The sequence below is a fragment of the Coloeus monedula genome (assembly GCF_965178545.1).
Source record: "Coloeus monedula genome assembly, chromosome: 3".
Taxonomy (NCBI): Eukaryota; Metazoa; Chordata; class Aves; order Passeriformes; family Corvidae; genus Coloeus; species Coloeus monedula.
Window position 1 is genome coordinate 57,751,659 of NC_138783.1, and position 277,990 is coordinate 58,029,648.

Genomic DNA, 277,990 nt, shown 5'->3' on the forward strand with positions numbered 1-277,990 from the left:
GTTTCTAAGGCACTCCTGCATCCCTAGTCCTTCCTGCTGACTAGGTGGAAGTAGCTTCCCAAGAGTGTGTTTGATCCTTGATGCCAAGAGAAGGCCTGTAACTCCATAATAGAGAACATCCAGAGTGATCACCTCAGAGTTTGGGCCCCTCTCCTAAGGACCAAAAGCTTACAAACATCTGTATCCCTTTCCACTTCTGTTTTTTAATACCTCCCCAACATGGAGTTCTCCTTTTTTTCCAAGGCTCAATCCCCAGATAAGGTGAAATCAGGGGCTTCTGCTGGTGAACCATGGATGTGAAGGAGGGACCTAAAGAGGAGATGGATGGTTCCCCCTTGGTGAAATAGATAAGAAAGGATGAGGTTCTTCTGTCTCATTGTGGTATGATTTTGTGGCCTGTTTCCCAAAAGTATCAAGCAGAAGCCAAAGAAAGTAATTTGTCATGCCTCTTCCTGCCTGCATACAGAAGGGCAAGCTGTGTGTGCATCATGGGGCAGACCCGCTACGAGGAAACTTAGGGAGGATGTGATGTACCAAAGAGAGCCTGGGGAGTTTTTGGTGGTTAAAATACACACCTCTGTCATCAGTTCTTAGCAGAAAATGTCAGTCAAAAGACCAAAGTGTCTATGAGGTAATTTAGAGAAACTAAAAGGTCCTCAAAATAACAGAGGTTTTGTCTCTGTAATCATACCACACTGAGGAAATCCATTATCTTATTTATAAGGTTTGTTTTTCAGGGTCAGAGCGGACATGGTACTGTATATTGAGAAATACAGGTTGTAATGCTGTAACAGGTTGGGCCACCTCTGTGGGTTTGTCATACAGTCCTGTACAGTTTGTTTTAACTAGGGTGTACTCATCGAGTACACAAAATCAGTTAGAACTTTACTGAAAGCCAGGCCAGTGTTTTTGTTCTGTAAGATGGTCCAAAGGAGGCTTTGCAAACCTGTTCCAAGGAACAAGAACTCAAATTTAAGAGAACAGCAGCTAAAAATGTCAGGACACATAGTGTGTTTCATTTGGCCAGGTGAAGAGCCAACCAATTTAACTGAAAACATCTGCAAGGGATGGGTAGTATCTGCAGGGCTGTTGAAACAAGATTCACAAATTCCATCAACAGCTATCAGCCAGATATTGCCACTCAGAAGCAACGTGGTTTTATGCAAGCACACCACGTCTGCACAACAGAAATGAACCCAAGAAAAAATTCAGTGTTTATAACTCCTCACAAAGTATCTTGTGCTTTCTCACCTGCTTTCAGTAATGGAAATAGACACTGGCTGTGCCTTGCATCTCGCCTAGCTTTACATCAGTTCCATGTAGTAGTCCACTTTTGAGTTAGGCTCCTATTACTGTTATCCACCCTCTTCTTTTGACCTATTTTAAGTGTCATGGAGATTAATATCGCCATAGAAGTGCTTCTTCATTGATCGCAAAGTGAGTCAGGGGTGATGAAGATGACTGAGATCAGCTAACACAAAATCTAAACAGAGAGATGAAGATTCATCTGTTCAAAAGTGTGATGGCATTGGTTATCCAAGTTTTTGGTTATCCAACTTGGGGATGGTGGAATCAGAGAAAGTTCAGATATGCCTATCCCCAGACTTTCCTAATGGCTTTTCTTGGCAGTTTCTGAGGAGTTATTTGGACAGTGTTCTGTTGCAGAGGGCTTCAATGTCACTTTCTGACAACTTGGAAACAAAAATCCAAACTCCTAAATTACTCTTGAAGTGTGGCCAGTATTTGTGGTTTAATGGTTGGGACTGAGCATGTTTGGTTGTTTTCTTAAAGCCCTAGACTCTAGAATCAGGTTATTTATTACCTGAGAATTCCACCTACTTTCATCTGGAAGCCCTTGTAATCACAGGGAGATCACAGGAGGAAAACCACAAGGGAACAAAGGGGAAAGCATGTGAGTATAAAGGACAAAAACTAAAGTAGTTCAGTAGTAATGATATTGGGAGCCTGATGACTCTTGAGCAAGTGTCTTGATTTGCTGGAGTATGACCCACGTTTTGAGCAAATTGGGCTATTGCTTATCACCATTAATTTGACTAGTTCTTCAAGTTCTGAGGATTTTTGTAATCTTCAGCCTTCTCTCAGGCTTCCAAAGATGAAGCTGTGCACCTGAGAAACATGTTCTTCCATATTAGCCAACTTTTCTTCAAAATTAATATCCACGGAGAGTCTAAATGATTAATTTCATTGAGACCAGTTTGGAAGTTGTTTGCCCAGAATGATTCTTGTGCTGACCCAAGGTCTCTTTTTGCATGTCAGCATGAATTGCCATCAACAAATCTCATGCAGTGAAGGAAGTGGCACATCAAGGACAGAAAGTTTCCAGGTTTCCTGCCATGAGGGATCACACATCGCTATTGCCTTGGGGTGGTGGGCACATGCCATTTTCCGAATTTCCGCCCCCTGCCCTCCACTGCTTTCTTTCAATCTGAGTAAATCTGACCGATACTGTGACTAGGCAGGTTTCAAGCAAAGGCAGAGTGGGATGGGGTGGGTGGATAGGGTAGCAATTAAGATACCTAGAAACTGAGCATGAGATGGTTAGTGTTCATTCATATCAGAAAACCTTGTCCATCCCAGCTTCCAGATACAGCATTGTGATCTCCTGAACTGCTAGAGCCTGGATATAGCTGTTTTGGCATGGAAATTTCCTGGCATGGGCAGGATGTGTCATAACATAAGAAGAGTGTGTCTTCTATCCATCTGGTTTTGTGATAGCTGCCTCCAAGTGCATTGAAAAGTGCTGACTGAAGATACAGAACAATAAATCCACAGTTTGCCATTCAAAGCCTCAAGAAAAATAATAACCTTGAACCCTGTCCTGAAATTTTATCACTTTGTGCTCCAAAAGGACCTCAATGTCTCAAATGGGCTATCTATCTTGAGAGTCATGTTTTATTGGCAGCTCACTCTGACAACAAAAGGGCTAAGAGTGCATGCCTGGCCTTAAAAACACCCATTTGAAAGTTTTCTGAAAAAAAGTTTAAAAGTCTGCCTGGTGGCTTGGTTTCTTGCTCCACTACCAGTAACTTTGCATTTGCTGTGTCACTGGAAGCCTATATTGATGGGCCAAAAGTTTCTCTTTGGAAACTTAATTTGCTCCCCAGCAACTGATAGCCTTCCACCTTCCTGGTAGCAACCCCCAGCCCAGCTCTGTGAGGGCACCAGGCCAGCATGAAAGTGTGCTCTGCCACAGCAAATCGGGTTCTTTTAAACTATGTTTGCTAAAGTAATTTTCAAGCAGCAGAAGGGAGCAGCCACAGGGCTGCAAGACCCAACACCAGCATAACAGAGGGTGCAGAGAGGCCAAGGTGGGCCTGGCAGGGGGCAGGGCTGTAGTGTGTCAGGAGCAAACACTGATGTGAAACCCCAAATTTACATCTTCCCTAGGTCCACTCAGCACATCCCACCCGAATGCACCCACTGTGCAAGCCCTTGAAGGCTCTGTGTCATCTCTTCTCATGCACGCTACCAGAGCCAACAGTACTGGCTTTGCCAAGGCTTGTGAACATATTTTCTATTTACAGAATACCAAGACAGGACAAAACAAAGGCCTCCCCATCCACTTGCCTCTCTCAGGGGTCCCATACCTCATTGCAATCCCTTCTGATGTCCTCCACAGCTTTCTGGGGTGCAAGAGATTCTGACCAATTACGTCATTGTCTTTCCTCTGAGGGACGCAATTATCTTCACGTCTGCATTTGCTGGCTTTGATGCCAGCTGCCCCCATAAGTCACATGCCATTAATCTTTTTTGAAGGTGAGAACATCTTTCTCTCTTTTTCTCTCTCTCCTCTGCTCCAGCCAGTTTTTCACACCAGTTTCTGCCTGAGAACCACTCTCAAGTGCTCTCAGCTGCTCTCAATCCCCTATTCCACTTCTTGTCCTGGCAGCTCAGCCTTGTTCTGTGACCCACATTCCTTCAGTTCAGCCATCAGGCCATGCCCAGTGTGCTGATGGTGTCTATAGGTAAGTAAATGGCCTTTTCTCCATCTCATCCAAGTGCTTTTTAATTCTCTCTTGCGGGACTAAACTCTGTGAAAGACTGCAGTTTAAAAAAAATCATTCCTATGCATGATTCATTTTGCTTGTGTCAAGAGTTTACTTCTGTCATCTTTGCAGATGAGTAAATGTGTTTGCTCTTCAATCCGGCACTTTAGGTTCATCTTTTTTCACAATATTTATCAGCAAGCAAACAGAATAGCTGCCCACCATCAGGAACCAGCAATGCTGGTGGCAGGGAAGAGTGAGTAGGAGGATTTTCAAGAATGAACCAAGTAAACTGTTGTTACTGAAACACAATAGTAAAAACAAGGCATACAAGTATGTAATTCTCCCAAAAGCACTTAGGCAATCTGCAGGTCATCTCCTCTAAACACCATCCTTAGAATAGGCTGTCTAAAATATTCCTGAATATTGAATATTTCTTTTGTTACAGGCAATACCATCTGGTTAAAGAAGTCTCTAAAATGTTCTGATGAAGGTCAAGCTGAAAGGCTTGTTCTTTCAAAATCTGAATGTTGTGTAAGGGCTGTGATAGGAAGCATTTTCTGCCCAGGATACTAAATATTTCTCTAAATTACTGTATGCCCAGGTACATCTCTACTAGTTCTGTCAGTCCAAAGACAAGAAGCACGGCACAGTTAATCTCTGCACATATGAACTCTTCCACCCCACAATGGCACTGCTTCTTCTATACCCTCCATTTGGAAGGGTCCCTCAGCCACACCACCCACCAGTGCCTGCACTGTATGTGCTAACTACTGGTACCAGTGTTGCTAGCTGGTAGAGCCCAGGTGGCATTTTTTAACCTTTCTCTTTTGATTTCCAAACTGCCAATAGCTAGTGATGAAAACAGGGCTCAAGGATTACTACAGAGCTCCACTCAAAAGAGATGCATCTTTCCCTATGGGCTTAATTCAAGTACCTAACTGTGTGTGGGAATCATGGGCAATATACTATGTAATACCATTACTCTTCTGTTCAGTAAAGGTATGAGACTCAAAGACAAAACCATTTGGTTCCCAAGTATGCACTGAGAAAGGAGAGCAAATGCTCAGCTAAGTGCACGAACTCAGCCACAGCCTGTGAAATCGAAGCTTGAGGCTGAAGCGAGGACTTCTGCTCCTGTTGAGGGAGGCAGGAGCCCAGTTTTTTTGATAACATAAAGTGTACTCAGCTGCATAAAGGCTCCAGCTATCCATGCCAGGTCAACAAGAGATGAGACAGAGCAATATACACTCTGACATCTGCTCATAGAAGGGAAAGTCTGGGACCCAAATGCTAGGGATCAGACAGCAGGCCTATCGTCATATCAATTTAGTGATACAACACACATTTGTGAACCTTCCCTTGGATTCCCTGAGTGAAAAAAAAAATATATATATATATTTAAAGGCTTTAATTTGATTTTCAGCTGCTGCTGTATGGGCTATATACACATGCCAGTGTGAGGCCCAAAGCTGAATGGCAGATTATAGTCAGAACGTTGGTGTTTGGCTACTGTAATTATTTACAGTATTATTTTAAATCTATGGAGTAGTTTGTGGACACCCGTAATACACTGAGTAACTTTCTATAAAATGAATCTTGAAAGAAACTGAATATAATCAAAACCTAGGGAATTAATAGAAAAACTTTTGTTTAAATTCCTCTTACCTGGTTGACATCAATGTACCCACGTCTTCCTGTATATACAAAGTCTAAAATGCTTCCTACCAATGGAAGTATGGGAATGCATATGCACCAAGGCTTCCATAGCCAGCACCTTCCACCTAATAAGCTGAGCAACCTCTTCATTATCTCCTTGTTTAGAGTCTAAAAATCATGTTACATTTAGCCCTGGAATTAACAGGTGCCTGGTTGCATCAGAGGTTAAATTTGTTGGAGTAAAAATACACTAATAAGTAACAGACACTCATTCTTCATGCCTCAAGGAAACAGGGTTTGTTCTTGTTTACAGAGCACCCTTATATAGCTGAAATAACTCACCCGAGCAGAGAGGAGATGACCTGCTGGCGACTGCCTGTCCCCCTGACAGAGAGCCAGGACTGACTGTGCAGCACAGGGCGGAAAACGTAACAGGAGACACAGGGAGGATGTCCTGTACCGCAGACAGGGCACAGGGCTTTTAGTGGTTAAGATGACAACAAATGCGCACCTCTGTCATCAATCCCTAGTAGAAAGCCATATCCATGGAGAAATTTAGAGAAACCAAAAAGGTCCTCAAAAACAAGTGAGGTTTTGTTTTTGAATAATGATAATGTACTGAGGAAAGCCATTATCCTATTTATGGTTTGTTGTTCAGACTCCCAGCCAACAGCGCACCATACTCCGTGAATATATACATTCTAATGATATGATGGGGCAGGACACAGATGTTACGGGTTTGTCACACAGTCCTGCCTGGTTTGGCTTAACCAGCATGTAATTGCCAAGCATAAGAAGCACTTGCAATTTATAATGATTGCCAGGCCAGTGTCTACTAACTGCTGTAACATGATTGCACATGACAACAAGAGAGAAGGGGGAATAAGAAGGAAGTTCAGGGGACCAGTCCAAAGAACAACAAAACTGATTTCAAAACAATTCATGTTGAAACTGTGTAGCAATTTTATTATGGTGAAGCAGAACTCCAACTAATTTAATTGACTAAAAAATGAAAGGAGAGTCTGATCTCAAATACTGTCAAAGACCACTTGCTGCTCTTCTTTAGGGATGGCCAGGCAATAGAAAACCCAACAGATTAGGATTATGTATCACTTTGTCTCTTCTCAACAGAACCACTGGGGTGGAACTGTGTTTCCGAATCACCATTCTCATCCTCCTTTGCTTGAGTGTTTTTGTAGCCGAAGTCTTCCAAGATTTTAAAAATCTGGGCATTTTAAATATAGGTGCCTTCCCACTCATGCCCATCTAACATGTTACTTCCCAAGCAAAGCTTTTAAAGGTAAGAACTATTTGCAATTCCCTTTGACTTTGATTGCAGATTCATTTAAATTCTTGGTCTCTAGTCAATCCTTCAAGTATCTGAGGCACTGAAAATGAGAGGCCATTGTTGTCAGATGAGTTTTTCATTAATAGTCTAGATCTACCCATCATGTCAAATTAGACAAATGTTCAGAAAAATTTGATTAGAAGGAAGCTGAATTGTTGATCCAGCACAAATAGGGCTTTACTCGTATGTGGGGCTGGTTTTTCAAAGAGCATTGATTTTTGCAACATTTCAGTGTTAGATTTCTGTATCTTCTGTACAATTTGGTGTCTTAAGAGATAAATGAAGGAAGGCAAATGCCTGAACTGGGATCTGAGGTCCAGATGGGTCTTTGTCCTCACCACACAAATCTAACCCCCTCTTTATAGCAGGTTTGCCCCGGAGACAACCTCTGAGGGATGTCTGAAACCATGAGAGAGCAAGCCAGCTCTTCAGCACTGTGGATAACTGGGGCTCACTTCCCAACTCTTTTTTGTTTGGCAATGTAGACATACCCTTAGAATCCTTCCACTGTCTCTGCAACTGGACAAGTACATACAGAAGCCAATTCAAACTTGGGAGAGCTGCCTTATCTTCTTTTGGATATGCCTCTATCCCTCCGTTGGGTATAGTGAGAGCCAAGGCAATTTGGTGACTAAATCTTCTTGTAAATCTAGCCATTTACAAAAGAGATAAACAGAGATTCTTGAGGGATTTTTTTTTTTTTCTAAAATATTTGAAGATTATTGAGGAATACATTCAATCCAGGTAGCTGTGTGAAGATCCAGTGGGAGCTGCAGGTTGAGCTCTGGGTGGTAGGAGCTGGGGCAAGAGGCCATGGACTGCTGATTCCTTGCATAACAAAGGACACAGGGACCTGTGGCACCAGTCAGGTGACCAATCACTCAGACACGTGGCAGGAGCCAAGGACTCAGCTGGAAGAACCCAGAATTTTGGGCACATCGACTCTATGTGTACAAAAACACAGGGTTTCCTTTGTTCAAGGTCCCTCCTCAAAGGCATCTGCTTGAGTTGTTGCTGCACCATGATAAAATTTCTAAAAAGAACCAGAGGCTTGAGACTCTGCCGTGGGAAATATGGGTTAGAACTGTTGAGGAAACCTGGTCTGACTGTGTGAGTGGGGTGTATGGGGAGCCAAGGGGGTCATGTCAGTCACTGGAGCCACCCACTGTGAAGGGGCTTCGGTCCCAGCAGTGGCAGCCTCTTGTCTTGGAATGTGACTGCCAGTGCCTTCCAGATGCTCAGTGGGAAGTTTCCTTAACAAAAAGCCATCACATGTTTATGAAGATGTTAAAAAGTCAAGTACATTTCAAGCACTTTGGAACACATTAGCTTATCTGAAATTTCATCCAGAAATACATTATTTGCTTTAATTATTATCTGTTTGTAATCAGAAAAAAAAAAAAAAAAGAAGAAGCATTTTGTATAACAAAACTATATTGTGAGGAGGCAAAATGAACCTCTTCTCAACAATCTATATGCAGAAATGCTTTTATGCAAACAACTTCAATAATACCTATGAACATAGCTAATTAAAAAGAGGAATTTCTGTCTAATGAGAAAACTGAGTATGTCCAAATCTCATCACACTTCCTAATATGGGAAGAAACATGAATTCTGTATTTTAGGGAGGTTATAGCTCAGGCAACTATCTAGGCTATCAGGTCAGATCATACCTCCATGCTGTACGACAGCCACAGATATCTGTGATGCATCTCATACAGAAGACAAATAGCATGTCAAAAGCCTGAAATGGCAACTGGAAAGCTCTACTCTTTGAAAAAAAACAAGGCCCTAGAACCCAAAAAAGAATCCATTACCACTTCAGAGGACATGGGTTAATATTAATACTAAATTAATCCATTTTTTTTTTCATTTTGATTTTATCAAGCAACTCACCAAGCACCCTGGATCCTCCCAACTTGAAGCAACAAATGTTACATGTTGATGGAAACTTGTCAGAAAAAAAATGTTAAACCATCTTCCTGTGGTAAATTTTGATTTTTATGAGAACCACATTTTCCATTTTTAAGATAGAATTTCCAAGCAACTCTTAAGTATGGCTAAAAAACATATCCACAGCCATCAGGAATCGTTGGTTAGCAAATGGAAAGAAAGCTCAGGTTCAAAATAAACAATGTGGGTCTGCAACCTTTTGTGGTTTCATTGTAGGTATCACGATAACCAGCCCTTTTACCCCTAACACCCAACAGCAAGAATTTGTTCACTGTCCCACATCTCACAAAGAAAACAAAAATGTAAGCCCTGAATGCTCAACCACCAGCAAGAAAATAAAAACAACACAAAACACATTCTTTGTACATCTCTCAGTTTTGACTGGTTAGGGTCCTGACTCATGAGTGTTGAAAGTTTGGGGTTGCCAAAACTGCTTTTGTTTGTCACTAATAATCACTCATCCCAAGGAACATGTGGTTTACTGTCTCATGCCAGGCCTCCAATGCTAGGGGTTGGGGTTCCTTGGTGAGACAGCCTCTCCCAGGTCCAAGACATGTTCTTCCGCATTATCGGAATATTTTATATTTTTAAGCATCAACTGTAAAACAAATAGGTCTTTCCCTTGATAGACATTATGATTTTTATTTTTTTTAAGATTAACTTTGTTAGCCACAGAACTTCTGCAATGTTTCAAGACCACTGATAACTGAGCAGGACGGAAAAGAACACAAGTACATGCAGCCTGCTGTTTGTTTTGTTTTAATTATTTTCTCTGCTATGGCTAGAGACTTCTGGAATTATCCTCTTGGTGGAAATAAAGTCAGGCAGTTGGGCTTTTCTATCAAAATACTTAGCTGAGTCATAAGGGTTGGGGAAAAAGTAACACAGGATGAGTTTAGAGTTGTATTGAGTTGTCTGGTAAACAAAGGTACATTCTTCACAAGTGCCCAGGTAAATTGCATTTTCTAATGTGTTTTAATTCTCTACGGTCTTCCTGATAGAACAGTCTCAAGATTAGTAACTTGGTTTTCTGTATTGCCTCGTACAGGCAGATTCAGGCAGTGCACAAATACCACCTGACCCAGAGAAGGCAATGCAGAGTCCTTCTATGGCAGCCATTGTAGGAAGAAGTTCCCATAAGAAAATACTCCAGCCCACTTTCTGCTTGGCAGCATCTCTGCACGAACAAACAAGTCCACTTCAAGCACTGACTACAACTGGTGTCCATTCCCTCCTCCCAGCTTCTTCCAGGAATATGGTAATCTCAGAACTACTAAAAAAATAGTCCTACAAGCAGGTAATATAGACAGAAATTTAGTACAAATATCTTATGGGACTGAGCAGTTAAGCCAAAGGGCCAGATGCCCAGAGTGGGACTCAACTCTACTAAGAGCAAACAGCTACTATATAATCATCCCAATACAAGAAAGAAAAATTTTACAGTGAGTGTAGTCACTCACTGGAACAACCTCCACAGGGGCATGGAGGTGTTCCCATCACTGGAGATTTTCCAGTTATGACTGGACAGAGTGTTAGATAACCTCATTAAGGCTCCCTTTCCCCCAAAATATTGAACCAGATGATCTTTCAAGTTCCCTTTCAACCTGGACTATTCTGTGATTCTGATACATATCAACACATTAACTAGTAATCCAGATTCCTTTACGGTTTTAAGCTGGTGAAAGGACTAGAAAACAAGTTTTATGAGGAGTGACTGAGGGAGTTGGGGCTGTTTAGCCTGAAGAAAAGGAGGCTCAAGGGAGACCTTATCACTCTCTACAACCAGGTAACAAGCAACAGGACAAGAGTAAATGGCCCCAAGTTGTGCCTGGAAAGGCTTAGACAGGGTATGAGGATAAGTTTCTTCACTGGAAGGATGGTCAAGCACTGCCCAGGGAAGTGGTGGAATCTCCATCCCCAGAAGCATTCGAAAATGTGTGGATCTGGCACTTAGGGACATGGTTTAGTGATGGACTTGACAGTAGTGGGTTAATGTTTGGACTCTGTGATCTTAGAGGTCTTTTTCAACCTTAACAATTCTATGATTTTCTGCTTCTGTGATTGTTAAAAGAAATAGAGACATTTACTCTGTTTTCAAATGTCTACATGAAATGAGACAAATCATGCTACAGAAGGAGGTTTTGTTTCCTCTGAGTCCTACAGGGAACTTAGAGCAGCTGATTCCCACGTAAGTGCAGTCCTCCAGCAAGGTGAATCACCTTATGTGCATACATTCCTCATAAACGACATTTCAGCTCTGATATGAAGCAGGAGTCTTCTATTACATTGCGGTTTTATGGTTGCGGTCTCAGCTATACCCCAAATCTCTGCTGCAATTCCAGACTGGAGAGGGAAGGGAGCTAGTATCATTCTGCTCAAGCAATGTCTGAAGGATATGCACTCACAGGAAATCCCTAGACAACTGACACACCTCTTGTTGTTCACATACTTGCTCAGTAGGAACATTGCTCCCAGAAAGGATACACCTGCTACTGTGCCTGTCTCTTCTGAGGGGGGTTTAAACCACCAAGCACTTGCACTCCAAGAGCTGCTCATCACTGCTACACTCGACAGCAAAATTTTACTTTACAGTTCTAACCAAGCCTTGCTGCAAAATACCCTGTGAATGTCAGAGAGAACAATAGAAATAAGAGGAGCATTCTGACTGTAATGCTATAAATTGGCTTCTTCCCTAAATAGAGGAGATGTCTTGTCCTCTCTTCTAGGCCTACTTATGCATTTTACACATCTCATTTAAGCTGCTTTGGAGAAAAGGCATAAAGAGTTGTATTAGAGCTGCCAAAAGGGGGTCTCAGGCCCATTCCTGCTATTAGGCCTTAAATGCTTTGAAAATGTCTTTCCATGTCCTCCTTAGCATACAAATCTTGGCCTGACTATTCATTGGCTGGAGCTTTATGCTGTCGGCCATGCCAAAAGGAATGGAGATGTCATTAGAAAATAAAGCTATCTAGCAGCAGATCAGGTATTTCATCCTCTCAGCCCTTCAGAAGTTCGCTGCTGAAGTTTGCAGTGGGCACACATCTGAACAGGCCTCATGGTATGTCCTCAGCCTGTCCATCAATGGTGTCAAGCTGACTCCATACCTGAGGACAGACAAACCAACAGAGGTAGTCAGCAGTGGGCTTTGGGCTGAGAGACATCAGTATTCCTCTAATGGGCTGATAAGATCATTTTCAGCACAAAGCAGTATGTGCTACTATATTGTCAAATACTGATTTTTATACACAGGCCAAGGACATTGTCCTGCATGTTTCTGGGAAGTAAATGTTAAGTGCTGTAAAATTAGCCCCTAACAGAAGAAATAGATTTTGTCTACATAAATACACTGCTTTTAAATTCCAATAGTAATTTTTTGGTCTCATAAAATAAATCTAATGACACCACTGTGTATTTATTTCTGACTCTGAAACCTCAAAAAAGCCAATAACCCAGTAAGGAGTCCTATCTATTTATTCTCCTCTTGATTCTTAGGCATTAGGGTATCAAAGTGGCAATTTTCCAAACAGGCATTCATTTTGACAAATGCATTTTACTGACCCCTTTTATAGAGGCCAGACCCTGGAGGATATGTAGAAGTTTCTGAAGAAAATTACCTCACTGTTAAGAGTAAGGATGCTGGATGTCTCCATCTCAACCATCCATAAGTCATCTTGATTAGTCAGATGCACTGGCTTTTTTAAAAGCTCAAGATAAGAATAGCCATAGGAATAACAAGCCTCATCAGCTTCATTCTATGTTTCTAGCAACAGTCAATAGCAAAGGTGTCATCTTCCCATATGACTCTTTTACTTCCAAAAATCTTCCTGTATTTACATAATGCCATCAGTCTTAAAAGATTTTCCAATAACTATGAATCACAGTTTAAATAATTGCCTAACTGGAAATTAGGACCAGGATTTTCAGCATTAAAATCCTTAGACTGCAGCCATCTGTGATGCCTACACAAATTAATCTCTCCAAGTAACTCAAAAGCTTTGTGAAACTGCAAACTTGAGAACAGTTTATCATCCTTCTCTCTCCATCTAAAAAATCCTGCCAAAAGCTGGGATTGGTGACACTGCACACATTCTGTGAAGAGCTAAAAACTGCGGACTGCTGAACTTCCAACAGCAGAGACCATATCCTAGAGGTAGATATGCAGAACTGTTTATACCATGTACACAACTTCAGCTGGGCTTAAACCGGGGTATTCCACATTCATAGCAGTTCAGGTGTTCAGCTAAATGTGAGCCTCTGCTTATAGCCAGTTTGAGGAACAAGCAGACAGGCATAATGTAGACAATGCCAAATTTGATGACTACAAGTAAGCACACCCATCTTTGAAAATCTGTAACTACTATTGGACTTCACTCAGCCTGTAGTTTTACCTCTGTCTGGACTTTTATTTCTAGTTCTGCAAAGTGTGATGTTTTCTTCTTTGGTTGCACGCTGGCTGGAGGTGCACATACACAAGATAAGAGATCCATGCCTTTCTCCATAGATTTATTATCGAGTACTCACCTTAGAGCAAAGTTGTCTGGTTTAATTTTTTGCATTAAAACTCCAACACATTATGTTGCCTATTTTTGCTGCTACTTAGAATTCCCCAGCTCCAACACCTCTTTGTTTTTCCAGTAATCTCTGCCTTTTCGCTGACCCATATACCCACAGTTCAGTAACTGAGCCATATTGGGTGCACCACTGGTGCCTGTGGGTAACCTCATTCACCTCTTGGCCAACTGCTCTTCTCACTCTCTTGCAACACTTATCAAATGGGAAAATCCCCTTTGCAGAAACCCACCCCTGTCATCTTCACAGCTGGGTAAATCTGCATTTTCTTTGACTCCAGCATTGAAATCACAAAACCGTAACAAATTTCCTATAATCTGGAATTGCCACTCCTACTATGGTGAGGAGAAAGGTGACAGGGTTTTAAAGCAAAGCAAAGATTTTTTAAAGTTAATTCAGTTAAATTTATGAGCCAGGTTTTACCGTAATTTCCAGAGCAAAGTTATTAAAAGGAGATGAAGAAAAATGTAAAGAACTAAAAATGGGCCAACATCCTCTAAATGGTCCCAGAACATTAATTATGGGATATTGCTGATGCTGAGTCTCTCTGACAGTGTTTTTGGTCAAATGAGGGTGGGAGGCAGGTGGAAGATGTGGAAGATCACTTAAGGCTACTGAAAATAAAGATGCATCTATCTCACAGATACAGTTCACATGTAAGGACCTGATAGGACAGATTTATTTCATAAGATGCCAAAACACACAACAGTACCTTAAGCTTCCAGGGCTTGTATGCTCATCCTTAATGTAAGAGAATGAACATTTTAAACTTTTTCTTTTTACCTACTAAGAGAATATATCTCAAAAAAAAAAAAAAAAACAAGATCTGAGTATAGACAATTTTCTATAGCATTTAAAAGTCTTATTATTGTGTCATTCTTTTCCTTAAAAGGCTGTTGAAACTGTCAGTGATTAGTACAAAGATTAAAGCTGAGCAGAAGAACTGGTATAAAACTATGTGTAAGGTAGAGAGGTACAGAAGAAGGGAGTAATATAAAACAGCAATAAAAACTGGACCGGATGCACTCACTCATCACTAGACATGTTACATGATTAATCACTTGTCCTCATTGTAACAACGAAGCCAGGAAATCCACAAAACCTCAGTATGTATGTAATAGTGCATTTCTAGCTAACAAATTACAGCTATCAAGCTACAGAGAGAAGCATGCACTACATTTACTATAATTTAACATACTGGCCTTGCCTGGAAACCTGGCAAGGTTTGCTACCATGCAAGCCCATAGCATCAAAGCCCTGTATTTCTGTGAGGGTGAAAATTCAAGTATTTAGCATTTACATGAGATTCAGCCAGAAAGACCACAACTGGGGCAATTTGTGTAAAGTAGTGCATTGTGAAGGTGCTTCTGACAGTCCAGCCTGGCCAAAACATCCATCGCTAACCATAAACAGAGCAAACATTCTAAACAGGTTGTGGTGGCGTTACCTGGAGTCAGAGCACAAGCCTGGCTGCATTTTATGTTAAACCACTGCTGCCACTTGGAAGGTATGGCTGACATCTGACTGCGGGCCGCCCATGAGGTTCACCAAACCACCAGCAGGAGAGTGGTTATGCTGCTTTCTTCAAAACATTTTTGTGGCTCTCTTGAGAGCGCGGTGTTTGTCAGGTGAGTAGCATAACCAGGATGGTTTTATTGCCTTGTTGCCATTACATGTGCTTCAGTACCCTCCCAGAGACCTCTCTTCTGCTCAGCTGTAACTAGAGTGTATGAAGAACTATTCTCTGGAGGGGCTGCAGGCATCAGAACACATTTTAAGGCTAACAAGGAATATTTTCAGTCTGAACTCCCATACACCAAGAGGAAATACCCAGTTACTTATGTGACTCTAAAGTACTTTTTATTTCTTTCAAACATAATTCAAAGAACATTTTTACCTTTTAAGCTGCAATTTTCAATCATGTCAGTCCATGACTAATACTTTCTCAATGAGAGAAGACTGCAATTCTGAAATGGTGACTTTAGATCTTCTCAAGGGGGAGTTAATTAGCTGTTGAATTAGCTCTCTGCACCTAAATTAATACATGACCACCTAACATGCCTGTTAACATCCATCTGCCACACATAATCCTCTGCTACTGACCTCTTTCCCTGGAACCTCATCAATCAAATTCAGCTTGGCAGGAGACTTCTTGTTCATGTAGAGGAGAAAGGGAGACAATTCCCACCATCTCCCTGTGCAAAGGGCAGGAAGCATCAGTCAGCTTCAGAAAATGAGAAACAAAGAAGAGTCAGACAGGAGACCTACCCAAAAGAACCTCCAGAATCCCCATGTCAGAGCTGAGCAGAGAATTTCCTTATTCCAGGCAATCACAGTGTTACAAACATCATGCATCTTAATGCAGTCTTTGCTGTTGTGGCTTTTATTACAAAGTCATGCCCTTGGAAAAACAAAACAAAGAGGGATAATATCATGTGGAACATTAGATCCTTGCATTTCTAGTGTTATCTTTGGGAATTCCTAGACTTTCACATAGCCATGGGTTTGCTACTGCCTTGAAGGTGCGTCATCATCTAGAACAGGGAGAGACGTTTCATCCTTTTGACTCCCCATGGAAAGGTCAAAAAAACAGTCAGGTACTTAGAATGATAAGATGGTTTGGGTTTCAAGGGACCTTAAAACTCATGCAGTTTCAACCCTTCTGCTGTGGGTAGAAACACTTTCCACTAGACCAGGTTGCTCAGCTTGGCCTTGAACAATTCCAGGGATGGGGCATCCGCAAATTCTCTGGGCAACCTGTTCCACTGTCACAGTGAAAAATTTCTTCTGAATATCTGATTCAATCTCTCCTCTTTTCAGTTTAAAGCCATTCCACTTTTTCCTATCACTACGTGTCCTTGTAAAAAGCCCCCCTCCCAGCTCTCTTATTTAGGAAGGTGCTGTAAGGCCTGCAACCTTTAGGAAGGTGCTGTAAGGCCTCCCCAGAGCCTCCTCTTCTCCAGGCTGAACAGCTACAGCTCTCTCAGTCCATCTTCACAGGAGAGGTGCTCCAGCCATCTGATCATGTTAGTGGCCCCCTCTGCACCTACTCCAGCAGGTCCATGGTCTTATGTTGGGGGCCCCAGAGCTGAACTTACAAAGTGATTAACTTCCAAATTATGAGGATTTTTCTACATGCAACCAGTTTGGGACAGTCCCTGCGTGATTTCCAGATTTGCCTGAAAAGGCCCACAGTTTTCAAGCTTTATTACATGAACGTATCTGAAATTGTAAAATATTTGTTTGATCATATTTGGGAGAGTAATAAAAATGGCAACTACTGTGGGATTTGGCAAATACAAGGAGTCATTGTTAATGTCCAAAACTCTTCAGAAGAGCCCAGGATCATTGTTCTGTTTTACAGACTGACTCCTTCGAACAGACTTCACCTTCTTTGAGGGTATCAAACCTTCTTCAGGATCAATGACGTGTCTGCAGCACAGGACTTGAGGTTGGTAGACCTTTTAGGAGCAGAGAGTAGTATTGAAATCAAGTGAGGGAAGCAAAATTCCATGGACTAGGTGCCAAGGATGCTATGTGGGGTCAATACAATCCACAGCCCCTGCTAAAAGTTACTGGACTGCGAAGGTGGACTAGTTAAAACATCCCACCCAGTAAGGACACTACAACCAAAAAGAAAGAAAACCTTTGGAACCATTGCTCTTCTCAACATCCCAAGACTGTAGAAACTCCACATTTAAAAACAGATATTGAATTTAGGACACAAATGTGTTTGAACATTTGAGTTGCAAAGAAAAGATGGTAGGAAATTAATTTCAGTTCAAATTAAGTGAGCTCCAGGGTCAAGACTATGTTATGACCACAGTTCATTCTCTTTCATTTTCTCCTTTTTAATTAGATACAATTTCATGAGCTTTAGCTTTACTGCACTTCCAATCTAATTACTGAAAAATGTTTACTTTTTAAGAAAGAAAATTGAAAATGAACAACGGAAACAACTAACCTTCTCATTGCTGCCATGCATTCAGATTAATGGTTATTTCCCTAATTAATCTAAATCACTCATCCAGTGTAATTTGGATGGCAGCAGGAAGGATGATTTTTTCGTGTACTTAAATTTTTTCTTAACAGTGGTGGCAAGATAATACATGAGAAAAAGTCTGTCAAATTTTAAACACGCAGACTACAAGCTGGGCATATTCCATCAGCCATGCCATTGCAACACTTGCAGAGGATGAAAAAAATCTCACAATATAATTTTGAACAAAAATTACCAAATTCACTGAAACCATCTCTAGGAACCTTTGAAAAGCACTTCGATCATACTGATGAGGACTCCTTGGGGAATTTCCAACACCCACCTCTTTATTTTCTCAGGCAGTCAAAGGAAAAGAGGTTTTGTTTAAGATGCCAGCATATACTAGGCTTGTCAAGATGTTTCAGGCTTAACCTTTTGAAGACTCTGATTACCCTGAAGATACAATATTCACATCATGGTTTACAGCAATAAATTAAGACGCAAGTCAAATTCTGAACCTCCTAAGCTAAAAGAATGAAAAACGTGTATGATCTGTTGCCACAGAAATATTAAGCATCTCACAGTCCTGCAGCAGCTAGCTTGGATGCTCTCCTATTCCCAGTGCCTTTTAACTCCAATGGATTTAGCTGTGAACTCTAACTCTCTGCATAACATAGTGTAAAGAGTTCAACAGACACCTCAGTATTGTCGTTTCTCTTAACATAATTTCTCTGCTTTTACAACTTGGTTTCCACTGAGCCATATTTTTATTTCCTACAGAAACATCATGCATCTCCTCTGAACTACAACTTCCAGCAGAAGCAGATGGTTCTTTGCTGTATTTCTGTCCATATTGTTAGCATTTTTGTAGCATCATGTCTGATTTTGTGTGGTTAATCAATCCAGTTGCAGCATCTGTTCACAGCAGCATATTACGGGGCAATAATACGAAAACACACCTTCCTAGGTCTTGACTATTTGCTGTTAAAGGTTACTATCTATCTAAATTGAGACCTGATGCAAGTGGGTGAGACAACTGGGGTTTTGCCAGCTTTCAAATGGACTGAGTTCTTCCCTGTGTCTGAAGCCAACCAGCAGCATGCTGCACATACAGCAGCATGAATTATGGAGTATGTCAGAGTTACATTATACTTCAGTATCAGCTTAAAAGTTACTTTTAGATCAGCATAAAATTCAAGGGTTTTGCAAGCAGTAAATTGGGTTCCAAACCAAAGCAACCACAGATTACTTTCCTACAGGAGTGAAAAACTCAGCCAAAAGCAAGTTTAGCTCTTCTTCACTGCTTGATGATTTCTGGTAGGCAAGCCTTATTCCACAGCCTCACAGCTAAGACTCCCCTTGCTGGTTTTTAACCACTTCCACCAGACAAGAATGAGAAAGCCAGAAGTCACATCAGGACAACAGAGCAGAGTCAAAAGAGAAGCTGAAGATGACAGCTGCACTACAAGGCTTGACAAAGGACAGGAAAAAGGTAGAAACCAGCAACAGCCACAAGGAAAGTGTAGGAAGAGCCTCTGATTCAACTTAGAAGTCAAATGAGGTGGCGGCTGTACAAAATAAGAGATTGGCATTAAGTGGGCTACAGGGCAAATAGCAGAAGAGTACCACATTATCACACCCTTTCTTTTCTCAATATTCATCTTATTCCTGGTTGAAGCACTGGAATTTCAAAAAACTAAGTCAAATGAGTTCCACAAGTGTTCTCTTTTGCCTTTTCTTAATTAAAAACACACAAACCACCCCAAGTAAATGTATGCAAAGCTCCCTCACAGTCCCACAAGCAGACGCAATTTTCCGAGGGATAAAGGCAATGCAGACTCTATGTTCTGACTACATAAAGGTCCTAATCTCAATTTTTGTAATTTCTGTGGAAAGGTGTTGTGTGGTCATGGACTAGACAGCCAGTACCCTGACCACGGACATGCCCTCATGCTTGTCACTGTTGGTTCCCTTGCCCCAAGCAGTCACACGCTTCATGGTTTGCCTCAACAGCAGTGGAAGGAAACAGCATTTGATTAATATGGTGCTCAATAACCAGTAAGGTCAGTGATCTGGGTACATTTCTGCAGCCTTGGCATGACTCACTTTCCGTAGCCACCTTCCAATTGGAGGCTCGAAGCAATAGCCAGCATGGAATTCAGTCACACCAGAAGCTCAGGCTAGGGACTGAGAGAAAGGTCTGACCAACAGCAGCAAGAGATGGAGTAGCACACATGTTGGGCGAAGACTATGGACTAGCTGGAGACTTAACTCTCAATTTAATACCCCAAGGTTAAACAAAGTGCATGGATAGTGTTTTGTGGTTGAATAAAGCCAGCCAGAACCAGACTGCTGAATGAAAGAAAAATAAAGTCCGAGGCAGGAAGAAAAAAACTCAGATTTATCTTCCACATGAATGTCTTCTTTCCCTTCATGAAAACCTTTTCTTTGTTTCCAACTCACTACTTGTCTTTTTTTTGGACATACAATATTTGAAGAGTAAGTTATTTACTTGCTTCAGTTAACATATATTTTCCACGTAATTGACCATGAGGCATTACCCAAACAAAAAATCTTTGAAACAGATACGGTAATGAAACAAAGGAATGCTCCTTTTGGAAGCAATCTCAAAATACTAAAGAAACCTCCTTTAAACAACCATTGCAAAAATAATCAAGGAGAGTTACTCACGCTCACTGGTTTTAAAGTAACTTTAGCAAAAATTTCCTAATCCTTGAAATGAAACCCAGCTGCAATTAGTAGATTCACAGCTTATACAGCAAAAGACATTAGGACAGCTATGTGCAACAGCAGTACCTCTAAATCTTAGAAATGGTACATCGTTTCTGCTCAGCATTACTATTTTGCGGTACTTGACAATAAGCTGGTTGGTGAATTTCACAGGACACCAAAACACTTGAGGATTTTGAAGAAGCCTGTGAAATGTCCTGTTTCATACATTTTCATGAGCATTCTTGCATTTGTCCAGAAGACTAAAGCTGAGTTCTAAGCTAGTTTCCCAAATACTGGACAAAGTGCCAAAGTCCAACCTCAGTCCACACGGAAATATCAAGGCATATTACTATGCCAGCTTCCAGGCAAGATGAAGCTGGCTGGTTCTTGCATCCCACCTGTGCTGTGAGTAGAGTCCATGTGAAACTTTACTGCATGTCAGTGGAACTGCAGGTTTACCTTTCAACCCAAAGACAGTAAAGCAGCATCCTCACACCTTGCAGGACTCCAATTTAACTCTGTAGGAAGTATGCCATCTACTGATGCACTGTTTACTATACCCTTCCTCAAGTGCCTTCACACAGCCACTGACAAGAACCAGTCTTAGCTGTGTTTGCTGAAAAGAAAAATATTCCATGAATTTACAAGAAATAACAGCACTCTCGAAGCCAGTGAAATGTGTTTTATTTTAAGCCACTGCTAAAACAAGGACAAATTTAGTGCAACCTGGAGTTCGTAATCTGAAAACTGAATATAGTTAAATTACTAAAATGGCAAAACTTGTCACCATGATACAGTACAATACCTTCATATTCACTGAGTACAGTTACATAAACATTTAGTTATTCAAACTGCTTTTGGTATACAATTGCATCACTAACTGGGCTGTGAATTACTGTAACACTGCACAAATAAGCAGCAGTTCCAGCAAATTATAATAAATTTTAGTATTAAATACTATTCAGACATTAGAACAAAGGCCCTCTAGAACTACAACACCAGCTATACAACAGGAATGTACAAAGATGGTACAAAATAAAGTGACTACAGTGGCTGGGCTCTGTACCTGCCTCTTCAGAGCTCAAGTACAGTAAACGCTTGACAGTGGTGGCTCTTGATGAAAAGCCAGAATTCTTACAATAAAAATCATTCCTGAATCTTGTATTTCTCTTTGCAAATCAACTGTCTAGAACTACAGGGGTTTGCGCTGGTGTTTACTACTCACTGTGCTCCCATCTCCATCAATACGTTGCTCTTCATAGAAAAGGTCCCAGACAAAGTTACATTAGAAAATGTAACATTTAAAATATGACACCATTTTCGAGAGACCTAATTTGTCTCGGAATGTGGGTTGCTGGGTTTTGGGGTTTTGGTTGGCTTTTTTCTAAAAAGCTTATGCAATCTTTGAAAACTCAAGAACAAATATACTGCAGAAATTGCATTCATGTCTATCGCCTGAGCCACCTTTTCAAATCCTTGTTTTGAGACAGAAAATCGCCCTTGATTTTAGAGTATGGGTTTGAGTTTTGTTTGGTTTTTATTTTAAGGCTTTATGCATACTTTATATTATTTATGCACCCATTCTGAATGTTTAAACTGGTTTTAAATATGGCCAGTTCTAACTCTTGCTTTATAGAGGGTCTATTTCTCAAAAATGCTTTTTCTACAGAATCTTACAAAACATCACAACACTTCAATTTTTTAGAACACCAAATGTATTTATGAAGTGTTTGGATGATTTCTGAAACAATAACATCCTAGGATATATTTTTCTCAACATAAAAATTAAATTCTTTTCAGGGTTTCCCATCCAGAAAAAATGTAAGGTGAAACAAACTCCACCTTATTATGTTTGTTTATAAAGCAGAGTTGTCTGCTTTAAAGGGACCAGAATGTGGCCCTTCGTGTTTTTACAGTTTTCACTTACATTTCTGTATTTGTGGTCAGGAGTTTTAAACAAACTCAGTAAAAGTGTAATTTAAGACTTGCATTAGCAAAGAACAGCTTTTTCACTAATATGGCAGACAGTACCAGTTAGATATAGTCAGAGTAAGGTTTTCAAAGATTATTCCAACTATTAAATTGTAACAATTTTGCCAGGCTAGTTTAATGCTTTCCTAATTCCATACAGAAAGAGAAAAGTCAAGTCATTCAGAACAAATTTAAAACAATTTGTGTAGAAAACTGGTTTGATTTTGTTGCTTGTTTTCAGTAAAAATGAAGTATTTTATAACACTTTTCTCACAAAAATTTTGAAACTATGCTACTTTCCTCAAAGGCTAATAAAACAATCTCTTCCTTAATATAACACCAATCAATAGCTACACAACATATTTGATCCAGTCTGAAAACAAGATTCCGTTTATAAAAATAATTTTCAGTGCAACTCATATTTACCTAAATTTCTGAATAATTGTAAGCTTTGTGAAAGGCAGAAGATTGCACCATTCTCCACAAAAGTAAATGAAAAGAAAAAGCACTTCACCAACTTTATAAAATCCAACATTCTGAATAAATCAGTTAAAAAATGGCTGTTCCTGCGGTGGTTTTTGCTAGTTATGTTGTAGGTTTTTTTAAATGTAGTTTTGTACATTTACAATACCTTCAATATCTTTCTCAACAGAAACACTTTACTATACTCTATCCTCATGCCGTGACATCCCTCTTGGTGAGCAAAATTTAGTCATGAGGCTCTGCTTTTACCATTTTATTTCCTTGACATTTCAATTTTATAGGTAAATTTGTCCAAGTATATTATTGCTGTGTTAAGGGGAAGGTGCTACACCCAGAGAACTGTTTCAAATGTTTGTCTAAAACAATGTTGAAAATCAACCTTAAAAAAAAAAAAAAAAAAAAGAAGAAGGAATATGGGGACTGGGAGAGGAAAAAAAAAAAATCCAGACAGCTTTAATACAATTCTTTAAAAATATTTGCTACTAGGCCCATCTTCCAAATACAAGTATTAAGATAACTTCCCCTGACATGCTTTGGGCTCTGGAGAAAAATCATTCCTGATGCCTGGACTATATTACCTATAACAATACAAAAAACCTTGAAATGGCTTTTGGTCTTTTTGTCACATACATAGATTTTTCAATCAGTGAAATGATACATGAAGTGAGGAAATAAACGGAGCATAACAGAATTTTAATTTAGTGGTAGAAGTCTGCACTAGGAGTTCACATCACTGAGATCTCATACACAGATAGATAAACATACATATCTCTGTGTGTATTCACATGTGTGAACACATGTACGTGCACATACAAAAACATGAAAAATCTTTGGCTCTGTGAGAGAGGTGAACTTTGTGAGATCCAAGGCAGAAATCCAGATGACAAAAGAGGACTAAAACCAACAAGGTCTCTGCAAAAAGGCCAGTGGAATGCTTTCCCGAAACACAAAGACACTGCAAGAACAGCGCTCTTGAGTTTACCACTGTGACACTTCATAGTAATTCCTGGGATAGGGGAAATCAGAACTGCACATATGCTATTAAAACTCAGGAATAGATTTGGAGACCATATATCTCCTTGTTTGGGATCACAAACTTGTACACCATATCAACAGTATATTTTTCTCTGAAAAAGCTATTAAGATTTTTTTGTTCATCCAAAATCAGTAATGCTCTATGATTATTTGCCAAGTTTTAGGTGTCAACCTGGTAATGACCAGCACGTGCCTTTTTCTCTCAAAGGATATATAAATAACAAATCCCAAAAACCACTTTGAAACCACAGGGTCAGTAAAGGTCCAGATTTCCCTTCAGACAGAAAGGCAAATCAGCAGCATTGGTGAGAAACCTGACAAGACTGTTAAAAATATTCAATTAAAAGTGCCTTTAAAAAAAATTCAGTGAAGGTAGTTAACAAAAATGAAAAATCAATTTGCAAGAAATTTCCCCTTTACATTTTTATTAGCTTTCTTTGCTAAACACATGCTTGCTGAGGAACAAAGTCGTCTATATTACTGAAAAGAAAATTCATGTGTGGCTGCTTTGAAATAAAGAATTAAAACTAGTCAAAAAGATGGCCAAACTTCTCTCTTCCACTTTTAATGCATCTGTGTGAGAGACTGATGTACAAATTCTTTGACATGGAACTAGTGTCATAGAAGTATCTGCATACAAAAAGCCTCAGTAAAAAACGTAGCCATTTAAATTTGATTGGCAAGCTTCGGGAAACCTTACTGAAGAATTACATACGAAATTATGCTCAACTTCCCACTCTGCCCTTCTACCAGAAGTTACCAGGTCTACAGGAGTCAACAAAGGGGAACATGCATTTGCACCTCAGCAATTTCAGAGCAGACTCTCCCATCTTCACATAAAGTTAAAACTGATAAAGGTGGTTATGAAGACTGTATTAAGCGGGTAGGTCACAATTTTCTTCCTGGCAATGCTGTTCTTGGGCACATAATACCTGGCCAAGATGGATAATTTTTTCCATTATCTGCAGCAAGGTACTCCAGAGCAGATTCTTGCTGAAATCAGTGCTCTTAGTCCTGCTGTGAACGTAGCACACATAGGAGTGGGAGAAAAAGCTATCCTGGCACAATGGGAATCCTGAATATCATGTCTGAGACTGTCTCCTGCGGACTACTATCATAGACAAGGGCTGCTCATAAATATCTCAGTGGTATGAACACAGCAGTAAATACAAGTTATGCGTGGGTGGACAACACCGATTATGGACTGAATAAACATACCATGTGCACAGTATCACAAAGCACAGCACAGCTATTTTGACTTTCACCTCAAAGTCTTTTAATGCTGACTATTACTTAGACATTCACTAGTTGAATTTTACTTTACACATCTGTGTTCTTTCTGTCTCCTTTCAGAAGAGGAATGAAGTGAAGAGTGTTGCATCTTTGGATTTTTCAGACATTTTCCAGAAGCCAATTGACCAAAGATTTACTTAGAGCTTGATCTCCATCAGATGCTTTCTCTATCATTTCACAATATTTCAGCACTGCTTGCAAGAGATCTCCAACTTTCCAATCTCTTTCTCTCAGTCTTCTGGAAAGCTAAGGGGGAGACAGGAGAACACAAAACAAAATATTTTGATTGGGACATCCTGATTAAGTACAGAAGTTATTCTCAAAACATTAGGTCATAAGAGATCAGTTGTAATGAGTTAATCATTATTCCCACATCTATAAAAACAAAAACTTCCTCAAGAATCAAGCACTTTTCTTTAGGGCAGTCTTTACAAAACTTTCTTCTGGAGGGAGCACCATTTTCAAATTATGTGGTGCCACAGGTATGAGGGCTGTGGTTCATCAAGATTGCAGAAAACAGGAAATTCTGAACACAAGATTAAGACATTTGCCACCCCTCCCATGCCAATAATGCATGTATAAAAAGACAAAACTCTGTCTTAATAAAAGGATGTGGATTTTCCTTTCACAACATATAGTGTGGTTGGGGTGGCACAGACACTACCCTCAATGAAAACAGTGTCTTCAGAGTTGGGAAATTATAACATCTTGGGGAAGAGGAAAAGGTGATGATTAAGTTAAACTACCACTCAGGAGCAGAGATCAGTGTAGCTGAAAACATTTCTTTTCCACCAGGATCCAAATAAAAAAATCTTCCACTGCTGATGTGTCAAGCTCAGCTATATGTGTAAGAAAGCCTACCCTAAGGGAAGAATGAATTTGACAGCTTGCCCAGGAGTAAAAAACCTAACAACTTTGAGTTTAAATAAATAAATAAATAAATAAGTATATAAAACACCCACACAAACAAACCTTATTCTCTGTAGTTTTCTGGACACCTGTCAATGCTGCATTTAGTAAACACAGTTTAGACACCCTCCTTATTCTTTGGAGCTGTAGATTTTTATTCCTTTATAGTCCCTACCAAGACATTCCATATATTAAAAAAGTCATGCACAGTGTTCAGGGAAATATTTTTCACAGCTACAAAATTAAAAATTCATATAGTTTCTACTATGAGATCTGTCAGATTGCAATACAAAGTTCTATAAAAAATAAAAAGGAAGACAATCTTTCCCTGCTTCTTTACCTAGATGATGTTCCAACTGCAGCATGGCGGGTGATAGAACCGACAGAAAGAACATGGGCAAAAAAACATGTATCAAACAATTAACTTCTTGAGAAAACCATTAATTTGAACAAGCAAAAAAAATCCTCTCTAATCCTGAGTACAATTTATTCTGAACACTGGAAACTTTTCTCAGTGGAAAAAAAAAACCAACCATCTTTTCTATATAAGAGGGGACCAAAATCTGTAGCTATTTCTGTGAATTTTAAAGCAGAGCACAGGAAGTAGGAGTTTTATAGTCTACAACATGCAATTTTGTAAAGGATGTTTGTTGGTTTATAAAAGAATGGTCATTTTTCTTTCCTCTGCCAGAGGAAAGTGTGGCTAATGTCCAAATACCTACTTCAGCAAATACAGTATAAAACTGTCCAAAGAAGTTTTCCACCACAGTAAAACTACAGAGCTGGCACCTAAATTTTAATTTTAGGTTTAATCTCACTATTTCTTTAGATGACCAATCCCTTTCTTACTGCCAGACAAGTGAAAAACTAGCGTTTATTCAAAATAGGAATCTTAAAACAGCTAGGTAAGGTCTGATTAAAAACCGAATACATAAGATCTTTTAATCCAGGCACTTGCATATCCACATGGTCAGGCATCTCAAAGAAGTCAAGAATGATCTATTCTAATTTACTGGTTTCTTGTTATCCCTCCTAACAAATGTATTTTGTTTCAAACACAGGTATTTAACTTCTTTCTGCCTTGCTGAGGATAACATGTACCCTTAAGTAAGAGTTCATACCCAGCTGCAGCAAGTAATAAATACCCTGCCCTGTAGCAGTACTTTTGCCTTTTATGCAGCCACATCCCATGGGTGGCTCATTACCCGGCTGCGATCAGCTAACACAAGCCTTTCCTCCCTTCCAGAACTCACCACCTGCTCATATAGGAACCATCTGTTTGCGATGTGCCCTGAGCCCGGGCCGGTTCCCCAGGAAGCTGAGCTAACTCCCGAGGGTACCCAAGAGATGCCCCAAAGCCGCGGCTGCCGAGGGACCAGGACACCGCCCATGTTTCCTGCTGGGCTGCAGCGCCCTCTGGAGGGGCTCGCGCAGCTCTACAAGAGACAGACCCGGGCACCGCCAGTTCCAATTTAATTCGGTCTGGGTCAGAGATCATTCCAATTGGAAGTGCAACGGAATAAAAAGCAGGTAATCATTCTCTGCCTCCGGGGAGGGAAACAAAATTTCAATTTATTTTAACATAACTGCATCTGCAGAACTAAAAATAATCTATAAAACTAAGTGAAACAATTAACTACTGTAGCATTTTCAGGACTGCCTGACTACTGCCTGCCTAAAGGTCTTACCTTCAGGTGTCAACTCACTATCAATTTATGACTGAAGCGTCAAGTAGAAAAATATTATCATTTTTAAGGAGGGCACTGCTATTTTCCAGAGTGCTCTTTGCGGTATGTCCTCTTATTAAGGTAGCTGGAGTCATGCTCAGATACACAGCCAGCTAATAACATCTTTCCTGTGTGTCCTGCAGCATTGGCTCAAACCTCAGCATCACAATTTTGCAGTCTCTTAACTCAGAGTTGGCTGAAAGAACGAGACACTAAAGCAAAAATTAAAAAAAGAGGCACCTGCCATTGTTTTCTCTTACATATGATATTGCAATGGAAGATACCACTGTCTCACATACACAAAAAATAAATTATTATCAACACTTGTGGGTCCTACCACTATCCTACCTGAATATTTGCAATAAGCACGAAACAGATGAACAGATCTTTAAAAGAAAGCAAAAAAACTCATGAGGTCAGAATTACTGAATTACCTAATTACCTAACCCCAACTCATTCACATGAAAAAACCTTCAGAGAATGCTCAGCCAAGCATGAGAGAACAGAAAAAGTGATTTATTTTCTTCTTTGTGTTAAGGCACTTATAATCTGTAACCAAGAAAAAACATATGAATATAAGGATTAAAACCAACAATTTCAAATAGCACAGAAGTATTCTCAAACTGCCTTCCAGCTTACAAAAGCACAAAGTCCACTCTGTCAGAACTAATGTACAACAAAACATATTCCTGAAATAATTCTAAATCAAACATACCAAGCTCCAGAAAAAGAGAAGAGGACAGATATTTCTATATGCCCAAAACACATTTCCAAACTTTCTGGGAGCTTTCAAATAAGAATGCAAAACTTCCTACTCTCGAAATCAAATACACATTCCACAGTTACAAAGGCAGAAAAACACCCCAAAGTTATCATTCTCTTTGAGCGGTAGGAAGGGAGGAGCCTCTCTCAGGAAAATTCACAGCAGGTACAATCTGGACTGGCCTCCAGGTACCTTTCAGATTCTTACCACAAGTCTCCAGTAACTAAGCACCATAGGTGCACACATCCATCCAACTCTGGGAGTCTGCTTTGTCATACTGACCTTTACCTCCCAGTAACTCCCCTTTTCTCCCGAAATTATGATGCAAGCTTTGGAAAGCCCCAAGCTGAAGAGTCAATATTAAATTTCAGAACTGAGAGCAAGCTTTTTCTTCCTAAATATACTGGTAAGTACGTTAAGTCGTTTTTGCCAAGATCTTAATTGTTAAAATCATAATAATGGCATCACATTAATGCTTTTTCACATTACCAGGTCACAAAATATAAATATTTGATAATTATCATTCCTATGAGCCTCATCATTAGACACAATGCCTATATATCTATTAAGGTAGCCTTTCAATAACCAGGTAATGATAAAGTAATTTCTTGGTTGATTAAAAAAATACAGGTTTAATGTAAGAAGTTCCAGATTATCATGTGTAGTTTGGTGTGCAGCCATGAAATAGTTTTTATGATTTTATAGGAATAAAAAGTTTCTCTTACATGTTTCTGATGGAAATACTCAGGATAGCATGCACACCAAAATACTGAGCCTTTCCAAAGAGATACAAATTGCTAAAGCCCAGTGCTTTGTAAGTTTGATCTATAAAACCAAAATAAAGGCACCTAAGAATAAAATGATCTTATTGAGACTGCTTTTTAATAGCTTTGGTTTCACTTGCTGACGGAATAAAGACATAATATTTACTTATAAACTAAACTTCTTTCTAACAAGAAAAGGTGAAAAAAAAAAAAAAACCCTAGACAGAACATGTTAAGTTAGAAAAAAATTGCATGACCAAGTTCTCAGAAAGATTCAATTTATAGAGAATTAAATACTAAGTAAAAAATGCTTGAAAAAATATAATTTTCACCAAAAAAAAAATGTTGTAATTGCGTCCTTTTTGGAGTAAAAGAAATGAAACAAACAGCTTTGATGAATACTGGTTTATGTATAGTATTAAACAGGCTGTTCCACTTTGACCTCTCAGGATTTAGATGATGATTTTCCTCAGCAGTGAACAGCAAATAAAGTAATAGCAGCTGGTACATCACAGCAAATGGAAGTCAAAGAAATCCTTCCCCTTTCCCACCATCCATCAAACCCAAGTACTTACAAAGACAAATTCCCTTGCAGCAGTGTCACGAAAGTGAAGATCAGACACCTCTGTTTCAGAAGCTGCCAACCACTGGAGTGCTGCTCTGAGCTGGGGGTCCACTAGATTTGGTTCCAGATCAATATTCATTATTGATAAAGTCTTTCGGATTTGCTCCAAACCTAACATTAAATATAAAATCGTCAAATCTATAGCTTCAAACTGTTCCAAAATAATCTCTGTAGCTCCCTGTTCATAGACTATGTTATCTTAGAAAAACTCAATTTAGTATACACAGATAATATGAAAGGAAAAAATTACACTGGTCTCAAGTGTTTCAGCACTTTCCTATTAGGAAGGACCGTTTATCCCATTTACAACAGTGTGCAAACATAGCTGAGTATTAAAAGATACCTAAACTACATTGTATATTCCAAATGACAAGGAATTTAGCACAGACTTTCATAAACTGAACAGCAATGGCTCTCACATGGTCCATCAGTTACTTCTGTTTCCAGCTGCTATTTTTTGCTATGCCTTCACCTAGTGATTTTAAAACGTGTATATTTCTGAATTCTTTCCTGCCTCTTGAACTTCTCCAAAATATATTGCTGGTTTTACCAAGGCATATCCAGTTTTTCAACACTACTTTTAAGAGAAGTTCCAAAAATTAGTATTGGAAGAGCAGCTGTGTTAATAACACTTAGGAACTACAGTATTGTCACCTTCTGTTCCCAAGCTGAGTTTCTGTATCCAGCTACCACGGTGATCCTTTGTCACACTCCCAGAAACAACTAGGAACATACACAGTGCTCTCCAAGTTGAAGTCACTACTTCCAGACTACTGAACTTGACTCTAGAAACATGGAATGTATTTGCAACAAAAACATATATCCATGTTGAGTTTACCTCAATCTCACTACTCCTCCAACTAAGATTACGAAAACCGAGGTACGTAAGGTATTCATTCCTAACTGGCAAAGTCAAGCAAGTTGAAACAGATTCCCCCAGGAAGTAAAAGAAAGAGAAAATTAACTAGTAAAACTGTCCAACAAAACTGTGCTTTTAATGGATAACTGAGTATTTGTCTAGGAGCCCCAAAATTTAACTTACTAATAGGGGAAAGAACAATTTTTAAAAAATCATGACAGTGGGTGGAAAGTATTGTGGTAACATTGCTGGGAAATTTTGGTACATATTTTTAGTCTTATAAAATAGATGTACATTTGACAATAAGGCTTTGATTCAAATTCTTTGGTGAACAAGGCACAGTCAGCTTAGAAAAAGCCAGACACTTTCAGGTATGACATGAACAGAACTTCCAAATGTGCAAGACCAGGTACAAAGGTTTTCTACCTAGCAACAGTCCTACAATGACAAACAGAAAGAGCCTTTTCAAAACAATAGTGAGAAGGTGAGGAACTTATACAGGAAAAATTTCACTAGAAAATCCTTAATACAGTATAAAGCAGCCTGTTGCACTACAGACAGCAGGCGACATCTAAACCATGTAAAGAAAAAATCCAATCACTATTCTAATTGAGCAATTTGAATATTTTAGATGCCAGAACTTTTTTAAGTTGAGACCAAAAGAAAGCAATAACATACTGATAAAGTAGATGAAACCTACAGAGCAGAAAATATTTTAATTGTAATTATTCTGAGGAAAAAATACTCAATAATTTAGTTTTGTTTTCTTATATTCTTACAGTCACATCTGATTTAATAAAATTAAGAGATGTTGGTCATTTACATACATTTTCCAGGAGTTTAAAAGGAGAGGAAAAAAACCCAAACAAACCAAAAAACCCTAAACCCACACATTTTTCTGCTTACATCAAAACTACTTGAAGATGTGCAACAAGGCTGAATAACCTCTGTAAGGAAGTAGCAGAGGTTTCTGGAAACGCTTACTTATCTTCAAAATATACCCAACACAAAGAAGAGCTCTGTTACAACTTGTTCTAACGTTAGCTCATCTTAAAACCATCTTCACACACTGTGTATTCAGGCTGTTTTCAGTTAACAACCTCTGGCACATCAATCAGACTGGAACCAAAGCACAGAAAACTTCTACAAACCACAAAGTCGTACCAAGGTTCTGGACAGACCACATGTCACACTTCACTAAGAAGAAAGAGAATAGCAAATGCATCGAATCCAAGATTTTTATTGTTTTTCATTACTCTCTCCCAAGATCAATGTGTCCAGTTTGAGTAACTTCTTCAGCATGTTGAATGCAGCCTCGCGGATGCATTGCCATGGCTCCTTATCAAATATTGTTAAAAAAAGTTAAGCTGTGCATATAAATTCCCACTTTCAACAAGCTGGTCAAAGTTCCCTACCTTATATTCTTATATATATAATACCTTATATTATATTAATGCATATGAGCATCAGTAACTAGCACTTCCCAAAGGCTGTAAATTTCAGTGCATTAAGAGGATTATGTAGGGCATTAATCTAAGTATCCATTCTGACACTTGACTAACACTCATTATGATGAATAGGGATAATAGAGTTGTCATCTTGTTTTGCAGACTACAAAGGCAAAGAATTAACAAAATAACTAATGGAGTGTGCAGAGGACAAGAACAGAAGTATATGCTGGAACTGACATTACCTTCTACAGGATCCTTGGAATCTTCATCTTTATCTTCTGTTCCATCACTGTATTTTAATTAAGAAAACAAAAATATGAATCCAATATATGTACTAAAGGTAGTAAATCCTAAGACTGTAATGAAGGATAAACAACAGGAAGATCATAAAAGAATTAAGGAGTGATCATGAAAAGCAGCTTTGCTTCTCACACCATTTCATGTTGTAAACAGACTTATCATCAACTTCACAAGATTTGCTCTTAGGAAAAGAAGGGAGAAGAGAGAAACAAGAGAAAGGTGTTAAAGGTGTTACTTATTGATTTTAATAGTTTTGCTTCATATGTGAAAAGGTTGAGCCATCTTATGTCCCAGATATGAACAGCTATAGGTAAGCCATAAGTGGTCTATAAAAACTAATTATTAAGCAATTTTGAAAGTTTACACAAGCTAAGGGAAAAAACCAAGAAATCCTGTAGGAAGCAAGCTCTAGTTTGCATGAAAAAAGTAAATCTAAAGACTTGTAAAACTGCAGGCAAAAACATGCAAAAAAGGGACCTTTTTGCAAGCAAAACACATTCATCAGTTCTAGCACAGCAAAATTTAATCATTCAGCGTGGATTAATTAATGAAAAAATCATATTGTGATTAAGTGAGAAGAGTGTGAATAATGTATCAGCATAAAAAATGCACTGTATTTTTATTTTCAAAAATGATGATTTCATGCATTAATTATGAGGAACCCATCTGGTTTATATTTCTCAACTCAACCAACCTGTCTGATGTTGGAAAGGATAAATTCTCCTCATACATATCCCCTTCTAAACCAAGACTGCTCCAGCTACTGCTGTTACCATTACTGCCAGGAGAAGAAGAAAAGACAGCTGAACTAGAAAAGAACAATAGCTCAAACTAGAACCTTCATTTTCCTTACAACTTTTTTGTCAAGACATTTAATGCAAGAGCACTGAAACTTTCTAGATAGGTTTGCTGGAACAAACATGACTCCCAGTGCTATCCAGAGCAGCAATGTGCACAATAATACAAAACTAGCAGGTTTCAGCACACAGGTTAAACTATTAATTTGTACTCATTAATTTTCCAGATCAATGCTAGCAGGAATTCTGTCCTCAGGTCTAAGCACATTGCTCATTATTTACAAAAGCTCAACAATTTCAAAAGGATTACTCATAGGAATATGGATTACATCTGTATTATTTACTTAAGGAACAGCTAAGAGTTAATAAAATTATGTATTGTGAAGACAACTTCACATACCAAATCCTTTCATCTCATGCCAAAAAATCCAGTAACAATCTCCAACAGCCTGATGAGAAGGAATTCCTACAGTAAATATATATTTTTTTTAAATTTTGAATATTGTTCTGCAAGTTGATCTTTTTAAAAAAAAGGAGGTTGAAAGCAATACTGAAAAGATTATTTCACTCCCCATTACAAAAATACTGCATTTATTCTATGACTACATTCAACCCAATGCAAAGAACTGGAAAAACTGAGCATGATCCTACACTCGTTAATTTTAGTCATTATAAATAACAGTTTGTTAAGCCTGTCAATATGTACAAGATTGAGCAACTCATGTGATCAAATCTCTGTTCTTCAACTTCATACCTCCCCCAGAGCATGTCTGGAAGCCTTCCAAGAACAGGACTTCCAAATATCCAGCATTCTCCAAGAAAGTACACTGTCTGCTAGAGATGGCACGAGAAGCCATGGAATAACTGCAGAGAACAACTGCTGCAAGAAAATGTTTTCTTCACCTAAGTTTTATGTGACTGTTAAAGCTCTTTTCCGCTCATACCACACAAGGCAAATAGCAAAATGGTGGAAGAAAATATTTCAAGAGGCAGACACTAATCTCTTCCAAGTGTTTGCCAGTAACATTATCAACTATCAGTGTCCCTTGCTCTCCAGAATGCCTGCTTGGATCCTAATTTCAAAACAGCGAAGTAACAGCAGGTTAGCAATCCAGCAATATAAACACACCCAAACAACATGAAAAAAAGTCTAAGAAGATGCAAGTGCTTCACTCAGTACATTGTTGCTTATTTAGACTACATGTCCAAAGAAAATTCAGAGTTCTCTTGTTACACAAACAAGAAAAAAGAAAATCAAAGAGCAGAAGCTTTGAAGAAACCAACTCGCAGAAAATGAAAACCTGGTCTAAACAACATTTCTCAAGCTACTGTGTGAGACTTTCACACTCAATATGAAGTATTGAATTTGGCTTAAAATGGTTAAATTACAGGTATAAAAAAATTTAATATAGCCTACTGATATCAATACTTTGCACTCACACAGCCACTTTCACTGAAAGTTACAGATGCAGAACACAAATAGAAGTAAAAGCTGCCCTGGTTCTCAGACTAAAAGATAAAGAATTTGCAATCTAACAGAGTAACCTCTGCACACTACTGTTCTGATTAGGTAAGAGACTTAATACACTTTACAGAGATCAGTCTTGGTCTGAAATAATCATATATATTGAACCATATGATTACAATGAGGTATGAGAAAGGGATGAGACCTTTTTGTAATTAACAGTCTTTAAAATAAACTCCTGTAACCACAAAACAAGCAATGAGCATACAAAGGCATTATAATGCCTCTGTAATGGTTCATGCAGCTCTTCAATGAGCCAGCAGAAGAATAACAAGAAAAGCAAGAGGCTTCTGCTCTGACTTATAACCCAAACTGGATGGTGGATGAAAAGCCTATGTCCACACCTATGCTTACACCTACACAGGAGAGAAGGCTTAAGACCTTTTTAATTCTAAATTTAAGTCGCTAGATTTAGGCATGAAAAGCAGAAGACACAAGCACTTTCCTACATAATTAACTACCAAGTTCTCTAAATAACTTTCATCTTGATGGAGCTGCCCACAGGAAGCAGTGAATTAATTTCTTGTTTTGCTTTGCTTGTGCATGGCTTTTGCTTTACCTGTTAAACTGTCTTTATCTCAACCAATTCTCTCCCCCATCACACCTTGGGAGGAGTGACTGACTGGCTGGGTGGGGCTTAGCTGTCAACTGGGATTAAACCAAAACAGCGCGTTATTACCGAATATCTTCTTGTTACAGATCTCCCCCTGGGTATCATTTTTTACTCAGAGCAAATCCTGAGATCCTTCCTTCCACCTGATAAACCTCAGCAACACAAATGAACACAGGTGGTGTTACCAATTTTACCACAATCAGTTCTTTAAAACCACCTGATCAATGAGCACATGCCTGTTTCCTCCACCAATACCCTGCTATCCAAATTATGGCCTCCCTTCTATGAGTAACATGTTAATTCCGGTCACTCCTCCTCTAATGAGCCACAGATTTTCTTCCACGTTATATAAATTACCTTCTTTCATTTACATGTTTTGGGAATGATAAACAAATAACAAATAAACACAACATAGGCACTACTGGTCCAGAAATTTTTTTATACTTTTTCCCATTATCAACTAACCTATATTTTATTGTGTATTTGTGACTGCCAATATAGAGAATATTCTTCCTTATACTTGGATTTTCATCATCATTTTCACTTGTTCAAGAGATAATGTTTTACTAAAATAACTCTAAGTTAATGTATTCTTTTACAAAATTATTAAGCTGTATGAGTGATAAATTATAGTAGTGGTTAGATTAGATTATTTAGTTCAGCAAAACATGACAAATATTGCAGACATTTATTTGAGTAGTTTCACATTGGAACCAAATAACCTATTTATACATTACTTAAGCAAGCATGTCTCCCATACTTTCTTTAATCTCAGCAATGCTGGAAGTACAAAGTAAAGAAAAAATCTCTCTCCCATTTCTGCTATTCTTCAACAGAAATGCTGAACTTTGTTATATCAATCATAAAAAACTAAGTTTACTCGTTCCTCATACATTCCTTATATAGAAGCTCGGGCCACAGCTCTGAATATAATTCTCCCTGGAAACAGGCAGAGACATTGCAGATTTTAGAATTTCCATTCTAATCTTCATTAGTTATCAATCGGCCAGAGACAGTGCAGTGAGAAGCTCTGCAGAAAACACTACTACCCTGACCAGGTTAAGTTCCAATATTACACACCTGCAAGACCATGGTTAGCAGTATATAAATACTCCACCAATGTCAGTGAGAGCAGCTTATAAATTCCAGTCTCCAAAAAGATAAAAATAGCTGTAAAAGCTCATCATGCAAATCAAGCTACTATTACTTCTTTTCAAAAATAATCTATATAAAACACTTTCTCAAGGATTAAGTTTTAATATTTTAGAGCACAACTTATAAACTGTACTCTCAAGCTGTATTTTACACCAGGTGGTTGTTTTTAAAATGCTTACACCTTTTGCTAATACTTAAAGTTTATATGCACAATTTTACTTGATGTGACTCCCTGGCATCAATGACAATGCACACTCCACATATTTTACAGAGTAGGAACATTCATGGCCAACAGCATTCTGTAAGATAACAAAATCATAATATCAGAGCCATTTTTAACAAAAAAAGTCATTGTGTGTTGAAGAAAAAAATAATCTCTTCTCCCCCAAACCCTAGGAGAAATACACTTGATGGTAAGTTATTTGATGCCAAAGTAACTGTTTAACTATACTAACATCTTTATAATTACCTGTCACTTAGGTGAAGAAAACTGCTGCTCTCATCAGGATGTTCATCTTCAAAACTTAGATTGGACCAACTCCCAGTGCTATCATCACCAATACTAAGACTCATCTGCTGGCTAACAACTGATTCAACAGAGTGAAATCCTTCTCTTCCAACAGAGCTAAACAAAAATTTAAGACAAAAACATCACTGCATTTCATGCTGATCAGTGTTAGCTCATTCACAGCAATTTAACACCATTCCAATGACAATAAATTCCATTGAAAAAGAAAAGGTGGGGAATCCCTTAATCTGTGCCCTATTCTTAACACAAGAGATAGTGCAACCAAATGAAACTGCAACAACAACAGGCTTAGGTCAGGGATTGCTATTTGGAATTCTTTCACCAGAAGTCGAAGGGAGTGGTACAAAGAATTTTCTCATTTGGAATATTTTTTGCTATACAGCACAGAAGGCATCGTAGCCTTGCAGACTGTGTATTGAGGTACACTTTTCAAGCAGAAGACTTACCATTTCTGAACTTGCTCACCATAGGACAGTTTGGCTATTTTCCCCGGCCTGCCTTCAGTGCAAGCAGCTAAGTGGTCTGCTACTGCAGGCAAAGTGCTTAAGTATAAACTGGTGTCTAAAATATTAGGATTCCATTTTGTAAAAAAAGCTTTCTGCATAAAAAGATCTGGTTTTCTCCTTCAAGAAAGTGTAGCAACACATGACTTGTACAGAATTTTTCCCCTCAGGAAGTAAGTTTGATTTTTTATCCAAAAACCAATCGAGCAACCATACCCCATAATAGTGAATCTTTAGAAGATACTCAAAAAAATTCATTTAAAGAAGTGTGAACTCCTTATTAAAAAAAAAAAGCAAAACCAAAAACAACCTACAAGATGGGAACATGCAGTTATGAACTAACTTTCATGTGCACACTGTGATTATCTATATATACATGAAGCGGTAGGAAGTTCAAGAAAAACTATCATCCTACTCACACATAGCAAGCAGCCACAGTAACATTCACTATTTAAAAAGACAACCTTAACTACATCATTCCTAACACTTTGCTCCAGTGAGCATGAATTTGTACAAATATGTAGCTGAACTGGAACCCATCAGGGTAATAAAAAAGGTCATTTTCCTCATTTTTATTTAGTTATACCAGCACCAGTTCTCTACTTTACATAAGGCAGTTTCTCAAGAAACACGCGCATTACATATCACACACTAGATGACAATATAAGAAACATTTATAAATTCCGTCACAGCAAAATTCTAATATCATCTTCTTGCCACAAACTTAATAACAAACAGTATCTCTTTGAACCCTGCACTTTGTCACTGGCATATTCTAACTAGAATTTTTAAACAAAGTGTCATCTTTGATACCATAGGTATAGAAAAACATCACCACATGACTACTTTCTTTTTTTTGTCACACATTGAGTAAGGACTCAACCCTGCTGTGCAAAGACCAACAATATATTACCCAATAGCACTTTTATGCTGTTAGTATGTATGTGTTTCATACCAAACCTTGAAAAATTTAGTTCAATCCCACTGTGGCCTTTAGCCACTCAACATATAAAGATCAATATTATTGTTCATCATGGTGCCCCTCTAAACATCAGAGAAAGAAGCCAGTGTGAGGAATTCCCCTCAAAAAAAAAAAAAAAAAAAAACACCCAAAACAACCAACCAAAAAAAAATTAAGGAATATAAGTATTACTTCAAAATTAAAAAAACAAAATGGTAAGGATTGCTCTTGAACCTGAAGAGATTTCACTCTGATTAAAGCACACTCTGTTTTAGAGAACAATAGTTTGCTACAAATTTATTGTAGCAAATATTTCCTATTTATAGGTCTACTAAAGTATGTCACCCTTTGCTAAATACACAAGAATTTCAAAGTCAATTATTCCTTCGTTATTGTACTACTATTCTATAAACTAAAGTGTGGTTTAGTTAGGTTTTTTTTTCTTAAAGCAACAGGTTATTTTTTTTCTTTTTTTTTTCAGTAGTAAAGACAATATCACAACACAGCCATAATAAAAAATGAAGTTTTCATGCTACAAAGCAATGGCTCATGTGGCCAGCATCAGATGTTGAAGAGGAAGTACCAATAGGGAACAAATCTGGATTTTGTCACCACTCATAGATCAACAAAACCTGTAAGGACTAGTATTCACTACTGTAGGTACTATTTTCAAGTTGAAAGAGTAAGTTCCACTTATTCACCTTCTGGAACATGTGTGCTGATATACATAGTATCCTCAGTTTCAAGCTCACACAGGTGGAAAAAAGCTTTTTCCCCCCTAGTTCTGAGTAATTTAAATAAAACCAGAAGAATAAAAAGAAAATATTCAGAACATAGAGTGTATCTTTCTAAGAAAATATAATAAAATTCCTTCTGAGCATATATTTGTATTACCAATCCTTTTTCTGGTACAAAATGCAACAAAGAAGAGAAAATTAATATTACCTTGTGGTAACTGCCTGACCAATATTAGTCATAGCTGATGTCATTATTTCAGTAGTAAGGCTTCCAGCAAAACTGACTCCATCTTGTCCAGTACCACTGTCAGCTGTCAGACTTGTGTAACTCTGCTCTCTTTCTGCTTTCTCTACAGCTGCAATAGCCCCCTTGTCAGAAAACACTGTCCTCTGTTCTACGTCAACATGAATTTTGGGAATATCGAGCTGAAACACTCTTGAATTTTGACAGGCATCACCCAATCCAGTATGAAGAAGATGCCGCACTGGAATGCAGGATTCTTGTGCAGGTAGATGATGGGATGTACTTTCTGTACAGTACCGATGTTCCTTCACACTGCAGCATCTACAGACAGTTCCAGAAAAAGGAGACAGTTTCTCAGTATATGAGAGCTTATCCCCATTTTTTCTGTTATCAGCCACATGGAGAACAGCTGACTCTAAACTCATTTCTAGAGTATCATCTGCTACTTTCCTAGCATATTGTTCTATAGCTTGAATTATGCCTTCACTGTAGCCATTTTCATTTATATTACCTGTACTATGATAGAGTTTATGATCTGGGGAGAAAGGAAGAAATGTCCTAGAAAACCTTCTTTTAATGAGATCCCCTGTGACTTCATCAAATTCATTCTTTTTATATAGACAGGAATCTGTTAGAGACTTTGGCAAACACGCTCCTGACATTTTCAGTTTCTTCCTGACATCACAAGTGATACTGTGAGCAAGGGATTCGGAAAAATACAACAACTCTGAACATTCCATTCTCTGTGCGCTCCTCTCGAACATTTGGCCTTCACAGAGATGAATGCTGCTTTTCACTTGCTGTACTGCATCTTTATTCTCTGCTTTGATCAGCTCCAGCTTACCATTTACCTGTGCATTTTGCCCAGGAAATGTCTTTCTGCTGTATCTGAATTTGGTTTTTCTAGCAGCTTGCTGCAAGCCCGATTTGATAGACCTGTAAGCAAGTCTGCTGGCGTACTGATCCACCAACAGCTCACCGTTACCTCCTTCTCTTTTCAGAACCCGGATAACATGATCTGCGTATTCGTCAGTCACACTTTCACAGCTCGGGTACTTGGAAGTCAAACCTGTCGTGCCTGAACCTTGTGGTAAAGAAAGCACAGATGAATCTCTCTCCCCAGGCCACTGGTCCCACATTGGGCCACACCATTCTTTTGAACTGCCATCTTTATCACCTTTTCTCAAATAAAAGCAATCCACGTGGCAGTTAACGCGCTTCAACCTCAACAGCTTACAATGCCTTGATTTCACTACTTTCTTGGCCTCATTGATGACTTTTCCTGCCATATCACCTGCATAATTCCACAAGGAATTGCATGTCTCTTCTGGGATATTTACAAATGCAGTACACCCGCATATTTTCTTTTGCATACCTAACTGAGCCTGCCTACCAGCTTCTCTTTCGTTTGTTTTACCACCTAAATGGGAAGCAGCCATTTCAGTCGCTACTGAAATTATGTGGCTAGCTAGACAATCTGCATAATGAATTGTTTTTGCTGAATGCTCCTCTTTCTCAACAGGCATTTCAGAATGATCTTCATCTTCACTACTTTCCACTTCTTCAGAAAGCGACCGCATGAGTTTCAGCATAAATTCCTCATTTTCCAAAGAGTCGTGTTCAGTTCCAGACAAATCAGTAATGAACGGATTGTAGGGTGTAGAAGGTGGTGTTGCAGGTGCAAATTCCTTTGCTAATTCTCCCTTGAGTTTCTTGGACAGCTTTCTTAGGTTTGTTTCAGAACTACCTAGACATGGTACTAAAGGAGTCGGTGGGGGTGTATCAGGCATTAGACAAGTATTTCCAAGTTTCAGGCTTGATTTTTCTTCCATCTGCAAAGCACCTTCACTGCCAAACATCTCAGAAGAAAAGCTATTTGCACGCAGAAAACAATCAGTCTGCCTGTAATTCAAAGCTCCTGCTGATAGTTTCTGGGTATCACTTTTTCTGGAAGGCTTGTTTAAGCATGTTATTGAACAGCTTCCTGTGTCAGTACAGTCCTCTAGAACATGCTTAGCAAAAGTCACAGTGGAACAAGGCGGTGGTGATTTTGAAGAAAACTTGTTTCTTTTTTGTTCCTGCCAACAATCTTTAGATTCTAAAAAACTCTGAACAGAATGAGTTGGAGTAAGAAATTTACATGGATTATTTGAAGGCAACTGTTGTTGTTCCACAATTATAGAAACATTACTTTGTTTCTCAGCCTCTTGCTTCTTTATCACACATTGTTCTTTTTGATTGGTATCTCTGTAAGTCTGTGAGCTCACATTACATGTTAAATTCTCACTGGTGTTGCATAACAGAGTTTTACTTTCTTCCACAGATTGTTTTATGACATACTTTGCCAAATGGTCTGCAAACATGCTCTTGGGGGAGTCTTCACCAATACCTTGCACATACGTTTTTTTATCTATAACTTTTCTTGTTAAAAAATCTGAATACTCTTCTACTGCTTTTGTTACTCTAGATGAGGTTATGGCTTCATAAGCTTCATTTACAATCATATCTACCATAGTTCCAGAGAAAGTATTAATGCCTTTTGACCCACTTGTTAATTCTGAATTATTGTTCATTCCAGATCTGTTATTTGTTAGTTTGGTATCATTCTCGTTACAAAAGAGTGATGGAGTACTTTCAGTACTTTGACTGTGATCTGAAGTTAGATAAATATTTCTGAAAGAAGCTACTTCCTCCTCTCTCTTTCTGCTTGTGAAAAATGGATGAGTGGAGTCTTTCGATGCTTTCATACTGTCATCAGCATTTGGAACAGTGGATGCTTTTGCTTTGTAAGCATCAGAGGAAACCTGTTGCTGACAAAGAGCTCTTCCAGCTAAAGGCACAGGTATTGAACTCACAACACCGGAGGTACAAAATAGAGCTTGCTGTACTGTATATTCCTCCTTGGAGTCTTGGATTGGCTTTAGTGCTACTCTATCATTAAAATTAGGAGAAACTGTGGAAGTCTGTGTTGACTCTAACATACTTTCTGCACTTACATATTTGATATTGTCCATGGAAACACTAATGGCTGCTTGTGTTGTGAAGGTCACATCAACCTGAGATAGTTCAATAAATGCCTCCTGAATGACAGATTCAGACAAATCTCGGGCATAGGATCTTACCACTTTGTTTTCATAATCAAATGATGAGGGCTGTGCAGTAGGTGTTGATGGATATGAAAACTGGCATACTTCCATGATTCCTTCAAACACAAGTTCTTCAGCAAGGTCAGCTGCAAACCGTGCAACGGTATTGGTAAATATTTGTTTCTTTACCTGACGTAATTCTTTCAAAGCACCAGTTATAGCTTCGCTCACCAAAAAGTTTGCTATGCCATTAATGGCACGCTCCTTCAGCGAGATTGCTCTACGTCTTCCAATCTCATAAAAAGCCATTTGAAAGACTGAAGAAGTCAACCTAGCAGCCAAATGGCAAAGTGCATTTGTGCATGAAGAAACACCTTTCTGGAGGTCTTTAAATGCACTGCCAAAACTTTTTTCAACCAATTCAGTTGCAAATTTTTGAATGCTATCTCTGATCATTAGTGACTTATGTTTAGATTTTGCTTGCTTCTCTGGTTCCTTACCAGTTTTCATTTTGAGATCTGCAGCCTGCCTCTTCTTCTCTTTCAAAGTAACCCTTTTGTGCTTCGAATCAGTCTCTACACACACTTGCTCTGGTGAGGACTCAGAAAAAAAAACAGAACCCAGTATTTCAAATGAAACGCTGTCAGCGTATGCTGAGTAACTGCTATAAGCTGCATCACGGTGACTTGGACCTGTCCCATCTCCACCAAGATTAATTCGACACAAACATTCAGAAGAACTGCAGCTCCCTAGTGGGCTGAAGGCCGATGTTCTAATAGGGCTGAAGAAGCTTCCATTCTCTTCCCCTGATGTTTTAACCGGGCGAGGGGAATCTGGGACCTCAAAGATGCTGCTGTACGGTGATTCTGGCTTACGAGGAGTTGGTTTCTTTACATTGGCTGGGAGAGTGGGACGATCAAACTTGAATTTCTGAGGATTCATTGTAATGCTTGCAGAAGACAATTTTTCATGTGCAGTCCTCCTTTTCTGGGCAGGATTCCCTAGGATGGGATTCCTAGTAATTTTACAAGAGTTTTCCAAGGTTTGTTCCAGCTCATCAAACTGATCAAAACTATCAAAAAATTCACTTACTTCTGAGTCTGAATCCTCTATACCATCTTTTACTACTGGAATTTTTGGCAGCTGAAGTTTTGCCTTCAAACTTTTTTGATATCCTTCTTCATCTAAGAAGATGATGGGGCTTGGGCTGGAGCAATCTGACTCAGAGGATTCAGCTGGAGAGGAAGAAAACAATGTTTTACGTAAAAAATTAACACCTTGTTCAGAAGGATTATATGGCTTATAGAAACTCCTTTGTATCCAAGGATCAGAAATTGAGGTTGTAACTGAATTCTTCACTGAGGACAGCTCCTTAAGTCCAAAAATATCAATCAAAGTAGAAGATCTGGCAGATGACTTTTGATGTGCAGAACCCACAAGAATCTTTGAGTCAACAGGTTCTACACTTTGAGCAGGGATGGTCTGTGAAGCAGCATCTCGATGGTTTTGAGAAGTAAAGCTGCATGTACCTGAAGGAAAAAAAAAAGGTAAAAAGAGATTGCTTCAAAAACCAAGAATTTCCACAGAACTACAGCAAACTGGACAGATTTTAATGGCAACTACTGGGTTTACTATTGTTGCAAAATGCTAGCTTATCTTTCATGATTCAAGCAATCTTCCATTTTCTTTAAATCCTATTACACAAATTTAATCACTGACAAATTAATGTATTTTTTAGCACACAAAGCAGAACAAGATTTTATTTGATATCCATTTGACACTGAGATAAGAATCTTTGGTTTATGAGTTGGTAAACTGTAGTGAAAAGAGCAAAAAATTAATTTTTCAATCGTATAATATCCCTTTACAAAGCATGATAAATGTAAAAAAATTACAATTTATTTACATTTACTTTCTTATTAAATCCCAACAGCCTAAATTTCAAATACCAATTTCTAAAAGCGTGCAAGAACTTACCAGCACTTTGTATCTTTGAAGATTCATCTTCATCTAAGTGTTCAAAAGCAGTGACAAAATCATCCTCAATTGAAGAAACTGACTGATTGGTGTCATCATCTTCTCCATGGGTTGTCTCTGTTTGATGTTTTTGTGAAGAGTTTATTTCCACAGCATACCTTATGCCTGTGGTATACTTGCTTAGCAAGGTAAATATATAGTCAACTTTGATCCTTGGGAATGAAGGAGACAGTCTCATCACACAAAACACTTCAGGGAGCTGATTCTTGAAAAAGAGAACAACAAGAAAACAAACACAGCAATCTTCAAGGGATCCCTTCAATGCATTTTTATGAAAAGTAAATAATTTAAAAATATATTCAATACATGAAAATAAATTCAACAGTTTGTGTAAAGTGATAGCCAGAATGACTTACTCATTTTTGTAACTTCTGCATTTTGTATAAATCATTACAATAATGTAACACAACCATGATAACATGTAGCCAAGAATCTATTAAAGAATGCATGTTAAAAATATGTGGAGGAACACAGTATTTCAGAGCAGGTTTATGCTGTATAATACTTCAGTTTATAGGGTATCTGTTTCTTCGAGGTACCTTTTATCTTATATGCAATGTGTGTAACTGGAACAATATAAAAATAAAAATAATGGAAATTACATCATTAACAGCATTTATAATTTCTTTTTTAAGAAAAGCGATCACTGAGTTTTACGAACACCAGACACACCCTTAATTTCTGGCACCCCTGTTTCAACAAAAATAGTCTGCTGAAGATGAAAGCTATCTGAGCAGAGATAGTTACAGTGAAAAATTTCATATTCTTTCCAAATTGCCCGTGAAAGGGACTGTAGCCTAGCAGAAGCATGGGATCAGCATCATAATTAAATATTTATTAATTATTTTCTGTAAACAATACAGCACAGTTTATTTTCATGAAACAACAGAAATTGGCTAAGATGGCCCCAAAACCAAAAGCAAGCCAGGGTGTAATAAGACTAAGCTCTTTAGGAGGCAAAATGTAATGCTTCTGACACGCAAGGAGACACACGAATTTTACCTGATGTTTCATGATATAAGGTTTTGCCAAGGTTTTCTTTATGTCTTTTAGAAATACAGCATCATTTTCTTTTAGTTTGCGCAACTGGAACGATTTCAGAACATCTGGAAGCTCGACAGAAACAGCTGACAACTCCTGATTTAAATTTAAATAAAAAAACATTGAGAATATAAAGCCAAAGAAATAGCATGCAAATGACAATGGTTTTGATCTCATACCTCCCCTAAATCCTAACAGCTGCTAATTCTGGTGAAGTTTTTCTTTTCTTTCCTCTATTTCTTGCTCTATCCCCCACGTACTCTCTCAAACTGTGATGTAAAGCTTGAGTAAACAAGATTTAATTCAGTCCATACTTGGAAGAATGCTTAAAAGTCATAAAGCAGAATCTTGTATGTGCTGAAAAGCAGCTGCACATCCTACAAAATACCCAACTACACTGACCTCAGCTAATGATGGTTCTCAATGGACCTCCACATGCTCCTTGTGTGCTTTATTGGAACAGTGCTCTATCTCCCTATTACAAAAGCATGGTCTTTAACATGACCTTGGACAACCTTTAGATCTATCTAATACAGAAGAGGCCTATGAAAGATTTACGCTTTTTTTTTCCCAACCCTCCAAACACTACTGATCCTTATGGGTCAAAGCAAAACTCCTTAAACCTGTTCTGTCCAACTTTCTCTAAATTCCATCTAATTCTAAACAATCAAACAGTTCTTACCCATACTTGAAAAAATGTCTAGTATTACAATTTGATGAATTAGCAACATTGATCTAATATGGAACACAAATGGATTCAGAGTTTCTGTTTTACATTTTAAAACATCAGCAAACTATTACAAGCAATCTCTATCTACTAAGATCTGGGCAGAGTAGAAACATGGAATTTTACTGTGAACATGTAAGTTATAAATTATACTGATATGTAAATTGCACAGGAAGACTAAACCCTTAACTTATTAAAATGGCACATCATAACCCTCCTAGCTTGCTATGCTCCACCTTTTAAAATAATATTTCCTTATCTAAATCTCCAGAATAACATCTTAAGGCATAACCATAATACTGACTCCTAAACCCTCACAGTTAGTGGTCAGTTCAGTAAAGTTTTAGTTTCACATATGAAACTGCACCATATTAATAAGCACAACTCAACTAACACACCAAAATTCTGATACACTCAAGTGTTTAACAACAACACCCAAACAAAAAAAAAGCACCCACAAAAACCACAATCAACCAAGCCTCTTCCCAACCAAACACCACCCCCCCCCAACCAATCATCCCCCTCCACTGCATTTGTTCCAGACCATCCTAACACAAAGACTGACCCAGGTAATACTGTAAATACATATAAAACACTGATTATCATACTAAAATAATTATTTTCAAACTTTCAATGACATTTGAAACTTAGGCTTTTAAATACTCAAGATACATCTATTTCATTTCTTGAACACCAAATTTCCTCCATTTAAAAAACTAGGTGTTAGAAGAAATTTTCCAATATAAATAGATATATATTGTACCTGCAAGCAAGCAGTACCCATCTCTTCTGCAAAACATATAAATGTAATCTGTAAAATAAATACATTAATATAGTCAAGTACAGTAAAGATTTGTTTCCTGCAGATACTTAAGAGTTAAAAATTCAGCAGACTTTAACTTAAAGCTTTATTCTACTGTCTATTCTAACACAAAAACCATACCTTAGGGTAGCACAGCTAGCTCAAACAGTAGCACACGGTCATACATAAAGAATGGTAATGCTATACTATTTGACTTGAGAAAGGTCAGATCAGACCGAAGAGCATATACAACATTTAAAAACCACTACACAGGAATTATTCTAGTGGCTGGTATACACAGAGCAACACATACATGCCTCATTACATCTGTTAAAATAAAGATGATTTTGCAAAGATCAGTGCTCATCTGTCCTTGCTTCAGGCTGGGCACATATAAAACAGTTCCAGTCTGAAATCTGTCCGTGCTGATAAACTGTTATACATTTGGATATACTGAATAAAGCATAGTGCCAACACATTATGCAATTTGCCATGTAAATTGATTAGCCTAAGGCCAAAACACAACGGATTACTTAAGCCACATGTTTGCATACCAGCGCCAAGTAAACAAACCCTAACATAAAAGAATTAAAATATCCAACCTAGCAAAAAAAAACGTCTTGCCAGGCTCAGGAACCTTGAGCATGCCAGAAATATCAGTTTTACCTCAGGTTCTTGTGCCTGTGGACAAGGGAGATATTTTATCATACACTGTCCCTCTGTTCTGTCTACAGGTGTTTCGTACCATTCAACATGAACAGCCCAAGAAAGTCAGTCACTACTCAAACTTTGTTTCAAACATCAGACTTCCTTAGTTCTCATTTATTATTTCCCTAACAACAAATCAACAGGCCATCTGCATACTGAAAAATAAAAAAAATCCCAAGGCATTTATTTTCAAAACATTCAAAACAAGGGTGTCAGAAAATAAACTTTGCTTCCTTTTTGTAGATATGGAATAAAGCACACAGACTAAATACTGCTACCAATGTTTGAAATTCAGTTTTACATGGCTTGGGTTCCATTTTTTCAGAGCACTATGCAACATACTGATTTCTAAGGCATAACTCATAAATTTGTAGCAACTACTCCAGTTACTCCAAAGAACATCACTATGTTTATATTGATATATTATTAACTGCTTCAGCTACTTGCTTGTACATACACAGATTCTCTGTAACTAAAGAGCTAGAAAAAAGAAATGGCCGGAATTCTATTTTGAACTGTACTTGTGCTTTGAATATGTTCTTTCGAAGTGTGACCAAAAAAGAAACCCCAAGCTTTATTTTCAACTGAAATCATACTATGAAAAATTCTGACTTGTTTATTTCAGGGGGTCTCAGAAAAAGATCTCATGCTTCCAGTAAATACTTTCCTGCTTACATCCACTTATCCTTATGTCATGTATGATAGGATCATAAATGAAACAATGCTCCTCAGTAGCATTCCAAAGAGCTCCAGACAAATTACACCTCTCCAGTACCATATTCACTGTGTTAACTGTGACACAATCCTGTTTGAGCAATGTTACTCTTCAACTCTTAAACCTTCTCTTCAACTCCTACACAATTCATCTGCACAATATCTGCAGGACACTACATTTTATCATCTGTACAATACCTACAATATGAACTGAATTCCTCCACAGAAGGGGCAAAATACCAAACAATTTAAACTACCTGGGAAAAAAACTAGCTCTCTTAAAGAACATTTTGAGAGGCTCTAGAATTTGTTGCTGTTTGGGGTTTTTTGGCAGTTTTGCTCTGGTTTTTTAATGGGTGGGGTTTTTTTGTCTTCTTACATTCCCCTTCCTCTTCCTCAAAATAATGATTCCAACCCTTATCTTCTCCCATGGGATAACTCATTGTGCAAGACAGGGCAGTGAGCAGGAGTCATAGCTTCACACAAATGAAGGGCAATATTACACTGTGAGGTAAGCAGACAGCTGTCAAAAAGACCACACCACTACTGAGTCTGTATATTTTTGCCTCGATGACAAGGCTAATCTGGATCTCTTTATTGTGGTCAAACTCCAGTTTTCACAGAAAAAAAATCACCTTTTAATACCTTGAACATGTTTGAAGTTAGCATATCAGTTCAAAAGTTGCTGGGGAGTAGGCCAAGGAAATAAAAAGGTCATCAGTAACACAAGCCCTTTCTTTCAACTAAAAATAAGCGCATGAGACACTGTATTCGAAGGCTATCTTAAGCCATGGATACAAAGGAAATGGTACAGGCAAACCTAAATTCTGGTTTTCTCAAGTCTGAGTTTTTTTAACATCATTCTCCATATAAGTATCTTTTCCTGTGTTTTCATAAGAAAAAAATACCTGTTCTGTGACAGGATATTGACCGTCTTACATTTCAACCAGAAGCTCTTAATTGCTTGCTCTAATAAGGTAACTAAATATAGTCAGTTCTCTTTCTCCACAGAGACCATCACTGCAGGCATATAAAACATGTTCCCAGCTATTTGTCAGGTATTTGCTACAAGACAAAAACACCTTATAGTTTCTAAAGCGTGGTCTGCCTAATCAAATAAAGACAAGGCTTTGCTCAAACCTCCACTGCATAGCTCTTCCTTCTTACGTTAATCTGTCACAGCTTTCATCTTTCACAAATTCAGCTTCTTGCCTGCTCCCCAAATGTTTTAGAGTCACAACCTCTGACTGTACCCATTCAGTTACAAAACCTCTGGTGCTATCCAGGCAATCCTAACTCATCTCTGCTGGTCACACAATCTGCCTCTTGCTACTGCTTATGGAATTATCAGTCTCCCCTAACCACTTCCTCAATTGTCATTGCTTCAATTCTCCCTATCTCAGCTCCTCTGCATGGCCTTTTCAGGTCATCCTCTCCTTGTCTAAGCTCCTCATCATGCCTGTCAACTACTCATTAGAAGTCTTGTAAAACCCATAATACAAGTTACCTGGTACACATTGCTTTTATTTTTTTTCTTTTCCCTTTGGAGATGTTGCTGTTAGCCTTGTAACTCAAACAGTTCTAGTAATTCCTCCTTATAGCTTGACATTTACCTGGATAGTCCCACATTCTGTCAGGTCTACTTCCCTTCTCTCCAGACTCTGTCCAGCTTTCAGCCCATCCATAATCACATAAAACAAGTCTAGATCTGCAATTCTGAGGCTTCAGCTTTTATCTTCAGATCTGAATCAAAGTGTTCTGCTATTTTGTGAGGATACCATCCCTACAACCTTGATCACAGCAGTGCTCACAAATGCAGTACACCCAAGTCATCTATTTTACACATCTTGGTTTTCTAGTTTCACAAATCCTCCAAAGCAGAGAAATGTCACCTTGAAATGTCACAGCTCTTTTTAAGGCTTCAGTGACTAAATTCAAGAATGACAATAGGGGGCACAGACTTTAAGTCCAGTAACTTGCAGCATTGTTCCTATTTACTATCCTGCAGCTTTCCATACTGTGTCACGAGAAATTGTTTTCTATCATAGCCACAAAATATATGTAAGTGGGAACATTACAGCAAACCTCAATAAAATTATCTTGTTCTTCCTGATTTAAGCATTCTTCTGCTGATACATTGCATAACTCTTTCCTGCTGTGTAGCAGTGACTTCATAGAGTGCAGGATACTTTCACCAAAACTCTGAAAAAGAATTTAAGAAAAAAAAGCATTTTTAGTTTCAGAGACATAGTCCATCCATCTATTCTCTGCTCCCCACAAGTTTTGCTACTCTGATTATTACTTCAAATTACTTTTTACACAAATCACCAGGCTTGAAGTTTAAATTTACTTCAGGACATGAAGCTGAAGCAGGTACATTTTTTTCAAGCAATACTTTTATTCAAAAATAGTTTGACATTCTGTATTTAAAACAAAAAGAAAAGATGAGAACACACAGACTTGGAAAAAAAGAACAGATGAATCCAAGAAGAAATCCAAACCCCATCTACTCCTTGCATTGTAGCCTGTATAAGGAAAAGCCTTCAGCTTTTCTTTAAATAGGATGAAAAGCAATTTTAGCCAAGAAAAGTAATGGAGGTGGCTTCAAAAGTCAGAGGGGAAGAAAACAAACAAACAAGCAAAAATCCCCAAGAAAATCCACATACACTCTTTCCCATTCTATGAAGTATATAAAACAACTGAAACTTAATCCCATGTAAATATTTCTTGTAATTATACTTATGGTGACATGCAAGCACCCAGGGATGGCTAAAAAAGGCTGAAGAATCCCAAGACTTTCTCCCAGTGTAACAAAGCGTAGCAGAACAAAAGAATCACCATTATGAAGGCAAATAAGACTACAGAACAACAAAAACTGGCTCACCCAGCTTGTAAAAAAGACAATATCCTCTCAATTGTTTTAGGAAGTTGGCAATCTTTTCTTTTTTTAATTTAAAATTTTTATCTTCTCTAGCAAATTGTAAGGTTAAGAACACAAATAAGAACATCATACAGTTAAAAATTATTAATCCAGTTAATTATTCTCTATAAGACTGCCCTGTTAAAAATGACATGAGGAATCAGCATGTCCAACTTATGACAAAGTATTTCAAATTTGCATAGTTTCTCAAACAATAGCAGAAGTGCTAGATAGCCAAATTTAGACAGAGAATGTTTTGCATTTCTGGTACTCCCACAACAAAAACAACCCCTTTATAGTAAAAGGTGATCTTACATACTACAGTTAAACCTCAAGAAAGATTTTATTTTTTCTCTGTATAAAAAGCAGTATCAAATACTACTATGTTGAAAGCCATATTATTAGAGCAGGGCCAGTGTCACCGTGGTTGTGCTCATGGCAACACAAAGCTAGGAAAGCACTTCTAGAATCAACAGACAAAAGCAAAACAGAACTTCAGGAGCTTCGAAATTGCCAAAATACATTTCAGAATGCTAGCCAACAAGGCTCAGACTGCCATACTGACAGCCAAGGTCAAGTGACACTAAAGAAGTCAAAACAGTAACTTTTATAGAAAACTAACAGCTTAACTATTTTTAAAAGTATGTTAGGCAGCTGTTGGGTCATTTGAAATGAATTAATGAAGCATTCACCCAATTTCCACTTTTATCTATTCCCTCACCCCCCCTTGTTCAGTTGCAATTTGCTTCCACAGTTTAGTATGACATCTTTGTACTTTCCAAAATATGCTGTCAGTGCCTTTCTCTGATTCTCTGGATTTTCCAAATTTACAAGTGGATGCAATACCAATTATTGCTCAAAGACTGTTCCCCAGTAATTCCTTCATTCATCTTGTACAAAAGTTAATTTGTGAAGCCAAGCAAACATGTTGAAATGTCTCATTTTCAGCTTCTACAATAATTTAATCAGTCACAACATTCAAAATAGTAATTAGGGAAAGAAAAGAAGTCATATGACATGACCTGCTAATTTTCTGCAAGCCAACAGCGCTCCAGTTTGAGAAGGGATCATTGTTATTCTCTAGTTGGCTTTCCTAAAGCTACAAACTATTACACACACGTTATTTATGAACAAGTACCTTTCCCTAGCTTAACACCTGAAAGGCAGAATTGGTAAGTAAGAACCAGAGCATGGTATGAGGAACTACTGAGGTAAATGACAATTCAACATTTTGGAGAATTTTAAGTTGAAGTGGGAGAAGAAGAAAGATGAAAACAACTGGAAACATCTCCCTAAGGTCTGGAAGGACCAGCATACAAAACTATATGCAAGTCTGGTAGCCCATGGTGGCACTATGCAACTGAAGAGATAAAATATCCATAATTAAAATGAGGAGGAATGAAATGACATTTGTTTTTCAGATCATATTAATGAATATAAAAAAGCTCTGAATGTGAAAATAATGATATGGAAATTAACAGGCACACTACATACACAGAAGAAAAAATCCCATCTATCTGGACTTCTGTGGATCACTTAAATATATGAAGAGCTAACAAAAACAGATAAAGACAATTAACTAAAAGAGCTGGTTTTGGAAATGAAGACTTTGCCTGGATGGAGATAGTAAGGGGGGGGGGTTGAGAATAGTTGATATAGGTCAGTAAGCAACTTCTTCAAAATTTATCTTGAGACTGATACCAAGCATCATCATCATTAATAAATTTAATGAGGAAAGAAATATGAGATGAAGACTATTGACAATTTGAAGTAAGCAGGTGTCATCAGCTAATACAAAGAATAGCAAATCATACAGGAAGAACTTGCTAAGCACGAGTGTTTTAAAAAACAACCACAAGGAACACAAATTTATGTCCTTAAAAACCAAAAGCAAGCTTTAAAATTGAATTGCAAATTCACAAGCTGGGAAATAAAAGACCTGAGCTGACTTCTTGATCATGGCATAGCAACGAATGAATAGTCAATATGATACTACACTGAAAATAGCAAACATGCATCTTTTAGTGAAAGAACTGACATCAGAGTCACTCAGAAGGACATCCTGTGTAATTGCACATACAGTATTACCCACATATAAAAAGAAGATTAACTCACAACAAGCACAGAAAGTAGGACTATGAAGGATAATCACTGGAATGAAGAGGCTTTCATACAAAAGCAGACTAAAACCTCAGTTTAGATCTCAGGACAGATCACCAATTGTCAAAAAATAAGAAGGGTGAACATCAGCAAAAGAAATCATTTAAGTAGAAGAATAAGGATATTGAGGAACAAACAGGTACAAATTTGCTGTGAGTAGCTTCTGCCTGAAATTCTTATGTCTTAGTTATTAGTGCAGTGTGGCTTAAAAAGATAAAACCAGCAGTAGGTTTGGGGGAGGTGTTTTAAACCCCTCATTAACTGAGAGGCTATATTTAGTAACTTCTTCATATTCTTAGCAAAACTGTGCTTGTGACAGCAGAGGACTGGACTCAATTTCAGAGAAATCCTCCTATCCAACAGACAATGATGCGAGTTCTCTCACAATCCCAACTAGGAGATGCAACTACATTAAAAACTAAAATCTAACAAGTTCCCAAGACTATCAGCTCAGTTTAGGTAAGGACAAGGGGTCATCTTCAACAAAAGGTTGTAACTTGTTTTTATAAATAGTACAACTACTTCCAATGTACATCAACATATGGGCAAAAGACACCCAAGCAATCTATAAAGCGCTACTTGGTAGGCCTGTAGGACTTGGTACTCCTTCCTCACAGAAATTCAAAAGTCGTGTCTTGCAAGAAACCCTATTTCACTCACAAGCACAGACTTCAAATTTACTAAGTTGTGCCAGGGGAAAACCACAAATATTGTCAGGCTGCTCAGACATGAACAGTGGAAATCCTTGTCACACCTCTAGTTCAACTGAGCAATTCAAAGATCTGCATTATCTCTTCATTCCAGCAAACCAGGAAGTCATTATCTAAGGATCCATCACAGTACATTGGAGGACGTATTTGGTCTCATGAAATGTTTTAAAAAACAACGGTTTTCTAATATTTCAAACAACCTGCAAGATGCCACAGTATCTAGAGAAACAAAGTGCAGTGCTGGACAGTCACGCTTACTCTGCTCTTAAGTAACAAAGCAGCTCTTCTTGATTTCACCAACTGCAAGATTAAAATGGATTGAATATTTTAAGGTAATTTTGTAAAAATAGAAACTCAGGCTTTAAATATGCATGCTGTAACTGTGCACTGACTTTTAAGAGCTACTACTGCAACAATTCCTGTTAGCTGTGACAAAGTATTATGAAAAGGACAGGAATCAGACTGCAATCTCCTGTAAATCAACAGAAAGTGAAACACAATGCAATTCTGACCACCCTACTGCCTGGTTCTATGAGAATGAAAGTTCCACCTCATAACCTAAGTAGACTCCTCACAGGTAAACATTCAGAGGAGGCAGCCACAGATCAAAACAATGAAGTCTGGCTGTAGAAAAATGCAGAATTCTGCAAGAAGGGTTAAATTCATGTTTCTAGAACCACAGAGTTCAGAATGCTTAATAGCAATTAATGGAGCAGTTCACAGAGGTAATATTTTAAGCAACTATTAGAATCAATGAGGAATCACTGGTCACTGTCATTATTAGAAAGTTGTTTCTGTAAGGTCTAAAAACCTGGTGGGGCGGGGGAGAGTGTTTGTTTTGTTTAGTAAATTGAAACAGAAAAACAAATAAAGGGCAGATTTTAGAAGTCCTTTAAAAGTAAGTTTATGTTCATGTTAAGGATGCAAAATTACTTGACTGTAGTGGAAGATCTCTATCCGAGCTGGAAAGTTCTCACAAACCAATAAAATACAAGGTTTTATACCATGTGTCTTAAAGTGAAGAATTATCATCCATAATTACAAACTGCTTAATATATGGCAGGTAACACTCCATGTTAGGACCTGGAACAACTGACTACCTGCCTGGCTGTCTCATAACACTTCCCTCTGCCTTCAAACAGGACATATACCATAGACACTGTTTCCTTAAAACAACAAAATCTGCTTATGAAACAAAATAATGCAATTTTCACATGATAAGATGCTTCCTTGATCAGTTTCTCCTCTTACTGTTGCAGCAACTTGCAAATAAGGAAGTTATTAATAATCAAGAAAGACCTAGAAAATTACTCATCTGTGTTCAACTACCTAGAGAAACATGGTTAGATAAATAAATTTGTTCCTTCAGGATAAACTGCAACTTTCATTTCATTAAGTGCTTATAGAAGTTGCAAGAAAATTTTAGGAACAGTATTTATGTTCTCCAAGTTAAATTCACAAAATTTAAAAGGATACATAAACTTAATTTAATATTAGAAATCCCTACTAATATCCTTCATAAGTGCTAGACATATTTTCTTTTTCACAAAGGCACTTCCTAAATGTTAATGTAAAAAAAACGGCAAACCAGACAAGACACCAAGATCTAAAAATAAAGATATTACAAGTAAGCCCTTACACAGGCTTCACAGAATTCAATGAAGGCTATATCATCATATATTCATTTATTACATAAAACAAACTCAAAAAATCTGCTCTAAAATAAAAGATATACTCCAATAAACATGGCAAATTCTAGGAAATTCATACATCACAATTTTATCACATCACCCTGAAAGACAAAAGCGTGCACCCTTTCCTTAAATTATGCTGTCTCCCAGTTCAATTACACTAATGCCAAAGTGTAAAGCAAAAGCAATTTCTTTGCCTCCTTGAAATGGCAGACAGCCAAAATTAAAACATAGCAAAAAAATCCCCACACTCAAAAAACCTAAATAAACCAGTTTACGTGGTTCATTACTAGACCGAAAAGCTCTGAAATACTTTTTTATTTATTTAAATGCAGATAATTACCTTTTCAACAGATATTCTGGACTTCATGCGATTGCCCTGAGCCCTGGCATACATATCCATGATCTTACCAATCTTGGTATTCGATGAAAGACTTCAGATCAAAAATACCTACAAAAAACATTTACATTTGATTATTTTGTGTTTATCCATTTAGTTTGCATCCACCCTGAAAATGCAAGTAGACAAAAGAAGAACCAATAAAAACAACTAAAAAGCAGTTTAAAACCGGGAAATATTAAACAGCATACCATCCATACTGACAGCTGCCTTTAAAAAAGTACTGCCTTAATGACCTTCAGAACCAGGCATGAAATGCAGAACACAGACACCTTGCAGTAAGTTTCCTCATTTTAGTTTAACTAGAATTTCAAGGCTGCACTGGGGGTGGGGAGGAACATTACATTAAATATTGTTTCACTATCACTTACACTCTGGAAAGTTTTTCAGCAGGCTCCTGTACTATAAAATGCACTGCAACCACCCTTTAACTATCTTGGAAGGCAAATGTACAACTCACCCACACAACCAACTGGCCTGGTCATGCCTGTCACCCTGAGGTACTACAGGCTAACATGGATCCTCACTCTTGTCCTCTGGTTCTGCTCTGGGCAGCCCAGTCTCTGCTGGCAAAACACAGCAAGACCACATGCATTTACCAGCACTTGCAACCAAGTAGGTCACAAGAGTTTCTGCTCGAGTCAGCTGCTCTTATTTATCCTAAGCCTAATTCTAACGACAACAAGATAAAAAAACAGCTATAAGGGTACTTTTTCAAGATTCCCTCTTTAACCAGCAGCAATAGATCCAGTTTGTTTCATTCTTGTCTGCATCCTCCCAAACAGGCAATAAATATAGAGTGCTAATAAAGACAGAAAGTATGTGGTGGGCTTTTAAGTTCTATAGAAGTTTTAATACTTCATCTTTTCCCATGGTCACACCATTTAATCAGGAAAAAGAGCTCCTAGACTATACGAAATAAACCAGGCAAGGAGCAAGTGCATGTAAAAATTACTGCAAAGATAAAGAAAATAAACACCACGACATCAGAGTACGGGTCTTTTCCACAAAACTGACCAGACTGGTCTTGTCAATCTCATCTCAAGCACATATTTAACCTTTATATGGGAAACAAATATTTTTATGGGTTTGGTATTCAGTATAAGTAATTTAAATAAGAAGATTAGTAGTGTCATCAAGTAACTGTATTTTTCATCTTCCTCCACCCGAGCACCTCTAAAAGTAAAACCTTTTCAAGAATACAATAGCAAGAGATTATTATTAGGTACATCTATTCACATTTCAGTTTGACTTCTGCTTTCCTTCACAAAGATGAACTTGCTAGAATCTTAGAGAAGTTGTTACACTTGGGCAAATAAACTGCAACATTTTCATCTCTAGAGCACAGCTTCTCTCAACTGGATGTCTGAAGTTTGGAAAATTAAGACAATGACATGAAGTAGCCAGGCGCATGTTCCACAGGTTATATATATTATATATAAATACAATAAATACAAATAAAAATTCATTTCACAGTAAACTATGGCTAGAAGACTAAACACAACAACGCTTCTGCACTGCATTTAAAAGAAAAAAAAAATCCACAAAACAGCATCAGGCAATAAAATGAAATCCACTTCACTTGTCCCTGCTGCTCTATCTTGTCCCTGCTGCTCTATCTTAAATGGCTAATCCACTAAAAATACAAGCCATACTGGGGAAATACTCTTAGACACTCCTTGTCCTAAGAAAAGCCATCTGTAGGAAAAGTTGGGTTTTCACACATGATCAGGTACTTCAGCTCTACATTTTTGGGCGGATCCCTCCTTGCAGCAATTTTAACAAAGCCCAACACACCACACTATGGAGATGACCTTTTAACCCTGTTGGGCGCTGCAGTGTTTACTCAGGTACAGTTACTAGGTCACAGTTTTACCATAAACTGCCTTCAGGTTAAGTATTTTCCTATGTCATCTGCTACTAAACGCTGGAGACCTGCACATCAACCTGCAGGATCCCCTACCTATTAAACCAACAGACTTGTAAATCACAGTATGAAGACTCTGAAAGACACTGCACAGAAACCATGAAGGTTTATCAACATAATACCATAACCATTTTGTTTTGTCTGCATCCTGTCCTTCAGCACTTGAATTATAGAGGTCCTAATATATACCTACGTTATACTACCTACAGCATCTCTGCTCTCCATCATGCATTTCAGAGAAATCTGAAGGGTCCCACTTGTCCAACAATGCAGCAAAACCTGAAGGTTTTCTTTTTAATATATAAAATTATTATCCGTTTTCAATACAACAATGGTCCAATCATCTGAGAAGTACACAAACATTAAAACTAACTGAAAAGGAAGTGAAAGCACTGACAACAAAACAGCCTGGAAGTACCTCATTTGTATAAATAAAACCTACTGTTTAAAATTGCTTTTACTTCTGGATATTGAATTTGACTACTAAATCTAATTTCCTCCTATTGTTAACTCAAAAAAGGGAATAAATGGCAGAAGTATCAGATATAAGAGGAACAGGACTTTCCTGTCTTGAACAACTATCGTCAGACACCCAAAAAAAGGAAAAAATTGATCACGCAACTAATTAATGAACACCCACACCATCTTTACCTTTTTAGCAAGTTGGATCACCTTAAATGCACACAGCATGGACAACACACAGGAGTTGGAAGCCTCTGTGCTGCTAGAAAGCTACAACTTAGTTGCCATTACTAAAACTTGCAGGGAAAAATCCCACAGTTGGAGTGTGACAGTGGACGGCTACAGGCTGTTAAGAAACGACAGACTGGGAAGGAGTGGCAGAATGTTGCCCTCTACAACAAGAAATGGACAGATTGCGAAGAGCTGTCTCTGAAGAACAGCCATCAACAGGCTGAAAGCACCGTGGCAAAAAGAACAAAACAAGGTATCAAGAGAACCTTGTGGTTGATCCAGGGAAGCCTACTGAGGAAGCTTTCTTACTCCAGCTACAGGAAGCATCACACTCACAGGCTCTTGTCCTGCTGGGGGACTTCAACCAACCCAAAATGTATTCAAAAAGTAGCACAGCAAGCTATTTCAGAAGAAGAGTCCTGGAATGCATAGAGGATAGCTTAAGACATAGACAATCCTGACCAGAGGGGATGCAACACTGGATCTGCTGATCACCAACCTAAGTGAGCTAATCACTGATGACAGGACTGGTAGAAAGCCTGGGCCATAGGAGTCATGCATTCATGGTGTTTGCAGCCCTTAGGGACACGGAACAGGCAAAAAATAAGTTCTGGATCCTCAACTTTGGAATAGCATACTTCTGGCTGTTTAAGGAGCTAAATCCATAGGACTCCTTGGGAAACTGCCCTCAGAGACATGGGAGCAGGACAGAGCTAGCAGATCTTTAAGGATACTTTCCATAAAGCACAAGAGCTACCAATCCCTGGGTGTAAGAAATCAGGAAAGGAAGGCACAGGACAGGCATTGCTGAGTTGAGACCAAGCTAAGACCAGCTGAGGTCAAACTGAAGGGCAAGTAGGAGATGAACAGGCAGCAGAAGCAGGGACAGATATTCTGGGAGGACACTGCCCAGTTTTGCAGGGATGAGGTCAGAAGGCCAAGGTGAAGATGAAGCTGAACTTGGCAAGGGATGCAAAGAATAAGATGGGCTTTTACAGGTATGTCAGAGAGAAATGGAAGGTCAAAGAAAATGCACTCCCACTGACAAACACAATTGGCAAACCGGTAACAAAAGATGAGATGGCTGAGATACTCAACAAATTTTTTGCCTCAGTCTTCACTGGCAACCTTTCTTCCCACACCTCTCCAGTGGATGGACTGGGGGAGCAAAGAGATCAGGTCTGCAACCACCTGAGGAATCTGAATGTACATAAGTCTAAAGGACCTGTTGAGACACATCCCAGAGTCCTCAAATAACTGGCTGATGTAGTTATCAAGTCACTCCATCATATCTGAAAAGTCATGGCAATCAGGTGACTGGAAAACGGGAAACGTTTTATCCACCTTAACAAAGGGTAGAAAGGCTGAACTACTGACCAGTCGGTCTAACCTCTGTGCCTGAGAAGATCATGGCACAGACGCTCCTAGAAGCTGTGCTAAGACACATAGAAACAGGGAGGTCATTCAGGCCAGCCAGCACAGCGTCACCAAGGGCAAGTCCTGCCTAACCAGCCCAGTGGCCTTCTGTGATGGGGTGACTACATCAGTGGACAAGGAAAGAGCTACAGATGTCATCTATCTGAACATCTGCAAGGCTTTCGACACAACCCCCTAAAACATCCTTCTCTCCAAATTGGAGAGATATGGATTTGATGGGTGGAATGTTCAGTGGATAAGCAGCTGGTTGGATGGACCCATCCAGAAGAGAGCAGCCAACAGCTCAATGTCCAGATGAACACTGGTGACAAGTGGTATCCCTCAGCAGTTCGCAGTGGGACCAGTGTTACCTAGTATCTTCATTAATGACATAGACCAAGTTAAACGAGTGCACCCTCAGCAAACTTGCAGACAACACCAAGGTGAGTGATGTTGATGCCTTGAGAGGCCACCTAAAAACATAGACTAGACAGGAGTAAGGGAATAAAGGTAGGTATTTATTCGAAGGGCCTTCAAAGGTACACCCTTGGGAGCCAGAGGCTACTGCCAAGATGGACCCCAAGATGGACGACAGGTCACGAGTTCTTCACACTTTTATAGGTTCTGTTCATTTGCATATCAGGGTTAATTCTCCAGTTAAAGCTTCAGTTAATGATGTAGCTTCCCCAAGCTTGCCCCTCCCTTTAGAGGCTTTTGGTTTATGCTTTTTGGGCCTAGGACGGTCCGAGTGTCCTTGGAGAGCAGGCCTGGAGAGGCTTTGTTATGTCTACCTAGCATTAGAGAGCAGAAGTTAACAGGCTACAAGAAACCCTAGAGTTACACACTAGGCAGTACAGGATTTGAAAAATATGAAAGTTATAACCTAAGGCATCAGTGTGGTTGATGTGCCTAAGGGATGGGATACTTTCCAGAAGGACCTGGATAAGCTCAAGCAGTGGACTCATATGAAGCTCATGAGGTTCAACAAGACCATATGCAAGGTCCTGCATCTGGGTTGGGGTAAATTCCCACTATCAATACAAGCTGTAGGATGAACTGATTAAGAGCAGCCCTGAGAAGACTGACTTGGGGGTAGTGGTGGACAAGAAAGTGGACGTGACCCAGCAACGTGCGACTGCAACCCAAAAAGCCAACCACGTCCTAGGCTGCATCAAAAGCAGCATAGCCAGCAGGGTGATTCTCTGCTCTGGTGAGAGTCCACCTGCAGTGCAGCATCCAGCTCTGGAGTCCTCCACACAGGAAAGACATGGACCTGCTGGAGAGCGTCCAAAGGAGGGTCACAAAAACAATCAGAGGGATGGGGCATCTCTGCTATGAAGACAGCCTGGGAGAGTGGGAGTTGTTCAGCCTGGAGAAGGCTCTGGGAAGACCCTACAGAAGCCTTTCAATATTTAAATGGGGCTTATAAGAATGACAGGGACAAACTTTTTAGCAGCACCTGTTGTATTAGAATAAGGGGGAATGGCTTCAAACTAGAAGAGGGTAGGTTTAGATTAGATATAAAAAATCTTCTACAATGAGGGTGGTGAGGCACTGACACAGGCTGTCCAGAGGTTGTAGGTGCCCCATCCCTGGAAACATTCAAGGTCAGGCTGGACAGAGCTCTGAGCAACCTGATCTAGTTGTAGATGCAGGGTAGTTGGACTAGATGGCCTTTAAAGGTCCCTTCTAGCCCACCCAAAGCATTCTATGAATTTATAAACCCATTTTTCCAGCGATTTGCTGAGGAACACTCTTCTCATCAGAGCATGTAACAAGCATTTAGCTAGCTTTTCCATATACATGTATCCTTGTTTGAATATATGTAAGGAGCAAAATTAAATAATCAACTTAAGGGAATCTAATAGGAAATTTGCCATGGATTTAATCTCTTTGTGTAAATCTATCCCATGCCTAAATTCACTCTAAGTCAGTCTATATTGACAAACCTTAGCTGGCAGAAAAGAAGAATTTTTTTTTTTCTGTAAATGTGGTGAGTAAATCTCTTCAATTGTTATAGGGGCGTATGTGGACATCTGCATACCTATGTTAAACACATATAGGTTATGAGAAATTTAAACTATACAGGCACTAAATTTAAAATACATGTAGTATGTTCTTATTAAAATTATACTTCAAATAAAAGATTCTAGGCCACGACAATAGTATATCTATATTACGTTTTAAAAAGGAAGTCTTTTAGTAGTACTAGAGCAAAAATAGACATCTTTCTTTTAAAGAAAAAGTACGGGGTTTTTTTTGTCTTCAACACACTGACCTGAAGCAGCCCAGAGAACTGTGATGATGATTTGCAAAAGCCAGGCTTAATCAAACACTGAGCTTTGAATGATTCATTCCAAATATGAAATTTAAAACCAACACTTTTTAGAATCATAAAATCATCAAGGTTGGAAGAGGCCTACAAGATTATCTAGTTCAACCATCCATTTCCTCTGGTCCACTCACTGCAGGCATGGCAGAAGAGACTGGCCCTCACTCACTGCACCTTCCTTTCAGGTGGTTATAGAGAGCAATGAGGTCTCCCCTGCGTCTCCTCTTCTCCAGGCTAAACACCCTCAGCTACTCTTCATAAGATGTATTCTACACCTTCCATGAGCCTTGTTGCCCTTCTTTAGACATGCTCCAGTGTCTCAATGTTCTTTTGGAAGTGACAACTCTAACACAATCATGTAACTGTGTAGGTTTCATGTACAGAAGTGAGGGGCTCAGAACTGGACACAGGATTTGAGGTGTGGCCTCACCAGTGCCGAGTACAGGGAACAGTCACTGCCCTGCTCCTGCTGGCCACACTACTGCTGATACAGGCCAGGCTGCCACTGGCCTTCTTGGCCACCTGGGCACAGCTGGCTCATGTTCAGCCACTGTCAACCAGAACCCTCAAGAACCTTTCTATTGAACAGCTTTACAGCCAGTCTTCCCCCAGCCTGTAGCGCTGCAGCAGTTGTTGTGACTCAAGTGCAAGACCTGGCACTTGGCTTTGTTGAGCCTCATACCACTGGTCTCAGCCCACTGATCCAGCCTGTCCAGGTCTCCACGTGCCCTCCTACTCTCAATCAGATCAATACTCCCATCCAGTTTGGTGCTGTCTGCAAATTTACTGAGGGTGCACTCAATCCCCATGTCCAGATCATCAATAAAGATGTTAAACAGGACTTGTCCCAGAACTGACCCCTGGGGACACCACTAGTGACTGGCCTCCAGCATGGTTTACCTCCATTCACCACCACTCTCTGGGCCCAGCCATCAAGCTTGTTTTTTATCCACTGAAGAGTACTCCCATTCAAGCCGTGAGCAGCCAGTTTTTCTAGGAGGATGCTGTGGGAGACGGTGTCAAACGCTTTACTGAAGTCAAGACAGACATCATCCACAGGCTTTCCCTCATCTACTAAGCGGGTCACTTTGTCATAGAAGGAGATCAGGTTGGTCAAGCAGAACCTTCCTTTCATAAATCCGTATTGGTTGGGCCTAATTCCCTGGTTGTCCTGCATGTGTATTTATAACCTTACCAAAAAATTGCTATTGAAAACCAAATTAAGCAAGTCTGTGCTGACAATCAGGCAGAATAGTCTAACAGATCCTTCTCTACTTCTCATTTCTAATGATTTATCAGTTTCAGTGATCAGGTCGCCAGTCTTCAAAAAGTCCAGTTATGAAATACAAGTTGTCTTAACTATAGCCAGACCCACACTAAGAAGAGAGCAAAATACATCTTTTATGGTGAGCATTAATGACAGGCTGGGTCCTCTTTTAATTGTTTGGTTTTAATTCTCTTACATAGTATTTTTGTCACATAGAAGCAGCAATTTCAAAAGCATCCTTCTTTTTCTTTTCCTAGGTCATCACTAGAAAGTCATCACTCACAGCTTCCCCCCAGTCCTGGGTCTGGATTCTCAAACACTTCCCGGGAAAAAAATGTTATGTACTAGCGATATCCATTAGCCTAGATTTTGTGGCTTATGCAATAAACTTTAAGTTTCTGTACTTCATTCTGTTGTGTACATATCAGTACTACACCAAGTAAGGTGGGAATATTATTTTCTAATAAAAGTAAGTGACTAGGCTGCAGCATTTTCTCAAGCAAACTTATTCCCACCTAGAGAAAATTTCACCAGAGAATACCTCGTTTAGTTCTCAAGGATTAATTAAATATTGGTGGTATCTATCACCAAAGGCTAACTGTACGAATCTGAAATAATCTTACAAACACAAAGCAATGTAAGACTCTTCCCAAGCGTAAAATGGATAAATTCCGAGCATTGTTACCATTTATTTCAGTATCACTGATCTTTTCCAGATACAATGTAAATGGGATTTTTTCCTCCCTATCTCACTCCAGCAGTACATCACAGTACTAAATACAGTTCGGATCTACAGCTCACCCTTTCTTTTTCCTTTTGCATATTGGATTTTTTTTTTTGAAAACCAGAGAAAAGTACTTCAGTTGTTATAAGAAAGACAAAGAAAGCCCCTCAAAAGAGCCAAGAAAGCAAAGGAGGAACGCTCCTTGTTCCTCCTCCCTTGAGGGGGAAAAGGAACTGGGAGGAGGACGTGCGGCGGGAGGGAGGGAGAGCGAGGAGACACTTTTACAGCGAAATGCTGAGAATAGGCTGAACTTACCTAACCCGTCCGCATCGACCACAACCCAAACAACGTAGGAAGGAACGCGAACTCACGGAGACTCCGTGCACCGACCACGACAGCACCAGCACGGGTCAGTCAGTCCCCAACCGAGACTGCAGACGGACAGCCCTGGCCCACGGGGGCACCGGGGGGACCTGCGATCGCGAACCCCGCACGCCCCGCGGCTCCCGGGCCCGAAGCGCTGCGGTCCCCCCTCCCCAACTCGTGTCACCCCCGCGCTGAGCTGCAGCGCGGCCCCGGCCTCGCCCCCGGCCCCCCCCCAGGTGACCGGTGGGGCCCGCGGGAGCTGCGCTGCCCCACGGGAACCTTCCCTGGGAAGAGCGGCGGAGGATGCGCTGCCCCGCGCCCTCCCGGGAGCCCCCGGGCCACCTGTGGCAGCGAGCCCCAACTGACAGGCCGGCGGCGGCGCCCCGCCCTGCGCCCGAGCTCCCCGGCAGGGCGGCCCGTGGGGGAGCGGGCGGAGGGGGTAGGAAGAAGAGCGAGCTATCCGTACCTGTGGCTGCGACCGCCGCCGGCGCCGCCGCCGCCTCCTCAGCGCCCGCCGCCCGCGGCCATGGCCCCGCAGCGGCGCGGCCCCGGAGCGCCCGACCGGACCCGCCGCCCCCGCCCCAGCGGGCCCCGCCCCCTCCGGCCCCGCCCCGCCCCGCCCCCGGCGCGCGCCCCCGCTCTCGCGACGCTTCCCGCCCTGCCCCGCCCCCGCGGCGGCCGCAGCCGCGCGCTCCCATTGGCGGGAAAGCGGCGGCCGCCCCGGAAGCAGCCACGGCAGCAGGGCGCGCGCAGGGCGGTGCGGGCTTCGCGCGCTTCACTCGCCCTCGCCCCGGCCCCGGCCCCGGCCCCGGCCCCGGCCCCGGCCCCGGCCCCTCCCCGCCGGGAGTGCCCGGGCACGGCCTTTGGGATGTCCCCGGGAGCCGTGTGCCCGACAAGGGGGCTGGGCTGCTCGTGCCTGCTCCGTCGGGCTTGGGGGCTGCCGCTCGCTTGCTCGGGGTCGCCTCTCGTGGCCGACCGGCGGCCTCAGCACGGGACGTGGGTTGGAGGCTGCAGCCTGGTTTTAGTCAGACGAGGCGCAGACAAGACTGTAAGACCCTGCCTGAGAATCCCGTGCCCTCCCGCCCTTCACACTTCCCGCTTAAATTCAGTGCTGCCGGGTTCCTCAGGACATCAGGTGTGCTTTTAGCCCAGCAGATACGCAACTGATTTTCACCTCCTCATGAGCTGTTCTGATGTGGGTGCAAGTGTAGGTGCTGTTGGGGCCTGGGATTTCTTTTCGTTCGGATCGAAGAGGCAATGTAGCTTCCCAGCATTACTCCGCTCCAGCAGCAGCTCGTCCAGGCACTAACCTGGCAGCAGGGACACAGCGAGGAGGTGTGTTGAGCAATACCCAATGGATCGTCTGAGCAGTGTGGGCTGACAACTCTGTCCCCCCACAAAGGAAAGACTCCGGGAATCGGCACAGGTGTTCCTGAGACCCGGCATGTGAGGGGGAAGCTCGGGGAGGACCGACAGAACCGGAGTTCCACAGGCGGAGATGGGGCAGCATGTGCCTGCAGCAGCTTCTGCAACACAGAAAAGAAAGAGGCCCCAAAGCTACATTCAGACAAAATCCCCAACTTCGTATACTAGGGAAGGGGTTAGGGAAGAAAAAAAATAAGAAAAATTCTACCCTTGCAGCTTTTTCAGTCCTGGGTGGTTTCAAACGCTAGCCTGCCCCATTTTACTGAGAGAAAGAGGGAAACTACCCTGACCGCCTCATAAATTGCACTTTTCTTCCCGGTACCACCTACAACCTATAAAAAGTATATGAGATTTTTTTTGCTGCTGGATCTCCTTTACTTTTCTAGATAATTCCTGCTTCTTCCTGCATTCTCTTTTTACTTAAACAATGGTTTTTATTTCTGTTTAGTCTTTAATGAAGGGCTCTTTCTGGGTTCTACAATCGTTTTAGATGCTTCAGAAGTCAGGGGGTGCATGTTCATTTTTGTGAATAGGTGGGTGAACTACATTTTCGTTCACCGTAAAAACTACTAAGCTGTGCAACAAAGCCATGCAAAGACTGCACAGATAAAAGAAACAGAAGATTGGTTCTAAACTGTGTCACAGTGTGTGGCATAAGTGGGACAAACAGAATGTTTCTCTGCCTCCCATAGGGACTGCAGGTCTCTGTGGGAGGGAGAGAAAGTAAATGAATAATAGCATCAAATTTAACTCAAGCTGGTCGTCATTTCAGTGCCCATTGAGACCAGCCTGATTTGGAAATACACTGTCGTTTGAGTAAAGACATTTTAACAGTTTGCTCATCTCCAGTCTAAACAAAATACCTCCTTTTGACCAACTGCATCATTAAATACACTTCTCAGTTTTCATGAAAGCTAAAAATTAAGAGGGTTTTGTTGTTTTTAATGTATCATTGGTTTTTATGTATTAACAGTAAGTAAAAAATTTCCAAAACAAAATAGCTATGGAAGCAATGTAAGCATGAGAAAACATGCTTTAAAAATAAATTCAAGCCTTTTATTCCCTTTGTTTTTGAATTCCCCTTAGACTGTTCAGAATAATGAGTTCCTATGGCTCCCTGCCAAAACCTTGAGAAAAATCAAGGTTTACCCTCATCAGGAAACTATGAAACACAACCCATGGCATGCCATTGTTTGTCACAAAAAAATGTTCTTTTTTATATAATAATAAAAATGGGGATAGCTTTGAAATAGTGATTTTTAATTTTTTTTTTTTAAACAATTGATTTAAATACTGCCTATGTAAAAGCACAGGAAACTTGTCTGGTCAGCCAACACTTCTTAACATTTATATTAATTATGAAGAAATACAGTGTTAGTTTCTGAGCTCTGGTATTTTCTGTCCCATTAATTTTTACCTTTTTCAGTGCACAGTCTGGCCAGTCAGAGCCCATCCTACTGACCCCAGCCAGGGAGGAGGCCAAACTCAGGACAGCCCCAGCCCTGGGGCATCAGCACCAGTGGGGACAGGGAGGGGTCTAGGCCAGGCTGGAACATCAGTCCATGTGTGGGGGCCTGGATCAGGCCCCATGAAGGGAACCAGCATCAGGCAGAGTGCACCATGCACCTCTGATGTCTTCTGCCTGCTCATTTGGTATGAAAAATAGGTATCTTTAGAATCTTTTTGTCTAAACTACTGTCATATCCCTGGTACTATCCTGACTCACTGTCTGCACCTGTCTATTAAGCTTGGTATTTCAGGATCACTGGCTTGGAACAACTTGTTCAAAGACTTCTCAGACTGAGTTATATGTCATCTCTCTCAGGTACTGAATGCCAGTTCTATGAAAGGTGTTGAAGATCTATGAAGGGTGTTGAATAAATGGTCTGTGGTTTTATGTGACTTTTATTTTGCCCATTTTCTTACTAGTCACTTACTTGCATTTTTCCCCCTCTGTACGTGAAGCCTACACAGTTGCATGACTGGGTCAGTGTTGTTCTGTTGGGGTTTTTTTGAGGATACTACCTCTGGAAAATGTCTCTCTATAACTAAAGCTTTATTAAGTTCAGGCAAGACCTGGAATTACATCCTGTGAGCTACACTTATAATAATAAGGATAGCCTTCTCAAGGGCAGATGGGTAGTTTACAGTCCATGTATTCCTACCTTTAACAGGAGGCATAGCATATTCTTCCTGTCTTAAAACCTGTGTAAGCCTTTTCCATTGATCCCTTGTAGCAAGCTGAGAAGGATCTGCCATGCTTGAAATATATTTCACCCTCCTTCTCCCCTCTCCCTCCCCTCTCCCCCCACCCCCCCAAAAAAAATCTAAAGCTTATAGCTCATAATGTAATAATTTCATGAATGACTTCTAGTGGCTTATCTGTTTATAACACACCCTTCAGCTCTCCAGCCCAGCTCCCTGCTCCTGCGACTGCGCTGCTTCTGGCCCGTGCCAGCGTGAACATTTGTGAAATCAAGCGGTAAATGAGATTGAACTGAGAGGACCAGAGTACAACCTGCTTTCCTTCCATTTTGCTGATCCAGTTCACCAACATAATAAATGTGTCAGCGTGGCACTGCGGACAGCACAGACACAACTGAGAACAGACACAGCTTAAATAGTCTTGTTCCACTGCAAGTGCACACCCAGGTGTTGACTTGCTTTGCTATTTAGTGCCTATTCAGTGTCTCCTTAAAAACACTCCTGACACCCCTACCACCTCCAAAACTGGAACTCTCCATCTCAGTGGGTAATTCTATGAGTCATCTTGTCATGAACCTGGGCTGGACCATGGTGTTTGTCTCCAACAAGGGTTGTGTTTATGGCATTATGGTATAATGTGATGACATTTTTTGGTTTCTATTCACCAAATGCTTCACAAATCCATTGTTTCCAGTGACATGTTTGAGGAGTCATTTTTATTTGCATATTTATGGGTATTTTAACTTCTTTTTTTAGCAATGGAAGCCTAATAATCTTCATATATGTAACTATGCTGCAGTTATTACGGTTCTTCTTTCCCTAGAGTTGGATCTGTTACCTATGTAAGTTTCCAAAACAATATGCATAAAGGATTCTATACTGAACAGATTCTATACTGAACTGGCCAGTTATGTCCTGCTGACAAACAAGTTCTCAGAGCCAGCCTAGGAGGCCTTTTAATGCAGAATGGAAAGCATCACACGCTAACATTATCGAAAGATGCATTGTACTCCATAGAGACAGTTGCAGATGCTATGAGATTATTATCCAAAGCCTTGGAAAGCTCTCTGAATTCACATCCTTTCTGTGCATTGTGTTTATTAGAGGATGCGATAAATGCCGTCACTGTGTTACACAAGACCATACAATAATAATTGGAGCTGGCTGGGAAGTGAAATTCTTACTCTACAGGAAATTCCAGCTTGTCAATATTTTGTTTCATTGAGTGCTGGAACAAAACATGTTGGCTCTGCAGCCCTTTTGGCAAAAATGGAACAATCTATTTCTTTGCCAGCTGACAAGCTTGGGAAGCCAAGAAACCAATTGAGCAGTCAGCCTGATGCATGAGAGCTGGATAGCCAGTCAACTGAGCTGTGGTAAGAAGCCAGCCTGGCCAGCAGCCACAGCCAGATCATGGCTAGAGCTTCTGTAGAAAGTTTTGATGGAACCAGGACAATCCAGAATTTCCAGTGCCAATCTGTTCAATTAGAGGATAGCCAAACACCCTCTCAATAATTGACTCCTGTCAGAAAAGGATGTAACTGTATTGCACTTTCTCTTCCTTATGTGTTTCCTCCTTCAGCTTTTGCCTTGTGACTTAGGCACTTATCTATTGCTTGTATGAGCAGATTCAATCAAAGAATTTTCCTTAAGAATTAATGATGACACCCAAGCCCCTGAGGGAGTTTTCAGAGTGTCCCTCATTGCTAGTTTTGTGATTGTCATTCAAATAACCTTGTGTGCCAGCAATACCTCATGGTATCTGCCTGTGTATGCTGTGCTAACCAGAGTTACACAGTTACTGCAGGCAGTACACTATGAGATTGGAACAAACTCTTGTCTGCTATCAGATAACACACAGGCTCCTTGTCTTCAGCCCATATTTGCAGATGAATTTAAGATGAACTTGCCAAAATGCAATAATGAGGCAAAAACATCTTCTGAACTTGGGAAGTGATACTGATCTGTACTGGGAAGTTGGTAACGTGAAGGTCAACACTGATATGGGGAGCACCCTTCTCTGTCAGAACTGTGCTCAAGTACTCAGCTGTTTGCTCTCTGTAACCCTAAACCTAAACATTACTGCAGAGTTCTTGTAATGCCCCAGTTATTTTTCCCTTTTGGTGTATGTCTAGAAAGGTATCAGACCAGTTTGTAAAAAAAATTACATCTTCATCTTCCTGCAGTTTATGGCTATCATCATGAAGGGTATCATCTGCTTTTTTCAAATGTTTAGATAATTTCTATTATAGGAAAAATCTTATAATTCCTTAAATCTGCAGACAATGTGCATGCTATACACATCTCTTGTTTGTTTACAACCAGTTGCTGCCTATACTTCCTCTTTAATGCCCAGAGATGTCGTATAGCATCCTTACTACAACTGTGGGAACTCCAGGGAACAATTAATTTCCTTGTAAGTGTTCAGTGGTAATTAAATTTTCTTCAACTTCATCTATTTAAGCAGTCTCTAATATTCCTGCTGTGAAATTAGAGGAAAACCAGATGCTTTACTGAGACGCATTTCAAATCTTGTGCCTTCCACGTGTAAACAAATGTGACTTATTTTCTCTCTCGAATTCAACTACTGTGGAGATGCTACAGCATCTAGATTCCAGATGAATTCAATATCAGTTTTCATTGACCTGTATATTTTCTAAGCATGGCCCAGTTTATTGCTGGTTTTACAGAGTTTATTCTTGAACTGGAAATCATTTTCATAGTGATTATTTTCCCACAATGAAAATGTTCATGATGCTCTTTCTCCTTCATTTCTGCTGGAGTTGTTACACAGTTTGCTGTGTGCTGCTGCAACTTCTCTTGAAATGTGCTCTTCATCTCAGATGAAATAACTTGAGCATATGTTTAAGGTTTAGGTCAGTCTCAATATGACCATTTGGCTTGCCTTGTTTATATTCCACACATGAATAACTGCTGCTGTGTGTCATTCAAGTCCTTTTGATTCTCAATTTCCTCAGTGTTGCCACATACTCAGAGATTATTTAATTTCCCCTCTGATTTAGTCTATAGTAGAAATGCTCTTTAAACATGAACACACTTTAATTATAATGTTATTGTCTTTTTCCATCAAAATATTGACTGGAAAGTACCAAGTCCTTACATGTCTTGGTGATACCTTTTCAGCAAAACAGGAGTACTGATAGCTTCTCCCAAACTTTGTTTTCAGTTTGCTCTCTCAAAAAAAAAAAAAAAAAAGGAAACTAGGAGTGACAAGGAAACCATCACCTAAGACAAAGTAGAAGTCCCTCATTCCTCCATCCACATGGTTGTATAAAAAAATTCTGTAATACAAAGGGTCCCAAAAAACATCATGTCAGAGAGAGGGAATTTTTACCATGTGGGGTTGCCATTGCGAAAAAGTCACTGTACACTCCTTTTCAAGGACTTATTTGCAAATCACTGTTTGCAGACGCAAAATCTTGGCCAAAATGAAACACAGAACACAAATACCTGAAAAAATGCTGAGTTCTTCCCTGCTACTGTAAGATTTCTGAGTAGCTGTTTCTTAGCTACCTTCATTCAAGGCAATTTCATTTTCCCAGTCAAGTTTTTCTAGATACACTTCTCAGCTCAGACATGTCACATTTACATGGCCTATTGAGAACCAAGTAAATTTAATAATTAAAACATTTTTAAACTGAAGCTCACTCAATTGTGACAGTAAATTGAGTTTGTCAAGAGTCAAAATGTAGCCTAAAATTATACATCTTGGTAACGTTGTATTTTACCAGGTACTTTAGACCATGTATCATTGAAGTATTAGTTATTCTTGTAATTAAGAAATTTAATTTTTAACTTAATTGAAAGGAAAGTATCTTCTTTGTGGTCACTTATGCTTTGAAGCTGTGGAGATAAATATAAATATATATACATATAAATATATATTTTAATATATAAAGTCAAAATCTTTTTCATCAGTCAAAAGGGGACTAATCCGTTGCCTGTTTGCTCAGGTGCAAGAAACTTCAATAGGAATATTTGAAAATATAATAAAAGTGTTTTAAAATCAAATTGTTTGAGCTTCAACAATGTATCATCATTTACAACTGATAAGACACTGTTCTGCCTGTAAGTGAATGGAAAACGAGAATTAGTATTTGCTTTTAGATAACTGCCCAGGTCATATGTTGCATAATAAAACAGATGTGCTATAGATAAGTCAGAATCTGATCCTGAAAGCTCTGTTGTAAAAGTATTAGTTTGGTTTTTCCCTTATCTGCCAAAAAGTTTCCAGAATTACCAGTAGCTTTTAATTTCATCAGCTTTGAATACATGGAAATGTTAAGGCTTGCCCATGCAAATTGATTATCTTGAGAGATTGCAGTGAAAAGCTTTATTGAATATTTTCCTGCTGCTAAGGTAAGGATTGACCAACTGTGATTTTCTGTTCTCTAGGGGCAATGAAGATGGGGAACAGGAAAGAAATTATTGACTGAAGCATCAGTAATACTTATATCTCATACCTTTATGCTAAAAGGTGTATTATAGTTGTAATACTTAATTAGTATTCATTAAGAATTCTTAATGAGTATAATAAAGCCACTAAAGGATAAGTTACAATAACATACTGATAATGGATTCTTTAGTAATATACCCTTTAAAACACATCATACCAAAGGAGAAAAATGGAAATGGATTTCCATTCCCCTACAAGCCCAACTTTACCATTTTTATACCAGAAAACAAAGTTACATTGATCTGATTTAGTATATTCATTGGCAAAATGTGTTGATTTTTCAGGGCATCAAAAGGATTTTTTTGTGGTTGAGAGCTGATGGATATGAATGATTTGTGTGGGGAAGAACTGCAGGGTTTCAGAAGAATCACAGAGGACTTTGAATGTGGCTCCTGTTAGGAAACAATCCAATGTTTTGTTTTCCCATCTTGGTTCCCTCAGGCTCTGGCAAGACAGGTTTGCTTGAAGGCACCCTTTCTCCTGCTGTCTCCTTCATTATCCAGGGAGGAGGAGCATGTTGCAGCTTTGCAGCTTTGGGGCTCATTTTTCCCCATCACAAAAATAGAAGTTTGGCGTCTTTTATGAGGGACAGTTTTAGAACACACAAGGCCACTCCTGGTAGCTGGTATGTGAAATGAGAAATGTGCCAGGATCCAGAGTACAAATTATAGCTTTCTCTCTTTTAGCTTGCTTTTAATTCAAGGCTGTTTTTCTTTTTTGTCCCCTTCTGTCTGAGGTGTGCCAGGGGAGGATAATTTTCTATGTAAATTCACTTGATGAGATTGCATGGTATATATTGGTGATTATTGATATATTGGTATATATTGATGATTGATTATAGGGCTGGATTTCCAAGTTTTACAGGTGGTGAGTTTTAAGATATTATTTGAAAATTTGAAATTAGTATTTATAATTAATATAAATAATAAGTTGAAACTTAGCATAGCTATATGGTATATTTGAGGGTAGTATATATGTGTATGTGAGTGAAAAATACACACTGTGCTAGAGAAAATACATTATATTCATTAAAATAAAGTGTTCTGATGAGGCCTTTTAGTGTGGGTGTTCTCCAGTTCTTCTCAGGAAAGATAATGTTGCACACTGCAGGTGAAGGAGACTTGTCAGGATGATACAGAGCTAATGTGAAATGATCCTAAGTCAAAAGTAAAGTTCTGCCAACAAGACAAAGCACTGAGGAGCAAGATTACAGCTTTTTTCTGTTTTGAAAGAAGCTTGTTTAGAAGTCTTTCTCTATTAAATTTCCTACCACTATAGAAATGTCAGCATTTCCATCCCAGATCCAACAGTCCAGCCTGTATTCTTGACAGTAGTTAACAAAAGCTATAAGAAGGGGCCCATTATCCAATGCAGAACAAATATAGAAAACACTTATTTATCACTTCTGTCATTTAGTAATTTTCTCAAAATTTACAGTCTAAGACATAGCTTTTCCAGGAATTTTCTTATTAGTGATACAGATTGATCCTCTAGTGTTAATTTAGCTAGTTTAGCTAGTGTTCAATTTCCTTTTTTTTTTTTTTTAATAAAAATAAGAGCTCTGCACTTTTTTAAAAAGTAGATTAGAATGAAAAGTTACTGATTTTTCACTTTAACTAAAAGGCTAAACCCATACAATAAAAGGAGAATATTGCCAAATACATTGGCAGCCATGCAGGACTGAATTTAGCTGTGCTATACAATATACAGGGCTGCATAGCTCAGTATTTACACTTCTTACATATGCAAAAAACACCCCAAGCTCACCTCTCACCGGGAGATTTAACCAATTTATCCAAAACAGAATTCAGACAGGATTTACCTTCACCAGAATTTAGACATTCTATGAGAAGTGCCACAGGACCAATAGTAACAGCAGGTGTCTGGGTCTTCTTGTCTCACTAGGAGGAGGAAAGGAAGCTCCAGCAAAATGCTGGGATCAAGTATCTTCCTGGGACACTGGTTACATGTCTAGGCATACAGCTACAGAATTAGTAACATCATTCCAGGCTGTTCTTTTCTGCTGTCTTTAGAGATGTCACATTCCAGTATGGATACTACTGGCTCATCATTTTTTAATAGCCTGTGTAAAGGACTGGGACATATTTTTTTCCTCTTATAGTGCCCTGGTATCAGTCTGGAGGACAAGAACCTGTCAGTGTTTCTACCTTAATTCTCTTTTTCTCTGGTGAACCTGAGATGTGATTTCTGCCAGCTTGCTGGTGGTGGTGAAAGGGGAATATTGTCCTCTCTTTCCTTTTTGTCTTTCCTCTTTTCTCTCAGTACTGCCTCCTCATTGGGCCAGTCCTGGTGCTAGATCCTTCTGCCCTTGGCTTAGTTCATTAATCCAGCTGATCCCAACCACGCTGTCACGTTCCTTGATGCCTCTTGGCCATATTAGGTCGTTAATGTTGGTTGACAGAGGGGTCTGACAAAACCCAGTGCTGAAGCAAAGCAAGTAGCACAGAGCCAGACAGGGAACAGGCCTGTGAAATCAACAAGCTAAAGTTTCTGTTCATTTAAGTTGCATGGTGGCACAGTGTGTTTTGAAAAGTGGGTGAGCAGCTCCATGGTTTGAAGGGAGTTCATATGAGGGAGGGAGCAAACCAAGTGTTGGCAGTGGTCTTCTCTCTGTGCTGAAGCTCTGCAAGCACTAGGTGGCCTGCTTTTAAAGGAAATGGGCAATCCCATCTGTTTCTGTGTGAAAGAGAAGATGAAAAGTGCAATTTGCATAAGCTGTACATGTTTTTTATACATCATACTAGTCATGCTAAAACTTCATTGGCTCTGTAAAATGCTAATCTTCTGTCAAAAGGAAGAGACACCACCAGTGCTGGCATTGGGTGCCCTCAAAGAAACAGAGGCCAAAGGAGAATGGAAGGTAAGAGATGCAGCTGCCCTGCAAAGTGTGGTATTCAGACAGAGAAACTGCATTTCAGCTGTGGTATTGAATATCTTCTGGGAAAGTCCTCCTAACAGTTGTAATTTGTGTATCTCTGAAAGAGAATAGCTTCTATTCTGGACCGGTAAAAAGAGTCAATGCAAAAGAAAAACTTTGATTTACTATACAGGCTTTGAACCACTAAATAAACAAAAGAAAAAAATAGATCATATTGAATGCAAACAAAGCTTAGGTGAAATAGTAAGTGATTTAAGAACAAATTTCAACAGCATCATTACACACATCTTAGGATCGCTGATGCCTTACACACCAGAGTCACTCAGTGCCCAAAACTAAGGTGCAACAGAATTTTAACATGGCATGCACCCTAAAATTCTCATTTTTCTCTGTTTAGTTTGGGAGGTGGGAAACTGATGGCACCAACAAGTGAACCTGGAAGCCAGAATCGGAATATTAACGGGTTGGTAAAATGTCATGTAACATCTTTTCAGCACTGTGATTCCTTGAGGCAAAACCCCTCTACGAACCCAAAGGCAACCTGATGGTCAGATTCCCAAAATCACAAAGCAAGTAGGTCTACAGAGGATAGGAGTCCTCTCTAAATTAAGGAAAAGTATTATTTCTTTCCACTCTTCCCGGGATTAGTCTGGATATCAGAAGCATTTAAACTGGGTAGTAGCTAAACAGATGTAAAAGAACCACAAGGGTTTAGGTTCCAAATTTTTCTCCAATTAATCCAGCAAGGGAAAAACTCTTTAATAAAAACCCAGATTGCCCAGCCATCTAAGAAAACACAGGACATTGAATCTTGTTTTCAAAATAAATATGTTTTGAGAGGGGATTTATATTGAAAAGATAAGCCATGATGTATTGTTGATCCTGCTAGCAAATGATACAATAATTTAACTTCTATTTAAAAACTAATGCTTCCATCAAACCTTAATTGAGCTTAATCAGCCATTAACAATGGTTCTTGTTAACTGAGAAATAAATGATGATTGATTGTCCTGACATAACTAATTGTTACTGTAGTTTTCAACAGTTTAAGATCATTTGCCCTGACTACTCTTTCCACAATGTTTGAAAGATTTAATTAATACTCCTATCAATAATTTAAATAGGCTTAAGATTCTGGGAATGAGAGTGTAATTGTTTTTATGGCCCAGTGGTCACAGGGAGATAAAATTGTATTGAAAATTTTAATTCTGAGGACATTTGATTTGAAAAGCAATATATACCTCCCTAAGATAACTCTGTGAAGGTTTCACACTGCAACTGTAAAATTTATGCTGGTTATTTCTTGATGTTGTGATAGAGCAGAGCTTGCACAGGTGTTGTCTCCTCCATCTCTCCCTGTGTAGCCTTTCTTTGTAAATTCTCTAAGGAACATATTTGATTTTTATTCATATATAAACTCATTCAATTATTTTCTTCTGATAAGTAAGATAACAAAAGAAAGATGTGACTTCAACTGGCATCTGGAAAAATAATTTTGTACTTCAACTGGATTCTACAAGGCAGTCAATGCTGTTTGGTGCTTTCCCTCCTCTTATCTGGAGTGTCGCCCCTGTACCTACATTCCTTGGGTTTACAGCCTGTGGAGTATCTGAAAGAAGATGCTCAAAACATGCTGGTGTGGAAAGTGAAGGCCCAGAAGAGAGGAAGTGAGAGATAGAATGCCAGAGCAGAATCACATAAGGGTCGTCTTCACAGAAAGTCAGTGCTTAAAAAAGAAAAACTCACTTTGTAACTTTCTGTTTTATTCAAGTGTGTGGGTTTTAATTTCAGGAAGGGTTTGCCCACACACTCCAGGTATGGCACTCTCCTCTGAACTGTTGCTCTGCCTTGGATGAGGAATTGGCCCCAGAATCCACCTGCTCCTCCCAGAGTTTATAGAAGCTGGTGAAGGAGAAAGGATAGCCTGAAACCATTAATACTGAGCTTTCAGTGCAGGTACTCTGAAGTGACCTCTGAACCTACAATCCATACGAAAACAACTTCCCCTTACTCCAAAAAACCCATGTTTGGGAACAGCTCCATGGCATCTTCAACTTCCTGAGCTTTTTTCCTTTTTATTCACCTGAAAATAGCTCCCTAAAATTTCTGATTGACTGGATTAATGTTTTTATGCAAGTTAGTTGGAAAATAAGTCATCAAGCATAAATCACAAGTACATACTCTTACACCACTTGCAGGCTCCTGTGTGACTTGACCTTCAGAGTCCTGATGGCTTCAACAGCAGGTTGGAAACGCTGTGCCCAGGAAGTCTGAGCAAAGCACTGTTCCCTCGGAGGGAGGGAAAACACCCCGTCAGTTGAATCATTACACCATTAGCAAATTATTATTATTATTACCAGGGACATGCATTAGGGATTCAGAGGTATTACATATCTGATTCTAATTAATGAACTGCTCTACTCAGAGGATAGCCTGACTGCCAGGAGAACTCATATCTGCAGTTACATTAATGTCACTAGGCAGCAGATGGATTTTTTTTTTAATGAAATTGAAGAAAGGAAATTGCACTTGGCAGAGTGTAATTGGGAAATTATGGTAGGTACCTGAGAAGGGCTGAAGCGTTTGAGCCATGGGAGATGCAAATAACAGCAAAAGGGCAGAGGGGAGGAATGAGTTCAGAGGGGCAAGTGGAGGCACAGCTGTGCACTGCTGTCAGGGAAAGGAAATGCAAACTAAAGCTAGAGCAAAAAATCCTGGTGCTTCAGTGAGGCACCTGCCACATCCCAGGATGTCCCATTTCATCACCGTGACATGTATCATCTCTCCCTCTATAAAAAGAAAGATGCACTTCCGTGTAGATCCCCTCAGTTCCCATCTGAAGCAGGAGGGCATGGGCCAGCTGCTGCTTTCACTCATCTGTGTGCATTTGGCCAGGACAGAAGCTATTGCACCTGCCTTGTGTTTTGTCATGCTTTCAAGACAGATTCAATCCATGACATCTTCCTACCATTAGATGGCTGCGGACGATCAAGGCCATGGCTCCACTGACATATTTTATTTTCAAAAAGTATAGTTATAAATATGATCAGAACTGCATTTATGTAATTAGGAAGCAGTCTGCAATAACTCCGAAGGAAACGGGGCAAACAACTAATTAAATACACAGCCAATTCAGGCTAATGCCATACTTCTATATCTGCCTCCAGAACGGGCAGATTTTAATCTAAACACAAACTTTTAGTGGCCTGAATGGCATAATTTAAAAATAATTTTTGTTTATCACTTTTTACTATGCTCCCTGTTCCAATAGTTGCACCTGTTTCATTTTTGCCCTTGTAGTTGATCACGCCATCCCCACTAAACCTTTTGAAATAATTTGCTACTAGATTTTGTTTTAGACAAGACATTTAGATTTTGTATTAGACAAGGGCTGGTTTAGACAGCCCTTTTTGATAAAATAACTCTGGGCAATAACTCTGTTAGATTTGCTTCAGCATGTCCAATTTCAATGCTTGCCTGTCTACCACCTTCTTTTCTTCAGATTTTTATTAATTTAGTTATAGGAGTTAAAAGCACAGTTTCAGACCTCTTAATCAGCTATTTGGTGCCACTGACATGAACGGATTGATTATAGGCCACAAGTATTAACATGTGGTATGAACAGTTCACTCATTTACCAAACTTTTCTTAAAATTATTAAAAAGTTCCCTCAGTACATCTCCCAGGTTAAGGTTTATAATCCAACTACTTTTTTTCACATTCTTTGACTTCTTATTCCCAGAAATCTAATTTATGGTTAAGATGAACTGTGGGAAGCCTACCTTATTGTGCAGTCTAACTACTAGAAGAAATTCTGGACAGTTCCTGGTGTCCAAGCACCATCACACCCAGTCTCCTCATGTACTGCAGAGTGCCATTCCTAGTGGTGGCCCCTACTTTACCCCATGAGTTATTTCTCCTACAGCAGTCTCTCATTTATACCACTGCTTTGATTATTGAAACCAACCATTTTGGTTTAAAGACTCCCAAAACACACCTTAAATTAATGTACAGGCTTCAATCCTAAGAGAACTGTAAGCACCTGGAATTCATGGTGCATTAAACCCCCCAGCACTGACCTTTAAGCTTTCTGGGTTATCCATAAATTTGCCTCTCCAGCATATGATAATTCAAGACAATGGAATCCCAACCACGAGACAACCTCATCGATCACAAGATTACAGCCTTCATGAACTGACTTAGGTTCCTGTACACTATAATTTTCCTTCTGTATATGCCACTGATTGTGGTTACTTTCACATCACATCTTGTGCTAAGAACAGCTTAGTAGCTCACTGACCTACAACACGGCAGCTGATGCTTGCCTGCAGAACTGCCCTCTGGATCAACCCCCGTGAGTGTTTATCAGGGTTTGTGCTAGCAAGGCGCAGTCCATACTGCTGAGGAAAAATGTGCTTGCTTTACTGCCACTTACCTGTAGAAAAACAGGTGCTACTGAATGTTCTGTTTTAATGACTGCTGTTACCATGGATGCAAATGCAAATCTGTTTTCGCACTTAATACGCTGTGTGGCAGCAAGATCCAGCGGAAGATCCCTACAAATGTAAACACCTACATGCACAGTGACCTACTTACATCTGGGTTTGCACATAGCCATTTAGAGGATGTGAAAAAGCTGTGTTCAAAGCCTCTAATTTAAAACAATTTTCAGGCAGTCCCTGGCAGACTGAGTAGAAATAACGCTCGATAGTCATTCATCCAAATTTTATGTAGTTTTAACACACAGAGTTTTCTTTTAAATTCCAAAGTCTTGCACTGTGCCAAAGACTTGAGATTGTATTGATTTTGATGGGGAATTCTGGTTTAGATTTGATGACATTGGTAGCAGCCCACATTTTGAATGGGTAACATCTAAAATTCAGTGTCATGATGTTCAAGCATTTCCACTGATTTCTAGACACAAAATAAATTCAAGGACTTATATACATTGAATGCATTCTGTTTATTTGAGAAGGAAGATCTCATACGAGTGCCTGTTATGGAAGGCATCTCTTATCATGTACAATAAAATCAACCATTGCTTCCAGCAGAATACAAAAATACACATCTCAGTGACTTCCATACAATAATAAATATGTAATCATGCATCCAACAATAAAAAGGCACGGAAAACTGGTCACTTAGTAGTCATAAAAATTACTAACTATATTAACAAAGCCACCCAAATTATCTGTACAAGGAAATGTAACAATATATTCCAAAGGTGAAAACACATAAAACATCTTTAAAATAGTATATGCAATAAATACCTCAATTGTTTTTATATATTAAAAATAAAACTGTGCCATTGTAAACAGTATGTAAACAAACAAAATTCACTGTTCCTTACCATTATTACAAGTAAATAAAGCCAAAAGTTACACCCCTGCTCTGTTAGATATACTTCATTGGCAAGTTTTGTCAGGCAGTTTAAAGTTTTACTCTTTTCTGCAGCAACAGAGCCTGCTGTGTGTGTAATTCTAAGTATTAGAGCAATTGCTAAGCTTCAAAACTGACTACCCAGGATGTAGTCAGGATGTAGGTCATCAAAGGGAACTGGAACTAGGAAAAGCAATTCTTGCAGTGTTATGGACAGAAGTCATTTATTTCTATTACATATAATAGTGTGGGTAAAACTCAGCTGTTTATATAACACTGCTCTCCTACAGGACTCAAGGGGGCTGTACAGAGGGGGTGAGCATCCCTATTCTCATGGGTGGAGAAAGTGAGGCACTCAAAGGTTAACTAAACTGCCCCCAGTCTTACACCAGCTCCATTGGCAGGAAACCAAAGGCAGAATCCAGACCTTCAGCCACTTCCTCCTCATTTCCTCAGCTATCACAAGCTTTGCAGACAAATAAAGGTGTGTCCTGAACTCCAGTCCTGATCAGAATTGCAGAAAGACAATCAACATGCAAAGGAAAGGTGTCTGCTTGCTTGGGCACCCATCTGCTCCCACTAGCAACCATGGAGCCTTGCCACCAAGTGCAGCAGGAGCACCACAGGAGCTTTTCCCCCAGTAATCTGTGATCAGATCCACATTAGCAGTCTAACGAGCCCAGACAGAGCCCTGTGTAACCTTCACAAGCCTACTGACTGCCTCGAATTTTTATTCTTTTGAGGTCTGTTTCTACAGCCAGCAAACTCCTAGAAAGTTCAACCAAGGTGCATACTTCCTGTCTTATTAGGAAGGGGAAGAGTAGGAATCTGAATATGATCCTTTCTTAAACAAAATTCTAGGAAAAGAGTCCAGGAAGTGGTGGGCATTTGCACAGACATCTTCAGAAAGAGCCTAATGAAGGACTGTGTCTGCTTTGCTATTTCTTCAGCTTTTGATAACCCTAACATAACTACCTCATTTTACAAGTCCGACTATCCCTGGGACAGCTATCTATGACGAATATAAACTTACCTGTTCCCAACACATGTATTTCAAAGTGCACAACAGCTCTTGTTTGAAAATGATATTTTAGCCTTAGATGAAGAAATTAGGATGCATCTGTTTAGCTGTTTCACAGCCATATGGGTTTTTTTACAGGAAGAATACACTTCAAGCATACACAATTAAAAGATACCCTGGAAAGGGATTTAGGAAGCGCTGCGTTATGGTATTTTTCTTCCATTGTGCTATTAAAGAACTGATCCTTCTGCCTCTAGACAAGCGATTTCTCTAATGTCAAGCAGTTGTCCAGCTTGCCTTACCACTTAACATTTTCATCATTTTAATTCATCCATGGAATATTAAAAATTATTCAACACACTGGCTCTGAAGATACCTCCACGTCTTGATAAGAAGCTTAAAGCCACATACTTACTATGTAACTTTTTTTTTCCCAATAAGGTACTTTTGGATAAGGTACTTCAAGTGTCTCATACCAGATCTGCAGAGACAGGTGAGCTGCATGAGATCAGTAGGTATAGAAAAAAGACAGGACTACTTTTTATTTATCAATGAATACTTCTTCACATTCACCTGCCACATTGCATTCCCTCTTTGTGGAGAGAGGCATGAAAGGTGATCTCTTTTTAGATGATTCTGTATTAAATCTTACAAAAGTTATTTTAGAAGGTATTTTCTTAGACATATTCAAGGACCAGATCAATGAAAAATTCTATACATTCTCTGAGGCTTATATTCCCACCTGTGTTGTAGTTTGCAGGTTCCGTAGAAAAATCCAAATAGAAACTGCAGATTTCACATTGGGAAAAAATAAATACATTTCAATCATTTAAAAAAAATTATCACAGTAGGAAAATAGCCAGTAAACAATAGATTCAGAGGGGTTTAATCTTGGCCCCAGTGCGATCAATGGGAGTTTTGCCAAGGATTTCAAAAAAGCCAAAATTTCACCCAGAATCATATACAATTCTTTAGCTGACAACAATCATAAACATCCTGCCTCCCCATTGTATAAGTTAAATATTAATAAGCATCTGTAAACATCCTGCAATTCATCTGATATAAAAAATACTATAATAAAAACAATGCAGCATCTCAAGCACTGTATAGTTTTAAGTTTTTTTTGGCTCTACACACAAGTTGGCATCGTTATATTGGGCAAAACCAGGGTATGTATATACATCTCTATGTACAGGTGTGCTCTCACATACACACTACTAACTAGATATTACATATCTACACACATCCACACAAATACTGGCAAGAGAACAACGTTCATAAGTATGGCATTTAAAAGTCTACCCATGATCAATCTGAGGATCACTTTTATGTGAGGAGCAATTTCTCTTCACCCAAATCATCTGTAGGCTTACATGTATATGCTAAAACTGAAAAACAAGAACAATCTCCAAGGGGCCTAAAGTTCTGTTTAAAGCACAGCATATGCCGGAGTCCCAACAGATCTAAATGATTGCAAAGATGATGAACTTCCTTGTGGAATGAGCAGGAAGAAGGGGAGAAACTACTGAATACACACCAGTTTTTTCCTAGATCCGGACAAACCATGTTAGATGTTTTCATTTTCAATTGAATATAGGCTTGGATTGAGTGGAAATCATGTGTTTCAGCTCTTTGCTACAAACTGCTATTTAGACACAAATATGAGTTATGCAGAGAACTAGACAGTGTCACATCTCTGCAAGGCTTCCATGTGTACTTCATGCATCCACGCATGCAGGTAAGTGGATGTTACTACAGAATTACCTAACAGTTGTACTTGACTGGAATACCAGCGTAAGTTACAAGCCTGGCTAATGACAGAAAACACCCATGCTGGGCTGGCATCCTCTCTGAACCTTTGAAATATCTTTAGATGAAACTTACCTTTCTTAAATGCCAGAACATCACTAAAAATACATTAATGCAATTCCACAGTGCTCAACACTTGAAGATACCTGCTCTAGACAGACAGACGTGACAGTGAGAAGTTTCATTAGTAGTGACTGATAGGTTTGCTGTCACCATGAATTAAGACAAGAAGCTGCTAATATCAGATGACATTAAATTATTTGTGGGCAATGACAGCAACGAGGAAAGGCCAGAGGGGAGGTGCAGAGATCAGGCCCTCTTCACCTTTCAGGAGCACCTCAACAGCTTGTACACTTTATGCACAAATCCCATCTATTGCATGTCTCATCTGCCACTGTGCATACCACCTTGCCCTTTGATGATCCTGTCAACATACAAGCATATTAATTCCTAAGTTAACTGGCAGCTCTAGGAAGGTGCCATAGTTTCAGATCTTTTAGGATTCAAAGGCTGTGATGTAAAAAGCTGGCTAATGAAACAGATTATTTCAGGACAGGTTCACAAGCTGTGCTCCTTGAGTTGGAAAATTGGTAATTTTTGTCATATATGAACAACTGCATTTTTCAAGGTAAAGGATTTAAGGAGACATAAAACCAAGGCAGAAAGTACAGACACCACAAGTGACAGATGCCTGCAGAAAATCTTCTGGAATCTGGCTAAGCACACAGTCCAAATGCCTGATTCAATGTAAAGCCATGGCATCTTGTGAGAGGACAGTGCTATCAGGAACCTTCACAGTGAGTATCTGCATGCCTGTGTGCTCATTGTAAATCTTCCTAAACTGTCCAACTAGAAAATCTTGTATCCTTAAAATTCTCATTAAGAGCTTCAAGGCCCTACTTTTCAGCACACGTGCTCTACCCCTCCCTGAAAAGCAAGACCAAGCAGCTTCGAATGGCTTTCCTCAACCTCCCCATTCACAAAATAATTGACTGTGACTGCAAAGAGTATTAGTCCCAAACAGAGTTTACTTCAACTAACACCAGGAGAAAAACATAGTTATGTCTCTAACTCTTTCCCAGTTAATAGCACTTTCAGGTTATTAATGAAACTAAAATATCTTTTATCCAATTAATGCTTTAGTTTAATAAAATTAGGACTTAAAATGCTAATTCACTTTAAAAAGTCATAGAAGGGATTTGGGGCACTGGGGAGATTTTCTTTTTGGCTTTTCACACAGTTTCCATAACGAAAACAAACTATCCAATTTTACTTTTAGTTCATTTCTTCCTGTTTCCACCTTCCAGTTCACATGCTCTTGTATAGCTATACCTGGATCAAACACAGCTCCCTAAAATAGTTGTTTCCAATGAATTTGGAAAAAGATAGTAGCAAATGACTTTAAACTTTGCACCACATTGCTTTTGTATTCAGGAGCTTTTCAATCCTCACACTAGTCTTTGAATAATCCTACAAACTGTATTTTTCCAAAGTATTTGTTCCATAGAATAAAATATTCATTGGTCACTTGGATATTTGTCCTACTAATAGCTACCATGATGTTCAGTATCTTCAATGTCTTACACAGCTGGTAGAGTTTGCCAAAATACTTCTCTTTCCAAGGGCATTCCAGTAGCTAGTGTTAATTGTTAGATAGAGCTTCCAGCAGGGATTGCAAAACTATAACTTAAAGGATTTTAGTCCACCATGGCTATACTAGGCTTTGGAGCCTGAAGCCTTGGTCTATCTTGCTCTCCTGAAGTATCCTACAACTTTTTCCCGGCCTGCTTGTCCAGCTCTTCTGAGCGGAAACCATGGAGGGACATGCAAGGGTCTCATCTTGCCAGAAGCAGGGAAGTGATGTAAAAACATTAATAAAGTCATGACTGGTGTTAAACATAAATGAGGCACCAGCTTCTTCTGCCCCACTAATACAAGCAACTGGCTACAGGAAGAGTCTTCTCAAGGTCTCCAGATGGCTTCTAAATGGATTATAATTTCTGAGAAACAGACTGGACTTCTGTATGGCAGAAACAAACATTTCAAGTACATAACCTAACACTTAAAAGAGCTATGAAACCTAATGCTACAGTAGTAGAAAACAACTAGAAAACTTTTTTTCTTTTTGTAAAAAATATCCATTCCACACTATACTCTAGATATAAATACAGGAATTTATACAACCAGTAAAGATTTTATACTGATAATTACCAAATGATGCTTTATCAATCCCACTGATGCTACCATTCATCTCTGAAGAGTAAGCAGAGAAATTTAAATCCTGTCCAAACTCCTCAGCTTCCTCAAGTCATCAAAAACTTGTTCCTTTACTTAAGACAGTCAGGTACAGTTCTTGCAAACATTAAATCTTTGTAGTTAGAATAAGCAGCATCAACCCTTGATGATATGAAAATCATACCACAAAATGTACAATCCATGAAAATAGAATCAAAAATATGGGACAGCCTGTGTTATAAATGTATACAGGATGCTGCAGTTGAGAGGTACTTAAGTTACTGGGGTGAAAAAATAAATTTAGAATGACTTATTTAATCTTATTTTCTGTGTGTCTCTCTCACTTACTCATACGAGTGACAAGATGATTTCCTGGTTGTAAATAAATTGCTCCAGCTCAGTTATCCTCAACCATATAAATTCCTTGTGAATTTACCTTTCACAAAAACTTTTGACACTGCTAATTATTAATTACCAGAACAGTTGAACTCATAGGCAAGAACTTAATATTTAGGGGCACAGAGAGAGCACTGCAGAAACAGCTGTAAACACTACTAATGCAATCATAAATAGGAAGCATCAAGCAAAATGGAATCACCGTGGGGGGTTTTGTCTTACATGTCCATTATTATAACTGTTTTTAAAGTAGGACTATGGAACATCCTCTCGTATTTGTTTTATATATTAATTTTCCATGACATGTGAAAAAGGTCTCCTGCCAGTCTTCCCAAAATGAAGACCAGATGCATTGAAAAACACTGATAATTTTACCCTTGAAATAAGCCATGTTCATTATCAAGGCTTTATGACATTTTCATTAAATTAGCATGAGTGAGTTTGGTTAAAAAGTAAAATTGGCAGGTTATCTATTTCTCTACAAAAAGCATAGGAAGATATAAAATGGATGTTTAATAAGAAAAAATCAATACCTCTCCTTTGAATTACAGTTATGCAATATTGCAGTATTAATTTCTTTGGGCAGGGATATAGAGAGAAATATGATTTCTATTTATTATTTACAGGAACAAGCATGTTAATTCCAGTCCCAAAACAAGAAATACTGGAATGAAATAGTGTGGGAGGGTTTTTGATCATATGCTTTACACTTTACTGCTCTTCCAAGTTCAAAGTATTTTTCTTTGAAAGAAAGAGACATTCAGGAGGAAAGAATAGTGGTTAAGGGGAGATACATAAAAATGTATCAAAGAAAACTTGCACTTGCCATCATGTAAAAAAAAATTGATTTTTGAACCTTCTTTTCTTTGAAGTATTGCAAAACATCTCCAACACCTACCTACAACCTTGAGTTTGCTTGATTTCATTCCGTTTCTAAGAAGAAGGCATGAGGCTTTATAAAGGCAAAACTTGTATGACCTAAATCAGAGGTTGCTACAGCAATCAAATACAGGGAACTGAGAAAATCCTATTTGAAAATGACAAAACAGAAACATACATTTAGCAACCTGCTGCCATTTTAAAACATGCACTTCTCATGTTCCTTTCTCTGAGGTGTAGAGCTTTTCATCTGTATGAATAGGAGCCACTACAAAAAAACGCAGATTACTCTGCATTCCTTTCAGACTTTAATGTATACTGACCACAGAAATCACGTGTATTCAACTCGGGCAAAAAAAATTCTTCCAGTAAACTTGTATAGAGATTGTCTTGATAAATCTAGCATGCTGAATCAGGCTCCACAGGATCTTGTTTTCTGAAAAACTAACAGCTGTTAGGGATGTGTTTACACCGGTTTTGTTGAAATATTGGGATGTGTGCTTTGAAGCACTTTTTAACAGCAGGATTAAATTAAGGAGAATACAGTTCATTAAAAAATGTAGCTATTTATGTACTTAGTTCTAGGAGCTGGGACTTTTACATCAGTAAGGAAAAAAACTCAATACTTAGAATAATCATGAGAGAGTAACACTGTGTTCAAAAGCCTTCAGAAAAGCCAAATCTCTTAAACACAGTTACAACCCATGACCTCCACAGAGAACCTCTGTAAAATATTTTGAGCCTCCCTGGCAGATGCATTTGCTCTTCATAGCCACCACTTGTCTAAGGCATAGAGTTGCATAAAATTTACTTTCCTGGGCTTCTAATAAATACAGCATAAATGATGCTTACAGTTTTGCTTTTTTCTACTCACACATTTAAAAAAAATGCTTAGGACAATCAAAGTTGAATTCTTTGGTGGTCATTTAGAAAAATGATCATTGATCAGTTGTCCTATACTGAGGTAATTTGAGGAGTGCCATGAGAAAGTCGTGCTACAAACATTTGCCCATTTTCCCTGCCTAAAAGCAGCTCCCATTTTTTAATATACCCAGCGTAGACATCTACAGTGACTTGAAGAGATCCTATTCCATAGCCCATCTTAATGCATTGCATACAGCAAGGCTGAAAGTTGTAAAGAGATTGTATCCCACAATCAGGAAAGCAAAGAAAGTTGTATGTATTATATCCTTGAATAGACCAGAAGATTAAATGTGTTTTCTACTGTAATATCAATATGCTAGAATGCTGCCACATGTTAAAATACAGTGTAGCTTATGGAGAACCAAAGAGAAAAGGAAATAAAACTTACAGAGACTTGGCAGATGTCACCCGAATGTCATTAAAGGGGTGAATATCAAGTACATTAAAATAAAACCAAAACCAACAAACTTTCCATTGTTTGCCTAACTTTCCAATTTTGCATATGCTTTTTATACAACAGCATGAAAATCATATCATTTGGCAAAGGCATTTTTGTTTGTTTTTTATGAAAAACATAAGAGCAAATAGCCTTTTACTTGTTTTTTTTAACCAGAAAACCACAGAACTCCCAGAGTGGTGGCTGTTGAACCTACAGCAGCAAGAGCACAAAGAGCTACAATAAGATATAAATTAAACCTGTTTTGCTTCTTTTGATTTTTTTTTTTTCCTCCAATAAAACAATGAAGAGAATAGATTTTACTTTCCAAGGGATGAGTCCCATCTCCTTGCCATGGACCAGCTCCTGTCACACGCATGAGAAATGGAGGGCAAAACCAGGATGCTGTACTTGACATTGGCCCCTTTGTATGAGAAAATAAGTTTTGGTAAAAATCAAATGAAACCTTACTCTGCAGCCCATGAGGAAAACAGAAATAGATGTTAAGATCTCTTTAACGTGCAAGAAACATCAAAGCTACTTGATTAAGTAAAAGTCAAGTGTTCCTTGTGCTGCAATGATACATTGCTAGTAGCAGCAAGGAGACAGCAATTCTGTGCAAGTTTTCTGGTAGGTGGTGCAACATCATCTCATCTCAAACACTTAAGTAGGATTTTTTTTGTTGATATCTAAAAATTATTTTCCAACTAGATTAATACTTTTGTGAAAAGCTAACCAGGAAATTAAATTATGAACCTGTTTCATTTAAGTAAATTGTAAATAACCTTACAAACTCTGGTCTAGAGCAATTTCTAAATAAAGAGAGTTTTAATTATTTTAAACTGTTTACACTCATGGATTACTATCTTGCATGTGATTCATCTTAGCATGCCTAGTGTAAAACCGTAGAGTCTGGGGTTTTTTAATTTCTACGGTCTACTGATGTAGGAGTGCTGTCAAGAAACAAATTGATACCTTTTTAAAGAAATGCACACAGATGCATTTTTAAATTAATAGTTAATTAGCAACAAATAAAAGTTTACCCCACAAAAATCAAATCAGCTGCTACATTTTAAATATCTTCTTATGTATGATAAATAAAATTAAATCTTCCTTTACGAAAATTTCATTAATCTTTAAACCTGCTTTTGAACAATAGAATAAATAAAACCATTAGTGTCTAAAAGTTCAAATATGCTACAGATGTTTAAGATAACTGAATAACTACATTAAAATGCACCATGAGAAGATTCTTTATCATTTTCCATGCAGGAAGCCAATTGATATTTTTGTGAGGTACCAGTCTTTCAAAAATTCTTATAAGTTAGTTACCTGATAAACTTTCTGTACATGATATATTTAAAAATCTTACTGTACAGTGTTTCAATCATATATAATCTGCTGAATATGGCACAAATGCTAAGTTTCCACACCCACACACCCTTTGTCGTAGAACACATTTTAGGCATAACACAACACTGAAGAATAGAAAAGTGCCTGAAACTGAAAAGAAAAAAAAAAAAAAAAAAAAGACACTCAAGTAGCAATAAATTAAATCTCATTCAAACCAATAAAAAAGTTGTTCAAGTGTTTAGAGTATCAGATGTGTCATGCAACAGAACAACAGACAATTCAGGCAGGCACACCATGCATTATAGTTTGCATTCATGGTATCACAAGGTATCTCTCCCCTCTTTTAGCATGGCCAGTGAGTGCTGGATACCTGCGGCACTGCCAGGCTCACGTGTTGAACTTTCCAAACATCCTGGTCTCCTGCACAGGAGGTTTTACAGAGCTACGCCTCGGAAGGATAACCAGATGACCTCATGCTGTACAGTGGCATCTTGCTGCAGCATAAAGAGAGGCATACTGAGCTGCATGTAAGCAAAGCAATCATTTCTTGATTATATTTTCCAGTCAGTGCAGTTCACCATCAACCAATCAATTTACCAAACTGGGCTTATCCAAACTGGCCAATTCACACACCAAGAAAATGTCTTTGCAGAATGTATCACCTTTTCTTTTTTTTTTTTGGCACAAATCCTTTCGTACTCTTTCTGCAAGTTCTTCACCACACAAGAATTCAGAGATGCTAGCCTGTACAAACACCAGTGCTTATTCTTCCATAGAGTAAACTACAATGACAGCCAAGTGCCTGCAACAGCTTTGCTTCTCCAGCAAACTTCTCTTCTCTCTTTAAGGAAAGCACCAGCATAATTACACTTCAGACAAAGGGGTGTTCTTGCTGAGCTCTTTAATTCCCTGGAGAATTCGCTTCATATGACCCACTTTCGTTATCCCCAGGTCCTGCAGAAAATTTAAAAACAGAAAAAGAAAAAAAAGAGAAAAAGAATGAAGTTTATTTAAAAAAGGGGAAAAGAAAACCCATTGATTATGATCTATCCATGCAACAGATGTCTAGAAATGTGCTCACTGCAATCAACACTAACCAGGAAGTGTTAGCAAGAGTTGCTTTACAAAAAGACTGCTCAGAGCATACAATGAATCCCTCTCTGTCTGGCAGACAAAAAATTACTTACCTGCAACAGTGACAACCCAGGGCAATTCAATATATATCAAAAACATCTCTGGCTTAACTTCTAAATACAAACACCTTTCACAATTTCTGGCAAAATAAAGAGAACAATCTCCGCCTCCTCTCTAACACAGCAATCAAATGCTTGGTAGGACGTGATGGATTATAACTTCTGTCCAGCAATGTCACTTGATCTGAGGCCCTATGATGTCTGCTTTAATCAACAAACACACATATCCCCAGTTTCTCAAGGGAAAGTGGATGTAATGGCTACAGGCATGTAGGACAACTTCCCTTTAGAGAGCAATAGAAAGAGTAAGCATTTGTTTTTCATTCCAAAAGGGTTACATCTCCTAGCATGGATGTTCCTGATTAGAGAGCTGGAAGAAAAATTCTCAGAAACATGATCGTCATATCCCAAAGGAAAATATAAAAAGCACAAGAGTAAATCTCCTTGTAGCCACCACTAAATCATTCACATCAGCTGAAATGTTTCCATTATTGGTTTCCAGACCCATGTCTATATGCAACAACAGACAAGAATTTTTCGTAGCAAACTTCTTCCAGTATTAGTAATAGCTTTAGCAGCATCCTTTTTCAATTTTGACCGGTCCAATGATCAGAGAAGCACAATGGGATGCCCAGCTGTGCTAATGATCCCCCACCACACTAACGAATTTTCACTTCAGTTTGGTGGAAATCTGCTTCCCTTATCTGTAAAACCCAGCTATGAAAAAGTCTTTAAAATGCATGTGTTGAGCAATCAGCAGAGTCAAACACTACTCAGTTGTACAAAAATCCTTATATAAATAGATTGTGGCTAAATAACTAAAAAAAAAACTTAGAAAAGTTTCACTATTTTCCTGAAATAGAAATCATTTCATTTTAATAGGAAGATTTTTCCATTACAAAGACATCAAAAAGAAAGGAGTATAATTAGGCAGCTTGAAAAAAATTTTCTCATACAGAGTGGAAAATGAAACCATATATATTACTCTGTATGTACTCTACGCAGACTGTATCTACATTTCTACGGAGACCTCAGAAAATCTGTATTCCATATTATTATAAAATGTTAGCATGTATTTAATTTTGAAAGAAAGGGGTGGTAAAATGGGCATGAATTAATTATTTTGTTATAAAGGTAGCACAGCCAAGATTAAACAGATGGTTTAATTTTCAGAGAGTCAAGACTGAATTCTGGTTATGTTAGAGAGAAAAAATACTTGGTTGTTTCTTCAGTTGAAAACTATCAGCACTATAAATAGATCGTCATCCTTCACAGAACTTTGGCACAAAGGTGTCAGCATTAAGAAGTTCAAGATTTGTCCATAAGAGCTCCCAAATCAAGTGCTGTTCATAAACCTACCTGAAAAAAACTCCTGATTTTCCACATCACATCCAATTTATATTTTATTTTCTCTAATAGTCATCTCTCTTATAAACAAATGTAGTACTAAGTTTTAAGTTAAGAGTGTTAATGTAGGTAGTAGTCAAATTCATCCTAAAATGACAGTAATATTTATAATTTTACATTTCTGTAATACTGTTCTTTTTATGTTAAACTTAATTTTCAAGTAAATCGAAACCACACATGACTACTGAAACTAATGAAATAGCCTAGTTGCTATGTGGAAGAAATTCTACATAAGGGAAAACCCATAAGGACACTTTCCAAACCACAATAAACCAGACAATTTCAAGAACTTACAAATTTTTCAGAAAAAATATTTTTTCATGAGTAGAACTTCTGTTGGATAAGCAACATAGTGAGATGCTGCCAGACTTCAAAATCAGAGGAAATAAACATTTAATGAAATTCCCATAAAACTCAGCCACTTTTCCCACCAACCTTTGTAAAGCATTTCACAACACCTTTGATTCAGAGGCAAGAGATTTTGGGTTTATTTCTGTTCCAGGTGAAGTTGCTGTAACTCATATCAGAACAGCAAGTCTCAGAGCCTCATCAAAAAATTTGGGGGACCACTTTCTGCTACACTTCCAGGGGGAAAAATCCCCAACCAGAAATGCTGAATTTTTATGCTTTTATAATAGTTTTTGTCTGGTGGAAACCAATTTATACTATTCTGATAGTAGATGCTATCTAGGATTCTCAGTTTACTGCTCATGCACAGAAGTTTGCTGAAATTCTCTCATCTCAGACTAAAAGGATCTGCTACATCAGCAAATCATCCATCATTCAAAGAACAAGATCCTCAAATGTCTCTGCATTTTTGTGTATGCATGGGTTTCATCATCCTCTACATAATCTGTTCATATCTATTTGATATCTAATTTTAAAAAAACTCAATTTGACTAAAATACAGTTTTGAAGAAGAGACTCTATCCAGAGTCTGAAAAAAAAAATAGCCTTTCTTTTCTCCCAGCTATGGCCTTAGAAGTACAGCATCACCTCTCCTGCTCTGTGCCATTTCCTGGCCATTTTTTGGCCAAATGTACCACCACTAGCAAACAAGTTACATAAATACTCCTTAACAGTAACATCTTCTAAATGAGAAATCTACCTTACTTACATCCCCAGTGTAAAAAGCCATCTAGTATGTCTGAAGTCTAACAAGTCTTACAAAACCTTTTCCATGAAAGAAACTTTTCAAAACATGCTACTTCAAAACACAGGATGAAGTGTCACAGTCCTCAGCACAGATTTTAGCTTGACTGACACTGCTTATCAAGTTGATCTGTGGCATGGAAACCCTTTCTCCAAGGAAACCAACATTGCTATGGAGTTCTAAGGCAACATCATCCCCTCGTTCTACAAAATGTATTGCAGTTCTGACTAAGTTGCATTCATAGGAACATGGTTATCAATGCTAAGAATGCCAGTATTTATTTCAGAAAAATCAGTCTAGTTTTCAACAAGTTTGCTTGTTGAATAAAGTTAAAAAAAAAGTCACACCAAGCCTTCTTTCTACAGTTTCTACAGAATAATTCACAATTCACTGCCCAGCCATTCTTCAAGCAAAGGAAAATCATATGGGTGTAAATTTCTAAGATCCCCTTAAATGAAATCAGGCATAGGAGGCTGGAGAAAGGGCATTACTGCAAGGACTGAGTGGAAAGAGGCATTCTAGTTCTTCATTAGCCAGTTGCCACACAGAGCTCCCTGAGAATGGGATTCACAAGCTATGCAGAAATTTAATTAGAAGTGCCCAATTCTTCTGTCAGCATATCAATCTGTTCCAGCAATGTGTGCAAAGGAAAAGTGTTTCATCAAATCCTTTTCCATACTGCTTTTTATCTCTACTTTTGACCACAGAAAGAAAGATGGGCCCAGAGGATTCAATTAAAACTGGCAGCAATGTTTCCTTCTGCAAACATGAAAGGTAATAGCGGTAAATCTATTGCACATGAGTTAGGAGCTCATGAATCAATGGTGACCCCATTTAGCTTGTCAGGAAGCACAGGCCTGGCAGTGGAGGAAAGGCTGTAGACAGATTATAGCTTGTAAGAGCACTGAAGGCTCATCTGAACATCTTGATAGCCAAAGGGAGGAAAGATTCACAGGGCAGCTTGTGACGTGTTGCTCGTTTCCTGAGTACAACCTCTTGGCACCAATTCAGGTTGCTGGCAGCAAACTGCAGGCTGCCTGAGCCATCTTTGATGGGCTCCCTGCAGAGACCTGCACACAATCAGCAGGATGAGTGCTAAACTCTGCTATTTAACTTCAGTGCTCTTACACAGAGTGCAAGCCATGCCCGGCCAAAAGCCTGGCCTAGCTTACAAACAGCACTGATTAGGAAGCTCTCAGCATCTGCTAACAAGCACATGGGGTGATTCTGGAGCAAGATTTTGGTTAGCTCAGGACATGCCCTTGGCAACCTATGTAGAGCAACTCCTCGTCCTACGTGTCTCCAGGCAGCACTAGGTAGAGGAGACAGCAAGCTCTCTGTAGGCCCTCTAAGACAAGCCTTCAGATATTTCATGGTATAGACCTTTGTGATGGGGTTTTATTTACACTGAACCAGCATGAGCCTTAGCAACAGGGATAATGAGTTGATAATTATCCTGGTGCAGATATTTACCTGGTTTAAGTGCCAGTCCTCTGGGCATGCAGTCAAATTGGTACCTATAAGAAATAAGGCATGGCCAGAAGCCATGTCTAGTTCAACACTGATCTTACCCATCCATCATTTATTCCAACGAGTTGGACTTTTAAAATTTTCTTAACATCTTAGCAAATCTATGCATTGTGTGATGCTGAGTTTCTCAGTTGAATTTTAAGATTGTGCAGCACCCATTCAAAACAGGGACTTGCAACATGCATCACTGGAACACTGTGGTGGATTGCTTGGACATTTTTCTATTTCTAAATTTTTGCAGGGAGGGACTGTCCTGAAGCTGTCCCTCTCTGTCCAGAACTACTCTGAAAGAAAGGAATTTAACTTAGATGGAAAGAAGCTTAGGCAATCTAATACCAAAGAGTAAAATAATACACACCAGCCAAACAGATTATCTCAAACACAGCTGTTTTCAGAAACAGCTTTTTACTGCAACAGTCACACAATGCAAGCACTACCTTATAACACCAGGATTTCACACTGTATAAAAAAACTTAACATAAAATAACACATTTGTATGAAAATATTGTCTCTACCTGGAGACTACTGCACTGTGGCTAGAGCAGTGACTTGCACTCTAAATGTAAATGTTTGCAATTTATACAATATCCTATTTCCTCTCTTATGTGCTGAAAGCAGTTGCAAAACACATTACCAAGAACTCATTACTACCTAGTTCCTGGAAAAAGTAATGTAATGAATCCCCAAGGATATAGCTGCTATTACATATAATGGATGCACTTAAGTCATTCCTGAAAAGGACCAGCAAGCTTAAATAACAGCCTGAAACTGCTGGATAACATTTCTCCCTGCAAAACTTATCTATCTGACCTCAGCAGAGAAAAGTTTTACAATTTTGGAGTCAAAATAAAATACTCTTTTTAAAGCATTTATGCAGCCAAAATCAGAGGTCGGCCAGGGATGAGAAAACCTATTTTGACACACAAACACCAACACCATGTAAGCCCAATGCTGCAATTTATTAAGCTTCTTCTCTCTCTCATATACACCATATCCAATATATACACAATAAATCATGTGGAGTAGATCAGCCCTTGCAAGAGATAGATTCAAAATTATTATGACCACCATCAACTGATCCATACTGATCATGTTTAAAGGAAACAGTGAACTCTTGAAGAAAACATTATATTACACAGATGCCAGTAAGATATCAAATGTGCTTCTCCTATGCCTTCTGACATAAACTGCAACACTATCATTCTACATAAAGTGGGAAAAAAAAAAAAAAAAGAAGGAAATTTTGGATAACACAGATATTCTTGGTTATGAGTTCAAGTCAGCACTTCAGAAAGTCAGGCCCAAGGACAGCGCATATTAGTTTATTGCATATTTGCACAGTGTAAGCCAAGCTACAAGCAATGACAAGTGCAAGGAAAGAAGAAAAGTTTGTTGTTGTTGTTTCAAAGAAAATGGTCAATAGCAGAAAAGTAGCACAAAGGAAATACCTTAAGATCTCGCCTTTCCAGATGTAAAAGCTCAGAGCCTCGGATGTCATGGCTGATGAAGATTTCTTTGTACTCTCCCAAACTGAGCAGATCCAGCCAAGCAGCAACTTCATCTGTGCCCCATTTTTGAACTACCAAAGTTAAGAGCAAAACCCCCTTAATTTCTACATGCTCAAATGCATCACAAGCAAAGGTTAGGCCAAAGAGAGTGGAAAACAGAGTAGAATTGCCGTGCTAGCAAAGGGAAAGGTTAGAGGTGTCTTTTCCACAAAAACTGACAATTTCCTTTTTACATGCAGGTTACAGGTTAGCAGTTAACATGAGAAAGTATCTAAACAAAGTTGGGGTTCTTTGCTTTGCAGCCATGCTTTCAGCTTTACTCCTGTTTCTTCAGTAAAGCCTTTAAAACCTCATGTCCCAATAAATTCACATTAAACCAGCTTAGGATCAGTGACGCAAAGTCTAATGTTGTTCAGCTTTATGCCATTAATTTATTAGTAGTCATCCAAGGAGAGGAGAAGCCTTCAAAAACTAATTACCCTTGTAAAATTAAAATAGCAACCATACCTCAAATACAGCAATGGCAGCAAGCAAGTCCAGTTTTAATTAACAGATTCTAGTATTCTTAAGACAAAAAGTACTCTTTAAGCTACTGTGTTACACAGGCCATTAAGAAGCTCTCTGTAAAACATTGTTCTCTAAGGTTAGTTGCCCACATTAGTCCTATTAAGACCACACATATTAAAAAAATAGTTATGCTACTTATTGCTATAATTTTGCAACTTCATTCAATGCTGATCGCTTCACTTTAAAATGAAGAGAAATCTGACATCTTATCTGAAACTTACATCTGATCAACAACTGCAAGATTTTGCAGATTGTGATCAACCATTCATTTGAAAAATAAAGATGTAGAAACAGTTTTAAGACCATCTAATCACTGATTACCTCCTGGACATAATCTTAAGGAAGAAAGTTCACAAATAAAAATGGGAAGAGAGGAGAGTGGAGTTTGTTCAACTTCTAATTAAAAAATCAGTATTGACTATCATGATTTTTTGTTTGAGCTGTCTCATTTATTGAGCATATAACCCATCCAAAATTTAAGAATAACTGGTTAATTAAACCAGTGTGATAAAAACTATTTCACACCTAAAACTAACCTGAAAAACCTGAATTGGAGCTTCACAGGGAAACAATGTGTTTACCCATGGCTTGTATGCCTATGAGTAAATCGAATGTAACCACCAGCAAAGACACAGATCCTGTTGCATGATAAAACTTCTAAGTATTTTCACAGTAGTTCTTTGGTTCACTTGGAAGTATTGGGGTCCTATTGAATGCTTTCTAAATGCACTGAAAGAAATATTTATCCTAATGAAGATGCCAGTTAGCTCAGCTGCTTTTCACTTTGACTTTAGTCTTAGATAAGTCATGTCACCGCTTACCAAAAAATCCCATAAAATCACATTTTCTGCAAATACTACTACTTTTCTTGCAAATTCAAAACACATACCAGGCTGAGGGCTGGTCTTATGTTTCTGAACTTTTTCTTTTTTAAACTTTGGCACTATACGAAACACTGTACTTCTGTTGTTTCTTTTAGCATAATCCAGAGGGGGATCCTGCATGACAAAAGAGGCATAGTTACCTTTAATTAAGAGAAAACAACAGTTAAATAATATGCTTGTGATGTTAATTCATAGTTAATCTCAAAAAGCAAGACCTAAATTTACTTCTGTAAAGAATAATGTCAGGATTTAACTCTATACATGTTTGAATTATTAAATATAAATTAAATATACATGTTTCATTTATTCATTTATCAGTCAAAACCTTTACATTCACAAAAGGGAACAAAACACAAAAAAAAAGCTCTAAGCTTAGAAGTTTGTTCACAGCAGACAGAAATGATCCAGCATCACTACTGAAAGTTCCTCACCAGATCATGAAAGGCTGTAACTTACCTTTCCCTATCAAAAGAAAACTAAGTTCAGTAAAAATCAGGATGTATTAATCAAACTTACCTCATCATCATTTGGTTGAAAAACATAATAAAGCCAAGGAATCTCAGCAAGTTTTCTCAACTCTATTTCCACACTGTGCAAAGCATCAGACAACAGTTCTTCATGGGGAGCTTCTAACTGCTGTTCATAAACAGGCCAGAAAAATATGACTTTTAGTTTCATTGAGATTTAACATTTAAATCTAGATATCTTGTTACCACACACACAGATAACCACTTCATGGTGAGTGTCAACAAATGGTGAAGAACAAATAATCTTCCAAAATCAGACTTTCCTTCAGAGATGTGTAAGACCACGCTGACACTACATTTAGTATGGTCCCAGTCACAAAGGGATGACTAAGACAGCTGAGACTTTTGGTGCAGACCAGTTGGACATAGCTGTCAATCTCTGTCATCCTTCACTACTCTCCTGAGTCTTTACGGAGCAAGAGTTACTTGAAAACACCACCACGAGGACACACTAGAAATGGAAACTACCAACACAAGGGAGAGAAAACCTGCTGAGAAGAGCAAGCATCTGGAAAATCTTTGTATGAAAAGTGGTGTAAAAAAATTGAGTAGATGGTAGTAAGCCTTAGTTATTTTTTGCAAATGTGTTCAGATGGTAGATAACTCTCTCATGTTCAAGTAAGAGGAAATGGATCTTGTTGAAGATGCTCCTTTCCCAAAGGTCTTCCACTGGTGGTCTGATACCTGCACTTCTCATTCTAAATAGGTGAGACAGGGACCAATAGGCACTGCTGCTGGCTGAGGGTGGGAAGGACTCCCTGGCAGGAGACAAGAAGACAAGGACATCAGTAAAGACCAAAGAGGAAAAGAAAGGGGTGGCTGTTTAAAAACATTGGGACTTCATGACCTACATTAATTTGGCTCTATTAAGACTTTGAGAACCCTACAGAGATACCTATTTCCTTTAAAACTCCAGTCTGAAAACTGTTCTGCAGCTGTTGTGTGAGTGAACCTGAGTGGAAGAGGTAAGGCAGGCAGCCAATCCTCTGAAAATATGTTTTGAGCATTATGGGATTGCTGAAATACCATTTTGAGGAAAAGAGTTGAATCCTAGACCAAGTTGCTTGGAATCATTAATAAAGCAATCTGAACATCTATTTCTCCCTTTAAAGTAAAGTAGTCCCAAAGTAGTGAAGAATATCCTTCTGAAAGGATCTAGTTCTGTTACATCCTAGTGAATGCATTTTTTAAATGGAGTTTTAAGAAAATCTTGGATCTCTAGTGCCAGAAGAAGATTTTGACATTCTTGAGTTTGATGATAAATTACAGACCCCATTAATTTATCCTACCTAACAAAAACTTCTTTCCTTTGCTTCAGTAGTTTGCATCTGTTCCCATCTTTCAAAGAAGAGACCATCTTTGGTAAGATTTTACTGTCTAGTATAGGGATACTGGAAATATAACCTCCCTTGCTATCATGTTATTTTCTCTGCTAAAGCTCAGAGAATCAGGTGTCCATAAGCAGACTTCGATCTTTCTTTTGTCTTATCTTTTTTTTTTTTCCATGTGAACAGTTCAGTTAATTTGGAGCACAGGGAAAGAGCCACTTTTCTTGTGTTTTCAATTCTGAGAAATTACTCAAGTCATCTATTTTCTATAAATTAACAAAGAAAAGAATTCAGTCTCTCTCAACAAGCACGTATCTAATTGCTTGATTCTCAGAGGAGAATGTTTTGCCTGGGGGAAAAAAATTTATCATCTGATGGTGCTCCTGAAATAAAGCCAAAATAATAATTTTGGTACAGAAAGAATCAGCAATTCAGGGCAAATTCTCCTCCTACAACATCTTGGAAAATCTTATTTCCAAGATAAAAACTCACACTATGAAAGATGAAATAAAAATAAAAGATTTTTAATATCCTTTCCTATTTAAATTTTTGATATGAAAATATTTTATTTCAGTGAGTTCAGATAACTTTATTCAGTTGAAGTGAAACACTCCATCATATGTTTCCCTTAATACATTTGAAAACTGTGCCCTGTTTCAGACTGGAATGCTTTTTAAAATTAAAAAATGAAAACGGTGCATTTGGAAATTATCTAGACAAAAGACAGTATTTTTAATTTTTTCCAAACTGTATTCTAGCCATAAGCATCTGTGAGATTCCACAAGTCAGCTTCATTGTCCCATCTTGACAGTTGTAGAAGTTGTCCCTGTCCATGAAAGGGGAGTTGGAACTAGAAGATCCTTACGGTCCCATCCACCTCAAATCATTCTGCGATCTTATGATATTATCATTTCACTAAAAATTGTATTTTACCATTCGTTGTGATCTAATGCTCATACTGTTGTATGGACTTTGTTGATCACAGTTCTTACAGGAAGTGGCAGGAATCACAGGCTTGTTTTATATGTATTTAAAGTTTTTTTCTCTTCCTCAGGAGCTGTAACAGCAAAACTCAATAGCCAGTAAATGGCAACCAAAGCAGCAGCTTTCCAAGTGTACTAGCTTAGTTGCTGGTTGAGGTTAAACCAAGTAGTATAAGCAACAAAGACATGATTTTACTGCTCTCAAGAGCTTTGATCATAGGAAAGAGGGATGAGGGAGAAGTGAAGAGATATGAGAGAAAGAATGTCTGTCGTTGTCAGAGAAGAACGATCCTTAGGAGAACAGTTTATGATGGGAGCGGCCGATGCATCAAGCAACATCTTAAACTTCATCTGTCTCTATTTTAGCAGAATGAGGGACCAACATACAGGCAGCCTCAGCACCTATAAAATACGTGGCAATAAGGTTAACCAGGGTGCCTTGTACTGTGACTGTGAAATACTGTTCTAAGGGAGCTTGATGTCAAATGAGCATAATGGACACTGCTGGAATATTATCTTGGTACGTTCCAAACAGCCCTTTTATTAAAAAAAGGGCTTGACGTAGCCTCATGAAGATATTTGCACAACCATAATGAGAAACAGAAGTACAACATGTAAAAATTCAGAAATGGAAAAATGACTGAAATCAAGCTTGGGAGCCTGAGCAAGGGCCCAGTTCAACAACACAATGAGATCACAACCTGCTGCAGAAAAGGTAATGTTTCCATGGGAAGGGTTCCATAATAACATTATTTCCAGACTGTCTCAATAAATTTCACCAGTCTTAGTATGGCATCACCAACTTAAATGTTTTCTTCTAATTCCTTTTCCAAAATTATTTTAATTTTTGTAATTTAAAAATTTATTTTAATTCTATTTTAATTCCCCACTAAACCTGAAATATATGGAATTAGCAATAGCAATTTGAAAAAAAAAACAGCAGATTTTTTTCCCTTTACTTGGACAAAAACATCTAATGAACTAATTTTCCCTTTGAAAAACTGGAAAATAAAACGTGAACCTAATCTTTGACTATTTCTATAACTTAAATGATTATTAGCCTTTAGACTATATTTACTTTTGGTTACTCTAAAATAGACTCATACCATTTATCACTTGTTTAAAAAGGTATGTGAACCTGCAGTAAGTTTCATACCCTAGCTCAGCTAAAGGAAAATATTCCTATTAATATACATTTTTAATTACAACACTTAAATAAACAAGTTAGTAATAAATATGCTTTTGAATCTAAAGAAAATGTGACTGCTCCTACTGAGTATCTTCTTAATGTAAAACTGGACCTGCATAGAAAACCTGACATCTTTCTCTTCTTCACAATGTCATTACCGAAGTTTTCTAATTATACATCCAGATACAATTGTTGAGAAATCTTCATCATTTTAGGCACAGAAACACTTGCCAAAGAAGATGCAAAGTCTTCAAGTACTAATAGGGGTTTACTAAACACTTACCAGTTAAAGATTATAAAATACCTCCTGACAGGTATTAAAGAGTGATATTTACTTGCCCAGATTATATCTGTAGAAGCTGAGTGTATGAGTCTAAATAGCTCTCACCCCAGGCTCTCCTCAAACTCTGAAGATAATCACATAATAGTACAACAGAAGTTCTCTTAAATGCTACGTCTCTAGAAGATAAATCATCTTTTTCTAACATAGGCCTCCAAGACAGCTGAGTGTGGATCAGCCTCACAAGGATACTTATTTCTCTCCACTGACTATTAACAAGAAGAGTCAAGCAATGACTTAGCTGTCTGAAGCAAGGCAAGATGGATGCCAGCCTAGGACAAGATTTCAAAACTCATTCTCATCCAACCACAAAATCCTCCAGTGTAATCTCCTCCTATCAACCTTATAGATCTCTTTGCAGCGTGTCCTCACTTTGGCACCAATTTACAAAAATCAGCAATGAACAAATCACAGATAATCTGAATGAAGGAATAAAACCATGTGTTTTGTGACCTTACCAAAGAAACTCTTCCTACTAGCAGAGATTCTGTTTCATTGTGTAAGGCCTTCACATTGACAGCGATCTCCATGGCTGTGTTTCTGGTAAGGCTCTGGGGAATAAGAAGCATAAACATTCTTTGAAGTGATGCAAGTCAGACTGAGAGTAAGTACTCTCGGTTTACAGCACAGATCTTAAGTGCCTTCTCCTAGGAGAAATACATCAGTTTAGCTTTAAACTGAAAACCTGTTCAGCGCTGAGAATAGAAACCAAAAATGTGGTATCTATCTTCTGTCTTTTCCTCAACTTCATTTAGAATGACAGTAATACAATCCTGAAGATCATCAAGTGACCAGCCACCGTATCAATCCACATATGACAAAGGCCAGCAGAAAAGTTGTGAATCTCATTTAACAATGACTGTTGATTCCAAATTTTCACCCTATCCTTAGCAGAAGTAAGCTACTAACCATACTTAAAGAAGCAAATGTCAAATAATATATTTACCATGTGTCAATTTAGGTTAGAAATGGACAGCCTCTACCTAATTAATCTTTTCTGGGTCCAATCCCTAAAAACACCCAGATTATCTAGTGTGAAGAGAGGAACCAGGAAACTCATTTGCCCTCAGCCCCTTTGCCTTCCCTGTATAGCTCTTGGATAGCATTTAAGCATGAAATGTCTGTGAATGCATCCACAGACATGGATTATAATACAGCCCCCAAGGTACAAGCTTGTGCACCCTTGTTATATCTGATTTAGTTGTACATAAATCTCTGTTCTTCCTTACCTCAGGAAACCTTGGGTTGGCTTTATTTAATGCATGTGAACATGCATTAACAGCATGAGCAAGCTCCTGCTCCAAGAGGCCATGTACTTTTGCAGCTTCACAGATCCTACAAAAACATCGAAAAAGGAGAATAATATTTCTTAATTTCTTTAAAGAATAATACTTGAGTACACAACTTAATCAGATGAGAAAGTACACAAAGATGTGTTTCACAAAACACTCTTAGAAAAATATAGTCCTTTTTAACAAAAATTGAAAGTCAAGCATCTCTTCAAGCAATATAGCACCTCATATAAATTATATCCATCACACAGATTATTTATGATGGTACAAATATTGAGATACATTTATTTGTCTTAGAACACTAATGCTATACAAAAAAAAAAAAAAAAAGACCAAAACATGTTGCTCTATTAATTCAAATAAATTACAGAGGAAAACTCTAGCACATTACAGTAACTTACCTGAAATTATCCTAAAAACATTTACACCTCTTTCACAAGGCATATCCTTCAGATTTGGCATGAAAATTGTCTGCAACCATTTAAGATTGTGGGAGGTCCAGTTGTAACTACAACCTCCAGATCATCTCAAGAACAGTAAAGGTTTTAAGCTGTCTTGGCTAAACTTCACTTTGGGTAATTGGTAAACTAAATTATTCTTCTATGTCTGCAGTATAGAGTATGTAGCTTTTCCTTTCTTATATTTTTGGTGATTTTGATGCTAAAGATAATTTGTTGTTATGCTAAAATGAATAGCAGCTTTATAAAATGTTCTGATTTAAAAAAAAAAAGCTTTTCTTTATCTCAGCCCATATGAATGACTGAAGTGTCCATCCTGTTGACTTCTAGAGTTGACTTCCAGAGGGTTTTTTCCAATAATTGTATTTTTGTTTTTCCATAGAAAAAGAAGCTTCAATTTTTGCAAAGAAACTTTCCAGTTTTCCATTTCTGTTGCTACTTCAGAAAGTTGGTTTTCAGACACAAAAAAGAAAAAACCAACAGAAAAACACATAAATAAAATTTTAAAAAATACTTAGGAAAAGCACAAAAAAAGAAGCTGAGCCTTAAAAATAAAATCAAATTTTTAAATTGGAAAAAACCAGCTGATATAGTGGCAACAAAACAATCAAAAACCAGGGAAAATGTACACTTCTCAGTGTATGTACGAATTTGCATTAATAATTCAGTCTTGTTGTCTAGGTTGCCAATCCAATTTATTAATTTTACTGTACCTGGTAATAAGTTCTTCTGCAGCTTGTGAGCACAGCTGGATCTGTGCAACTTCTTCTTCTGTAGCCAACTCAACAGCTTGCTGAGGGTACAAGGGAGATCGAATGACAGGTTTGCAGGAATCATACTTCTGTTTGTCCTCCCAAGACTTCAGGGTGTTTTCAAAGGCCTAATCAAAATGAATTACACATTCAATTCACAGTACTTGGAGTATTCTTACTCATTAAAAATTTTAGTTTTACATTTTACATAAATTTAAATTACAATTATTTTAGTTTAATTTAACAAATAAACAACTGCATGATTTAATTTTATATAAATAGTACAACCTGATTAAATAATAACTTTACTTTCAAAATTTTTTAAATTTAGTATAGAGAATAAATCACTTCTGAAAGCTTTTTGCTCTATCTCTGCCCTTTTATCCTTAAAAAGTGTCTTCCAAACCAATAAGAACACAAAGACAGTGATAATGGTTGGACTCAATGATCTCAGAGGTCTTTTCCAACCCCAATAATTCCAGAATTTTGTGATTCCCTAATGCAAGCACATTTTGTGTGGATAGCAAGATTGAAATCCAAAACTGATACAGCATTCAAATATTAAAAACGGTGGGGAAAAAAACCAAATTTACTAAAATAGAGTTCAAATTCCATTAACTCCACCCTAAATCCAAGATCCAGTTAGTGGATGGAGAACTGAGGGGCAGTTGTACCTTTCACACAATAATCCTAGACAAGCGTGAACTCTCCAGTGGCTTTGCGACTAGGTTCTGCTTGTGTCTCTTCTGTCTGAGACTGGCTCATGGGGGAGAGGGGGATTAGTAGGACAGAGAGATACAGGAGAGAAATCTGCAGAAAGCTATTCTGAAAAATGGACAGTGTAGAATTTTGCTATTTATCCAACTGTGCTAAAACTTCCAGTATGTGACTGGTATAACTCACCTAGAGAAAAAGAAAGAAGCAGTAGAAGGGGAAGAAGGGAGGGAGGGAGGAGGGCAGGAAGGAAGGAATAGATAAAATGTTGACCATTCTTACTATATATTAATAAGAATATAGGAACAGCACTAATAAACCCAATAAAAATTAACAAAGCTTTGCCACTTACACAAAAGAATAATTCTCTATCCGGCTCATTATAGAAATTATACAACTGTAAGTAACTGTATGAATTATATGAATAGTTATAAAACATTTTTGCAAGCACTGTTTTGTTCACACTGTAACTGAAACAAATTATTACAGAAACCAATCTTATCAGTGGTAGCTCTTTCTGCAACATACTCTGTCTCGTGTTAGCATCTGAGCTCTGTTTTTGTGTATGATCTTAATAACTCCCGGGGGCTGGATCCATGCCTCTCCATCGACTTGCACTGGAACCCCTTCATCACCAAGTATGGTGATCTTTACTGACCGACACTGGAAAAGAACAAACACGTTATTTTACAGGGCAATATATACTGGTGAGACTGACAGTCCACCTGTAATCTGTTGATTACGAGGAGCTGTGGCTTCTCTCCAGAACTGTCAGGAATTAAGCCCTCCTATACTTCATTCATCATTGAAGACAATTCGTTACCCACTAAAAACCAAACAATGTCAGCACTTTATTAATGTATAGAGAGGCGGTCATCAAGAGTCCTGCTACTTGCCAGAATCCCAAACTGCTGCCAACTACCCTGCGTGCTTGCAAGTAAGCAACAAACCTGAGCTATCCTGTGGTGCTGCAGTTTGATGACTCTGGACACTGCCATCTGCATACTGCCAAATACAGCAACAACTTCTAAGATTTTATCATCAAACGATGGAGCTCCAAATATCTGTGAGGAAAAGAAAGTATTCCATTTTTGATGGCAAATCCATTGCTTAGATTGCAATGAAACACAGATTCATTTACAGATTTGTTTCCAACATTTAAATGCTCTATTATACAATAACTACACTGTCTCTCCAAAGTCACATGAGTAAGATACCACAGACAACAGGCAAATATTATTTGAAACAGCGATGCTGATAGCATTTAAAGTATCTGAATGACAAGGCATATCCTTATATAGGAAGGATGGCATGTTTCAGCATGCAGATTAAAAAATGTTTTTCAAGGCAAGATGAAAGGCCAATTCAAATCTCTGCTTGGTTAATGTACTTAATATCTAAGAGGTTTTTGAAGGTAAGAGAAGTAATGCTGTCTTTTTCTTCTCAGAAGTGCTTCTATGTTTGTATAGTGAATTCTCTGGAACCCAACATCCAAGTCCACGTTCTGCTTTGTTTAACACAGCTTTGATACTGAAGACAATCTTGTTTGTGCTGTGTATAATTATCCACTGTAAATAGGAAAACAACTTCTGTATGGAACACATGTCCTCCTATGCAGCCAAGGTGCTGAATTTCCACACGCTCACATAAAGCACAGGAAGTCTTGCCACCTGGTGTCCTCCCAGGGAATTCAGCCACAGGACAGATCTCAGGCTGGACTTCAGCTGGGTCTGGTGGGTGATACCACACTAAGGTCACTTGAAGCTTGGCCATTTCATCTTGATAGGCAATAGGGAGCAATGAGGGTGAAAAATCAGCAGGAGAAATCACTCCAGGAAGAGTTTAATGGGTAGGGAGATCGTGTCTCTGAGCAGTACTTGGACTCCCTCACTTGGCACCTTAGGCAGAGCAAGCTGCATCAGAAACACCTGAGACCAGATGAGAAAATCCCAGTTTCTCCAGCCAACTTTTTTTTTTGCAGCTTCCATGGAATTTTTTCCATTTTTTGCATGAGTATATGAACATCTTGAAAAGAACCAAGATGGTGATTATGCTATTCCATGAGAAAAAGTGTGGAGAGTTCTTGATCCAGTAACTGACATTCACAGGGGTTGTTCTGGCATGTGTTAAGAAAAAGTACTTCTAAAATTTCATTTACTCTGTGTTGCCATTTCAGCAAAAGGGCAGGAAAAACACAACCCAGTCTTCTTCTGTGTCTCTCCACCAGTAATATCTGTACTGAAAACCAATCTTTTTTTTCCTCCTTTTTGTCTTTTAAAGGCAAACCAGTCTCTATGGATCAACATTCAAATTTACTTCTTTCCTGTTGCAGGTCATGTTTCCAGACTGTCTTCTGGACACCAAAATAACATGCCTTAACAAGTCTTGCTCAAGCCAGTCAGGGTACAGATGCCCTGCCTGGCTCACTGCTAATGTTTCAGCAATAATCACAGCTGTCAAGGCAACATCTTTCATTTGTCCAGACAAGAAAAACCAGCAGCACTTCAGACCATCACCACCACCTTTCAATGAAGAGTCATTCAAGACTGCACTAAAGCAGTGAATTATGCTCCCAGCTCTGTCCAGAACAAAAATGTCATTCTGCTGCCACATCTGCTCACTAGAAGACTAATAGTAAAACTGTTCCATGACTTACACATTTGCTGTATAGCAGTACGAAAGCTAGGACAGATCTTCTCTCTCACTGAAGCAGTTCAGGGAGAAAAATAAACTCCTGAACAGGGGCTGAGCAGATGTTAGAGCAGTTTTCAAGGTATGACTATGAACATGGAGTATATATAAAAATTTTAGATATCCATTGCCAGATATAAACAAAATTTCCATCCTCTGACATGTACCAAAAATAAGGAAAGGATACTACAACATGTCTAAAATTCTTTTTTCACTTTTATATGTGTGCCTATATATATACACATGTATAAAACATACATATATGTATGCAATTATATATGTATTATAATATAAACAGGCAATTATATATAATAGATATTGTAATATATTAAATTATGTATGTTATATATAGGTATGTTTGTATGTGTGTATTAAAAAATGAAAGGATAACAACTCACAAGAGACCCAAAACTTTTTGGCAAAAAAATCATGGATTGTCTACACTAAAATCACAAGCCAGTTTGCAACTACAGTTTTAGGTGATTCAGACATCACACACTAAATCAGGACATGCAGATTAGGATAATCTGCTCGTAATTACAGTTGGTGCACTGTGAGTGAAGTGGATAGAGGCAGTAACACTGTTCCAGGTTGTAAGGCATTTAGGTATCCATGTGGTAAAATGTTTCTTAGGAGTTAGGAAGAAACTAAACTTTTCCTGGGAAAGAAAAAAGGGGAAAAAGGTATCTTAAAGTATTTTAAAGGTTCATTGAAAAAAATATTCAAAAACCACTTTACTACTCCCACTAAATTATCAGTCACTAAATGCATCAGTCTTCATTTTCTGAATCACCATTCCTCACAGCAAAGCAGTTTGAAGAACAAGAAGAAAATTAAGGTATAAACTTTGAGTGATTATCCTGTCTACCTTGCCTGTTGTTAGACTATGGCAAACAGAGGAATCTATGCTTTCAAAAACCTTATTTACAGGCGTCTGTAAAACAATATAGAGAGAAATTATTTGTGTCTCTGTTTATAAAATTAGTTTCTAAAAATATTCATAGAACCATTTAAAAACCAAAATAATTATGCTTTATTATGAACATTTGTGCTAGAATGGACATGACAGAAGAAAATGGACAGTAAAATATCATGGAATATATTTTCAGTAAAAAAAAAAAACAGCAAGACAATACATTTTGAACTGAAACAGCCTCCTCAAATAAAAGTTGTTATCCAATCTATATGCTAGTACTATTAAAATCAAGTGAGAAAAGCAGTTCACTATATTTATTGCTGGTTTTGCCCAGAAGGTTAAGTCTCTTAAATGCTACTTACATCATCTTCTTTGGTTCCACCCCAGAAATTAGTCCCACCAGCGTAGCTGGGAATGTTTAGCACAGCTATGCCCTGCAGGCTTGGAAGGGGGATGTACTGTCCATCACACTGTAATGGATAAAAAGCTCCTTCAGTACATAAATAATATGACAAAAGTAATCAGCCATTTGTAGCACACAAAGCTTCAACAGAGCTGGCAGGGGAGAGCAAAGTCATTAAGAGGTCTGACACAAGACTACTCCCTCCATGCAATGAAGCACCTGTAAAACAAACCACTTCTTTCCAATCTTAGCACTGATTTTTGCAGAGCTAAAAAATATGTAGATCTACATGCTGTAGTATCTACAGCACTGGTGTTCAATGAGTCTTGAAAGAAACATTTTCACATCCCTTGTTAGGAAATTTCTTATGCACTCAGACCATAGTCAGTCCATCAAGGATTAAAAATCTTTTTGCAGTGAAAAAAATCAATCTCCCTGAGTGCACACAGTAAGATTGCCAAGGACATAACAAAAAGATTCATTTATACATTCAGTAACTAGTCTTCCATCCTATGTCAGCATTCCCAAAATTGCAACAGACTTGTTATTTAGTGAAGTCCATTTAAGGCCAGGGGCGGTGGGGGTTGTGTCAGGAATATCCAAGAATATTTCTGGCATAGTTACAAACATGTGGTTAGCTGTCAGTGTTTGCATGTATTGCTGACTTCCTGTAAAAATAATTTCAGTCTCCTCCCAAAAGTGCAAAGACAAATCTAGGACTGACCCCACAGGTGTCACCCTGGCTGTGGATGGGAGCTGTTGATTTTGCAAATAAGAGGTCGGTCTTATGTCCGACCATTCAGTCCTTCTTTCTTACTTCTTTATCTCCCAAAACCCATAAACAACTCCATGTCCTATTCAACACAATCTTGGGATGACATAAGTCAATTTCACTTTTGGTCAAGAGTAAATTTACGGACATCAGTGAAATCACTCTTGACTTACAGCAGTACAACTGCCTGCAGAGGGGAGCCCAATGATCTCAAAGCATTCCACTGGGAGTCAAAAGTCAAATCCTCCAGCAGTGCCACAGGCTTGGAATTGAAGCAAATTAGAAACACAAGGTGGTAAATTCTGGACCCAGGTGTCACTTTATGGACCATGAAGTTGCAGGTCAAGCTGCCTTTAATGAAGATTGCTGGATTACTGCACATTACCAGTCCCACAGAAGGATATTAAAATTATACAAATGAAATAGAAAATCTAAAGAAATAAGGACAAAATCTGTAGCACCTTTATCAGGAGGAGAAAGAGATGCAAATTATTTCCCAAACGTGCTTAGTGTTCTCTTTTTGTGATTTAATCTTAGGAACAAGACAGACTGTAACATTTTAATCAAGATGTGACAGTATCCAAAGTATGGTGTGATATTAATAGATGCTGCACAGCCATTTGTGTTATAGTAAAGGTCTGCCTCTAATGCCTGAATATGTGGGCATAATATACGTAATATTGTGCAAAGCAAGAGTAAATATGAAATTTTTACTTCCAGAAATACTGAAAAATAATTTTGGAAAGGTCAGCAGTATTATTGAATCTTATTTGAATCCAATTCAAAAGATCCTTAAATTAGAATTCAATCTGCAGTATATATAACGTTCTTTCCCATCATTATATTTGCTAACTACTGCATAATTCCTTGATAATTACTCAATCCTTAGCTAACAGCAATCTGCTGCTACCAGACAAAATCCTCCTAAATCTCAAAGAGAGAAAGAGCTCCAGTAACCTAAAATTATTCTTTCAACTTAAAAAGTTACCCTCATACAAATATCATAAACTTCTAAATGAAATACTTAGCATGAAATAAAAAGAGAAATTATATAACTTCCCTGTCAAAATCCACCTTAGATATTCTTTGGGTGAAAATCACAGTAACCATCTTGTAGTCTTTTTCTGCATTTGGGAATCATTTATATCTCCTTTAAGTTCCTAGTACCAGGTGGAAGACTTATATTTTATGTTAGAACTTAAAAGCCAAAGAATAACTATGTTTAGACATGTAATTTGTTGTTGCTGTAATAACACTGTGCTTCTTTTGTGTGACTACTAGAGAAAGTCCCTACTGGTGCAGCTGGGCTTCTTGTGATGCATATTCAGAATCTCCTCTCTTTTGCCAGGAATTTTTTACTATTTATGTGCTCTCCCTATATGTGTAGCTTTCAGATACTTTAAATTCAACCTGAAGGATTAAGACTCCTTATCTCTTTTCTTCTCTTATTTTATGGTCATTTCTGTTGTTGCCCTTAAAACCTGGTCTCTCTTTTGATGCAGTGAACATTAAGAAATATATCCTACCTATACAATTTTTTTTTTTCAACCCAGTAATTACAAGAAACATAATTGTGGGTATTTTGTGATCTTAAAGTACTGACATTTTACTCAAAAACATGACTTGGAGAACCAACTTTCACATAGCACATCTTTACACAGTGCCTTTGAGGTCAGCTTGGGTTGACACAAGAACACTAACAGGTTTCAAAAGCAAGCACTAATTCTTCACTACACATTGTGCAAGCAACTCTCTTCATAAATAAAATTTACCTCAAGTTGAACTTTTTGTTCTAAGTTCTTGTAAGTTCTCTGCAGAAGCTCTTTTGTGCCAAGAACTCCATACCACATCATATTTTTCGTCCGACTTCTGAAAGGAGGCAAAACAAGATTCACATATTGACATATATACATTATTGTGTCTTGTATTTGTAGAAAAAGAAAAGAATTTAAGAGATTCATACAAAGAAGTAAGGAAAAGGAAAGAGTGGAAACATCTTGGCTCTGTTACTGACATTTAGATTACCTGCACTTTTCAGGGTGCTCTTCTCGCTTGTTATTAAATTCTAGTGAAATTTTTGCATCTAATCCAATACCGAAGTAGTTGTTCATGACACATTTTTCTGAATATCCCTCCCTGTTAGAGGAAAAGACAAAATTAGATGTACATTTGTACAGAACCTGGACACACAAACATCTTTGACCAAGACTGTCATTGGTCACAGAGCGGAATATGAACTAAGACACTTCAAAAGATCTTTCCTCTCAATCTTCCTGAGTAAACTGGTTTCGGCTGAAAAACCCAGCTCTGAAAGACTATTGTCCTCCTCCTCCAGGTGAGCAAGCAATAAGAGAAAAAATCTCTCCCCTTATTTTCAGCGGCTGCAAAAAATTTGCACTATTCATAACCTAACCAGCACAATCCAGCTTGTTTTCAGACACTGAGGTCTACTGCCAAATGACAGCAAAAAAGAACTTCATCATGCAAAATAACAAGAGACTACAAAAACATAAGAAGGATGCCCTTAAGGAAAGCAAAGTAAAGCAAAACAGTACATTTGGAAGAAAAAACATTTCTTACAAGGAATCTGGATCTGGGTCAATAAATGGCGTAGCACCAAATGGATCGATGTTTGCTAGCAACATTTTGCTAATAATTGAACTTCCTGCAATGGAAGCAGCTAGTCCAGCCCTTAAACCTGATTAAAAAAGAAAATAAACAAAACAGAACATATTAAAAAAACAATTTGCATTTGATAAATAGACAAACATGTAATATAAGCCACATACTGGGAAACAAAATTCATTAAATCTGTACAGGGAATGACTGTGATTCTATCTTAATTTTTACCTATATTGTTTATCTTTTCAGGTCTCTGGCTTCCTTAAGCAGAAAGGCAGCTATGCCACATTGTGGTAGCTCTCTTCAGATACCACCATTGAAAAAGAAAAGAAATGAAGAAAATTTAGGGTTTCAGTCCAACACTCAGTGGCTGGTATAGTAACCAAATTGGTGACCTAACATCCAAAAAGACTGTTAGAGGTTTTCATTCAGTTTAATCTTCATCTCCTAACTGTTCATGATTTTTCTTTTGTCCTATCCTTTGGAAGTATTCATAAGGAATATTCTTTATTCTGCCAGTTTTACAACTGGCAGAGCCGTAGCTTAACTTAATTTGTGGAAAGGTCACGGCCTCAGCATGCCTGCTTTGACTAATATCAATTTCACTCAACAAAATACTCTGTAATGCATGTAAACAAAGCAAAATACTAAAAGCTTTCACTTAAATTTGCCTAAAGAAAAAATGTAAGCTCGGTTCCACTGTGTTTTAGCTATACTAATAAAGTTAATTAAAACAGAGTTTTACTAGTGCTAGTATTTATTGCATTTGGAGCAGAACAGATTTTTTTTTTCCAACTGTTTTCCAGAGCAGCTTTGTGTGGTTTCAGTTATCCAGTTCCAGAGAGATGTTCACAGACAGCTCTTATTCAGAGGGTTGAACTTTACACAGCTTTGTCCCTCAGCCCCTTCATCCTAATCCATTGATTAGGATAAATGATAGAAGCATTTGGGTGTACCTCTGGATGAAAAATTGGATGTGACCTGGCAATGTGAGCTTGTGGCCCACAAACCCAAATGCATCCTGGGCTGCATCAAAAGCAGCATGGCCAGGAGGGAAAGGGAGGGGATTCTGCCCCTCTGCTCTGCTCTGGTGAGATCCCACCTGGAGTGCTGTGTCCATCTCTGGGGGCCCCAACATAAGAAGGACATAACGAGTCCACAGAGGACCATAAAGATGATCAGAGGGCTGGAGCACCTCTCCTGTGAAGACAGGCTGAGAGAGCTGGGGTTGTTCAGCCTGGAGTGGAGAAGGCTCCAGGGAGAATTTATTGTGCCCTTTCAAAATATAGAGCAGGTTTATAAGAAAGACTGAGAGACTTTTCACCAGGGCCTGCAGTGACAGGAGAAAGGGCAGTGGTTTTAAACAAAAAGACAGTACATTTAGATGGGACAAAAGAGGAAAATGTCTGTGATGAGGGTAGTGAGACACAGGAAGAAGTTGGCCAGGGAAGCTGTACAAGCCCCACCACTGGAAGTGTCCAAGTTCAGGCTGAATGCTTTTTTGAGCAACCTGATCTAGTGAAAGATGCCAATGCTCATGACAGAGGGCTGTACTAGATGATCTTTGGAGGTCCCTTCTGACCCAAACCACTGCGCAATTCTGTGATTCTGAATTCTACTTTTCGCCCTCCGGAATCAAATGCAACACTTATGCTACTTCTGGTGTTCTGCCAAATGATCAGAAATCTTCTACACTATTATGTATTTCTTCCTATATAATACAACACAAAGACGTGTATGTTGGTTCAAACAAATTCAGGGCATGAAGTAAAAGTCATTATTTGACAGCAAGCAGGAGACTGGAAGATCATATTAAAGTAAGGTAGGAACAGCAGATTTCAAAATCATAATTACCTGGGCAGATAATCCTCGTGTTAAGTACTGGGAGGTTTTCCTTGCTTGCTGCCAAAGCTGGAGCAGAGAAAGAACCTGTCTGAGAATGGATACCTCGGCTTGTGCGCCTATCAGGAGACCTTGGTGCAGTTTTAGCTGTGCAGAAAAAACAGAAGTAACAACACTAATCAGACCTATTATAACATTACCAACCACATAGGTTTTACAGCCCAGAAAATGCATCAAAAGCATTAATTTAATCTGTTACCGCTCGATGACAATAGTCCTTCCCCCTCCCACCACAGATTTTCTTCTAAATATGGGAAGAAAACTCAGAAACAGATCAAGTGACAAACTCAAATTAAAATGAGCAAGTGTGCATGGCACTCAACATGAGGAGTTCCCAACTCAGACTTCAAGCTACCAGCAAAAGTATTACATGTATTAAATGTAAATATATTCATAAAATGTATTACATCCACCTTGAAATGCAATAGTATTTAATGGTGCAGTAAGCTTCTGATAAACATATTACTGAAATAATAAAACAACTTAAATTTAATCTATGTTTACTTATAAATATAGATATATTACATAGTATATTACTATTTATAAAAATTTTAATACAGATAATTCCATGGCCTGTAGGTTAGAATACCCGTCTCATCAACGCCCACAAAATTTTCTTCAAGCAGCTAATATGACCCATGCCTGCATCAGATTTCTGAAAACATTAGAGAAAACTCTGACATCTTTATTTACAGCCAAACTGAAAACTGCAAGGGAAGGAAAAAAGATATGTTCACCTTTGTCTTCTACATTTAGAGAGATAGTGGGGGTCATCAGTTTTCCATCATCTTTTTTCACAGAAAAAACCCCAGAAAACAAACAAACCAGCAATTTCCCAAATAATTAACTTATTTATTAAAATTTTCTGGAAGATGGATCAGGGAAACCTTGACAGACAGCAATGTTTGGTAGCTGATGTAACTGTTACTGACAAAGGCTCAGGAAAAGGAAAGGGAAGAAAATCAAGAAGAAAGAGAAGATATTCACAAAGAGTAACCAGCAGCTCAGTGAGGCCAGTTATTCTTTGGCTGCCTCCAGAGGCGATGAAGAAGGATGGGCTTTGCAGAGGGCTGACCACAGGAGCTGTAATTTACTTTCTTGGCAGAACTTGTTTCATGCAGCCTGAGAGAGTATGCCAGTGCCTGCTTTAGCCTGGGGAAGTCAATCTCTGTGCAATTCAGCCCCCTCAGACAAAGCCAGAAACTGGTGTCCCAAAGAAAAAAGGTTGGGTATTACCAAATGCTTTGTTATAGCATTTCCATGTTCATGTAGAAAGCTCTCACACAACAGATGGTCACAGACAGACACTTCTTGGCTACCTCTGCTCCAAATTATGTCACATGTTAAAGCTACTTCAGCTTAGGACAACTTCAACCTTGACCATCTGAAGAAGCTCAGAACAAAAAAATGGAATTATTTCAAGATGATCTGATTTTTCCTCTCAAAACATGAAAACTAATCCAGCAAAAATAGAATTAGTAGGACTAGCACCAAGACAACAGTGGGGAAACAGCACCAGGAACGTGGTGGGAAGGATAGAATACATCATTTTCAATGGCAGGATTGGGACAAATCAGGTCATGTCTATCATAGCTTAGCCTGAGAGGAACGTGGGTGTACTGTATGAGGACACTAATGGAAAGAAAATGTTGAATGGCAAAATCTAGATACAAGAGGAATAACTAGAACAAGGGTTTAGACATTGTGTTCAAATCACTTCAGGCCAGGATTTGCACATTCACAGGGTTTTTTTTAAATTATGATATCTGGCAGAGAACAGTAAATGCAATAGCAAATTCTTCACTTTCTTATATCCCAGGAGTAAGATTACACACCTTTCTGGCTGACTTGCTGAAGTCAAGCAGAAATTATTATACACAGGACAAAGAAAAGTGGGTGAATTTTTCTGGATTGTTTTATATGAAAGGGCTGATCAAGTGGACTAACAGGTCCTTGGGACTTTAACACCTGCATGACAGCCATAGCAGTTATCACAAAACACTACAATATTGCATGATTGCAATACAACTCAATTATTTGTATCTGTGCATGACAAAACACTGTAATAATGTCAAAAAATTAAAAGGAATAAAAACAGCAAGCGATATCTAACAAGAGTCATTAAATATTTAGATGAAGATATTAACATATGGAAAAACATTATCTTCATCAAATGACCAGGAAGATCCTCTGAGGGTAAAATATAATACTCAGAACAAAATTAACATTCATTTTTCATAATACTACTGAAAAATTCACAACACTGTTCACACAGTCTGTTCTCTCTGTACTTGCAAACAAGGCAGTTGTATTAAATAGGAAAATCAGCAGAGCAGCTGCTCTTTATTTGACAGATGAGACTCATGGGAATAACTGCAATAAAGATAAACTTTTGCTGTGAATGCTCTGATAAAAACAACACAGCCCTAATGAGTAAAACTGATGTTTTAGTGCAGATAATTGAATTAATGTTTCATGGTCTGTCCCTAAACATCTATTGTCCAGTGACAGCATTAATATGCACTCTATTCCACACATATAAGACTAATACAGCTCCCCATTAGATGCAGAAATTATACCATCAAGAAACAAGGAGCTTAATACATTTCTAGATGTGTATATCTTTATTATACAGTTATGGCAGTAGGATTGGGTCATCTGTAGGGCCAGCATCCTCTATGAGCTACTATGGAAAAAGGACAACCAACAAAAATTAATTCCTATAACCAAGAGAAAATAAAAGGAACCAGCAGAGACAATCACTGGAGAAAGCCTGACGTTTTTCTGGAGAAAACATGAGATCCTGGGTCAACAGAAGCCCCAAAAGCCTAATGTCTTATTTCCAAGGTAGGAGCTACCAACATAGGCACCAGCTTCAGAGAAGAGCCTTGTGAGGACAGTGATGCACTGTAGATGAGGTCACAAGATGATCTGTGAGTCACAGAGAAACAGTGGTAGCTGGTGGGCAGCAAAGCCTATCCTCTAGATAGTTGATGAGAAACTTCTTGGAGCAAAATGAGAAAAGCATTTTGGGATTTGCATCTCCTTTTGTTACCCTAACCCACACTAAAATCCTCAAAAGCTGTACTTCAATAACATGGGAAAGACTGAAATATCCACCTACACTAAGAAGCAGCTTTCCTAAAAGTACTATGTAGCTTGAGAATCTCAGTCTACAACTGAGACATTATATTGCTACCATTACCCAGACTCTAGCTTTTGCTCAGGATCATGCAGAAAGGTGAGTGTAAACATTGCATTAAATTCAGGCACTTCTCTCCCCAACAAGCGCCTTCTCAGCTTTGTAAATACATTCCAAAAGACTGTTTATCTGTTATTTCCCTCATTTTCCCCTTAACTTTTATTTATCCAAATCTATTACAATATGTAAGTAGTTCCCACAAATTATTTTTATATTATAGTAATGCAAGTAATCTTAAGAATGGAGCCAATTATGCTCCAAATACAACTATAAGGAGATAGTATATTTCTATTTTATTCCTAATTGACTCACTTGATGGGGACTCAAGTTCCTTTGTATCTTCCTCTTTTTCCTCTTCTTTGGATTCATCCAATTCTTTGCTGTATTCTACTGGAGACTGGTTCACTTGTTCTTCACTATGAGCATTCTGCTCATCCACAACTGCTCATTAAGAGAAAAGACAAAGTTTCAAGGTTTCTGAAGAAAAACTGCATATATCAAAATTATCACTTTTTTGTAGCTTTTAGTTTAAAAATATTAACAAAAGAGTTCTATTGTCAATTCAGTGAAAGAGTCAGTCAATCCTTTGCCAGTTGATAAAGATTTGCTGCCAAAAATTTTCATTTTGTGGAGGCTAACAGTTAAAAGAAATGCACTTTTATATGTGCAAACATACATCCATAAGTACTCACACCTGCAGTCATCAATATTCAAACAAGCTGCATTTCTTTTCTTTGCAGCTTGTAATAAGCACAATAATTTTATCTATGTAAGAATGTAGAAATCAAATTTTATAATGAAAACTTATTCCAGTTTAACAAGCAAACAAACAAACAAACATCATTATCCTATCCTATTCTACCAGTCTGGATCAAAATGCCGATGTGCACCTTTTTCTGCTTGTTCAATGATCTGCCTCACAGCCTTCTTCAAGCTGTTTGCTCGGAGCATTAACTGTTCCCTTGGTTTGAAGAGTTTCTGGGAAGATTTTGAGACACACTCCGCTAATTGCTCTTTACTTTCAGACAAGGATTCTTCACTTGAAAACTCCTCTGGTTCTTCTTCCACAATGGGGGGAGCAATGCCTGGGAGAATGGGAGCAGCCTGGGCTTCTGTGTGAAGAGCCTGGAGCAATAGGTCCAGCTTCTCATTTAACTCTGAGCACTAAGACAAAGTGGAAAAGAATACACACACACACACAAAAAAAAAAAAAAAAAAGAAAAAATTCAATAGTGAGCACGTGAATATTTTCAGGAAATACGGTACCAGATTATATTTGAAACTCTAGGTGTCTTTAGTGTCTATGTAATTCCTTATGTAAAACCCAAACCAAGGTTCAACATTTCAGAATATCAGATTATGAGTAGGCCTGCATGGGCTTTCTGCAGACCCTGTGACACTCAACCAGATTAGAGCAAACCCCCTACACTCAGATCCAAGTAACACTCCATGATAAACTCAGCCTGCCCCATAACTAGGTTATGGATTACATCCTACCCCTCTCCCAATGACTTGCAGCACAGAAAACCACCAGAGATTTGCCCACACATGGGTGTTCAGTACGCCAATTTTGAGAGGTATCTATGGAGACATGCCCAGCTGTTAGACTGAGACACATGGGGTTGTTTTTGCAATACAGCTGTACATTTAAGCAAGTGAGCTGTCACAGAGCAAGCAGCTCAAATGCCTCTACCCAACACTAAGTAGTTGTTCTCCCTAGGTACAGTGGAAAAGAAGGGATTTTCTGTGCCTAAGAGAAAGAAAACACTCTCTGGCCGTGGACAGTTAAAAAGAAAAACTAATTTTCTAAAATGTGCACCGGATAGAAACATGAACCACAAATTGCCACTTAGAAAGTACTTTTTCCAACTCTGGGATTGTCAGGGATTGTTTCTTCTTTTCTTTTCAGCTCATGTAAATTTTGTGTCTCATACAAAATCCTTCTGTTGTTTTTCTTTCCCAGTGTTTTTGCAACATGATGTCTATATTTTGCTGCTTAAACTACTATTTTTAAAACTGTGGTCTGTATCCCCTTCTTTCTTGCAGCATACTCTTCATTATCCCATTGTTTCCCCGTAGCTAACTTAATCCCTAGAAGCAGAACTAATGCAAAAAAATTCCATTTATCTATATGTATGCTACCATGAACTTTATCCTTTATGAAGAAAGAAAGTATAAACAGATCTGAGTTTAAAGATGGTTTGGAAATAATTACTCTATGCAATAAGAAGAGAGAATTTTAAAGTCACTGGTTGAAATTAAAGCCAAACTGGGCATCCTAGGGCAATGTGAAAATGAAACATCCATGAGCTATAAACTTTAAGAACCCAACAACTTTAAACCTGAACATAGTCATAGTCTTACTTTAATGGCCATGGCATCAGCTTCCTCTGCATTTTCCACTGGTTTTTCATAAGTCTTCCCTATTTTGGCAACAAAGTCCTTTACAGTTTCACATAATACTCTTCACATAAAAAAAAGGAGAGGGAAGAAATCAAATGAAATAAAATAGATATGTTTTGAATATTAAATTCTTATGGCATTTTATTTATATGTACACTGCTATAAATTATTATTATTGTAAACTGAAGTCTGTGATCATACATCAGATGACACTCTTTTCCATAGCTTCCAAAACTGAGGTCATAAGCTTTGAAACAAAAACTTCACTTAAGCCTTGGCATACACTGTATCTCAGCCTCTTACCTGAAATAAGCATGACTGATTTTATCCAATCCCTTGCTTGTACACCTTCCCTGTGAGAGGACTTAGCAAACTTGCATTCATTTTGGTAACTTCAAACACAGTCATGCAAATTCCCATGCAAAGCTGGAGCTTAGAAACCATGGAGAAAATCTACTGACTTTAATGGAGCCCTTCTTAGATGAAAGCATATGGCCACACACATCCCATTGCACAGCTCGTGCTTTTGAACCGACCCTGAAGCATATCTGTGCAAACTACAGTGGCTGCAATGAATTTTCACTGTGTAAATCAGAAAAAGACTTGCAGGTTCTTGTTACCTGCACTGCAGATAGACAGCAAACTTACTAATGAGGTGACTATAATTGCTTAGTACTGTTCATTTGGTTGACATGTTTCTGACAGAAATTAAACAGATTTAACAAGGTACAGAACCAGTTTAGAATCAGCAGTTAATAATATCCTGCAGTGTCATTTTCTACATGTGCTATGTATAGTTTAAAAATGAAATTTGGTTAACTTGCTTTTAGGAGAAAAAGAAAGATGTAATGATATTCAGATGTATTTTTAAAGATTCTATGACAGGTCTTTTGCATATCGCAAAACATAGGGTTTTTTTATAGAGAAGGTATACACAGAACAGTTCTGATTTCAGATGATGGCCATGATTTGCCAAATTTCTCTCATTTCAAAATGTTTCAGTTTGGGGAGAAAATCCCACTACTGTCTTAGATCACTATTGATTGAACTGATACCAACAAGGCTACAACAAAACTACCTAAGCTGAAGTTCTGCTTCACACTGGTGGAGTTGTTTGTCATCTAAATATATGCATTACAAAAAAAGCCTGAAGAAATGCAGTGTGAAGTAGATCACATCTTTGCATTAGTAACCATAAGTTTTGTATTTGGAATGATTTAAAATCAATTTATATTAATACTGTGTGATTATTTTTTAAATTTAGTATTAAGCCATCCATTACAACTGTATCATCTAAAAATTTTGCAGAAAAGAACATCCACTCTGAAAGATATAAATCAAGATCTATTAAGCCAAGCCAGTTGGCCATCCATAAGAAAACCAGGCTTAGACAGAAGGCTATTATGGTGATGATGTTACACAGGGAATTTATCCCCCACATTGTACATAAAACTGATTGACTCACTTGGCAGATGATATGACAACTGAATGCTGATCAGAATTGAGAATTTTTGCAAGATGAGCAGCAACTGAATCCTCATAAGCAGATATCTGACAAAAAAAGAGACTTCAATTTCCACACATTCCAGCAGTTTAACACCAAGTAGTGAGTTTAAACACCTCAAAAACAGCAGGATTTCCATTTCAGATCTAATACAAGGCCAAGTGGCTGACAGTGCAGACTCTACCTGCATACTGTATTTTATGTACCAGATTTTTAATATTCAAAGTAAGACTGCATCTGAGAACTTGATCCACAGCTCTTTTCCTCCTCCAGAAAAAGAATAAGTTATTTCTAGGCTAAAATCAGTCTGTGAGGCAGAAAAAATTTTTCTCATATTTATAACAACCTACAGTATTATAGTCTAATATCTTTTACTTCTAAAATAAGTGAAGCTTTCCTCAAACAAATTGCTCAATAAGAATAAACCTAAAGTTTGCAGTTATAATCTGGAATTTTCACTTTACTGTTAAGTGGGCTCTTACTCCCCAAGAACCACAACTGACAAAGGCTGCCAAACTGGTATAATGTTATCAAAACCAACCCTCAAGGAGCAAACCATTTAGGGCTTAGTCTTTACAAGAACATTAAAAACTACAAATTATGAAATATTCAGGAAAATATTTGGAATGGATCAAAAATGCATCCTCACATACCATATCCTATCTCAAAGTAGCTGTGGATCCAGATCTCAATTTTAAAAGCAAATTCTAATCAAATTCCAAATCTAAAGCTAAAAATAAATGCAGTTCTGACAGCTTCCCTTAAGAATCACTTAAAATCTCTTAGCACGCTTTTGTCTTTGATTTTGAGCAGGCAGATATACCACTTCAGTTTTTTCTCCTAAAAACCCAGCCTTCACTTTAGGACTCTGACATTGAATCAGTTTTCATTTCAAAGGAGAAAACAAAACATAAACATCTGATTTTTAGGAATGAACTACAGTTTTTCAAACACCAGTACAAGATTTCTAGAAACCAAGTGGCATTAGTCTCTTGAAACTACTGGAGGAGAGAAGGGAAAAAAAATAATCAGATGTGTACTTCCATTTGCTTTTCAAACTGTGATATAATCCAATATCTACTGTAAGGTTAATTATTATTTTTTCTGAAATATCCTAACTTAGTAAGCAATGTAAAAAACACATTGAAATAGAGATTGAACATGGTACTCAAAAGCAAATGGTTTTGTCCAACCCAAGTAATGACAGGTAATATAGCCTACAGAATACATTTTCCAAAAAAGAAGTTTTCTATGAGCAAGCAGTTCCTTCCATTTTCAGAAGGGGCTAAAAAAAATTTCCAAGCCAAAAATAACTAGAACAAAATTATGATGAAGGCACACTTGAAAATTTTAACTGCCTTGAAAAATTAGAGATGATAAAGCTTTGATCTGCATTGCTGACACCAGAAGAGAGCAGTGTGCAAAGCAACCCCCTTAAAATCCCAGCCTTTTTCCATCTCTATATCCAGCAATCCATCAAAGGTTATAACCTCCTTGCCAATTAAAAGACCCTGAATTATTAAATTGTTCAAGAGACTGCTGATTAATTATGGCTTCTCAAGTACTTTGGAGCTACAGTTGATATGCCTTAACTTTCTTGGGAATATATTATTTTCTCATTTTCAGTCAGACTTTTCATGCCAATTAATTTGATTAAAGTATCTCCCGCTCTCCAAATTGAAACCTCATCAGCTACTACAAGCACAAATCTAGTCTGGAAGACAGACTAAGCTTTACTTTGATGATACTTAGGATTTTGAGCTCTCTAAAAGAACAAAGAGAAAGTTTGGTCATATGACCTGATCAAACTCAAGCTGCAAAAAGCTTCTCTCTTTCTTTAGTAATACAACCCATGTCTGCAGAATGCTGGGGACTTTGTTTCAATGCTTAATCCAAACTCAACATAGCAGACATTTGCTTTTATATATTAAAAAATGTATTTTAAATATTTATGTATATTATCATATTATATATAATATTATAAAGTAACATAGCACTAAATTATACTATTATACACAAAATTATATATAATATATACTCATATATAAGAATTATCTAAAATATATAGCATTACTATATTACATAATAACATGACACTAGATTACATTCTTGTCTAACATTATATAAATACCCTTTCTAATACATATTAAAATATACATATATATTCAGGAAGAAATTTTTCTGACAGCTTTGCTGGAGACTCCTTACCTTCATTACTTCTAGGTAAATAAATACAGAATGGAAAACCTTACTTACTTGAGATGCACAGTATGAACAGGCCCTAATTCACTTCAGTTAGCAGATCATAAAACATCTATTTTTCACACAAATGCTTCAGTTATAGCTATTTTCATCCCAGAAGCTCCAAGTTAAGTACATGAAACAACAAAACAAAACTTAAAGTGCACCTGGCACTCCTCTGACTCTTCTGCAGTCACTGGAAGAATAGAAGGCTTTGCTGGTAATTTCAGTTCATATGACATTATACTCCACCTGAAAGAAACACAAGTTTCCAGACTGTTAGTTTTACTTTCTCTCCAATATATTAGCAAAAAGAAAATTCATTGTCACACCACCGAATATTGATATATATAAAAAAAGCAGCTTAATTTGTAATTGTAAACTATATGGGTGAAATAATTAAAATTAAAGGTTAAATGGCTGAGATTATTTTTTAGTGATTTAATTAACAGTCTCATTTGTGAAAAAATCATGGGACATTCAATATAGGCAATAAGGATTTTCTGGAAAAAACATGCACACTATAAAAGAATTTGTGCAAACATACTGCAGAAGTCAAGGGAAACTAGACATCTTCCTAGAGAAAAAGCTTTAAGGCAGTATTAGCTTTCCATCTCAACTAGTGGAGTCAGGCATGAAAACAAAGCAAATGATGAAGTGTCTTCCCTGACATATATATTTTTTTTTTCTCTGGTACAGGACAGCATTTGACAGCATAGATGGTATGAAACCACTAATAGAAACAACATCCTTCAAAGCCCACTGAAAAGAACAAGTAATCACTGCAGATGGGCCTTGGTAGCGAGTCAGCTGAAATTAGACCAAAAAACGAAACAGAGCATGTTTTCACTACAGAAAAAGGGAAACATGAGCTAATCTACAAGTTTTTCAGAATCTGAGGATCAGTAACAAGCATTTCTCCACATACTTTGCTGTAAAGCAATCAAGTAGTCGGCAGAAAAGCATAAAATAAAAAAGGACTTTTTTTTCTCTATTTCACAAAAATAACTTAAAGTAAAATCTCTTATGATGACATTCAAGTGTTTGTAACTAGGGCAAGGAAAGTAACACTCCTGAGAGAAAGGAACAGTGTAAGAAATACTCCTCTCAAAAGCAGTGCTAGACTTCCATCGGAACAACACAACCATCATCATCTCTGACTTTTTTTTTTAAATGGGGATTTCTGCTTTCCTTTGTGGATGAAAACTACACAAAACAAGGAGTGGGAAGATTTCATTTTTTTGACTAAGTAAATGCCTCAAACAGAAATATTAATTATGGATCCAATTAGCCCAGCATCTTGTCAACAGCAGATGTGATGCCTTAGGTAAAAGTGAAAGCACACAAAGTGAGTTCTCCCCACATCCAAGGACAGAGAGCTCAGCTGTTTTCTAAATAAAGATGCTACCATTAATGGTGTTTAATAATTATGCATGGAGTCCGTAAAATTGCTCAAACCAGTTTTGAATCTACACAATTTCTTAACGCTCACAACTTCTTGTAACAGCTCCTTCAGTCATGCAATAAACTGTCAACTTTTGAACATGTTTGGACAGCACACTTCCCAGTTCCATCAACCACTTATCCCTCTGACTCTTTGGTTTAAAAAGCAGGCTAAAGAGCTGTCCCCATTACGATTGCAGCTTCCTTTATGATTATGACCTGCACTCAAAAAACAAACCTACTGAACACCAAGTCTACAAGATGGATTTTAGGCCATCAGAAACCCAAATAAATACACTATAAATCTCATGGTAAGTCATATATATGCACATTTAGGTTTACCTGTCTAACATTTTCGTGCTGGCTCGTTCTAGTTTTTCCAAAATCTGGGGAAGTTGTGTGTCATCATCACAGGATCCTCCCCAACCAAGGACACGAGCAAGGTCATTTCCAGTACCAAGGGGTAACACTCCTAGCTGACACTGAAACACAACACAGGAACAAATCTACTATTGAAAACTAGAAAGAAAATACAAATGGTTACAAATGCTTGTTATTTCAATCAACAAATGTTAATTTTATAGCTGATGTCTAAAGCCTGTAAGTCAAATTGTGCTGTTCCAATACAACTCATCCTGTTTATAACAGTGAAAACTTTCATTAAAGAGTAACTATTAAGTTTGGCCCATAGAAAGAGATACAACAAAGAACCAAGTCAAGGAAAAGGTAAGCACACAAAATTAGGCATAGTCAGTCTAGGCAAGGAAAATAAATATGCACACTTGCCTGCTTGTGCAAGCTGAGCTTATCAATTTCTGACAAGACCCAACCCACGCTTCCATCACCACCACACACAAGAATCCTGAAGTTGTCAAACTTCTGAAATAACCGCAAACTGCAGAGAAAATGCAGAGCTAGTTATGTCCATTAGCAAGAGAGCAGTGACCTTCATTAGCAATTGTTACAAGAAAATATTGTGCACAGCATCTTTATGATCCTTTTATTTTTCCAGGGTATGCGGATACAAACATCTACTTAATTAACCAATCTGCAGCCCATCTGTCGCTGTATATTCCACTTACACTGACATTTCTGATAAATAACATGCCAAGTTTTTCTTTAAAAAATTCCCTTGATATTGTTTTCAGGATTTTATAAGTCTGATTTTATAGATTTTATTAATATTTTAAAAGAAAATAAAAATTTAAGTGATAAAATTGCAACTGCTCTATGCTTCTCACTTCAGCCAGAAGCATAACGCACCATTGGGAATTTTAAAGGAGAAGAGGTTAAGACACAATGACAGGATGTGCTCCACAATACAGGTGGGCTTTTGTCAACGCAGGGCTAACTAAATATAAAGACCATTGAGGGCAATTCTTAAACATAAGGTGATCACAACAATATAAGACAAATAATACAAGTATTTCATATTATATCCTTAAAGCCATATGCTGCTCTCACTTCCTATGGCTCTTCTCGTTCTCTCAGACTTTTAACACCTCTAGGACACAATACTTGGACAGTACAGAAAAGGAGGACAAGAGAGACAGGAAAAGCAGAAAGGTGAGACACAGAGGAAATGGGAGTGAGATGTGCAGAAACAGCCAAGATGTAAAAACAACAGGGACTTAAACTAAAAAAAAAAAAAAGAAAAAGAAAAGAAAATAATTGGAAAGTATAAATTCTTAAAGTATTAACAACAAAGATATTTATTTTTAACGCATGTTATTTTCCAGAATATGTATAATTTCTGAACCATTTCTAAAAAGCAACATATCAAGATCACAAATTTTTGAAGCATTTATACTTTTTCTAAAGAAAATAATATCACTTCCATATGATGGGCACATACCTATTCAGAAAAATGAAGCAGATATTTAAGGGAAAAAAATGTTGATACCAGAACAATTTATCCTATCCTAAACCCCTAGAAATACACTTATAGAATGCACCTCTGCTTTTTAGATCAACTAGAAAAAAAGAAGACATCAGTGTGACCTGATGAAATAACTGCTAAGGACCTCTCCTTGGAAACTATTTGGGAAGAGTACTTAAAAGCAACCAACGTGAACTGCAATTACTGTACGAAATCAAAGTGAGCCTCTTCAGCCATGGTACAGCTATCTCAAGGAAGAGAACTTGCAAACATATTTTCCAGACTATCTCCTTTCAAAGACTTTCTCATCAATAAGACAAATATGCCATTATAATTACATGTACAAAATGCTAGCTAAAAGTGACTTAGATTGAGCTCATATTATCAGGGTTATAATGAAAGGAATATTACAGCTCAAAGAGTTAATATGACATGTCCATAACACAGTACTAATTATTATAATCCACAGCTGTATTCAATTATATTTGTATTGTTTGAACTGAATATTTGTGAATTTGTTTAATCTACATTTTTATCATTAAGTATAATTCTGCATCTTAAAGAGTACAAAAAATTAGTGTTTCTAGTTGCTATAACTGATACTATTAGGCCATTTAACCACATCACTATATCTGAGTGGAATTAATGGAAAACAGAAAAATGGGCATGAATTTAATCTTCATGAATGTGCAAAGATGCTTGGGTTGTGGCCACCACTACGCAAATTTCTTCCCTAACTCTCCAACAATCAACCCTTAGATTTTGGGGAGAAATGCCCGGTGGTTTTAACTGTGTTCTTGCTCCAAATTCTGTGGGATGGTAATTTTCTTGACCATCTACATATGTTGCCTAAACCATATTTTGGACGTACTTTGAAGATGAAAATTTTTTCATGTACTTGTCCATTACCCACTGCACATCCCCCTGCTGACAGTTGTGTTCAGAATTTAAAAAGATACAGAGCACATTTAGACAACAGTTTTATTCCATAGCTATACACAAAAAAGTCAGAGGAATATCTGAATTATGCATTTGAAATGGAAGAAAAGCACATGGGCAACAGTGCATAAAGGCAAAATCAAAGTTCCTGTGATTCAGGAAAACATCTATACATTTATAACCGTTTTGAGCCTTACCAGTTAACGGAAGTCAAAGCTAGCCAAGAGCTTTTGGTTTTGAATTTTCAAGCTTTTCTAGAAGGAAAATGTTATCCTACAATCCCTTCACCCACCAGAATTTATCTTGAGATTCTGTTGTCTCTTAGATTTTAATTAGGAAGTCAGAGTAGATATTGGTGATAGAATTATAGCAACAAGGGGATATAACACTATAAAACAAGGGGAACACAACACTACACTTTGCACTAAATTCCCTTGTAGAAGGGCTTGCTCAAGATTTCCAAGATCATTACCCTAAGTGAGGTCCTCCATTCATTAAATCGAAGACCTGAGCTGGATTTAACGACTGTTTGAATCGACGAAGAAACTTTACTCCCTGATTGTCTCCACTCTTTGAGTTAACAAAAACTAAAAGAGGACTGGCACAGGATGGCGGGCATGTGGCTTTCCAGAAACCTGTAAACATAGTTAGAAAGAATGAAATAAATAAGGTTTTCTAATATGAACAACACAAAAAGAAATCATGGGAAAGAGGAAGAAAGGGATGAAGGACAAAAGGACTACATTTTATCATGCATAATGTAAGTGCTAAACTGAGTATTAGTCCTGCAAGGAAAACATAATTGCACAAGAATTACCAGTTCTTTTTTTTGTTTGTTTCTGGTATTTTCAGTGCCTAGATTTAGTAAAATCCTGAAGACAATAGCTTTATTGGTTTTTAACAGTGAAAATTTATTAACATTTTAGAATACTTCTTAAATCTCATATTTACAGTTTATTATCACATAACTTAATATATATTTCAGTTACAAGTGTTTGGTTTTCAATCTTATTTTGCTTTAACTTTACTGGGTTGAGCTGGATCATCCACGTCTATATGAGCTTTCTAAGAGTACTCAGATTTTAAAAGTTACTTGTACTCAGTTCCTCCCAGGTGAGACTTTGCATAAGAGCCTTCTTTTCAGACTGAGGTTATACTATTAAGTATAACAGAATCACTGAACAACAGAAGACCTTCAGCTGTGATTCACAACTTATCAAAGTCAATGCAGGTCTTAACTAATTACAGTAGGATTTCTACAAGGTCCTTAGTCAGAAGCACTAAAGGGCACTGTTGTCAGTAACACAACCAGTCCATGGAGGTAATGGTTTCCCAACAACACTTCAAAATCAGACCTCACATGTATAGGTTTTGACATTTGTCTCTGGCAGTATTAAAATGATTCCGTTGTTTTCAGTTACTAAAAAAATATTAAAGCTACAAATAAAAAATTGGCATTAAAGGATGCTAATTTAATTCCACATTATCATAATGTCTAATTTCAAATAAGGTTTGATTAATTAATTTAAATGCCAAGAAAAATAATTTCACATATTGAAAAATCTTCCTAGCATGAATAATAAATGACAGCATGATGTCTAAGATACCACAAAGCAAGTAAATAGAGTGAATATATACAGCATAAACAATCACTTTTACAAACTTCATGTAACAAAATTCATTGAATTACATTAAAGTTGTTGGTCTATGTTTGCCATCCACACAAACTATAAAATTAAAGCAGTTAAGATTTCATGATTACTTCTTTTTAAAATCCACTCTCTGCCTTGAAGTACGGTCTCCCACTGCTGATGTGTCTTCATCCTGAACCACCAGAAAGCACCTCTGAGTTTTGAGCATTTGCTGGGTTTTTAGCTGTGTGTTGCAGGATTCTTACACTGCTCATATTTTAAAAAATATAAATTAGAGAAGCTACGGAAGCAATTCCTCTCTTAAGCCTGGTAAAGTAGTTGTAGACTCTGAGATGTTCAGCTACCTTATCTCTGCATAATGCAAAATTATCCAAAATCTGAGAACTCACAGGAGTGGTGTATGCCAGGCAGACATCAGCCCCCTTCATCTGAGGACTCTGATCATTCACTTGAAATGTTTCTAAGGGTCATAAGTAAAATGGAAGAAAATTTCTACTGGGGCAACTTTAAAAAACATTTTTAAAAACATGACAGTTAAATAATTCTAGAAAAACCTACACAGAAAATTATACTTCTCTCTAAATTTGCAGACTGCATTCCCCTGCTTGGCAGAAGGATTTTAGCTTTGTTTATTTGTATGGATCTCAATAGGCACTGGAAGCCCAGAGGTACTACTGAACCCACTAGAGTACTACGTACCATCGGAGTCTATACTGTTTAGTGCTGTTGGAGGGATGATCGATACCTTACATTGGCCAAGTGGACATTTACGAGGGTACAGATCTTTACAGGCCGTGTGAACCTACAAAAAAACAAAAAAAATATTTTCCTTCAGTGGAATTTTGAGGTGAAAACACAACTGATACTATGTTATCTATGTAACAATAATGGACTGATATATAACATTTAGGTGTAGAGGGAAAAGGAGTGAAACTACGAAAAAAACCCGAATGTTCAACCACAGAGGCTTGTTACTAATTCAACAAAACATTATTTTGGAGAACTTCATCTTCAGCTACCCCAAGAACAGATACGACTCACTCTTTCAAGGGAATCACTTGCCCCCATCCACAAGGAACGAAGAACCAAGTTCCCAGCAGCCAGCATCTGTGCTTGTTGCAGCAAGCAAAACACCAACTCTGTACCTGCCTGATCCACTGGGCTGTTCTGGAAGACGTATCTGCATTAAAGCTAGCACACCTACCAAGCCAGACCCGTCTGCCAAAGTTGGGTCCCATAAATTCCATGTTATAGAGGTCTCTTCCACAGATATTGGAAAGTGAGGCACATGCACAGGTGGCTTCAATTCACCTAAATTTCAAGTCACCTCTGGAGATGCCAATCATTTCCTACTGCTTACACACAGAGCCCTGGACACCTATATGCCAGAACCTTCGACAGTAAATAAACTGCTGACGTGCATAAAAAACCCATCTTATTAGACAAGTTGATAAAATTAAGAGAAAACTATATATTGGGGAAATGGCAGTAGTATGTTAAAGAATTTCAATCAGTAACCTACAGATTGCCCTGAAGAAGAGAAAGTCAAGCTTTTGCAGTAATAAACATGTTAATACATTAATAAATATTAATGTAACATATTACTAAAATATTAATAGAGCAATAGCTACAATAAAAAATGCAAGAAAGTAACATATGATTATTAGGTATAAGGAACAGGCATCTGAAAATTCAGTTATCAGCTAGGAGAAAGCAGAGAAAACACATTGGATGACAGCACCTAAAAAAGAAAAGAAAAACTGCATCTGTGGGTGTATTAAAATTTAACTGTGCAGGTAGGACAGTCATCAGAAATTCTAGAAATGCTAGAGAGACCTGAGTTTACAGAAGCTGCCTGCTCCTACTTAATCCAAAAGCAGGTTGTGAAACGACAAAACAAAAATAATGGTAAGCAATAAAGCTGTCAAAATACGAGCTGCTTGGATGTGGTTCATTGCACCTACCATAGCTTTACACCAAAGGCACTTCCAATCTTGCAGGCGTAGAACACTGCCACAAGTCTTGTCGCAGACTGCACACTTGGCACTGACTGGCAGGTTTCCCTCTAACCACTGGTGAGGCATAGCTATCTGTGGAGAAGGAGTCATTAAAGTTAAATACCCAGAAAGATAAATTAAAGGCTTTTGTCTCTCAAATATAGGTGGATTTAAACTATTTCTCAGAGGTGTACCCTTTCATCAAAGAAGCAGGTATGCTAGTCAGCCAGGATAAGGGGCACTGATGCCACAAGGCAACAGCAGTGAATGGACTACTTTGGTGTTCCACATGCTGGGCAGAAAACATGACCCCTGAAGAAGGGAGACATGTCTCATTCATGGTAGAAACTAACTATAACACAACGGGGCAGTTAAGTCCAGAGACTCCATCATACAAACAAGTTCCCACTCAGTTATGTTGACTACATGACACAAACCAATTAAAAATACCTAAAATTTATAAGAATAGGCAGGACAGCAGAACACTTCTGTTGCTTCACTTACCCACTCACCATGGCTGGTAAGTCACAGCTCTATAAAGCAGTCCCAAATGCAGTGCAAAGCTTTTCTCAGTGCACTCTTTGTCCCACTAATACCATGGGCAACTCAGGACACGCAGGTGTACAACTTAAAACAAGCCTTCTAGCAAGTAGCTTCACACCAGTGGTTCACACATAGTTGTGTTTGTAAAAATAGTCCATTTATCACAATCAACCTCACAAAAGCTTTTGTTGTTTCTCCTGCTAATTTTAAAATTCCGGCTTTCATCGCCAAAACCCCCTCCCATTTCAATGAATTCCAAACAGGCTTCCTGGGAAACAGCTCTATGTAATGACGGCAAAAAAAAAGATTACAAATACAGCATGGTAACAGTGTAAAATACTATCTTTGCTACAGAGCACTAGGAACTTCTGGGATCAATTCTCCAGCTGCAGAGTTTCTCCACATGTGTCCTTTAAAATCTTGTAACACATCTTCAATCTAGTGCCTGCAGTTGCTAGACTTGTCTTGTGGGATAGGAATACAACTTTAACCACGTTAATCTTTGAAAAGTGTTCAGGAAAATAGCCACCTACCATTGACTTAAATGGGTCACATGGCAATATTTCTATGGTTGGTCTTTTTTTTCTTTTTTCCATAAAAAAGAAACAGCTTTGGAAAAGGCTGTAAACATGAATAGTACTTACACCATCTTCATCTTCAATGATGTCTTTTCCGATCGAGGCTAATGTAGTCCATTTGCAGTTATTTGTTGCTCTGACAGCACACCTTTTATGTGCTTTAAACTTACACACTGCAAGACACAGATAAACATATATCTTGTGTTATTTGTTGTACTTCAGTGATACACACCTATTAAAAAATTAAACACAGATACCCCATAAAAGAGCCAAGTACGTGTCACTTAGTGTTGCACATGACACAAAACAACAAAGAAAATTCAGCCCATAATCACTTGCGCTTTAAGTCTCTAAACCAGGTTTAACTGCTAAGCTGTAGCCCACACTAAGTGTGCCCTGAAATCCACATTGGTCCCCATTTATTCATGTGCAAGGTACAATGTATCTTTAACTACGGGTTTGCCTTTTCTATTCCTCCAGTAACTTAACTCAGATACCTGGTCTAAATTTGCAAGAAGTGATGGGAGAGTGTTTTACAGAAGTATTTTGAATCAGGAACTCTGTTTCTTTGCTCAAAAGATGCCTTTGCGGCACCATGCTGGGCCTATTTTTTTCAGAAGGTGAGAAAGTGATATTTTTATGTGGTGATATTTTTATTCAGGATACCAGGGATTACAGACTTTTCCAAGAACTTAAATCAGGAAGAACCTTACTTTTTGTTCTTTTTTAGAAGTCCACTAACTGGAATACCCAGCACGAGCATGTAGTACAGGCAGACATTTTGACAACCTAATAACTATTTGAATTTTGTTCAACTCAATTAATATGCCTAGCTAATGATAACATATTAGACCAAACAGACTGATGCTCCCAACTGTGGGTATTTCTTCTACTGGAAGTGCATGATGTAATTCTATTTAGAGTACATTATATAAATTATTTTGGCAAAGACCATTAAAGGTTTATGAGAAGTAGCCAGCAGATCAGAAGTAGTAGCCTCTTTTCAAACAAATATCTGACAGGAAATTATCAAGGCTTTGGCCCATCGCTTATCTACCATTAAAAAACATTAAGCCATAGTACAGAATGTCTTGTGAATAATAGATTTCCCATTTTAATTCCACTGACCCATTGCCAGATAATTTAAAAAGTGAATTGAGACTATGTAAGCAACATCTGAGTTTGAGAGCAATCCTCAGTGTTCTGGGAGATGCATGAAACTAAGTGCTCAGCTCTCACTTTCTTACTTTCTAGAAAGAAAGAGAAGGAAACAACAAAAAGTTTCATTGCTTTTACAGTAACTCTACCAGTCATTTCAAAAAGCAGCATTCATAAAACCATAGAATTATTTGGGTTGAAATGGACATTTAAAGATCATTTAGCTCCAAGACCCTCTGCTGTGGACTGGGACATCTTTTACTAGACCAGGTTTCTCAGATTTCCATCCAGTCTGGCCTTGAACAATTCCAGGGATGGAGTCTTCATGACTTCTCTGGGCAACCAGTGTCTCACCATTGTCACAGCAAAGAATTTTTTCCTACTATCTAATTCAGCTACTCTCAGTTTGAAGCCATATTTCCCCTTGTCCTGTCCCTCCATGTCATTGTAAAAAGTCTCTCTCCATCTTTCTTGTAGGCTCCCGCCAGATACTGGAAGGCTGCAACTACATCACCCCAAAGCCTTCTTTTTTCCAGGCTGACCAATCCCCACTCTCTCAGCCTTTTCTCACTGGAGAGGTGGTTAAGCCCTCTGATCATCTCCATGGCACTCATATGGACTCACTCCAATACGTCAATGGCCCCCAACCTAAGAAGGGCATGGACCAGTTGGAGCAAGACCAACACAGATCCAAAGTGTGCAAATATCCCATAACTTTCAGCTAACAGGGTAGAATCACTTTTTCTAAACAGATCAACATCACATTGTGTGTTTGCCAACCTAAGCTGGTTCTGAGCATCTACAGAACCCAGCTCTCACAGAAGCACAGAAATAAAGGCTGCGTTTTCAAGTGATGGACCATGAGCAGTTTTCACCATTTGAATGTTTCAGAGAAGATATGCCACTGAATTCAGCTTCCTACTCATAAATCATATGCACTTGCTTTGCCACACAGATCAAAAAACAACAAAACAGATATGAGGGGGAATAAGAAATTGCAAATTACAAAGTGATAACAAAGTAATAGAACGTTCAAGTCCTACTGAGCTATGATTCAACTTGATCTTAGGAACCCTGCACTCAACTTCTCTTGCAACAAGGCAAGGACAAATTCAATCCCAGGCTCTGAAGAGCTGCAGCAAGCTACACTATAGATGGCAAGTGACAGATAATGTCTGATTTGTAAGTACTGTCAATAACCTACCTACCAAATCTCAGATCAGACTCTTTGGGTCACCCCCCTGCAACCTCAGTACCACAAAAACAAGATTTATGTTGGTCTGAGCATTAAACATTACCAACAACAATAACCTTAAGACACAGATATAACTTGCAAGAAAAGAAAGGAAAAATTTAAATCAAATCTCAGTATTAGTTACCACTATCCCCTGTTTTTTTTGTCTCAGATTACACTGAATCCCATTCATGAATCAGTCTGGTATCTGAAATCTTTTGGAAAACATGCAGACACACAGCTAGACATCAACTGCCATTGCTCCACCAACAAAAGCTAAAATACAAGAGAAGTTAAGTGACTCAGGAAACTTAACACTGCAATATAGTTTCTGAATGCAGCTGTGAAGTGTTTGGTTGTATGACCTTATGCTTTTAGAGAACAGGACCATCAGTCACTGCATGTAATGGATGGTTCCTGATTAGTATGGGGCTGTGCCATACTCTGCTTCGTAATAATTTTCAACAGGTATTTTCCTTATTGACCAGTAGCTAATGAAACAGTGCTTTTTAGACACCAATATGAATTTCTTCATGGCCTTTTAAAATTATTATTATTATTGTCATTATTATTGTCATTATTATTGTTGTTGCTGTTGCTGTTGTTGTTGATGTTATTACACCCAGTAATAATACTACTACCATGAAGACTTTTTTTCAATACTGTATATCTTCAAAATATCAAGGACTTCAGAACAGCTTCAAGTGATTTTTGCAGTTATAGAAAACAGCATTTCTGTGATACAGATTGCAGGTTATAAACAATGCACAACTACTGATTTGATAAAAAAATCTTATATAAATGTTTTCCCCAGCATCACAGAAGGGTACATGTGATATAAAGCCACAGAACAGTTTTCTATTACTTCTTCATTCTTTAACAACAAACATTCCTTGTCCTTCTGACTGCTTCATTCACTCTTCACTCTCCAGACCAAGCCGAAAATGTGGCAAAAGTATCAGAGAGAATGACTGTGCAAGTAGTACCCGTACAATCCAACAATTCCCTGGGCAATGGGTAAGAACAACTGGGTTTTGTGGGCAAAACCCCACAATCATAATGGAAGAAGACCAAGTGCACAAAGTGCATTTGCAGAGGTAATTTAAACCCAGTATTTTCGTACTGATTGATTTCATGATCCTAGAGGGCTCTTACAACATTGTTTGTTAGTGCGATTCATCACAGGGGAATGCAGTTTAAGAGTGAGGCTTTCTCCCACTTATTAGCTATACTTGATATTCAACAATCAAGATAAACAAATGCTACATGAAGAAATAAATTTTTGAGAATAATCATAAAGGCAGTGTTCCACTGGAAATGACTTAGATAGAAATGCAGTATTAATACAGAGTAACTGATATTAGAGAGCTCTGGAAGAGTTTCTGTAGATAATGATATACCATTCTTTAGGCTTCTTCCATGTTGAAGCTAAACTCTGAGGAGCATAAAAACCAAAACCCTTCCTTGATTCAGCTAGTTTGGAATAATTTCTAAAGCAAGGCAAAAAGGTCATAATTACTCCATCCTAGTAAAGACTGTGGATGAACATTGGCAGAGGTCAGTCCTTTAGTGCTAGCTAGAGCAACACAACACACAAACAACATTGGAAAAGTAGATTATCTTTTGAGAAGACACAAAAGAAAGAACCCATGGGAAGAATAGCATTGCATCTCAAAGGAGACTATGATCAATTTTTATTACAAGTCAGTTGTTTTTTGAGCAGTAACAAGAATGAAGCATGGTTTGTTATAACTTAAATCTTCAGATTGACATACATATCAATTCTTTGACTTCTAAAAAGATGGAAGTTCACAGTAGTTTTTTACCCAGAAAAGGCATTAACTTTTTTTCTACGCTGGTTTCCCAGACTTAGAATATCTTCATGGTGGCCTGCAATTAATTTGGCCAACCTTTAACAAAGGCTGCTGGGAACGAAGGTGCCCTGAAGAAAAATGTCACCCATCATCTCCAAAAGAAACGTGGCTTGATTTGTGGTCAGACTTAAAAAAAACAGTTGTGCAGGGCTCCTGACAAACAGCAGTTCTCAGAGAATAAAATGTTACAGGACAACTGAACTATCAAAAGCTGCACGACACCAGCAATGGGGTTTCTTTTTACCTATAGTTAACAGTCAAGAATCAGACCACAAAGACTCTAAGCTAGTTTCAAGACAACTTGGTGTGTCAGTAACCCAAACCACTAACAGGAGGAAGAGCTCAATTATCTTTTGAGAAGGAGCCTCTCATGCTTCTCAGTACAAGGCATTATAGAGTAGCCTGGGATCAATGACCACACAAATAATTGAATTTAGTATAGATATAAATGGATTCCGAGTGTAAAGCAGTGCTGAAGGTTTGAGATGCCAGGCATGAATATTTAAACAGGTTTTTTAAATTATGTAATGGGAAAAAGCAACACAGAACAAGTCTGGGGAATTTTAAAACTCCAAACTTCCTAGATTGTCCTCTCAAACCATACATACTGCTAACACAGATAAGCTAAAGAAAAAATATAAATTATTAAATGCATTAGAAGTGCACATGGCAGAAGCAAGTATCAAACCAAAATGCAGTTTTTAGATGAAGAAATTAAGGATGATTAATATGGGTTTTAACATGTATACATAATTGTGGACAAAGTATGAAGTATTCCAGTAAAAGAGTGAAATGTTGAGCGGTTTAAATTAGATATATAACTAAAGATCTTCTTTACTAAAAAAAAAAAAAGAAAATAGATCTAAAATAGTACCCAAGAAGTAAGAGGAGGTAAACTTATTAATAGACAAAAGAATGTCATAGTATCTACATATAAAACATTCCAGGTCATACACAATTATGAAACTGTGGAAAAGCGAAAGCAAATCTGAACAGCTTTCAGAAGCTATTTGTAAAAACTGCTGAAAGATTAACTGACATAGAAATGTGGATAAATGTTGTGTTAGTTTGTCATAAGTTATGCAGAAAGGTGACAAACTCCAAATCTGGAAATCATGGAAACTTCCCTAATGTAGAGTTAATGCCAACACTCTGTATATTAAAAACATACTTAGATGTAAAATTAGACACTGAAAAAACATAAAATGGTGAACTACTGACATTAACACTGATAATCATACACTAATAATTCTTACTAAACAGCCTTTTAAAATAGCTATAATATTAACTCATGAATGGATAAATTCTTTATGAAACTAGTTCCTTTCTTTTGCCCGAACGAAAGTAACTGTATTTGTACACAGAGGCAATACAACTGCATTTTAGTTAAGTACATGATAATTTCATCTGCCAATATCAGATATTGAGAATACCATAATTGCCTTAAAACTGTCCAAAGGACTTATACACAGTAGAAAACATACACCAGAGAAGCTGGAATTAACCATGCTACTTCTAATTTCTACAAAACGGGTTTCTCCTGTTCCTTGGAAACTGCACCATTAGCTACATTAAAAGCATGGACAATTCAGGACAGTGGGTTAATGTTTCCTTTGTAAGATTTCCTTAACACACATTATTATGCTCAGACCTCAAGTATTCTAACAGCATCAATAACAGAAATGCATTTGCAGTTGGGTTACATACATCCAAAGAAATCAAATTATGAATGGTGTAACTGTAACTCTTTTCTGGGCAGTCAGCTATTTTAGTAATTAAGTATCTCTATGTTTCATATCTCTTCTAAGATATGCTTTATTTTCTGCTGGATTCTAACACAAGCAGACTTGTTACCACTTTTCCACAGAACTTTCAGGAAAAAAGGAAACAAGCTGTTTCAGACATACCATAATTATTTGTTCATGAAGTATCATTTCTCCAGATAATCTAAATGCTAAACTCTTAGCCACACTTCCTTTTCCTTTGTGCTGGATTTCCCCTGTTCAACTATCAAAATGCAGGCATCTACATATCTACCCCCTCACAGCATGAGAGAATTTTTAAAGCAATAAATCAGTGTGTACTGCGGGATCAGACAGCAGCAATAGAGCAAAGAACTGGAGGGGAAGGGTCACAACACTTTTTTCAATGTTAAGAATGTTTTTAGATTTGGGGCAGAAAATACCATCATAATTTTTTTCTGAGAAATGCTGGTTCTGCAAACCAGTAAGACTATTTTCCCACATTTTTGATGTGCAAATCGAATAAATCCTATCTTTTCTTGCAAACTCTCCACCCTGTACACTCCAAACTGGTTGCTGCAACAGAAAAAAGTGTTCTATTGAAAAAGGCACCTGGAGCAACAGGAAGGTGAGGCAGACCATTAGCAGCCCCTCTGCCCAGAGGAGGGTCGCTCTCATGAAGAGATTTCTCCCTTCAGGCTCTTTTGTTACTCATTGTTTTCAGGATCATTACTCGTACTGAACTTGCAGCCATCTGTCTACACACACAGCATGATAACCAGGGGGAAGAAAGCATTATTTTACCTTCACAGGACAGGCCGTGAGAAGTGACTCCAGAGAGGCTCTCTCTGCACACATTGCAGAAGGTGGGTCGGGCGTGGGAGCAGGCGTACCAGTTATGCATCCCTGAGAAATGTTCCACATTAAACTGTGCGGTCTAGTAAAGGAGAAGTTAAGACAAATTTGCAAGTACAGAACACAGCTACAGTGACTGACATTACGTACGCTTCCATATTACAGGGGACGACAGTGCAATGCTCACCAAAAGGATTTTCCAAAGGGTATTTAGCTTGCTCTCCCTCCAAAATTCTAAACCAAAGTGTGATAATAAGATCTCATTTTGCTAGTGAAGTTCTTAATGTGAAGCTTCACTCTGACATTAGATGCACTTTTCACACTAAGGAGGGTGAATAGTCCAGTTCTGTGTCCTGTAGCTTGATCTGTTGGGCTAGAACAGGTTGCACCAAGAGGGATGAAAGCTTACCTCATAGTGTTCTCTGGACTGAACAGACTTCAGGGAGCTTATCCAGTCCTCCATTTCTTTTCTGTTCTCAGCACACAATATTAGCCTCCTAAATGGAGTGATTATCTGAAAAAGATAACTCGTCCTGATTAATCCAGATAGTAAAAATCATGATAGACTATGATATTTATGTACTCTTTCCTGTGAGATGATGCAAAAGGATGGCATGCCTTACAAGACAAGAGATTAAACACTTAAAAATATTTTCTTTAATGCACTACCAACAACAAAAGAGTTTGCTTTTCCTTTTACAGTTTCCAAAATTCAAATCCGGCTTTGGTGTAGGTCTCTGGAATCTACATTGATCATTACCCCTTCTCAGCTCTTTGTCTATGCACTGAGATTTAAATGCCAAAATGGCAGGCACTGAAACTGCTAAAATAACCATTCTGGAAATTACTAATTGACTAAAACTGCAATTCTATTTCATAACACCATCATAGCAACTGCAAGGTCCATTCCAATTGCTAGAGACTAAAACATATCAAAATCAAAAGCCTGGAAGTCTTAAACAACCACAAAAGCTGTCATCATATTTCTCTATCTTGTATATTGATATTATATTTACACAAATTTATACATACAAAAATTTAATAGAGCACTTTTTATATCCAACTATATCAACTCAGTATAAGAACGCACACAAATCTTTATAAAAAGGCACAGAGAACGAAAGCAAACAGTTTGAATCATATCCTACTAGGACAATTGAATGAATTCCTGGAACAAGTTGATGCTGGGAATTTTTCAGTGGTCTGGAGCTGGAGTCTAGAAATCTGAAAATATTGTACCAAGGAGGTTCAAGAATACAAGCTGCTCTCCCCTCTCCCTAAACAGTAGAAAAATAATCAAAATAACAGGAAGGCAGCAGAAACTATCAGCTAACTCCCACTGAAATTATTTTGAGCACTGCATCAAAATAGACAAAGCAGTTACTTACATAGCAAAGAATTTAAAACAAGTACAAGAAAATAAGGAAAGTTATTTTTTTTGTTGTAGAAAGTCTGAAAAATAAAATTAAATCCTGTATCAGTATTATGCACTAATCTATTGCATAGTATGTACCACCAACACTTGCAAATTACTTAAATAAAATAGAGAAAGGACCTACAGAAAATGATAATTCTGAGTATTCTTTTAAATGCTACAAGCTAGACATTACAGCATTTGCACAATATTAGTAAACAGCTGCAGTTACTTACCCAATCCCTGCCGTAAATTGTCTCTAGCCTTGATTTGTCCTATCCACTCCTTCATTAAACTGAGCTGCACTTTAGCATATCTCAGAGGCGACGTAACTGAAGTGCAGCAGGCTGCAAGTCACATGGAGGGGAGGCAAAAACCCTTTGGGCTTGCCTTTGCCTTTTTTTCTTTTTTTTTTTTTGATGTACTCACTTCACATGGAAGGGAACGGTTTCTTTGTTTTCTGTTTCCTTCAATCTCACTTAAGCTATTTAATAAGGTTTATTAGTAGCTCTCCATGGCTTTTCCTAAAGAACAGTTTATGCAAAGAGCAATGCTTCTCTCATTAGTTTGGAGCCAAACAGACGCTTTATTACTTCAAAACGTTTTTCTAGGTCAGGTCATCCAATGAAGCCAAGAAAAGTCATTAAATCATAATATAACGCTGGCTCCAACAACAATCAGCATTCTACTGAAATTTCCAGGTTTAAGTGGACGCAGAAATCTTATTTGGGCAAATACAAACCACAGATTATTTCCTGTTATATAGCATGAGATTATAATACAGATTAAATAGTGATAAATCCACCCAAGATTTGGCATGTTGCGTCAATCCTTCTGCCAGTTATTACTGATTCTAACCTGTAACCAGATATTGTGAAATGCCATTAAGCAACAACAGCTGCATTTATTGCTGAAAATTCGTGACTAATCTTGATCTTTTCAAGTAATATTTATATATATTACTCATGTCTTCAATACTGCTGGTCACAGAAATCCACTGTGCATCCCTTCACCCTCCCCCTCCAAAATTAAGGCCCTGGTTCAGTTGTTCACACCTAGTTACCTAGTGCCAATGAAGACTCCTTTCCAAAAGAGTACCCAAAGTTTTGGTGGGGGGGTAAGTATGACAGAGGACCAGAACAGTAGCTGTAAATAACCAAGGTGGGACACCAAACCTCTTCTCAAAAGGCACTGCACACCCATTTACTGGCAATCAAATCACATCACCAAACACTGCTAACCAGTGCACATAAACATACAAGAAATTCATACATTCCAGCTTCTTACTAAAATCAGAGTGCAACAAACTTAATGAAGTTCACTGCATTGTAACAGTCTAACAGCTAAATTGGATTCTGTCAATCACATGAATGTAGGATCAATTATTATTAGTGCTACAAAAATAAAGTGAGAAGTTGGAAGACATACATATTTGTAAATATAGCATCTGTGATATGATTAAGCTACATATTCTCTTTGATTTACATATTTGCAACAACAAACTTCAAGAAGGTACCTGATAAAAAACACCATGAAAAAAGACAAAATGCATTATATGCAAGAAGTATCAACAAGGCTTGGAATTTTTCAAATAACATAACATAACATAAGAACTAAGAAACCCATTCAGCTTCTCATCTATTTCAGTCTATATTACTGTATCCCACAGCTGTAGGGAGGAGAGAGATCCAGCAGGCAGGAATTGTGCAGCAATATTGATTTATTTAATTATTTTTCAAACTCCTCTACAGACCTCCCTCTTCACAGTCTAATTGGACAAAGGATCAGCCACCCCCTGGGGTGATTGGCCAGAATCCCAAAACATCCATTGTAAAATACTTCTCCACTGTACCAAAAACATAGCTCTACGAGGTCGCAGGTGTTCATAGCCCTCAGAACTCTGCAAACATCCTCATGAGAGAGAAAAGTATCCCACGGGCTTAGAAAGAAGCAGGAAAACTTCCCGCCAACAGCATTTCTGTATCCACAAGTCTAGAAAATCATGGAGAAAATGTACTCTCATTATTTTTTAGATATTTCATGTAACATAAGAACTTGGGGAACCAAGGAAACTGTTAGCAAACAAGAAGAAGTATTTTTCCCTAAATGCAAAGCATTATTTAGGCTTGAAACATATTCCCAAAGGATGCTGAGAAGATGAAAAGTAAAAATGTCCACAAAAGCATTTGAAAAATTCATCACAAATAATGCATCATGTACTATAAAAGACAACGTCTGAAATCTTCAACTTATTGGGTCCTCAAAAATCCAACAATGAGTCAATGCTGGGAAGTGACTCAAGGGTAAGAATCACTGTATATGCTCTGATGTTTTGACTTCTTTCTTTAGTATCTGCTACTATTATTCTCATTCTTTGATTCAACATGGTTTTATGAGCTTCATGCTAACTCAGTATAACTTCTCTTGCTTTTCTTAAACTGAGAATGACTTCCTAAACCTTCTTATTAGCATTTATACAGGCAGGAAAGAAGCTGTATAATACAATGCAAAGGAAGTTTTACAGGAACCGCTGGAAGACCACTGAGGTAACATAAGAATAAGAAAACTCCTAAGTTTTGAAGGAACTCAGGTGCCAATGGTTCACATGCTGACAAAGCAGGAGACAAATCAAGAAAGATGAAGACAGTCAAAAGGTCTTAAAAATAAATAAGATTAAGTTCCTTTGAGAATTTTCATCATTGTCAAGTAGCCAAGAAGTCACTGCTGATTTTGGAAAAGAGAGTTACCAAAAGCAGATACTGCAGTATATCAGAAAGTAATGAAATAGAGGTAGTTGGAATTAAAAACTCTTTTGATGCAGTAGGCATTGGGAAAGAATGAGCATATACAGTCTTAAAAGTTGAAGACAACCAACACAAACCCTAAAACATCCCAGGGAATAAAGAATTTCTGAATGGGAACTGCAATTACCCATTACTGCAATAATGTTCCTGTTCTGTTCAGAAAAGTAGGGGGCTTTTTTTGAGTGGGGAATGAGGGAGAGAACAAGAGACCACTGCTCACTCTGCCACCACATAGGTCTTGCCACCTTAAATTGGGATTTTCACACAAACACTACAATAATTTGGCTTCTAAAAATATACATATACCCACATATCTATATATATATGTAAACATCTTGAAATTACTTGGATGACATTTCTACAGTCAATTTTGGGGCCACTACTGCAACTTTTCTTTCGGACAACACTAATTAGGAACAAGCTTCACACCTTGAAACGCAATAGAATTGTCATCAAATTCAGAGTAAATTTGAAAGCCCTTTCTTCTTTCAGTGACAATAATTTAACCAGTAACATTCTATATGCCTTCAGCCCAGTGGGTTTAGACTTATGATCTGTAAAATAAAATCACAGAGAGTTCAATTAAAGCCTATTGTCTAATTTTTATCTACTTTTTTACTATCAGCAATATATAAGAAAATACAGTTCCCAAAGCTTGATGGCTCCAATTCTGGTTTCTTTTACCAATTCAAAATGCAGACACAGTGTTTGCTAATCAAGAGAACAGTGGTCTATACCTAAGTATCAACAAAGCAGCTATTGTAAAGCACTCTGCTTCCTGCAACATGATATTTGCATTAAAGCACCTTCTGCTGCTCTGAACTATTATCAGGCATTATACTAATAGCACTTTGTATGGCTGATCTTGAATTAAATTAGTAATGTAGGAGTATCACTTAGACTCTCAAAGGGGTGGGGAAATGTTTTTCCTGCTCTTTGGACATGTAGTTTTAAAATATCTTTCTGGAAATAATGAAGAGAGTATGATACAGAGAGAGCACCCCAACTCTCTTCTTGGGGACCATATTCAATGCCTGGGGCAGGAGCATAACATAAATGCTTTCTAACTTCTCTGGGCTTATAGATATTGCCAAGTCAGCCCTGGAAAATACTAGGATAACACACTATGCCTCCCTTGCTCTCTGTCTGCCCCTCCATTCCCCTGTCCTTGTGCAGGTGGGTCTGTATGAGTGTGGCAGGTGAATGCACCACTATCAGAGTAGACTGCTGGGGTCATTGATGGTCCCACAACTACCAGAACTTGTCTGTAAAAATCACAGTGCTAACAGTTGGACAGCTTTCTACAGTATTCATAATTTCTTGGTTTCTGGATACTAACGTATCCAGTAAATTATAAATTAAAACAGTACTGTCACTCTAAAAGATGTAGTTAGTTGGTGTTTTATAGTGAGTTGTCACTATTATTTTTCATGATGAGTTAAGTCAGGCAAAAGTATAAATTACAAAGAGAGTGGAGGATTTTAAAAGCAAGGTGGGTAATAAATGGTTATTATATTTGCCTGAGTACAACAGGGAATTTATAATCAGAACAATTAGCTCTGTCTTCTCCACTAAAATGTTACTTCCCTCTTTTCCCTGGCCTTCTCCTATTTCACTGTTCCCAAGCTCACAAATATTGATGTAATGTGTGGTTTTGGCTCCCACAGTAAAAACTCCTAGGAGTAAAAAGAAAAAGGTTAGTCCCACACAGCATCTCCTGTACCAGTACAACACCAGAACCAGTGAGCTTAGCTAAAAGACAGAACAAAAACCATTACATCACTGAAAAAGGTAAAAGGACTTCAGTCTGCAGTAGAATCCAGCCTAGGTAATTTAGGTGGCTTATCTTACACCACACTGAGCAAAAATGAAGGAGCATCTCCCAGAATACAATCAGGCACATGGACAAGAAAGCAGTTGGGAATAGTCAGCATGGATTCATTCACCAAGGGGAAGTCATGTTCGACCAACTTCTGATGAAATGACTGGCCTGATAGATGAAGCAACAAAGGTGGATATTGTTCACCTTGCCTATAGTAAGGCTTTCAGCACTATCCCTTAAGATCCTCCTAGAGAAGCTGATGAAGTATAGGCTGGAGGAGCAGACTGTGAGGTGCATTGAAAACTGGTTGCATGGCTGGGCCCAGAGGGTGGTGATTAGTGGCACAGAGCATGGCTGAAGGCCAGTAACTAGCAGTGTACCCCATGAGACAATACTGTATCCAGGTCTGTTTAATGATCTGGATGATGTGGCAGAGTGTATCCTCTGCAGGTTTACTGATGATAGAAAACTGGGAAGGACTGGCTGATACATCCTAGGGTCACACAGCCATCCAGAAGGACTTCAACAGGCTAGAGAAATAAGCTGACTGTAACTCATTAAGTTCAACAAGGAGAAATCCCAAGTCCTGCACCTGGGAAGGAAAAACCCAGGCATCAGTGCACCCTGGGGGCCACCCAGCCAGAAAGGAACTTGGCAGAAAAGGACCTGGGGCGCTGCTACACAATAGATGGAGCATAAGCCAGCTCCATGCCCTTGCAGCAAAGTAGGCCAGTGACATCCTGGGCTGCAGGTCCAGGGAGTGAACCTGCCCCACTACTCAGCCCTGGTGAGGCCTCTGGAGTGATGTGTCCGGTTCTGGGTTCCTCAGTACAAGAGAGACATGGACATACTGTAGACATTCCAGTGAAGGGACTGGAGTGTGTGATATGTGAGGAGAGCCTGAGGGACCTACAACTCTTTAGCCAGGAGAAGGTTCAGAGGGATCTTATATATGTAAATCCCTGAAGAGAAGGTGCAGAGATGACAGAGCCAGGTTCTCTCCAGTGGTGCCCAGTGAAAAGTTAGGAGGTAATGGGCACAAACTGAAACACAAGAGGCTCTCTGTGAGTATCGGGAAACAGTGTTTTACAGTGAGGGTCACTGAGCACTGGCACAGGTTGCTCACAGCAGTTGTGAAGTCTCTGTCCTTGGAGATACTGAAAAGCCACCTACACATGGTCCTGGGCAGCCTGGACTAGGTGGCCCTGCTTCAGCAAAGGTGGTGGACCAGATGACTTTCAGAGTTCCCTTCCAAACTCCAAATAACTCCATGATTCTGTGAAAACAGAATCTAGGTAAATTGTCATCCAGCTACGTGTCCAGCTTTCAACTGCAAAAGTATCCAGCAAAGGTTGCTTTGTCAGAAATCCAGTTTCCCAAATCGACCTCATGTATTCAACATCAACCAACTGCTAACAACATTATTCCTGCAGAAGTATAATTTTATATAAAGAGACAGTTACAAGAAGCAGGGTAGGAAAGTTCCATGAATTTGGACCGAAGAATTAGAAATTTATTTTAAATCAGCATTTAAATATAACAAAACCAATAAACCACTCTTGTAAATGTAAACTGGAAACTGCTATATATAGTTCAAGGCCTGCATGTTTCTTTAAAGTCCTTATATAAGAAGATTTGTTAAGCACGTTACTTCACACTGCTGTGCCCTTAGCTCTGGTCTCACCATTACATCTATCATATGGGATGGCTTCTGTGCTTTAAGGAAAACATGTAGTTATATATTTAATGGCATCAGGTGCAAAGTTACAGAAAATAAACCAGTAAAGGACTATTTATTTTTTTGTCTGTAATAACAGATTCTTGTTTAAACATCGTTCAGCTGCCTGAAGCCAGGGATCCTTGTTCACTAGAAACAGGAAATTTTTTGCAAAGTTTACACCAGTTACTTTATTTATGAAATTATTTGGTAAATGGGAACTGCAGTGAGGGATACTTTCTGAGGTTTATCTAGGTATTTTAACCACTTTTAAAGCACAAAGAGAAAGAAACATCAGAGAATAGGTTAAGTGTAAAGTGCAGGAAGAATAAAATCTGGCAATCCTCAGTGCTTATTCTCCACACATCCTAAATGGTTCACCAGTGAAAAAGAGAAATTTTCTGCAATCTGTTTTTGAAAAATTTCTGCTAACCATGAAATGTGTGGAAAACAAGCCCCAGGAAAATGTAACTAGAATCAAAATGTGCAATATAGTCCAGAATGGTCACATTTTTAAGTATCCCCTTTTTTTCCCTCTTCTGAAAAGTGTTCAACTTCTGTGTAACAGATCAATCTCAAGCAACTTATCTATGGATTTTTAGCATCACAGCTGAAATGCTTTATTGCTTTTTCATAATGACACTTAAAATTTCAACATCTCCAGACACTCTAGGGAAAAGCAGTCAGTGCATCAAGTCAGATACAGGGAGCTTAAAACTTGGAAGTCACACCCAAAGAGCTCTCAGCTTCATTACATTTTCTTGTCACTGTCAGAGGATGGGGGTGGGGGGAAATGAGCAAGTGCTAAATGGAGGAAAAAACCCTAAATGCATCACAAGTGCACACTAATTGCTTTTGTCTAATTTTTCTTTTCCTCAGCATATTAATTTGCTATTTCAGTTTTTGTCTTACTTCTAAGCTGCCTGAATATAGGAAAAAGAAAAAAAAAATCAACCAAAAAAACCACCAACCTTGAGTGGAAAATTGAACAAAATGGAATTCAAAGCACTTCCCCTCTCTTTCTGTGGTTTGGGTATTGTTCAGGCTGGGAGCATCAAAAAGCCTCCATCACTTAGAGGCTAATCACCATCTGTATGAAACAGCAGATAGTTCACGACCAAGGAAAAACTAAATCCATTCCAAGAGTTAGCTACTTGTGCAAAGCTGAGTCATGCTGGTGAAGCCAGCACAGGAACCTGAGCCATCTCCAGCCATGGTCTACCTCCCGGAGACAAGAGGCCCCAGGACCTTTGCAGATCACTGCAGGACCTGTCAGCCCTGCTCTGCACTGCCAGCAGGGCAAGGGGAATATCTGGATATGCCATTCCCTCATCCTGAAACAGTGCCATGCACTGACCCTTCTGATAACACCAAGGGCAAAATTTAAAATACAATGCCTCTGAGACTGGGATTCAGCTCACAGAGGAAAGTACTTAAAATAGACTTCTGCAAATGTGTTTGAACTCCTAGTATCTTCAGTATATACTATTAACAACATCAGCACGCAACTGGAATGCACAGGAAATTTCAAAACATACCCAAACCCAGGAGATTCTTGCAGATCTAAAGGATAAAAACCAGAAATGTTCCAAACACAAACCCATTCCTTTCATGTCCCTGTGGTTTATTAAAGGGAGAAGTCAAGCTAGAGTGCCTCCCTTCAAGGGAACATCAACACAGATTATATATAGACATTTACTCAAAATATATTTTTACAAAGGAAAAAAATTGCAGATAGCTGTGCTCCAGAGTATTCCTACAGAGCAAACCAGAAAGATTAATCTATCCAGGCTACAAACAAGGCAATGTTTGGCTTAGCAATAGCTGAAACCAGGGGAATTCACCTGAAGTTTGGATCTTTGAAGGTAGTTGCTGACCCCATGATCTTAGGAGACTACCAACACAGGAGTAGCAAGATGATTTTGCCAAACTGAAGTAAGAAAGACAGTGAAAGAAAAGCAGCAGAAAGAACAGAAAATGTTTGTGTAACTTTTAGGTGAGCAGCCCTTTGGAAAAAAACTAAACCAGACTGAGGCAGAAGAGCATCTGAAAGAGGCTTGAGGCTATCAGCTAAGAAACCGTCTCCTGATGTCCACTCAGATGGAACTGCAGTAAATTGGATTTTGTAAACATGCAAGACAGCAACAGAGAAATACCTCCACTAGCATTCATAAGCTTTCTGCATTTAAATAAAGCTCAAGTCCCTGAACTTTGGACAGATCAAGAGACAGTAATAAAATTGATGTTAGATTATTTAAATTAAAAACAAACAAACAAACAAACAAAAAAAAAAAACCCACCAAGTTTTAGGATAATTATTCCCAGCTTTAGGAATATCACTCTTTGTCTGTAATATTTGTAAAGACAGAATACTGGAGTGCCCAAACCTGAAGATGAAGGGTTTAAAACTCTTTTGGGAAAAGGCTCTTCTCATTTCTTCCTGATGTGGCTTGAGGGAGGTTAAGCAGTTCTCACATTCCCTGAAATTTTTGTAGTCCCTGAAGAAAAGACTCAACAACAACTCTGAAAAAAACAGAGTGGCAAGAAAGGAAGCAAAATATGTCCAAGTCCAGAGAAATTAAACTATCTCTGAAACACACTGCAAAACTCTGGCAATGCATTCTGTCTCCCAAGCCCAAAGTGAATATTAAAAGTTAGTTCCCTCAAATCAATTAGAAGCAGATAATCTCCATGATGAGGACAGAGCTGACTGATGTCAGAAGCAGCAGGACTGAAATAAACCGCTAGAAGCAATATGCCTTTCAGGACTGGTTGCAATATTCAACTTGAAATCCTGACACATTGTAAGAATTAGGCTTCCAGTACAACTGGGCCACCTCCCATTAAAAACAGCAGCTGTACAAGAGGATTCAAAGGTGAAAATAATTAGTTTATCCTTTGAGCTGGTTCCACATAAATTATATGCCAATAAACTTTACATCCTCAACCAAGACACAGGATATGCAACATTCAGAACTACGGATAGGAAATAAGGTAATCAGAGGTCTGTAAGAAAACAATATAAACTAGAAGAAAACAATATACTTTAACCACGTTTGAAGCACAGTTGCTCCAATAGAATATTTGGCTTCACTAACCTATAAAAAAATCTAACCATCTCAAAATAATATGTCCAAGGAAAATCAGCATGTATAAATATTTAGTTTTTTCAAAATCTATCCAAATTTACAGAATATCAATAAAACCACAGACATCTGCATAAAAATTTTTTGTTGTTGTTTAAAAATATATTAAGCTAATCCCCTGTTTTTCAGTCCAAGTGAACTTGTAAGTCTGACCAAAGAAGTGGAAATCAGAGAAAAAACAATTTAATTTTTTGTAACAAAAATACATTCAGGGACTAACTTTAACAAAATGCCATTCATGTTTTCGTTGGGTTTTTTTTAACATAACACTTTAAAAAAATTAACCCATAAAGGGATTAATTAATTAAAGGGATTCATGTGAACAAAATTAAGTACTTCTGTTCAGAAAAGCTAAAACATCAGGCTGATCCGAAATCATGTTTAATGCTGTCATTGAACTGAAAGACCAATTATTTTATTCACCATCATGCAATGAGATGAAAAACTAAGGGATATATAAAAGTAAGAAGGAATAAGAAGAATTTGTAATATGAAAAAAAGTTTAATAGATAATAAGAAGCTTATTATTCTCCAACAAAATTTTGTGGTGTGATTCCTAAACTGGAAGAGAAGTGTAAAGCAGCAATACAGAAATTTTTGCAGACAGCACAAAATTTTGATTACTTAGTTCCCGCCCTTGATCTCCAAGGCACTTCAAAGTGAGCCAAGCAATGTATTAAGTAGAAAGTACAGTAACTTGAAAAATTTCAGTACTAGTAAAAACAAAGAAATACATACCACAGAAGAATAGGTGAAATATTTATGAATTACAGACAGCTCCAAATTAATAGAAGAAGGATCTTATCAATGTAGGGGACACAAAAATGCACAATATGCCACTGCAGAAAACAGACAAAACATGGGATCCATAAGGAAAGTAAATGAGTGTTAATTTATAAAATAATCCCAAATGTCTGTGACTTGGGCTTCCCTGAGTGTCAAGCATGTCACTTCACTTACAAGATGATGCTGCAGAATAACAATCAGGACAACAGCAAGAATAGGTAAGAGTACAGAAGAATGTTGACAAAGATTATTTACCTTGGAAAAGAGTCAAATCAAATGGAGGTAATAAAAAATATAAAATAATAAAGCCAGATAGTTTATAAGTTTCTACTGCCTTTGCATCATAACACTAGGTGAGAAAACTTTATTAAAGCCCAGCACTTTAAAAGTTCTCCAAGGAAGTATTTTTTTCGCACAATAAATAATCAAGACTCTGTGGTCTATATGGTCTAAAGCATTGCTAAAACCAATAAATCAGCAAAAATCTATTATGTTAGACATTTCTGCAAGCATATCCAGAATCCTAGTAATCAGTGTTATTAGCTGGAACATAAAGTCTCCTTTCCAGCCAGTTTCTAATTACTGAAAATCGCAGTGGCTTTCCAGGATAGCAGATCTGCCTACTGCAGCTTCCTCCCTCTCAAGATGACAACTTTCAGAAGATGCATATTCAACAAAAAGCACTTGATTCAGCACCTGATTCAGAAAGCTGAAAGCAAGTGCCTACATTTTAGGTGCCCCATATGACAAAGCTCCTATTGTAGTTAAGGGAGAATTAGTTAATAATCAGTGGAGTCTAAACTGAACAGAGCAATTACAGAAATCTGCTTTAAAGACCTATTAATTTTCTTTTAGATACCTACGTTTAGGGGCCTATAAACCCATCACTAAGTCCCACACAGAAGTTAGGAGAAGCTGAATCCACACGCTGAATATCACAGAGTATGTTAACTCCCATATTCCTGGGGGACACCTTCCAGAATGACAGTGAAATTATTTCCTCTGTTACTCTTAAATGCAATTAGATAAAGCCAGCTATATAAAGTACTGCCTGAAAGCCAGTATTTACCCATAAAATTACTATTTTCCACCATATTTACCATCAAAAAAACCATAATTGAACTAAAAGTTTCAAACAAAAGTTTGGATGGATTAAAATACAGGTGCTATCACATGATGCCTGTGCATTTAACATGAGACTCCAGCATAGGTTTATAGTAACACAGGGAATTTTGTACAACCATGTGGCTCAACTACTGAGAGGCAGCATGCTTAACATCTACAGATTTTTTTTGCTCAGCAATTTGCATCAGTTCTTCATCATCAAAAGCAATGCAGAGGTAGAAACTTAGGCCCAAAGTTCACCTAAAATAATTTCCTTTGAAATCACAATCCATAATCACCTTTGTTGCCTTGAGGAACTTCGTTATCTGAATATGCCTGTTCAAGAATCCTTTTAGTATTTAAAAATCCCATTCCTTATACCTGTTAGAACAAAAGCACACCATCACTGCTCTAAAAGCCCACGCTTGCAAGCCAGAGAGCATTCTTCAGCCTCATTTAGTCTCAAGCCTTGTTTTGAGAACAAGAAAGAGGTTTTGCTAAATGCACTCTAGGTGCATCTTCCATCCCTGCAAACCAAAATGCACAAGGAATTACAGCTCTCAGCAGAATTGGTCACTGCCCCATCTGCTTCTGTGCAATAAGGGTGGGAGACTGATTCATCCTGGGAGCCTTCCCAAAGAGGTAACACGCTGAGCAACTACACTCCTCTGGCTGTGCTGAGACAACATAAAACACCCTCTGAGGCAGAAGCAAAATGCTGGGGAAAAACGTGTTCAGCAGACTACCCAATATCATTATAAGGAGCCAGGCCTCACCCACACCACTGAACTCGGCCCATGGGCTGTGCAAAACCCTCCATGAGTTCCTGATGTGGCTGATGGAGAGGGTGGTGCAAATCTCTCACAGGCTGAATTGGCTGCTTGAACCTCTTCTCTCTCTTCCCACAGACTTGGGAGACTGGTACCTAACAAGGCAACAGGAAGAATCTGGCCTTGAGAGTCTTATGTCAAGGCTCTGAAGTCGAGGGACACCTTTCCTTCTAGGTTACCTATTAACCTCTAGGTAAGGATGCTCAGAACTACAAAACACCTATAATGTCTTAAAAGGCAAGCTTGTGCACTAGAAACCAATTGCTAGAAGTGAGTTGATTGTTCATTGAAAGGTAATATCATCAGCAATAAGAAAAAAATGAAACAAATGAGCTGATTTAAGTTTATCAGCTTTGCATTTTAATTAGTAGATATTATGTACCTCAACTTTCCCTTTAACCTTAACTTGTTTGCAGAAAGATTGGAAGAGTAATTCCAGTGAACAAACAGTGGTATTTAGTTGCATAAAATATTCTGCAAGCTTGTGCATTACAAATAAACTCAACTTTAAATCTGTGTGTTATGACTAATTTTAGGACTTGAGTTTTATCCAAAAAAAGAGCATGGAAAAACTTGACACACACACCTCTGCCTTCAAACAGACAAACTAGAAAGGGCAAAAGACAGCAAAACAGTAACTTCTACAAGTTGGGGGTGGGAAATTGAGGGGAGAGGGTGGGATTTAAGTGAAATGACAAAACAATTTTTAAACAAAAAATTAAAATAATTTTTTTAATATAAATTTTTAAAGGTGTGTTTTCTGGAAAAATTGTCATTTGTTGTATATTTCATCTGCGTCAGTTTGTGTTAAAAACATTATCTACAGGGACAAAGAAACGAGGAGTACAATAACTTGAGAAGGCTAAAGTTAGAGATTATTTTTTGCTTTTTTTAACAAAGAGAATGCTTACAGATCACTTAAAACATAAATAAAAATGCTCACCATTTTAAGAGAGGCAGAATTATCTTTTTAAGATGGAAGAAAATAAAAAAGCAAAAAGAAATGTTTCCTTTTATTTATAAGGAGTATTGCTGGAGATCTAACCACCCACTCCACCCCCAGTCCCCGAGTCCAACCCAGTGCAGGCAAGGTCAGAGATGTCTCACTTCATGAAGCTGCGTTGCTGGGAGACTGGGTTAGGCAAACACAAAGAAAGAAGCCAAAAGATTAAGCAAGATGACGACTATTAACATATTTCACAGTCAAATCAGATGACTCTTCAATCCAGGAGAGCTTTACATCCAAATAATTTTTCAAAATTAATTTGAAGGCTCCTTAGAGAAAACACTGTTTGCCCTAAAGTACTCAGGACATGAAAATAAACAGTGACTCTGAAGCTGTTAAAGCTGTAGCCAGAGATTTCTTTTTTCACTACTGTCTTCCCCAGAAGTCTTGATACTAGAAGCAAAACATGCATTTGATGAAGAATGAGATGCTGAATGGGCCTAAAGGATTATAAAGGATACCAAAATACCAAATACTGAATGAGTCCAAAAAAACCCAAATAAAACCAAAAACCAGGGAAAAGCCCAAGTATCTTACTTTTCTGAATAATCAGAACTTCTAGGCAACAGAAAGGAACTTTCCAAAAGACAGACTGGTACCTTACACAGCCACCACTTCATCTGAGACCTTCCATCCAAGCAGTCTTTTTAATTGTGTTCTTAGTTCATAGAGCAGCTTAGATTGACACAACACACTGGACTGTCATGGCCAACACAAGCACATCTTTGAACTGCTCTGACTGCTTGTGCAGCTGCCTGGGAAGTACCACAGCAAGCAAGAACTATGAGACTCTCACGAGGCCTGCATTTGACTGCTTTGGAGAGGAAAAAACAAGACTGGTAAAATGGACTAATAATGTTCACCCGTGGAATTAAAAACATCAGGAAAATGAAAAAGCAACATTTTAACAGAGAAAAAAGGGACACGCAGGTTAAGAAAAATTATGCCATTACAGTCAGTGGGACATCTCCAGACCTTCAAAAGGATAACTTCACCCATGGTCTTCTTCATAACTAGTTCATGTTCAAAATTTTTTTCCAGATGTTAAGCATCAGCAGAGGAATTGTGTCAGACATTATCACTTGGTCATAACAGACAGCTGAACAATAAATGGAAGACCATTTGTGTATGTAAAACACACCTGTGAACTTGCAGGAATGGGGATTTATGAGCATGTTTTTTACAGCATTATCAGAGCCAAGGTGCAACTGTAGGGACAGCTTTTCCATGTGACTTGGAAACATATATAGGTATGATTGGCAGTGGAAAAAATAAAATGCATTTCAATATGAGAGGAAATAAAAAATGTTTTGATTAAGAAAATTAAAACAAAAACACAATTACATTTGATTTAATTCAGCATGTCACCTCAGAGAGAAACTACAGCACAAACCCAAGCTGTACTAATAAGTATTAAGAAAGTACTAATACTGAATTTTCTTGTATTTTTAAGGCCTTGTATCATCATCTTTTGAAGCAATTGTCATCTGACATTGCTTCTCACTGAAATAAAATATTCTATAGCTGATGTGGCATTGTTCTCATATGTTAAACCATTTCCAAAAAAAGACATTTTATTTCCAAACAGAGGAAAATAAGCAATTGAGAGGATTCTTGATTTTCTTAGTAACAGTCTATCCACAGCTTTCAAAAACAGTATTTAAATTTTTCCATACCGTGAAGCTGTTGTTGACATTTTTTGTGCTTGATTCAGCTACACTGGCATCTGACAGGTCAACTTCATCAAATATTAGAGACTGTGAAGGGAAAAGAACATAGAAGCATTAAATTAAGTATGAGTCCAGTTTCAGGTAGGCTTACAAAATGTGCTTTAATGTCATTGTGTCTATGAAAATAAAAATAAAAATAGAAAATAAAAGTAGTGGAAAAAATAGAACACACTGATGATGTGATAAAATTTCATAGCTGGCCCCTAAACACAGTTCTACTTGCTATCTAAGTGGTACATGATTATATCTAAAGGCCCCATAATTACATTGCTTTAAAATGTCTTTTAAAATAAGGGGTTTTTTTTACATAGATGAAGCTTTAGAGTGTCTACTGTGTAGTATAAATGTGGTGTCAGAGGAGAGAGATTCACACACAGCAAAATGTAAACTAATTATTTAGTTTTAGGATGGAACTCTAAAGTCATGTAGCTATGATATAGTATCCATATGAGAAGATGTATCTCAGAGACCTGAAGAGATCCCTTCCACTCCTTTGTTTGATGTTCCAACAAGAGAAATACACGTCTACTCTAAATGCTCCAGCCTCTGGCAAAGGATCAGTTAAGTTCTGTTATGCTCATGATGGGTTTGTAGCACAGAAGAACAGCCTAACAAAAATACATATTTTTTTAGTCCTACCGTGTTTTTCCTCTTCCATGCCACAGGAAGGAGAATCAATGTTGGGGGAGTTTCAGCGTGTCTGAATTCAGCATTAGAGTATTGGCATAATTTGCCTACTCATAACACCTTCTTCCCCCATCTTTACCATAGAATCACAGAATGGTTTTAGTTGGAAGGGACCCTAAAGATCATCTAGCTCCAAACCCCCTGCCATGGTCCAAGTTGCTCAGAGCTCCATCCAACCTGGCCTTGAATGTTTCCAGGGGTGGGGTATCCACAGCTTCTCTGAGCAGCCTGTGTCAGTGTCTCACCACCCTCACAGTAAAGAGTATCTTCCTACCTAATACCCAAATCTCTCCTCTTTCAGCTAAAAGTCATTCCCCCTATGTCCTACCACCACATGCCCTTGTAAAAAGCCCCTCTCCAGCTCCCTTGGCCCGTTTTTAGGTACTAGAAGGCTGCCATAAGGTCCCAGATCTCTTAGCCTGGCTTCATAAGAGAGGTGCTCCAGCCGGCTGATCATCTTTGTGCTCCTCCTCTGGACATTCTACAACAGTTCTGTGGCTCCCAAGATAGCAAGGGCACAGACCTTGTTGGGGGGAGACCAACATAGATCCAAGGGTGTGCAAATACCCCATATTCCTCATCTAACATGGTAGGCTCACATTTTCAAAACATCTCAGCATCATATTTGTGATTTGAGGTTGCCCTTCTCAGATCTCTTATTTGCCATGTTTATCCTTTATGTAAACTGCTCATGGTAGCACCAAGTGCAGAGAGGTTTGACAACAGAGGTATTGTAGTGCTGGGCTCCCTGGAGCGATGGTGCTTTCCTTGCTTCATTATAGCCACACAACTGTGCACCGTGCAGCTACAGTCTTACAGTCCCAGAGAGATCTCTGTGCCTTTACTAAGAGTTTTGTTGAGAAAACCAAGCTATGGAAGATGATGAAGACCTGAAGCACCTCACCTATGCCTCCCATGAGATGCTACAACCCCACAGGGTAAAGGAAAGTAACACCCACAGCTATGAAACAGCACAGTCTGAGTCAGCCCAACAAGACAAAATGCTCTTGGCCCTGGCCTTGGGGGAGAGGAAGGAAAAACCTTTCAAAGAGAAGACAAGTATTCCTCACTGCCCATCCCCAATTCTCCCACCAAAAAATTCAGTTGAAGGGAAACAGCTTTTTCCCTTATATATCAGTTTTGGCAGAAAATCAGCCTATCTTGATTTCACATAACTATTTCTATGGGCATCAGAGCAGAAGAGTTTTAAGAGAATTTGGTCTTAGGGATAACTTCTAAGCATTATCCAGTTTTTACTGGTTTTGACTGTCTGAGAGCCACAAAAAAACTCCACAACTCGTTAAAATGACTTAATTATTTGTCTGAATAGCCAAAAAGATTAAAATAACTGTGACAAACTTCATCAAAAAAAACCAAGAGAAATTACTGATCTTCCTTGAAGTTAATTTAACACACTACATCCTATATACAGCAGTTTTTACATAAAACAACCATGAACAAATCATTACATTATTATTACTGAACTTATAAACCTAAACAAAATTGAAGTCACAAGAAAATGGCTTTAGACACTAATAGCATAGAATTACCTTTGAATCCTTAGCATAGTAAAGGGTACGACCTCGAAGTTTGAAATAGCGCTTTTTCCACCTCTGAAAAGAGCTGGTTTGCTTCAGTAGTAATCCTTCTTTTATACTTGTCTGAAAAATATTAAAATACAGAAACCAAGGTAAATACATGTAGAAATAGCTACACACGTAGATTAAAGTGTTGCTTTTTAAAATTTATGTTACACCTCATATAACTGTGAATTTAAACTTATATTTATTTACATTAAAAAGAGACTAATTCTTTGGACTACCAGGTTTTGCATTGCTATTTTTTTAAACAATGACAATGTTTGCAAAATGCTAATTTTACATGTAAACTGAAAAGGCAGTCGAGAGACATATAATTATTCTGAAGATACACACAAAATAATTCAATTGTCTGGATAGCTGCAGAGTCACAAACATTAAAGTGAGCAACAACTGATGGTGGCACAACTTAGGAAAAAACACTAAAACCATCAATAGAAGGTAATTTCCAGTTCCAAAACTGATTATTTTGAGGAGAAAAACAATTTCCATACAGACAGTAATTCAACAAGGTACTTAAATGTCTCTGATTCAGGCACATGAATTTCTTTAAAATAGAGGGAATAATCCAGTATGATGCAAGTCATGCAAGACTTTGAGTCTGTTGATGAGCTGAAGCCTTCAGCATGAAATCAGCTAACCATTAGAGATAATTATTATCTGGAAAGTGTGAGAACAATAACAGATAGGGATATTTTTACCATGCAAATATTTTTAGGCAAAAAATGACTCGCCAATCCAAACCTTTTCCTGCAGACTGAACCCTGTCTATATATAGCCCATTTTTGCAATGAGTAAGAGACAAATTAATGTATTTTAAAGGTGTATGCTGTTTTCAGTGCTGTGTGTGGGATTCATTCGATTACAGAAATTCTTCACTTAATCAGACAAAACTACATGAACACAGCATACTAATTTCATGAGTCTCAAAAAATTTTTTCTTCATTTTTGAAGCACACAAGAGAGATGAGAAAAAGCAAGTACTTTTGGATATTATATTCCAAAATTACTCTTTCCAGAATATTTCCAATTTGTAATATAATAACATGATGAGAATCTTATAATACAATTTCTAGACAATGTGATACAAACATCATTTGTAGTTATTCCAGAACTTCTGGAAACCTAACCAAGACCTGACCTAACTTCTATTATCAGATATGAAATTCTCCTTAACTTTAATGCAAGTAATAAAAACACAGAAAAAGCAGAGAGCACTTTACTGTTCCTACCATTTCCTTGAAATGAGAAACATTGCTGTTATGCCCAGAGATTGCACCCTTCATTTAGATAGTCCTAATGTCACAAATCAAAAATGCGGTCCAACAATCACAAAGCACTTGAATTAATGCTCTCAAAAAAGCGACTCTTTCAGATTGAACCTCGTAGCTGAAAGTTTAGATTTGTCACAGTTTGCTTCACATGCCAGCAACCTGGACCAGTGGATTCAGCCAACCCTCCTGCTCTAGCTAAGGGGTAGCAACTCCCAGTGGAAAGGGTCTGCTCATCATACACCATTTTAAGACAATTTGCAATTTTCTGATCAGACACCTAGATAAGCAAGTTTTCCATGATATATATAGATTTAATCAGTTAGTAAATACAAGCACTTGTTCAAAGCTGTCTGTTGTAGCCATGCAGCACCTGTGCTTCATATCACTCTCTGAGATTTTGGAAGCTCATCACAAGGATGGGAGTAGATGACGTGTGTTTATCAAGGGTCAGAAGATGTCAACACCAGAGAAATTCAGTTCCAAGGAAATGGTACTCCACATTCATGACAGACACTGATTTACTGGGAAAATGTCCAAAATGGAAGGAAATCCATACTCCCTAAAGCACACTAGGTGTACAAGGAGACACAGAACATATATTATGCTGAATACATTTGGGAATTTACAACTCTGTTAAAAAACCATAAAGCTCCCTAAACCTGAGCTATTACTCACTAAGGAATTAGTGAACTCTTTCTTGTCATTTTTATGCCTACTAAACCATTGTCTCCTATTTCTACTCACTCCTTAAACAATATCCCTAATGTCAAACCAATACCTTCAAAATTAAATCTATTTTGCAAGTCAGCCATTTGAAATTAACTTTGAGCTTGAAATTAAAGTAAGCTGGTAGTAGATAACCTTTCAGGCTCTACAGAATTTATTTTTGCAACAAAATTTTCAAAAAATCTGGTAAACGTTTACCCAAGAAGTAGAAGCACTTAACGAAGTACACAAATTAAATTTATATTTTACCACAGATAAGTATATTGGGCTGAGGTTTGAGCATTTTAAATAGAAAAATCCACAGCTGCAGGCACCAAAACTGAGCACAAAGATTTAGCCCAATACCCTTAATTAACTCAATTTAGACTCTAAAATGTTTAAAATTCCACCTGCCAATTGAGTCATTAAGTAATCTGCTAATAACGCTTTCCCGAGTCTATACCCAAGTTAGAGCATTTCCAGTCATTTAAGATTGGAAGGGACCTCCCAGGTTGTTGAGTTTGGGTCCTCAATGTTGCCTACACACAGGTCATGTTAAGTTTTTCAAAAGCACTGATCAGGCTATAACTACACCTTAAGAAAGTATTCGGTTCCTTTTCTTCTCCCCATGTCAACTGAGACAGTGCTCCAAGATCTCACTGTTCTGAGAAGCGTTTTTATAATTCATCTCAGCTGGACATTAAATCTGAAGTATAAGCAATAACCACTCCAATTATATTAACTACTTTCCTACTATAATTTAAGAGAAACAAGAAGTACAGATCCCACAATCCCACGCTACTTCTCACTTTTACAGAATCACATCTCATCAGCTTGCCAAAACCTCTGAACTTCCCCATACTGCATCTCGTATCATCTAGCAATACAGTGTCCCTCCAGAAGTATGGGACTAGTATCAGAACAGAATAGAATCAAATCCCTAATAATCTTTACCATTTTAGCCATTAGTAAAGGAAAATCATTGACAACATTACAGTCACAACATCACAATGTTCCACTGTGGTATATTTTCCAGCAGAAATCTAATTATAAAAATTACAGCCATTTTTCATAAAATTAAGGAGTACGTATGTGTTCAATTATCCAAGAATGTCAAATGCAACTCTGCATCTCCAAAATCTCGATGACAAAAAAAAAAAAAAAATTGATTTGTGGGTATTTGGATCACTAAAAATGAGAAACATCCATTTTTATATCAGCAGATTTAAAAATGTCCAGTATATAACACCTGAAAAGTCAAATGGTTTTTATTTCAAAGGAAGCCAGCCACATTGCCTTACTTCTAATTCATTCACTTTGTAAACCCTCACATTTCTGCAGAGGTAAATTTTTTACGTCTCCTGCTAGAAAGACAGAAAGAAAGGAGAAAATATTCTGAATTTCAAAAATAATAAACTGATTATGCACCCATTATTGGCAACTACAAACTAAAACACTAAATAATGAAAGATAAAAGTCTACCCTCTACTTCTTTTCATGTAAATAAGTGGACATGCTGCTCAAAACGTGTCAGGAGAGTGAAAAAAAGAACATGAGGAAATTTCTGAAAGTGAGGAGGATGAAAATGAAAACAGGAAAGTCCATATAACAGGGCAGTCAAATGCAGACAGGAAATTAAAAGCATGAAGAAGAATTTTAAGATAACCTTGCAACAGATGCTCATGCTGAGACTAAAATGTTCATGAAACTTTTGAGATGAAACACAGCTAGCTGGTTGGCAGATCATTTTCCAACAGAAGTATGAAAAGGGTATTCAAGGATAAGAAAGGTCATAGGAAAGAAGCTCATCAGATCCTCAGCATCTGTCTTTACCAGTGAGGATAATGAGATAGTATCTCACACAGCATGTTGTCCACAACATCAGAACGGCTTCGTCAACATGGAGGGCACATATGGGAAGTACTAGACCAGTCAAATCACTAAGTGCACCAGATGGCATTGACCTGGGAGCCTTGAAGGTCCCAAAAGGACCACTGATGCTACTCATGGTAAAACAGTAGAGTCCATACAAAAGAATATTGCTGTGTGCATACATATCCAACCGGAAAAAGTCAACAGAGTATTTCTTTTGTAAAGGAAAATGCTGCTCTGCTACCTACCATGAGTTCAGGATGTGTAGAGGAAAGCAAGGATATAAATTAAGATCCTGCAGACCTGGATTTTCAGAAAGCCTTTGATGAGGCTTCCCACCAAAGGATACTGAAGAAATGTTATTAGAACTTAATTGGGAAAACGGGCATATGAACTGAAAGATGCTTCAAGGAAAAATCTAAACCTCATTAACATTCTCACATCAGCTTTGTGCAAAGAAGAGATCTGGGAGCCAGATCACAGCCCACTGAGCTCAATCACAGCCAGAAATGCCATAAAATTTTGGCTATCACTAAGAAAAGCAACAAATCAAGACAGAATTTAATTTTGCTGCTCTATAACACCATTGTACCAGATAGATCTGCTCTCTCTAACTCAAGAAACAGGGTTAGGAGCAACACAAATGATTCACAGAACAGTAGCTGCCTCACAACAAGAGAGATTGAAGAGCAGAAGACCAAGGGGGCAATATGAAAATTGTTTAAAAAAGCATTAAGGAAAAGTAAGGTGACTGCAGAACTATAACTCACCAAAGCCCACAATATTATAACAAGGAGGAATGTGACAAAACTGTATCAAGATCAGCTTAACAAAGATAAAAAGTAGCACATCCTTACATAGCAGGCAGTGATTTTATGAAGCTTGCTGTCACAAGAGATTGTACAGGCAGACAGCATCAGCAAGTGCAAAAAAAAGGAACAGACAAATTTAAGAACAGTGTATCTTTACGTGGTCCCTTTAATTTGCCATGAGGAAGTACTAGGAGAATGAACAGCCACCAGACTCACATGCTGCTCCTGAACAGCCTTTTCTATTCCACTGCTGAAAGTGGATCATTGTGCGATCAAGCAAAAAAATTCACAGGTTGAATTTGTCCTGCTATGTAGACAGCATCTCTTCTGCTCTCAGTCCTGACATTTGTATTTGCAAGTGGGCCTAGGCCCTCATTTACCAAAACAATTAGTATTCCGAATGTTGAGAGACCGGGCAATTAAAGAAAAGAAAAAAATAAGAGAGAGAGATGACATGATGATGATTCTCTTTGATATTAACTCTCTCCTGTAATACTTCCTATTCCTATGACTTTGCCAAGTTGAGTACCAAAATAAAACCAACCCTCTCTGCAGTATTATGGACAGTTTGGAACATTTTCACCATCTGCATAGGTATGGCTTTAGGCAGACACTGGCTTCATTACTTTACAAGGTAAAATCTCACAGCTCATATTAACTCAGAGCCCCTCAAAATATTCCATGTGTTCAGTGGATTGAAAATTATTTTTATTATTAAAAATGTGACAATCAAACACTTGATTTATATTATAATTATGACTAGGGAACTCCAAGCCTGTGATTTTCTTGACAATCTCTGTATAGCAGCTTCCATTACTGTCACTTAGGCTGACAGATTTTTCATTAGTTATGTCAAAATAAAAACAGATTTTATCTACCAAGAATAAAAACTTCATCAGCATCTTACTGCAAGGTTACATTTTTATTGAAGATTCCTGTTCACAGTGAAGGGAGACTAACATTTGAAAATTAAAACCAAACAAAGAATCAGTGAATTTAAACAGCTAAAAAGCATCAAAATAAATTTGAAAATCAGTATGTTGACAAGGTAACATTGCTTTAATATCAAGGCAATAAATCAAGTACCACCAAGAACTGATAGCTCAGTGGAACAAGTGGAGCTGTATCCTGGGGTGTCTAAAGCACCAGACTTGCCTCAATTGAGATGCCCCAGGCTGCTGCTGCTAATACATCCCCAGGTTACACTGGTGACAGAGATCACAAAATGCAGCAAGTTGCACATGCTCAGTCTGTCACTGTCGATGACAGTTATCCCTGTCCTATTGAAGAAAAAAACCACACTAGCTAGTTTGAGAAAATAGCTCTCCAAAATCTCAGAAGGAAAGCCAGCCACACACCCCACCAAAACACTAACTTGTGATTAAGCATCACCATTTCTGTGTAATAATAAGCAATATGTTTCTTCAAAGTTATTCTTATACTCCATATTTTTGGAATCATTTATGCGGATGAATTCTAGCCTAAGTGAAACTGTAATACAAATAAATGCAATTATACAGCTTATGTAGTGCCCTTCTTCCTCAGCCTCATTCTCCCTTCATGATCCCTTCCAGTCTATGCTAAGGAAACAGATTTTTGCGCTACTATTGTTAAAATAAATAATAAACCAAAAAGCTTTCAGCTTCATCTAATTGGAATATATGGTAATGTAGTAAGACATGAAGTAAATATGAAATTACAGAGAAATTGCCATAATACTAATATCTTAGTAGCAATGTGAAATGCAATTAAGCAGACTGAATTAAAAATAGAGCTTGTAGCACATACCAAAAATGAGTAAGATATTGCCATATTAGGATAAAATATTACTCTGGGAATTAAAAAAAAAAAACCAAACAAAACCTATTTTAGATATAAAGTTGATACTAGATTGAGAATAGAGAAGAAACTTAACGTGCAGTTCAAGTATTTAAACTCCTAATTTCCACTCGTACAACATGTTGCTCTCACTCTGTTCTCATTAATCAGGGCATGAAACAGCTGCAATACACTGAAAAAGGATAAAACACTTCATAGGATTGCAACTAGCTGCCAAAGATTTAAGAGTCTTGGTGCTGTAGCACAGCTCAGCTAACTTTGAGCAGTATTTCACTGCTACCATTTGGAACTTCAGTAGCTGTTCCTTTTAAATTACACATGCTCTGAGCAGAGAGATTTAAACCAACTAAGCCTAACTGGTTTTGAGACAGAAGAATATAGATGGTAGATATTTCAGGAATAAAAAATATTAAAAATAAAACCCATAATAAAGAGTCAAAGTACTCAGCTGGAAAGACTTTTTCCTTTACAAGAGTAATTTAGTCTCTCTCTCAACTGGAGGGGAGGAGCACCCAACACACTTGCCAATCAGTAAAGTATATGAAGTGTCGGTCCAAAAGAAACCCTTTTGCCACCTCATACAGCAAAATACAGAAAAAAAATCCCAATACGCTTCCACAGAAAAGAGCAAACTTCCTCTAATTCTGTCCACTGTTAATATGCAAATAATAGTTGATCAATTACTTGAGGAAATTACAAAGGCATCATATAATTAAAAAACCTAAACACCACTACAAACTTTTAAGCGATCCCTTCTTGAAAACAAACTCGAAGTTAAGCTTGCCGTAACAAACCTTCTGTGTTTTAGTTCTTGCAGTTTTCATTCTTGTCATTTTGGTAATCTTTAAACTAATTCCAGTTATGCTGTCAGACTTCCTAGGAGCTACACTCGATAGAGAGGAGCCTCCACAGAGTCATTTAGAGCTTGCAGCTCTTCAGGGAAAGCTGTGGAACAACTCATTTCCTTTTTGCAGGCTTTTTCCACACTTCTATCTGACTTCCACTGATCAAGTTAGGAAAGAGAAAAAGCTTTTAGCAACAGAAGTCACACAAGGCCAAGAAGAGCTGTAGAACAGAATAGAGCAGTCCAGTTGGAAGGGACCTACAGGCTTCGTTTAGTCCAAAACATACACATTGTAAAGATACAGTTTCAGGAATTTTCAGTATCACACAAATGTGGTTTAAAGAAGTAAGTTCTTAGCATCTTCATCACTTCTTTGATGAGATGAAAAATGGAAAAATACCATCCCATCCACTCACTCCTTGACTTTTTCTAAATTGCCAGTCATTGTTACACAGTGATTGGTCATTGCAGTAGATATCTTGCTCAGTACTCAAGTCCACAGAGATAATTGACACCAGTTTCACAGACACGATAGCCCTGTGATCTGCAAAATCCTGTTATGTTTGGAATTAGAAACAGAGAAGTTTGTTAATTGAATACCCTGAATTTTTATAGTGTTTCTGATGCCCACAGATACAGAGACTATCTACTTTAATCTAATTCAGTGGCTGCACTCCACTGGAAGTCTATATTGGCCCTAATTTTGTTTTACTCTATGGTACCTAAAGTCCTGCATACATATTAATCATGTTTTGAGTTACATTTTCTACTATTCTCCCAGTAACAGTCTTAGCTTAACACTCTACTTCTAGAATAGCTAAGTCAACAAAACCTTTAATTGCCTAATAACTCAAATGTAAGGCTCTCTCACTTACCTCTATATATGGAGACATATACTAATATACTTCCCACTATGAAAAAAATAATTCTTAAGTGAGAAAGCCGGAAATCTAATTTAAGAGATGACAGTAAAATTATACTAGTGAAATACAACATGGAAAAGATTGATAATGTCCAGCAGCCAGCTAATTTATTACAGATAGTGAAAAATCTTTTTGCTTATCATCAAAAATATTTAGAGAAAGCAGAAATACCGAGTAGCAACTCCAGAGACTGGAAATATAATCCCGGTTTGACTATAGATCTTATGCGTGACCTGAGGCAAATCAGTTACTATGTGTTCTATGATCTCCACACTGAAAAAAAATCTTTATTCTTCTCTACATGAGTCTTGTTGTGATTTCTTGCATTTTACTGAGCATCTCACTAGAGGTGGCATTTCATTTTAATCAAAAATGTTCATAAATGGCTTTTTGAAAGATAGGAACTTCAGAAGTAATCAGAGTGAAACTAAAAAGACATTAACGCAGAGTCACCTGTAGCAGTTCACCTGAGGATATCTATGTTCAGTAGAATTTTGAGTATCTCCAAGGACAGAGATTCCACAACTTTCCTGGGCAAATGTTCAACCTGTTTGAGTGTTCAACCACCCTCAAAAGAGGGAGGGAGGAAAAAAAGTCAAAAATAGGGTTTTTTCTTGCATTTAAATGCTGTGGTTCTGTATTTAAATTTGTGCCCATTGCCTCTTGTCCTGTCACTGGGTACCACTGAGTTCGACTGTTTCCCTTACCCTCCTCAGATATTTGTACATGTTCATATGATGAACAGCCTTCTCTTCTTCAGTATAAGCAGTCACAGATCTCTCAGCCTCTTGTCATATCAAAGATGCTCTGGCCTCTTAATCCTCTTTGTGGCCTGTCACTGGACCCTCTCCAGCATGTCCATGTCTCTCTTGTACTGAGGAGCCCAGAACTGGGCACAGCACTGGGTGTGTCCTCACCAGGGATGAGTAGAAGGTCACCTCCCTTGACCTGCTGGCAATACTCCCAATGCAGCCCAGCATACTGTTGGTCTTCATTGGCCCATGACCCTCCTCTGCCACACTTCTTTCCAACCAGTCAGCCCCCAGCCTGTCCACTGCTACAGTGGGATGGGATTCTTCCTCATCAGATTCAGGACATTGCCTTTGCTGAACTTCATGAGGTTTCTGTTGGTCCACTCCTACAGCCTGACCCTCCCTGAATGGGAGCCCTGCCATCTGGGACATCAGACCTTTTTCCTCATTTTGTATTGTCCATACACTCTGCAGATACACTCTGCATTATCACCTTGGCCTTAATGGAGATGTTACACAGCACTGCCCCCAGTAACAACCCCAGGGGTAAACCAGTGACTGACCTCTAATTGGATTTTGTGCCACTAATCACCACACATTTTGCTCCATCACCTTCCAAGTAATAGAGATGAGGCAGACTGGTCCGTACTTCCCCAGATCCTCCTTCTTCCTTTTCTTGAATATGAGTGACATTTGCGTTCTTCCAGTCCTCAGGAACCTCCCCTAGTGACTATGACCTTGGAAAGGTAATGGAGAATGGCCTTGCAATGCCATCAAGCAGCTCCCTCAGCACTTAGGTGTGTAGCCCAGAAGCACCAGTGTTCATGTAGTTTAAGTGTTCCCAAACTTGATGTTCCTTCACCTTCCACCACTTTCCAGCTGGTCTCGAGCACCTGGGATTGCAGAGGGCTAGTGTGAACAGTAAAGACGAGGGTGAAGAAGGCATTGAGTATCTTCCATGTCCTCTATCATCAGGTTCCCTGCCTCATTCAGTAACAGCTACGAGTTTGCCCCGGTCTTCCTCCTTCTGCTGATGTACCTATGGAAGACCTTCTTCTGGTCTTCACATCCCTTGCTAGATTCCACTGCAAGTGGGCTTTGGCTTTCCTAATCTCACCCCACATGACTGCTTCTCTAAATTCCTTCTGGATCACTTATCATTGCTTCTGCTTTTTGTATGCTTCCTTTTTATGTATTCCTTTATAACATAAGTGTCCTGTTCACCCATCCAATACACTGCTCTTAAGACTGTAGTACTATCACAAACAGCCAGATTCTCTCTGTCTTTAATTTCTGTTAATTCTAAATGTGAAAGCCCTTGCAGCAAAACCACACTTTTTTCTAAGACTGCTTTTCCTAGAATTCCTTACAAATGTTACTGAGGAACCTACACCTTGCACAATTTTTTCCCAATGCAGATTTTCTTCTGTGAAAATCTAGACAATGTCTGGAGGCCAAATTGGCACCAGAAATTCCAGTCCCAGTTACTGTACTTTTTGGAGTTATTACATTTGGAGTAATTACTTTTGGAATTATTAAATTTAGTAGGTAAGTAATTTATAGTTTGGTATATTCTGGAGAAAATTAAAGTTTGTGATGTAGTACTAAGTGCCAAACAGATCTGAAATTTACTTCCAGGCCACTAACAGTCTTCTGTAACCAGAGACATTATGCTGATACTTTCACTTGTATATGCAGCTACATATAAACATTACACATATACCTACTGAACCATTCTAAATTTAGGAAACAGCTTATTACCTGACCTACTGAGTTTCAGTATTTAAAGAGTATGAAAGAGGTACTTTTTACAAGGCCATGAAGTGTCAGGACATGGCTGACAAGGGGGAATGGCTTGAAACTGAAACAGGGTAGATTTAGAGTAGATACAAGGAAGAAATTCTTTACTGGGAGGGTGGTGAGACACTGGAACAGGTTGCCCAAAGAAGCTGTAGATTCCCCATCCCCGGCAGTGTCCAAGGCCAAGTTGGATGGGGCTTTGAGCAGCCTGGTCTAAGGGAAGGTGTCTCTGCCCATGGCAGGGGGGTTGGAACTAGATGATCTTGAAGGTCCCTTCCAACCCAAACCATTCTGTAATCTTACGAATTCCCCAAAACAGCAAGGTGTGATAAAACCCTATTGTCCTTCCCAAATCATTAGCAGCAACTTTGGTGAAAACAGAATTCTCACATTACAATGAGTGGAAGAAATTTGCTCTTTTGAGACAACCAGACTGGAAAGCGTAAGAATAACATACATCAGACTCTCCCTTCCCTTCTGTTTACTGATGGGACATAAGAGCCTGAAATTACTGTTGAATTCACATTCCCTTTGTGACCAGGCCCATTCATGTACATGCTATTTTCTCTCATTCAGAAAACACAGTAAAGTTACTTCTTCAAAAACAAACATCTCTGACCAGAATGGGGCAGATCAGTACTTCTCAGAGTTTTCTACACTGCAGCTCATGCTTGCCTATCCATCAAGGAACCCTCTTCTCTGGCTCTATGTAGGCTCCAGCTCTTACTCTGTGTCCAAACCTTGAGCTGTGAATACAACACAATGCTTCACTTCAATCCACGGGAAAATCAGAAAGTGGATCCCCTTGAAACGTATTTCTGAGCACAGGAAGGAGAAGGAGGTAACCAGACACAGCATGGACATACCAAAGGTAAATCATGCCTGAACACTGGAGAATCTTTTCTAAGACTCCTATAGAATAGCACATCCCATTCCACTTGCTTTTCAACAGCTCTTATTGCTAAAATACAAAAAATATAGTAGTAACTCACTTTTCTCCTTTCATGAGTTGAGCTGTTAAATATGAATTTTACCTTTAAACAGGTTAATGGCAATTTTTTCCATTTAAAAATTTTAAATTGCTATTAACAAAACAGCCCTAATGTAAAACCAAGTAAAACTAGAAACATGCGATAAATGTGCTAGAATAGAACTTGACTATAGGTGTTGGGGGTTTTTCCTATTGAGGAAAGTACTTTCTATATAAAGAAGTTTTTGGTTTTATAAAACCCGTCACTTTGTATATCCATCATATAAGAGGATTTGGCACCTTGAAGGTAAGAGCATTTATGTGTTTCACAGTGTGCTTGCTTTCAGATTGTGATGCAACAGCTACTTTCTAGGGGAGCTAAAAAAGGCAAATTCTACTTCAGCTTCAATAAAACCTCAAAAGTATTCTGAAATCTTTGTTTAATAGTGCATTCTCCATTCCCACTAACAAAATCAGAGGCTCATAAAGGACCAAAAGAGGCATAGAGAGATCTTTTAGTACACATTCTCCTCCGAGGTAATGCTAACTTTATACAGATTTGCCAGAACAGGCTATACATCATCTTATTCAGGTGTCCCATTTTATTATTTGAAACTTTTTCTGGCCCAGTATCATCCAACATCTGCATCAGAAGCCAGAAACACACAAACAGTAAAGAGGCTGCATCTCATAAGCCTGCCTTCATTGCTTCTGTAGAGATAATCTTCACATGTTCAGTTACTGTTACTAACAGTACTTTGTAATGACAAAGCACTCAATAGGACAATTGTTACTGTTCTTAACTTGGTACACTCTTCTGTTAAAATCACACTAACTTTTCAGCAGGAGAAAATAATATGAACACACAGCTATTAAATGAGTAATAAGGTTGTTCTGCTTTTTGACCATAGTAATTTACAAACAACCAATCAATGCCCAAACCAAACTTACATCTAGAAGTATTTTTAAACAGAACAAATATGGAAAATTGCAAATGGTTTTCCACAATGGATGTATGTTAAGGAAGTCTTCTATCCTGTTATGTACTAAGATTAAGCTTAACATACAGCCTCTAGAGGTAAACATGATTATGCTCTGTGAAACCTCTCAATGAAGTACCATCTTTAACAGCATTTATGAGTGAGAAGCTTTACTTTCCTCTGGAATGAGGATCAAGTGTCCTATTTATTTTACTGGCCCTTCACATAAATGTGAAAAGCATGGAAAATATTTTTTAAAAATAGATATGGTTAATCAGATTTCCTCTTATATTCCCTGATCATGTTTCTTTGGTATCTACTCTCTTCTGCTTAAAATACTTTTATCCTCATAATTGCTTACTTATGTTTAATACAGGTACAATAAGCTTGTGAGATTCATCCCATTTCGAAGCATTAAGTACTTAAGGAATGTCTGGAGTTGCTGCCTTTTCCCCCTGACAAGAGCTGGAGGACTTTGCAAGATACACCCTACAAAATCTTGCTCATGCTGTCTCCTACGCTGTGACAGTCATGGAAGGGAGGGTGCAGCCACTGTGGAGTGTTTCAGGTCAAGCAGCCCACAGTAGTTAAGTCTGAGCTGAGACAACACCCTCAGATGCTGCAATGACTGATGCACAACAGGTATGTCTTGGGACCAGTAATTTGGAGCATAAAGGCAGGGCAGGTCTCCCAAGCACTAAACCCACCAAAACTTCTGAGCCAGAGCATCCCATTATCTTTGCACTGGAGGCTCAGATACATTAGAACTTTCTCCACATGCAGAGAAAGCCATAGGAAACCAGCTAAAAACAATTAAAAATACATTAATCAGATCTAAGTTGTATGATGAAAATTTTAAAACTGCAGGATGATCTTCAATCTCCTTTAAATTAGTCAGGCTCCAAAGACTAGACTAGGTAATTGTGGTCTTATGCTATCTTAAGTCCAAGAAAAATAATTCTAGCTACTTTTTTTAATGTTTTTCTTGTTAGAAAACCCCTTTCAGTGGACTATTTTAAGAAAAAAAGACTAGTTGAAAATGTCCTTTGCACAAAGGTACTGTGAGTTTATTAATTGGTTGCAGACAGTAGATAGAGGTGCTGATCACAAGGACCTAGATGAAAGAGAGGTGACAACAAAGTCAAAGCATCCATATCGAGAGTCAATTTCTGAGTCACCTGAGTAATCACCTGAACTTACCACTCAATTCTTCCAATCAGATTCCTGATATGGTCTTATTACCAGCAAGAAGTCTGGGAATAAATGTGATTAATACTACTTTTCTTCTCTCCCCCCCCCCTTTTTTTTTTTTTTTTACTCCAAAGAGATGCTTCTCAAACAATTAAGCCATCTGTACACTTTGTAACTTGCTAGTCAGGCTGGTTATTGTTGCAATTTTTACAGTTCCAATACAGACCTTTTTGGTTTTTGCTATTACTTATAATCCTCTCTCTATTTAAGACTCAACTTTAATGGGGTGATAGGGTAATGAAAAATATAACTAAAAATTAATATTCTGATACATAAAGCACAGTGACTGAAGGCAGGGAAATGTTTTCTTTGCTGGTTAGTGGGTTTTTTTAAAGACGTTTTATAGTAGTTTTACTTTCTGCTGCCTTAAACACCAAAGATGAAGGCAAGATGCTCCTACTGTGACTGAAGTATCCTTTTGATGCAATTCATATTTGGACCAAAAATGGGCTGAATCTGGTCCAGGGCACAAAACAAGGTGTTAGCACTCCAAAGAGCAACTTTAAACAACCCAGATATGAAAAGGACTTAGTAAAACACCCTGAGGAAGGATTTTAGTTTTAAACTAAGGAGCAGCAAAAGTTGTATTACTGTTTGAATGACAAAAGGAGACATAGACAGTTAAATGGAAAAAGAAAGGTAGTGTGATATGAGTGAAATGAGAAAGAGGATTCTTAAGGCAGAACTGGCACAACAGAAGGGCAAGTAAGAAAAAGATTATTAAGTCGAGCATTATTGATAATGATGGAAAAAGCCACACACAGATCAACAAGGGTCTCTTGCAGTGTGAGCCTACATCCTCCAATTTACAGCAACCATTCAGATATGCAATGAATAATCAAGAGCTATTCATATGAACAATAATATTCATTATGAATAATAAATGATTGAGAAAAACTATACTTTGGAGTCCCTGCATAAATTTTTTATTGAATACATGGTGTCCCTGAAATCATACAATTCAGTTGAGCTGTTTAACTCACCTACCTAGAAACATTTTCAATAAGCAAACAAGACCAATATTGAACCACAGAGAGAACATGCACTATCGAGAGGAGCAACATCTTTCTGGATAAGCAAGCCCCCCAGTATTAAACAGGACACTGCTTACCAGTAGTGAGGAGATGTACTTTATATCAAGGTAGAACATTCCTGTTCTAAGGATAACTGGCTCTAACCAGTTCTCTGAAGAAGTTCCAAAAAAAAGTAAAAATACAACCAATATTAAAATTCCACTAACATTCCTCTAGTATGAAAAATAATAATCTATGAGCTGAGTCCAATTAGAGTATAAATGGACATACGAACAGTAAAAACTGGGGAAAAAATGAAAAAGTGGAAAGCACTGTTTATTTCAGAACAATTGTTGGATAATATAAATACAGAATTTTTTTCCTGTCTCTTAATGATGATTCATGTATTCTTATCTACAAATCAGGATATGAATATTAAATGATGACCGCTGACCACCTTTTTGTGTTTAATGAAGATCAAGACAGGTTTTTGAAACTGACAGAAGAAAAATCCCTCTCCACAAAGTACCCTGGCAGAGTACACGATGCTAATTTTTACACGCAAAATGCAGCAGAGTTAGTCCAGGTCTCAATGGCTGAGAAAGACTATAATTAATCCTAGAAATTACCTTCTATAATTGCACTAATAATGAGGATGGAGATAGCATGGAAGGAATTTAGAGAAAGGAACAAAATATCACCTTTCCATGGGACTCACATATAGGTGAGACTATACAATCCCAATAACCAAATGAGTTCACTCACAATGCAAGGCACAAAGACAGCTCCACTACCAAACTTAGTACTACTTGTCAGGAATTTTGACAAGATTTAAATTTAAATATGACAGTGATGATTTGGACTTAAAAGGAACACCATTAACATGCACAAAAATTATTTAATCCTTTATAAGTTCTAAAGTATATCATTATGAAGCAACTAATCACCACAAAGCAGTTTTCTGCACTGTTTCAAAAAATACATTGTAATTATTTCAAAATTTATTACACATAGTGAGAGCAAGAAATTACTAGGAAACAATGAACATTTTTGAAGTCTCTTTCTGAGTACTCTTGTTCTTTACTCCAATCTTTCACATAGCAGAATGTCACAGACCCTTCCAATGCATACACTCTTTCTGCACATAAAAACTACATTGAGAGCAAATACCGTGCCTAGTACTTTAATACAAAATAGCTGATACCAATGAAATCTCATGTCAATGTTGTTTGTACACATTCTGGTTTATGTTTTACAGCTTATTAAAATTACTTTAGAATCTATACCTGAAATTTCCAGATATTGTTTCTATAATGAAGCAATAAAAACTGTTGGAAAAGGCATTTTTTATAGCAACTTCCTAAGCAACATTTTGTCACACTATTAAGCTAAAAGGAGAACACATGCTGAGTTTTGCAGTTTCCCAACACTCTCCATCTAATGTCTTAAACAAATATTAAGATAAAACAAAAACACAGTGTGCCTCTAAAAATTATCCCTGCCTTTTAAGTTAAAGTAATCGACAAGAACTTTCATATCTTTTCATAGAAATTGTTCTATAGCAAATGACCACGCGGGGGTAGCAGTGCGATGCAATGCTCAGGTGCAGCCCAGCGGCCCTCAGCAGCGCAAGCACCGTGGTTTGGGTGAAATAAGTGCATTTCTGCAGTGGGTTTTTGAGTCTTCACAGCATAAATACTTTAACTACAGAACACACATACACGTGGCCAACTGCAGCATCAAAATCTGAAATTTGTAGGACTCAAGGAAGAAATGTAAATTATCCTTTCATTCTACACGGGTTTTGTTGTAGAAAACCAGAACAGTCTCAAATTAACATTTAGCGAGAACATACATAGAAAAGCTTTGGCAGTCATTTACTGAAAGTTGACATTTTCAATTGCTAAATTACAGAAGTGTAAACATTTTTGCTCAGGCAAGTTGCTAAGTTATCTGTGGTACATATATTTTTGAATTTTCTATACATGAAAGAAGATGCTCAGGTTTTTACTGTTATTAAAAGACAAGTTAATTTCTTTTTTTGTGTGTGTAAAATATGGTCAATATTTTTTTCTCTTAGTTATATCAGCCAGTATCATAAATAACTCAAAAGAGTTGGTCTTGTGAAAGTCACTTGCCTTTTTTAAGATAAGGATATAAATATTTATTAGATTTGTACTGCACACAACGTAATAGAGAAAAAAAGGTGAAAGTGGTTCCTTGCTGTATAAATAGCTCTAAGTACATAGAGGCTACAGCTCAGCTAAGCATTGTAACAAATTGGTTGTGCCATGTCTTTTGTTGCTATTCAGCTACATTGATTCAGACTTCTATTGCTTTACTCTCATATATTCTATTTTTAATATATAATAGAATATATTGCAAATACGTATTATGTTTACACATATAGGGGCCCCAAATGCATATCATAGCATGGTTTTACAGTCAGAGCTTGCCAAGAGAATACAGCCAGGAAAAGAAAGGAGTCTTTAAGTTGCCAAACCAAGCTGAGCTATAGCCCACGGACTTGCTCCTCTCCAACCATTTTTCTCCAATGCTTTCGCAAGTAATATGTTGCAAAGTCAAACTCCTGCCTTCCTACAATCTGTGAACAGGCAGCATTTGTACTAAAATTGAAAGAAGTATTGTTAAGGGCTTGCCCAGACTTGAAAGTTGGTGCACATTATGGGAGTGTTTGACACAAAAGCGTAACCGCCGAGAAGTAGCCAATGTGCAGTCACTCTTACCCCCAAGCAAAAGCATCACATTCCTGTTTGCCTTAATCCCCAGCTAAAGAACTTCTTCTTTGCCATCAGGATGATTCATTAAATCAACACCGGAAGAAATAAAAAAGCTCAGAATGCGGCAAGGTATCTCATGACAAAAACTGATAGGGTGGACAAATGAAGGTAGCAGCAGTTACCAACAAAATTCAAAAGCACAAAACTTTTGTCACATTAACTCTCTCTGAAAAAGGAGAGGTTTTTAATTTGGAATTTCAACTGCCTGGTTAAATATAATGTAATCTCACTTTATCTGAATGATTTTACGTTTTAAAATAATATTATATTAATTAATATTAAATAATATTATCACTTAGGAACTAATTTATTAAGTTAATAACCTCCCCATAAGCCAGATGAGGCTGAGCAGTTTGTTCTGGCCCAAATAACATGCTAACTGAAATGTCTGTGTTAAACATTATCAAAGGGGATTAAATAGCTATTCTTGTTTTTAGTTTGTGTGCTTGCTAATTATTTTATGAAACAGTTACTTTAATTGTAAAATGAGACAAAGAGACAATTCTTTCCCTTGATAAAACTCTCACAGTGCAGCAGAAGAAGACATTGCAAAATGGTAATAAGACAGGAAAATGCAATTTAGAGAAACTACAGAGTGTTTTAAGAACATGACAAGATTTGAAAATTTCTTACAATTTTTTAAAGTGCTTCTGCCCTGTCACTTGCAACAGTCAAAGCTTGCAGGCAAAGAAGGTGAGAAGAATAGCGTATTTTTAGGCTGAGCTGCTGATACATAGAAAACTTCACTGACTTGCGTAAGGTCACAGTGAGTCAGCACCAACAGAACAGTGGATCGAAATCCTAATCTCATTCTCAAACTACTGAATTGACTCACTTCCCACATCCAGTTACTCTGCTTGTATTTTATGCAATAACCCACTCAAATCATGAAGCTGCTTCTGTAAGTAGAATTTTTCGTGTTACAGCCCACTCTTGTAAATCAACCAAGAAGACATTCCATTACTTTTTAATGAACTTCTGTGATCTCACTTCCCATGTCATATTGGATATCCTTGCTTAAAGCTGGGCCTTCCATATGACTGATATGAAATAGTTTTAATGCATCTTCTTAGGAGTATAATCCTACAAAAAAAGACCCTGATCACAAAATACATTAGCTAAAACATAGATATCATTACATCTGTAAATCAATACATGATATTGCTCAGGAATCTACTGTTCTGGCTCAGAGAAAAAAAATAAAGCAACATACCTTATTTTTTTCATACAAAATGACCATTTCAAAATCCCAAAAGATCCTAATAAATTATGCCAAAGATCCTAAGGTTGCTCTCCCAACTTCATGAGTGGTTTCTTGCAGAAAAAAAAAAGCATTTAAGAAGTTAAAAAAAAATCTTAGCCTGGATCTGACCACTGAAAGCTTCAGCGTTGCCTGCTGAAAGTAAGGGTAGTGTCTTACTCTGCCTCAGGCTGTTATAAACCACTCAGATCAAGAGTCTACGCAAATGCCAAGGGCTTACCTTCTACACTTTATCTAAATCTGTCAACCTTCATGCTTCAAACCTCACTGAGAGTGGCAAGAGCTGCTTCCCTGGAGTGTAATAAATGCAGCAAAGCCATCTCTGCACAGCAGAAGCCATTTAGGTCTTAAGGTTGGGAGAAGGCAATTCCATTTGGTTGGTAGGTAACCCAGGACATGCCCAGCCGGATCAAGAAAGAATCCAAAACTTGATTCTTAAGGGCACTAGGGAGTCACATAGCCTTTACTGGAATTGCCCTAAGTGCAGGCATTGGCCAGCCTTGCTACAATTTCAAAACTCTTTTTCATGTCTTCATTCACAAATGATTCAAAAGGAAGGCACAAAATACTCAGTTGTTAATATATTTAAATGCTGCATGTGGGAAACAGTCAAATTTCTTATCTTTCTGTTGCAATTTCCTCATACCTCCCAAGGGTACACCAGCATAGACTATCAGCCACATTATGAGAAGTAGGAAAGATGTGAAATTCTGCCTGGAAACGGTCATCACACAAAGACTTCTTAAGCCATATGTTATATTGCTAGAGGAAAACTCAGAGGCATGATACACCTGCCTGTGCTAAGCAGCCTGGAGACTATGAAGTGCTTAGTGTACTGTTTAAAGAATATCCTCATGAGTGTGAAGCTCTCTTAAAGTACCTGAAAGACTATAATAAAATAATGAATATATTTAATATATTTACATACTTTTAAATATTTAAAACAAACCCAGTATATGAGAAAATTAAAAGTTATAGAACCAAGGAAAGGTAAAGAACACAAAATTTGGAACGGTGGAGAACAGGCAGTGGTTACGGGGCCACTGCGTGCACTTCTTACACCACCTCTTCTCCCCTCTAAAGATACCAGTGTGAAACTTTCTGTTACCGATTGCTCAAGAGCTGAAAATTAGCTGCCAGCTGGGAGCACATGAGGGCTGTGAACTCGTATGTGCTATAGCAGGAAGCATTCAAAACCCAGAAGAAAGAAAAGGAACAGAAGAAAAATCTACTGACAATTTCCACCAAGGTTTTAAAATAGCACTTTTTAAACCACTCAACTTTAGTTACACAGGAAAGAAGTAGAGCTGTAATGACACGTGTCTGTATGACAACAGACTTTCACAAACGCTGTGAAAGTCACACATATATTAGCAAACTGAATTTTTGCCAGCGTAAGTTACATCAGTTGTCTGAAGGATTATAAACTGTACTAGGAAATAATATTAACAAACTGTACTAGAAAGATTTTGGTGGGTTTTGGTAGTTTGTTTAAGTTCCTGATGAAAACACTGATCACCCTCTGATCCCTTCCTCACAATGACAGAAGTTTCTCTTGGGTTTCACAGATCCCAAACCTCTGTGCAGATGCGCAGACACTGGCTGAAGAATTCCCTAAGAGCACTTGTCCAAACCTTCCCTTGAAGGAATCAGGTCCAAAATGGTTTTTTGAACTGTCAAATTTGACAAATTAAACTCAAATCTATGGTAAAGAAGTACCAGACTGTATACTCCACTCACTTGACAATTATAAATAGCCAGAATGGTTTCAGTTATAAATAGCCTGAAATGGTTTCAATTAGTTTGAGCCAGTATCCAATTTAAAGCCATTTCTGGGACCACAACTCCAATATCAACTGTCCACAAATCTTTAAGAAATGTGATGCATTTAATGTGAGAACATTGAAATAAGCTCCATAAAATGCTAGTGCAGACTGTACTCTTCCACAGAGATAAAAAATACTTCTGAATTAACGACATTATTTAATATAGTGGTAAAAGTATTCCTCTTGCTCAGAAATAATATACCTGTTTTAAAAAATAAACTGACTCAGAGCACAAAGTACCCTAGACCAGCAAACTGAGCATTGATGTGATTACACTATTCATTGGTTGGGCAGGAGCAATTTTGAAACAAATCTAAAAAAATTAAGCATTTCCAATTATGTACCTTGGTGTAGAGAAATATTGGGGTTTTTTTTTTAGAAAACAACTACTGGGATCAACCCTCCCTTACTGATTCATTTAGTAACCCTGGACTGCCTTTAACATCTTCTCACACCAGCACTTCCCATGACATGTATTGTAGACATTGAGGAGAGGACAACGCCTCTGCCATCAGAGAAGGCAAGGAAGTCATTATTTAGCCTTTGTACACAGCCTTTGATCTCCTTGCGTTTTACAGTGTGCCAGGTTATTTTCAATGCATCCTGCAATGGATACAAACCAAATTATCATAACTCATAGAGGAAAGCACTACTTTTTGCTTATTAGAAGACCCAGCTTTATAGGCATGCTCTCCAAATATTATTCTTACACCTCCTTCTGTGTTTTTCTAACACAGAACACTACCATGTGTTTAAAAAAGAATGTTAAATGACCCACAGTTTACCAAAATAAATGATTATTCATTGCTGGTTTAAAATATTTTATGATCAATTGTTCTAAAAGTGGGACTACTCATATCACAAGACAGTCCTGTTTGACAAAGTCTAATGGAAGATAAATTTTGTAATTAAAAAAAAATCTAAAAACATTATGAGAAGTGTATGGGGTTTGTAACAGAAACATCATAATTTCAGAAGGAAGTAGATGTGCGATACAGCCATCAGTGTGTAATTTCAGTATCTTGTTCGTGTATAATTTCCATATTCTGGGGCATCTAACGAAACTGGACTTTGTGCAATTTTTCTGCTCTTGCTTCTCAGTTACCCCAATAATGTAGACTCCTGCACTAGTTAGTAAAAGCCTTCAAACATGTAGAGAACAGGGTTTTTTCCACTGATGTGTCATGTGTCTAACAGTGGAATATACAAATCAGTATATTCTATTTACTGCCATCAGAAATTTGCATCTCCATCTACACAATTAAATTAGGGGTTGACAGCTGCTTTGCTAAATTACTTCCTCCATCTCTGATCCACAAGAGAGCTAGATCTACCTTTCACAGCTGAAAGAATATATTCCTAGGTTATCCATCTTCCCTCTCTTCAAAAGGATTTCCTGATTCCAAGGGAAAAGCAGAAGACAAGTGCAAGTACATCCCCTCTCACAGAGGGCTTTGCATGAAGTTTGCTGAAAGTATTACAGTAAAGACAAGAATAGGATTGAACTACATTTAAAGACTTATCAATTCCTCTAATTGCTACATTAGTTGTAAAAAAATATGTGGAACAGCAGGTACCTAAAACTGCTTCTGCAAATTTCATAAAACTATGTGCCTATGTCACTACAGGAACCTAAAAAGAGATATTATAGGTGCCTATAAATGAAAGTCATATTGCAATGCAAAAGACACTAAATAACCTGATTCACTGACCCTTCTCCCGTTGCCTTAGAAAACAGAAATATACATGCAAGTAGTCCCTCTCCTCATGCAAAAACTAACACAGAACCACTCCCTGCTTTATAAACATTTTTTTTCTGATTAGTTCAGCCAGAGCACACCCAAACTGCAGCCACGCTCTCCCCGGCAGCATGACCTCTCACAACCTTCCTGGTAGGCTTATGAAACCAGGAAATCAATAGCAATTCTGTGTAACTTGGCTAATTTCAACCCATCAGGACATTTTAAATTAAAAACAAATAACCAACCCCTAATTTAGAATCAGCAAGAAAACATTATTTGGAAAATGAGCACAAAAGCACTGAAAATTCTGAAGGCTCTAACACTTCTATTTTTCATTGAAAAACACAAGTGTTTCACTTCAGTTAATTGCTCCTTTCCAATTGTGAAATAGAGCACATTAGAATTCAATAACCTTTTAAAAACTGGAAAAGTTTGGATGCAATGTGTGCATTTTTGTCACAATTTCAAATGAAACTTTCACCCCATGCATGCACTAATCAGATGCTTTATGCCAGATTATTAGTTCAATAAATCTTCAGAAACTGTATTTCATTGTTTTTACTTCAACTTAACAATATCCTTCATCAGAAGACCATATAAAAATAATGTTATAATAGCTTCCTAAAGAAATACAGCCTTTTCAACATTTACATCCATACTAAAAAGCTTAAGTGAAATTCATACATGGTGAACACGGAAAACAGTTTACAGTGTTGCTGAACTATGGAAAAAGAAGTTTTCATATGGACACAGGAGTGTGAGTTCATGAGTACAAGTGATACACCTAATGCTTACAAAAATCCTCTATGCTCCAGGTGTACCTACACACAGAGAAGCCACATCTCCATCTCATCTGCAAGTGACATTGGTAGATCAGATGGGGTTTTTTTTCCACAAAAAAAGAATATCTTCTCTTTGTGGCACCTGTCTTCATCTGGGGTCAGTAGGTTCAAACTACTCAACAAAAAATGCTAAGTGGCAACTGGGACAAAAATCGCCACCCATAGACAACTTAATTGGAAGTTTGAGGATTTTCCTGGAAATTTCAAGAAGTGGTAGACAACTTCATGGCAAGTTTAAGGAGCTGCACATATACCCTACTGCTGCAAAAAGCAGGGAAATTCTGTTTTTAGGGAGGGGATGAGAGGAAAAATCAGAGGAAGAACATTCCTCATTGTCTATCATGCATATTGATCCCTCTTCAAAATAGGCCGATGAACAGGAGAGGACAGGGAAATTTCTACACAGCATAAGACAGGGAGCATGAAAAGAAAAAGAAAGGCCATCATCTAATTCATTCCACCTAAGTAATCTTACACAGGAAGAGATAAGATCTCTGGCAAACAGCTAAATTTTACTATATTTTGCTAAAAATAGCAGCTCATCTGAAGCACTGGCCGGCTGAAAATGAAAATATACCTTTTTTTTTAAGTGGAGGTGACTGCAGTCTGGTTTACTTTCTGTCTCCATCTGCTTGTATGTCACACTGCCAAGTTACATAATTCAATATTTTAAAACTCTGATAAAATGTCTTTAAAATATAATAGGGTGGCATAACTTCCATTAACATCAGCAGAATTACAGCTGAGTGTTTATGGGGAAAAAAGTCCATTAAAAGTTTTGCCTCTTCAAGTTCATTCAACATCGCTTCAAATAGAACAGTCAACGGTAGATGCCTGGAGCTGAAACAAATCTACAGTCTGCAAATGGCCCATTTTTATCACATTCAAGTAATGATTTACTTTAGAAAGAGTAATTAACGTTATTTCTTTCGGCCTTAAGAAAAGCTTTCACTTTTGCCATCATTTTTAGTCTACTCTAATTTTCTCACATAGCTAAAAATGATTCAGAGAAAATCCTCAAGTTTATACACTGAATTATCCAATAATAACAAAACTGAAATTTCTGTACACACATACAGAGTAACTGTTTGAAAAATGACTATAAAGCACCACTGCTCACCACTTTACTGTTACTTTAATACTCAAGAGACAAATTGAAATCCCTGGCTAGTCCCCAAATTGCTCTGTACTCCCACTCAATCTTTGTAAGATAAAACCTATGTCATAAACCTGTTCATAAGTAAGCTCCTGATAATGTCAAACTGACCTTGGAATCCTTGCATCTGAATTTATCAAGCACCTATTTTTGTCATGATCACATTTACAATAAGCATAGCAAGTTATGGGAGGATAATACAGCAGGGAGAAAAGGAAAAGTAAATCAATACACTAAACAGATACACAGTAATATAGGTAGCCACTGGAAGAGAGGCCAACCTGCTCAGAGCTTTCAGTTGAAGCTGCAACTCCAAAGTTACTAAAAATAATGTTTTCCTTCGGAAAAATTGATTTTCGTTTACAAGCCAGCCATTGAACTTTGCATCAATCCAATTATTTCACTTCAAAGTACTAAAAAACAATAATTATTTGGAAACAGATAGGAAGCTAGGCAATTTGTGTTTAATACAGTAAAATAATTGCAAACAAAAAAGTATAATTTATCAAAATTTGCATAATCTATATTCAGCTTCTTGTCAGGTTGTAAGGCTTGGTTCAAGCAAAAAAAAAAATTTCCAAGTAATTTCCAGAGATTCTCAAAAGTAAACCCTGGCAAATAAAGCCTTATTCACAACTATGCACATTGACTTAGTAAAATTAATTACTTTCCTTTTTAACCCATTAATCATCTGGTTTTTATTCTGGAGAAAGCCCAGAGTTTCATCTTCCTTTGTACTGCAACATTAAACCAAGAAAATTGCCAGTGGCAAAATAAACATCATAATGCTTCATGTAAGGTTTCCAAGATTCTGGTGGGAGCTCTGTACAGAAGTATTTCTGTACTCCGGGTTACGACATTCTGTTATTTAAATATTAATAAAACAGTGATGTAAACCACATTAGAAAAGAAAACAAATCTTTTCAATTAAGTTTATTTTTAGAACAAGTCCTAGGATTCCAAATACAGCAGCATTTTCTGAACACTGTGTTTTTCCCTTAAGATTTCTCGCTGGCAAGATTCCATAACCTACTCGCTTTGGTGGTGGGAGGTGAACTTTTGTAGAGAGAACAGGCACCTCAGAACACTTCTAAATGGCCAGCCAACACATTCAATAGCTGCTATAAATGTTTAACACAATTAAAATTGCAATCAAAAGTAAAATTTGAATTTTTTCATGCCATGAAACACCAAGTTATAAGGGGTTCTTTCAAGACCATTTAGTAAGTTCAACTCTGAAGTATACAACAAAAAATATTAGCTCACAGTACAAGAAAAATGGGGCTAAGCAATGCTATACCAAACCTAATTTATTCAGACAACATGCAATCTGGCCTCAACCAGATTGTATTATCACATCTCTGCATGGAAAAAAAAAAATTTAAAATCAAGTTATTTTTAGGAGAAAAAATATTTCTTTAAGGTTTCTGGATAATAGCCAGCAGTACAGGGCTATGTCAAGATGATGGAATAACTCAACCTTACATCTCTAAGCATCATAGCCACAGGAAACAGAGGCCAAGGCTAAAATGTGACCCATTGTGGGAGGATTTATTTAAGCTCTGAGTTTAAGTGGAGCAATTTCTTTCTCAAAAAATCCCCAAAACAAAACAAAAAAATCAGTAGTGAAGTGCACAGGTCATACTATATTTGTTTAGTACCCATAAAATATTCACTCTTAATCTCTGTCGCACTTCCACAAAGGGGACAATGTGCATGTCTCATATGTATATCCCCTCAACTGATCAGTCAGAAGTGAGATGAAGCTGTGAACTTCGTTACTCAAGAAGAGCAATCTTCGCCAGGAAAACACCGCTCTGTCCATAGTCAAGTGGCAGAGACTCTACTGTACATTTCTTAGAAGCAGGATTTTTTCATTCCCATGAAAACACCCACTGCTTATGGACAGCTGGCATTTTAACACATGCATTAGTAATGCTTAAAGCTTAATAGCAAGCTTTTCAACAGAGGGCTTGGAAGTGTTCGCTTATACGCATTTACAAATTCAACTAACACTGGATACAGGGAGCAAGAGCCCCCCTGCACAGTTAGGAGAAAGAGCAGAGTTCATGCCTAGCGTAGGGTTAAAGATGAAGGCTGGCAGGCAAGAACCAAAGGCAGCTGCCAAAACCTCCACTTCTCCACTTTACAAAAACCATTCCTCCTCTGCAGCCGTGCCACTCCCACTGCCCTGTTAACCGAAGGTGCACGCGCGGGTAAGCATGAACAGAACGTGGCTCCGTAAAGGGAATCATAAATACTGAGCTCCCAAAGAATGCACAGCATGTGTAAATACTCCAAAACAAAAACAATCTGTCATTAGTGATGTAGAGAGGTTTCCTAGTGGGCAAAATTCTGACACAGCTAAGAGCCAAAATGCCAAAGGTAAAGTGAAAAAAGGCAAAACTAAAAAAAAAAAGCAACCTCCCCCTCATGATTCACAAAATCATGTTTCTGATTACACTGATGTGCCATTCTCAAGTGATAAACTAGAAGTTATTGATCCCTCTTACTCTGCCCTGGAAAATCCAAGTATGAAAAAAAGATATAACAGAACCTATTGCAAAAATTCAGTGTTTAATATGCACCTTTCATTTTTATGGTTGTACCAATAAAAGTGAGGGCAGCAAAGGAGTTAAATTTTTGACACAAATTACTTCAATAAGGAAATATACAGAAAAAAGTAATATTTAACCAAACAGAGCTTAATAATCAGGCACATCACTGAGGACACTTCTTCCAGAAATTCTAGTTGTCCCATACAGACATATCTAGAAACATTACATCAGTGAATAGCCACAGCATTTGACAAGAAGCACAATCCCATTCAGCAAAGATCGAAGACAGGGATAAATGTCAAAAATAATCAAAAGAAAAGCTAGCTTTTCTTCATCAGAAACTACATATTAGCAGCAGTATACAGGCTACATACCTTACATGCATATATCTAAGGGGGAAAAAAATAGCAACAGGCATGATACTGGATTTCCTCATAGGTCTGGAAGGTAAGTGAACAACTAAAAAACATGGGGACATAGAAGAAAGAAGGAGCATTAATAATTCCTCAAAAAAACACCCAAGGGCAAAAGCAACATTCATACAATCACACTACCAACAGTACAAGCGTAGAACACACTTTAAGACAAACCTCACGTACATATGCTTCCTAAATATGAAACATTTGAGTAAAACTGCTGAGTTTCAGCCATGAACATAACTTCAAGATATCCTTGTAATACTTTTCCATACAGTAAAACTACAGAAGAGATTATTCTAGATTATTCTGGAGAACTTGAATGCTATAAAAGATTTCAACCTACAGGTAACAGCCTGAACAAATATGTTACCAAAATTAAAATAAGTAAGTTATACAGAAGGATGCAAATATCTGCACTGCCACCCATCCCAATGATGTCTGATTGTTCATCACAGTACAAGAGCAATTAAGGGGGACAAGCAAAATAAAGGGTTTCCTGACAAATTAGAGAACCATACTGGAGGTTATGTTCCAAAGTTACTTGTTTATTGCTTTTTCCTAAAACACTTTGGGCTTCTACAGAAGCAGAAGAGGCAAAGGAATAGACTTCTGCAGAAATTGAAATTATACCTGCTACTTTAACATATGTCTAAGGACCACAACAGATACAGGTACTGTTTTTGCACTTTCGAAAGAACAACCACACCAATCGGCACTGAAGATAAATTAGGAGCACATCCTTATAGCTTTCAAATCCTCTTATCTTATATGCCAAACATTTCTAAAATCTATGTTCATTAAAACACATTGTCCAACACAAGTTTTAAGAAGTGTCTCCCCTCTGCTCTCCTCATGTCCACCAAGAATGAAGGGGGGCATATGGAAGCAAAGCTTTCTCACAGACATTACGCCTTTGGGTGAAAAGCACCCAAAAAGTGAGAGATTTTCTCCCAAGAAAACCAAAACCAAACCAGAGCATGATCCTGATAGCTGACAAATACCCTCCACAGACATTTCAGCTGATGGAATAAGAAGCTAATTTTTCTGGTTTGGGACAAAATAAGTTCTATTTAAGGTCCAAAACCAAGATTGAATAAAACCCCTCACCACCTGGTTCTTCAGACTCCTCAGCTGCCAAATGGTAAAGTATAGGGGGCTACAGCCCTGATTTTACGAGTGCCCACATTACACCACGTCTGCCTGGTCCAGATGCACATATCCAAGCAGGCTTGGGATTCCCATAATATCCTGGAAGTGTCTGATCTGGCAGGTGTTATCAGCATAAATTTGCTCAAAGCCTATGAACATACCCCCAGGAAAGCACTGAAGAGCCATCACTAGCAGCCATATTGAGGGACATACAAAAGCATTGATGATCCAGTAGGTTACAGTGTAATGTGTTGTCCCATGAGACAAGAAACCCATGATTGCACTCCATTCTTCAGCTGCAGGAGGCCCAAAGCTGTATGTTCCTTTTGAAGGGAGGAACTTCACTACAAACTGTTTAGTCTTGAAGCAACTGCCTACAGCAAAGCTGAAGGTGCACTACTTGGCAAAAAATACATAGCAATGTCCAAAGGGCTTCTGAAAAATCAGCATGACTCCATGAGACAACAATAAAGTGTTCTATCAAAAAAAATGCACAGCTTTACCTCCAGAATTAAATAAAAATATCGTTTTATAGATGTACTTAGACCACAAAAACTTGTGAATTAGCATACCAGCTTTACATCTGTACATTTTGAGTTTCCTGTGGCTGTTGTTCTTACACTGTCAACATGCCACTTACCTTAAAATAACCACCAGTACCCAAAAATAACTAGTTTTGAATGTGCAATGCTATATTTGATACTCATTCATCAATTAATAATCTGGTTTTAGCACATGAGTTTTGACTTCTCAAGTCCCTTTTAATCTCTACAAGTACTTTGGGTGCTGAAGTTTTTCTTTATTTAAAATGAACTATGGCAAAAAACCCCACAACCCCCTTCTACCAGTTCAACACTAATATCTAGGCTGCAGACAATCCTAAATAGATGCTTCCCTGAGTAACAAAGCTATTTAATGACAATGAAAGCATTACATCTGTTTAAGACACAACAAAAGCACATGACACCCTGTGTTATACATCTGGATACTACTGTCATGAACAGGGAAACAATTCTAAGTATAGCTGCCAAATTCCTCTTTTTTTCCAGCATGAACTCCTAACTGGAAACACAGCTTCTTCCTTTTCTGCAGTGATACAGCACTCCCAAAGGCAGACACAGCAATCTGTTATGCCCAGATCTTATTCAAGGTCCTCTCCAAGTCAATAGCAAAAATTCCTTTTTTTTTTCTTTCAATGGGAGGAGGAAGGCTGCATTCCCAAAGAATTCACAGTTCAGCTTCCCTTTTAAACACCTTTTCATCTCAGGACATACACAGCTATTCACAGTATCCTATCTCATCTTCCCACATTCCTATTCTCAGCTCAAGTGTATGAACAGGAAAATCTCCATTTCTGCATACCCCACTTAGATGCAAATTTGGGAGCACTCCAGAACTTCATGTTAACTCAGACACTCATGAAGAATTAACCATCTGTGCTACTCCACCTGCTGCCTACTGTACTTTAGACTAGCCCAGAACAGCTTATCACATCTCACTTTCTTGTGACCTAAAGTCAGAATGATTTTTTTTTATTACAAAAAAACAATGCAACAGACTAAAATCATATGATTTTCTGGGTTAGGAGCAGCTGTTTCAGACAATGTTGCAAACATTTTCTTTGAAAAGTTACTGGTTGGCAAATCGTGTTTGTTAAATTGTTTGTAGTCTGCAAGAACCAAATAAAAAGGAAGTTCCATTACCTAGAGAAAAAAAGAAATGCAAAACAATTGCATTTCAAAAAAACTCTCCTTTTTTACCTCTTTTTTTAAACAGAGATGGAGACAATAGACCTACTACACTGCACATTTAATAGCAGTTTACATGTATAAACTCTTAAGAAGGAAAAAATAGCATCTATCATCTGAAATATTTTCTCAAACTTCCTTCTAAACAGCAAGCAACCAAGGCCAAAAAGTCAATCATAAATAATTAGGAAACAAAATTACTGTTATGTTTTTATTTCATTAACATTTCTGTCAGTGATACCCTTTAGGACTGTGCCATCTTGCTTTCACTTGTGTTGTAGATAATAAAATGCTGACATATTTATATAAAAGTTATTCTCAGTAGAATCAGATCTGATCCAAGAACATAAGAATGTCAAAAGTTGTTATTCCATGGCATTTGGTCTTAAGGAACAAAAATTTCAAAAAGAGACTGCGCAAATAGTTTCTATATTCTGCACTTGTTTTTATATTCTGCACTTGTCTTTATCACAATATTTCTAAAAATAACACCTCACACCTCTTCCAAACGCTCACACTCAAACTGTGTTTGAGTCAATTTAGAGGCTCCAGTGGCTTTTCATAATGTCACCTCACAAAAGAGGAACCTGAAAGACAGAGTGGATGGAAACAATTTATACACTGCCCAATCTTATGTCAAAACTGAAAGTAAATTAATGACTACAGACTTCTTATGGAATATAAACAGTACTGAAAAAATATGAATTTTACAAAACTGTGTAAGGAGTCTGGAAAGACCAGTGTGGCAAAGGCATGACTTATGATTCAGGAACAGGAACTCAGGTCCCATCTGGTATAAGCTTCTTGATAATTGCATTAAGTAACTTTTCACTTCTCTTTTTTACCTTCATTTCAGAGTTAAAAATAGCTAAAATACTTTTTTTTTCATAGAACAGGAAAAAGATAAATTTAGCTATTTTGATGATTCATTCAGATACAATAGCCACGGGAGACATTATAATATCCAGAATGCAAGACAGGCAGATGTTATTGGCAGAAGTTTCAAACAATTCCTATGTAATACAAATATATACTGCAGTCTATTGAACATTTAAAAGAGCTCTTTTAAAGAGCTTTCACATCAGATGAGAAATGAACACACTATATGGTATGATGAATTTAACACAGTGTTAAATCAAATCTTGCCCTATTAAATATTTTTCATATATCTTCCTAAATAATTTAATAAAGTTGTTTTATACTTCTGTGTTCTGGAAATCAGTTCAGCGCCTGCACATATGATAACAGCTTCTTAATTTACTACATAGCCTACCCATGCGGGAGCATTGCTTTACTTTACACAAGCGAGAAAGTATAACTTTCTAGACATTCTAGAGTACAATACACAGTTTATTTCTAAATAAACAACCTTTCCGTTCATGTTTAAAAAAATTTTACACAAAGCAGATAATTTTCACCTGAACTGTTTAGATGAAGAGCACAATTTTAGCCGCAGGACCCCCAGAAAGAATGTTCTGAGACTGTTTAGATTATTACCTGCAAAGCTGTTCAAATCTAAACAGAAATTTAAAAATTATAACAAGGACAGACAATCTAATGTAGGTAATATATGGAACAAATCTCAGATAGACAGAATCTCAGAGTTTTAATCCAAAGCAAAGCATCAAATCAAGTATCTGACTTAGGGGTTTTCCCAGTAGTACATACATCTTAAATTAAAGGGTTATCTACACTTCAAAAGTGCAATCACTCAACTTAACCTGCAATACAATCATTTGAATTTACAGGATTTTTACTATAAAATATTTGAATTTTTATACATTGTTCTAATGATTTTGAAAGTGTATTTTGGCACAGAAGCCCCTTCGCCAACAACTTCAGCAAAGCAAGTATTTATGTCTAGCTGTCCTAAAGAAATGATTGGTTACTTGTCATATCCTCCAACTATTAGGCTTGATGTTTTTCTGACTAGCTGGACAGCCTAGCTTTTTACCTGAATATTATAAAAGCTACAGAATTTATGCATTGTATTAGGTCATCATGGACCCAACATTAGCTTGAACTCTCCAGAAGAGAGGGGTGAGAATGTGGGGGAAAGAGCCCTGCAAACACACCCAGGTCACTGAAGGAGGAGAGGGAGAAGGTGCTCCAGGAGCCAGAGCAGAGATTCCCCTGCAGCCCCTGGAGCAGACCATGGTGAGGCAGCTGTGCCCCTGCAGCCCATGGAGGTCCCCAGGGGAGCACAGATCCACCTGCAGCCTGTGGAGGACCCCACACCAGAGCAGATCGATGTCCTGTGATCCAGTGGGAAGCCCACACTTGTGCAGGCTCTAGGCAGGACCTGTGGCCTCATGGAGAGAGGAGCTCATGCTGGACCATGTTTGCTGGCAAGACTTGTGACCCCATTGGAGACCTATGCTGGAGCAGTCTCTTCCTAAAGGACTGTCTCCTTTGGAAGCAACCCAAGCTGCAGCAGTTCTGAAGGACTTTGTAAATCTCTCATCAAGCTTTCTAACATTGCAGTGCACACACCAGCATAGGCAATGTTGCCAATAAGGCTTCACACAAGCAAAGCAAGATGTTTCCTGGCAAGTGATCCTAAGGAAGAATCCCTTTGGCTCTCAAAACGTTCATTAAACAGCTCATTATGCTACCCATCTTTCCTAATATTCACAGGATTGGATTCCTTGCTCTCAGAAAAATCTTAATGAAACAGAACATAAAAAGCAGAAGGCATGCAGGGAAAGGTAGATCAGAGTGTGGCCATCAAATACCTTAGTTCACTTTTCAGTTTTCCAAATGCACATTCCATTCTAATTCCTCAACTAAGCTGCAGCACTTTTCCCACACACATGTGTCCTCGCTAAAAGGCTACAGAAGAATAATTTTTTCACTACAAAGGAAATATAAACTATTCAAAAATTTCACCTTGAGATTCCTTCCCAGGAAAAGACATGCCGATGGTGCCAATAGAATAGGAAAGCTCAGCTTTAATATCCTAACAGTTAAACTTTCCGTATGGTACTCCAGCTTGTGACCAGGAAAGAAAAGTATCCTTTGATAACAATGCAGACTTCCTCAATACAGTAGCTCTGAATTTCCACCTATCAACATTAACCAGGTCAGCCATTCATCAGAAGCACACGGAAAGTAAATTAGACATGTCAAGGTGAAAAGTTTCATGCTCTTTGTCTGACTTAAAGCACTAATGGGTAGTCTGTTTCTGTATTTCTAAGGCACTATCAGGTTTCTGGGAAAGTGTTTCTTGTATCTGTGAAAGTCATCTCACATTTTCAGGACTACCTACTCACTAAGAGTAGAACTCCAAAGCAGCATCCACTGATGAACTGCAAGTTTTCTGCCAGTCCCCTGCTGTTCTGGTTCTCAGTGCACAAGTCTTGCATCTGCCTAGTTAAAATCAGCACTGAGGAGATTAATTTCTGGCAACTTTTCAGACCTGATGGCTTTTTACCCACTCTAGGTTCTTCCTCTACCAGCCAACATATGCTACATTGATGTCTTGAGCATAGATTGACTTTTTTTTAAAGGTGAAGTCTCATTTAAGGTGCAAAGTAAACCCTAATTTGGATCTTGCCAAGGATGTGTACTAGTTTAGAATGCATATGTTCTGTTCAGACCAGTATTTTTACTAAGATAAAATATACTGAAATGAACCAAATTTAAACTTAACTGAGCACAGGATTGCTCAAGTTCAACTATATTGTTTTGAAATGCTGTTTTGTATTAATCTGTACAAGTTGTCTACAAGTTCAGACACTGAGACTTTAGACTTCAGTGATTTCATTTTTTTTTTATTATTATTTTCTTTGAGCCCAAAAGCAAAACAAATTGGGGGTCAGATACAGTTTTGATGAAGTTGTATTGAAAAAAATTATGGGATATGGGATAATGATTTTAAATTACAAAAGGGTAGACTTAGATTAGAAATGAAGAAGAAATTTTTTACAATGAGGGTGATGAGACACTGCCACAGGTTGCCCAAAGAAGCTGTGGATGCCCCATCCCTGTAAGTGCTCAAAGTCAGGTTGGATGGGACTTTGAGTAACCTGCTCTAGTGAGAGGTGTCCCTGCTTATTGCAGGGGGGTTGGACCTAGGTGAGCTTTAGAAGGTCCCTTCCAATTCAAACTGAATCAGTCTGTGGCTCTACAATTCTCCTAAAACTGGTTCAAGACCTAACTAACTTCTCCATGACATACAACAATGGAAGGTACAGTTGACATACAGAGAGATGAAGAGATCAATCAGAGCAAGAAAGGAAAGGTAAAACCAGGCCAAGGAGTCTTTCAGACCTGAACCCATTTCAAAGGTCTCCAAGAAAATTTTTGTAAGATGTTTCTGTATTCACTGGTTGTTTCAAAGACTGAGGAAAAAAGGGCTAAGTCCAAAATTGATGTTTTGCTCTGAAAGCATTGACAAATTTTCTTCAAAATCCAGTAGAAAGCGGATTTTCAACAAAATAGGTACATTCCATAGAATAAAACATTAATGCAAATAACATATAAAAATGTTTACCATTAGCTGACCAGTCTGTAAAACATCATATAAAAATCAATCGACTCAAGAAGGAGTGACTAAACTTCTTGCCATAGTACATTTTTATCAAAACACAAGGCTTATTTGTATTTGGACCATGGAGTGTGGGCTGGACATCACCAACTTTCTTACGTACTCCAGACTATCACATGAAATGTTTCAAGCATTGTATACCCACCACATGAATGCCAAATACAAAATAGGATGTGGCTGTGTTGTGAAGTTTTCATGATGTTGACCAGGCATAGTCATCCCAGGTCTACAAAAAAAGCATGACAACCTTCCAGAACAATTCTCGTAGCACCCAGCTAGACAGGGATCAGTTCTGTGTTGTGAGCTATCTCTGGCCCCCACTCCTAATATGGGAAGGGCTTATAGATTCTTTCAGTGGTTCTTTCCCATTGCACAAGTTTTGACACAAAGACACTAGCACAAGATGGGCACAAAACCTTCACAGAGTCTGGATGCCCAAAGAGAGCCATCACAGTGACAGATCTCTCCGAAGAAATCAAGCCCCTATGAAGTGTAGCAAATTGACTACTAACCCACAAAAGTAAACAACAAAGAAGAAACAGGCATTGCTAGTAATCATAAAATCTGGTCCAGAACAATATGTAAAATTAACTGGGTCCTCTTTGTATACATCATCTGTCAAAACTTCAAAATGTCAGAACTTTGCTGGCATCTACCAGCAGCCCTGATATACCAAAACCTGCACCTAGTAAGGCAGCTATGACAATGTGAGGCTTAAACTTTACTACCAACAACCCCAGATTGCCATGCAAGAGCAGACAGCTGAAAAGGCCTATTTAGAGTCTACATACTGATGCAATCTAGAAAATCATGTTGAACTGTGATAATTTCTATGGTCAGCACTATCAAGGTGAAATCAATTAAAAACATTCTATATATGTATACACACTATGATGTCCGTAGTTTCAAACTCAATTAAGCTACCAGTATCTCCCTTTTCAAATATTTTTCTGACATTGCCCTTTATTCTTATAATTCTGAGGAAAAATCTCTTTTAGTTAATATTTATCCTGACTAAAAATAAATGAGCACTTAATTCTCAGCTGTTTCAAGCTCTAATTAAATCCGGTTCTACAGCCAGACACAGACACTATGCTAAGAAGAAACAGCCTCAAGTAACACAATGTTCATTGTTAAAGAAAGTGGCTCATAAGCAATTATATCTTGTCAGCTCTAACAGTTAATCTAACCTCTTCAATGACACCCAGTTATTTTCACACTCAGCATCCTGCCACAAACCAGTAATTATGGCCTGTACTTGCTATCTCTGCTGACACTGACTTGCAGACTACAGAGACATAGGCAAATGAGCTTATAACCTCAACATAACCAAAGGACACTAAAGAGGTTATTTTTTGCAACATGACATTTATTCCTGAAATTGTTGCGCCATTAAAGAACAATCATTTCATCATTTAATCTAATTCTAACCAAGACTCTGCTTCAAATGGAAAGCTTTTCCACTGGATATTTTTTTTCCTATTTGCAGCTAGTCATTAAAACAAAATTAATACATGATAAAAAAACTGCAATGAGGAAGAAAAAAAACCCTGTCGATCCTATTTTGCTCCAGAGAGATTAAGATTTCTCTTGCTGGAGAAGGGGGAGAAAGGAAAATTAAAGCTGGCAAGCAGCGGCTGCAGAAGTAAAGACTTCAAATCCCTTCACGCACCTTCCCAAAAACAAGTGGCAAAAGACATCTGTTTTTAACGTTTGTTTGCGATATGACAAAATTCATGACAGAAGATCAGCAATAACCCTGAGAAGCCAGGGAAATATCCCTCAGGAAGACCAAGGAGAAAAACATCATCCCTGTTGTTAAAAAGAGGGTAAAAGAAGAACCAAAGAATAATGGTCAAATTATTTTTCTTAGTAAAATTCAGAAAAATACAAAACCCATGGGTACAGAAAAGCAACATGTTCTAAAACATTTTGACAATCCCTCATGACATGCTCACCACAAGACAAGAAGTTAGTCTTGCATGATTGTAAAAGTGGCTGGGAAACTTTGCTTGGGGAAAACAGAAATGGAAACATGACTTTTAAAAAGTTAATATGGGTTACTCTAAGACTTCAAAGGTCATAACTGAAAAATGGGCTCTCACAATAGCCAGTATTAGCAGGTATATGAACAGATTTTCAAGCAAATACCGAAATGTCAACAGCAAGTATAAACAAAATACACTAGAGGATGTGTCATTCTACCGATTTGACTGAGAACACAAGGTATAAGCTGTGCCTGCAGAGATTGTACAAGAATTTTAGGATTTTAAGCACTAAAAGAAGGAACTGAAGAGCTGGCATGATCCTATTCACCTGCTATGTACAGCTGATTCTTAAGAGACAGAGACTTACTGTATTACATCAATGTTTGGTATCTCGCCTGCGATTTAAATGATTTTCCTTTGAGTCTTCTCCTATTGGCAGACAACAAGCCGAGCCACAAGACGCCAGATTTTAAAAATGAATGATATTTCGAGTAGTTACTCAGGTTAGAGTTAGAAGTAGAGCTAATTTGCACATAATGTCTGGTCCTGCAATTTTGACGAAATAGGGTACATCTTTAGAAAGTTGTGCTTTAGTTTATTGACTAAAGTTTCATGTACGTATGCCATGTATTACCAATTTAAGACATGCAACTGATATCTAAAGTCTGAAGCCTGTACCCTGGATCATGTTAAGTACCAAAAAAATTTTGTGCTCTCATGAAGCAGATCTTCCTGAACGCTTTGGTCACAAAACCAAATAAATTTCTTCTAAAAGACCTGATAAAATTGAATTAAGTCTACCCAACAGATCACAGTTACTTAAATTTTGCTGATTCAGCCATCTGCATAAAGGGGTCAAGTGTTTAAGGAAAGGAAGAAAATGCACAATATTGCTAAACAAAATTAAGCTTTAAGACATCACCCTAATGGCAAACATATTTCATTAATACACTTTTCTTTTTTTCTGTGGCTCAGTGATGCTATCAAAGGTTTAGTTCCAAAGGGCCAGTTCTCTTGGTTACCAAACCGCAAAATTTGAAACCTTTCTATTCCATATTTCATTTTCCTTTCCCATATCCACACTCTGTAGTTTTCCAACTACAAAGTGCCCAAATTTCTACTGAAAGAAAGTTCTAACTCAGCCAAGAGAACTGAAAGAATTTGAACGCTGCACAGATGAGAACTCATTACATGAAAACCGTTAAAAAGAAAGACATTAAGTGCTCTCTCACTCTTATAATGAACAAGTCTTCCAACGTTCAGTTAAGATGCCATGGACAAGTGCATATCTAAAGAATCAAATTCTATTTTAAATCAGATTAAAATGACATGAAGACAATATTCTCCCCCCTGTGCATCTCCAGGCAAAGGGGTAATTCTTATTATACAGTAAGTAACCAAATTCCAAGATGTTTATAAACAAATTTAGTCTAGTCAAAAAATAAATGGTGGTTCAGCAGCTGAAGAGGTTTGGATATCCACGTACAGCTTGGAGAACTGCCTCACAAAAAACTTCTTCACAGTGCAATGTTCCAAGCAGACATTTCACTGGGAGACCAGAAAGTGATTAAATCAAAGCATGATTTCAAGTATTTATTACCTTTTCTCTTCCACTGAAATTTTTTTTTTTTTTTTTTTTTGCTAAGAAAAAGACTTATTTTCTAAGAATCAACTAAAAATAGAGAAGAAGAAGATCAACCCTACAATACAGGGCACACACTGGAAAATCCTGACTATCAGCCCCATTCTCCACAAAACAGTGTGAGGAGGTCATGAGTTTATAACAGGAAGTTGCTCACCCCGTTAGGAGAAGACTGCCTAAAAACAGGTAATGTCTTCTTTGCAGAATAAGCCAAAGATAAAAAGTCTGTTTAAGGAAGACTTTGGTAGATGTACTTTCCGTTCATTCCTAGAGCTCTCTAGGAACTTAACAACAACAAAAAACCCCCAAAACATGTGAGTAGAGAGAGCTGCGCTATAAATAGAAATTTTTCTTACTAAAATTATTACTAGAATTTCTTGGTAAAGAGCTTCAGCTGAAAGAAGCCTGAGAGAAAGTTTGCTACAATCCCCTTGCAGCCTGCAAAATACCCACTTCTAGCCAGACTTAATACAACACCAAAACCAGAGAAGCTATCTCCTGAAATAAGACAGGCCCAGCAGAGACATCTAATTATACTCTGTAGCACTTTACTATTTACACAAAACAATTTTTAAAAAAAAGCTTAAATAAAAATCCACTCCCACTTTTCTTACAGGAAATTAAAAGCCCTAATTATACAATCAGCAGTAGAAACACAAATGTTACTATTTGGACCATGAGAAGCATTTTGCAATTATAAGGGAAAAAAGAGAAGCAAAGAAACAAGTATTTATACTGGCTCTATCTTTATTTCAAAAATATTGTCATGTTACATTCACTGAGCAATTTTTAAAGTGACAAAGTCAAGCACTGAGAAACTAACTGAACCAGAATAGTTTGGCTGACCAATTGTTATTTAGCTCCATAAATGACAAAAATATTTTTACAGAACTGCAATTACAAAATGATACACTATTTCTTTCCAGTGAAGCCTCAACTCCAGGCAGGTGAGACAGAGAGAAGGATATAGCTGCTCAAAGAGTAAGAAAATCATGTATTCATTTTTATCCTGATCATTTGGGGATACTACACTTCCCAGTCTTCCTGTTGACTTCAGAATTGTTAATTTCCTTTTAATAAGACAGTTTTCACCATTGCATCATTCAAGCATCAGTGCATGTTATCTTCTTCCCTGTGGAATAAGAACATACCTTTTTTCTTGTATAATTAAGGGCACTGAATCACTGATGGAGCTGGGGACAGAACTTCAGAATTTGTCTCCAGTCACAAATTTACAGATTGCTGATTCCCGTAGTTCACTGAGGGACTTATGTTGTAATGTTCCCATGCACCTCAGAAGAAATGGTTAGAGTCCAATTTTGCCGTAAAGAGCATCCAAAAAGCAGACAACTTGCAATTTTAGTGGCCATCCATCCTAAAGCTGTTTTAGCTAATCATTTAAAGAGGAAGGGAGGTTCATATACAGCCTCCTCTGTATGTCACTCATCTCATTATCACAATTGATAAGATCAGCCTTCCTATCCTTGTAATCTCTGGCTTCCCTACAGACGTGACTCTTTCAGACTACAGCCCCAGCGTCTTGCCATCACTCTTACCAGACTTTCTTAGTCCTGTCCATCTGTTAACCATGTATTGTAAAATAAAATAAATAAAAACCCTGCCCTTCTTGGAGAAGTGATACAACTTTCTTCTTCCAAGTGCTACTATTTCCTCCCTCCTTCCCAGTAAAGCACCGTACGCTGCTGACAGAAGGTGTGGGACCAGATTTTGATAAGAATATTTGTGCTCAGGCAGTGTTTTGACAAGCTGCCAAAATTTTGCAGACAACAAAAGCAACAAGAGAAAAAGAGTATCTGTTTTCAATCTTTTGTAACTCAGCTAAAAAAACACTCTAGGATTTCAAGCAACAAAGAAAAAGCACTTTTTTTAGCTTTGCAGTTATCTCTGCTGATTTCCAAAGGCCTGCAGTAAATAATAGACTTAATAGAGGTACAAAAATCTTTTTTAATGCAAATTGTTAAAAAACACAGACTAGAAAAAAAGGACATCAACTGCAGACCCTTGATGCCCTTAAAAATAACTAAAAGTATAGTTCATCAGAAAGCAGCAGTCTGAATTCAAGCAGTAGCCATGGGCCACATAATGTGCAAATCCCAAATTCACCTCAGTGAAATGATACTTCCACATCTGTGCAATGTTGACCTAATTTCTTCCTTTCCCATCTCATACTGTTCCTGGACTACCAAGTACATGCAACTAAAATAAAGTTGCCTGAGGCTGTATCACTCTTGCTTACGGTTGATATTTTCCCCCCATAGATAAGGCAGGAAAAGCAGAGAGAAGCAGCTATGAGAGAAACACAATCTCTGAACTGGTAGCTACTAAAAGTGCACCTGCTGCCACTGAGAACCAGCAAAATTTTGATCCCAAGTGTTGAACTACAAAGAAAACTGCACAAAGACATCTCCATGGAGGTTTCTATGGAAAATATTCTACAATGCAGCTTCAAACAGCTTGGTGGGGGGGGGCAGAGGGAGGGAAAGGGGGAAGGCAGGGAGGTGTCACACACAGTCAAAGTCTCCAAACTTTATATAACATGTGCCACTGAAATGTCCTTGTTCTTGTGTCCAAAATACTAAGCACAGTAAGAAAGCAACACCCCTTCTTCACCAGAAAACGTGGACTATACAGGATGACGATTAATTGTTTCAAAAAATGAGTGTGTAATTGTTTCAAAAATGACTTTTAAGTAATCCTGTCAAATCATTCTCTTAGCATTACAAAACATCCACACAGAGGCATCTTTCTTCAAAACTTTCATTATTTAAATGTTTTCAACAGGTTTGATTTGGCTCTGAATTGTAAGGACTTCATCTTCATTGCTCTGAAATGTCAATTATAGGATTAGACTGTCCTAAAACAGACAGCACTGTTGCTAATGACTCAAGAGGAATTTGTGTTCCTCTGCACATCTAGTCATATCATGGGACAAGGACAAAATGCACATCTTTAGCCTAGAAGCTCCTCTAGAGCTTCTAGAGAACTCCTCTAGAAATTCAAGCACTTTACCTCCAGTGTCTGATTAGCTACTAGAATTAAACTTACTTTGCTAAGCATAAACAGAAGGCACTCTCTGATACCGCTATGACTTGGTCTATTAAAGTCTTTGAGAAATGTGATCAAGATCTCAGCTGTCCCTAAAAATAAATTGGGGATGTTGAATATCCAATTGAATAGGACAAGGGAGAATGGCTTTAAACAGAAAGAGAATAGGTTGAGATTAGATACGAGGAAGATATTCTTTACTGGGAGGGTGGTGAGGCCCTAGAACAGGTTGCCCAAAGAAGCTGCTGATGCCCCATTCCTGGAAGTGTTGAAGGCCAGGTTGGATGGGGCTCTGAGGAATCTGGTCTGGTGGAAGGTGTCCCTGCACATGGCAGGGGGGTTGGAGCCAGATGATCTTTAAGGTCCCCTTCAACACACACCATTCTATGATTCCATGCAACAGGAATCGAAGAGCACAGAAGTGATACAGCTGGACACAGACACAATGTGGAGAAATGCTACATAGCTGTTCCCCCTGTGGCAATGAGTGACCCACATGTAATGGTGGAGACAAAAAAAGGGACTAGTATGTCCATTATCCCTCTCATAAATATTCCCCAGCAGTGGTATGGGAAAGAAAATCTATCAAACACTATGCAAGGGGAAATCACCTCTCATTCTTTACATCAAGCAGAGAAATAATTTAGTCAATAGAATATTCAGTCACAAAAGAGACACAGACTCTTTCTCTAGACTAATGCACCCAAGAAAAAAACTAGGTGATGTTTAACTGTGCTTTCAACATGTACTGAAGAGTACAGCTGGATCCTCTTTTGGAAGGATGGGATGAACTCTGCTAAAGCAACGAAGTTGGAAAATGTTATTTCACCCTCTGTCATCACTTCATTAGACTTCTCCCTATTGTTGAAAGCTATAAAACTTTTTCCTCTAATGAGTTTAATTTTGTGAGTCATTAGGCTGCTTCCTTTGCAATTCAGAATCCTACCTGTGATTGTACCACAGCCCTGACTTGAAGCAATATAATAAAAATCATAGAATGGAGTGGGTTGGAAGGGACCTTAAAGACCATTTAGTTCCAATCCCACTGCCATGGGCAGGGACACCTTCCACTAGACCAGGTTGCTCAAAGCCCCATCCTATATGGCCTTGAATATTTACAGGGATGGGGCATCCACAACTTTTCTGGACAACCTGTGCCACTGCCTCACCATCCACATTTCTTTCTAACATCTAATCTAAACCTGCCCTCTTTCCATTTAAACCATTGCCTCTTGTCCTGTCACTCTCTGCCTGTATAAAAAGTCCCCCTCTCTCCATTTTATAGGCCCCTTGAGCTACTGTAAGGCTGCAATAAAGTCTCCTTGGAGCCTTCTCTTCTCCATTCTGAACAACCCCAGCTCTCACAGCCTGCCCTGTTGTAGGGAAGGCTTTCCATCTTAGTGGCCCTCCTCTCGATCCCCTCTAAGAGGTGCACAACTTTGTGCTGAGGATCCCAGAGCTGGATGCAGCAATCCAGGTAGGGTCTCATAAGGGCAGAGGAGAGGGAGAGTCACCTCTCTCGACCTGCTGGCCACGCTGCTTTTGATGCAGCCCAGGATGTGGTTGGCCTTCTGGGCTGCAAGTGCACACTGTTGGCTCATTACCAGCATCTCATTTCCAGCTTTTCACCCACAACAATCTCCAAGTCCTTCTCTGCAGATCCACTCTCAGTGACTTCTTCTCCCAGTCCGTACTCGTATCTGGGGCTGCCCCAACGCAGGTGCAGGACCTTACACTTGGACTGTGCGGACAAAGCACCTCTCTTGATAAGCTTTTTTTCTCCTTGCAAAAGTTGATGCAGGTAGGAGGCAGCACAGAGGGATCTCTCCCAGTCACTCCCCCTAGCCTGCCTGGGTAGACAGTGAGGAAAAGGTTAGAAAACCCTTTTCTTTGATATATTTATATCTCTTATATATATATATATTTATATATGTTTTTTTATAATCTATTCTTTGATATATTTATATAATAGAAACATATGATGTGTTTTATCCTGAAGTGTCTAAACCAGACCAGACATCACCCTAATGGTGCCCATTTCTCTCTGCTGATTATTAAGTGGAAGTGACTGGCTCAAGATTGGGAAAGATGAAAATTAGCTGTGACTGTCACTTTTGCTGGTCTAGACTCATTTCTACTTTGCCTTTTTTATTCTGTTTACTTTTCTTTGCCAATTCTCTCTGAGTTACAAACTCCAGTATCTCTTTTCCACCCCCTGATATTCATGCTTACCAAATGTCATTTGGAGTCTCTGCATGAAAAATACCGTATCTTAGTTAAATAAAATTTAAAAAGCAAACAACAAACAATCAAACACAAGCCATCCTCATCACCACCCCCAATCCAACTCAAGCCTTCCTCATCACCACCCCCAACCCAATTCACAAACACAAAAGCAAATTATAATGTAACATTTAGATCCAGAGGTTAGGTTACAGCAAACTTCAGGATTTGTTTTGATCAAGGCAAATGAAAGCCAGTCCTGACAGTGAAAATCCAAGCAGATGACTTGTTTTTGCAGAATTCTGTCTGCATACAAATTGCCAAATAGATTGATGATGCACCCAATGCAGGGATTAGAGTCACCGCAAAACAGTGATAAATGAATAAAAAGATCTTGGCTTTATTTCTTACTATCCACTTTAGGTAGTTATCATTATATTTCTGACTCCTGGGATTTTTGCACGTACATTACACATGTTCATTTCTCCTTTGCTTCTAGGTTGACTGGCTACTTCCTCCCTTTGAAGATGAAAAAGGAAAATGATCCATAGGAAAGATCAGACTCAAACCACTTATTTCTCATATTCTGCTTCTTTAATAAAGTGTATTAAGATTGGGATTGAAGTAGCTTAAAATATTATTTGTAGGTATCTTAGTGGTCAGGCCTCAGCAGATTGCTAACAACTGCAAGTTGTGTTTATCTGAGGTCTCTACACTTCCAGAAGGGCGTGACTGTATCAATTCCCACATTTGATGGTTAAAGACAATGAAAACAGGAAGGGGAGAATATAATGGCCGTCCACAAAAATACATACACAGCTACCTGAAAAAAAATTATTTTATGGTTTTTTTATATATGCTTCAGTGGTTAAATCAAATAGATCTGAATTATTTTTAAGAAAAAAGAAAACAGCTCTAAAAATCTCAACAATAATTCTGAAGAGCTGGAAATCTAAGATTATCTTGGTCAGTGGTTAAAAATACATCCTCTGATTTCTTGCACTTTCTCATCATTAGAAATATTACATGGGCCAAGTAAATGAGCTGATGGATTGACTATGTAAAGCAATGCAATTTTAAACTCTTTTCAAAATGTACAGTCACATGTCTAATAAAGCCAAGAATGTCAAGTATTCCTTCTGTTGGGGACAGTCAAACTTTAATCTCGTGCTTCAGATCACTGCAGGCAAGTTTAAGAAATCTGACAGCTTTCACACACACTGGAAATACAGTTGTATGCTCAAAAGGGAAGGTATCCAGACATCCAGTATATGACAGCAATGAAGAGACACACGTAAAAAATCTCAGTCCAGCTCATTTGGTAAAAGTTGCATCTAGCAGGATGTTTAAAAATGAACTGTTTGTTCCTTAAAGTAAATCACTGAAACATTAAAGCAGAGTTTTAAAAATAGCTTTTTCTAACATTCAAGAATTTACATTTTTATGTCATTCTGTATTTACAAGCAGCTTTTCTACAAAACATCAATTTGACATTAAAAAAACATTCAGATCAAAGGAATGTTGTGCAGAATAATCACGAGCATCAGTGAGAAGAAATTAATTTTAAAAATAAGTCTATTTGAATATTCTAGCAATTTAAATATGCATTTTTTCTTAGAGAAAAAAAGATCACATTAGTATTACATGGATGACTCCTCCAGATGCTACCTACCAGTTGTTAGGTGAAAGTACCTGCTGCTGTACACATACAAATGTAACACAGAAGACAAAATTAATACAGCAGATAACAGCGAAACAAACCACCTATTAAACTTTTGTTTAATATCTCTGACTAATGCTAGAAGTGTACACACTGCCTTACAGTCCTTAACTGAGCAAATCAAAACAGGCAAAGATAAAACCAAGTTTTTAAAGGTTTGGGGGTTTTCCCCTCTAATAGTTATCAAGGTAGATTATGAGCAAAATAAAGAAGCAAAATCAAAGTAGAATATGAGCAGTACCATTCAGTAGACTATGAGCACAATAAACTTGACAGGATAAAAATTATACAACACAAATTATCTTCTCACACCACCCAGAATACACTGCACAATGAAGATTAAATCTGAGCCAGAGATCAGACCAAGGTTTACATAACTTTTAACTCAGCACACAACTGGTTTTGAAAAGAATTGTGGGCTGGAGGTAAAGGTGTTTTAGATGGAAAGCAGGCACATTGCTAAACTATTAAGATTAGCATGGACAATAAGGAGCATTGCACTAATGACCTCACAAAAATACTGCACTGAAGACTTATTTCTCAAACATATGTCTTAAAATTATTGGAGATAACCAATCAAGTCAATACATGAAAAGGAAATGTCCATTTATAAGTCTGATTATACTTCTTAACTGATTCCATCACTGGATCTCATATCTGTATTCATCAGCACTTTGTTTAAGAAAAGGCATTTGCCCTCAGACCCACTTTAATGTTTTTAATATTTTCTTACAACGAACTGACAGGATCCCAGTTAATGCAGTAAGATCATTTAAAACCATCATTCTGTTTACTCTCTCCCTTCCAGACTCAAAGGAAAAGCTAGCCTTCAGTTCTCATATGTAACTAGCTATTCAACCCCAAAAACAGATGGAGAATTGTTTATTATTGAATAGTACCTAAGCAGATTCTTATGTACGATACATACATCTACAAGTAAAATTCAGAAACTAAGGGGACAGTTATACCTCTAATAACTCAGTATTAACCACACACACACAAAAAAAAGCTAATTAAATTAAAGGCAAGATGCTGGAAACAGATAATTAGAAAACAACCATGATCCAGAAGATGCTGTCAACTTTCAACTGTAGTGACTCACAGAATACTGACAGAAAGCAGTCAACCCTATCCACCAATTACACATCTGTTTAAAAACTGTAATGAAGACATGGCCTTTCCAACCAACATTAATGTCCAAACAATTTTCTCCTCTTTGAGATAAAGCAGGGATGCCACCACATGTCAACTCATCTCAATGACTTTTTGGGGTGAAAAAGAAGAGTGGGGAAAACAAAGAACAAAAAAATCCTCACATGCTTCTCTGCTGGAAAAACATGTCAAAAACACCTAACACCTCTAAATTCCCTAAAGATTTCCATGCATGCCTAATACATACATTTAGCATGCGCAGATATATGTATGTGTACAGTCTGTGTACAGTCTGTATATGTATAAAAGGCTCCATGTATGCATATAATATAAAAAAATCTCCAAAAATAAATATCTATAAAAACGAATGTGCTGGTTTGGGCTGAGATAATGTCCTTCACAGTAGCTAGGAAGGTGCTACGCCTTAGTTTTTTTCTGAAAACAATATTAACACAGGGATGTGTTTGTTACAGCTGGGCAGTGCTGACACTGTGTAAAGGCCTCTTCTGCCTCTCACCCCACCCCAACAGAGAGTGGGCTGAGGGTGCACAAGGAGCTGAGAGGGGACACAGCTGGGACAGCTGACCCCAACTGGCCAAATGGGTATCCCATAGCATATAACAAAATTGCAGAAATATGCTGAGCTGGAAGGGACACTCAAGGATCATTGAGTCCATTTCCCAGCCGTGCACAGGACATCCCCAAGAGTCACACCAGGTGCCTGAGAGCATTGTCCAGCTGGTCTCTGTCAGCCTCCGTCAAGGCTGTGACCACTTCCCTGGAGAGCCTGTTCCAGTGCCCAGCCACCCTCTGGATGAAGAGCCTTTTCCTGATATCCAACCTAAACCTCCCCTGACACAACTTCAGGCCATTCCCTCAGGTCCTGTCAGTGGCCACCAGGGAGAAGAGATCAGTGCCTACCCCTCCTCTTCCCTTCACAAGGAAGTTGTAGACTGCCATGAGGTCTCCCCTCAGTCTTTTCCAGGCTGAACAGACCAAGTGACCTCAGCCACCCCTCAAGGCTCTCCACCATCTTTGTTTCCATCCTTTGGATGCTCTCTATAGTGTCACACTCAGCATAGAAACCTGGGGGAAGAAGGAGGAAGGGGCAGAAATTCAGAATGACGGTGTTAAGTGACCACTACATTTGATGGAGCCCTACTTTTCTGGAGATGGCTGAAAATCTGCCTGCCCGTGGGAAGTGGTGAATGAATTCCTTGTTCTGTTTTGTTTGTGTGCACCTTTCACTTCACCTATTAAACTCTTTTTGTCTCAACCCATGAGTTTTCTTCACATTTAACCTTCTCATTCTCTTCCAAATTCCACCGGAGAGCAGAGAGCGAGCAGCTGCACGGTGCTCAGTTGTTGGCTGGGGGTAAACCACGACAGTCACTGCAAAAAGCAGCAACTAATGAGCACTAGACTCTAACAGACCAGCAAGCCCCAACATAGAAGCCTGCCAATTGATAGTTAAACAGAATAACAGCTATAAAGTCAATCTAGCACACTCCTACCAAATCTGTTGTCAACTCAAACCCTTCAAGCTCCACACTGGGTGTCCAAAAAACACTCTATCCCAGCCAAAAGCAGCACAGCTATGCATATTTTGTATATATTTCTGTATATGTGAATATGTATATAAATGTATTTACATAAATGCACACACAGACAAAATCTCAGTCACATCTCTTCCTCAAAATTTCCATCCCAAGAATAAGGTCAAGTTTGACTGAAGAGAACCAGATAGTAAATAAATAAATACAGACATAGATAAATAAAATGTGATTAATTTAATTTGGACTGTGGCCTGTTTCCACAGCAGAGCACATTAACCACTCTTATTTCTAGTCCTCTTTTTCACACTACTGCTCAATACTGACAAGCAATGAAATGAGGAGAGCTATTACACTGTATTCCTGTCTCCAAAGTCCCCAAAAGCACTAATTAATTCATAGGCCATAGCTTAGAAATTTATGAAAGTGAATATCTGAAACTTAATTAAAGCATCAAAAGAACTCTACCTTTTTTGACTTACAGGGATTATTCACTGGCCTCTTTACATCTCAACAATTGCTTTATTGTATTATTTGATTCAACTCCTAAATTTTCTAAAGCTATCAAAACATATGAGAAAAACCTCAAAAATGAAAGTGCTTTCAAAACAAGGAACATCAGCTTTAACTGTTACTTACACCTCAAAAAAAATAAGCTCTCAGATTCTACCCTTGCATCTCACTCCTCACCCCATCTTTTTAAATTTCTTTTTTCTTGACAACACAGGCTTTTTAACCCGTCAGGTGCTGACCCCCTACTTTTCATCATAAAGTACATCACCCACTACAGACAGTAGGTGAAGTAGATGAGTCAAAGAACAGTAGAAATAAACTATTTTTTTATTTAATGAAACCAAGCAGTAGATTTGGGTGCAGTACCAATTTATCTCCAATTCACTAGACCATCCCATCTGATGTACTTCAGCTATGCTCCCATTCTGTTGGGAGACAGAAGGGTTATCACCACCATTTCACTGATACAGAGTTTCATTCAGCTGTATAATGCTCTGAGGGAAGTTGAGCAGAGTCTGGGGGCTTCATTTGACTCTTACCCCAGCGTTTCCATTGACTGTACTGGGACTTTATTTACTGAAGCTGAACTAAAAATTCACAATAGAACTGGCAAAACATAACAATGGATTTGTTCTCATCAGCTTAACATCTGGTTTCTGAATTAATATGAGTTATAATTATTAAAACAGAGTAATCACAACAAATAGCAAGAGCTGCCTGTCTCCAGAGTGACCGACTCTGTTTCCTAGTGTTACTGCTTTTTGCTTGCATTCATCACTTCTTTTTTCCTACGAATTGTAAACACTCAAGTCTTTCTCAAGCAATTCATATCTCATGTTTTTCTTGATCAAGCACAGTCAACTGGCTCAGTTCCGTGCATCAGAATTTCATACACTGTAAAATGCTTCAGTGCGATATGAATTTTAGGTACGGTTAGTCTATACATGGTCCCATGCATGCAGTTCTCCTTTGGATGAATAAGGAAACATTCCTTGGTAATCTGGTTACGACAGGCTTTAAATTTAAAAAAAAAAAATCACATAGGAAATAAAATATCCCAGTTCCCAAATGTCATCTGCTTGATGCATAACAGTCATCTAATCTGCTTTTTTTCTCAATTAGAAATTTTGTTCCCCTGAATAACAGGTCAATATCCTATAAAAATGTATAAATGAAAACTCTTCAAACTAGTTTTCTGAAAAAATCAAAGATAGTAAAACTGTTGGCAAAAATTCTTCCCTTTTTTCATACTGCATCCAGCTCTGGGCTCCTCAGCACAGGACAGACATCAACCTGTTGGCCCTGCTCTGGACTCTTACCTCTGTCCAGCTGCTCAGTACAGCTGCCCAGAGCAACTGTGGATGCCCCATCCCTGGAAGTGTTCAAGGCCAGGTTAGATGGAGCTTTGAACAACCTGGTCTAGTGGAAAGTGTGCCTGCCCACAGCAGGGGGGTTGGAACTAATGATCTTTAAGGCACCTTCCAACACAAACCATTCTGGGGTTCTGTGCTTCTTGTATCGCAGGAACCATTCGTATTTCTAAAAGCAGAACTGAACCTTGTGATGAAGACACATTACACTACCAAGAGGCCCAAAATAAGGAGGTATGCTTATTAAAATGTGATTTAAATTAACAACAGTATTCAAGGCACTGGAATCTACTCTACTGCCAAAATACTACCTTATTTTGATGGAAATTTTAACCTCATCTTTGCGCTAGTGATAGACCAGGATGGCAGTTAAACCAGGCCTTTGTAGAAATTTCAGCACTTGAGTTAAATGAAGCAGAAAGATTGGACTTTATTCTCCTTCCCACACAATTCATGCGCTACATATAATTGGTCTTCACTTCCTGGTACAGTGCAGGTCTGTTCCAACTTGCTCAGTTATAGCAACCAACACTGGTAGGACAGATCATGCCTTTCTCTCTTACTCATTCCTTCTAATCTTCTGCCTTTTCAACAAAATGTATTTACATTTTTTGCTAACATCTTTTTCCCCCATCTCATTTCAAAACAGATTGTTTCTCCTTTATCTGACCTTTTTAATTAGACTTAATAATCCAATGAAATACTTAACACCAGTGGGTAGAAAATTATCTACTGTCTAGATGAAAACATTTGCTTCAACAGAAAAAAAAGGATTAAAAAAATGTGTGTGCAAAAAACATAAAAACCAGAATTAAAGCATTTGTTCTGATGGTGCAGTTGAAAGGCACCATGAAATCTCCAATTTATTTCCCAAATTCCAATCACTCAACTGGATATACTCTGTTTAAGTTCACCATTGGGTTGACATGGCATGAAAACAATGGATATACAGACACACCCTAAGAGGACATCCCAGCTTTCTTCTCATTTGGTTCTGCTTCCCAATTTTTTTTCCAGTTATTTCTGAGCCAGACCAAGCTCACCACACAGGCTGCACAAACCTCCCTCTTCCTTTCCCCATTTCCTTGCTGGTTTTAAACTAATAGACTGACGTAGCTCCCCTCCTCTGTTAAAAGGCTGTGTTTATCCCCAGTCTAACTTTTTTTTGTTGTAAAATTAATCTCCAGCATGCTCAACAGAAGTTTTCCACATGTTCTATTTGGATGAGCTGTGTATTAGTTAGTGGGTCCTATTTTTAGCTGTTTTGCCTTACTTTAAAGTTTATTTCCCTCAACAGCAATCTGGATATTGACATAGAGCACAGATGAAAAATAAAATATATTGCCTGTTTCACATATATTTCGGGACATGGAACTTTATGTTTATAAACAGGAATATCTGAACTCAGGAGTGAAATGATGAAATTTAGCATCACAAGGTTAAATAAAAATAATTATTATAACTTGGAAATTTAAATAGGTTTTTTTTAATGGGAAATGAATCCATTTAATTTTAGACATTTTTAATGATGGAGCTGCAGCAGCCGGTATGGAATTTACTGGTAATCTTAATTATACTATAAGCTTTATTTGGAATCCCCTTTAAACTTGAGGCACTTCAACTGAGGTGGACAGGATCTCCCTCTGGAGGCTTTCAGAGGCATCTTCCTCTTTCTCCTGAAAAGGTAGGAAACTTAACTTGGTTGCACAACTGGTTGGCTCCTGCATGCAAACTCAGCCTAAAGATGCTCACCCTCCCTTACCCATTCTCCATCACCCACATACTGACCTGTATTCCACCCCTCTGTCAACTATGATGATTCAGCCTGGATCAATGAAATAATTGAGGTAAAAAAATAATTAATTTTTAAGTTATTTTCAGATCAGTTCATGTCAAAGATCTCATGTACAGAGAAAAACATAAAACTGCACCAGCATAATTAAGAGAAGCAAATGGCAACACCAAAATACAATAAAATTTGAAGAAAAACAAAGCAAAAAGCATCGAAGCAAAGCATATAAGGAGGCATTAATTTGTGAGTTCCTTCCCACTCAGAATGGTGTATGAGTCTATGATCCATCTCTGAATGCAGATACCAATAGTTAATAGAATCAGTATGGCTTCACCATCCCGGTAGTTTGAGTGAAAAACATTGCAACGAAGACAGGAAAGAAAAAGAACTTGCAAAACCTCACTTGAAATCAGAGGAAAGTGCAATTCCTAATGGTTTTGCAAAACTCTGTCCAAAACAGAGAAAAATTGTAAGCTTGCTGATAAAATATGCTCTTCAGTGAAGCTGAGATGAGAAAAAACGAGACAGAATTTTCAAATATATTAGCAAGTAATTTAAACTCATTAGTTAACAACACTGGCATAACTTCTTTAGAATGACAGATGTATCACACACAGGACCAGGAGAAGGAACTTGATGGTTTTCATACCTTTGATACAAGTTTGAATTAACCGAAATCTCCTGCAAACAATGAAATGCATTTACTCATGAACTTTTTTGACGGACTCATTTCAGGATTTTCCTTTGTTTCCTTATCTACCATTTTCACTCTACATCCTAGCAAGCTGATCTTCCATCACAGTGGATGATCTTCCATCACACGTAAGCATCACAGCAACAACCATGTACTTAATCTGCCTTAATCTTTTGGAAGTCTGTCTTTTCATCTATAGTACATAACAAGATATGATAATATAAACCAAAATCCTTCTCCTGTGGGGATACTTCACTGTTTCCAAATGGGCTTCCCATTTTTACAGTATTTCTTGTAGTACTTACATGAGAAACTTAGTCAAGAATGAGATGGGAAATTTTTTTCTTTGATTTTATTTTATGTTTAGTATTTTACAGTTTTTTACTAGAACTCTTTAATGAAATGAACAATTTAAAGAAGATATTTTTGATGATGGTGATATTCAGAGCACATGCCTGCTTCATAGCAACACAGACAGTGGAATATGGATAATCATAGAAACATCAATAAACCAAAATTATTTAATTGTTTAATACTATACAATGCTAAAAGCTGACATTTAGTTGTCACATTTAAGAGTAACTTAGATAAAAGAAGAATGCAGCTGTGTGTTCAACAGGCAACTTATCTTGCTTCCTTGTGCTTTGAAAATAAAGTATTTTAAATTACCAATTTATCTACACGTACACATCAGTAAGTATTCAGCAACACAGTATAATACTCTCCTTGACAGGTTTTAAATACCTGTTCCAACAATGTCAAGTACACAGCTATTTCAATAAAGTAAGATTTAAAGTATCTGACTTTTGTGTAAAAAGATTCAGGAGAAAGCTGATGATCTAGCTGTTGTCAAAAAGTATTTTTTTAAATTGACATAATAATTAAGAAAATTAGTATGAAGGCAGCCACAAACCATGGAGCATTTCTCTTGTAATAATTCATTATGCAGTGTTTTACACTAAACATTCATCACTAATAATTTTCATCTTCATAAAAATTGGGATCAAAATAAAACTAGCATAATATTTTTGTACCTCCAGCAGCAACACAAAGACATAAGTTTGATTCCTGCACAGCAATATTCTGGATCTTTGCTGCTGTTGTTGAGTATGAAAAGTTTGAGAAGAAAATACTATGAGGAAGAGGGTAAAATAGAGTTTCAGGTAAGTGAAATTAATATACCTGCAGTTCAAGAAAATGTAAGAAGACTCGTGCTATACAAATAACAAAATATCCACTGCATATTACTAAGATAAACCAGTTACAGATAATGACATGTATTACAGAGAAAGACAGACAGCGATAGATTAATAAAAAAATATAATAAAAAATTACAATGAAACAAAAGATACAGCATTAATAGACATAAGACCAGAAGAGTTGAGAAATACTAATATCAGTGTGATTTCCTCCAACATACTGGTGATTATAACCTCCATTTTAGAAGAAATTATGCTCACTGCACAAGTTTACTGAACTTAAATGTTAAAATCCATCATTCTATGACATATTTGCCTTTATAGAGAAATCTGGTTTTACAGATACACACTTAAGAGTTAACAAGCTTAATATTCTTACAATACTTACTGCTTCACTGATTCTCTAGAACTATGTCTTCGACAAAACCAAAAGTCTAACTCTTATTTCCCAGGAGTTTTCCCACAAATCTGCAAAATAGAAGATTTCAAGTATGTACTGTGGCTATTCTGCCTCTCAAGGTTTTTGTAAGCTACTGCCCTCAGCTAGATTTATTACTCCCCACATAATCTAATATAGAAAGAATTCACTCGATTGGTTAAACTGCAGAGCGAAATGTTGCTATATAAAGCAATATTTTGAGCTTCCAGTTTGGGATGTTCCATGAGCACAACACTTTGAAGGAAAAGAGAATTTCCATCTAGGAGTAAATAGAAAGCTACACTCCAAATATTTTCAGCTATTTGAGATATTTTTAAACATCTGCATTTCTTATCAGCATTGGCATGGTTCAAACTGGAGGGAAACATGAGACGGAACCATCCAAGAGCTTGAAGGAGGGAGCAGCCACTCCTGCTCCTCCTCACTGCCTGCCCAGGGTCAGGTAAGAGATGGGGGGGTTATGAAGAAGGGAAATGAAACAGAGAAAAGAAAGCATTTCTGCTCATCTCCCAGCACCTTTCATGTTCACACAAAAGCCTTCTTGCAATGGATGACCTCCACCCCATGGGTAATTTAAGGACTGGAATATAAAAGGCACGAGTGACACAGGTGGGAACCCAAAAGAAGAGGGGAGATAATGACACATAGGAAGAAAAAAGGAGGGTGGATGGAACAACACAAGTGACTGAAGTCCAAAAGCACTGGAGTAAAGGATGGGAAAGAAAAAGCATGGAAGCAACATGAAGAAGTGAAAATACTGTAATATTTACTGAACAAAAGCCCTCCGCCTTCCCAGGTCACCTCGATGACTTGACATGACACCATAACTTGTCTACACATCCTAAAAGCTTCTATTAATATCTTTAACTAGTGCCTATATTAAAAAAAAAACCAAAAAACAAAAAACCAAACATATATCTTCTTGTCTAAACCAGGAGTTGATTAAAGCAACCTTCTAATAAAGAAAAATCAGTTATTTATATTCCATCACCAGTGAATGGCAGTTGCCTTTGTTCTCATTAAATGTGCCTCTTCTACACATATTATCTATTTACTTATACATAAGGAAAGTATAATGGCTTAGGTGTTCTTTACAAGATAAATTTTCCTTGTTTTGCAAACAACAATTTTAATTCCTAATATACAGTGCTTGCCTCTGCAGAAATCAGCTGAGCTCCTAAGTCTCATGTAAATTCAATTCACTGATATACTTAGTAAATGAAAATGCAATTCTCTTTCCCATGCTATTTTGATTCATACCTTCCTTGAAGATATGAACAAAATAAATCACAAAACACTTGACACTGTACTTCTACACAGCAGTCTTAACTGGTAGAACTACCCTATTAAAAGTCATTTTCATGTAGTGGGAAAGGGCATGAGAAAGATTAGATCTGTGAGATTTGCCTTGAACAGGGAGTGAAACCCTGACTGTGAGCATTCAGAAAGTTATTTGTGATTGAATTGCACTTGCTATCCAAATACACAGCTACCTTGTTCAGTTCCTTATTTAACCAGATCTTCTAAGGTAATTAATACAGCACTTTAAGAGGTGACCTAAAAGCTAGGTAGGACTTGGTAGCTCCCTCCCTGCTGAGCACCAAACCTGTCACCCTTTTGGAAGCAGAATAGATAATCTCCAACTACCTGGAGCAGTTATGTACATTACAGCAGAAGAGAATGAATACACCCCAGAATGGCTAGTACACACCCAAACTAAATTACTGTGAAGACAGATAAGGGAAGAAGCAATATCCTACAGAAATCCCTGACATCCATCCGGCTCCATGTTAGCAAGTCCCATTACTGACAGAAAAAGTAGAAGCTGGTCAGATTATAGAAAGTGACGAAAAAGAAAAGGGATGCCCAAAGGATGGGGATTGGAAATGAGAGTAATTGCTTTGAAGAAGCATCTTTTTCTTTCCACTGGCTATAAAGGATGTGTGGTAGATGACTAACGTTGGTAGTGAAATGAAGAGACATGAATTCCATCTTAACTACTCCTTCTAGAGATTATAAAAGAGATAATTACATTCACAACACAAAAGCTACATTTCTCTGTATTACCTTAGTTACTTGTATTGCACAACTTTTATATAAAACAATTTGGTTTAGCAGAACATTTTTTTAATTAATTTTTCATATAGCTTTTATGACAATCTATTTTCACCTCAAAAAGCACTACAGTTTTATATTCAAACTGATGGTTAAAAGCATTTTAGATGACAGATATTATCTATATTTATTTGCAACATAAAGTAATTTCTTGAAGGCAAAGCACGATAAAAAGTATGAATTCTCTAATGAAAGAGGTATTAATATTTGCATTTATGAAGCAATTATTCAGAAAAGCCTTCTTAGTAAATGTTGCATGGACATGATATGTGGATAGTGTGAACATAAGTGGCAAGATGATTTAGCTGGAAAATTATATTGATATCAAAAAATAAGACTCTCTTTTGCTCAAAAAAAAACCAAAAACACACACACAAAAAAAGGCAAACCAAAACCAAACAAAATAAAACCACCATAATTTAGACTCTTTTTCCCCTGTAATACTGTTTATCTGTAACAAAACAGATGATGATCTGTTTTGTTTATTATTACTGTTATTACCAGACACCTTTCCAGATACATCTGCTGTACCTCAACTCTGAAAGTTATTAGTTCATGACTTTATTAGAGAAGCCTAGGAGTACCCAGGTAAATAGAATGTAGTTCATTAGCAGCTCCAAACAGAATATACACTAATTCAGTGTTACAACATGTAAAGTGAATGGAATTAAGGAAAGCAATTTTAGATAATGAAATTTTAAATACTTTATATTCTATTAAGTTGCTTCCAGACGCCATTGGACAAAAGACAGACAGACAGAACCAGCTACAGAGTTAATTATCCCTCTTTCAGATCTTTCTAGTGAAATAGCCTGTTCTCTTGATAAATTGATTCACTGAAGTAATATTGAGGTTTGAAACTAAGAAGTTCATTGAACAGCTGAATTATGGCTCCATACAGTTTTATCTCAGAAAACCTATGGTTCTGGCTTCGATAAATTTGTTGGACAAAAAGCTACAAAGTGAAAAAAAAAAAACAACGAAGTGGAGCAATCATTAAAAATACACCTATTCCAAGGTTATCCATGAGTTTTTACTGCCATCCAGTCCCTGAAACCATTGACACATTCACTGGGAAAAAATGCTGGGTGCTGCCAAGGTATATTGTTTATTGGCATAGAGACCAAGAACTCAAATGAGTAGTTCCATCAGGTATGCATTCACCATAAACCAAACATCGTTTGAAATGAAATGATGTAACAAACGCAGAGGCTAAAAGAAAAAGAAGCTGTGGAACAGAAGCAAGCACAGTGCTCCCAATAACACTGGGATGGGAGGAGATTCCTAGGGCACTAACTCAGGGCACAGCAGTAAAATACCAATTGCAGAGTGTGCCACTGTTCCATGAATCGTAATTTCCTTTGACACTGTCAAAGGTTGGCTGGCATCCTCTCCTGACAGGTGCAAGAATGCCATGGCCAATGCCAGCGCAGCCCTGCTGACTCACTGTGGCAGGTGCTGCCCGTCAGTTCCCCCCAGGAAAGGGAAGCTGACCCCTCCAGCCATGCCACTCATAGCTGAGAAGCAGAGAGGAACCTTAAATGCCTGGCAGATGCCCAGCCAACGTGCTACAATCCAAAGGTCATTCTCTGGGGTCACCTTACTGAAAAGTCGTCGACACTTACTGTACATTCTTTTCTTCTGGTTAAACACTTCCAACAGGAGAAGCTGTCCGTGGACACATAACTGGGACTACGGACATTTCATAAGTCCCACAATAATAAACTACTCAAGCAACGGAGATTTCAAAAAGGACAGCCAGTTCTTACACTGCTACCTTTGTTTGCAAAATCAAAGTTCTCTTAGAAGCAACTATGCTCATGTAACAGAAGTGATCTCTTTTTAATTGCTTTTCCAATTAATTGGTTTCCAAGGCTTTCTTCATTTCCTGCAAGGATAAGAGGGTCATATTCTCTACCATATCCATGAATTTGCCAAGATTAAGATCTTCCATTTACTTCATTCACTAAAGTTGACAAGAAGCTGTTCACAAGAAAAGATTAAAGGTTTGGAGTTTGAATCACTGGGGCAGATCTACAGCAGTCTTTTGCTGGTAGTCTGGGAGCTCAAAACAAAACAGACATCATCCCAACATCCCTTCCAGCAAGAAGTCTTTTGATCTTCCTCTCATGGAACAGTTCAGAAGTTTCATAATGAGGCAGAAAACACCTCTCTCTATTCCACTCCAAAACCCATGTAAATCTGGCTCTCTCTCCCCTTCCCAAGGGCTTCTATCTTGCCTCCAACTTCTCTCACAAATCATCAGATAAGCCAGGCTTGTGTATGCCCTGATGGGTAAACAGGCAGATTTTCCATGTAGTGGCTTTGTAACAGCCTCTCCAGACATGCTGTTCTCTCTTTTGGGGAATGATTTCTCTCTAGAGGAGGATCCAGGTTGTCCTTTGGGATTCCTGAGTTTGTCATAGCTGCCTCTTCTTCTTGCCTGGGAATGGAAAAGCTGTTGATCTTCGCCTAAACAGTCATGAACCGAGGTTTGGTGGCATAACAGAATCATTAGCCAGCCAGCCTCCACCTCCTTTTCCTGCAAGTGAACATAGCAAAAGGCACGAAACAACCCTGAACCCTGAAATAATACTCCATTATTACATATAATAAACCTAAAAATAGTGAAAATTCAGAACTACCAAGTCAAACATTTAAAAGCTTTACATGCAAACCTCTCCTTAACTACCTCAAAAGAGGTAAGGGTAAATCTCTTTGTACATAGGCAATTGTCAGGGCTTTCTTCAATTGCACGTGTTCTTCAGAAGCCCTTCCATCTCATTCCATCACTTCTATGGCTTCCCTGTTCTCCTGCAATTTACCAAAAACTAAAGGTACTAATTCCCCTCCCCACTCCTCACCAGGAAGCAAGACGCAGAAAACAGTAAGCAAGCTGTCTTCTATCCTGCTTCCCACATTCCCATTCATCTGAGGAAAAAATAGACAGTATTTGTACAGGTAACTATGAATAAATCAATTTAAATACTTCTACCATCTGTCATAGTGTTTGTTTCCTAAAGCAATAAGTGATCTGAAAACCTAGTATAATTTGGCTCTTCTTGGAGGTCCAGAAACTACTTGTGAGAACAGCAAAGTACATGAAGAGGTGTCAAAATGGATGTTAAGTCTCCCAAAGCAATAAGCCTTATACCTTCATTTTCACAGCAATCAAAATCTCATCTCCTAAGACATTACTTCTTTTTGGCAGCCCATATATTAGCAGGATGTGAATATTAGCCTTGTCCTTGAACTCAGATTTATGTTTAAGGCAAAATAAAGTTACCCAGGCCCTTTGTTTTATTCTCCAACTTCTTCTCTGTTCATGTTAAACACTCTCAAATTTTCAAAAGCATTCAGTACCAACAACTCCCATTTAGGCAAGTAAATAAATCGCTTTGGATTTGCTGGATGCTGTGTGTTCTTGAAGAGCTGACCCAACTACTACTTCTGTACCACTTCACATACTGTTCGCTGGATTTAAAGATGACATTGACAGACAGACAGCGTGCTACTTGGGAGGAACTGCGATTATCAGGCAAACAGGGAGAACGGTTCTGTTGTGACACAAAAATGCCTTTCGTAATGACACACTCTTCTGCATATCTCTGAACTTAAGTGTTTAAATTACATACCTTGTACAGATTTCCATACTGAAAATAAAATAAACTTCCTAAGTACCCTCATCTCTCAAATGCTTCTACAAATCCTCCTTGGTTTTAGCAGGTCATGAAACAGACACTTGCTCTTCTCTCTGTACATGTGGGTACATGTGTTTTAATTTGATACTTCCTTGATACTAAAACACTTGGGAGTGGTCATCATTGAATGACTAAAGAGAATATGCCACAATTAAAATTACACAGCTTTTGCTTCTGGGCCTTTCATTAGGAAGGTAAGAATGCACATCTTCTGAAAACTAAAGGGGAGGCATGGACCTTCCCAGTTGTTGTCATGGATACAGCTGCTGAGAAAAATGTCATTGTACCCCTGCAGATAAATGCGTGTGACAACTGCTTGGAATACATGATGGTAAAGCCATCACAGATGTTAAACATTCTCACACGGCTACCACGTTCCTCTTGAAATGTACCCTAAATTTTTAAAAAATTAAAGAAAAACAAAGAAAAAAGCTATTTTTAAACATAAAGGTTATAGCATGAAGGAAGAAAAGGCTTAGCAGTTAAAAAAAAATGTTGGCACTTTTATAGTTCATGATGTCATGGAGGAAAAAATATTATGGAACAATAGTATGAGTAAAGGATCAAGTGTCAGACCAACTTCGAGTTATCTGGATTTTGTCAGTGTGTATTATAACAGTATTGTTAGCTACAATAACTGTATTTCTTAGTTCAATGGACAATTCAAAACAAAACAAACAAACAAAAAAAAAAGACAACAAACACACATTGGAAAATTCTGTACCAGGGAAGTTCTGATCTTGATTAGACCATCTCAAATTGTCTGCATTTTTACTTGGACTAGGGCACTTCGAATCTCCTTCTGCTTCAGCTTAACACTACTATTTTCTGGGGACACAGATTACAAAAAAAAAATGAAGAGGTTGAAAACAGGAGACAGTTCTTCATTGAATCATAGAGTCATAGAATGGCTTGGGTTGGAGGAGACTTTAAAGATTATCTAGACCCAACCCCCCTGCTATTTTCCACTTCCACTGACCTCAGATTCTGAATGAAGTAAGGTGACTACCAGGATGCTTCTGAAGTGTTGCTGCACATCACTTAGTGGTACTTCATTGTACCATGCAGGTAGGAAAAGGCAAATACCATTCCTGCACAGAACATGCAAGTCTTTGGATTCTCCTCTCCAGGTCAAGCAGAAGCACACAATACCCTCTCCCTCCTCATGTAATCTTTCAGATACCACACTTCTAAATAAGCACAGAGAGAAGGGAAGGCAGGCATTAATAACTCTCAGGGCAATCATTACTTTGAGGGAGGGAGCAAAACACCAAAGGCTGGTTAGGATGCAGAAAGGTGAGTTTGGTGGTAATGTAAACAAAGACAAACAAGAAAAGGAGTAGAAAAGAGGCCTGCAAGCAGTATAGAAGAAATCCCCCCAAACTGAAGAGCTAATTCACAACTGTGCAAACACCAAAGAAATAAGGAAGCAGAACTGACCACCCATTATAAATCTCTCCTTCTAAGTATTTTGGACAGGCCTAAACAATACAACGCTGTATTTTGCAGAGATATGCGAGCTATCGCTAAATGAAGCACGTTGGAACTGGAAGCAAAATAACTGCTTTAGCATGATGTAATACCCCAGCTAATTAGCTCTGTTAGGAACAAAGCCCAGGAGGGCTGCACTGGATCCAGAAGGCAAGCAGTTCATTTAGGGCTACCTAAGGCACCTCAATGCAGCACTGCTCTCCTCCAGAGAGACACCTCCTTGACGTCATCAGCTAAAGTGGTAAAGCATGATACAATAAAAATAATCATCATCATCATCACCACCACATGCAGATGCACAGTTTCACTGGGAAAATAGTCGTGAAGTACATGCTGTAAAAAAGAAAGGTGAGAGCATCCACTTAAACCCCAAAAAGGCTGGTTGTTTCACCAAAGCTGGAAGAGAGAGCCTCCATTTGATGAGCAGGCAGAGCACAGATCCTGACTGAGCACAGATTCCTACACTGCTGCTTTCACCACAGGCCACAATGTTCACGCCAGCTGCTGATCGGTGTTCTGCCATATCTAATCATCACTATGGCCCAACACCCTACGCTGGTGTTCACTGCAGCACAAGCCCTTTGAAGCTATCCAGTTGTTTTAGAAAAGACAAGCCACAAGAACATAAAACAACTTCAAACAGCTCACTCATGGCAGGTATCTCCCCTCTTCCCACCACTGTAACCAACAGTTTTACACAGGCCTGTCAAACAGGCATTTGACATAATGACTAACTGGTACACAATTTGACTAAAGAAAATAATCAAAAGGCATTTTAAATGAGTGTTCAATAGATTATGTAGTAGTCATCCCAACTTATGAGTTATAACCTCCTTCTTCAGGAATTAAAATGTTTTCTGAAGAATCCCCAAGCTCATTTGAGAGAAGAAAAAAAAAAGTGAAAAAAAGAAAAGAGAAAAAAAAATTTGGCCTTTCTAGTTTGACAGATAAACTTTCAAGTCTTAAGTACAGATAATTATAGCATCACAATATACATTTCAGAACCACATGCCTGGCAAAATGAGAATTTCTTAATAGTTACAGAAGGCTTTCCAGTAACTTGAATCTACATCCCAGTCCTTTCATCCCACTAGCCTACTACACTTTCCCTGTTTGTGTAGCAAATGATTAGGGGAATAAATGTTTTAAAATCAAAATAAGTTCCTATCCTCAAAGCACATATAAAAGCTTAGAACATCATCATTTCACTCCTGGAAGATGGAAAGGGGTAGATGGATTTTACTATTTGGCCTCCAACAGCAGCAATTAGAAATACGCTAAATTCATGGAATACGCCCACCTGAAGAAAACAAGGAAAACAAACAAGGAGTGTCTCAGAAGATACAGATTGCAGAAAAAGAACAAAAAATTTTAGAGGCCAAACACTGCCCTCAAGGCAATATAGTCCCTTTTAAGATCCACCCACAAAATTAAGGCTGTCCTGTAAGCACCTCTCTTCTGGGAGAAAAGCAGTCACAAAGCCATTACAAGATGCAGTACCTGATATGGTACTGGAGAGGGAACTCCCAAAGGTCATTGTCCTGAGCAAGCCACCCCATGGTATTTCTAGGCACACATGTGCAGGGGCCAGCAAAATCTACAGGCGCTTAAATCCTGCTTCTTATTTGCTATAGAATTTTACGTGTGATCTGCTTACTATGAGCACAGGTTAGGTGCATACTAAGAGCTTTTCACGAAGCACTAAAATCACACTTCTCACTCTCACTTCTACTCCACAGATACTCCTTTTTTCTGTGTGTCTGGTCCCCTGCCCGAAGCAGGAGCTTACACATGAGTGATTTAAGTACTACGTCCTTCCTTGCTGACGCACCGAATACTCTCTTCTTCACTAAGCCTTCACTTAAGCTTCTGTTGGCAGTGATCACACATGAAGGCACCCTTAGAAGCTGTAAGAATGTCCTGAATGATGTTGCTCATGGCAACATTATGGCCATGTAGAGGCCCAAACAAAAGATTTAGAGGTCACTGAAACAGATAGTCAAGTTAAGCACTCGCTGGGATGTGTACTTCCAGGTCTCCAAGACATTGCCCCAAAAAATCTGTTCTTACATTACTTTCTTGTTTGCAAACAATCCTCTGCCTCTGCTTTGATCTACCTTCAAAAGGAAACTGTTCCACACATTAAATTCCATTTCAACTGCACTGATGAAATGTGCAGAGTGACCCTTGCATCCTGCACTCTTTTACATTGAAGCTTTTAGGAATGTTAAGCATATCTATCCCCATTATTCATATCTCAGGATGCCGACATTTCAAATCAAACTCTCCTCTACGCAACTTGTGAAAATAACAAAGATAAAAACCTCCCACCAATGCTCAGGCAGCTGCTTGCCTACATGCAATGAACCCGACACAGGTTGCCAAGAGACTGCAATGATGAGCAGCATTTATTCCCGAATACTCTCAAATGAGCGTTCACTATATATTAACTCTGAGGAATAAAACATGCAAGACCACATTCTTGATTCAGTTTGGAATTAGTTTTATTGCTGATATATGAAAGCAGATAGTTTTAACAGACATGCTATGATGCTCTTAATTGGAAAAAAACAAAAAACTTTGAGATGAAGCAGTTTTCAGATAGCATGTATAGAAATTCCCTATGTAAGCTCCACTCCCTAGAGTAAAAATTAAGTGCAGATGAAATTTAGGAGGCTTTGAAGAACAGAAAAACTAAGTCTACTATAAGATGCTGCTAGAGATTTTCAAACTTTCCACCTAAGAATAAGGCAATTTAGCAATTAAAACAAAAGCCACCATTAAACCTTAGGTGTCAGAACATTTTTCCTTATTTGTAACTATCAAGATAAATAATAATTTTATAAACTGTGTACTACATAAAGAAGAAAAGTTCTTTTAGATATGTTTCTAATACAACCTTGCATACATTCTTAGGCCCTAATCATTGATCATGTTTTTCAAGCAAAATTCAGTGCTACCAACTACTTTTTTTTTCTGTGGATACTGCATATTTTTGTCACACAGCTTAGTATAAACTTCTTTTTGTTTAAATTACACTACGTATCTCTCCAATGAAAGAAAAAAAAACGAAGTGCTTTTCCGTACATGACAAAATTCTGTACACACCAAGAATCACAGGTTTAGTATTACTTAACCCCTTGGGGAGAAGACCTGGAATCACTATTTCTCCATCATCATATGCTGTGGTAAAACTGACTCGTGGTGTTAGCAACAACCAACAAAGTTTATGTGGTTGAAGGTTAAATAAAATGAAAGATGAAGCTTGGGCTCAAACAGGAGACATAGTCTATCAACTAAACTGCACAGCTTGAAAAGCTTTATAATAATTTCCATTATAAACAACGTACCAGAGGGAAAGCATTAAAAACATAACCAGAACATGAATGGCCAAGAAGTCTACATTTTATCAAGTCCCTGTGCCACACATTTTTTTGCTGCATTTATATGGGTCTTTCTCTGTACCATACTCATGACTTCCAAGTCATCTGTCACCACCTCGAAGAGGTGAATATTCACCTCCATAGCCAGACCCAGTGATGCCGGAAGAATGGTGAAGATGGTGTAGTACCATCCAGGCACCTTCAACTGCATCTTGATCAACTGCACCTCTGTCAAATCCTAGGTCATCAAATGGGATACAGAATGACACCAGAAACAAACTAATAAACAAAACAAAAAAATAAAAGGGGCAATCATTTAAATTCTTGCAATTTCCTTTTATAGCACATCCCAGCTCCCCTGCGCCCTGAGTCCCTCTTCAAATTCTAGCTTTCAAATATTAACTAAATCAGCATACAAACAGTCTCACAGCAAATAAATCACAGCCATAGTAGGAAGACTTTTCAAAAAAAGCAATCAGGACAGGGAGGTTTAATTTAGAGAGAGGAGAACGACTTTAGACTTGATAAGGCATGACATAATTCCATGCCATTGATCTGCAATCATATAGCTGTATCTGTAATGCAAACAACAAGTTATTTAGAATACTCCTAATTAGGTATAATAAGTATACACTGGCACATTACTGAATCTATAAATAGACAGCAACCACATCATTTCACTCCTGCCCCATGTTATAAGGTATGGGAGGGGAGAAGAAAGGCACTTTCCTTTTTAAGACCTTTCTTAAAGTTTTAAAGTTGTACTATGAAGTTTTCTCATGGTGGTTTGGTTAGGTTTTTTTTTTGGGGGGAGGGGAGGGGAGTGGGGAGAGGGGGTGAAAGTATTTAATCAGGCCTTTAAATACTGACAAATCTTCCTCAGCAGACACAGGTTATCCTCAACAGTTGTGTAAAAGGAAGAGAGAACGCTTAATTTAAAACAAATCAGGAACCATATTCTAGCGATCTGTAAGACATTCAGAGAAACATGGCGCTGGGCAACCAAATGTTGCCTTGAAAATGTCCCTGCTCTGAGAATGGGGGTGGGACAGATGACCTCCCAAAGTGTCTTCCAACCCAGATTACTATCATGATCCTGTAACAACATTAATAAATATTTTTTTTCTATAAAAAGTCCCTCTCTATAACCTCTCACACCTACACACAGTAATTTAAACTCTACATCAGCTACATACAACCTTGGGGTATATTTCAAAGAAAAGATATAATCATCTGTAACAAAATTCAGCAGAAGCTCATACGCCTCTTGCCCTGTCTCTGACATATTTTTATTTCTTTTTACTCAAATAGAAAATATAAGATTTCCCTGTCATTTCCAACACCTCACCGTGAGACAACCTCTCAGGGACACAGACTTATCAAAATCTCAAAGGGTAATTTGAAATATGAGCCCTTTGCAAAACTGTTGGCAGCAGATCCCTGGCTGATGAAGGAGTAGAGCCTATGAAGTCAACTCCTTTTATCTCCTCCTCAATGGTGCACACAGCAACCATATGAAAAAAAGTTTGTTTTTTTTTTTACCCGAAACAGTGTAAGCAAAAAAAATATAAAGCATTGGTTAGCATGCACACACACACATGCAAAGTATAACTGGGCTCTAAATACTGGTCTCTATGCAAGAAGCAAGATCATCTGAAGCATATATATGATCAAAACTATGGAAAAATGCAAAGCTTAAGGAAGCTGGAATAAAAATTATGCATTCTTAAAAAAAAAAAAAAAAAAAAGCTATTCAGTGCAGTTGCATTTACCTGGCAACAGCAGGTAACATGAGATAATACACAAAAGCACTGACGGGTCTTTAAACATACAGCTTGACATTGCCAGCACATTTAATAGCTTGCTTTTGACAGGAGCTCGTCAGAAGTTCTGTACTTACTAGTATCTTCAGTTCCTTTGAAATGCTGAAGAAGCAGCAGAACAGAGTCTTGCAAGGCAGCATCAGAGGCATAGATAGAAACCTGACAACCCTCTGAAGCCTGAAGTATTTTTAATGCCTTTTATAGAATTACCAAGTTGGGCAAGGGAAAAATTTGCCATCTAGTAGAAGGATACATGCACAGACCCTAACTTGTGCAATCTGCCTTTAAATTTCTGAAAGATTATTTGCCAGTGGATCAGGGACGGTTGCAAACCACCAGCCTAAGCAGTAAACCATCTCAGGTATAAATTTTATCTTACCTGCACATAGTTTTGAGGCACATTTTGGTCAATGTTATCTCTACAGAATGTTAATCAGCGGACTCTGTACAGGTAAAAGTTCTTTCTTTGCTTCCAGAAGCACCACAGAATCATGTTTATTAGCCCAACATTCAGTCATACCAAAAAAAAAAAAAAAAAAAAAAAAAAAAAAGACAAACAAAACACACAAAAAAACCTAAGATGCAGTCAACTGAGCTACATGAAGAAGTTTTCCTAAATTCTTATTTCCTTCTATAAAATCCTCATAAAAGCAAACTTCTAGGTTATATGAAGGTTTGCTTAAACAACTTCACTCAGGGGAAAGAAAATCAAGTTCAACAACATCAGATAGATGGCCTGAAAGTCATTCCTGTTTTCATCTGTAATGAGAAGCTGTGTAAGGGGAAAATATTTTTTACTTCCTTAAGAGTTCAGATTTAATCAGAAACATTGGTTCTTCATCTCACAGCCAAGTAAATCACACTAGCTCCCCACTTCAGATCTGCATCCCATCTGCATTCATCCCAGGCAGAATCTACATATTATAAATGTATCATTATATACAATTTAAAAAAACTGTTTACCCCCTGATCACCACTATATTCTTTCAGATCCTTGACTCACAAATTCCCTTTTACCCTTTGTGCTCTCTTTTATTCACTTTAATAGGTCTCTGAGACTGAGGCCAATCAATATTTGTCTAGAGAGTAACTCATGTGAAGCTCCCTGACGCTTCAGGCAAAAAATGACAATAGCTGAAAAATCAGCAAAAAGGGTGCATTAATTGTCAAGTCAATAGCTCCATAGTGAACCATCTGCTCCCAGGATTGATCAGTACCACTGAAAGAGAAGGCAGTGAAGGATGAAGCTATTAAAAGGAGCAAACTCATATCTGCACCCTCTCCAAGACTCCACACCCAACAAACTTCATGGTCTTTGGCAGTTCCTCTCTTTATGGGAGCTATTGGGAGAAATCTTACAGAGGCATAGATTAAAAGGAAAAGGGATGTCACCCTTTCTCTGTTCAAATTCCTGAAGAAACTGTGACAGCAGCAGGCAGGAAAGGAGGGAGAGAACACAAAGCAAAATGTCTCTATGGGAGCGTTAAAACAAACACAGAAGTATGTGCCCATCCTCACGGTCAACAGAGTGTGCACAGGGAGAAAAGTCTCTGCCTGATGGGCATCTGGGACTTCTGGATAGCCATGCTGATCCTTTCCAATATCCTTAGCTGAACCAGAACAAGCTACCCTTCTCACAAGCAGAGAAGCCGCTGACCTTCCTCTCACTCCAGAGTATCACAGCAGCAGTAAGGACTACCAGCAGTCAAACTGAAGCCATTCAAACTCAGTTACTAAATTTAAGCAACCACACAACAGGACATAACTGACCAGAGCAGCATGACAGTCCTTTAGAACCACTTAAATCTCTGCAGGCATGAAAAACCTCAGCAGATCTTCCCAGCATGGAACTATGCCAGAAGTGCAAAACGACACTGAGGACACAGCCGGTTCTCCTCGGTGAGCACATCGAGAAAGACCCTGGTGAGTGCTGGACGCACATCCTCCTGGCAGCTGCCCACAGAGGTGCTCCTGTTGCTTCCCACCCAGAAAATATATAGGGAGACTTGCCACCCACAAGCTACTACTCAGTTTCAAAACCCTATTCAGGTTGCTAAGTGACAAGAAAGTAGTGCGATCTCACACAATTTGCAAACCCCAAGTGCTTAAAGGCAAGGAAAAATTGTCCAGATCATCATAAATCTGATGCTACCCATCTAATAAACAAATAAATTCTCATCAAATGTAAAAGCTTGCTGAATTCATTACAATAATGCTAACTCTCCCAAGAGTACAGCTCAGGTTTTGTTAATGTGCTTTCAGTATCTAAGTGGTGAAATATTCCTAAACAGGGATATTATTCAAACAAAAAACTTGGCTAGAAAAATAAATTATTTGCTCTTTCTTCATAATTGTGCAATAGATCATGATAATTCCTACATGGTAGAAGTTTTTTAAGTCAACTATGATCTGACTTTATGTACAAAATTTTTATGGCCCACATCCGATGAGCACTTAAGCACCAGCTTAACTTTAAGAAGTAATTAGTCACATAAAAGTGTACAGAATGACTGAAGTGTTTCAGCATGTGTACAAATGGTGTACTAGAACAAATCTCTTAATTCATTTTAAATATCATCTAATGTAGTGGTCTTATTTTTAGCATATCAATGAAATAATATTTACTTTGGGTCAGCATTAAGCTTGTTTGCTGTGATAAATACAATGTTTGCATTAAGAAAGAATGAGGCTTCTTTTCAGTACAATATGGAAGATATAATTTATGGATGTCCCCAAGGCAGGCTTTTTTTTTTTGCCATTACTAGCAAATTGAGAGCCATGGCTTGAAGTTAGTATTATACAGCTACGGTTACTGCACTTTAGTAGTAGTTCTTTAGCATTTTGTAGCCAGTTCTTAGGTTTTTAAAAGAAGATTTTGGAAAACACAATTGATTTTTTCAAGGCTGGAAGGGAAAGGATAAAACAGTAACGTAAAAAAGTGGCAAATACAAAGGTGAAAGAAAGAGTTCTTTCTCTTAAAAAAGACAAAGTTCAGATACCGAAGTATCAGACTGAAAAAGCACCAAACAAAACTAGCCATGCTGTCAACAACTTCTTAAAGTTATTGACATCATTTCCCCCTACTTTACAAACAAAAAAATCTCAAAAATTTAATGGCCAACCAGAACAAAATACTGGCCTTGTGGTTCCTTTGCAAGTAAGCTACTGAAGTACTCTCACAAGACATCAAACTATGTCTTAACTATCCCTGTCAGAGGAAAACAACCAAAACAGCATGACTACAGAGCATTCTTTTATACCCAAAGCTCCATATTCTGAGCTTCAATGAATCCACACATTACCTTCTTGCTTTGCTAAGATTTTGAGGTCTACAAACTATGTATGTTCTTCTATAGATTCCTTTCCACAAGCATGGCTGGTCAGAGTCAAAAGAAAACGAGAGGAACGTTGTTTTTTAAAAAAATATATGTGTAGCCTATTGGAGTATTCTAGAGCAAGAACATTGGTCTAAGCTGCCTTTTGTTGCCTTCAGCTAGTCAAGAGAATTTCAATACTTCCATCTAGAAAAAGGCTTTATGATAGCCAGACAGACTGTTCTTTTAATCATCACTTCAAATACAAAACCACTGTAATTCTAGGTATTCTGCTTTAGATATCCAAACTAATTTGGCTAGTCCAGCTAGTCATCCAGTAGTCATACAGCAGTCATACAACAGTCTTGCATCCTGCATTCTGACGTAACTGCTGGAAACAATTCAAAATGTTTGCCAATAATCTATATAGCCTTACATGGATAAAGAACAGGCTATAGAATAGTCCCTTCTTGAGCTCTGGCATGGCTGTTATGTGTCTCCAGGACTCCACACATGAAGTTCACAAGATAAGGCATTTCAGAAAGGGATTCCCAGTTGTCATCTATTCCTGACTAAGTCTCTTCTTGTGCTTCTTAAAAAACAGAAATTCTCCTTAAAGTACAAAATAAACTCCATGTGTTTCACCTGATCTTTTTCACAAAAAAAGCATTCTCCAGCTCCTTGGAACAAAACAAAACAATCAAAATCTTGTGTAAAGATGAAAGTGTGATTATCTTTTTTCCACCTTCACAGCTCACCCAGTTGGCTGGGGGGGGGGGGGAAAAAAAAAGGTAATTCATGTTATCTCACAGCACAAAATAGCATTAATACTTTAAAGATTCCAGAAAAAAAAAAAAAAAAAACCACCAAAAGCAACATTCTTTGAAGACCTGCTTGCAAATACCCACTGTTACAAAACCCTTTGTAACAAAATGTTACAAACTCCTCCTTTCTGGTTCTTAGCTAGCAATTTTAGCTTTGCCAATAAATGCATCACTAAAATGCCTTAGCACATTTCATTTCAGTTTTATACAAACATGTGTCAGAATTTGGAGTGGTAATGACCACTGGGCCTTAAATAGTGTAACTCTTTCCATTCTGACCCTGCTCACTTCTACATAGTGTGTTCAGTCATTTTTAACTTCCCCAAACTATCATGTCTTTGTCTGAATTTTTCCTTTAATGGACTCTATTTTGAAAGCTTATGTAGACACACAGCACTTATGAGAAGCAACAAATATTGCACACCATTTCATGCTAAAAACTTGTATGTTTTGTCAAGGCATACTCTAGAACTGAATAATATATATATATGAATATGAAAACTCAAATATATTTCCCTGTGCATACATATACATGTTGCATGTATCAGGAATACACATTAATGAATATTTCACTTTAAAAATAGGTTAAAGTCCCCGGGATGTGGTGAGAGAAACAAATTTGCCAGATTTTACAACAGTTGTGGGAAAAAAAAAGCTGCTGAGATATTTTACTAAGGATGGATACGCAATACAATCAATTTAATTGCAGAATGAAAATTATGGAAAACATGAATGCTGAAGACAGATATCCTGCAGCATGCAGCACCCTTCAGTCTGTTCTGTGAACACTACCAGGTGCCAAGAACTTGAGGATGACTGTTGTGCACTTCCTCACTAGTGACACTATTCATATTACTGCAGTTGCAGAATACATTACAAATTACAATGCATTTTGAAGCTGTGCAGATTCACACAATCCTAATGCATATAAAGGATCTCCACTGGGGTAAACTTTGCTACCATGGCATTTTCCTGAGAACTTCTGATGCATAAAAAAATCATGTTTCCTTAACCAGAAAGGAATGAACCACTACTTAGTAGAGTAAATTGGGAAACATCAAAACGAGGAAAAGCAGATTACATTGCAAAGGATGATGCTCATGCAGTTGAACACTGGTATCACTCACAGCACTTACATTTAGGTGAATTAACAAGCTATGGTAATCTGAGAGAAATGTATACCAGAAACAAACAGGAAGCAACTGCTTGGACTTGGCACTGTCAAATGTCAGCATATGGAAAAGGTTAAAAACTTTTTGAAGGCTCAGTTCCTAAATGGCTGGTGTTACCCGCTAAGGCAAATAAAACCACAGTGGGGATTTTAATTAATTTACTTTTATTACTCCATAATGATTTAGGATCTCTAAAAAAATATATTAGTAACTCAGATAAGAAAATTCAAGTAACAACTCTTTCCATTTAACTAAACAACACCATATTATCTCCACTAATTATAATACACTCATGCTTCTGAAAATCTCCCATGTTACAGCAATTTCATTACTAACAAAAACCACTGGGGGTGAAAGAGAGAAAGAAAGCTTTGTCCCACATACCTTACAAGTGTATTTATCTTGCTCAATACACCACATTTTCTTGCATTTCCTAATTTATATTTTCTGCTCCAGAATGTCTGCTTCATCCAAAAATAAACACAGGCCAGATACCCAATGCATATTTGAGAGCAAAACACAAATCCAACAGAGCTTTTGCATTAACTGGACACGGACCCATTAAAATAGGAAGCCAGATCAGTGATAAAAGTGCTATTCTTCATATCCAGTTTTTTGCAGAGTATTGAAGACAAAAGTGGGAACTGTAACTGTGCTCATCTGACAACTCTACTTCCAAGTATCCAGGGTTTATTTCATTTATTAATCTTCTGCTGATCCTCAAGGTGAGAAGAATTTAAAGAGAAAAAGTGTGAGCTCTAATTTGAACCTTCCGTTCTCAACATGTTCCTGCTATAAAGAACCGAAGCAAGGCCATCTTTTTAAGGAATGTATTTTGCACTAGAGTGATTAACTTTAAAGCAACTAGAAGCCAGCTGATGACAGGCAGTTTTCAGGCTGTAGCCCCAAGAACTGAAGTCATCTGTTTAAGGAAGGCACTGACTCTGCCTGCCTTAACCAGCATCTTTAAAAATGAAGAAACCAAATTTAACACACGCATGGAAAACTTTCCATTACTTCAATCTCCAATATAACCCTGTTTGTAACCTAGTATCATCATATATACTACTTCAAAACTGTCTGACTACAGTTTTCCAAAGTTCTCATAAAACCAAAATGTATATTCTTAAAATGTTTTTTTTACCGAGACACTTTTTATGTACTAAATATTCAGGTCTCCCAAAATGAGGGGGAAAGATGAGTAGACATTACAAAACCAAGAATTGTTTCCATTAGGGATTTTGGCTCAAAAGTGCTCAAACTTCACAGGGTACCTGTCACCTATTTATTCACTAGCATTGTCTCCATGGAACACACACAAACTCCACAGATGCAAAAAGCTTCCCAGATGCGGTTTAAAGATGCTAGCTTTAATCTCACAGATGCACTAATCAGTTTAGGTCCTGATTCCCCTAAAGGTACCTACTGCTACAGTGCCACTCTACAGCCAAGTATGGGGCTTTAGCAAACAGTGGCTAGTGACAAACAACATGTAGGCCCAAAGAATAGTTTAGTCCTTTACACCACAACTTGTTCCCTCCTCGAGTTGGCAGGCACCAACACATGTTCATCTTCAAATTTTCTGTTTGGGGTAATTAACAGTGGCCACATTTTGATGCAGACATGCCTTAAAAGTACTCTAAAAATGTGAGGGATAGATATGCACAAACTAAAACTACACCCATTACAGAAGCTACAATGATGTCTGGCCATATTACCAATCTGTTTCTCCTAGCAACTGACTGTAAAAGTAGTTCCACTGAAATCAAGTAAACAGTTTGCCAAGGAAGTTGCTATCCAATGTGGATAAGCTATGGCAAAGCTGGACAACAGTCTCCTAAATAGAACTGTGAACCAGTCATTAGCGTATCATAAACAAGCAATAAACTTTGGTGTAATTACATCTGCCAATATAGTATTCTTGCTTTTCATTTTCTCATTCTCTTTTTCAACCCCTGCCCCCAGCTAAGTAATTAATTGTTTTTATTCAGGAAGAAAAGAGCAAAGATTAAAAACTTCCTTTGAGCACTACAGATGTTAGAAGTTTTTAGGCTTATGTTTGTGCTATTGAAAGGGGTTTGTTCTTGTACATATATTTCCTATATCTTGTCATACACACTTTAAAAAAATCCCCTCCTGAGTGATTCTATCTGCAAAGTATCACCATATGGTAGCTTTCACAAATGATCAACTGTACCAAAACATCTAAAAATAACATCTTCCTTAAGTAAAATAAAAACAATTACCACCAGAGACTTTTGGGTATAGTTCTGAGCTAAGGAATCAATACCACGTTGCTGAAATGTTTCAAGTAAGTAAATAAGCAACCTCTGGAGAAAAATAGCACAGTCCTAAATGGCCCACAAGCATCAATGATAAATGTAATATACATGCTTTGGGTTCTTTCAAAAGTCTATTCTTAGATGTAAGACAAACCCAATCTAGTTAATTAAAACCTTAGCTTACAAACACGTCCACTAAGTAAGTGAAGCTTAACAAATCTAATTTGAATGAAAGGGACTAGCTGGGTAAAAGAGCAGCTCCCTGATGTTCCTTGCTCTAGTGGTTTCATGTAACCACTGATCACCAACTACTACAACAGCAAACATACAACACCCTTAAACTAAATGGGAGTTGTCTGTCTAAATATAGCTACTTTTAAATAATGCATTGTGAGTTATAGAATAAAGTGCTACTGAATTATTTAACATGAGTCTCATCTTTAACAATGATATATCACTTTTAATTAAATGGAAAGAAAGATGTGTATATTTGGAGTTGCAAAGTATTGTAAATTGCAACCAGTAAAGCAACATTTTGACTTTAATTATGTCAGCAGTCAGTTTTCCCTATATATATCTGATTCACAGAAATAGAACTGGGACTCAAACTAAGATAAGCAAAAGCAAGACTTGCAGAGCTGTCTTAGATCTTCAGGCGATCCCAGCTTAGCATTCATTCACAGCCTTCAAATACAGAATATCCCACCCATCTGTAACAGTTGGCAAGAATTGGCTGGGATCTCAATCTCACAAACCTGTGTCGGTAACATTCATAATAGGCATGTTTTCCTTCTTCAAGTATCAACCTCTATGAGAGCAAACTCAAATGCACTTAATACCACTACAGCTAATAAAGGCATCATGCTCTGTAACTTTTAAAACGTTCTGAAGACTGCCACACAGAAGGGCGTTAAAGCCGAAAGTTTGTGTAGGACTATGTTTCCAACATAATGCAACAGTTGTATCATTATTTACTATAGTAACCTTTCAGACAGGCCTAACATCTGCAAATGCAAAATTAACATTTAGCAATAAAATGGAATGACACATCTTGTTCAGGAGGTTTCAGGAAAAAACTGCTTTCCACCTCACATAACGGAATAACATTACTGTTTAACAATCACGCTTTCTGTTTAAAGGTGGCTGCCTTTTGCACGTAGTGCATGGAGCAAAAGCCCAAGGGAAGAACAGCACCAACCCAACAGGACTTCACAAACTACTAACTTTAATGGACGCTCTGTAAAGGAAACAATGCCACATGACTTACTTACTGTGCAGAAATCAAACCCTAAGTTGTGATCAGTCCAGGCCTGCATAAAGTCACTTTGCCCTTCAAAACAGACAGTTCCAGGAAAAATCCTGATCTTTATGTCATTGCATCAATAAGCTCTCCCCAATGGGGTTTTGTGCAGACCCCGTCACCGACTGTAGACCACACTATGTAGAAAGTCATGGGAACCTTCTACACAGAAAGTAAGTCTGTTTCATTATTTTTATGCTTTCAAATGCCTGGTTGTTGATTTTACAGGGGAAAAAAAATTAAATAAATACACCATCCATGAAAAAAGTTAATTCCACTGGGACAACTTCGACAGCCCGAGACAGCCAAAAAACTGCGTTAACCTAAAATTTTGACAGCTGCTTTACGCATCCAGTGCCACGAGCGAGGATGTATAGAAGTTTACTTCTCTTTCCGCGGGGTGCCTTTCAAAGTGGAAGCCGCCTTTCCCTCCTTGGCGGCACTCCCGCTGCCGAAGGGGAGCCCGACGTGCCACCGCGGGCTCGGTGCCTGCCGCTCCGGCGGGGCGCACGGCGGCGGCCCCCGGGACCGAGGGTGAACTAGGAAGGGTGGGTGGCGGATAGGGAAAGTGGTAAGGAAGGGCTCGCTGAGCCAGCCCACCCGCGCCGCGGGGTGGCAGGGCGGGATCCCCACGGCAGCGGTGCCCGCCGCCGAGGAAGAGGAGCCGGAGGGAAGGAGGGAGGGAGGGAAGCAGCCCGCCGCTTCCCCCACACCCAGGACGCCCGACAGGGCAGGGCGGCTGCCGGGCAGGCAGCTTCCCCTCCGGCCAAGCGGAGCCCCGCCGCCCCGGGGGGCTCTTCCTGCCAGCCGGGGACAGATGTGGCCGCAACAGCTGGACGGGGAGGAGGGGAGAGGAAAGGAAGGAAGAGGCACGGCTGTCTCAACCCCCCCCGCCCCCCCCGCCGCCGCTCCCGGGGATGCGGGCGGGATGCAGCGGCCGTCCCCGGCTCCGGGCTAGCCCCGCTTTGGGATGGAAAAGCCGGCTGTGAAGGCGGCGGGGCTGGCCGGCTCCTGCCCCCCTTACCTTGCTGCGGATCTGGCCCGAAGTGGACACTTTCCGGATGAGTTTCTGGGGGCCCTCGTGCTCCCCTTCGCTGTCCGACGACTCGTCCGCCGGCCCCGCCGCCGCCGCCGGGGGTTGGGGCTGGGGCTGCTGCGGGATCCCGGCGCCGCTCATCCCCGACTCGGCCCCGGCCATCTTCCCGGACTCCTACCGAGAGAAAGCACACGAGCCCGGCTCAGCCAGGGCAGCCGCTGCCGCTCCCCTCCCCGGGGAGGAGGAGGAGGAGGAGGCGGTGCGGGAGGGTGGGGAAAGAGGCGGTGCGGGAGGGCGGGGACGGGGGCGGTGGCGGCCGGGGCTCCGGCGGAGCGGAGCGGGGCGGCCCGCCCGGCCGCCATCTTCCGCCGCCCCCTCCCACGGGCGAGGGTCCTGGGCCGCGCCGGCCGCCTCCGCCCGCTCGTGGGGACCGGGGCACGGCCACCGCCGGCGGGCGGAGCCGGGCGGACGGGCCCGGCCCCCTGCGCCCCTGCCGACGGGGAGCGGCCCGGGGCGGCGGCCGGCTGCAGGGGGCGCCGGTGGCGGTGCCGGCCGGGCCGCCCCGGGCAGGAGAGTGCCCGCCCCTCAGGTGAGCGCCGGGGCGAGTCCTGGCGGCGAAACAAGCGACGGGGAGCGGGGAGGGCGCCCGGCGCCCCCGCACCTGCCCGTGCTTCCTCGGATGTCCCGGCGTGGCCGGAGGGTGGGACCCCCCGTTCGCGCCGTGCCACTCGGTGACCCTCGGAGGGGGCGAATGCCGAGTTCTGAACGCAAGGACAGCGAAACCGGGCGGCTGCGGGCGTGGGTGGCGTGCCCAGCCGCTGCCCCGTCCCGGCCGAGGGCTCTGCCGCTCTCCCGTCCCGGCCGAGGGCTCTGCCGCTCTCCCCTGGGAGCGCAGGATGTCTCTTCGGGACTGGACGGACGGCACCTGATGCGACGGGCTCCTTATCTGTATGCTATTCCTCCAGCCAGTCAACCCCATGGTAACTATCCATTAGCGCCAAAGCGCTGGACAGTTTTAGTGAGTGTATCTATTGCTTTCCAGTGGTTTTCTCCTAATAGCTTAATTTTCTTATTATTCTATTCATTTTTTTCTTTGTGAAAGAGCAGCCCTTACTTCTGGGGAAAGAAAGGGTCAGTTTTCCCTTTTCATCTCAGATTCTGGCAGCTCACACAATCTCGAAATGTCACCACGTGTTCTGAATTGTGGGACTTCGAAATTATTGTGGCTTGTATGTAGTCAGTGTTCAAAATAAGTGTTTAAATCACAGCAATACTAAATAAAACACACAACTCCTAGCTGCGTGGACCGGATTAAAAATAAGAAAGCAATCAGTACTTGTGGCTTCCATATTCCCACAATGCTATTTATATTTCCAGAAAGGGAACTGACATCTCTTAACAGGCCAATATAATGCCAGAGTACCTAAATGCAAAACATTTATTGAGGAAAAGTAAACAACTGTACAACCTATCCTACACTGCTGATGCCTTGCCACAGTCTGAATTTCATATAGTCCAGAGTATCCCATTTCTTTTATTGGGATTTTTATTATTAGTAGTGTAGAGGTAAGCAAATATTTCCATGAAGCCTTGGAGTTCTTGTGGCTCAGTTCTGTGTTCCTGCACCAGATACTTCAAATACACTTCTATTACCCACCTCCACATAGGACCAAATCTAGAGGTTATCTTTTTAAAAATATCTAAAGTAACATTTAAAATTTTGAACTATTAAGCTATATTTTAAAGGAATTTGATCAAATTACCTGCATGCCCTATTAAAATATTAATAAGACCTAAATCGTATCATTAATACCACATCTCAAAAGAATTGTGAAAGGACTAATTAGTCCTTTCACAGCTAAGGAACTAAATTCTAATTAAGAACTAAGGACTAATTCTGTCTTACCTCACTCTTCACCTGAGAGGGAGTTCACCTTTTTTCAAAACATGGGATCAAACTTGAGCAGGTGCAAGTATGCATTGCTCTCAGGGAGTTAATTTAGGGCACAGCTAGGAAGAAAGATAGTTAAGAGCATTGTTTATGGACACTTTATCTTTCCACCCTGCTTTCTTCTTCTTCCCCAGCTTAATTTCGGAAATAGCAAATTATGCCAGAACATGTCTCGCTGTAATTCCTTAATTCTTTTGAAGGTTAATGTCACTTGAATATCACAAGGGGACAACAAGACATAGTTTCCTAATTAATGCTAACATGTATTGCACCTAATAGTAACTGTGATTTGAGGAACACTTGGTGCTACCAGAACACAAGCAAGACTGACTACATTTAACTCAAGTGAATTAAACAGTGCTGGCTGAACAATAGTAGTTACTGTTAAAATAAATACAATTCTCCAGCTTCTGTTCACTTCTGGAGTTTAACTATGAGCACTGGTTGCTGCACACTTTCTGCACTGTGCAGAGGGCATCATGCATCTTCACCTGGGCTACCCCATTGTGATCTTCCTCACTCCTGACTGTCCAAACACAAAAGTGTGGTTACTAGGAAAGAAGGCACTAGCCTTTCAATACCAAGCAAGTCTCTTTCATCATATATTGGTAAACTATAGAGTGCTATAGGAAAAAAAAAAAAGTACTAGGAATGTTCTCTCAGCTTACGTAATGTGAAGATTTTAGTAGCAATAACATAAATCTGCAAATGATAGTCAATGTCCCACAAGAACAGTTCAGTGAGAATATGAGAACATTGTTTCTGTGAAGTACATAGTGGATTCTGTGAAATTACAGGCTCTAAAGTCTGCAGTGATCTAATGTTTACAGAGTTCTCCAAAATAGAGAAACCAAGTAAGTGTTAAGCATTGTTGAAAATATATGAGTTACTCGTTCATGTTAGCACACAAGGTTGTTTCTACAAACATATACATTGCCCAGGCACAAAGACAGTTTTAAAGATCTCACCATTTCCTCTTGTTCTTCTTTTCAAAGGTATTAATAGATAATCAGGGTCCAGGTCCAGCCTTTACTCAGATAAAGCTGCCTAAGATAGCCATGAAGTTCACCTCAATAAGGACTTGCAACTTGGCTTCTATCCCTTCATCTCACAGCTGAATTTCTCCCAGGTGATCGATGTTAGACTCAATCTGAGAAATATGGGATAGCACATTTCAGCTGAGTGACCCACAGCTACGAATACTGTGGCACGAATGGTACCACTAGACTTGTGCAAGTTGGGCTCTTGAACAATGTGTGCAACTATATGCAGCCATTAAGAACACATACAATATGTGCATGCACTGTGTCTTTCACTTGAGTTTCACACTTCTTAGTAATGATCTTAAATTTCCTAACCGAAGCAAGGGAGTAGAAAGCATAAAGAAAGGTTGGCATTTAAAAGAAGATACTCAGCTGATAAAACACAGCTCTGCTGACATCATTTGTGCTACTGCAGTTAATATCAGCTGATGAGCTGACCTTTATATTCAATATATACATACATATTTACACTGTGATATTGTATACATTTAATATACATATATACACTGTGATAACATTTTAACTCAACCAAAATGAGTCCCAATAATAGGATATATGTCGCTAAAATGTATATGCAATGTAGAAAAAAAATCCAAGTACACATGCACTCTAGCTGCAATGGAGATTATATTTTATAATACAGATTACTGCACTATTTGATTTCAGTCCTAAAACTGAGTCCCTTTGTAACAAGCATATTTGCCTCTGTTTTCCTAAGTCACTTTGGCATCTATAAACTAAAGTGTAAAACTTTTCTATCCTTCACCTCAGAAAGTTGTTCTGAGGGAATTTAAATCAATAGTGTGTCAGGTTAACAATGCATTATTTATCATGTTTAAAAGATTTTATTGAATCTTTCCTAATTGTGGTGGTTAGTGATAACTATGTTTTTTAACTGGGCTCCCCCCTCTGAACAAGTTCATTTCAGATTTGCCTGTCTGAACTCCCTCTGCAGATCGCGTTAGTGATACTATTCTTTCTTGACTTCCTTACTTAGCAAAGAGGAAGCCAAAATATAACAACATGTATCCACACCACTGATAAAGAAAGTAACTACATCGCTTGTGGCTGCGTTGGGATTAGCCAAGGGAATCCTGTAACCTGTAGACTACAATGTTAAGGAAATTATTAAAGTATTTTGTATGCTTCAGAGTGAAAAGGTCCAAACCAGTGCAGGTCATAAAAATAGACTGATGCTTTGCGAATGTGTTAGGACTTACGTATGCATTTCAAGAGAAAGGTAAAGCCAAGACTCAAGTCTCATATAAGATATGAAAGTTCAGTCTAGAGCTTTGTAAGTCATGTGTTATGCACATTTTTACTACAAAGGCACCAAACCTCTCTTGGAAGAATGCAGGGTGAGCCTGACATTTTAAGTCACTTTTACTTAGCTCTGTCATGGGGTCTTACACAACTCTTACTGGATTCAGGAAGAGCTTTTCCATTAAAAAGTGCCCTGTGAGTTAAGGAAAGGATTTCATAGAAATTTGCAGTAGTACACAGACAAGTCCAACCCCAATAGGCAAAGGACTTGTGGCTGCATTTAATGTCCATCACTCATTTCTCAGAACAACTATAGGAAGAACACTTCTCAATAATCTGACAATTTACATAGATTATTAACTTGCACACATTCAAAACCTGCAATAAATAGTTTTCCCTATCCTTCTGTTCTTTGTTCTGTGTTTTAAGAGCAGGGGAGAGAGGTTTGTGTACTATTTTTTTCCCTTTCATCATTCAGTTCTTCACCTAAATCTCCCTTTGCCCCCATTATCATAAAAAGCCTGCTTATGAGCAGATGGAAAGAACAATGTGGCTCTTGCCACAAAGACCATGTATTTTAGCAGCAGGTTACTGGGTAAAGGATTGAGTGGATCAGCTGAAATTAGAGTCTTGTAAAGGAAATCGGTGCAGTGGTTAACCTTAAAACTGCATTCATGGATGTACTGTCTAACAAATGCAGCAATGAAATTATAAACATGACCCAAATCCTGGCCCTTACTGGGGGAGGGGGAAATGGAGAAAAAAATAAAAAGATGTGCTCCTTGTTTATCTAAGCCCTGCGTACAGAAGGAAACGGGCTTGGATGCTTCAGCCAGGACTCTGCATTTCCAAGCGGAGAGGGGCTGCAATCCATCTGCCTCCCGAGTTTCAGCTGAGTTTTGGATGACGGCAGCAATTTAAATGTCACTGTTTAATAGGACAACGCATTCGCAGGAATTGACTTCGCTGCCTTCCTCCCACGATGTCTTCATCTCTTCAGGCAAAAATCTCGGGTTTCCCTTCCCTGATCCTTTCAATGTTAGCTCCGTGTTACCGGAACACACATACAGCTGTTTTCCCTATCACAGCTGCGTCTCCGGCAACAGTTTCGGGGCTTGAGGACTGCAGAGGGCAGCGAAGGGGGATGCTCAACTTAACAACAAAAATGAGGATAGTAATATATTTGTGAGGGCTACAGACCCTAACAAGGAAGGGAGTGAACTTAGTTCATTGTGGGTATCTCCAGGGCTCAGCTGCTGCTTTCCCGAGAGTGCACACACCAAGCCACACAAAGTGTGGGTCTCCCCGGTCTGCTCTTTAAAACTGGGTTTACAAGTAAAACCTGGAACAACGAAACGAGTTAGCAAAACATGGTACAGCCATCTAAAGGGGAGCTTGGCAGTGGCACGGATCCATGCTTCATGTCGCCTCGCCAAGTTCAGGGCCAGACGCAGCCTAGCCTTGACCTCTTAGATAGCCTGAAATCTCCCAAGCAACTACCCAAAGCCTATTTTTAGCCCTCCCCGCCCGATGTGTGCGTGTGTATGTTTGCACAATGGAGAAAAGCCCAGGAGCGGGAGCAGACTGCCCTGAAAAGGGAAATCTGATTTTATCGCCTGCTGAGGATGCCGGTGACATGATTTCCTTTGGTTGGAAGGAGGGTCTTCGAGTTGCTTAAACAAACCGCAAAGGCACCGCAGCGCAGCTTTCCTTCTGGCCAGTTTGGGCACTCCTCTCCCTTCGTAGCGGCCCAAAGGAACGCACTTTCCCCATACCCCACAGACCGTGGTGGCAGCAGGGTACCCCCAGCCCCGTCCCGCTTTGCCGCCCCGGTGAAAGCGATTTCCAGCCTATCTACGGAAGAAGAAGGGGAGAAAAGTGTGTGTCTCTTTCTGGAAACTGCCTCCCAATTCTGCTCGGACACGTTGCTTTTGCTGTGCTAAGAGAAGGCATTTAATGGTGTCAACATCCAACCCACCCCCCCCGGCAAAGTTGAAGGCAAGGCTCTCGGTGCTAATCCTAGGCTTTCCACCCGGGCAGTGAAACTCAGAACGGGCAATGAACTCCCCGTCTCCCGGAGGGACGACCTCGTCAGCAAATGGCCAGACACGGCGGGGGCGAAAGGCTCCCACCCCCCGCTCCCCGCGAGGACGGGACGAGCGCCGGCGGCCGGGGTCTGGCGTGGAGCGGGGTCGGAAGAAGGGAAGAGGGGGGCTGGAGGGCACAGATGAGGATGATAGCCCGACTCCCCGGCTGAAAAATACAGGCAGGAAAAAGGGTAGGAAACGCCTGTGCAAGGCACGCATGTACCTACCAGCTCCTCCCAGGCGGGGCTGCGGGCGCTATAGGAAGGGTACCCATGCTCCTCCATCACCCCGCAGCAGGTCCTCAACCTCCTCGGGGAGAGCGCCGACGGGCAGCGGAGCTGGGTCCGCCGGGCTGCACCTCCCTCCCGCCGCTGCCGCTGCTCCGGCTGGCAACGCTTCCCCGGCGTCGCTCGTCCTCCCCCACCCCGGCCCCGCTCCTCCCTTTTCTCCCCCGGCCCTGTCCAGGCCCCCTCCTCCCTCCCCGCCCGGCTCCTTTCCCTCCCACGGCCACCGGGCTGAGCCCCGGCTCCCGGGGGAGCCGGCCTGCAGCTGCCGCGCCGCTCACATCATCGCCGCCTCCCGCCCCCCGCACGCCCGCCCGCCGCTGTCCCGGGCGCCCCGCACGCCCGGCCCCCTCCCGCCCGGGAAACCCAGTGGATCACGGGCAAATCGCCTTGGGCGTAAGCCGGTTTACGGCCGCTCCTGCTGTCGGCGTCGCGGCGGGGCCGGAGGGCGAGGATGCTCCCCGCGGCGCGGGGGGAAAGCCCCTCGGTGCCCCGGGAGCCGCTCCTGGCCCGCCGGGACACGCCGGGTCCCCTGGCCCCCAGGCTGGCCCCGCTGGCCTCGGTGCGGGGCCGGAGTGCGGGGTCTGCGGCCCCGACGGGCCCGGCTGTGTGTTGCGGGGCGCCCCGGAGGGAGCATTGCTGCTCCCGCATTACCCTGCCCCGAGGCGAGCCAGGAGGGGGCCAAGGTCAAGGTCCTGGTGTTGGGACAGCCCTCTGGCTCCACTCCTCCGCGAAGGCTCCGAGAGCGCAGTACTGGGCTTTTCGGATGTTAAATTGAGTGTTAAACTGCGCCTCGTTCCCCCGCAGCGGCGCCGGGTGGTTCCACGGTCGCGTTAAGACAAACTCCCGGGAGCTGGGACACGGCATAGCCACTGTGGAACAGACAGCACGGATGTGCAGGCCATGTCTGACACAGGGGATTCTTATTTCCAGGGCCACCACGCCTACCTTATGGAGTAGCAAGATTTCTCTGCCCTCTATTACACCTTTTTATTAATACACAGTGTGTATACTCCAGCCTTCCCAGTTTACTAACTACCAGCATCCCCTTGAACACCAGCCAAAGCATTACAACTCTTCAAGTGGATGTTGTATCTCCTCTGAACTCAACACTTTCACTCATTTGTTTCTCCTTGTTGTTGTGGATCTGCAGGATATGTGAAAAAGTAGGACTGGAGGAGAGAGAAAAAATGAAGCTCAGTCACCATCCAGAATAATGGTGTCCTTCAGTCCGCTTTCAGTCTGCCCTTTTGAATTTGCAGCTACCATGTTTGATTACAAAAAGTTATCTTCAGATCATCTGCGTGGTAAGTGCAAAGATGGAAAAGAAATCGTATTTCACAAGAAACAATAAAGGAATTTGTATTTGTACTAGTTTTGGTTTTATATATCTTTATTTTCTTTGTGTTTTAAAGCTTTTTCACACCAAAAAAAAAAAAAAAAGGCACACTGACATCTGAGCCTTAGCTTTTGTAAAATACATGTATTTACAAAGATGTGGTAGCACTATTGGTGAAAAAATATGAGTATTATCTACTCATTTAACTAAGGCTATAGAAAACTCCCATAAAGTTAAGATGGTGTGCCACTAAGCTAGGCCCAACAGATTGCCACAGTGCCTCAGCTCATTTGAGGAACTGAAATTGCTGCATTTCTTCCAGATGTAAAAAAAGGAACTATTTTTGTTGATAATAAGTTTATCAGTAGTGTGTTGATGAACTGCCTTGATGGTAAGAGTGAAACCTCAAAAGGAAGAAAACAAGATGACTTAGGGCATTTTGGGTTTTGGAAGACAGCTTTCTAAAGGTAATGGTGAGCAACAGTTGCCCAAGGACGTCTGGTCTCTTTCACTTTGTTCCCTGAGTATGAGAGACTGCTGAGGGATGTCATACTGTAAAGGGCTTTACACTAAGTAGGAGCATCAGAGTAAGATTAGTTAGCTCCCTTGCTTTCCTCATGATGCACCAGAGGATCTCACATGGTGGTTGTTTACACCTCTCGACATCTGGCCTCTTTAGCCTTGGTCATGCTGGAGCTTTGTGGAGAAAGTCACCTGCCATGAAGTATATGTTATGCTAGTCTCTTGCATTTCCTTGCTTGCTGAACCACAAAAATTGAGTGTCTTAAAACTCTAAGAGTCTTGAAGTTACTTCTTCCGTTCACACACTGTACATCCCCTTTTGCCCTGAAATTCAGATTCTCACTGTGCCTCCAGCCCCATTTTCTGTTTCGTGTGCCCTGAATCTTATACCTGTGACTAGATATGCAGTTGTGTTCACCTCATTTCATCCCCCGGAGTTCAAAGCTTGGTTTCCATAAGTGGAAAGCTAGCATAGGCCCCAGAAGATTATGACAACCTACTTAGGTTGAAGGTGTGTTTCAAGGTCTTGTTGAATAAGGACAGGCATCAGTTGCTGCACAGATCCTGCTGGGTCTAAGTGAAAATCTCTGCAATGCAATTCAGTTCAGCCCTGCCCTTTTGGGCTCCCGAGTGCCAAATCTGATTTTTCACTTCTTTCTGTCAAGGAGACAAAATTCTGTCTTTGCTAAGGAGCCCTGTCCTGTGTGATTTCCCTCTGCTCACTGAGTCAAAGAGCACAGCTCCTGACGAGACTGAGGTCTTACTGCTGCTTGGCTGAACTGGCTGAAAATCACAGGCCAAGGAATTTGCTGTAAAATGTAATTCTTTCAAAGCCAACAAAGAATTTGAAGACAGATGTCAGAATCACAGGATCATTGGGGTCTTTTTTTCAGGGGGACACTGCCACATTTACAGAGGGCAAAGGGAACTGAATTCAGGCCCAAGGCAAGGATGTGACAACCCATCCTTAAGGGGAAAAACATGCCTAAGATTTGTTGCTGAGGGGTAGAGGAGCTGCCTGCCAAAACAAGGAGTGAACAGCTGTTCCCTTGAGAAAATGGGAAGTTGGGCTGGGAGAAGAACTCACTGGAGGCAGATCTTTGCAATTGGTTCAGGAGCTGACATTGGTTCTCCTATCAGGTCTACCAAACTGCATCAAAACATCCCCAATACAGCTTGGGGGTTGATTTTATTTAATTCTGATTTTTTGATTTTGTTCCAAGTCGTGTTGTTTGCTTGGATTATTTTGGTTTGTTTTTTGGGGTTTTTTTTCCAATTTTTTCAACTCAGTCTAGACATTAGGGGTTGAATTTCTTGGTAGTAGTCTATCTACTGTGTTCAAAGATGCCTCATCTCCCTCTCTCTCTTTTGTTCCCTGCCCTTAATGACTCAGGGAAAACTGGAACAACAAAGCAAATGTTTCATTATTGACTTTTTTTTTACATGAAGTGCACTGAAAATAGCCTGAATTTTTTAAGCAAAATATTTTGGATATATTTGACACACTGAAACATATGGACTTTGATTCCAGTGCTGTGGTTGGACGTTCACAAGTAAGCCCCCCCACCACTTTAAACATTTCCACTCTCTGGGGGTGCAAAAAGGAGCATTTTTTTTTTACTAAGTTGAGGTAGAAAGGCATTAAAAGAATGACCTTTTTAATATTTTTTATATTTTTCTGTATTTTCCCACCAGCATTGCTTTTAGCATATGACATAGCAAGTATGCACTAACTCTCATCAATTTATGCAAACATGAAACTTCCATTTTTACTTTGCACATAGTATCCAACCTAATTTGAGTAAATTCTTCCAGGTAATGATGTTCTTTATTCTTTTTGCTGTAAACATTCCAGTTGGCCTTTCTTTTCTTTCTGTTAAATAATTTTGCATAACATTTGAGGGTATGCTTTCATCAACATGGTAGTTGGGTAGTTTCTGCCAGCCAGACTGTTAGTAACAACTTGCAGTGGGTCATTAAAATGATAAATGTATTAAAAGCAGAGCTAAATGCACATACTTCTCTGGTAATCCTTCAGATAGAACTGAAGTAACAAAATGAGTCATTTTAAAAAATAAAAGTATGTTTTTTCAGTAACATCCTGATTGTGGCCTTGAAATCCACTACTTTCTGTTTGTAAGAGTATCTAAACTATTGAACAAATTCTTCATTTCTCCCAGTTTACAGTGCCTACTGCTTGGGACTCACACTGGCACATGAGAAATGTTTTTAGTCTATAGTTTTCTTTCATAGACTTCCTCCAACATGTGCATTCTTCCTCATTATTATTATTCCTCTCATTAATCTAATAACTGCATCAGCACATACCTACCTGTAAGCAACAGGATGCTTTTAAACAATTCTCTTGTTTTTTGGGTTTTACAAATGGGAAACTTTTATGCAGCTGGAAGAAATTTGCCTATTTTCTAAATGAAGTGCTTTAGAAAGAAAGAAGTCATTGAGAAAAAACGTCTTGGGAAAAAGTGTTTTACTGGACAGCAGCAGAGCTATGGAAGGACAATCCACCATCCATTTCATTTCCTTCCCAGCATTTTTATTTCTCCTCCTAAATTCCCCACCCCCTGCCAGTGTCAGCACCTCCTGCTTGTTCTGCTGGCATGGAGAACCATCTCAACACTTCCTTCTCAGTGGCAACATCAGGGAGTAATGTTGCTGAATGGTGTTTTCCCTTATGGACTTTATTCTGAGACATCTGGGGGGGGGGTGTTTTGTCATCCCACCACTTTGACTGCCCTGACTTTCTGCTGAAATTGCAACAGATACCCTGAAAGTCAGAAGAGAAATGACGTGAAAGCACAGATGGCTGCAGATGGTGATTGCTCAAGTCACTGCTAACCTTCGCTAACCACGTCTGCCAGTGCTCCTGGTGATATTGGTGAACCAGGTTTAAGACATTCTAGCTTCATTTCATAAAAACATCTTTGGAAAGAGTAATTCACTCCAATCTCTTAGATCCCTGATGACCAGGACTTTAGATCCTTCCTAGACGATGTAGTTAGTGAATGTTCTAAACCTGCTGCCTGCAGTTTGCATCTCATTCCCCACAAATATGTGAAAACCATTCCATGCCTCTTCACTAGTAACTTTTGGTGGGTTTAGAAGTTGTTGTCACACACTTCTACTCTCAACTAACCTAATTTCATTCTCATCATTGATCTCAGCTCACACTTACAGAGATGTTACTTGTGGCTTGCTTGAAATGTCATGCCCATTGGATACCATGCTCCAGCTGAGGCCTCACCTTATATAACATCAGCCTGAGTTTTCCCAAGTGTGATGAACATGCACCTTGATTGATCATCCTGACCATTGATGAGGATATTCAGACATCCTTCCTGTTCATGTGTAAAGCAGGACTTTGTCCTGGTGGCATCTCTTTAGATCTGTGAGCACCAGGGAATATTTCAGGTGAAACAGGATTTCCTAGGAAAATATCACATCAGCGTCAAAAGCTACAGTGAGTCTACCCCATCCACAGCCCTGATTTGTTTGACATTATTTGTCCTTGAAAAGCCTGTATTAGTTACACCCCTCCCTGTTATCCTCTAAGTAATTAGAAATATTTTAGTTCTATTTTGTGAGGAATTTAAGTTTATGTGATGGATCAGTAATTCCCAAGTTCCTTCTTTTTATCCTTTTTTTAAAGTTTCACTTCATAGTACAAGAACTGAAATGATTAAACACAGGATGTGTTCTAACCTCATTTTTACATATGAGCCAAACACCTCTGACAGAGTTTTGCACTTTTGATTGCCCACTTTGGGATGCCTGGCACAAATTTTTTTATCTGTTACTTTGAACTCATTGATACCTTGCAGATGCAACTTTTTGACAAACATTTATTCTAAAAGCGAAAGACAAATGACTAGTAAAGCATAAAGGTTACTGATGTGATACTTTAAAATCACAGAAACATGGATAAATATACTACTTCTGAAGTGCTCAAAAATGAAATAGAGGTTTGATTTAAGCAATCTCTAAACAACTAAAGAAAAACAGGAATGGGAGAAAAGAGCTTTGCTCCTAACACTTAAAAAGGAGGAAACAGGTGGCAAAATTATTTGTTTGGAAAATGGAAAGAATTTAGCCCACCCAACAACTTGGCACTTAGATGGAGCCATTTCTTTTATCCTGTTCTAATAAGCACAGTATTGCTTTCCAATTACAGCAAATCAATATTTAAAGTTCCTAATTTGGTAATTTTTCTTTTCTAAGTCTATCAAGGTATGCATTCAAATTAAAATTAAAACAGATCTTTTTTTCTCCAACTCCCTGCTTAATAGAGAAAAGAGACAGAATTTTCTCAGTGGAGTTTTATTGCTTGCACAAGTGAAAGGAAGAGGCAACTAGATGTGTGGAAGTGGTGGGTGAGTATAAATGCATTTTTGTGGCCAATCTGAATAAGTAACATGATGGACTTGTGTCCATGGTCCTGATCTTCTTTGGAGATGAGCTAGGGGACACTGAGACAAATACTGTGGTCCTAGCAGAAAAGAAAAAATTAGTTTCCCCAACAGTTAGTGGATGTAGTGCTGAAAACCAGAGTATTTCTGTGGCCAAGCCAGTGAGGTATATGCTTACTTTTAAAGACACGGTTTGTCCCATGTATTTCACTTCCAGCACATGCTGAAAGAACATAGTGTCAGTGGGGAACCCTACCAATTGACAGATTTCAGAAGAGAAATATTTGCTGTATAGAGAAGGTATGAAAGGAAGGAAGAAAGATGTCTATGAGAAACAGAGCAGAGAATGAAGGATGTGCCTGTTTACTTTTCTAAGATGATACATTTCTCTGACAGTAACAAATAAAATAAGTTTGTTACTCCGCAAAGACCAATATTAAGTAAAACGGATGCTTTTAGCAATTGAGTCAAGTATAACAAGATTAAAATAATTCTTACTATAAATCCTGTGATTTAAATTCAATTATCTCAGGGACAAATTGCTCCACAAAGTTTTTCATAGATTCTATTAACTTAATGTGGAGTTGAAATTCTGGCATTGCACTAATAGTCTTCCCACATTACTTTCAAGGGATCCCATCAGATGGTTTGCATAGCTATTTTTACTTTTTAATAAAGGGAGGATGTCACAGGACTTACCAGAAAAGAAAATAAATTTTTGTTATTTTATCCTTATTTAAGTTATATTTCTAATTTAAAGAAATAGTCTTAATCCACGAAACTGTATGGGAGAACTCCAAATTACCATTGGTTAGATGTAACCAAGCCTAGTTCAGATAAATGAAAAACTAAACAAAAGGGACATTTGTGTATGTTTTAGATTAGAAAAGCTGAAATGTACAGGGGTGAAGACTGATGCTAATGGGTCCTGAACATGCCCATCATTGTGTCATTTACTGCAAAAGTTCCATGTGAATAATATTTGTTTTTAGGGAAAAACATTTTATTGTCTTACTGAAGATTTGCGCAGTTAAAATTTTTATATTATTAGTACTACAATGAGGTGTAATAAGCAGGTATGTATTGCTACTAGGGACTTGCAGCTTTAAGGAGTTTATTAATAGAATTTACCAATCTTCATCACTGCTGCCAAATAAAAGCATATCCAGGCATGTATACTTTTGCCCCCTCCTTGATATTTTAGGACCAACCATATTCGCTAGAACCTAGTTGGTCCTAAAATCTTACTTCACAGGGTGGTGATGAAAGGCTTGTGAGATTTTTTGTACAATAATGGAAATCTCTTGTCACTGGATGGAAGAATTCTGAGTGCTGGTGGGTTCTGCCAGCCCTGCTCCAGAGGGTGTGGAGTGATGGGAAAGGCAGGTTTGTCCTCCTTGACTGCTGGGATGCTGTGCAGCATGGGAGACAGGTCTATTTGCTTGTGTTACTGTGAACAGATCCACCAGGCTGTGAAATACCTGAGGAGGTACAGCTTCCCTCACAAGGAATGGAGCAAGGCAATGGTGACTAGCAAATATACTTTTGACTAGGTGAGTAGCAAAAGGGTAGAGGACAAAGTTTGGAGATGCTTTATGCTTTATGTTCTTCTGTACTACTACAGTGTAGGAACAGTTATACGATTTACAAGCAACTTTTTTTTCCTGTGTGGAGTTTGTGAAACTTAGAGGGGGTTTCATGTTTGTGACCTGGTGAGTGAAACTATGCCGGGCGGAAATGTTTGTGGTTTGAATGGAAAAGTACCAACCTGATGAACCTAAAAGAGACTGAGCAGCTCCTGGTCAGCCAGATTTATTAGGCAACAGTTTCTAAGATGAAAGCATCTGAATCCCATGGAAACAAACAGAGAAGGAGTTAGAAACAGGCAACCTTTAAGTGAGAATATTTGTAGATGTCAAGAAGACCAAGGGGATGGTAAACCATGAAAATGGCAAGTCATTGAAATAAATTATTTGGATTGGCTGGTGAGATGAACATAAGCAAATGTATTTCTAAACAGAAAAATGCAAAATTCTGCACTGAAATAAAAATTTTGTAGGAAATACTTATTTTTATAAGGGATTCCTTATATAGATTGTCTCCATTTTGAAAAGGTCTTGGGGGTCATCGTCATTAATCAGCTGTGTAAGTTTACAGACAGAATCAAATGGTAAATTAGATTTATGAGTAGAATTTCTGGTGCTTGTGAGGGATATTGCCTCTGTGCTTGGCACTGAGGTACACACAGCTGCATCATGGCCTCTGGTTCTGTGGTCCACAATCCAAGACAGATGATTACTGTTTAGGAAGGGTGCAGGGAAGAGCCTGCAAAGCACCTGAAAGACCACAAAACATTCTTTATAGTTAAAGACTCAGGAAATTTGTCCTGATTAACATGAGAAGTTGAAAGACAACTTAAATCAAAGCTTGGAGGTCACAACACAGGAAAAAGGGCAAGAGGTTTCTTCACTGTATGTATGAGCTATCAGAAATTCTATCTACTTTAAGTTTGAAAGTAGGACTAGATAAAAAGACAGATTTTAAACCAATAATAAAGTAATCATTGGAATAACACACCAAGGTTTGAGCTCAAAAATTTTAATCTGAAGACTGTGTGCTGTTCTCAAAAAGTTCTCATTCAAATTCAAGTGTATCTTACGAGTTGCCTTATAGAGAACTAAATAACCAACCACCACTTTTCTGTGTATGTGTGTTGAGTTTGCATGGCCAGATTTTGGTAGCAATGGGGCTACAGGGGTGGCTTCTGTGAGAAGATGCCAGAAGCTTCTCCCATGTCCTGCAGAGCCGATGCCAGACTGCTCCAGGACAGAGGTGCCGCTGGCCAAGGCTGAGCCAATCGGAAATGGTGGTAACGCCTCTGTGATAACACATTTAAAAAGGGAAAAAACAGTTATTGTGCAGGTGTAACTGTGGCTGGAGAAGAGTGGGGGGGACATGTGGGAGACTAACAGCCCTGCAGATACACCCAAGTCAGCGGAGAAGGAGGAGCAGGAGGTGCTCCAGGTGCCAGAGCTGAGATTCCCCTGAAGCCTGTGGTGCAGACCATGGTGAAGCAGCTGTGTCCCTGCAGCCCACAGAGGTCCACAGGGATGCAGAGATACACCCACAACCTGTGAAGGAGCCCATGCTGGAGCAGGTGGATGCATAAAAGGAGGCTGTGAACACATGGAAAACCCATGCTGGAGAAGGGTCCTGGCAGGGACCTGCAGACCCATGGAGAGAGTAGCCCACACTAGAGCAGGTTTCCTGGTAGGACTTGTGACTCTGTGGGGACACACACTGGAGCAGGCTGTGCCTGAAGGACTGCACCCCGTGGGAGAGTGACCCACGCTGCAGCAGTTTGTAGAGAACTGCTGCCCATGGGATGGACCCATATTGGAGAAGTTCATGGAGAACTGTCTCTCGTGGGAGGGACCCCACATGGGAACACGATAAGGACTCCTCTCCCTGAGCAGCGGCAGGAACAACATGTGATGAACTGACCAGAACCCCCACTCCCTGTCTCCTTGAGCCATTGGGGGAGGAGGTAGAGCTGGAAAGGAGGGAGGGGTTGGGGGAATGCATTTTAAGGTTTATTTTACTTCCCATTATCTTGCTCTGATTTTGTTAGTAATAAATTCAATTAATATTCTCAATTCAAGTCTGTTTTGCCCATGATGGTATTTGGTGAGTGATCTCTCCCTGTCCTTATATCAAACCACGAACCCTTCATTATATTTTCTCTCCCTTGCCAAGCTGCAGAGGAGAGTGACAGAGTGGCTTTGGTGAGTGTCTGGCATCCAGCCAGGGTCAACCCACCCACAGCAAGTAAAATCTCCTGCAGCATATATGGTGTATAATCTTTTCTGACCAGATAATCATCAGGGAATTTTCTGAGTTTATAATCACAGAAATATGATATATCTTCTGTAGGTTAGGAAAAAAACCCTATTTTATTAGAGCAAATAAGGGCATACAAATATCCTTATCCTGTCACAAAAGCAATCTATTTTGTCATTAAAGGAGGTCTGGGTCACTATAAAAACCAGAGCACTAAGAATTGTACAGCTGATGCACGTTTTCTGCATCTTCCATCTTATTCTCCTGATGATATCCTAGATAGGAATGATTGAAGCTGTCTTTTTATCAGATATGACACTGATGAGGGTGTTTGTAATTCTCAGTGAAGAGCAGATGTTAAGATGAATTGTCTTTAGTTCTCTAACCACAGAGTTGTTTTCTTGGTAGACTACTCAGACAGTGGTTCTGTGATCATTAAATACCAGCTCTACACAGTTGTACATCATTTATCAGTACAAATTTGATAAAAATCAGGCAAGAGCATATGATTACATTTCACCTGGTTTAGCCAGAGCACACAGCACAGTGTTTACATTCACTTTACAATTTTATGTTGATTTTATGCCGGCCTCAGGAAGACAGTGTGAAGTTAGAGTTGTCTAGGCAGAGAATTCTTGCTCTACATTAAATCTACGTTCATCTGCTAGGACAAAATTCTCACTTCAATTTATTGTTAACAAATTGGTGGAATGACTCTGCACCCATATAACGCATTCTTATGATTACAGTGGCTTTGAGATTTCACACTAAGTACCCAAAAAACTGGATTCACTGTGTTGTTAAACCACATCTTGAGAGCCAAATTGAACTGAGAGTATAAACAGAGACACCAAAGAGTAATCTCATTGCGCCTGCTCTCCAACCACAAATGCCAAGCCCTGGGATACCTTTGAATTTGCCAGTGATTTCTAAAAAAAAAAAAAGAAAAGAAAAGAAAAAAACCAAGGAAACTCTTCAGCCATAACAAGAACACTTTCAGGAAAAGAACTGGAAGTAAGGATGGTTTACTTTGAACTTGATCTTTCAAAGTCAAGTTGTGTGTCTTTAGATGTAGAGCACTATTTGGAAGAGGTTAAGTTCCCTCCAGTTTGACCTACATTGAGTTTTGTGGTTTGGCAGGGTGCTGTGTGAGCTGGGCACACCAATTAATTTTAAGGATGGTAGTAGTCTTAGTAAATGAATGATGTAAAAGAATGAATAACTTCTTAGTCAGCTGGCTGAACAATTTTAGAAATCCTAAAGATGAGTTGGTTGGAGGTTGGGTCACAATGATTATATTATTATTCAAAGCCGAAAGAAGCCATGGTGACAAAGACTTGCTTTGAAATTAGCTTGGAAGGGAGTGTTCCATAAAACCCAGGCGATACAAGCATCAGTGTGGTGAGTGTAGGAATGGATTTTGGCAGACTGATTTTTAAGGAAGAATGCCTTGGCCAGTCTGGGATTACAATATCAGGATTTACAATGTAGGAAACATGAGAAACAAGGACTTCAAAAAGACTGGACAGATAGTGATGCAGTCTTTGTGGTGTAACTCTGGAACAAGACCACTTATCTTCATGGAGGTAGATGAACATATCTCTGTGATAGCCAGATCAGGTTTGTATCATTGCTCTACATTTTGAAAATTAATTTTAAAAACCTGTTTCAGGGCATGAAATAGCCCAGAAAGGGAAGCGTCGCCCCTGATTTGCTGAATTTCACGCATCTTTTATTATGTGAATCCACAAATGTTGATGTCTTTATGAAGAGACATTAACCTCCAGGTAGATAGAATAGTAGCATGCCAACTCCTCAAAGCACAAAATTCAGTGTTACTAGGTAATCTTTGAAGACCTCCGAAAGCACCACTTAATAAAAATATGCAGGAAGTCTGATGGCCTTTTTCTTCTTTTACTAGGAGATTCAAGAGCTCCCATTCTCTTGTAGTTTCAGAATGCAGTCTCTCATACACTCATACAGTACATAGAATAAATCTTGCCTATTTTTTTTGGCTTATTTTCATCCCACATTGAGAAAATACATAGCTAAAAATACTTCAGGATGCTTTCCAGGGAATACCACCCATGTGTCCCTTAAGAGACTCTTCTTTAATGTTCCTTAACCCACATGGTATTCAGCGTTTCCCGTGACAGACTGTGCCTCCATAAATAAGCCGCATAAGTTCCTAGTATGAGCTGTGCACTGCATATGGTGGAATAATTGCCTTAAATAATGTTGAGGCTACGAAAGGAAGCAGTCATAGAGGTAGGCAATGCCAAAATTAAGGCAGTCTGTGCAAACTCAATATGGTCCTGTTGTGCAAAAGCCTAGTCTAAGCCAGTCTCTCATCACATGTTTTTTCCTCCTGATTCATTCCAGCCACAGGTACATCCAGCTATTCAGTGGATGGGAAGCCTCTTGGTATTTCTTGATATTCATCATTTGTAGTAACTCTTCTTAGTGGCTTGACACATTACCTTATACTCGCCATCCAAAAAAAGGGAAGTCAGTCAGCAGGAACGTGGCTCACTTGACAAACAAAATTGACTCTGATCCTGTCTGCATACCTTCCCTCTCTGGTGTGGTAAAGCTGGGTTCAGATCATCTACACTTTAAGGAATTTCCCTGCCGTGTTTTTAAATGCCTCCCTTCAAACAACAAGGTATCTCTAACAGTGGAAAGTATTATGCAACCCAGGCCTACAGATGCTACCAGCTGTTTTTCTGCCTCAATTCCAACCTAGGAATTCATCACCAAGTATTCACAACTGCGATAGCAAGGAAAACTTGATCTTTACATCAGCAATATCTGTTCTTGAGCCATATACCTTAAACTACCAGGTGGAGTTATTTTCTTGGGTGAAGCATAAAATCCCATTTCCCAATGCACCGAAGCTCTTCAGTGAATATCCCTCCTTCCATCATCCTTCTTGGCTTCAGACAGCCAAATCCTATAGCAAGGGTTCCAGGGAGAAGCAGACTTTCATCTAAATACTAGGTCTGTGTTTTTGCTATGAGCCGGTAACTATCAGTACCAGGCTGCAGAAAAACATCCCAACACCCAAACTCTTTGAACAGGGCATAAAAGACATTCTGTTTGAGAAATCAATGGGAAAACAGATGTCTAAATGGGTGCAAAGTGGTGCTGCTGCTATTAACGATGCAATGATTAATGATCCCAAGTATTTGGGATACAGTTAACCCTTTTCATCAACTCATCTAGGCATATAAATAGAACCTGTATGATTTGACATCTTCCTAAGCCACACCAATAGCCTATTTTGCATTGGGTTGCAACAAATTCAGACACTGACATGCAGAACTTTACAGAATCTCCCTTTGCATGAAAATAGGCAAAACATCCCCACCACTTCCCCCTCCCCCAAACCCACTAGGCTAATGGCAAAAAAATATAGAACCATAGCTTTGAGCAGCCTCAGAAACACTGCTCTGGTTGTTGCGATCTTTCTGTTTGGCCTCTGAAGGGGTGAAGTTGCCCTTTCACACATCTTCTGTGGGGGCGTGAAGAAGACGAGCCCTACCAGCCTATTTTAAGTCCAGTGTCTTTGAGACAGATGAGGCTTTTCGGAGGAGGGAAAGAGAGCTGCCAGCTTTGCTCTGAGCTGGTGTTTTCTACCTAATGATATCAAATGGGTCTTCAAACAGAGCTGTGCACAAGCTGTAAGATGGTTTCCCTCCCCCCCCCCCCACTATTTTCATAATCTGGTTGTTTACCATGAGATCAAACATATTGCTTATTTGTATCATACTATCTCAGATACGACTCCTTTGAAGTGAACCGGTTTACAGAGTTCATCCACGTGTGTCTGTAGCCTCCACTTTCTCCAGGAGCCTGAGTAATCTGCAGTTACAGGGATAAGATGCCTGATAATTCTCCCTCCAAAAAGATGGGGTAAAAGCATGCAGAGTCTGCCTAGTGCTGATAGCAATTTTATACGTTGAATTGCTGAAGCTGAGGAAGCTGCAGCTGCCAAAAAATGGGAACATTTTTAAATTAAGACACCACACAGACCCAGGAAAATTCTCACTTAGCAAATGAAATGAGGACAAACAGCAAAAGAGAGGTACTTCATTACTGATTTTAGCAGCTAACTTTCCCTCAAGGGTGCATCAGGTTTCTTATTTTCAAATCAACTCTCCCTCTAGGTGTAGAAGGGAGGAGAAGTCCAAGACCTCAGTCATCCATTCAAAGCTGGTTCATGCCATAGGTGTGCGCGGGAAGATCGGTCCCATCACTCCGACCCTCGTTTTGCCATAGAAAGGCAAGACTTCAGCACTCTTCTGTACTCAGGCAGAGTGCCATCTCCTTTCACACTTCCTCCTGCTTCCACGTAGCTGGTGCTTTTGAACTCTCCAAAGCACAGTGTATGACTGAGCTGCTGAGGGTTATCACAGGGGACTGGGACTACAATGTAAAAGTGGCCGAGGCATGCAGTTATTCAGCTATATTTATCCTGATGGGAAGGGAAGTGGAAGTAATGAGGAGAGGCATGTTGGTGGAACTGAGCAGCAGGAAGGAGATGACATTTTAAAGGAGGGAAAATGCAAATGGGAGTCTACTGAAGGCTAGGTAAAGGGAAGGGAAGACAGGACTGAACAGAGAAGGAGCGTATGTATCCAGCAGAGAGAGAGCTGTGGTGTTGTGCTCTGTGCCTCTGCATAGCTTTCCCATCAGCAAAGAATTGAAGAGAGTATATAGGTTTCTTTTTCACATACAGCTTTCTAATTCACTCAACCATACCATTCCTTTCCACTTCAAGTAAGCAAGTGAGTACAAGAAGACCAAAATAAATGAGAAAGTAAGAAAGACACACTCTTTCACACTCTTAGGATCATCAGACTAAATGTATCGTTTCTGCAGCTCCATAGAAGGCAATGAAGCTGAAATTACTTCTTCATGCATGGATTACAGTATTGCATAGTGATTTTTAGGCATCCATAAAATGCAGTGTAAATAGTTTATGCACAGTCCTAAGGGCGAGGTGCTTTGTTTGTTCACTTCTACTAGATCATGGTTATTCTGCAAGCTCAAGGAAATATCTGATTGAAAACTTTAGTACAAATGACGGAATTATTTTGAAAAAAGGGTGGAAAAGAGCTGCAGAGTGATAAAATGTAAGTTGAAAGAACCTCCATTTGAAGAAAGCTGGAAAAATAGTTTAGAAAAATACAGTAGAATTGTGCAAGCCCAGGTAGTACAGGTTTAACAAATAAAGTTCTTTTATCCATTTTTATTTGTTCAAGACAGGAGAAAATTAGAGAGACATGAAAGGCTGAAGAGACATCATGCCAGACAACTTTCTGATAGGTAATGGACAATCCAAACTTGCTATCTTGTGCTCTTCCTTAGCTTATGCCATCCGTGAGATTTTGCTGTACGTCACACCTACGTGGACTCAGATCTTCTTCCTGAAAGAATAAAAAAGTTCATTGGGGTGGAGGACAATTGGAAGTCGGTAACCTTTAATATGAAAAAGACTTCAAATTCAGGTTGTTTCATACAAAGTAATCAAAACAACAAAAAAAAAAGGCAAAAAATCAGATTAGCAGGATAGAAACATAAACATTGAGCATGATAATAACAGATTTAAATTAAACACAAGTACATAAGGAGGCTAAACCTTTCAGTCACAATCTGTTGCGTTAGTGTAGGTACACAGACTAGCAAATTCTGTGGTGTCTGGTTCTTAAGGAATAAATGTCACTTTGTGTCCTCTGACTGCATCTGAAGTCAATAAATCCATCTGCTGCCTTTCATGCATGTAGAATGCATTTTCATCCCCTCCGAGCCATGTTTGTTGGCCAGCTTGCTATAAATAAATGACCTGCATGACACATTCATATCCTTGAATTTCAGCCATTAATTTAAGTATGCATACTGCAATCTCTCCCAGGTACAGGAGGAAAGAGGAGCACAAACAGCAACAGTCCTAAGGAGCTCCCCTTGCCATTATAGGTTGTCAAATGTGATTTTAAAATACTTGAGAAATGATAAATAAAGACAACAGGTAATTTCAGTAAGACCAGTCTATTTTAATTTCTTTTTGTGATGCCTTCTCTCAGAGCTCCTGTTAGTGCCTCTGTAGACTGAGGGGAATATGGAGAATAACATACATCTCCTTCCATTAAATGAATGCAACACCTTTATTCCATTGTAATATGTTAACTTGTCAAAACTCATCATCTTCATGCTACACAATCAAACACTCCCTGATGCAACACAGTACTGTGTTGTCACCCAGCTCACCTAGAAGAAAAATTCTGCATAAACTATTTTATCCCCTTTGTTGCTTTGCCTTGCCAAATTTCCCCTTTAGAAGATAATGCCTGTGAGATGTTAATTGACATACTGTTTGGAAAAATTCTGAAGAAACCTCCTGCATTGATTCAGTCCTAACATACTAAATTATTTTTTATTCTTCCCCATCTGCATGTTTCTTTTGATACAAAGCATATTTTCTCTTTTTTTCAGAGAAACTTGAATTTCATTCCAATTTTGAAGAAATTCAAGCCAACCTGCTGTCAATAAAGTGTCCCATCTTATTATAGATGGGATATAAACTAAACAGAATTAGTGGTCTTTAATATTGCTCCCACAAGTAGTATGGTTGCTTTTCATCACTTCATGTGGGCATGGTTTCTTTTTTAGAATAATGCTATTGCTAAGACACCCACACAACTCCCCTCTTGACTTGCTGAATTTCTAACTTACGTTTTATATCAGGTTGTTTGGCATAGAAGCAGACTGAAGAGAGAATACTTTTAAGAGAAAAAATGCTCTTCTCAATCAGAAGTATAACAACAGTCTGGGTATACTTGTGCTGTATGACTGAAGTTTTGTCTCTTTGTTCGCATCTTTGGCTAGAACTGAAATATCCTCCACAAGAAATTGTTGATCTCGAGGGAGAAAAGAAGGGAAGAGACTACAAGCTATTATTCACCAGGATGTTACAAAAATATCTTCCATGTGTCAAGTGGTACGATGTAGGTGGTGCAATTTGGCATTATCTTGCCTCACTACTCGTCTATCACCACACTTTTAAAAACTATCCCTGTCCTTGGCATGGTGTCTACACACAAAGTGATTTCACTTTTTACTTTCCTGCAAAACAAATCCAGATTTCAAAACAATAGAAGCAGCCCAGGATAGGACTGACTAATCTTTACTAAAATTTGTACACTGATATATAAGTATACATATAAAATGGAATTCCCAAGTTTTTATTTCATAGGTACTGACAGAAAGAGAAGTTTCTGTTTTAATAAACTAAAGAATGAGTTCTCAAATCTTTGCAACAAGGGTTTAAAGAAAACCCACACAGTAATATGGAACTGAATTTGGAGGTTTAAATTAGACCATTAGCAGAATTGACTATTTTACAATCTACTCCAGAAAGCAGTAGGCAAAAAGCTCTCATGGAACTTTGTCCTTCCATGACTGACGTAGCAATATGGGCTCTGGTTACCCGGGCAACTGATCAACAACTTCACCTTGGCTGTAAATGAAATGTCGGGAAGAGATTAAAAAAAGGAAACAGGAAGGAGGGAGATAATTTGAATAGAAAAGGAATAATGCCTAGGATCATGAGCAGGCAAGTAGTTTTAGTTTTTCATCAGTACAAGAGAAAGGACTTGATTTTTACAACATGACAGGATAAAGTGGCATTTAAAGGGGTGCCAAGAGAGTTTCAAAGCCCTTACCTATCGAGTCTTACTAAAAATGCCAGATTCAAGTTATGTAGAGGAAAAAGGGAATATTTTGTACAAAACAAGACATGCAGACATTATCCTCTTCTGGCAGTAGGGAAGCTGTCAACCTGAGAAAGTCTAGATCTGGGACACAGCTTACTGTTGTGAAAACACACAGTATTTATTTTAAAACTACTGGATAGCACTGGAGTAAAACTTGGGGTTTTTCAACCTTATGACAGTGGCTCTCTGATCCAAAGAAACTGGATATACATTATATATTTACCTGAATATTATCAAAGTTACAAATATTAGGGATACAATTCTATCCTTGTTTCTCATTCTGTCTCTACTCCACAAGACTGGATTGATTTTTTTAAGCTCTTTTACAGCAGTAAAGTCCATGGGAAACTGTTTTTTGCCTTGCACTGTAGAGAGCCTTTCACCACTAGGGCACAGAGGTGTGATTCTAGGAAAAACTAGGTCAGTATGAATCCAAGTCTCCAACTCTCTCTCACACTTCTAAGGAGACTAGAGTGGGAAACAAGACAGTAACTACAAATAGTGTGGGATGCAGTCTTTAAAAGCTCACAGAGCAAGTGTGGTTACGTGTACACATTCTATAAGGGATCTGATCTCGTACCTCTTGGCAAGGTAACTGAGAATTTAGAACAATGAGAAATTAAGATAATAATCAGTGGTTTAAAACCCCACTGATTGAAAGGTGCCTTATCTTTAAAAGGTTGCTTTAGGTCCTAAAGGGATTTGCTGTTATTCTCCACTATCATCAGTAATTCCAAAGCAAGCAAGCATACTGTGTTATAACTGTTTCCAGATGATATAAGTTTTGCAGAAATGGAAAAGACTGCAGAATACAGGTGACGGAGCCCTCTCAATTATGTGATAAGCTAACTATGAAAGCTTTAGGGCAGTCATGTGCAAAACAATACTTTGAAGAAAGAAGGAAAGCATCTGAGGTCATGGAAGCTAGAGACTGAACACATGCTATCAGCTGGATCCTTTTAGTAAGGGTGGACACCATCTTTACTGTATCATCTCTGACATTGGTACAATGGTCACTATAATATAGTAGTCAGCATTGACACTGGCCTGAACACTGTGGACATCTGCTAGAGTCACAAAAAAGAATCAAAAGGTTACAAAACAATCAGAATGAATTGTTCCACCATCAAAGTTAGCCTTAATTTCTGATCATTGGAATTTCTTGCATCTTTCTGTGTAGGAAGAAAGACTCGTCTCCAACTAAATCACTATTCCATGTAATGGGAATTTGAAATTGTGATCAAGAAAAATCAAACCTTTTGTTAGTCAATCCTTTAAGAAGATTGAACACACTGTGGTATTATTTTACTGCAATGCCTGTTTTTTATTTTCTTGACCAATATAGGCTCTTGCAATATGGTTTGGGTTTTTTTTCTTCTGGGAGATAGAAGGGCTGAGGGGCTCTTTTCTGACATTTGTGCTTTGGCTACAGTTAATGCAAAAGGATCTCCTTGTGCCCCCAGTGAGGAGGAAAGCTGTGATAAAAAGGTGGGGCCTGTTGCTGAAAATGGTGCTTATGTGTTTCTTTCCACTTTTATTAATCCAATTATTTTACTGTGTGTGCTCTCAGACATGTGACCTCAAGACTAAGGATTATCCTGTGAAGGTTTATGCACAAATTTGACTTGATGCACTGCAAATTCAGAGACAAGACGTTCCTGCTCAGTATCACCAAGCAATTTCTTTGACCCCAACCTTCCTACTGTCTCTCTGTAGAACCTAGAATGCCATTGCAAATACTGGTATTAACATTAAAAAGCTTGCAATACCTCCAAGTTACCCTTGGCCCTTCTGTGGAGATTAGTTCAGAAGTTTTTTTGGGGTTTTGGGGGTTTTATTTTCAAACTAAGCACTGGGGACAAAACTTTCCTACTTTGAGGAACCCAAAGCATGGACCTGACTTCTGCAGATTGTCTGCTCTGAAACTGAGGAAACCTCAGTTCATGGACACAAGTGTTGTCAGCTGAGAGTTCATTTGCAGGATCCTCTCTCCTTTTTTAACTCTGCTTAACTCTATGACTGAAATGAGGACAACAGGATCTCTTTTTGGTTTTAAATGCAATTTATTATGTAATTGTTGCTCAGTAAATGAGTTTACGTGGGATACAACAATACAGAATTTCAACTGCACTTTAAAGTCTGTCTTGCAAATCAGTGTCATGTTGCTACTCGTTTGGGATCAGTGCTGTCAAATATTAACAAAATACAGGAAATATGTCCTTCTTTTTCAGGAAATGCTTGTATCATTGAGTCAGTAAAACTGTTTCAGCTTAAGAGAATCAGATTTAAATACCACTTACAGACATGGCTAACATTTATAAAACCAATAAATATTAGTGGTATATTAAGTGTTTGCTCAAATTCAGAAGCTAACAGATGAACTACCTCTGTGTTAGTCTTTTTCTTTCCATATACAACATGATATAACAGCTTGATGAAACATTTGTTATTAAACATTTCTGAAAATATTTTCAGGACATATATATTCTGTACAATATAACAATTTTGGGTGTGTGCAATATTGCACATTACATATATATATATATATGTTCTTTGTCTATTATGGGTGTGTATTCCTTGATAGCTGGGGGGAGAAAAATAAACAAAAGAAAGCTTCTGTTTTACTGGATAAAAAATATTATTTCATTTTCACCAGCAGATATCATGTTATTTGGTGTTGAGTCCTAAGACACTAAATTTATTTAAATTGAAAATATATGTGGTATCACCAAACTGATGAAACTTCTGATAGTAACCCTATACCCCAGACTGTCCCCTTTTTCCTGTCTTGTAACTAGAGACAGGCTAAAAGATACAGGCTGGATTCTTTATTACAATTCGGTTTTGCTGTAAGGAAGAGGCTAATGGGAATGTCACACTTTTAGTTCCCTTCATTAGGTCTATGTGCTATTTACTGTACCTGCTCCTCTACTTTGTCCTTCTTGCCATGGGCTAAAGGATCATTCTAGTCCCACTGTCCACTGACAACATCCTAGCATTTATACCTAGGAAACTATATGAAAAAGAAATAAAGAATAACAATGTCGGATCTACAGCAGCCAAGGAGATTTATTTATTCTCCAGCCACATTTTGGTGATTAGTGCAATCACATTTATTGCTCCAGCAGGTCTTTTCCAGACCTAAACCAGAATATTTTGTGTCCTTCTCTTGCTTTGGAGAGACTCAACAGTAATTTTCCAGACATTATTTCCCTCTTGCATTTGTCTGTCATTTTGCTTCTCTCTCTTCCAGGTTATTTCACATATTCTGACATAATCCAAGAAAACAACAGATGGCAATTTCATCCAAGTGGGTGTTATCCACTAGGACTGCAGAAGAGGAGCTTGTTTTCCAGTAACTTCCTGCCTTTCAGGTTAAAAGTTACAGAACCTACTGCAGTGCTCTAATGTGAGTCTCAAATGCAGGTTAGGGTTGGATTGTCTTAGCCAGAGAAAAGTCTGCTGTTTTCAGTAAGATGAGATGGAGCCCTGCCTTCAAACAAAATTTTGAATCCAACCTCACTGACTAGACTTGGATGTGGAATTTCTAGTGTGCAATGCATGAGTAGTGATAATGCAGTCCAGCAGAAGAAATGGAGGTAGTATAAAGAAAAGTAGAAGAATGTTAAGAAGTTGTGTGGTTATGTGGGAAACAAAAAACAGTTGGCAGATTAAAGGGCTTGGAAGAGAAGCAGTAAAAGGAGGAAGGGAAGAGAGAAGGAACAAAGAAGGAAAGAGAGGAGGGTGACACAAAGGAGAGAAGCAGCAGAGAGAGAAGGAATTCGGAAGGAAGGAATTCGGAAGGAATTCAGAATTCGGAAGGAAGGAAGGAAGGAAGGAATTCGGAAGGAATTCGGAAGGAAGGAAGGAATTCGGAAGGAAGGAATTCGGAAGGAAGGAATTCGGAAGGAAGGAAGGAAGGAATTCGGAAGGAAGGAATTCGGAAGGAAGGAAGGAAGGAAGGAAGGAAGGAAGGAAGGAAGGAAGGAAGGAAGGAAGGAAGGAATTCGGAAGGAATTCGGAAGGAAGGAAGGAATTCGGAAGGAAGGAATTCGGAAGGAAGGAATTCGGAAGGAAGGAATTCGGAAGGAAGGAAGGAATTCGGAAGGAAGGAATTCGGAAGGAAGGAATTCGGAAGGAAGGAAGGAAGGAATTCGGAAGGAAGGAAGGAATTCGGAAGGAAGGAAGGAAGGAAGGAAGGAAGGAAGGAAGGAAGGAAGGAAGGAAGGAAGGAAGGAAGGAAGGAAGGAAGGAAGGAAGGAAGGAAGGAAGGAAGGAAGGAAGGAAGGAAGGAAGGAAGGATTTCTTTGGGTAGAAGTGGGGCAACACCTGTATCTTGTCAGGTAAGGAAAAATTTTCCTTCTGCTCCTCAACAAAAAATATCCTTTTCTTCAGCAAAGAGAGAGGAGTGTAAATACTTTGACATACATATGGTGATTAACTATAAAATGAGAAAGTAAGCATAGAAACATGAGAAAATTTAGCTCAGGTCACAGATAAATTTTCAGCTTCTTTTCTTTTGCTGGACCTGCTCAGCCTACAGCTTAACCAGTACAGCAGGCTACAACTAATATACGTAATAACTGCTACAGAAGAAAGTTGTATGTATTATTAAAAATAGTGTCAGAACGCAAAAAATTACCAAGAACATAAAAGTAAAAGTAGATAATCTTTAATTCTGGGATAAAGGGCAACTAGAATACAGGGCATGTCTATTGTCACAACTGAAGAGGTTTCAAAAAAGAGCAACTCAAATCAGACAGAGATGGAGGCTGTTAGTTGGCTTTGCCTCACCTGCCTTTGGGTGTCTAAAATAATTCATTTGACCTGAACTAGTGAGCCAAAGTTCCCATTGGAAGGAAACAGATGTTTGAAAGTAACAATTCATCTGAACAGATACCTGCCTTAGGTTAAGAGCAAGTGTCCTTTCAGGCTGTCTATTTTTTTTCCTCTGAACACAAGGTGGACCTTCTGTTGGCTGCTCAAACTTCGGTGACGTTTCTGTTTGCTCAGGTTAGAGCAATACTAGGCAACCCAGGATATGCACTGTCACCACATAAAGCATCAATACCTTGTTGAGATGAGGAAGACTTTTGTACTGGATCTGGGAGGACTGTGGTGAGTGAACCACAGACAACACCTGAACACCTACACAGCTACTCACTTATTCCCCTCTTGCATAACACAATAATAATAAACATATACAAGAATAAACAAGTATTTATGTTGGTATTGGCACTTGGCCAAGGTCAATCCACCACATAAAGTGGGACTGACCAACTTTATGTGTTGGTCAGTCGTACTAAAATCCTTTATTTCACCTACTTGTCAGGAGGACTTTGTATGTTGATCAATCTGTTGAATTAAAAGATTGCTAAATAATTGTTTACAAATCCTGAGAGCTATAAAAGCAATCTGAAATACTGCTATCATGAAATATATTTTGCACTACACATTTCTTCTGTCAAGAAACAGAAAGAGTCTAAATGGCGGCTCTTTCTCATGGACTTGTTAATAATGAGAAATCTTTACAGAACCAAGCAGTAGGGTTTGTGAAATACAGATGTCATATTTTTATTGGCAACCTTTTGCCTGAGCTAACACACTTAGCAAGGAATTAAAATTAAATCTTGTATTTCCTGATCCTGATGAGGGAGTAAGAGAAGTAAGAATGCTGATGTACTTACACACACATGCAGGAATAAAAAGTTCACTATGTTTAGTTGTCTAAACACTTTTCCCGTTTGTTCCCTTTAATTTTTTTGGCAATTTCAATGCAATAGTTTCTTCAGTTTGTCTCCCTCTAGTGGATTAACCCTTCTGTGTGTCAGCAGATACTCTATTTTCAATTCTTAATTTTTCCATTGCTGGTAGTGTGTGGCTACAATGTTATTATTATAATTGACTAATCTATACACAGCAATGACTCTTTTTCATTCCTGATGATTTCATCTTTTAAGATTATATTTCTTCCTATTGCCTCAGGTATCAGCCGTCTGGGCTACAATTCATGCAAAGTATTCTCAAACCTCTTCTCATCTAAAAAAAATACAATTATACTGTATTGCTTTTTGGTCATTCTTCTGTCTTCTAGATGAGTTCAGGGACTGGATCAGTAGAGGCCTATGTAAAGCAGGCTTTTAAGTTGTCTTAATTAGGACCTGGTGAAACAAAATAAAGCTAGGCACAGTTAAATCATGTCACAAATATGGAATTCCTTGTCTAAGCCTCCAGCAAGTATCATCTTTCAGCAACATAGATATATTCTATTGTTTGATGAATATGAGATAATATGGTCTTATTTTTCAAAGGATCCATCTGTAGTTTGGGGAAGAATATATTTAATTATAAAAAACATAGAATCTGTCTTGGGTTTATTTGTATCATCTGCATTATGACCTTAGTGTTTCTGTGATAGACCAGAGCCCTTGTGTGTTTAACACCTATAAACCACGGCAAAAAGGCTTATTTCCTGCCGCAAAGATCTTACACTACAAAAGGTACAGCAGCTAAAAAAGTGGACTCAGCAAAGAGAAGGTGGGAATGGAAGAAGGCAATAAGAACTTATAGCTGAACTGTTGCTGAATATTATTAGTATTAGCACAGGCTGCCAAACATCTTTGTGACTGCTGTATTTTACAGGCAAAGAAAAGGTTGCAGGTTTACAAAAGTGGATCTGAAGAAGGAAAATCTCATGACCATTGGTACTGCTGGGTCTGAAGGGGCACAACTCTTCCAGAGCAGAAGTTTTTTCCTGTGAATACATTCGACTTATACTGTTGATTTTCTTGCCTTTTGTGTTCATCCCAGATAGCACTGCTGTTCGAGTAGGACATAACATAGATTCTGTTGTAATCAAGCAATTAGCTGCACAATTAAATCTGAAGTTAGATAAGTGGTGTGAGCTGAGCTCCAAAACTGCTTGTGAAGTTACTTCCAGGTTTATTTGTTCCCTACTCAGTGGACTCCCACCTTCCCTTCTTCAACTCCCTTTCTAATACTTGTGGGAATAATAATTAAGAACAATAGCAATAAATCTCACTGTCAAGTTCCTGCATACTGAGATACTAAGCTACCACACTTTAACTTGGGCTTGTACCCTCACACAGCAGTGAGCTGATTCATCTTGCACCAGCTTAGAGAGGGGAGGGAGGAGCTCATACCCATCCCCACTCCCCTTTTTATGTCTACTTCGGAAGGGATTTCAGGGGTTGATCTACATTGACAAATTGTGTAAGAGGCATTAGTACCTTCCCTTCCTTACCTACTGTACTACCTGCTTCCATAGCACACAACATAGTGGTAATTAGATTGTCAACCACTCTGTGCAACAGAAAACACAGCCAAAGCACTCTCAAGTTTTAATAAAAAAAATCCGCTCTCCCGTGAACTTGTATATTGTTCTGCTTGGACCGATTCTGCTAACGCCTACCCACTTGAATAACTGTATTCATTCTTTGAAATCAAAGTATGACTGACTAGTTGCATGCAAACTGGGTTAAGCCCTTAAATTCTGAGCTTTTGAAGACAAAATTGCATCTGACATGCTTTGCACTGCTCTTGAACTACTTCAGCATACTATGAAGTAAGGAAGTAAAAGTAGAAATGGAGGCAAGGCTTTTAAGATGTTCTTCAACTGACCTTCAGACAAAACCAACAATGAACACTGGGAGAAAATTTGTCAATGAAGAGGAATATTGTCCCTAGTGTAAACAAAAGCTCCACAATCCCATTTAAGCATTCTTAGAACATTAATCCGTTTAAGATATTAGGACAGCAAAGGACCATTGCTGAGGACAGCAAGTGAAAGTCGAGATGGGTTGGGTTACTCTGTCCAACTCAGACAGATATCATATTTCAATTCTGAAAATACATTCAGAGGAATTTGAGATCTTTTCTTATTTAAGAGTCTCCATTGTGGGCTTTAAAAGTGTTTATTTTACCATACAGCCACTTGTAAAAGAAAGGAAGAAAATCCACCTCCTAATGTATGAGCTAACCAGGTACTGCATTAGTTTAATCTCCTCATAATTGCCCTTTTCACATTTCTTTCACTTCTCATAAAATTGGATCTTCCCAGACTGTCGGATAAAATTATATAGCCAGCTACAGTACATCAAAGAGAACAAGTGAAAGTAAGTTTCATACCTGCACACACTGAAATTCTGGTTGACCTAAAAAGAAATATGTTTTTGTATCCTGCCTCTTCTTTGGAATCTATTCTTGGTTCATGCAGTTAATGTTTCTAATTTTCAATTTGAACTGTTTCATCTGAACGTAATGGAGAAGTAAAACAAGGAGCTGAAACAACAGATTGCATAAACTTTGTCTTTGCCTATTGTGTAAAAGACAATGCTGCTGTATTGAAAACACTAAGAGAATTCTAGGGAAGTTGGAGTTTCCCTGGAGGACCTGCGTTACATAGTCTTGTCCTGAGAAAGTAAAAATCATACTTCACTTCAGATGTGGACTTTACGAGAGATGAATGGCAAACATTTTCAAGGTCTTTTCTTTTAGAAAGAAAATCTTATCATGGCCTCATGGCAGCTGGCTTGGCTTTTTCTTTGTTTTAATTTCTTACCAGTTTTTTTGGCCATTCTTTAAAAACAGATTTAATCAATTTTCAGTTTAAAATTCCCAGAAAAAAGTAATCTCATTCATTCTAATTTATATTAAACACAAGAGATTATATTAATACCACTCTGTGGGATTTCAAATCTCAGACCAGATCATTTAGAGCTATTTTAAATCTGCATTGTCATGCATGTATAGCCTGTGAAGGTTTTAATTCAGTGTTCATGTAATGCTAATACAGTCATGACATGAGGGCCACAATGCCTCTTCCCACAGATGACAGCACAGAAGGCACAATTTCATGTATTTTATTTACATTGACAAGGTCGAGGGGTCAGGCTGCTGACCATGAACTCTCCTGTTAGATGGACCCAGAACATATGCCAGCAGGGAATTCACTGGCAGCTCCCTTAAGCAAGGACTTAGGATATTAATGTCTAAATGGAACAGTTGGGTGCTCACCTCAGCTTTCATTCTGAGCTAAATTTTTCACCAGGTGTCACTCACAGCTCTACGCTGTGGCCAGCCAGATGTGTTGACAATTTTACATAAAAGTAATGCCTACAGAGAGGTCAAAGGTTCAGAAATGAGGCAATAAGTATTTTCACCTTTTGGGAATGTGTAAACCCCATAGAAGGCTTCAGGCTCTACTGCCCAAACGTTGTAAGTTCTGCAGCTAGTGGTAAAGCTGTATTCATTAACAGCAAACATGAGCTTGTGAGTTTGCCTCACAGTTTATTGAAACGTAAATAACCTTTGTGACACATGGAATCAGCCTGTGCTTCACAGGGATGACGCTGAATTATAGGGGAGCAATATTAATCCTGTCTTCAGGAAATCCGGCATTTTACTGATGATGTTGGGTCAATGGCACATACCACTAGTGACACTTTATTCTGTGCAATCTTCTGTAGACAGCAAAAGGCAGTCCATGGAGACATAACCATTAGGAAAAGCCAAGTTGTTTATAACTTATGGAAAAAGGAAACCTACTATTTCAACATGAAAAGGGATAAAGATTTCAGATAATATTCTATCAGATTTTGCTTAGCTCTTAATGTACTAACAGCTCTACTAACATTTTTTGGCAGCCTTTGAGCTGTGGGCTCCATCTGGAAAAGCTTTAGAATATAGGCACATAAGACTGGGAAGGAACTAGTGTGTTCAGAATGGACACTACCTGTCCATTCTACTAACCAGCTTTGTGTACAGTTGTATAACACTCCAGTTATAAAGTAAAACACCAAATACAAACCTGTGAAGTTTATTTGGCAGGTATTTTACATCAGTGTTGAGGTGGGTGAAGAAGATACCAGATTTGTTTTCGAGGATCACAACAGCCATGAAGGATGCAGGAATGGCACCAGTGCCGGTGAACACACGTTTGACGCAAATACAGATAAATTAAGTAAGACACAAGTGAGCTGATACCCTAAATTGATGACTAATGTGTATCAGCAATAGTATGGCCAGCAGGACCAGGGCAGTGATTGTCCCTTGTACTCGGCACTGGTGAGGCTGCACCTTGAATCCTGTGCTCAGCTTTGGGCATCTCACTGCAAGAAGGACATTGAGGTGCTGGAGCATGTCCAGAGAAGGGCAACAAAGCTGGTCTGGAGCACAAGGCTTATGAGGAACAGCTGAGGAATATGGGGTTTTTCAGCCCAGAGAAAAGGAAGCTCAGGAGAGACCTTACTGCTGTCTACAACTGCCTGAGAGGAGGCTGTAGCCAGGTGGGGGTTGGACTCTTCTCCCAAGTAACCAGTGATAGGACAATAGGAAATAATCTCAGGTTGTGTCAGTGGAGGTTTAGTTTGGATAGTAGAAAAAAATTCTTCCAGAAAGAGCTGTCAAGCATTGGAACGAGCTTTCCAGCAAGGTAGGGGTATTCAAAAGACATGTAGGTGTGGTGCTTAGGGACATGGCTTAATGCTGGACTTGGCAGTGCTGGGTTAACAGATAGACTCGATGATCTTAAAGGTCTTTTACAACCTAAATTAGTCTATAATCTAAAACACACATCCCTGAGTTCCTCAGATTGAAGTAGTCGCTATCTGGGTGCTGTCCTCTTCAGCAGGTGAGACAGCAGCAGGATCTCAATATGTGGATTTTCTGTCTCTCTCTTCTTGAAGGGGTCATTGTCTTCTCTGAAGTGTTAATACCTGAAGTGTTAACACTATGCTGTGTATTCCCTAAATCCATTAGCTCATACATGGGCATTGTCAATGCATGCTAGGCTTTATCAATCTATGAATATCTGTGAAGCTAATGAAATCCCAGTGTCTGATCATCTTACTAATTCTGTAAGAAAATTTTGTATCAACAGCAACGATAACAACATTGGTATATTTCATACATATTGTTATATATCAACAATACTGTTATATTTCACATAACAATACCATTTTGGTATTTAATTCCTGAACATTTGACTTCATGCAGTTCTGAAATCACTAAACTGCTATATTAGCTTACTGTAGCATTTTTAATTTTTCTAGAGTTAAAGGAAATAGCAATTAGAGAAAGCAAATAAAAACAACCCTCCTGCCTCAAAGTCCAAGTAATGCATCATCAGGACAGCAGAGATGCCCCTACCACTCAGAAAAGCAGCATGAATGAACCAGTTCAGTATATTTTCAGTGGATTTCACAATTATTTTTGTCAGTAGAAGAATACTGGGAGTTCTAGTGGTGCTCAAGAGATTTAAACACAGTGGTCATGGTCCTTTCAGCCTCTGTCTTAACCTCATCCTTCATTACTATTGAAAAACACCTGAAAGACAATGCAGTTATTGGCCACACCCAGCACAGCTTCATGAAAGTCCCATTTAATAAACCTAATTTCCTTTTATAACAAGGTAACTCACCTGATTGATCAAGGGAAGCCAGTTGATGTAACCTTTTTGGATTTCAGTAAAGCTTTTAATACTGCCTCTTACAGGATCCTGCTGGATAAAATGGCCAGCACACAGCTGGATAAACACATCATGTGATGGGCAAGCAACTGGCTCACAGGTTGGGCACAGAGTGTTGCAGTGCATGGGGTGACATCAGAGTGGTGACCTGCCACTAGTGGGGTTCCACAGGGCTCCATCCTCAGCCCTGTGCTCTTCAACGTCTTCATCAATGACTTGGATGCAGGACTAGAAAGGACACTAAGCTACTTCTCAGATGATACAAAACTGTGAAGGGCTGTTGACTCCCTTGAGGAGAGACCCTGCATAGAGACCTAAACAAATTAGGGGACTGGGCAATCGCCAACAATATGAAGTTCAAAGAGGGCAGATTCTGCACCTGGGACGGGGCAACCCTGGATGCACGGACAGACTGGGGAATGAGAGACTGGAAAGCAGCGCTGCAGAAAGAAACCTGGGGGTCCTGGTCGATGGCAAGTTGAACATGAGTCAGCAGTGCCCTGGCAGCCAGGAGGGCCAACCCTGTCCTGGGGGGCATCAGGCACAGCATCACCAGCCAGGCAAGGGAGGGGATTGTCCCACTCTGCTCTGCACTTGGGCAGCCTCACCTCGAGTGGTGGGGACAGTTTTGGGTGCCACAATATAAGAAAGACATGGAGCTATTAGAGAGTGTCCAAAGGTGGGCAATAACAACGGTGAAGAGTCTGGAGACGAAGCAGCTGAGGTCACTGGGTCTGTTCAGCCTGGACAAGAGGAGATTGAGGGGAGACCTCATTGCAGTTACAACTTCCTCGTGAGAGGAAAGAGGAGGGGCAGTCACTGATCTCCTCTCTGTGGTGACCAGTGACAGGACCTGAGGGAATGGCCTGAAGTTGTGTCAGGGGAGGTTTAGGTTGGATATCAGGAAAAGCTTCTTCATCCAGAGGGTGGTTGGGCACTGGAACAGGCTCTCCAGGGAAGTGGTCACAGCACCAGCCTGACAGAGACCAAGGAGCATTTGGACAATACTCTCAGGCACAGGGTGTGACTCTTGGGGATGTCCTGTGCAGGGCCAGGAGCTGGACTCAATGATCCTTGCAGGTCCTTTCCAACTTAGCTTATTCTGTGATAACTTTTTACTCTCACCCTACATCCATCTAATGTTTTCATGCTCCCCTTCCCCCTTCCCCTTTGGGTTTGTTGTGCTTAATTCACCATTTTCTAGCTGTCCCTTTAGGCTTGGCTCCCAATCCCTCTGCTTTGAAGAAGCACTGAAAGTACATCAGAGAGTGTCTTTGCAGTGTTCTCTGGCCATGAAGGAGAAATGAGAGGGGAAAGTCTGGCTCAACCAATGCAGTCTCATTGTAGGTCATCCTTCATATAAACAGAATATATTGGCCTAGCTGTTAAACTATTATGTATTTCCTCAGTTTTCAGAAGCTCATAACTCACACCCACAAAAAAAAAAAAAAAAAAAAAAAAAAAAAAAAAAAAAGGTGTAATCAAAAAACATCTTTCTGAAACCAGAATGACTTTCTTAGCAGAACTCTACTCCTTGACCTAAAGCTCGTGTATGGTGAAGTTCCTAATTTTAGAACTGTTTTCATGTGGGTAAAACCAGATGCAGATTTATCAGGCAGGACAGAGGTTTTAATCTTCTTTATTCTCCCCTCCACTCTCCAGTAACACCAGGGAAAGTAGTAAGCATTTCCTTCATGTGATGTGGCTGCTCAGCCATGCAGCCTTCCCAGTCACATAAGGGTTATAGCTGCTCCTGAGTAAAACATTCCCATTTCTTTTTTGAAAAGTGGCTAAGCTATTTTTGTTCAAGTTTTCAAAAGAAGTGTTCTGCCTGCAGCAGAAATTCAGCATGAGAAATTTCTGCCCAAATTATTAAAGAATGGTGGAGTAAAAAACTACTGAAAACAGATGGAGTTTGGCATAAGAAATTACAGATGCCATCACTCATGGCCTTTATACTCTCTAAGCTTTTATACCGTAACACATATTCAAATGTGCAGTACCACTCAGCAGAGTACTTGTTTCTCTTACCTTCTGTGTTCAGGCTTTCTGGCTGTAATACCGATTTTCAAGAAATGTAAGTCCAAGTAGCTAGAGGCTGTTAGGTCAACTTTCCACTCTGCAATCAGCTGGCAAGAACCTCCTTACCTCAATGTCATTGTTTCTTAAAAAAATCAATAATGACTTTATCCTTACTCACTGTTTTAGTTCAGTGTAACAGTGCAAACAGCACAGAAAAACTCAGAGACAGAGGGGTCTGAACAGATACTAAGAAAGCTAATGGAGTGGGTTTTAACAGAGTGGATTTTAATTTCTAGAAGGAAGTTGTCATACAAACAGATAGCAAAAATCTTTCAATCCTTAACTAAAAAGGCAGTAATTATACATTCTGGGGTGGGAAATCTATTATAAACACCATTTGTAGAACAAAATCTAGCACTGACTTTTGCTTATTTTATAACAGTGCAGAGGAAAGAGGTGGCTATTCTAATAACCATTAGATACAAAGAAAGAGTGAATGAAAGTCAGTTTAGCAAGAACTAGGAGGTAAGACAGTTTACATTAGAACTTTTGTATCTTATTGGTGGATCCATTTCTTTTTTTATATCAACTTGGATTAAACTAGGGGACAAATTTAGGATTCAAGTCAACAAAGAAACAGCTGTGCCTTTCCATTTTTATTTGATTTATATTGTTACAAATCAATTTCATACAAGAGAAGCACCTTCTGGTATTACAAGGACTCATTACAGTGAATTAGGTGGCTCGATGGAAATCAGTACTTAGATTTGTTCAAAATTGGTACATTAACAGAAGAAAAGAAGTCTGACTCTCTCTACATCTACTATCTAAAGCAAAACATCAGTGGCTACAGCTAATTTGGGAAAACAACTCTAGGTTTTATTCCAAGGAAACTAATTTTGCCTAACTGAAAAGAAATGATACAGAAATAACCTCTTGATCTCAGGAAAATTAATGGTAAGCAAGGCCCACATCAGTGGCTTGACTTTCTCTGCTAGTATCACCAGATGGAACCCACACCACTAGAGAATGGTATGAATTCTAAGAGACTTCCCTTTTTTTGTTTCCTCACATTCTCTGGACATAGTTTCAAAGGAGTTTAATGTTAAACCTACCCTCTAGACAAAGCTTTAACAGTAAATGTAAACCGACTTACTCCTATTACTGTAGTTCAGCCAGACCATTTCAGTAAAATTCAGGCCTCACTGCATTCAGTGGGAGATTTCCTATGAAGTTCAGATGAAGCCAGGACTTCATCTCAGCTATCTTCTCTGTTGTTGTGTAGGAGAACCAACCACAACCCGGCAGAGATGATGTATTGTTCTTTACAGGCTGCACCTGAGTCTAATTTAGTCTTGCAGCTAGACCTACACAGCAAAGTACTTGACAGCTACTAGAGAGAATAGTCTGGAAACTGTCAACTCAGAGGGATGCTTTTAGAGCTCTCACTCTCTGGAATAAGTTCTTTTCTGTTTAATCAAAGGAAAAATATTTTTGTTAAGAAACTTGACATTCCAAATAAGAGTGCTGTTAAGTCAGGGAATGAAAATATGAAATTGCTGTTTGTTACCAGTGCTGTAAATCTTGCTGAAAGCCTTTGCAAACACACCAGATGCAAACTGCTAAATCCTTCCATTTCATGACAGCACCCAACCACTGACGGAATCATGCTTTCCACAGAGAGGATTGAGCAAGTACCAGATATGTAAAGCCAGCATGCATCACTTACGATTAGCAAGTGAGGTGGATGCCATACTCAAGCAATAATTTTATATTGTACTGCCAGATAAAATTTCACATGTGCAAGAAAAAGGTTGATTCTATACATTCACACTATTGTATCAAATTTTGAGTGCTGTCAGGACTGAGAGTATAGCCTAAAAACAGTGCAACATTCAAGTTGTGCATCTAAGTGTTTGTGTACACATGTATATATGCAACAAAATTACCATATCTGTAATTATGCACAGAGATAACAATGTTTCCATTATATCTTTCACAGGAACAGTTTGAAAATCAGTAAGTATAGTTTTCTCTTGGTGCAGATGGAAAGTTGGAGGCTGAACTCCAGGCTGAATTTGAAGTTTTGGAAAAGTTGATTAATTTAGAATTTTAAGACAATGCTTTAAAAAGCAAAACATTTTATAGATACATGACGCAAAAAGGGCTGAAATTTAAAGCATTTAGCTTGACAGGTGTGTATATATACATACACACACACAGAGGTAAAGGGAGACTTTGTAAATTCACAGTGTGAAATTACTGTGAATGTGTACAAAACTGAAATGTCTCCTTATTTTCAGCATACCATAAACCTATTCAGCATTCAGGTGATGCATTTAATTGCTTGCTTATCTGTTCCTGTTTATTACTTTTTTTCTAATATATAACTAGGACAAAGAAGAACAATGTAGTCTTCTAATTTAATATCCCAGATTGCTAAAATACATTTGTAAACCATTCCATTGTTATTTTGCCTCACTGGCCTTCTAGTCTGTTCCAGCAGACCTTGTTGTTACTTACCCTATCTTTAGCCTCCAGCATCTGGGATCTTCAGCTTACAAGAAATTAGGGCAATATCCATAAAAGGATGTTTCAATTTAGTTTATCCTGCCTTAGACCCAGAAAACAGGTTCACAGACCTATATTAGGTACTAAGAATAGAAATTATACCCAACCAACACTGTAGCAAACAGGAAATGCTGAAGATCATGAAATCTCACCTCTTGTAAATGTTTAACGCACCTAATACAGAGCTGCAGAAACGAGACCAACATTCATAGTTCATAATATCCTATGGGGGCTTAGAACTCTAGGTTGTCTGTGTTTAAACTGATGTTTAGCTCCCACTTTAATGACTTTCCTTTGGGATAATTGTTCAATGCTGCAAACATGCAGGAAATGACGGATTTACGGGAGCAAAATCCTCCTGGATGAGACACGCAAAACCTGAAGTACAGCTGATAAAGGTGGTGGCTTCACTCTGGCTTTTACTTCCACGAAGGTCCCTCACCGTCTTTCTACTGGTGCTGAGATGCAAGTCTCAACTGGATTTTCCTTGGAATTAGGTTTAGTTATCGTGAAAGCTTCAGCCTTTCACAAATTATTCTAAATTTTACTCCTGAGCTTTTACATAAATCCAAGAGCATTACCTTTAGCTGGAATAAGCCAGTTTTGAAATCTATTTCTGCAACATGACCTTTTACAAAAATCTCACATCTAAGCCAAACGTCACTCCGGAGTAACTCAAATTCCTCCTGAAGTACGAAATGACTGAATCTCAAAACGCAGGCGAGGGGCGGCACTGGGGCAGGAGGGCCCATGAGCGCAGCAGCATTTGAGAGATCAGAGCTAAGGAAATACCTTCGGCGCACCAATCTACCTCAGCACCGCTGCCCGCGCCT

General features: G+C 38.6%; 2 protein-coding genes across 8 annotated transcripts; both read right to left on the reverse strand.

The window, feature by feature from the left end:
• Positions 1 to 20,979: 20,979 nt before the first annotated feature.
• On the reverse strand, positions 20,980 to 65,803 carry AKAP11 (A-kinase anchoring protein 11). Of its 5 annotated transcripts, XM_082278511.1 has the most exons (12): positions 65,680 to 65,803; positions 56,432 to 56,539; positions 50,693 to 50,809; positions 47,147 to 47,194; positions 45,618 to 45,752; positions 44,556 to 44,820; positions 39,457 to 44,107; positions 36,988 to 37,143; positions 33,123 to 33,206; positions 32,371 to 32,417; positions 29,769 to 29,929; positions 20,980 to 25,276 (listed from the first exon to the last, which is right to left on the reverse strand). In XM_082278511.1, the coding sequence occupies exons 2-12, from the start codon at positions 56,489 to 56,491 to the stop codon at positions 25,130 to 25,132; spliced, it is 5,871 nt and encodes a 1,956-aa protein (XP_082134637.1). In that variant the 5' UTR covers positions 56,492 to 56,539; positions 65,680 to 65,803; the 3' UTR covers positions 20,980 to 25,129. The 5 variants fall into 5 exon arrangements, with proteins under 5 accessions (XP_082134637.1, XP_082134639.1, XP_082134638.1 ...); XM_082278513.1 differs by lacking the exon at positions 36,988 to 37,143; XM_082278512.1 differs by lacking the exon at positions 33,123 to 33,206.
• Positions 65,804 to 81,184: 15,381 nt separating this feature from the next.
• DGKH (diacylglycerol kinase eta) lies at positions 81,185 to 243,282 on the reverse strand. Of its 3 annotated transcripts, XM_082277898.1 has the most exons (31): positions 243,120 to 243,282; positions 236,537 to 236,722; positions 159,623 to 159,733; positions 157,332 to 157,412; positions 141,436 to 141,540; positions 140,976 to 141,108; positions 134,230 to 134,336; positions 133,010 to 133,135; positions 131,745 to 131,847; positions 129,866 to 130,028; positions 127,356 to 127,470; positions 126,918 to 127,057; positions 125,300 to 125,384; positions 122,853 to 122,938; positions 121,349 to 121,448; positions 119,875 to 120,148; positions 119,297 to 119,425; positions 115,735 to 115,869; positions 113,839 to 113,956; positions 113,284 to 113,394; positions 113,031 to 113,127; positions 110,446 to 110,553; positions 107,427 to 107,540; positions 107,005 to 107,139; positions 105,724 to 105,890; positions 104,490 to 104,595; positions 103,719 to 103,811; positions 99,410 to 99,529; positions 98,899 to 99,007; positions 97,383 to 97,513; positions 81,185 to 91,605 (listed from the first exon to the last, which is right to left on the reverse strand). In XM_082277898.1, the coding sequence occupies exons 1-31, from the start codon at positions 243,174 to 243,176 to the stop codon at positions 91,516 to 91,518; spliced, it is 3,735 nt and encodes a 1,244-aa protein (XP_082134024.1). In that variant the 5' UTR covers positions 243,177 to 243,282; the 3' UTR covers positions 81,185 to 91,515. The 3 variants fall into 3 exon arrangements, with proteins under 3 accessions (XP_082134024.1, XP_082134025.1, XP_082134023.1); XM_082277899.1 differs by lacking the exon at positions 97,383 to 97,513 and having other exon boundaries at positions 127,362 to 127,470; XM_082277897.1 differs by lacking the exon at positions 243,120 to 243,282 and having other exon boundaries at positions 127,362 to 127,470; positions 236,537 to 236,725.
• Between the last annotated feature and the right edge of the window lie 34,708 nt (positions 243,283 to 277,990).

Bases quoted from the DNA above. Each gene is read 5' to 3' on its own strand.
- AKAP11 (XM_082278511.1), bottom strand. From the start codon at position 56,491: ATGGATATGTATGCCAGGGCTCAGGGCAATCGCATGAAGTCCAGAATA. The intron at 37,144-39,456 runs GTAATATTAATT...ATTTTTGTTTAG, and splicing joins GGTCAGGCAGTTACCACAAG to CTCTGTTGGAAGAGAAGGAT. The intron at 33,207-36,987 runs GTAATTATAAAG...TTCTCCTGGCAG, and splicing joins TTTCTTCACCTAAGTGACAG to TAATGGTAACAGCAGTAGCT.
- DGKH (XM_082277898.1), bottom strand. From the start codon at position 243,176: ATGGAGGAGCATGGGTACCCTTCCTATAGCGCCCGCAGCCCCGCCTGG. The intron at 157,413-159,622 runs GTAATTCTATGC...TTCCCTTCACAG, and splicing joins ACTATGCTAAGGATTCAAAG to TCTCTAATATTTGATGAAGT. The intron at 105,891-107,004 runs GTATGTTGCAGA...CATTTTGATTAG, and splicing joins AGATGCTAACACGAGACAGA to GCCTTTGAAAACACCCTGAA.